The sequence below is a fragment of the Pituophis catenifer genome, unplaced genomic scaffold (genome assembly GCF_029215685.1).
Source record: "Pituophis catenifer annectens isolate HBS135680 unplaced genomic scaffold, rPitCat1.0.hap2 SCAF_1, whole genome shotgun sequence".
Lineage (NCBI taxonomy): Eukaryota > Metazoa > Chordata > Lepidosauria > Squamata > Colubridae > Pituophis > Pituophis catenifer.
In genome coordinates, this window is record NW_027256881.1 from 44,639,972 (window position 1) to 44,928,329 (window position 288,358).

The 288,358-nt window shown below is 37.7% G+C and overlaps 4 protein-coding genes and 1 long non-coding RNA gene across 7 annotated transcripts; 3 read left to right on the top strand and 2 right to left on the bottom strand.

Moving 5' to 3' along the window:
* Positions 1-92,276: 92,276 nt before the first annotated feature.
* BICRAL (BICRA like chromatin remodeling complex associated protein) lies at positions 92,277-116,310 on the bottom strand. 2 transcript variants are annotated; one of them, XM_070932369.1, is made up of 12 exons: positions 116,241-116,310; positions 108,416-108,464; positions 106,653-106,701; positions 106,133-106,201; positions 102,766-104,457; positions 101,536-101,626; positions 99,847-99,947; positions 98,955-99,016; positions 98,705-98,850; positions 98,437-98,531; positions 96,793-96,895; positions 92,277-95,439 (listed from the first exon to the last, which is right to left on the bottom strand). In XM_070932369.1, the coding sequence occupies exons 2-12, from the start codon at positions 108,457-108,459 to the stop codon at positions 94,634-94,636; spliced, it is 3,258 nt and encodes a 1,085-aa protein (XP_070788470.1). In that variant the 5' UTR covers positions 108,460-108,464; positions 116,241-116,310; the 3' UTR covers positions 92,277-94,633. The 2 variants fall into 2 exon arrangements, with proteins under 2 accessions (XP_070788470.1, XP_070788471.1); XM_070932370.1 differs by lacking the exon at positions 116,241-116,310 and adding an exon at positions 109,434-109,488.
* A 33-nt stretch (positions 116,311-116,343) lies between these two features.
* LOC139320301 (uncharacterized) lies at positions 116,344-124,728 on the top strand. Of its 2 annotated transcripts, XR_011600685.1 has the most exons (3): positions 116,344-116,630; positions 118,087-118,161; positions 124,163-124,728. It is a non-coding gene; the product is annotated as an uncharacterized lncRNA (long non-coding RNA). The 2 variants fall into 2 exon arrangements; XR_011600684.1 differs by lacking the exon at positions 118,087-118,161.
* Positions 124,729-127,368: 2,640 nt separating this feature from the next.
* TBCC (tubulin folding cofactor C) lies at positions 127,369-128,843 on the top strand. The gene has a single exon (XM_070948563.1). The coding sequence runs from the start codon at positions 127,409-127,411 to the stop codon at positions 128,459-128,461; it is 1,053 nt and encodes a 350-aa protein (XP_070804664.1). The 5' UTR covers positions 127,369-127,408; the 3' UTR covers positions 128,462-128,843.
* Positions 128,844-133,715: 4,872 nt separating this feature from the next.
* On the top strand, positions 133,716-144,068 carry PRPH2 (peripherin 2). The gene is made up of 3 exons (XM_070948574.1): positions 133,716-134,296; positions 139,924-140,170; positions 143,844-144,068. The coding sequence occupies exons 1-3, from the start codon at positions 133,716-133,718 to the stop codon at positions 144,066-144,068; spliced, it is 1,053 nt and encodes a 350-aa protein (XP_070804675.1).
* A 4,014-nt stretch (positions 144,069-148,082) lies between these two features.
* On the bottom strand, positions 148,083-208,234 carry UBR2 (ubiquitin protein ligase E3 component n-recognin 2). The gene is made up of 47 exons (XM_070932371.1): positions 207,969-208,234; positions 202,277-202,536; positions 200,209-200,287; positions 199,087-199,200; positions 196,641-196,771; positions 195,540-195,678; positions 191,036-191,098; positions 190,461-190,581; positions 189,567-189,674; positions 187,004-187,092; positions 185,798-185,896; positions 183,670-183,833; positions 183,485-183,584; positions 182,929-183,057; positions 181,319-181,502; positions 177,940-178,001; positions 177,594-177,704; positions 174,859-174,924; positions 174,311-174,433; positions 174,112-174,175; positions 173,644-173,768; positions 172,571-172,623; positions 170,712-170,814; positions 169,779-169,827; positions 169,139-169,293; positions 168,947-169,049; positions 167,935-168,044; positions 167,761-167,841; positions 166,215-166,396; positions 165,658-165,857; positions 165,169-165,262; positions 163,716-163,877; positions 162,312-162,409; positions 161,990-162,068; positions 161,358-161,506; positions 161,205-161,260; positions 160,547-160,643; positions 158,729-158,796; positions 158,301-158,436; positions 157,419-157,506; positions 154,667-154,797; positions 154,002-154,110; positions 153,438-153,494; positions 152,065-152,142; positions 151,583-151,753; positions 150,930-151,031; positions 148,083-150,329 (listed from the first exon to the last, which is right to left on the bottom strand). Exons 1-47 carry the CDS (start codon positions 208,044-208,046, stop codon positions 150,188-150,190), a joined length of 5,262 nt encoding a protein of 1,753 aa, XP_070788472.1. The 5' UTR covers positions 208,047-208,234; the 3' UTR covers positions 148,083-150,187.
* Between the last annotated feature and the right edge of the window lie 80,124 nt (positions 208,235-288,358).

Genomic DNA, 288,358 nt, shown 5'->3' on the forward strand with positions numbered 1-288,358 from the left:
TAGCCCTTTGGCCTCCTTGTACCTGCCTTGCAAGGTGACAACTAGCCCCAGAACCATATGAATTTGGGGCTGTTTACTATACTCTCAGAAACTGCAGCTATCCTAGCCCAGCCCACTCACAGTCAAATCGACCTCACCACTCTACATTCCAAGATCCCTGCTGTCCTGCACTCCACCACTCCAACTGACCTTCATCATCTTATTGCTCCCAGTACTGATGAGGTGTGCTTGGCCTGGCTGTTGGGCCTGGCTGGGACTGGCTTCACACTACTGCTGTGGGGCTGCTTTTGTCTGAAGAGCCATCCAATGAAGAAAAGGAACACAAGATGAACTGTGCAAAGCCCTCCTGACCACAGCTGCCATCTCTCAAGTGCAGGAGATCAGGAGTCAAGATAGTTCAAATCAATACAGGTTTATTGCAGGCTAAAGCACTCTACAAGAATCTGTACTACTAATGTTCAAAGCAAATTGGTGGTCAATAAGAGTCAACGGAATCAAGGTGGGCTGGACTTAGATCTCTTGTGGGTGCAAAGGGACTTGAGACTGATGGTGCATTTGACCCCTCCCTTGAGTTCAGCCTGGTCATCTCCTATATTACCTGCACTTCAAGCAATAGCTACAATACTAGAAGAACTCCCAAATTGTGCACCAATCTTGAATGGGGAAGTGCAGCCCCCTCCAAGACCAAGGATGACAACATCTCCAACCCAGGGGATCCAAACAGCTACAACAATTCAGCCTTGTTAGGATTGGTCTGCCCCATGTGGAGCCAAATAGCTTCCAAACTCTGGGTCAATACATTAACAGCTTCATCTGTACCACTTGGAGTTGAGAGGTAGAGTTGCATATGATCAGATGATTCCACATCCTAAACTGATGGTTGTCCTTGCCCAGGGGTTTCAGGCAGATGTTGAGGAGGAAAGGAAAGGAAGATTGTCAAGCCCTGGAGTACTTCTTAAAGAGGAGCCACAGATGTGATCTCTCTCTTCCTGGAAATGAGGGAGAGCACTAGAGCATAGTGCCTCTCACTCCTAACCCCTACAGTCAGTTTAGAATGATACTGTGGTTGACATATTGAAAGCTGCTGAAAAATCAGTGAACACTAGGGTGGATGCACCATCCAATTTTGGCTCTGCCAAAGGTTTCATCAGCAAGCATGACCAATGCTGACTGTGTGCCAGACCCTGGTCTGAAGCCAAACAGGGCCAAATAATTCCTTCCTTCCAACATCCTTTGTAACTGTCCTCCAACCACCTTTTCCACAGGAAAGATTGGAAACTGGCTGATAATTCTCAGGAAGGGATCCAACAATGACCTCTTGGAGGGGGGGATTACCACTCCCTCTTTCAATGAGGCTGAAACCATCCTGTGGTCACCTCCCAGGCCTCTTTATTAATCCAGGAAGGACCATGATCTAACAAGTAAGTGGCTAAACTAAAAGACAAAAGACCTTGTCCATTACCTTGGGTGTAAAAGAATGAAACTCAGGTTAGATAACCTTAGGCAACTCGTTATGACTTACCCAGAATCCAGTTCCAAGTGAATCTGAGCAACATTGCAAGAGAGCATGAATATTTCTCACCACGGCTCAGGAAATTATCCCAACCCTACAATAGGTCACTTTAAATGGGGCTGCTGGATGGCTATTGGAAGACACAAGTAACAATCCAGTTTGTTAGATCAAGGAATTATATATGAATATGTATAAAACATAAAGTTTACTATGTAATCTTGGGTTAAATCCATTTCTCAGTCCAGCTTTTCATAGGACTACTGCAAGGATAAAGGGGATAGCAAATTTGTTATCTTGATATTTTGAAAGAAGAGTGATATAGAATCCTAAAAAGAAGATATCTATAGAAAGTTGAATGCAAAATGTCTATCTAATTCTCATTATTAAAAGGCTGAACATTATAAGAAGTACAGTATACATCATGCCTGTGCGTATTTCTCTGCATTAATGTAGTACAAGAAAAAGTTGGTACTGCTATTAGAATTAATTCTTATACATTCAGTGAGGGAGGAAAAGCAGTTTTAGGCACTGCAAAGGCAGGGGACAGATGGAAACCAGATCTCCCATACAAAAATAGTTTGGATATTGTTTCTATATACAGGACTTGCTTTTGATACACAGCAGTCATTTGAATTATTTTCTTATGGCTTCTTCATTTTTCCTCAATACAGCCAATTTATCTGAAGTTCCTAGATTCTTAGGAGCTTGCCTGTTTCTAATACAACATGTTAAGTAAAATCTAACTGTTATTGAGAATGATGCTAGATACCAAGACTTTTCTCAAATTGGTGTGAACAGTGTTTAACAATGTAGATTTCTAGATTAGGTTAGATGCACATATATGCCTGCTAACAGTTAAATCCACTGACATTAAAGGGATTTAAGTTAATCATAACAAAAGCTAGGTCAACACATAACTTTGTCACACTATGATTTGTTTCGCTTTGCGTAGTATTATGTGAAATATCAGTCATTATATAATATGTAAACCGTGGCTCATGGCTTAGCATATGTGTGAAGTCATCTAAGTAGGGTTTATTGAAATGTCCTTTAAAATCATGATTTTAATGAACCTATCTAATTCCTATTTGTTTCTGTGGATCGGCCCAAGTATAGCTAAAACTGGATTAAACTTTTTGTGAAGGTTGCCTCAGCAAGTTCTAGTTACTATAAATCTCCCAATCCTAGGGTTAACTGAAGAATCAAACAGTTGTGGAGCTGTTTTGCATTTAATTTTATTTCTAATTCACAAAGATTAAAATAGTAATAGGACTCTAAGATAGTTTACTAGTGGATATGGATTGGTGTTTTTCCGTTTCCATCTATGCAGAGGACTCTCTGCCCTGTATTTCTTGTGGCAATAGGCAAATTGCTTTTTGCCAAAAAAAAAAAATATATAATGATCATTTATAATGTTCTGTGTGTAAGATACACAGCAAAAGCCAAGTGGGTCTGAGATGTTGTGACAACCACATTTAAAATGTGGCCTCTAGCATATGTCACCTGATTTAATTAAGCCTTGGTTAAACAGGATAGTAATTTCCAGCAATTGATACAAGAAAAGTCAGGTCTGTTTCCGGTATAAGAAGGTTTTTAAAGCAACACGCTATTTTATAATTCAACATTTGATTGGGGCTGTGTTCAAATATCCCAGCTTTAAAGGTTAAGCAGAGACATATGCCCGGCATATGATGCTGTGAATAAATGAGGTAATGTTGATGGCTCCCTAACAACCTAATCTGTTTCAGCACTGTTCTTTGGCAAAGTCTGAAGTTGAACATTAACTGGGTATAAATTTCATAGCATGTGAATCAGGTCAAAATGAAGTAAGATTTTGTTTGTTTAAAAAGAACACAATCCACCCCACAAAAAATATTTATATTTTAAAGCTGTTTTCCAATCTATTACCCATATTTTTGCTACTTTCCCTCCCCCTCTCTGCAAAATTACAGTATGTATGGATTGGAAGCTGTAGTAACTGTTATATTTGGGGAGAGAGGAGGTTAAAAAATAAAGTGAAGTTGGGGCCGGCAATCAAATGATTAAAGCCCCGCCCCATTTTATGTCCATAAAAATGGTTTTAGTTAGTGGTAGTCTTGCTATAACCACAAGATTCAAATTCAGACCTTAGTTCAGTGATTTGGAAGTCAAAGTTTGCAGTCCTACAGAATTGCAAGAGAGATATACAAATGGTTGCAATTTTGATTTCAGAAGAATAAGGTTACATCTGCAGGAACAGTAAATACTTTGAAAAGGGAGACGCTTGCCAAATGTTAGAAATAGATATAGAGATTTTTAAGCTAATTTTTTTCCCAATGTTATTCTGAAAAGAAGGAGAGAAATGTGTATGATTTCTTGCATTTCATTTTGACAGAGTCAAAGAGAGAGAGGGCTCTGAGCCTAGAAGTTGGGGCTATGTCTCTTTATCCACAGAGAGATCAAATGAAATAGCCCTGAAAGCAGAAATAATCTCAAGACTGATGGATGTAGAAAAAGAAATGTGCCAGGCTTTAATTACATAGCCAACGTCTTGACTTAACTGTCTCATTCACACATACATGCCAGAGGTGGTATTCAGCTGATTCGCATGAACCGTTGGTGGAAATTTGGCCAAGGTCGCCGAACCGGTAGCGATAGCTGGCTGGCCACGCAGTCGCCGCTCGCTCACCTCACCAATCATGTTCATCCCCGCCATGTTCTTTGCACACGCACATCCCATTCCCTTGCAAGTCCAAAGGCATGCGCATTTGCAAAGAACATGGTGGCAACAGCAACAGCTTTTTTCGTGACCTCCGGTACTTTTCGGCAGCCTGCTGCTGGGGGCCGCCAAAAACTGTGGTCAGCTTGCCTTCTGGACTCTGGACCAGCCACTGCAGAAGGTAAGCAGCCTGAACAAAGAGATGGTAGTGGGAGAGGAAGCAGGGCTAGGGCCGGGACCGCTAAAGGAGGGGAAACGGGTGACTTGTGAAGAGAGTGTGGGGGTAAAAAATGAAAATTCCAAAAAAAATCCTACCTCTTCCTGTGGGCGTGACTAGGTGGGGGGTCATGTGACTGAGTGGGCATGAGTGTGAGTGATGTCAAATTGGCCTTGCCCACTCAGTCACATGCCCCCCACCTAGCTATGCCCACTGAAACAGTAGCGAAAATTCTTGAAACCCACCACTGATACATGCACATGCACACACATGCACACATGGATGCTCCTGCATAGAAGACATTGTTAGCTCTTCAAGGTAGTCCAGACAAGCAGAGTATGATCACAGTACTAGCTCTATTTTTATTATAAGGTTGCATTAACAGAATCTGACAAGTTGAAAGAACCCCTATCTTCCTTCACTTTTACTCTCCTGAAAACTAGGGAGGGTGTCTTCTTTCACCACTCTTTCTCCATTGGACTCAAATTTCGTTTATCAGACCATTGTCTAGGCTTTGGTTCTTCCTCCTGTCTCCCAAGGTCATTTCCACATACCGTTGGAGATGTGTACTGGCCAATTTTTAGAGAAGTTGCAACATGGGTCTCTTGGCTGATTCTAATGGTGGTAAAAGAAAGAGTTAACATTTAGCATTTACACTCAAGAAACTCAGAACAAGAAGTCAATAGCTTTGGGACTCGACTCATGATTGGGTAGCATAGAATGATCAGAAGTAGCTTGACACTGGGAATTAAAAGGGATCTGAGAAAAGTTCTTTATAACCTGATGGAGTTGATGTTTATTTGACCCAAAGGTAGGGGGGGAACCTCTGGGCCAGAGAAAATGAAAGGATACAGAATTAATTATGACAGATGCTCACTCAATATTTTTACCAGCTGTTCTGTTGTGAGATGTTGAAACTTCAAGACTGATCTTTTTAAAAAAAACAGTTATGGTTTGCCCAATATAAATATATTTATTATTTATTCAGTTCATTCAATGTAATTACTTTGTCACTGAAGCAACTCTAGCAGGGGTAGAATAAAAACAGATTTTAACAAATCTAACAAAAAAATGAAATCCAAGAATAACCAAAAAAAAAAAAAAGAAACGTGAAATCAAAAATACATTTTAAGGAAGGACTGCTGAATAGTGTTCTTTTAATATAATTTTTATTAAAAGAAAATTTTACGTAAGATTAAAAAACTACAAAAACATAAATGGAAAAGTTGAAAAAAAAATATGAAAAAATAAAAGGGATGCATTGCTAAATTTTGGAAATATAGATAATGATGACCGTGCCTGCTATTTACCTACTACTAGCAGTACAACTTACCATAGCATAATTTTAGTGGGTGTAACTTACAACATATTAAATTGCAACTAATTCACAGTAGGAATATCTAAGAAAATCCCTTATTGCTCACATAATAAAAATATACTAGAGGTCCAGGTGACAGTGTTTCGCATTTCTTTTCCTATGATGCTAGATTTCTATTCATAGCTTTACTAATTTGGGGTTTATATGTCTGTAGTAAGAAAATACAGTCATTTGAACTCCCACCCACCTTTTGAAATGAAGCAAGTTAGTCATAGGATTGCCATCTCAGTGAGAATTAGCTTCACCAGAATCTAGAAAGTTTATAGAATGACCCAATGATCAGAATCTATTAAATGAATCTACATCTTATATCTCTTCTTGTTTGTTTACTCAGGTTTCTCTGTCATGCCAACAAGTCTCTTAGAAACTCATAATCTTGGTATGATAATAGAGTTAAAAACAATAGATGGAATTCAAAATAAGCCACAAAAGAATGGAAGGACCAACATCATATCATCTTCAATTCAGTAGTATTTCAACTTTCTGTTCTGACCTTAAAGCACTTCTGAAAGGGCCAGGACTTCACTTTGAAAACTTATTGGAGAAGAGGAAACCCTTCCCAAGGTAGTTTTCCATAGGAGAGAAACTATCACCAAGAAGGCTCAACCACACTCTCCCTAGTGTGATCTCTTAGTAGGGCAAGCCTTAGTAGACCTTCTCTCCCTAATCTCTCCAGATGGGCAGATTCAAATTACACTAAGTAGTCTCAGACATTCGCAGTCTTGAGCCATGTAGCCCTATAGAACTGACAGCCAACACATTTCCATAATAGAGGAACTTGGATTTCAGGTCAGTCAGTTTCCCAATCCACAGCCACACTGTCTTGCTGAAATTAAGCCTAAACCAGCTTTCTCTATCGAGAGATGAACAATCTCCAAGCACAAAGACAGAAGCTCCCCCACTTCTCCTGCTGAGCCCAGTCCAGGGGTGAAATGCTCCTGGTTCGGACCGGATCGCCGGTAGTGATTGCGACAGGTGGTTTGGAGAACTGGTAGCAAAAATCCCTGCCCCACCCCCCATGCCCAGCTGAGCCGCGCAATCATCAGAGGCTTTTTTTTTTTACTTTTAAAAGCATTTTTTCTACAACCTCTTCGGCCGAAAAAATGCTTTTAAAAGTAAAAAAAAAAGCCTCTGATGATCGCGGGGCTCAGCTGGGATTGTCAGAGGCTTTTAAAATCATTTTTCTGCAACTTCTTCAGCCGAAGAGGTTGTAGAAAAAAAAATGCTTTTAAAAGCCTCTGACGATCCCAGCTGAGTTGCCTGATCATCAGAGGCTTTTAAAAGCATTTTTTTCTGCAACCTCTTAAGGTTGTAGAAAAAATGCTTTTAAAAGTAAAAAAAAAAAGTTGGCCACACCCACCCAGTCACATTACCCCCACCACCAAGCCACGCCCACAGAACCGGTAGTAACAAATTTTACATTTCACCACTGGCCCAATCTATCAATATATAACTGAGATATTCTTTGCCCTGCCTTTAGATAGATGTTAAATGGTAGGGGGGGGGGTACTTAAGGACTCAGTTTGTTCTTCCACCATCTCAGGAAAGGTTTTACTCCAACACAGTAAATCCTTCTAGTTGTCCCACAACATGATAACTGGTACTGAAAGCAGTTAAAAGATCTAGTAAGATCAACAGAGATACAGTCCTACGCTAGGTCAGTTTGCAAGAGCAACCAATGCAGTTTCTATTCCAGACCTAATCCCAAGTGAAAAGGGTCCAGATAATCCGCTTCATTCGGGGCTGTCTGCAACTACAATCCCATTATTTTTTTCAACAAAGTTTCCTAAAAAGAGATTTTCAGACAGGTCAAACACTGACTTTGTGAGGAGGGTGCAATATTTCAAGGCCAACCACAAATCCAGTAATATATGTAGGGAATCCCACTTTTGCTTTTGAATTTCTTAATGGTGATTCTTAGATAGGCATGTTTAATTCATGCCATCTCTCTCTCTCCCCACTGCCTGTCTAGCAGCATTCTTATTCATTTATGTTATTACAACACACTTTTAAAAATCTCAGGCTTGGAAGGGAAGTCTAATGTTTGCTGTTCTGGGAGAATTTGAAGCCATGCATGCAAAAAGGATAAAATCACTTTTAAGTCTGCCTGTAGGAAATCCATCTTGGCAACCAGACAACTAAAATTAGTTATTAAAGAGCTGTCAAATGAATAAAGACACCTCTGTAGGGAAAACCACCAGAGGCATTTATTTTTTCCAGTGTGAATGGTGGACTAATACCAAATCAGCTTTCACTTTCTACTTTTGCCTTTGCTCCCAGAATAGAGATCAGACTTAATAAACACAGGTGGAATATTTTTTAAAGAAAACTGATGATTTTTATTAAAACCTATTACAAACTGTTATAGATTTGCTGTTTTTAGATGTCTCAATGGAATCTCAATTGCACATATGCAATTGTGGCATAAGATTGACTAAAACTTAAGTAAACCTACATAATCTTGCGATGGATGGATGGATGGATGGATGGATGGATGGATGGATGGATGGAGGGATGGATGGGCTATCAAGTTGGAATAAACTTTTAACAACCATATGGATAGATCTTCTCCAGGATGATCTACCTCCAACCTAGTCCCTCAGGTATTCCAAATGTATCATTGCTGCTTTAATTGAGTCAATTCACCTTGCAGCTGATTGTCCTCGTCTTTTTCCAAGCATTATAACTGCTATCACTAACTGACGTGGTCATAAAGTGCATTATGACCACATCACCACATCACTAACCAATGGAAGTTTTGGCAGTCATGGTTGCTGTCATTAAGCAAGGACCTCATTGATCATTAAGCAAGTACCTCACATGATAACAACTTCCAACTTCCTATCAGCTTCCCCATTGATTTTGCTTATGGGAATGCAGCAGGGACAGTTGGAATTTGCAATCACTAATTGTATGGATATTGCAATGACCAGAACTCTGAGGATGCATCATAAATTCCTCTTGCTCAGCATCATTGCAAATTTGAACAATTGCTAAATGAAATGAATGGTCGCAACTAAGGACCCTCTGTAGACTTTCCCAAAGATCTAGATCTCTGCATATCATGACCAAAATATTATAATTTGAGCCTGGTTGTTTGTGCACCTCAAGTGAGGAGTCTGGGTTGGTTTCTTCAATTATTTACTTATTTACTTGCTTTCTTGGCTGTCCACAGTATTCTCAGAAGTCTTCTCCAAACCAAAGTTCAAAATCTTTCTATCATTCTATCCTTTCTATCCTGTCACAAAGAAAACCATGCTTGCACAATTTTAATCTTTGTGGGTACAGATACATCATGGCATATGCATAGACACCTCGTGGTATCTGAATATATTTCTGAGACTTTCATTACTGTCTTCCAAGTGCTGGTCTGCAGCATATTTCTTGACTGTAGTTTTATAGGGAAAGACTCCTCAAACTCACATCAGATGACAATGGATAGAAACTAATCAAGGAGAGAAGTAATCTAGAACTAAGAAGAAATTTCCTGACAGTTAGAACAATTAATCAATGGAAGAATTTGCCTCCAGAAGTTGTGAATGCTCCAACACTGGAAGTTTTTAAGAAGAGATTGAACAACATTTGTCTGAAATGGTATAGGGTTTCCTGCCTAAGCAGGGGATTGGACTAGAAGACCTCCAATGTCCCTTCCAACTCTGTTACTCTAAGACAATTGTAGAGCATTTTAGTTGGCAGAAGATGACATGCTGAACATTAATTTCATATCACATAGATAAATTCAATCATAATTTCAAGTGAAAAGCTATAGACATTTTAGATCAAGCCTGATTTAGGAATGCAAGAGAATTCTAAAAATCTGGCACTGTGACAAATTAACATTCAGAAGGTATGTAGTAATAAATCCCATTTATGAACTATTCAAAGGGAATAATTAAAAGTCAAATGAAGGGGCAAACCTCCCAGAAAACATCCTTTTTTGTCTCAGTCAACATGAAAATAAGCACAAAATGATCTCAGAAAGGCCCGGATTGTAGCATGCAAACAAAACAAAAAACAATACCACTAATCAACACGTCTGCCCAAACCAATTAGTAGGACAAAATGTTCTATATAAACAGTCAACACACAGTACTTTCTCATGTCATAGCACTGATTATATTACCTAGAGTGGTATTGCAAGAAAACCAAGCTCAGAGAACATACCTTGTCATCAATTCATTGACAGACATATCTGATTCAACATACCCTGTTAAGACTCCTCAGTATCCTAGAGCTTCATTATTTTTCCAACAATACAATACAATACAATACAATACAATACAATACAATACAATACAATACAATACAATACAATACAATACAATACAATACAATACAATAAATTATTGTTGTTGTTGTTGTTGTTGTTGTTGTTGTTGTTTATATTTATATACCGGCCTTCTCCCGAAGGACTCGGGGCAGTGAACAGCCAACAGATAAAACACAAGAAATATAAAATTTAAAAACAGTATTAAAATCCAATTAAATTAATTTGGCCCACAATTGAAAGCACCCCTGAATTAAAACCCATAATTAAACAATTTAAAAATTAAAAGAATTTAAAAGAATTAGGCCAGCCCAGCTTGTTGAAATAAAAACGTCTTTAGGGCACGGCGAAAGGTACGAAGATCCGGGATCCGCCGTATCTCCGGGGGCAGCTCATTCCAGAGGGTAGGTGCCCCCACAGAGAAGGCTCTCCCCCTGGGGGCTGCCAGTCGGCATTGTTTTACCGACGGCACTCTGAGGAGCCCCTCTCTGTGGGAGCATACTGGTCGGTGGGAGGCTATTGGTGGCAGAAGGCGGTCTGAACAAATGTTGGTTCAATGAGTTCAATAAAAAGATGACCAAACATTGTAATGAGTATTATTTATTTATGCAGACTATTTATTAAAGGGAGAACTCTGATCACATTATAAATCTTTAAATTACAGGTTTACTGACAGTTCTAAAGAATTTACCATTTTATTTCACTTCTGATTGTAGCATATTCCATAATTTAATTATCTATTGCATAAAAGCACACTTTCTTTTATCTCTCCTGGCTCTGACACATACTGGATGGATGTAGGTTTTAATATTTTATGAGAGGGGAAGCAAACTTGTCCCTCTCCACTTTCTACTTAACCTAAATTTCTAACATAAATCTGCCTTCCAGGATCTATTAATGATTATATTTTTCCATACCTTCAGTGCCAACATGTACCACAACTCTATCTCATCAATGAGGCTATCTAGACCTAGACAATGGAAACAGTGCTTCCTGGTTTTAAATGTATTATATCATATAAAAGAAATTGGTAAATTCCCACCCCCACAAAGATATCATCAATGTAGAAATTTCAGCTGCATTTGACTCCTTCATACTGTAGCTGTATTTTAAATTACTGGCTTATCATTCATTCATCTTATTTTTGGAGACAATCTTTTGGAGATTCTTAGGGTAATATTGAATTCAGCTTGTAAATACTCTGGGCAAAACTAGGTATTTCATTTAAAAACTAAAGAGGTATATGCAAAAACTTTGGAGTCATAGGAATTATTAACTTCTCAAGTTTTTTTAATATAAATCCTTCTAGTGTTACCATTTGCTCTACTACAGACAAGTTTAGGCATCATCACTCTGTACTGCAATCCTGAAGTTAGGAGGCCCATAATCCCATTCCACCAATTGTAATGTGATAGGATTTAAAGGTAGATTCTCATCGAATTTGCTTTTTAAATGGGCACTTTAAAATGTGATCTGTAAAGACATCCAATGGAATTCTTACAAGCAGATCATTCAGTCCGTGATAACAGAGGAACCCTGTGAAAACAGCACCCAGTTGGGCTTAAACAATTCCTAGACATCAAAAACCATTTTAAAGAACTTCTATGGGCTGAATTGTGATAAAAGCAGCTTGTTGCAGGTTTTCAGCCAACTGGCCTTGCCCCACACCAAGGGATGCTCCCTTTGAAATTAATTAAGTTCAGTGGCCTCCAGATGGGGTCCAGCATCTCCCCCACTGTGCAAAAGTTTGAGAGTCTTCATTTCACTGTAAATAAACAGGCAGAAATCACTCTGTAGTAAGAAGGGAACTTGGGCTGTCACTCAACAAGATGATCTCCTTCAGAGGCAGATGACAAGCTTCCTGCTAGCTTGTCTAGCTTAACATTCTCTCACACCCAAACCCATATACACACATACAGAGACAGAGATATTAACTGATAGCATTTCAAAGGGAGGTCTGTTTTGAAGACAATAATAGAGCAGACAATGTGGTAACTATTCTCTTCTGACTCATGGTTAAGTTGTTTGAAACACTGAAGCATATGTGAAGACATGATATTCTGCCCTCTTTCCAGAAATCACACACTTTTTATTTTATAGCAGCCTTTCCTTACCTAGTTTCCTCCAGATGTTTTGGATAATACCTTCACCTCCAGACGGATTATAAGAGCTGAAGTACAGTGCAACAGGAAGACACTAAATGGAAGAAGACAGCTAAAATTGACTCAAGAAGGACTGCTTTTCAGGATTTCAATGAGGAGAGGTGCTATAATCCAGTCAAAAGACCCAAAGATGTTCTAATGCAGTCATAGTGTGTGTCTCAGGTAGAAAAATCATAATACTCAAGGAAGATCATGTTGTAAGATCTCTGAAGAGAAATTCCCAACAAGCACCTCTATCCTTGTTTGGAAATAAAAAGAGTAATGAATTAGAATAAACAGTAATAAATTAGATAACTAATAACTGTCATGATATCTTGACAATTATTGTTTTAAGTGCTTGAAGGGGCCATATGGCTGAGATAAATTATTCAAATGATTTAAAGATGTTGACCTTTAAAGCCCTACATGGCATGAGATTTGGTTGTTTGAGAGATTGCCTCTCCCCGATTATATCTGCCTGTCCTACCACATCCAACATAGAGGGCATGCTTTAGCTCCCGACAACTAGAGCAAAGATCTCCAACCTTGGCAACTTTAAGACTTGTGGTCTTGAACTCTCAGAGTTCTTCAGGCAGCTTTGCTGGCTGAGGAACCCTAGGAGTTGAAGTCCACAAGTCTTAAAATTGTCAAGATTGGAGACCCCTGAGCTAGAGATTTTCACTTGGCAGGTCCTCGACAGTGAGCCTTTTCTGCTGTGGTCCTTGCTTTTTGGAACATTCCTCTCCCTGAGTTCATCCTTTTCACAAAACCTATTTGTGTCATCAGGCCTAGGGACCCCAGGGACTAGTGAAATATTGAGATGGCTCTAGTGTAATTAACACGTACTTGTCACCTTTTTTTTTTTTTTTTGTTTTCAAATTTGTGACTTTTATAATTTTGAAGCTTTAATAAGAGTAATACTTGTTTGTATACATATTATTTTGTTCTGTGCTACCAAAGTCACTTATTGTGAAATGATTGCCGAATAAATATGACAGACGAATAAATAGATCTATAAATAAATTAACAGAATAACAGAGCTGGAAGGGACCTTGGAGGTCTTCTAGTCCAACTGCCTGCTCAGGCAGGAAACCCTATACAGTTTCAGACAAATGGTTGTCCAATCTCTTCTTAAAGACCTCCAGTGATGGAGCACCCACAACTTCTGGAGACAAGCCGTTCCACCGTTCTCACTGTCAGGAAATTTCTCCTTAGTTCTAGGTTGCTTCTCTCCTTGATTAGTTTCCACCCATTGTTTCTTGTCCTGCTTTCAGGTGCTTTGGAGAATAGATTGACTCCCTATTTGGACCATGAAATCCACAATATAATTTTATATGCCCCAAATAATGGGGTGGTAAAAGAAAGAGTGGGAAAGAGAGAAGTGGCATGGCATATCCTCATGCATATCTATAAACACAGCAAGATTATGAAGAGTCATAATAAAGATGAGTGAAGAATATGGTACCATGCAATATAGTGAGCTTTCCCTACTTTGGTCTCTGATATAATTGCCTGCAAAATCTGACCATCAGTGTGAGATCCCCTCCTCTGCTGATAAGCCTGCAAGGAAATGCACCCTTGTCCATGACATTGGTTGCCAAATTCAGATTCTAGAACAGAAAAAGATCATCTTGCTGGAACTCAAACAGCAAGTTTAGTAGAATTTCTGAAAGTAAATCTTCCCCCACCACAGCCCATAGCAAATATTTTGTGAAAGATGACAACTAGAAAAACTGTAAGATCAGGGACTAAATAAACCTGTCCAAAGCTATTACTTGCAAATATATTATAGGTACGGTATGTATAGAGTTTATCATGCTGAATTGTTTCTCAGATCTAAAGCTCACAGAGTCCTTTTGTGGATAAATTATCATCTTTCACTAAAAAGTGGGAGTAAAGCAGGGAAGAGGAAAGTAGGCAGGAAAGTCAGAGGATAAATATAATAAACGTATCAGTAAACAAGTGCCATTCTTCTGCAAGTGAATTGTGCTCATATAGATTGAAAGATTCTACTGAAAAACTTTTATTAATAAAAACTATTCTTAAAGCACATAATCACAGAAATACATTTTATAAGAGTGGGGGGGGGAAGTCAACCTGAAAGCAGATGCATTCCAATAAAAGCATCCCCCCAAAAGATGTAAGGCAACAATTAGACCTAGAAAATTAAAAACTCTGAAATTTAATCCAAAAGGACAGTCCAATCAATGAAAAAGAATACCACATGCTTACACTGTAATTGCATTCCAGCCAAGATTTTTCATGGTAACAACCAGTACTTAAAAGTAATTGCATTCCAATAAAGATCAGTGGTCTAGAGCTACTATGGCTTTAATATTTGACATATGGATCTGATACTGTTTCAGTTAAAAAAATTGATGGCCAAATTAAAACTTAAAATGAAATTAAAGTCAGTGACCCTGTGGGGTAATACAAACCAAACAAGGGGGATCAGAGCTGATCTAAAATTGACAAATTTATAAGTAAATAAATATATATAGATATAGATATAGATATAGATATAGATAGATACAGATACAGATACAGATACAGATACAGATACAGATACAGATACAGATACAGATACAGATACAGATATTCATGCATCCCTGCCATTTTTCAGAAAGGTCTCAGAGCTGCCCACTATTTCTCCCTAGATATGTTTTTGTTTGTTTGTTTGTCTGCTTGTTCCTTGTTAAAATGCCTTGTGTTATGAGCTGGTTCATTTCCAAGTTTAGATCTTAAAATTTCATATTCCAAACTATTAATCAAAGCAGGCTTAGAATTACAATTAACCAAATTTAAGATTTCTGGTAGTATGAAACCTTCACCTTTTGAAGAAACAAACATCCAATTTCAGACATTGTTATTATTTGGATACTCTAGACCAGGGTTGTCAAAGTCGATTTCATTGAGGGCCACATCAGGGTTATGTTTGACCTCAGAGATATGGGGCATGGCCAGGGTGGGTATGGCCAGCTCAACGTCACTCGTGTTGCTGGCGCACGTGGTGGCCTGAGTGCTCTGCCAGTGAAAATGGGCTCCCGAGCTCCGTTTCCAGCTGCAACGGCCTCCTGCAACCCTCTGCCAGAGAAAATGGAGCTTACAAGGGCTGCCTGCAGCCCTCCCAAGCTCTGTTTTCGCTGGCAGAGGAACCGCAGGCCAGTCCTTCACTGTTTCCAGGATGGGCCCGCGGGTCAGATCTAAGCACCCTGCAGGCTGCATCCAGCCCACAGGCTTTGAGTTTGATACCCCTGTTCTTGACTATATGAATAAGTACCGATTTCTAACTTTCTAATTTGTGTAGGGAAATCTGAAGAGTATCAACAGCCTATTTCAAAGAAAAAGCAAATTAACAATTATGGCATCATAAGATGCAAATTAACAATTATGGCATCATAAGAACAGAGGATCAGATATGACACCAATAGCTTTCTGCCACCAGTATTTTTCAGCAACTGATATTCTGAATGTTCCCTGCTTCTGATTTTGAAGGGCAAATATAGTCATCAATTCTAGCGGTTGTTTTGATATTTTCGTTTTACAGTCATTAAAGTTGATAGCTAGAGATGTAAAAGAAATATGTTATGCATTTCAACATGCTGAGATCCAGATATTCTGTCATGGCTTGGATTGCAATAGGGAGTGGAGTCCTTAGTTCTTAATTAGAAAAGTTCATAAAAGTTAGTGTGCGTTCAAAAAAGTTGCATAAAAATTAACTTATGTTTTGGAAGGCTGTCCAAACATATTACAGCAAAGTTTCATTTTAAGAAACTGCATAATAGCAAAAAGTTGACTTGAAAGCATTCTAGGGCAATTGTCCACTATCAAGCTAAACCCAATATTTATTTTATTTTATTTTATTTTATTTTGAATTTGTATACCGCCCTTCTCCCTGAGGACTCAGGGCGGTGAACAGCCAAGTAAAAACATCAAGTACAAATATTAAAATACAGTTAAAATATACATATATAAATTTGGCCCCATTAATTAAAAACAATAAACAAAACACTTAAAAACACTTAAAAAATTAGACCAGCCCGGCTTGCTGGAAAAGGAAGGTTTTAAGGGCACGGCGGAAGGCACTGAGGTCTTGGATTCTCCTTATCTCTGGAGGCAATTGATTCCAGAGGGTAGGTGCCCCCACAGAGAAGGCCCTCCCCCTGGGGGTCACCAGCCTGCACTGTTTGGCTGATGGCACCCCGAGGAGGCCCTCTCTGTGGGAGCGCACGGGTCGATGGGAGATCGTCAGTGGCAGCAGGCGGTCTCGAAGATAGCTAGGCCCTATGCCATGGAGCGCTTTAAAGGTGATAACCAACACCTTGAAGCGCACCCGGAAGACCACTGGGAGCCAGTGCAGCTCGCGCAGGAGCGGTGTTACATGGGAGCGCCAGGCTGCTCCCGTCACTACCCGCGCTGCTGCATTCTGGACCAGTTGGAGCCTCCGGGTGCTCCTCAAGGGGAGCCCCATGTAGAGAGCGTTGCAGTAGTCAAGGCGAGAGGTGACGAGGGCATGAGTGACTGTGCACAGGGAATCCCGATCAAGAAAGGGCCGCAACTGGCGGATCAGGCGAACCTGACAAAAGGTCCCCCTGGTTACAGCCGTCAGATGTTCCTCCAAGGACAGCTGCCTATCCAGGAGGACTCCCAGATTGCGAGCCCTCTCTGTGGGGGCCAACGACTCGCCCCCAATAGTCAGTGATGGAGTCAACTGACTATATCGGGATGCCGGGAGCCACAGCCACTCAGTCTTGGAAGGGTTGAGCCTGAGCCTGTTCCTCCCCATCCAGATCCGCACAGCCTCCAGGCACTGGGACATCACTTCAAGGGCATCGTTGGGGTGGCCTGGGGTGGAGATGTACAGCTGGGTGTCATCAGCGTACTGGTGGTATCTCACCCCAAAGCCACAGATGATCTCGCCCAGCGGCTTCACATAAATGTTGAACAGGAGGGGCGAGAGGACCGACCCCTGAGGCACTCCACATATAAGAGGCCTTGAGGTCGACCTCTGCCCCCCTGCCAACACGAACTGCGACCGGTCGGAGAGAAAGGAGGAGAACCACCGTAATACGGTGCCCCCCATCCCCAACTCTTCCAACCGGTGCAGCATGATACCATGGTCGATGGTATCAAAAGCCGCTGAGAGGTCTAACAGGACCAGAACAGAGGAACAACCCCTGTCCCGAGCCCTCCAGAGATCATCAACCAACGCGACCAATGCCGTTTCCGTGCTGTGTCCAGGCCTGAAACCCGACTGGAATGGATCTAGATAGGATGTTTCCTCCAAGAATTGTGGAAACTGTCGCGCGACCACACTCTCAACAACCTTCGCCAGGAAGCGAAGGTTGGAGACAGGACGATAGTTGGCCAATATTGCCGGATCCAGGGACGGCTTCTTGAGGAGAGGCCTCACCACCGCTTCTTTCAAGGCGGCGGGGAAGTGACCCTCACTCAACGAAGCGTTGATAACACCCTGGAGCCAGCCTCGTGTAACCTCCCGGGAGGCCAGTACCAACCAGGAGGGACACGGGTCCAGTAAACATGTGGCCGCACTAAGTCTCCCCAAAATCCTGTCCACATCATCCGGAGTCACAGCATCAAACTCCTCCCAGGTAACATTCTCAAGACTATTCCTCGTCACCCTGCCCTGATCTACCCAGTCAGAGTCCAAATCCCCCCGGATCTGAGCGATTTTGTCATACAGGTATTGTCCGAAATCCTCCACCCTGCCTTCCAAGGAATCCTCCCGCGCTCCCGGATAGAGCAGGGAGCGGGTTACCCTGAACAGGGTGGCCAGACGATTCCCTGATGACGCAATAGAGGCGGAAAAGTAGTTAAACTTTGCCGTCTTTATCGCCACTAGGTAGGTCTTAATATGCGACCTTACCAGTGTTCGGTCAGATTCAGCGAGACTGGCCCTCCAACCGCTCTCTAGGCGTCTTTTCCAGCGTTTCATCTCCCTCAGCTCCTCGGTGAACCAAGGAGCCGCGAGGGATCGACACCGGGTCAGAGGCCGCAAAGGCACGACTCGATCCAAGGCCCCACCAGCCGCCCGATCCCAGGCAGCTACCAGGTCCTCGGCCGAGTCATGTGCCAGATCTTCAGGAATTGGCCCAAGCTCCGTCTGGAACCTATCAGGATCCATCAGGCGCCTGGGGCGGATCCATCTAATTGGGTCCGCCTCCCTGCGGCGGGGTGTAGCGGTTCGAAGGTCGAGACGAAGGAGTGAGTGATCTGACCATGACAAGGGTTTCATGTCTATATCCCCTATAATAAGACCACTCAACCACTGGCCAGAGACAAAAATCAGGTCCAGCGTGTGTCCCCCCCCCCCCCCCGTGAGTGGGGCCATGAACTAACTGGGTCAGGTCCATGGCCGTCATGGAAGCCATGAACTCCCGAGCCATCTCTGAGGTTTCACCAACGGACGGCAGATTGAAATCACCCATGACCATAAGCCTGGGTATATCAACTGCCACCGTGGCTATCACGTCGAGTAGCTCGGGCAGGGCCGTTGCCACGCGGCAGGGAGCCAGGTACGTAAGCAGCAAGCCCATCTGAGCCCCATGACCCCATCTCACAAAGAGGGACTCACATCCGGCAATCTGAGGCACAGTGGTCTCCCTCGGACCCAGACCTTCGTTAATAATAACCGCCCCCCCTCCGCCCCTCCCCTGGGCCCTCGGCTGATGGAATGCTCTGAAGCCTGGTGGACACATCTCAACCAGAGGGACCCCTCCCTCTGGGCCCAACCAGGTCTCCGTAATACCCGCCAGGTCCGCTCCCCCCTCTTGAATAAGATCGTAAATGAGGGGGGCCTTATTTACCACGGACCTGGCGTTGTACAGCATCAGCCGGAGGCCCAGGTCCTGAGTATCTGAGCCACCTAGTATCTGAGGGGAGCCTTGAGGACCGGGGCATGCAATCGCTCTCAAGTAGCGAGTGCGCACCCCCGGCACAAGATAAGGTCCTCTGCTCCCGCCATATCTGCCCCTCCCATCCACCGTGCTGATGACATCCCCAATCCCTCGTCCTGCGCCCTCCAAACCATTACCCTGTGCCAGGCTGGGCCCTGACCTAGGTGGATTACCCCCCCATCCCCTTTGGTCGCCCTCCCAGTTCCCCTTAAAAGATTATTAAAAACCCTAATTAAAAAACCCCTCAATCCCCGCTTTAAAACATGCCACCTCTCGGGGCTCCAAAGCCCGTCCTTAAGGTAGGCCTTCGATAGAGTGGAAGGCCATCGCCACGAGAGGGGGGCATCTCGCAGCGCAAGCAAATCTGCCGAGGTATAAGCCATACAATAGAATGCTATCTGAATACATTCAGCACTCATCTAGACTGATTGTAGATTGACTGGCATATCCTTATTGCTGACCCCCCATCTTAGCATAATGGCTACAACTGCATAAATCCCATAGCTTATATATGTATTATGTACTTCATTTTGCCTTCTCACCCAACATAAACTAACATATTCTGCACAAGAAAGGATCCTATATAGTTATTTCTATGCAAATTAGTTTCCATCTGTGTGTCTGTTATATTTGATTGCCTCCCATCTTATACTGATAGAATTACACATGCATTTGTTACATTATCTTGCACATATAAACAAATGCACAAAATACTACATAGAGCAAAGGAACATCAAATATAATTATTTCTAGGCATCTTGGATTCTATTTTCTTGGATATTCCCAGTAATTCACCAAAATTGCCTAAAACAAAATTCCTTTAATCAAGCTGTCCATCCTTTCTTGAAGAAGCTTTTCAATCATTTTGGCTACATGAGGGCTATATTAATTCCATTGTTCTTCCAACAAATTATGAAGATGTAATGAAGCTCCTGAGCCTTTAATAAGGGATTCATTTAATAGGTGGAAATATTTTGCTAAAATGACAGTAGATTTGAATGGTTGGCTGTATGAAGCCTCCAAACCATCTTTTAGCATTTAATTACTTCTACAGAAAATAGTAAAAGGCCTTTTGTTCATTATGGAATAATTAATAAAGAGCTGGCTGTTGGAGGTTGGAAAGGAAGTCATTTATTCTCTAGCTTATTGTCAATTAATGTAATATTTTAAGGTTTGTTCCTCAAAGAATTTAGGAAATGATTCTACATTTCTGCTGAATGTATGTTGAAGAGCTGTATAGATTCCAGATAGTAACTATCTGCATGTTTAGACAATTGTTGGATATGAAACTGAATATAATTACTATTAATACAGACATATTTTCTTTGAGTGCAAGATGGCAGCACATAAATTTAATAAATAAAATAAAATACAAGCAATATATCTGTTAGACAACGAAAACAACATTATCTGGCTGGCGTAGACAAAATCAGAGTTTGGTGTTGCAATTTTTCAACATGTACATGGAGAGAGAACATATTTGCTCTACTCATTTCATCCTAATATTTTCTCCTGACTAATTTCCTAAACTAAGTATTGGAGGCTACTCGTAGTTAAGTAAAAAAGTATAAACATGTTCAATTGCTTCTTAATGGAAGTTCCTATTCATACAAGTGAAGCAAGTGCAGAAGTTTAACTTAGTTATGTCTGATCTGACATCCCAATCTAGAGCAATCAGTTCCATTAGGAATGTAACTCCAGAACATAACTACCAATTCTAGGTGAACTTATTGCACTTCGCGCTGACCCTGCAAGTCAATCGTACTATGTTGTTGTAAAGTTATTTTCCATTCAGAAGCCTGACAGCCCACGGATAAAAACTGTTCTTCAGCCTATTTGTGCGGCTGCCTATGCTTCTATATCTCCTTCCCGACGGAAGGAGAATAAAGAAGCACTGACCAGGATGTGAGTCGTCCCTGAGGATTTTCCTCACTCTTCTAAGGCAGCAAGCCCTAGCAATGTCATCTAGTGATATCAGGGGACAACCCACGATGTTTTGTGCTGTGCTCACCACCCTCTGTAATATCTTGAAGGATCTTGACAGACTTGAACATTGGGCACTATCTAACAAAATGAAATTCAACAATGAAAAAAGTAAAGTTCTACATTTAGGGAAGAAAAACAAAATGCACAGGTACCATATATGTGGTACTTTGCTCAATAGTAGTAACTGTGAGACGGATCTTGGAGTCCTAGTCGACAACCATTTAGATATGAGCTAGCAGTGTGCAGCAGCTGCCAAAAAAGCCAGCACAGTTCTGCGTTGCATAAACAGAGGGATAGAATCAAGATCATGTGAAGTGTTAATACCACTTTATAATGCCTTGGTAAGGCCACACTTGGAATATTGCATTCAGTTTTGGTTGCCACGATGTAAAAAAGATGTTGAGACTCTAGAAAGAGTGCAGAGAAGAGCAACAAAGATGATTAGGGGACTGGAGGCTAAAACATATGAAGAAGGGTTGCAGGAACTGGGTATGTCTAGTTTAATGAAAAGAAGGACTAGGGGAGACATGATAGCACTGTTCCAATATCTCAGGAGTTGCCACAAAGAAGAGGGAGTCAAACTATTCTCCAAAGCACCTGAGGGTAGAACAAGAAGCAATGAGTGGAAACTAATCAAGGAGAGAAGCAACTTAGAACTAAGGAGAAATTTCCTGACAGTTAGAACAATTAATAAGTGGAACAACTTGCCTGCAGAAATTGTGAATGCTCCAGTACTGGAAATTTTAAAGAAGATGTTGGATAATTATTTGTCTGAAGGGGTGTAGGGTTTCTTGCCTGAGCAGTGGGGTTGGACTAGAAGACCTACAAGGTCCCTTCCAACTCTGTTATTCTATTCTATTCTATTCTATTCTATTCTATTCTATTCTATTCTATTCTATTCTTTCTATCCGCGGCTGTCAAGCTGGCATACCATACCGCAATGAGTGAGAATGCTTTCTATTGTGGACCGGTAAAAGGTGATCATCAGTTGTTGTTCCACTCTATTTTTTCGCAAGACTCTAAGGAAGTGGAACTAAATGATAAAGAATACTTTCTATACATTAACCAGTGGTGGGGTTCAGCCTATTTGGACCGATTCAGGTGAACCAGTTGCTCTGACGATTAGCTGAGAGCGAACTGGTTCACTCCGACGATCATGTGGGCCCGCCTGCCCGCCCCTGCATTATACTGACCTTTATTTTCTTTTTTTGAAGCCCAGCTGATAGGCGTGACAGAGGGAATTGCAGCGCCCTGTTTTACTCACAGGGCTGCGATCGAAGCTATGTTTTAGACCAGTTTGGAAATGAACCGCCCGCGCACGGAGTGCGCATTTGGCACATGGACAAGTGAAGTGAGCGCCCAGCAAACCGGTTGTTACACCAGCTGAATCCCACCACTGATTTTAACCCTTTACTCAGAAATAAAAGGGGCAAAAATCACTCAAAACATGGGAGAAGAAACAATTAATTAAAATGACAAGGAAGGAAATTTTGAATGGACATCAGGAAACAATTCCCGATGATACAAGCTATTTAATAATGGAACAGACTGCCTCAGGAAATGAGTCTCTTGTTCTTGGAGGTATTTAATCAGTGGTAATGTGGCCATTTTTCAGGGATGCTGTAACAATGAGTTCCTGTAAAAGACAGGAAATTGGACTAGATGATCCTCTAACTATATTCCAGCCCATGCATTCTAAGCTTCTCTGGTTCTATATATTTTGTGTTATCCTCAGTACTTGCAGGGAAGAAATGATTATGAAACTAGTCTTAGCCCTGGAGTATGGCTATTTATTCCTGTGATATCCAACAATAAATACGTTGGGAGGAAAGAAAAAGGATGAGCAGCAGCAAGGTGGATGGATTCAATGAGAGCAGCAGTTGGCAAACTGTTGGCCCAACAACTGAAGGTCCACATTGGGAACAGATTGTCCTGGGGAAAATGTATGTAGTCACTAAGAGGCCACACAAACTTGACCTAATAATTTGATAAAGCAAGATAAACTAAGACCAATAAGTTGTGGTTATAGAACCATAAGCAGGAAGTCTTCTAGAACAATTTTGGTGACAGTGGATTAGCCATCTGAAGGGTATAACAAGGAGATGTGGTAAATAGGAAAAAAAGGCAAAGGGAAATATAATTCAGAAGGAAGAAAAGAAATCTTATTTCCAAAGTGTTCATGGAAAGATAATTTAGTGATTCATTCATTCATTTCATTTATATGTCAGTCACCTCCCAGTGACTCTGTTTATATGTATCTATTATAATAGGAATAGCACTAGCATCTGGGCTTATATACATCACTCTCTTTACAGCACTCTCTTTATAGCACAAGGTTTACAATGTAGAAAATTCTTTAGATATTGCCCCCAACAATCTGGATCCTCATTTACCAACCTCGAAAGGATGGAAGGCTGAGTCAAATTTGAGCCTCATTAGGATCAAACTCCAGACTGTGGGCAAAATTTGCTTGCAATACTACACTTTAACCACTGCACCACTAGGGCTCTTAATCATATATATATGATTATCTATAATCTATAATATAATATTATCTATAATCTATAATATAATATATACGGTATGTGACTATAGGCTTGAACTTCATAAAAGCCTCTGTAAAGTGCCCTTAACTGATATGACAAAAGCATACAGCATTGGGTTTAAATAACAGTCTGCAATAATCCTATCATTGTTAGATCTGGGCCTTCCTGGATCTCTATGTGATGCACACAGGATGGTAGCTGTAATATTGCAATAAGTAATAGTGCAATCAGTGCAGTTTGGAGACGTAACTGGAATGGATGCTTCCCAGATTCAATGATGAATGCATTATCTGGAGCAAGGTATGTGCAAGGTTGCATAAGGTTTGAAATCTGAGCTTAGCCTAAGTGGTGGATGTTAGGATCACACTTCAAAATCTAATGTACAGCATTTTGTTATTACAATATTGATGGGGTAAAAGATTCAAAATGAACTAAGGAAATTTAAAGATAAAGTAAACAAGGTAGATTCTAATTCTGGAGAGCATATTAATTCTGATTGTGGGGGGGAGTCAGATGAGAGATAAAATGGCAGAAACAGAGGAACAATAAAAGAATGAAAGGGATTATTCATTGCTTAAATCAAAATTCACATTCAGTAGCCTCTCCTATCTTCTAATCTAGGATGGCCCTTTATCTATTTAAATTAAAAATATTTCAACTCTTAAAATCACAGCAGGCTTTGCCATCAATTTCCATAATTACCCTTTAAATATAATTTGTCAATCCATATATATCAGCTTATTTCAACAATTGGAAGAATTAGTTCTTTGTAGGAAATCAAAGAATGCAGAGCCAAAATCAATGGAAACCTGCTCCCATTTGAGCTAGAGACCTTTGGATGAACTCTTGGGGTGCCATTAAAATGAATAGTTATTCAGGAAAAGTATTATAATGTTTACCTTTTTTCAATTTCTTTTTTAAAACTTTTCAAAGACTTTACCATCTGGATGTGCATACACTGTACCTTTGTAGTGCTGTGAACTACATCATTACCATACATTGAGTGCAGTAGTGAGTTTCAATTTAGTTTGCTAATGGTTCGCTCATGCGCGCAGGCACACACGATGTCCAGGTGGGTGGGCGGAGCCTCCTGCCACTGCCGCTACCAGTTCGCCCAACACCACTGATTGACTGAATCCATAAACTTAACTATAAAGGTTCTTCATCTTATTTAAAAGTATTTTATCAAGTAAAAAGGGATTTTAAGTATTTATTTACCAATTCTGAGGCCTTACAATCATATCACAGACAAAAGGATTAAAACAATTAAGAAATAATCAGATAAAATAGACATTACTTAATAAAATATTCTCATGCCCAAAAACCCCATGAAAATCCTCATAATTTTATATTTCTATATAGGAGGATTCTCACTCCATTCGACCCATTGGGTTGTTGAAATAACCAGGTTTTGATTATTTTCATAAATCCTTAGTAGAAAAACATACGCACACATTATTTTTATTAGCAGAATAGTTAAACGACAACAAGGAAAATGTGTAGGAATATTACATTTAATTCCATTGAAAGTAACAGATTAATAATTTTAATTACCTAAATTTCTTTTCAGTTGTTTTAGGGAATCTAAATAAGGTTAAATGCAATAGCTTCTATTACTTCAACTGTTTGTTATCTGTTGCTGTGTATTAAGGAAGAGTGTTATGGAGCCAAAAATGAAGGGCCTGCCAACTTGAATTAAATCTGATTAACCCCAGAAGCTAGTGATATAATTTAGTGGAACTAGATCATCCTCGTTCCCATGAGCAACAATTTCCACCTTCCTGGTCAATAGCAGCTAGTGAACTATGAGCACCTCAAAGTTATCCAACACCTGATATGTCAGATAAGAGATGTGAGTGAGCGTTGATCTGCTCTCATAGACAATTGCAAGCTGGTCAATATCATTTATCATAATTATTAATACTTGTGATAGAATTAAATGAACTCCAAATTCATATTGTGAAGATAATATAATTATGAAAGCAATCAGACCAGGGTGGGTTCCACTTACCTCCTGTTTGCAACGGGAGAACGTGCGCGCTTCTGCGCATGCGCAGATCACCCATGATGACATCCAGGCAGGTGGGCAGAGCCTCCCGCCACTTTTACTACTGGTTCACATGAACCTGACCGAACTGGGAGTAACCCACCACTGAATCAGACCTGTCCATAGAATCAATGGACTATTGTACAAGATAATCATTGTTCTTTCAGGAAAAGGCAGGAGAAGGGCCTTTATGGCCAGGTAAATTCCAAAGCAATAACACAAAAAACTGTTGACATTTTTCTGCATTTTTTTCTGAAAATTAGTTATTTCTGTATAGAATATACAACATAATTGGCTACTGTTGATGGTTTTCTGTTTTAATTTGTTGCCACCCAGCTTCTCTTAATTAGACATAAATGGGGATATACCAGAGCTAGGGACCTTGAAGTTTTAAACGTCAAGCTTTAAAGCTCCATGCATAACCAAAAAAGTCAAAAATATGTTAAAGTACCTTCAATTCCGGGGTGAAATGCTACCAGTTCAGGCCGGTTCACCTGAACCGGTAGTAAAAAATGCTACCAGTTCACCGAACCGGTATAGTTAAAAAATGCTTTAAAATGGAAAAAAAAAAAAGCAGGAAATCCAAAAGCACGCATTTATTGTGGACAGTGCACATGTGTGCACAGCATGTGTCTGGTGTGCACTGTGCATGCACGCACAGCATGCATCTGGCATGCGCTGTGCATGTGCATGCACAGCACATGTCTGGCGCACACCATGCATGCACAGGCAGCGAAACGGTGGCGACCAGTGGAGGATTTCACCACTGCTTCAGTTCCTTTACATTTCTTTATCCACTATAGTTTTCAGATTTATATACCAAATGTACTTTAATGAACAACCATACTACGTTTTAATATTAACAAAATGATGTATTATTGCTAAAAATTCCATTTTTCTATAGTTTCAGCTTTTCAAAAAATGTTATATTTCTGGACAGATAAGAAATTGATGAAGCCTCTTGCACCAAAGTCAACATACTTAATACCCAAAAGCAACCAATTATTTTGGCACCTGAAATAAAAAGAAGACAAAACCCCGTGACCACTTCACTCTCCACAATAGTAAAAATATAAACATAATCTTTTAAATAAAGAAATAGTTCTCCCCTTCCATGTTCCCCCACCCACCCACCCATCAAGCACAGGTCATTGGGTCATTCTTTTTTAATGAAAGGACTGGCTTTGGGATGGCGGAAGACAGAAAAGGTGAAGCAATGTTCTGTAGAAGAGCCATCATTTGACAATTGTGATACATATCTGTAGAAGGTTTAGAAATTTGTTAAGGTATCTAAAAATTTGAATGATAAAGAATTTATTCAACAGAACTTATACTTTAATTTTAATTTAGAAACAGCAAGTTTCCAAATTTTTGGATATGAAGCATGTAAGACATATATTCAAGATTGAATTATTGCTTATGCATCATATAAAAATAAGATTAAAAATAAAAGAAAAAATAACGTAAAAGATGAACTGAAATATTTATGGTCACAGATGATTAGATGCCCATCTACTATTTTATGTAGAAGAAAAAGAGGGGAAAAAACATGGATTAAATAATGTATTATTTTTCCAAACAGAATTCATATTTACCAAAAAGATGCTTTGTCTCTTTTTCTGGTTTTTTAAAAAAAGCAAAATGCATACATTTAAAAAGAAATTAATATTAAAGAAAACTGAAGAACTAAACTCATGTGAAGGTGAACAGATGTGGTTGGGAATTCTGCAGGATTGTGAACTGAACAATCAGAAATATTGTATTTATCCATTTCATTCTCTCACACATGTTTAGCTATGAATCTTTATGGATTATAGAAATTGTCTTACCGCACTTTACAGAAAGCCAAGATGGTTCAGCTCTGGAATAGTATAGTCACTTTCAATTTCAAAGTTCTCAATCTCTGTGTGGTCCTTGAAAATAGTGCCCTCAAACAACGGTAAAGAAAGTAGTGCAATAGAGGATTTTATTGTGTTAACACAACTTTAGTCTATGGGTGTGGCTGTTTATGGGGTTTTTTTATTTATTTGGATTTAAAGCACAACATTCAAAATACAAAAAGTACACTCTTCCTTATCCTCCCCACTCAAACCACTCAGATGACTGTTCCCCAGTCATGTGATTTCTTAAAGACCACACAAGGAACCTTGTAAGAAGTATAGAAGAGCTGAGTTGACACAGTCTTCTTAGTACTGGACCCTTTCTTACTATCAGGATAGAGCTGTGTAGAATTTCTCCATATAAGTTAATATCCAAATTCTCTCACACACACACATCCACATCCTTCATTTCTTACAATAATCAGTTTTGTAAAGGATGGCAAATTGCCACCCTTATTCATACCAAACAGAGGAACTAGTTCGTATAGCAAATGTTAACAATCAGGCTAATCAACTTTTTTTTAATTTAAAAAGAAAAAAAAGCCCAGAGGGAGGGTGAAACAAAGGCCACGTACAATAAACTAACAAATAAACACAGTACGAGTGTGAGCCAAGTGTCTTTCATTTCCACATGAAATGAGCTACAAAAAGCAAATGCAATCTGCAGATTTATTTCATTCTAGTTAACGGTGTGGATTAAGCAGATTCAGGTCTATGACAAAATAAACACTCAACACAGCAAAATCCACAAGGTGAATGTTTCCTTAGGGGCCTCTTGTGTTCCTGAGTCCACAAGAGCTTCATGTTTCTCCTGAAATGAAAAAGGAAAATAAATCTTTTCCTCTGGTTTTTCCCAGCCATAAACACAATGAGGCAATTTCAATCCGGCTCATCCCTGGAGTGAGGTTGGCCTAAGGTTTCTATAACAGAGATCAATAGAAAAAATAATTGCCCTAAACTTACTCATTTCCTGGTTCGAGGATAAGCCTGACCTCAGTGCTCTGTTGGCCAAGTTATGAGTCCTACCTACCTCCCACATGTTATAATTCCAATTACCCAGAAAAAGACAGTGACATGGTAGCATTAGGTGAATCTGAAGGTTGGCAGGCTTACACTCTTTTCCCATTCCTTGCCAGACATTGAGGAGAAACACCTTATGAAAGATCTCCTATGTAAATAGCATTATATAAAAAAGCAGATCAAATAGGTAATTACAAGGATATATTTTTTCTTAGCAGCATCTGATTCTTTATGTTGAGTGTCCTGCCTGCCATCTCTATAATGCATGGTGCTTTGAACACCAAGTGAAAATCCTTATTTCCCAAGAACTTCAAGAAAACTTTGTTTTCATCCTCACAATGCCCCCCTTACTACTGTTGATGGACTATTTCTCTGTTCATTTGATACACATTCATAAACTCTCATTTTCAATGTGTCTCTAAATCATGCCTAAAAGTTTTGTTTTGTTTTGTTTTGTTTTGTTTTGTTTTGTTTTGTTTTGTTTTGTTTTGCTTTGCTTTGCTTTGCTTTGCTTTGCTTTGCTTTGCTTTGCTTTGCTTTGCTTTGCTTTGTTTTGCTTTGCTTTGCTTTGTTTTGTTTTGTTTTTGTTTTGTTTTGTTTCGTTTTGTTTTGCAGAGAGGTTCTTTCAGAGCATTGTTAGGAAGACATTTCAGGAAGATCAAAACTACAATGAGATTTCAGATGTAACTTAAGGAAAGTCTTCGTACTTCAAATCTGGTGTCAGAAACTTCTCTTTTAGCTAACACTTGCAGATTGAGGGAAGGAACCACCCTTTCCCACCATTTTATTTTGTTGCTGATTACAATCCATGCAGCAATCTTTTAAAAGATTTATGGATGCAAACCCATAGGAGGAGGATGGACAAAAATACCTATTTTATACTTTTAATTATTAAACATGAAACTCAGTCAACTGAACATTTAAAAATGTGTCACAAATACCATTGACTGGTGCTAATGGTTGATACTGGTTGCTGCCAGCATCCTAGGTATCAACCAAGTATCTTCTTAAAATATATGATGTTCCGATTAGCGCAGTTTTTTGCAGTTCCGCTGGTGTTATTGCAGGAAGCTGCAATTTCTTGATGTGTTTTGTAAAATTCTTGGACATGGTACCAAGTGCCCCGATGACAATGGGTATCACTGTTACATGTTGTTGTTGTTGTTGTTGTTGTTGTTGTTGTTCATTGCACAGTCAGCCAGATGTTCAAACTGGGTTTGGCATTTTTGTCTACCTATCGAGTCCTTACCAAGGACCTGAGATAGGCAAATCTGGATGTTTGATGGTGTTACAGATATTGTCGCAGGATGGAAGCAGTTTCAAGTAAAGCCACGTTCTGCAAGTGACTGATGGCAAATTTGTCAACGCGTATGGTGTTCAAGTGGTGTTCCAGTTGTTTTGGGACTGCATCCAAGGTGCCTGTTACTATTGGTACTACCCTTGCTTGCCTTTGCTATAGTCATTCTATTTCTATTTGTACTGTGTTTCCCCGAAAATAAAACCCTGTCTTATATTTGTTTGAACCCTGAAATAAGCGCTTGGCCTTATTGCCATGCACTCAAAAGCCCAATTGGGCTTATTATCAGGGGATGTCTTATTTTGGGGGGAACAGGGTAGGTCTTTGTATTTTGTTATCTTCTCCAATTCTTTCTCTTCTATTCTGCTGTCTCCAGGCACTGCCACATCCACTATCCAGACTTTTTTGTCTTTCTTATCAACAACTATTAAGTCCGGAGTGTTATATGGCAGGTGCCTGTCTGTCTGGATTCTGAAGTCCCAGAACAATTTAACTTCTTCATTTTCTATGACTTTTTCTATTTTATGGTCCCACCAGTTCTTGTTTACAGGCAAATGATATTTCTTGCAGAACTTCCAATGCACCATTGTTGCTACTTTGTCATGCCACTGCTTGTAGTCAGTTTGTGCAATCTTTTTGCAGCAGCTTACCAGGAGGTCCACTGTTTCTTCAGCTATACTTTGTCTTTCCTTTCTGTTCTTCATTTGGTCTCTCACTTGTAGGCCAATTTGGTCTCTCCTTCCTGGCATACTAACTTCAGTGCATCTTCTTCATTGTCCTTCAGATATTCTTCCAAAGCCTTTTTTTCTTCTTCAACTATCTGATGTACTTGCAACATTCCAGGCCCACCTATTTGCCTTGGTAGGTAGAGTCTGCCAATGTCGCTGAGAGGATGAAGGCCATGATTCATTGTCATTATTTTTCTGGTCTTCCTATCCATTGCTTTTAATTCTGTTTGAGACCAGTTCACTATTCCAGCTGTGTATCTAATGACTGGTATTGCCCAGGTGTTTATTGCCTTGATAGTATTTCCTCCATTGAGTTTGGACTTTAAGATCTTTTTCACTCTCTTGATGTATTCACCTCTAATTTTTTTCTTGACTTTAGTGTGCTTGATGTTGTCAGCTTGAAAGATACCCAGGTATTTGTAGTAATCATCTTCATCCAGACTCTTAATGTTATTTTCTTGGGGCATCTTGATTCCTTCAGTTTTCACTATTTTTCCTTGTTTGATAGTGAATGTGGCACATTTGTCCAATCCAAACTCCATTGCAATATCTTGGCTATATATATGAACAGTGTTGAGCAGCTATTCTATTTCAGATGGTGTTTTTCCATACAGCTTCAGATCATCTATGTAAAAGAAGTTGGATAGTCTGGCAGATGTTTTTGATGTTTGATAGCCATGGCCTAAGTTATTCAGTATTGTTGACAGAGGAAACAGTGCAATGACAATTAGAAGTGGTGATCATTATTATTAGATTAGATATATTATTATTGTTGTTGTTGTTGCTGCTGCTGCTGCTGTTGTTGTTGTTTTGAAGCTGTGGAAAAAAGTAACTCAACGTTTTATTTAAAACAATGAATGCCATCATTTTATGTGTTCATGACAGGCTCATACTCTTACTTTAAGCATGCTTGGAAGTATTCCATCTTGTCTATATTATTTATCCCTCCTGTTTGAACAGGGAAAGAGAATAGATAGACAGATAAGGGGAAAACTCCTTTTATCTCATTATTAAACTATAACTCATCAGAAGTCCTCCTGATTGTACTCAGATGACAATATCAGTTTGTTTGACTAGGGAAAAGACAATAATTATATTTGTTGGGGACTGGAAATCTGTTATGATTTTTTTGTTGTTGAAAATAGGAAAAATGAATTTGTGATTTATGAGATTAATGATTACAAAAGATAGAATATGAAAAGAAGGAGCCATGAAGTTGCCTTAAAGAGAGAGGATAAAATTTAATGCATTTATAACTGTTGTAAAGATCAGAAGCCACTCCTTTATATCTTTTTTCTTTGTTTCCTTATTTACTTATCACTATTTTTCTATTTTAAATTTTCTTTTCTTTTAATTTGTATTGTTTTCTCTTTGTACAAATCTTCTTCAATAAAAATTAATTTAAAAACTCCCCTGTTAGATTTAAATATGTTTCTAAGATAGAATTTGATCTTGAAATTTATTTCGGCCATTGGTAATATGTTAAAAGCATATGAATTAATTTAAGTAATAAGTATCGTTAAACAAGATTCATATAAAATAGAAATATTATGAAAATGAAAGGCAGTTATTGTTACTAGATACATAGTCAATAGACCATGTCAATGATAGACAAACTCTGCTCATTGGAGTCTTGCATTAAGATATAAAGTAACATCTTCATAAACAATATCCAACACACAAACAGAAAGAAAGTAGAATACCAATTCAATCAGCAAAACAAAGATCATTATATCTTTCAAAGAGAGAAGATCTTATAAGAAACAATGATTTCAAATTGCAATAACTAAAGAATCCTACCAGGATAATAGGAGAATTAAAATATTTAGTATATCTTCATTGCCAAAATAATGCTATATTCTGACTTCCCAAATGGAAAAACATGACGAAGCTGCTATGTAAAACTAATGTTATAAGACAGCAATATGAGTAATATGTAAATGAGAGAACAGACTTGTACCATGAAAGTTATAATATTGTAACCAATGTCTGGATTCAGGAAATTACAGGTTTAGAATTTGAATGAGCCCACAAGATCTTCCCATCCAGGAAACGGTCTTCTCCCCTACCTCTCACCACATCACATATATCATTTCTACCAACTGAAACTTTTTTAAAAGTGCTTAATTGTAGTGTTTCTTTGAATTGCATTATATTTTGGAGGAAGGGATTGGAAGTGCGGAAGGAACAAAGAGTTAATCATACTTTAACACTTTATAGCTAGAACTGGGATTTTTTTTAAAAAAAAAAGTATATTACACCAATGGAATATTATGTAGAGCTCAACTGGTATGATCAGTGGTGAAATGGGAAGAGTTAGCCATCAGAAAAGCTCACAGTAGATAAGAGCTCAAGTAGATGGGTGGATAGATGATAGATAGACAGAAGTTCAAAAGATGTGGACATGTCTTTAGGGGCATGAATTCCCTCACTTCCAGAAGTTGTGTGTTATGGGAGAGCTAGCTTTTAAACAACAAGCTCTTTGGATCCACAGGTAAGTACATCTACTGTCAATGTCATATAGGAACTCATCATCATCATCATTTCAATTTATAAAGCTACCTAATCAAACCATGTCAAGGTAGGATAGAATAGGTTAAAAGCATAATAAAATGATTCAGAAACGAATACAGTAATATGTTGAGGAATAAACAAAACAATCAAATAACAACCATTCAGAAAGGTTCAGGAATTACCCTATGTACATCTTGCATATAAAGCTTTTTGGCCAGATTTGCAAGAGATTCTTTAGAAAATGCTTCCAAGTTACATATTCAAAACTCACTTAATGAGGGTGAAGGTTCATTCTCCAAGCTTATGGGTTGGTTTCCAAATGTTTTGTTACCAGGCTAGGTAACATCTTCAGCGGAGTTTAGGGGATGTCAGTGTCAGGGTTCTTCTGTTTATATGGGCTTCAGGTGTGGGTGGGTCAAGTGAGGGTTTTGTGATGGGTCTTGTGACAAGGAGATTACATCAAGTCAGAGTCAGGTGAACTGCTGGTGGGGGGGGGTTGCGTGGGTTAGTTGAGGGTCAATGCTGTCTCTGGCTGGCTGTGCAGTTGATTTGGACTCTGAGGGGTTCGTAGGCTTTTGTAGGTCAGTGTGTCTATTGATGGATTGCTTGTGGAGTGCCAGGCTTCGATGAATTCATGAGCGTGGCAAGTGGTAGCGTGGCCGATGATTTTTGTGTTGCTCCAATTGAACTGGTGCTGTTTGGTGTCAGTTGTGAGTAGAAATTAAGGATTTGGAAATGTGGTGTTTGACCGCCAGTCGGTGTTCATGGATCCTGGTTTTTAATCGATGTGATGTTTGTCCCACGTAGAATTGGTTGCAATGGTTAAAAGAACAGGCTATCCAGAAGCTGAAAGTTGCACATCTTTAAAGCAAGCATAATTATTCTTTGTCCCACAAAAGAAATGCAGACCTCCAGATCTCTGAATTCCCATCTGTTCCTCTCCCCAGTTCCCAGGTCTTGCTCTAGGTTGATAATATTGCTTTCTCTCAAAGAAAATTTTAAAATACATAAGGAAGGGTTTTTCCTGTAATTCTAGCACTTTAGCTCTAGACAATGTTTCAACTAAAACTTGTCTGACCATAACTGTATAAAAATCTCTATTCATGATATATAGTCTTAGTCTGAAACAGGAAAATAAAATGTAGGCTGACTGCAGTGCGTAGGGAAATCTCCAAGTTGTGGGTTTAGTTAGGTTTGCTCAGAATCAAATCATTCTGCAGCATACTGAGATTTTCAATGAGGGGGGAGGAGGAATCTTACATTTTGACTCACACCTAAAAAGGTCTCATGAGAGGCTTCCATCCTTCTGGTAGCTATTCCCCATGACATCTTAAATAAAGGCCAGGCATACCATATTCATATTTCAAATGATTTGTCTGGAGAAGTATAGTCTACAATACTTGGATTGAGGTCTGAAAGATCATAGTTCACCTCTTACTGACTTTAATATGTCTCTATGGGATAGTTTCATCCAGACATCCTCCCCGTTCTCATTCATTCCAGATTGCTTGTGACCAGGGAAAGAATTCAAAATACATAACTGCTCTCTCATTTACTGACAAGAAAGACATTCTACTGATAATGGTCCAACTCTTCTTCAAATTACACAGGTAAATTCTTGACAACGATTGGGACAGTAGTTGTAGAATCCCAGAATACATAAACTGGTTTTACCTGAGAAGACCAGTATTATATAAATAGATGCAAATTGCCTGGTAGAACTACAAGTGTTAACAAACAGGTTAAGCAGCAGCCATTCTTCTTACAGTTTTTCTAATTTGCAAACCAACACAATGCTAATATTTTTCCAGTACGTAAGTTCTGTTCTGTGCTCATAAATGACCATAGTCTACATCACTGTTTCTCAACCTTAGCAACTGGGAGTTGTAGTCCACACATCTTAAAGTTGCCAAGGCTGAAAAACATTCTGGAACCAGAAATTAGAGGGAGACAAATCCTCCCTAATTTATGGCAGTAAGTTTTGGGAAAAATTAATTCACGTAGCAAATAAATAAGTATAGAGATTTGTCTTTCTTTGGTTCCTAATATAGACTTTGTTTATAGTTAGAACATTTAGATTTACATTTTCCTTTCACTTTATTTATAATTATGCACAAACATTTTAGACTAAGTTGCTGAACTGGTAGAGTTTATAAGGGGAAATGGAATTGCACGTTCCACTACTGAACGCCCTCTATAACTGGAAAACTGGACTATACTTTCTAACAAGTAAATTGTATGACAGCGGCTGGTCTTTCTCCCTCCCACAAAATACTGTTCAACAATTATTCCCACAAGCATAAGGGTTGCTGCCACCAGAAAAAATGGAAGTTTTTCCTTTAAATTTCCTTCTGCATCCTAAATTAGATTTAATTTGACTGCCTGTTATGCTTGCTGACTGACCAAGGCCAAGGTTTACATTTGTATGTCTTTACAGTTCAGAAAGTGGGCATTCTTTTACCATTGTGATTTCAAATATTCTCACAGCCAAAGGATATTTTGGCAGAAAATTGTCTTGCAGAATCTGAAAATGTTTATTGTGGATTTTTATGGTGGTCAGTTCCACTAATTATCACACAGGTTTATAGATTTACTAGCCAGATGCCCATTCTTCGCTATGAAACTATGTGATCGGGCGTGATAAATTGACACTTAAAGCCTGAAACTTAATGTAGAATGTGTAACTCCATAGCATCAGAGCATATTAATATAAGGCAACTAGCAGTTGGAACAGAGGGGGAGGGGGAGTAGAATGTCCTAGCCCGCAGGCCAGATGAGTCATACGCTGGGCCATGCCCACGCCCACACCCAGTTTAGCAAAGGGGTAGCATCAGAGTGTGTTAATATAAGGCAACTGGCAGTTGGAACAGAGTTATTTTCAGGTGGGGAGGGGGAGTAGAACGTCTAGCTCCTTAGCATCAGAGCATGTGAATATAACACTATATATGAAATACTAATGATCTGATGGTCATTTCAAAAAATCCTTTCTTAACGAGCACCTAGAAGCCAAGAGGAACATACGTGCCAAATTTCAAGTTTGTAGGCTTCATCGTTCTGGAGATTTTGTGATGAATAAGTGGTATTTGGCTTTTATATATATAGATTGTCTACAGGTAATCATTCTCTAAGTGTTAAAGCAGTGTTCATACTTACAATTCATGTTGTTTTTTATGTTAAAGGCATGGAATGTAATATGCAGAAGTTGAGAGCCTGCCTTTATTGTGTTTTAATATTTTCCAAATACCTCTGTCCCACAATAAGATGAAAGCATGTTGTGAAATCTAAAAAAGAAGCTGTACGTGAGGTAATTTAAGTTTGAGACTAGTTCACTAAGGAATATGTAAGCCTTTGAAACATATCTCATAAAATTAAAGACAAACTCCATAGGGCCTCCTAAATTATGTTATTGTAAAAAGCAGCTTTTTAATATGCAGAGAATTCTGGGTAATTAATATAATTGTCCTTGGCAGAGCAGGAAAGTATGCATTAGACAATCTAGGCTTTTTACAGAAAATAAATGGAGAATTAGAAATATTGAAATAACTGAAGGCCTACATTCATTAGCATTGCTGACTGTATATTTAGATTTGCTGCCAATAACTAACATCTTTGATCTGGTGCAGCCCACTGTCATTGACAAATCTGGGTTTCTGATAAGTGAGTCCCCCTCAGCTGCATGCAGGCTTTAACAGCTGCCCTTGAGTCCTTTCAAAAGTTGATACTAAATTGTAAACATTATGTAATAGAAGAAGAAAAATGTTGAATACTCAAGAGCCATCTTACCATTTTGATCTCATTGTAATTCTTTGCCTTGGGACAGACCATTTCTTCAATTGACCCATGGCTTGCTATTCAAAGGACTAAAGTAGTTTTCAGCCCAGATGTGTTTATGCCTTCCTGACAAAAATGGGTGTTTTTTCCACATGAATATTTGCCAATTGTCTCTGAATAAGCCAACTGAAAGCAACGTTACCAATTTCTACATCTTTATTTTATCCAAAGGAAACAGCCAGTCTTTTAGAGGGAAGGATTAAAACAAAATCAAGATGGAGCGTGTGACCATGTGATCAAAGCTCTTCCCCCTTTTTTTACATCAGTTTCACAACACAGCTTTCAAAACAACCACCAACATCTCTGAGGGAGATGGGTGATTAAGAAAAATGAAATGTGACTTCCTGTTTGCTGCTGGCCGCCGCCAGACGTTCCTTTGGGATCGTCAGCTTCCACTGCCTGTCAGAGCCGCCTTCACAACGGAACGGCGGCTCGAAAAAACTCCGTTTCCATGAGGAAACGGAGATAGAGCCGGCAGGGGTGGGTAGAACTCTCTGCAGAGTCCCAAAAGTTTTTCTTTTTCTTTTGGGACGGAGCGGATGAGATGCCCCATATCCCCAGCCGTCGCTCCGGGCTTTGGGAGACCTCTGCGAATGCAGAGCCAGGCGTCAAGAGCAAGCCTGTGAATTTAACAGATTACTTAAAGAAAATGTGAGCTGGATCTGTAATACTGAACCGCAAGTATTCTACTTATCTTTTAAAAATAAAAAATAACTTAAGAGAGAAGAGGAAAGGAAAGGAGGGGAAAAAAGTTTTTTAAAATGGCGTTTGCAGCAGCTGGAGAAGAGGCAGAAAGGAAAAGTCTTTCTGTTTTCTATTATTACAATGTAGCGGAATAAATACCACTGGCTACATTTGTAGACAAAACCTCGCTCCTGTGTTTTTCTTTCTTTTTTTCTTCCTGGAGACTTGATATTGTTGTTGACTGGAAAGAAGTCTTTTTTCTTGTTTTTTTTTTTCTTTTTCTTTTTTTTTCTTTTTAACAAAGCCTGCCTGGGCGGAAACATGGCGCCGAGACTTACAAAGTCAGATAAACAAGAAGGGGGGGGGGATTCCCTCACCCACAATTTAAAGGAACAAGTTTTAACTCTTCAGTCTCAGAAACCTGATTTTGATATAATAGAATTTCTCTTAGAGGAGATTGAAAGAAGGGATGAGATTGTGAATCAGCATCTTGAAGAATTTAAGCAGGAAATTAAAGAACTGGTAAAATCTAAGTTTGATTTTTTGGAGCAAAAAATTTTAAAAGTGGTTAATGGTTTTTCAAAATTTATGATACAGTTGGATACAAATACTAATTTACTAGAGTCTAAAATGGATGAAATTCAAGATAAATTGGACAATAGAATTCAAAAAATTGAAAATGATTTGATAAACACTCAGGATAATAGCTCAGAAGAAAAACCTAAAATGGATGCTGACCAAATGTCTGGTAATGTAGAAAATCTGCAACAGAGGATTGAAAAAGAGGTTCTCATGGTCCAATATAATTTTACAGAATATGCGATAAGACTGAGAGGTTTGCAGGAAAATAATAGAGATGATTTAAGGAAAATATCTTCTGAAATTCTAGCTGGGATTTTAAAGGTTCAACCTGAGGAAGTGTCTTGTAGGATTGACAGAGTTCTCAGAATAAATTCCTGGATTGCTAAGCAAAGGCAACTGCCTAGAGATGTGGTGATTTATTTTACGGACAAGGAAATTAGGAATAATATTGTGCAAAATTCTTTTAATTCTAATTTACAATTGTATGGACGAAAGATATGGATTTACAAGGAACTCCCACCTAAGATATTAGCAGAAAGGAAGAAATTTGGTTTTCTGGTGTCTGAGTTAAAAAAGAGAAATATATCATATAGGTGGAATGCCCCAGTTGGTATTATACTGAGACATCAAGGAGAAAGATATCAGTTAGATACTATTGAAAGAGCGGAAGAATTTTATCAAAATAGGTTGAACATGAATTTAACTTCTTCAGGAATGATACAGGATAAGCAGAAGGAGCTGGAAATAAAGGGAAAATATCGAATTACAGAGAATGTACCAGATAAATTGCCTTTGGATTTACCGGACACCCCAGCTGGATTATCTACAAATTTGAGAGAAGTGCCATCTGATTTTAATGTGATGACATATCAAGGCAAGCATGGAAACCAATTAGGGGATATACAAGGGATAAAAAAGAAACATGAGACATCAAAACAAAATCAATACGACCAATCTACAAAGCAGAATGAAGACCGACCAGTTGACACACAATCTGTAGAAAAGAAACCAGGATCGAAGTCAAACCCACAAAAAGAAAACAAAAAAAGAAATAGGTTGTATAAAAATAGAAATTTCTAACTCAAGCAACAGTGAAGCCAGTGTCTTTAAAATATGAATGATTATGTGAAAACATAGAGGAGGCGACATATTGGTCTATATCATCCTGAGGATAGTGGCAGATCTCTGCATTGCCATAATTTTGGGACGTGGAAAGAGCCTCAAACTGATGGATTTGAATTATCTACTTTGATATTTCTTTTTGTGTTGATAAACATATTATAATTATCTTGAATCATAAGGCAAGAGAATCATGCTGGGGCATGCAGAAGATCCGGTTGTTACCCACTACGATGATGGAAATCAATAATCCTGATGAAACCCATAATTATTATTATATGGAATACAATTATAATGTCACTCGGGTGGTTGTTTTTACTTTTATACATATAAGAAGATATTTACTACTGATGGGGGCAGATATGATTGAAGATCTTGAATAAACTGTTGCATCAGCAAGCTATGTTACCCTATTATGGATGTTGGTTTTAACAATCCAGTGGAAAGACCTCAAAGAAGATATTATATGGACTATAAATTTAAAGTTATTGTCTTTTCTTTTTTTTTATTTAGACATAATGGAATATATATATATATATATTTAAGTAGTGTGGGCAGTGAATTAAAGATATTAAGAATTGTTGTGTATGGTAAATTTGTAGGACAGTGGGTGAATAAGCTAACTACAGACTGATTAGTTTAAGAAAAGGGATTTTTAAGAGATATATTTAGGGGAGTGGAGGAAATGGATAGAGTGGAATAAATGTTAAATTAGATTTTAAGGGGAGGTCGCTTTGAAATGTTATAGTAATATATATAGAAGATTAAATATTAAAGTAGGATTTATCGTATAGTTTTAAAGTGGAAGGTGGTTTTGAATTGTTGTAATAATATATAGATATAAAACACTATTATGTTAAATTAGAAGTTATTTTATAATAGTTATAGTATAATGTTTTTTTTGTTTTTTTTTGTTCTCTTCTTTTCTGAAATGTATGGATAAAGGGGGATGTTATGATATTTATAATATTTTTAGTAAGTAAAGGTCAGTATTTTGACGAGGGAGTAAGTAATCTGTTATGAATTAGGGGTTTTTTTGTTACGAAGAAGTCACAGGGGGGGATGGGTGGGGAGGGGGGGTTAGGGAGGGGGAGGGAGAGGGGGGGGAAAAGGGGGAAAAAATTTGTATTTGAAAACTTTTTCAATAAAAAAAAAAAAAAAGAAAAATGAAATGTACATTAAAAAAATAAGTAAGTAAATAAATAAAGTGATGCCTTCAACTACCTTACAATTTTCAGTCCCTGATCCATACAATGGTCACAGGTATTCTGATAGTTGGAGCACAGCTGTACGTATGCACAAAAGGGGAATTGGAAAGTCAATATTAGCTAAATGTCTTGCAGCAGATAGAAGAATTTTCTCAGTAAAGAAAGGTTTAAGTTGTGAAAGAGTCAGGATTTTGATGATTCCAAAAAAGCAATAATCAATGTAACAGAAGAAAACTCGGAGCCAATGAGATTGGTCACAAATACTATTTGTCAAATCTCCTGTACACAATCAATACTAATTTATATTCTGAAACAGAACTCCCCATCAAATATTTAATAAAAGAAATGTGCAAAATTTATAAAAAGTGGCGTATCCAAATCTGGCAGGAACTCAATGCAAAGATCCAAGTACTTTCTCTCCCTCTCCCCCTGCCACTCTCTCTCAGTCTCCTTCCTGCTTACTTGGAAGATATTATTGTTTTACATGGCACATTCCCAAGATACTCAAGCAGGACAGTGAATTATTCATTGACTTTACGGTACTCTTCCCACCATCAGTCATTTTTTTAAAAAAAAAAACTTTTAGAATTTCAACCGTTCTACTGCCACCACTCCACCACCTCCATTTCCTTGCAAAATTCTCACTAGGGTTTCTTCTCTCTCCTCTCTCTTTCTCAGTATACATACCCTCCTCATTCAAGATCAGGAGGGGCGAAGACAAAGACACTCAGGCCAAGCTCAACAAGACTCCTGCTGTGCAATAACGGTCCTTTTCCACCCACAGATGGTCAGGCCCTGACCAAAAAGAATGAGAGCTTTATAAGTCAGGCAGCATGCTGGCCCTCACCACTCCGTCTGCCCTGCCCTCTGCAGGAGTTTTTCATCACTAGCAAGAGAAAACTTCTGTTGTGAGATAGTTTGCATGGATTATAATGGATCAAAACCAATATAAAATCATGTGGGGATGTATCTTACAAAATTGGAGAATGTTAATGCAAGAATGTTGGTAGGAAGGTGAAGTTTCCCTTGGCTAAGCCATTATGCAAAGGATGGGGAAAATGCAAATAAACAAATACATTGAGGAATTAGGTAATTTTAGACATTAATCCAAATGATCTTAAAATAGTTCTACCTTAAATCTTAAACCATCTTTTCGATTTTCTCCAGAAACAACAGGCAGCCAGTATAATGTTGGTATGAGATCTAACAGGGCTTAATATGTTTTCCTTATGGCAGTAGACCATAATGGCAGATATAAAATTGCCACTTGTTTCCTGCAATGGTCCTGATGGAATTGGTTTGAAGCCTTATGGGAAATTAAAGTCCCATTGCCAGGCCCAAAAATTTTTTCAAGGAAGGTTGAAAAAACAAGGCCTTCAACAGCAGCTTTGCCATCTGAGCAGAATTAAGGCTATAGCTCTTCATAATTTAAAGGAAGGAAGCCTATATAACCTCTGAGCCACAGTGCCAAATGCAACTCATCAAGTAAAGTAGTGGCTTGGTAGACACTTGGCAAACTTTATCACCTGCTCTCCTTTTGTAATCTCAAGCTGTGGCAAAAGCACAGAATCAGATGATCTGCACTTAGGTTTTCCCTGTATGGCAGCATGGTACCCAGTACTCTTCCGACCACAGATTCAAAGTTTTATTTAGTGCTTCTTTCTCTAAAGTTATATTTACTTCCTATTCCAGCCCTGGCTTCAGGATGAAATGTAATTGACAGTTGGACACTCTGGGATTTGGACCCAAATCCCAGATGTTATGATTACCGTATTTTTCAGAGTATAAGACGCTCTGGACTATAAAACACACCTACCTTTTGTGGGGAGAAAAACAAGAAAAAAATCTGCCTTTGCCTTCCAGCATCCATCCGGTATTCATCTGGACGGCCCATTCGCCACAGCCCATTCACCGCAGCCAATCCCTGCCAGCGGGTGGGTGGGGCTACATTCGGTGTACAAGACGCATCCAAATTTTTATCCTCTTTTAGGTGGGGGGAAAGCGTCTTATACTCTGAAACATACGGTATGTGTCTCCCTATCAGGCCCTGAGATTTGGAGAAGTGTAGAGTCCAAAGAATAATTGGATCTGGGGCTATGCATGAGTCAGGAAGTGTGAATCAGTTCACTCATAAATGGGGCCAAACAAAATTCTTCTTCATACTTAGCCATCATGTCAGTAAAACCCAAACTTAAATGAAAGGAGACTATTCATGGCACAGCATAAGGATAAGTGTTGGAGTCACCATTATACCATACATGTTAACAATTAACTGGAAACATATCTATGCATATGTCATGTGGGCAAACTCAGGTACATATGAACAATGAAAGTAACTAGTGGTCACAAATGCATTTTTATAAAAGACTAAAATGAAATATCTCTTAAACAGAAGCTCTAATAACGAATACAAGCATTTCCCATACTATTTGGCTTATAGAGTTTCAAAGAAACAAAATATGATAGTGCTGATAGATAGTAATAAAAATAAAGCATGTATATTTACGACATTATCAGAAACATATCAAATCAATGCCTCAGATTTGTTTCTAATCATAAAAATTTGTTTCATAATCATAAAAATTATGACATCTGGTCTTAACATAAAATAATGGATGTAATATCTTGATATTTTCTGAAGGACTTGGATTTCAAGTGCTTCCAAGGTTTCTATATTACCAGTCAGTGGAGTCCAAAAGTAAGTACACTCACAAAAATATAATAGCTTTACCATTCTGGTTGTTCTCTTTTCCCTAAATAAGAGAGCTACTCAAAAATGTAACATTTCTATCCCACAGGAAATTCCAAGTAAAGTCATTTCATGGAACAAAAAGTTTTTACTTAAAAACGTTCTTTCACTGTCTTCAATCAAGGTTAAACATTTGGGTTTCTTCAGTCATTTTTATTTTATTTAATTGCTAGGACAGTGGCAGAATGAGGACATTCTGAAGCACCGCAATATGTTATATGATCTATCTACCGATTCTTTTTCTTTCTTTCCTAGACCACTTTTCCCATGACGCTAATAGCTTCTTATGTGCCACTGAAGAACTCAGGAAGGCATTGTGGGAAATTTACTCTCACAGAATCAAGTAAAACATGAATATATTGTCTAAGAATGGTTTTTCAGTTGTTAGTAGATACAGGAGCAGTGTGCTTGCCTGTGGAAAATAATATTAGAAACATTCTGGCTCAAGATCTACCTAAGATAATTGAGGTTTACTCTCTGTCTTCACTCAGGACTCTTGAGCCGTCTTTAATCAGTTAAACACGCAGTTCAGTAACTGCAATGGCATTTTTGTTCGACATAATTATAACTTCAATTATAACTTCAGAAAATTAATTAGTATGAAGTGAAACAGTAATTGGAAATTTGCTTTCCAGTCTAGTTATTTGTATGAAAAAAAATCTCCTGTGGTATGACCGGGGTGATCTAACTTGGAGTTTTCACTCTCTTTTCTCTTTAGTCTCTTAGTCTAAATTTTCACTTTTAAAAAAATGGATTCAAATTGAATTGAAATTGAATTCAATCGGAAACTTAATAGGATGAAACTGAAAGAAAAAGTGTCTGTTTGTGTTCTGCCCCAGCTACGGACCCCAAAGAATGCAGCACACACAAAGTCTGTACAAACCTTAGTTTACTAAATTTAATCAGTCTTTTTCAAACAAAGGCTGTTAATTAACTTTCTTAACAGCCTACAAGAATCCAAAGAATAAATAATCGTAATCTTACTATGATTGGCAGAAAGCCCAGAAACAATTTGCAGGAAACTGATAAAAGAACTAAGATCAAGACGAAGGAGAGTGAATGAAGTTGTTCCCTGCAAATTGCCTCAGTCGTCGTCCTTCCTTAAATAGGCTAAGGGAGTGGCCAATTAGCCCCAAGCCTTACTCTCGAGGAGACATCCTCCTGAGGAGCCACTCCTGCCTTTTGGCAGCTCTGCGCACCCATGCATCGAGAAGAGGCTCTCCTCTTCTTCCTCTTCACTTATAGGAGCTTCTGGAGGTTCTGAAGGCCCTGGCTGAATCCCCACCTCTGGCACCACATCTTCTCCAGCCTCCTCATTGTCTGACTCGAGTGCCAGCTGCAAGGCTGCTGGTGCAGCACCACACCAGCCTCCTTGCTGTCGGAATCAGCTACTAGCTGCACAGGCCACTGACGGGCCACAACAGTTTGTCCCCAGAGCCTGTAAACCAACAAATGATACAAGTTCTCAGATATTACATCTAAATTCACCGTTAGAGTGTCATAGATGTGGCAGTAGCATTTTAGTAGTCAGGAAACAATTTTCTAACCCTCTCTAAACAAACTGATAATTGAATGAAACAATCAGTGTCTTCTTCAGAATCAAAGTCATTATATACATTTTGTAATTGCAAGCAGCCTTCCAAATTCATGCTCTGGAGATTTGTTGGAAGGACATCTTCCAGAATTTCCAACCAGCATTATCACCTACCCTGTGCATGGCACCAGGTTTCCCAAAGGGCTAAATTAGTAGTGCGCATGTGAAGGACAGATCACTATTTGTTTTGACTAGTAAATGTGAGAAACACTAAAGAGAAGGAAGTAATTCTTTTAAAACAAAATCATCCAATCCCATTTACTAACTGACCACCAATAAGCTATTGGTTTCAGAGGACATGAATTTTTGCCCTGGACTAGAGTCATATGGGTATTGTTGGTGTTATAAAAGTGGCCTTAGACATTCCAGTTCTGTACTACTAATATTGGTCTTTGATGAGAGGCAGATACCAAACAAAGCACCTATTATATCCATATGGACTTAACTAGATCCATATGTGCACCTTTTGTGCCCAGAAGGAAACTTGTTTTCACATCATGTCACTATGCAGAATATAAAATGATCATGCTGCATATATGTTTGAAGAAGATGATACCAGTACAAACGGCAGAGGATGCTCTTGGGAATTGCAACATCTTCTGGGATAGAACACTATTGGCTAGCTTAAACAATCCTTACTATGAATGCAAACATTGAACATTTTCTGGCAAACACATGACTTTTCTCTGTCTCTCTTTCTACAATCTCCGGCAACTTAAAGTGGTTGGCCAATACAAACATCCAATTAATGAAAGGGGATGTTACCATTAATGACAGACTTTAGAGTTCTTAGACATTAAAGCTGGCTAGTTTTGGCACAACACACATTTCCCCACACATCTTCAGTACAACTTTCATCTAAGCCCCAAGCTAAATCTAGTGAACATCAGTAAGTGCCTTAACATCATGTCCACACACAGTTCGGAAGTAGTGCTAACTTCAGAAATAGGATATAGAAAATAAGAGAAATCGCATTTGGTTTTACTTTAAATTTAAGTCCTTGTTCCAGTTGTGTTTGTTGCACTGGAACCCATTATGTCACACTGTTTTGCGTTATACAAAGCTGTGGCAAAGCATGTCAAAAATGCACTTTGAAGGGTAGTGTAACTTCATATCCAAAACAATTATTGGCATATGGCAAAGAGCAGTACAGAAGAAGCAGGTATTTCAAATTACAAGTTCTGCAGGGAGTTGACTCTTTTCAAAGATCCAATTAGCTGTCAAATTATCTCCCACACAATGTATACAAATATTCCTAACCAAACTTCACTGGAAAATGGATTTGCAATGCTTCTATTTACTTAATAGTTGACACAAGGATAAAAACATGCATACAAATTTAAAATAAAAACACATGGGCATATATTTTTTGTGAAAAAATGAATAAGAAACAGATGCATTCTTTAATCAGATTTCTTCACCTACTACTTTCTCTTTTAAAACATTCTACCCGCCATTTATCTCTTTCTCCCATCTATCCTAAAATGACAGAAGTAGGATGCATTCCAAGTGTCTTGCAAAAGTAAGTTACAACAAAGTAACTATAGTCTTCAGCTGTATGTGTAAATCTACACTAGGTTACTTTAATGATCATACTTTATACATCATACAGCAATGTACAGGAATTATACATTTCAGTGAAAGAGAAATGGTTGATTTTGAAATTAAGTGTTAACAAATGTTAACAAATACCCAACTTCTTACATAAGTGATAATTGGGGATTACACTCAGTCTTCCATATAGCCACTTACTTCAATATACTGTTAGTACAGGAGACAGACAGATATCTCTCTAGATATCATTAGATTGTTCTGAAAGTCACTGGGATCTCTTCTTTGAAATCTTGAGAATGTGTTTTTCTGCAACTTTTCAGTGGTGGGTTGCCCCCAGTTCGGACCAGTTCGCAAGAACCGGTAGTAAAACCGGCGGGAGGCCCCGCCCACTGCTCCGCATGTCATCATCAGCAATCTGCGCATGTGCAGAAGCTTCGAAGCGAGCGCGTGAGCACGATCCCATTCCGAACCAATAGTAAAGGTAAGTAGAACCCACCCCTGATCTGTTTCATAATGTCTCTTACTGTCTCCCATAGCATCTCAGTTCTCTTTTACATAAATCAAGTGTATTGAACATGCTTTTCTGTTTTAATTATATGCCTCCATGTCAGAGCTCACCAGGGCAGTTCTCTTTAATTATCTAAACATAATCTGTATATTTGACATTAGTAATTCATAGTCTGTTACACAATCTAACTAGAAGTATCTTGATTGATTGATTGATTGATTACATTTCTCCATCATCTGTTTCATAATATGTAGTTGATCTGATTCTGATGTTGTCCATCCAGAAATGTCTGTGCAAAGTATGTATTTATGATGCTTCAAATAAATATTATCAATGAGCAAAGAATTATCTTTGCAAAACTCTGTTAACTTATCACCTACATTATTGTTTCTACCCAATCCAAAGCTTCCTGTGATTCAAGATGCTTCCACTTATCCAACTTTATATCCCAGTTTTCCATTAGTAAGATTACATATGTTCTAAACATTAAATTTAACTCCTAATGTAATTTGCCATAAAATTCCTCAGTGCATCCATGGTAGAGACATAGACATAACATTAATTGATAGATAGGAACTTGAAGTGAGCTGAGAGAAAGGGAACAGGATGATGAAAGTCAATGCTAGATCTATCTGTAATAAGACCATATCTCTATCTACAATTTTATGGTGGATGAGTGGGTAGAACTGGCATGTATTATTGAAATTTGCCTAGCCACATTTTGAGTCTTGCACCAACCCTAACACTAGGACCAAGGAAGAAGGTTGGAATCAATTTATTGTGACACTTCGTCAATAGCCAAAGTCATTGTTCTGGTTGTGGTTGGATATGAGTACTGCTGTGTTCAGATAAACCAAAGGAACAAGACAGAGGTCCTTGGATGTATCAGCTTTCCTATTGCTCCTTAGGATCTTTTTCTGAGTGCTTGGATCTGATGATGGCCTGATAGCGCAAACGCCTTGACTGTTAATACTGGGCAATTTCTCTAGTGGACATGGGTCAGGCATTCAAAGCTCTATGATAATCATAGACCTTTTCAGCTACAAGTGTGGGTGGATGAGCTACACATTAGGTCTTATGTTTGTGTACAACCACTAGCTGCTTGATTTGGATGCATGGGAAATTACAATCTGTTCTTTGTTGTGGTCAGATCAGTTCCTGATCAAGATGTATCTGACTGCCAATCATTTCTTATATAGCACATCACAGATGGTCCACCCTAGATGTGTTATGGATCCAGATAGTTTGTAGTGTGTACTTAGGAATCCCCATAACAATCTTGAGAAGAAAACAGATGAGGACTTCTCTAGGAAGAAGTAGTATCTTGAGGCCTTGACAGAATCACTCTGAGCAATATTTTTATGCCAATCCTAATCCTGGTTCTCTGAAGGTCTCTGAGAGATGACACGGTAACAGTGGTGGGTTGCCCCCGGTTTGCACCAGTTCTATAGAACCGGTAGTAAAACTGGCTGGAGGCTCCGCCCACTGACCCCAACGTCATCAAAACACTTCTGCGCATGCGCAGAAGAGAGAGCATGCGGCCCCGCTGCAAACCGGTAGTAAAGGTAAGTAGAACTCACCCCTGCATAGTAGGATTGACACATGGACATGCCGCAAGTGAGACTGATTTTGACCAAGCATGGGTACAAGCATACTTTTCAATTCTACTCTGCAGTAATAAGAAGAAGCAAATATTCTTACTTTTCCTTCCTCATTGCATCAGCAATACTTTTCCAGGTGGCCAATATCCTTTTTGGCAAGAGTCATCTTCTTGAGATTCTTTTTTTTTATAAAAAGTTTTCTACTTTTTTAAAACAAACATTACATAATTTATCATTCAGTGTGTCATCTGGGTACAAATTTTGTGTCATCATAATATTTATATTTCTTTGCTTTTACATTTCAATTTAATATATCTCCTGTTAAAGCATTTTTCTTCCGGATTTATTTAATTTTGCACCGCTTTTTGTCCATATTCATTTTCTATCCAATAAGAAAATTATCCCCATGTTGTAATATTCCAATTCTTCCTTCCCTTTAATTGCTAATGTTAATCTATTAATTTCTGCACATTCTAATATTTTCTTAATTACCTCTCCCTCTGTAGGGATTTTTTCCGCTTTCCAATTTTGTGCAAATACAATTCTCGCTGCAGTTATTACATGAATAATCAAATATACATTTTCTTTAGTAATTTTCTCACGTAAAATACCCAACAGAAATAGCTCTGGTTTTAAATCAATATGTTGCTGAGTCATTTTCTCTAACCAAATCTGAATTTTTGCCCAATAATTTCTCGCTTCTGTACATGTCCAGCACATATGGTAATACGATCCCGGTGTCTGGTGACATTTCCAATACTTAGTTGATTTATCTTTAAACATTTTTGCCAATCTTTCAATCTAGATGGTGGTTTTGGGGTGCAGTGCCATCTGTACGCTGATGACACCCAGCTGTACATCTCCACCCCAGACCACCCCAACGATGCCCTTGAAGTGATGTCCCGGTGCCTGGAGGCGGTGCGGGTCTGGATGGGGAGGAACAGGCTCCGACTCAATCCCTCCAAGACTGAGTGGCTGTGGCTGCCGGCGTCCCGATATAGTCAGCTGGTGCCATCGCTGACTATTGGGGGCGAGACATTGGCCCCCACAGAGAGGGCGCGTAACTTGGGTGTCCTCCTGGATGCACGGCTGTCTTTAGAAGAGCATTTGACGGCCGTGGCCAGGGGGGCTTTCTATCAGGTTCGCCTGATACGCCAGTTGCGCCCCTTTCTGGATCGGGACTCCCTATGCACGGTCACTCATGCCCTCGTTACTTCCCGCCTCGACTACTGTAACGCTCTCTACATGGGGCTCCCCTTGAGGAGCACTCGGAGGCTCCAACTGGTGCAGAATGCGGCCGCGCGGGTACTTATGGGGGCGACATGGCGCTCCCACATGACACCTCTCCTGCGCGAGCTGCATTGGCTTCCAGTGGTCTTCCGAGTGCGCTTCAAGGTGTTGGTTCTCATCTTCAAAGCGCTCCATGGCTTAGGACCCAGTTACTTACGAGACCACCTTCTGCCTCCGATAACCTCCCACCGGCCAACACGCTCCCACAGAGAGGGTCTCCTCAGGGTGCCGTCTGTCAGGCAATGTCGGCTGGCGACCCCCCGGGGAAGAGCCTTCTCTGTGGGGGCACCCGCCCTCTGGAATGAGCTACCCCCAGGGATACGACTAATCCCGGACCTCCGGACCTTCCGCTGGGCCCTGAAGACTTTTTTATTTCAGCAAGCCGGGCTGGGTTAAAATTTTAATTGGGTGAATTTTATGGGTAACGGGGTTTTAAATTGGAGAAGCCTAAGATAATTTAATTTTGTTTTAATATATTTTAATATTTGTATTGTGAGTTTTTAATTCTGGCTGTTCACCGCCCTGAGTCCTTCAGGAGAGGGGGCGGTATAAAAATTTAATAAATAAATAAATAAATAAATAAATAAATAAATAAATAAATAAATAAATAAATAAATAAATATGCCATCTATAAAACATTTTATACAAATTCTCTTTGTATGCTGTTGCCATTGTTAACTTATAGTTTCTTTCCCATAGTTTTATTTATTTATTTATTTATTTATTTATTTATTTATTTATTTATTTATTTATTTATTTATTTATTTTATTCGGCTTATATGCCGCCCTATCTCCCAATGGACTCAGGGCGGCTCACAATAATAAAAACACAATAAAATAATAATAAAAATGCTGCCATTTATCTAACTCTATTGTGTAACCAAAGTTTTTTGCCTATGCTATCATTGTTTCTTTTACTTGTTCTTCTAATTTAATAGAAAGTAAGTAACAATACCATTTTTTAATCATTCTCTCATCTGTTCCTGTATCTCATCCAATTCTGTCATTTCCAAATAAAAACAGTATAACTTTGCATCTTTTTCATATCTCGATTGTATTTGCAATTGTGTGTACCACTCCATATCAATCCCTTGTTCTTCTAATTTTTGTTTCGTTTTCAGTTCCCCCTTTTCTGATAAAATATCTTTATATCTAATATTTCCCATGTTAATAATATTTGGATGTACTAATGCTTTCATTGTTGACCTGTGCCAGAACCTGAATAGGGATAGCCCACCTGTCCTGATCCTCTTGGTAGTTTCAACCTCTTGGTAGCTTTTAGTATCATAAGGTATGCTCTATCTTTGGCATGTGGGAATGATTTTGGGAGACAGGGAAAAGATTGCCAACCAGGAGACAAGAACCATCTTAGCCCACAAAAGGAATGTGGGTGTGGCAAATATCTTTGGGTTAAGCTATCTCTTGTCCAACTGTTCTCCTAACTAAGACTTTTTCCTGTCTCCCAAGGTTGTTACCACACACCATTCCAACCGCTTGCCATGTTTTCTTTCTGCACTGGCAGTGAGGGTATTATTTTTAAAATACTGAAACATTACAGAATAAACATTGAAGTCTAACAAAGTTAAACTACAGGTAAAGGGCCCATGTTCACCCAATCGGGAAGTCATTCTGGCAAAACAAGGATTGATAACCTGACACCCTCCAGATGTTGTTGAAGAATGCTCAGTAATACCACAAAATTCCTCACTATTGTATACTTTGTGCTCAAACCTATGAAGTATTTCTTCAGTTTTGTAGGGGGGTTTAATCTTTCTTTCTTTTTTTTCTTTTCCCAGTACAATTAATTGTTCCCTCTGGTAACAATGGACCGGCAATACAGAACATGTGAAAAAGTTATATGGATATCCCCTACAGCAAAGGTATTTATTTCATGACAGCATATTGGCAATGGATCAGTATGAATCTATCCAAATACCCTGTGCACCAGGCCTTCAAATTAAGTGCAGAATCTTTACTAGTCCCTAACCCAAAATATAAAAAACTATTTTATATATAGCCTTCAGTCTACTGATCTCTGGTGGAATCCAGAAAGAAATGTACAAATGAGGAATATAAATCTTTTGACTGAACCAGAACACCCCATGATCCCATATTACATCAGTGGTAATTTTTAAACCATGCATTATGCCTTTATTGAATTTCATTGAGATGACATATGTCTAACCATTTTTGGCACCTACTGTACATCTGCACCAGCAAAAATAATGAGGAATCTTTAGATGGCCAAACACTAAAGCAATTCAAATTCCATTGAATGGCCTCCTTTATTAACTGAAGTAGATATGGTATATGGATATCCAAATTGGCATGCAGATTACAAACAGGAGTGGGTAGTACAGTTGATGCTGACTTTATGGCACAAAAACAAGTATAATATTCCTTTGGTTGAAGTTTAGCTCCTGGTAAACATTTCCAAACATCAGCTGAAAAAATTGGGCGCCTTAATAAAACATGAAGATTTGTTTGTTGAACATTCAAACTGCACACCTTGCTCACACCATGCTTTTATGTTTTGTTTTGTTTTGTTTTTTTGTCTTCATTAAAATTTGAAGTTATATCAAAATCAGATCACCATGATCTCCTGTTGATATAAGATCACTTCTGACATGTAAGTAAAAAAAAAGGAACTCACCAACTTTGAATGGAAAGGAACAATGATGGTGGTATATATGGGCAAATAGTTTCATGGGATAGTCCCATTAAAATGGCAAACTTACATTACTTTGCTGGTTAAAGCTCCTGAGAAGTTGTCAATCTGAGATCAATAATTTCCTTGAAATGTTGAAATGTTCCAGGTCCGACGATTGTGGGAAAGTATCAGGTTTTAATAAATCAGAACTTTGTAAAAGAGATATGTTATTCTTTTATCACTATTCAAAACAATGTTGTTTTTCATTTGGATCTGATATCCTTATCTCATCTTTCAATGTCTGGAAAGAAAAGGAATTCAGCCAAATTCCTGCTGCCTTGAAAGAGGCGGTAGTGAGGCCCCTCCTCAAGAAGCCTTCCCTGGATCCGGCTGAATTAGCCAACTATCGTCCAGTCTCCAACCTTCGTTTTGTGGCGAAGGTTGTTGAGAGCGTGGTGGCATGACAACTTCCCCGGCACCTGGATGAAGCTATCTATCTAGACCCGTACCAGTCAGGCTTCAGGCAGGGGTACAGCACAGAAACGGCATTGGTCGCGTTGGTGGATGATCTCTGGAGGGCTCGGGACAGGGGTTGCTCCTCTGTCCTAGTCCTATTAGATCTCTCAGCGGCTTTTGATACCATCGACCATGGTATCATGCTGCAGTGATTGAGGGGGTTAGGAATAGAGGGCACCGTTTTGCAGTGGTTCTTCTCCTTCCTCTCCGACCGCTCGCAGTTCGTGTTGGCAGGGGGACAGAGGTCGACCTCGAGGCATCTCGCATGGGGAGTGCCGCAAGGGTCGGTCCTCTCGCCCCTCCTGTTCAACATTTATGTGAAGCCGCTGGGTGAGATCATCCGTGGTTTTGGGGTGAAGTGCCATCTGTACGCTGATGATACTCAGCTGTACATCTCCACCCCAGACCACCCCAACGATGCCCTTGATGTGATGTCTCGCTGCCTGGAGGCCGTGCGGGTCTGGATGGGGAGGAACAGGCTCAGACTCAACCCCTCCAAGACCGAGTGGCTGTGGCTTCCGGCGCCCCGATATAGTCAGCAGGTGCCATCGCTGACTATTGGGGGTGAATCTTTGCCCCCCCATGGAGAGGGCTTGGAATCTGGGTGTCCTCCTGGACGCGCGGCTGTCTTTAGAAGAGCATATGACGGCCGTGGCCAGGGGGGCCTTCTATCAGGTTCGCCTGATTCGCCAGTTGCAGCCCTTTCTGGACCGGGACGCCCTGCGCACAGTCACTCACGCCCTTGTTACTTCCCGGTTGGACTATTGTAATGCTCTCTACATGGGGCTCCACTTGAAGAGCACTCGGAGGCTCCAACTGGTCCAGAATGCGGCCGCGCGGGTGGTTATGGGCGCAACTCGTTGTGCCCATGTGACACCCCTCCTGCGCGAGCTGCACTGGCTCCCAGTGGTCTTGCGGGTGCGATTCAAGGTGTTGGTTACCACCTTTAAAGCGCTCCATGGCATATGACCCGGGTACCTCCGAGACCGTCTTCTGCCACCAATAGCCTCCCACCGACCAGTTCGCTCCCACAGAGAGGGTCTCCTCCGGGTGCCATCAGCCAATTATGTCGGCTGGCGACACCCAGGGAGAGGGCCTTCTCTGTGGGAGCCCCAGCCCTGTGGAACGAACTGCCCCTGGAAATACGTAAGATCTCCAACCTCCGGGTGTTTCGCTGCGCCTGAAGACCCTGTTGTTCCGCCAGGCCGGACTATCAACATAATAGTTTTAAATTGGGGTATTTAAATTTTTTGGGGTTTTAAATCTGAGCCAAATTTATTTAATTATTTTAAATTTTAATTGCTGTTTTGTCTGCGTTTTTAAATAGGCTGTACACCGCCCTGAGTCCTTCGGGAGAAGGGCGGTATAGAAATAAAATTATTATTTATTATTTATTTATTTATTAAATTATAACAATAAAGACCTACTTATACAAATAAACCAAATCTTGTTTTGCTGTCTTGTAGCATCCCAATTATTCTGGATGCAGAGAGGGAAAGAGCCAGTGATTTATCCAGTCAATGATATGATTGTGAAGATATAGCAATAGCAATAGCAATAGCACTTAAGACTTATATATGCTTCACAGTGCTTTTACAGACCTGTCTAAGTCTTTTACAGAGTCAGCATATTGCCCCCAACAATCTGGGTCCTCATTTTACCCACCTCGGAAGGATGGAAGACTGAGTCAACCTTGAGTCTGGTCAGATTTGAACTGCCAAATTGAAGGCAGCCGGCAGTCAGCAGAAATAGCCTGCAGTACTGCATTCTAACCACTGTACCATTGCAGCTCTTGATATACTGGAAATCCTTAGAAAATATGTGAAGAAGATTTCTTCAATAAGAGAGAGTGAAATTACCCCAAAATGATGAATAGGGATAATATTTTATTCTACAATAAGTTATTATTATAACAATAACAAAGGAAGAAATTCCATGCTCTTCCCAAAAGCTTTGTGAAGCACTATATAAAAGATGTTCCAAAAATTTGGTTTGGATCTCAGTACCAAATATCTGTGCACAGCTTAACTATGCATAGCCTTCACTGTATCACCAATAAGGATGTAGAACTAGGTTCTCTTTCCCACTTTGTTTGCCAAATACTATAATCTATATATATAAAAGCAAAAACCACTCACGCCGTAATCACGAAATCTCCAGAACCGTAAAGCCTACGAACTTGAAATTTGCCACCTATGTTCCTCTTGGCTTCTAGGTGCTCACTAAGAAAGGATTTTTCAAAATGACCATCAGAGCATTAGTATTTCCTATATTATTATTAACATGTTCTGATCAGTGGTGGGTTGTCCACCGACCCCAACATCATCAAAATGCTTCTGCACTTGCGCAGAAGAGCGTGCGGGCGAGCGAGCGAAGCGAGAGCACCCGCATGGCCCCATTACAAACTGGTAGTAAAGGTAAGTAGAACCCACCCCTGGCTCTGATGCTAAGGAGATCTACTCCCTTCTCCCCACCTGAAAAGAAATCTGTTCCAAATGCAAAACACAAGCAGAGGAGAGGAGTTTCACTTTCAGTTTTACTTTCACAGCAGGAAGCAGCTTTAATACAGAACACTTGAGTTAAGCCACGGCCAGGCTCTTTCCTGTCTCCTTTTTATTCACACAGAAAATAATGTTTCACTTTCCAAACAACCCTCTGATATTAAGGAGTTTTACTCCCCCTCCCCACCTGAAAAGAAATCTGTTCCATACTCTGATGCTAAGGAGATCTACTCCCCTCCCCACCTGAAAAGAAATCTGTTCCAAATGCAAAACACAAGCAGAGGAGAGGAGTTTCAGTTTCAGTTTAACTTTCACAGCAGCAACTAGGGGATAGGACAGGGGAGGCTTCTGTGGGGCAAGGCTGAGAGAGAGAAGGGGATAAAAAGTTTATTTTTATTTTACTTTCTTTCAAATTATTGAAACTGGTGAACTTTAGCATCTTCATGAAGCTCAAAAGGCAGCAGAAGGGCTGGCAGAACTAATTTTCCTACAGTCCTCAATACTCTGATGAAACATTTTATATGTGAGAAAGCCGACGATACATCAAACATCCAGTTCCCATGAGACAATATAGCAGACATTGCAGGAATTAAATTTAACAAAACTTGAATGTTCTTTTGAAGGTCACCAAAAGTTATTCCAAATGACTTTTTCTTTCTAAGTTTATTAAGCATCCCTTCCCCTTGAAGACCCTGTTGTTCCGCCAGGCCGGGCTATCAACATAATGATTTTAAATTGGGGTATTTTAAATTTTTGGGGTTTTAAACCGGCCAAATCTATTTAATTATTTTAATTTTTAATCATTGTTGTGTCTTGTGTTTTTAATTTGGCTGTACACCGCCCTGAGTCCTTCGGGAGAAGGGAGGTATAGAAATAAAATTATTATTATTATTATTATTATTATTATTATTATTATTATTATTATTATTATTATTATTATTATTATTATTATTATTCCCCTACCTCCCAATCTTATGCTTTTTTTTTCATACATAGAAGGCATCACTTTTATGTTTCATCATCCGTTTTACTCCAAAAATAATTAGGTACTCCCCAAAATTCTATAAACTTCAATCCAGTTTACAAAAGGCCTATGCAAACTGTCATTCAATGTCATGAATTCATTCATTTGGTTCTGAAGCCTAAAGCTGTAACCAATCTCCAAGGTATCAGACTAGAAAACAAGAGACCATGAGTTCAAATCCTGCCTTAGCCATGAAAGCTAGCTAGGTGACCTTGGGCCAATCACTCTTTCTCAGCCCAACTCACTTCACACGTTTGTGGTTGTCAGGAAAATAAGAGGAGAAAGGAGCATTCATGTTCTCCGCATTGAGTTATTTGTAAAAAAGCAAGATATAAATAAATAAAATATTCAAAATTCTGACAGCACAATCAGTAGACATCATGTTCATGTCTGCTCAGAAATAAGTTCTGAGTACTTCCATGTAAATGACCAGACAACTCTCTACTGAATTGCTGCTTTAACATCTTTCTACATATACTTTTCATTCTTTATTCATTAAAGGCTGTAGGTAGATTTTGATGGGTAATTAATGATAATACCCATATCCATAATCAGATAATAGCACTGAAAGACAAGACAATATCTGATGGACCAGTGGCCATCAACTATGGTTGCCATTTGCTGAGGAGTATAAAGCAATTGGCACATAATCATTTAATTTAATTAATTTAATTTAATTTAATTAATTCAATTTATATGCCGCCCCTCTCCAAAGACTCAGGGTGGCTCACAATACATTTTCAAAAATCATTATAAAAAACATTTAAAAATTAAAAACATTAAGAACATTAAAAACTTGTTCACGCCATTCATAGCAACACCTCCCAGACGAATCTTGAACAAAGCTATAATGTCTGGAGCAGCTATTATTATTATACTTGCCCACAGTCAGCCAGATGTTTAGACTGGATTTTGTATTTCTCTCCACCTATCAAGTCCTTCCCAAGGACCTGGGATAGGTAGTTGTCATTGTTTGATAGTCCCAAAGATGCTTTTTCAAGAGGCAACTGAACTTTCTGGTTTTTTCTTCAGCTGAAGAAGCTTCTTGGGTGAGAAGTGAAACATCTTCAAAGAAAAACCAGAAAGTCCAGTTGAAAGATGCTTGAAAAAGCATCTTTAGGATAACCATGACTGGATGGCTGAGAATCTCCATAGACATTGGTGGTTTTATAATGATAAAGATATTGTTGCTGGAAATAAGCTGTTCCTGTCAAATATAAATGCCTTACTCATGCCAGGAGTCAACAGGGACACAGTAGTGCAGGGGTTAACATCAACACCCACTTGGTCCACCCACAGACCACTCCTTACCTGAGTCTCCGCCCACAGGTATAAAAAGTAGACACACTCTTCCCCATTCTTCACTTCCAGATGCAGTATGTGATGTAATGATGAACCTGTAAATAAAAGAGAATTGATCAATCAATTGACTCATGTCTGTTATTGGGCCTGATCCATGGATCCTGTAACAGTTCCAATAAAGCTGCTTTTTGCAATTGACTGATGATGATTTTGTTAATGCAGATGGCATTCAAAGTTTTGAGATTGCACCAAAGCCACCTATCACTATTGGTACTATCCTTGCTTTCTTTTGCCATAGTCATTCTACTTTTATTTGCAGGACTTTGTATTTTGTAATTTTCTCAAGTTCTTTCTCTTCTATACTTCTGTCTCCAGGTACTACAACATCCAGTATCCATACTTTTTTGTCTTTCTTATCAACAATTGTTAAATCTGGGATGTTATGTGGCAGGTGTTTGTCCATTTGAATTTTAAAGTCCTAGAACACTTTAGTTTCTTCATTTTCTACTACTTTGTCTATTTTGTGATTCCCACCAGTTCTTACTTGTAGGCAAATGATATTTTTGGCAGAACATCCCATGCACCATTGTTGCTAATTTGTCACGCCGTTGTTTGTAGTCAGCTGGTGTGACCTTCTTGCCACCTTAAGTAGGTGGTCCACTGTTTCTTCAGCTTCTCTGAAGAGGCAGCATTTGCTATCAGTGGCTATCTCCTCAATTCTGGTTTTGTGTTTATTTGTTCTTAATACTTGGTCTTCTGCAGCCATAATTAACCCTTCTGTCTCTTTCTTCAACTTTTCTGCTCTTAGCCATTGCCAGGTCTGGTTATCTGCTTTGCCTGCTAGGGATTTTATGTATTTGGCCATGTAATACTTTGCCTTGCTATAACTCTTTTCTATTCTTCATTTGGACTTTTGTAGGCCAGTTTTGTCTCTCCAGTACTCAGTTTCATGTTATATTAGTTTTGGTGCATCTTCTTCAGTGTCTTGCAGATATTCTTCCAATATCCTCTTTTCTTTTTCAACATTCCATGCCTGCCTATTTTCCTTGGTAAGTAGAGTCTGTTGACTCTACTTACCAAGATGATGGGCATGATTCATTATCATTTTCCTGGTCTTTTTATCCAGGCCTCTTAGTTCTCTTGAGTCCAGTTACTTTTGAAGCTGTATATCTCATGTTTGGAATTGCCCAGGTGATGATATTTCTTCCACTGAGTTAGCATTTTATGATCTTCTTCACTCTCGTGGTGAAGAAGTTGTGTGAAAATATCTTCAGTTCAGGGTCTGAAGAAATGATGCCAGACTAATCCACAGAAAATACAGAGTGCATTGTGAGAAAAGAACCAGTCCTATTTTTGGAAAGTAAGAAAAAATGGTGAGGATGGTAAGAAGACAAATTAATTGTCCGGCGTAGCACAAACCTCCCTCTCACTGCTCAAAGGATGTACCTACAAAAGATATATGCAGCCTATCAATTTAAATCCCTAAAATGCTATTCAATGATAAATCTCATTTGATCCAGTTGACATCTACTTGGAAACACTGTCAAATATCTACTTGGAAATCTACTTCCAGTAAATTATCCAAGCAATATCAAAACATGTGCAATTTATAAAGAATTTATAAAAGCCACTGCATGGCTACCTAATCAATTTATTCATGCCGTGTGGCAGTAAATTAGAATATAATTTAATGTTTAAAATTTCTGAGAACTAGATTCCTTCAAACATATACATGCATGCACAGAGAGAGCAACTAATGAACCATGCATTCACCATATTGGAATGATTCTAAAAAAGAAGTGAATACAAATTAAAGTTGAGAAAAAAGGAAGGTTAGTCATGGATGGTTTTATATCCATTTACTTATGAACCATATGTGCCTGTTAAATATATAAAAACATGGGTAGGGAAGAAATGGGGTTTGCCTCCATGTATAGTAGAGAGGATAGTAGCCACTTACATTCTTGCAAGCATTCTGAGCCTTGATTACATAATCTCAGCCACATTAGGAAAAGCATATCTTTTTCAGGTGCTATATGTTCTAAGGCAAGCCCCAATGAGCTATCTTACTGCACAAAGATCATTACATTGCTCAAAAATTTCACCTCAGACTTGCATCTCACCATCACACTGATCCACTGACTGACCTTCCATTGCTGAAGGAAGCATCTAGAATCATCTTGCATGAAGCAGCCCTTAACATATTTTAGGTCATTGATCTGACAGGGAACTTCTTATAATATCAAAAGTAGATTAAGGTTAAAATTCAGAGGATACAAAGAAAATGAATGCTTTTGGAAGAGCCTCTCAAAATATATGAGTCCAAATCATTAATGCACACTTGCAGTGCTTGGGCAAATGATAAATGATACAAGTGACCAAGCCCTTAGGTCAAGAAGAGTGTTTCTTGTCACTCAAATATTTCCCTCTAGAGCAACTGCAGGAGAGGTGCTGACAGGCTCGGAAGGGAGTCCTACCCAGTCCTTTGTATGCAGAAATACGTTGACTTTGACATGAGCCCTCAAGTGGGTGGGCTCAAAGTGAGGAACCTAATTGTGTGGAGAGATCTAAAGGCTTCATCATAGTTTTGGCAGACCTCCTCCTTATTTTCTCTGGGGACAAGAAAGAATGCATTAACATTCTCTACAGCTGCCAACAACACTCTCCCTTGTGAACTTTTCACCAGGCAGATTTGCACATTTCTCATTTCCAGATCTTTAAAGAAAAAAAGGGAAAGGAAACAGAATAGATTCATTAAATTTGCAGGTGTTCTTCTAAAAGTGAAAACAGAAATTATGTTGTCTCCCCCTTGTTGTCAGTATGAATATTAATCCATCTCACTGTTTTCTGTCTATTCATTCTACTATCTGTTCTGAGATACTCATCATGATAATAGGAATTGCTAGTTGAAGGAACTATTATGTGGTGTTTCCTTCAGAGTTCTACGAATGAAGAACTTTTTAAGGTTATTGTCTACATATGGAGACAATCCACTTGGAATCCACTTTGCTATTTTGGAGAGCAGATGAAGACTTCAAAGGAGATAGTGCCTACCCATGTAAATGTAAATATACTCAGTTATGCGAAGTTTGAATGTCAGAAGAATTATTTTGGTACTAGTCCTCTATTTAAAAAAAGAATTTGCAATTATTGAGACCAGTATGCTATAATGCTTAGTGTTAGTCTAGAATAAGAACTTTCCTAGTTAAATCCAAATTCAACCTAACTCACTGGGCAACTTTGGGGTAGTCATCCTTTCTCAGTGAATGAAGGGCACTCCTCATTTAAGCCATCTTATGTTCTAGGAGGAAAGATAGGATGGGGAGGAGGACGAAGATGACAATAATTTATATTAGAGAACAATAAAATACACTACCATGTTTTATGTGGTCCCTGGTGCAGACATTTCATTATCAACATCAACTTCTATTGGTAAGACCATATAGTTTTCCCATGAGAAATAATAGAAAAGCAGAAATCTGATGTTCCCAGTTCTGTTTTTTAAATTGGGAATGAGTTGAAAATATATGCTACAGCACCAACACTGAAGTTGTTGCTCCTTGATCCTGAGCTAGAGACTCTTTCTCTTATAATATATTGACTACATATCATTGGCAGATGTCAAATAGAGAGAAGCTTTATGCTGTGTGACAGAGGCACAGGAACATAGTACCACAAGGGAGAGGAATTTGTCAACAACTCTGTTCCAGATCTTGAGTGACAAATCTACTATTTCATTTTCCTTACCTTCCCCCAGGATTGCAGCCTTGGGAGAGAGAGAAAGGCTGTAGTAACACAAACAGAGATAGCTCTTTCTCTCCCACACTGAACTATATTTATTTGTTAAAGGTTGCCAGCAAACAAGCTCCCTCAGAGAAAAATTCCCAAGCCACTGGAAGTATTAGGAACTGCGCTTCTACAAATAATCATAGCTTTTCTGTGACTGATGAGAGATATTGTCCCTGGGATTCATTCATTATACTGGCTGAACCTAATCATATTCTCTGCCGAGTTTCCCTCCTACATCTTTACTGATCATTTTTCACTCCAGGGTGAAATTCAAGCCTATCTGAGCACTAAGACGGATCTTTAATGCAACAAAAAAAATTCCCTTGAAAAAATACTTGTGATTGAGGACGGTTATCATGAGGAATTGCTTTTTGAATCATGAATTGAAATTTATCATTATCTAGGTATCAATCAAATGTAAACCAACTCTGTTGGATAGTATAGTTTGTTTGGATAGTATAGTTTGGACAGTATAGTTGGAGCAAGCTAAATTCTGTGCATTAAAGCATGTCAGAAAATGTTCTCTTAGAATCAAGCATATGGTTGCAACACAAGCAGAAAAGAGTGCAAACAGTATAAAAGTAAGTTAGAGCTCTATTAGTCTGAAAGCCCAATGAAGCCACGTGTGTACTTATTCAAAAATTTTCTGCATTATAGCTTTTAGTTCCATTTAGAGACATGTAAATTTAGAGACATATAAATCACTATATTCAGAATATGTACCTGCAAATAGGTGAATTATCAGGACTATTTCCTTATTTGTAGCATTATAATACCTTAATTTTGCCGCTCAAGTGCCATTTTATCAATGAAACCAAGCTAGTATAAGAAGAACAATAGAAATTGGTGAGAACACAGAAGACTCTACCTCACTTGTATTAGCAGTAATTGTTACTTGCCCAACCAGAAACAAAAGTACAATCCATCTCAGCAATAAAGATTAAGACTTAACTGGGCAAGCATATCACATTGTTATTCTAACTATGGTTTAATAAGTATTCTGATATCTTGGAGGTTGATGCAAATATCTGTCAGTGTATGGTTAGCCAATGCTTACAAGAGCTTTTATTTAAATAGGATAGTAGCCAAGAGATATCTCAAAAATTACTGCCTAGATTTTTGGCTGATGAATGATGGTCTGCTCCCATTTGTTGCCAGGTTTCTTTTCAATGGCCATCAAGATCCTCTAGAACATAAAAATAGCTGCCTTATTAAACCAAAAGTGAATTCCCTCATTAAACTATCCTTATTTATATACGAAATGATTGAGTGATGGAAACGCTAATAGGGCCTCCTCCCACTTTACATATCCAAAAGATTTGGTTCCATTTGACATTTAATATGAGGGTATTTATAATAATAAATACACACTGTTAGTCCATGTGGACATGCTCACTCAACAAGTGTTGAATTTAAAAAGAAGTAACTGCCTATTTTCTCCCATTATACAAATAAAGGGCCATGCACACTATACAAAGAAGTGATTCAACGTAATTCAGCAATTATTTTTAATGTGTTGGACTGCTGGTTTACTTCTTATGTTATTTCAGACAGCCTGACCTACGAGTAATTTAACCAAATTTTCTCAGAGTAAAAAAAAGAACATTTTATTTGTTTATTCTGGAGACAAATTTCAGCAATTTGACACAATTTTGATCGATTAAATAATGGCTTTCTTCCTGATTTATGGGCAATTTCAGGCTTCCATCATAACATGAAAAAGGTGAATGGCTGTCAGCCATGTGCTTGTTATGTGATGGGCAGACTGTCAGACCAAAGTTATATAGTAACAGTGGGAACCTGTGAGCTTCCAGATGTTGATAGAGTCTAGCTCCCATCAACCATTTCTAGCATAGCCTAATGTCTTTGATAAGAGGGAACTGTGGTCTAACTATATTAGAAGAAGTAAATTTCCCTCTTCTCTTGTCTTGGAAACTAATGATAGGAACTTCATAGTGAAATGGTCAGGCAACAAGGTAAATGGCTGAACAAGTTGTGGGAAGCAAAGATCAACTACAGGCCATTTGTCATTTTTTAAACTGTTAGCATCAATTTTAATCATATGTTATTGTGCTGGGGTAATGTCTAGTAGAGAATCTATAACATTTACTTTAACATATTAATTTCTCCCAAGGATAAATGTGCTCTCTGTCTCCCATCCAAAGTGATATTTAAATATCTGGAGGACAATGTATCGATAGATGGATGGATAGTTAGATGACAGGCAGGCAGGCAGGCAGGCAGACGATAGGTAATTCTGAGAATTATCAACAGGTATCTCATCTCTGGCTATTCTCCTAAATGTATAGCCATCCTGAACAGTGACCATTTATATCCTTATTTTCTAGGACTTTGTATAATTCCATTTTATAGCTGTCCAAGTCAGCATCATCTCAGTGTCTTTTATATAATACATTCCACCTTTTAATTACACGCTATTTAAAGGAATAACCGGGCCTTTTTATGACACTGAAAGGCCTCAAGACAGAATATCCATTTCAATATTCATGAGTATTCCAGATGCAGGCGTGCAATAACATGCATGCATCTTAGATTCAGTATGAGAAAATAAAGAGTAAAGAGGTTTTAAATAAATCGCTACGTATTACTAAATATAGGAGACAATGTAGTGTATGCAATATTGAGCTTCCTAATCTTAGAATTATTTAATATAAACACAGTAATCTTAATCTGCAATTTACAGAGAACATTCTTCTATCTGAGTGATAATCAGATGATAGTACTGTATTTGTAAGCATCCTCCACCCACAAGCTCATCATTTCAAATTCAGCTTCAATATATCAAGTCATAATAAGGCTGATGTTGACCATTAGCTGTGATAGACAAGCAACCTGAGCTGAACAGATCACCAATTCAAGGTTTTTCTCTACACGTTTCCATTTAAATAGTACTAATTCTTCTGACATTTCTTAGCATTTATGTTTACATGCACCGGCATAGGTACATTTGATGTAATTCTGTGATCCTTTTGTCTTCAGTTTGAGACAATGCTACACACAAATTATTAATTTTTTACAGGAAAAATAAATCTACTTTACAGATTTATTTTGGGTATGATAAGTGGTACAATAACATGTGGAAGCATTCACGTAATATTACAAACTCAAAGATACTGAAATTAAAAGAAAAACTTATTCATTTGCTCAGCCAATGGATTCAGTTAGGTCATTTTTAGTGAACCTGCCAACATACAGGAGCCTCCCATTTTGCCTCGCTATGCCAGGTATAGAAACCTTGTCAATGGTTCCCCCTTACCACCAATCACTTGTAACAACTATTTCTGTTTTTTAAAACTGTGAATATTCAATTCAGATGCTTATTTAGTGTGCTACCTAGCTTTGCCCTTGGGGAAAAGAAAATCAGCTTTGCAAAATGCAGTTACATATTTAACTTTCAAATTAACTTGGTCTTTCCTGTCAGGGCCAGGTGGATCTGAATATCAATGTAGCATTGCCATCTAGTGGCCTTTTCCTCCTAAAGTACGGCTTTGAAGGTAATTGTCATTTAATGATAGGAAAGCATTATAGTATGTAGGAGGAAATATCAAGTAGCAGATTTTTCTGACTAACAATTTTTATTAAAAGATTTCAATTTTTATCAACTCACTTCATCAGAGGCACAGAGTGGCTAAACTGGGACGCAGCAAGAAGACTCATAGATGTTATATTGTGTATAATTTCCATACTTTCCATACTTCCACCTCTCACAATACTAGACAACACAGTATCAACAGTAGAGACCTTCAAATTTCTAGGTTCTATCATATCACAAGATCTAAAATGGACAGCTAACATCAAAAACGTCATCAAAAAAGCACAACAAAGAATGTTCTTTCTGCCCCAATTCAGAAAGCTCAAACTGCCCAAGGAGCTGCGGATACAGAGAAATTATTGAGTCTGTCATCTGCACCCCTATAACTGTCTGGTTTGGCTCTGCAACCCAACAAGACAGACACAGACTTCAGAGGATAATTAGAACTGCAGGAAAAACAATTGCTACCAACCTGCCTTCCATTGAGGACCTGTATACTGCACGAGTCAAAAAGAGGGCTGTGAAAATATTTACAGACCCCTCGCATCCTGGACATAAACTGTTTCAACTCCTACCCTCAAAACGACGCTATAGAGCACTGCACACCAGAACAACTAGACACAAGAACAGTTTTTTCCCAAATGTCATCATTCTGCTAAACAAATAATTCCCTCAACACTGTCAAACTATTTACTAAGTCTGCACTACTATTAATCTTCTCATCATTCCCATCACCCATCTCCTTCCACTTATGACTGTATGACTGTAATTTTGTTGCTTGTATCCTTACGATTTATATTGATATTGTTTCCTGATTGCTTATTTGTACCCTATGACTATCATTAAGGGTTGTACCTTATGATTCTTGATGAATGTATCTTTTCTTTTATGCACACTGAGAGCATATGCACCAAGACAAATTCCTTGTATGTCCAATAACACGGCCAATAAAAAATTCTATTCTATTCACAATTATAATGTATTAAAAATTATTGTGCTTGTTGAGACTTTCTGAGATTGCCTGAAACCTTTTAATGTACAACAATCTGTCTCTCAATTATACTGTTAAAATCTCATTTTTCTAAAATGAAAAGATGCAGTAGAAGGTCTTGAGATGTTGAAATATCCTAATCTTACTTTGACCTTGTTTTGAATGCTGATGTAACAAACATCAATTTGATCCTCACCAACAGCACCATCAGAGGTCCCAAAAATTTCACACACAAGATTAGAGATCCCTTCAGATGCTTTTCTTTTATTGTGTGTTTTGTAGAGAGCCGGTATAGTATAATCTAGGTGCTAAACTAGTAGTAGTTAGACCCAGGTTCTAGTGTTCCTTTAGGTATGAAACTAGTTAGGTAACTATGAGTCAATCACTCTCTCTCTCAAATGTAGACTGAATTCACTTAGTGACCAGGGATTGGGATTTTTGGGGGGTTTTTTTGCAACTGTAGTAACTTAAGTCACTAAACAAGGCAGTCAGTAGCAATAGCAATAGCACTTAGACTTATATACAACTTTGTAGAGCTGTACAGCACTCTCTAAGTGGATTACAGAGTCAGCATATTGCCCCAACAATCTAGATCTTTATTATATGGACTTCAGAAGGATGGAAGGCTGAGTCAATCTTGAGTCGATGAAGAATGAACTTCTGGCAGTGAGCTGAATTCGCCTACAATACTGCATTCTAACCACTGTGCTTCCACGGCAATAACCAAGGGCTACTTATATCTACAAGCTACATTCAGACAGTATTGTAGATTACATCCCATAAATATCAGTGAAGAGTCTTCATCTCTTAGTGAATTTATTGGGAATAATAGTAATAATTGTAATGACTTCGGCAATGAAATTTCCCAAGATTATGTGTTTAAAAGTAGAAGTCATAGTTTATAAGTCAATAAATGGTTTAGCAGTTAAAGACACTGAGCTGGATGGAAAACTGATAGCCCAGGTTCAAGACCCGAGTGCTGCACAACAGAGTGAGCTCCCATTCCTTGTCCCAGCTCCTGCCCACCTAGCAGTTCAAAAGCATGCAAATGTGAGTAGATAAATAGGTACCACTTCAGTGGGAAGGTAACAGTGTTCCAGGCTTCTCAGCTTATAATCATACTGGCCATATGACCACAGAAATATCTTCAGACACCACTAGTTCCCTTACCTAAGAAACCGAGTTGAGCATCTAGAGTTGGACATGACTGGACAAAGAAAGGCTTTACTTTAACATATTAATATTTTTAATTACATGAAAATTTAAACCTTCCCTGCTTATCCAGTCCTATGGGCATCTAATTTTGGCAGCCTTAGAAATAAAATGCAAGATCAATATGATCATTGGTACAATCCAAACAAATTCTTATTACTTTATAGATACAAACTTTCTTTCATACTAGACAAGAGAGATTGTCATAGATATTAATAAATCAAGGAAAGATTTGTTCCAGAGATTTCCAGCCCCTGCTATTTTTGCATCCTGGTGGACTTGAACCACGAGACAAGTTTTAAAGTCTATTGTGGTTCATGAGGATTTGGAGACAGACTTTTCGTATGTATTCCTGGAATAAAATCCTGGCTCCATTGGAGTTAGTGGCAAAAGTCCCATGGTTTTCAACACAGAGCTGCATTTCTTTTGCCCTTCTGCTTCTTCCAAACCCTGCGATGGTTTATCTTAACATGTACTAGTTTCTCATTTAATTTTTTATTGAAACCGAGATCATTTCATTTGCCTGCTATGGAAAAATAACAGCAGTGAAGTTACAAAATATATTGTATCATATTTTATAATGCTGAACCGAAGTTGATGTGGTCAAGTCATGTAGCTTAAATATATGATATTGAGGCCAAGGCTAAATGGGTGGCCTTGCACGAAACCCTAGATTTCTCTATGCTGTTTAGTTTTCCTTTTGTAGAAGATCGAAAAGAGGACTAATTAATTCAATTATTTACAAAATAGGATTTCTCCAAGACACTGACATGGGCCAAATCAAAAGTTTGGGCATCATCTAGATGCCATCTATTTTGTCCTCACCACACTTTCAATCTCCCACAAAGCAAAGCACAAAAAAAAAAAAAAAAAAAAAGCTGGAAAAAAACCAGGCTTAATCACTGTGATGACTGGCCATGTCCCTTTGCAAGTCTCAGAGGCTATACATTTTTTGGCCCACCTACCGCAAAAAATTGAAAATGTCTCTGTACAATTTAACCAACTGCTAAACTTGAGACATCTTGCTTCCATTAGAACCATTGTATCTTTTGAGTCTTTTCATCAAGTGATCAGCCTGACAATTAATAAGTTCTCTGTCATAATGTACATCTAAACCTAAATAACCTAAAAAAAACACCCCACAGTTGCCCCTGATTAGTGCTTGGATGAGACATTACCTGAAAATTACAGGACTGTGGGTTAAACCCAGGAGGTGAGATAGAATCCCAAAAGAAGGCATTGGCAGGTAGTTTTATTTTATTTTATTGATTTATTTTGTCAAGCACAGGAGTGAAATGGTGATCCAGTAGCAATTGTGGCAGGTGGTACCACAATTGAACCGGTAGCGATGGCAGCGCGAGGCTCCACTCACCCGCCTGGGTATCATTACTTCCTGCTTTTAAAAGGTTAAAAAAAAGGCTCTGACAATTGTGCGCCACAGCTGTTATCGTCAGAGCCTCTTTTTTTACTTTTAAAAGCATTTTTACAACCTATTCGGGTGAATAGGTTGTTAAAAAATGCTTTTAAAAGGTTAGAAAAAGGCTCTGACAATCATGCGCCACAGCTGTGATTGTCAGAGCCTTTTTTTTTACTTTTAAAAGCATTTTTTTACAACCTATTCGCCTGAATCCAGTCACATTAGCCCTCCTTCCACCAAGCCACGCCCACAGAAACGGTAGTAACAAATTTTACATTTCACCACCGGTCAAGCATGTATAAGATAACAGATATAAGTATAAACATGATTATGAATACAGGAAATGGGGACAAATGGGGACAGTAGGACAGGGACGGTAGGCACGTTGGTGCACTTATGCACGCCCCTTACTGACCTCTTAGGATCATTTTACTTACCTTCCTCCTCCTCCTCCTGGCTAATGCAGTAATTCTTTGGCAAGAAAACCAATCTTCTTTTACATTTTATTTCATATTCATTAAGTGCATATTTGTCTGACCTACCCATTCTGCTAATGAGGACTTGTTACTAGACCTACTATTGTAGTACATTTTCTGCCCATCAAAGCTGGCTCGTGATCAGAATATATTTAAGAGAACTGTCATCCAAAATCAAGGTGAAGAAACTTCCGTTTTAAAGCCTGCTGACCATGGCACTGCTATAAAGACTATGGATAGTTACCGCCCAACTCTTCTTTCTGATTACTTATTTTTTAGTAATATATTTCTCATGTTTATTTTAAAGTAAAGTCTTCATTTTCTGGTGACAGTTTCCCCATTTTGCAAAATAACTGCCAACATATGTTCCTAAAAGACACAGAGCACACACAGAAATTTAAACCACCAAAGTCTGGATCCAACTTTATAACAAGTTGCCAAAATTCTCCAGCTTCTCTAAAACTGCTTAAGAAAGAGCTAAAAGTGGAAATAGATTAGTACTGTTTATACAGCTTTTCAATCTACTTAGCATTTAAAGCTACTGCTGAAACAAAACGTCTATGAAGTTTCATTACTCAAAAAGCATTATTGGTTGATTGATTCCATATTACATTATGACTTTATAGCCATTTTATGTTAATTTCAAAATTCTTGGAAAATACTCAGATTTGAACAGGAAACCCAGCACTGAGCCCACAGTGAATCTCTCCATTTCTCTAAAAAGGAAGCAGGTTTTTCTTATATGCTCCACATATAAATTGCTAACCCTAAAAATTACATTGTTGTGCCCATGTTCTCATCAATCTCTGAAAAGACTTTGAGCCCCTAGTATTGATAATTGTTTTAATCCAATATTGACTAAATTTCAGGTTTGGCCTTCATGTTTCTAATATTAATCCTCTATTTCGTAAAATTATGAAACTAATTTTATCAAGTGGTGATTAAAAAATAATAAAAGGACTATATAAAAGGACATTACATACCAATGAATGATAATAATGAAAAAAAATAGCAACTAGTTTGCTGAAAATTGTGCAACATTTTGAATGAATGTCAAAGGAAAAAATAAGTCTGATACATGACATGAATGGATGGGTGGATATGTGGAAACAAGAGGGTACAGGATTTCCTTCTCAAATTGATTGAGCCATTCAGAGAGTCAATAATGAATGAGAGTTATGAATATTTCATGAGTATCTGGTTAGAAGAAATACTGTTGGTTTCTGGTTTAAACAGAAGCCTATTCATATATACACATGGCAAAATAATTAATATAAACCTTACAGCCTGATTGATTTGATTACTTACGATGAAAGATTAAAAGAATTAGTGAGGGATACTCAAAGTTTCTGAATGAGGTTGTGATTTTTTTAATAATGCCAACAGTGATTCTTGGGGAAAAATAGATATGAAAATGAAGGATAAATGAAAGGGGAAAATAAATGAAGGTGGATAACTGTAAGAATAGAAAGTGTGATTGTGCTATATGAAAAAATATTTGAAAATATTCTATAATTTCCAAAAGAATGGAAGGATGTACCAAAAAAATTCCTTCTCACTCTTATGAATGGTACGTGTCTTCCTCAATCTCAATCTCGGGTCTTATACCAGAGGCCTGGGATTTTGAGGTTCTGCGTAGGTTCTTAGCTATTCCTAGCACTGCACTTTTATGGACAGAGATTGTTGTCTATGGAGATTCTCAGTCATCATGGGTGTCCCAAAGGTGCTTTTCAAGAGGCAACTGGACTTTCTGGTTTATCTTTAAAGATGTTTCGCTTCTCATTCAAGAAATTTCTTCTCAGCTGGAAGGAAAGTCCAGTTGCCTCTTGAAAAAGCACCTTTGGGAGAGAGCTCTGATGTTTTTCCTGGGATCTGTTGGAATCACTCTCCCAGTTTAGGAACCAGAGTCCCAGGTGCTCCTAACAATAATGGGACCACTTTGGCCTTAATTTATGCGTGTATCTTCACATACCATAATGGAATCCAGTTTCAGAAACAACTACAACATTCAATAACTTTAGACAACTTCTGGAGCTCCAGGTGCTTTGCCAAAGCCATTTGATGGCACTTGCTAGTATTTTACTTTACTTTACTTTATTTTGGATTTATATACCGCCCTACTCCCGAAGGACTCAGGGTGGTGAACAGCCAAAAGATAAAACACACATAATACAAAATTTAAAAAACAATGTAAAAGCACATTAAATAATTTGGCCCATACAGATTAAAACAGATTAAAACACCCCTATTGTTTTAAAACAAATTTAAAATTAACAATTAAAAGAAGTTAGGCCAGGCCAGCCTGTTGAAATAAAAAGGTCTTGAGGGCACGGCAGAAGGTACGTAAATCCGGGATCCTCCGTATCTCCGGGGGGAGGTCGTTCCAAATGGCAGGTGCCCCCACAGAGAAGGCTCTCCCCCTGGGGGCCGCCAGTTGACACTGTTTGACCGACGGCACCCTGAGGAGCCCCTCTCTAAGGGAGTGTACTGGCCGGTGAGAGGCTACTGTAGTAGCTACTACAAGTAGCCCTTGACTTACCACCAATCACTTACCAAATGTTCGAAGTTATGATGGCCTTGAAAAGGTTACATGCAACCTGTCCTCAAAGTTATGACTGCTGCACCACTCCCACAGTCACACGATTGCATTTTGGGTTCTTGACAAACAGCTTACATTTGCAACTGATTGCAGTATTTTGTTGTTTTACTGCAAAAAATGCCCATTGGATAATCTGGATTCAGATTTATGACCATGTCATTTGCTTAACAATAACGGTGAGCTGCTTAACGACCTTTGTAAAAGCAGTCCTAACATTGAATCTGGTCATGTGGTGACTCAACTTACAGACAGAATTACTTACAACCAAAATTTGGGGATCAATTGAAGTTGCAAATCTGTACAGTGCCATTTTGAATTTCTCACAGTTCCATACAACATCTGCTACAGAATTGCACCACTGCAGCCAGATATGTCTTTGACGGCTGGAATATCAGAAAGCAGCTTAACAAATGTACAATAAAGAGGAAACTTGGAAGTAGGGTACTATGGAGATACGTATCTCCTAAACTGAAGCCAGTTTTATTACCTTCAAAGAAAACAGTTGTTTTAAATATATCAGTTGTCCCTTTACATTTTAAACAAATACATTTGTCCTGGTTCTGCCAATATTCAAATCAGCAAATGGTTGATTCATTTATCTTCAACCTTAAGGACGTTTTGTAGAGTCAGAAAAGTTACCAAGAGAGAGTGAGTCAGTTGTACGAGAACTGAGCTCTCTACAACTTGAATATGGATTTATGGAATAATTCTTTCTGTATCTCACCTTCACATGCTCAGTTGAACCTATAGAATTTAGTTTTACATAAATGGAAATTAAATTGACATATGTTTATCCATATCTAGGCAAATTCACTAACCCTACATGTCATGAGCCTTTCTACGCTTGATATTTCAATTCGCGAGCCACCATTTAAATTTCCCAAATGCCCCGAAAGTGAACTTTTATTTATTTATTAAAGTTATATGCCGCCCATCTCAGTACTGACATTATATTTGGTGCTCTAAAACGTTTTGAGAGAATTGAAATAAAATGCTAGTCAGCACAGACATATTGCTACTAACTCTGTCAGAGAAGCCAAAGGGCTGAGGCCTATCAAAATCTTTCAAAGTGCATATTTACCGATTTTCTAATCCCTTCTCCTCTAAACTGTAGGTAGTTCAAAACGCATATCAATAAAATAATTGTGCTAAACAGCAACAAAGAACGAAGCAAAGGGATGAGAGAAAAATAATTCAAAAGAAGAAAAAGAGTACTATTTTTCTCTCTCCCCCCCGCCCCACAAAATGCATGCATGCACACACACACACACACACACACACACACACACACATACACACACACACACATACACTCCAAGGGAATTAGCTTCTTAATCATAAACAGAGAGGCCTGAAGTAAGAACCGAAATGAAGAGCAAAGGAGGTGACCTTTCCATAGTCCTCTCCTTTGATACATGCGCCAGGCAGAACCAATCAATGACGACAGTTTCAACTATATAAACACCTAAGGGCTAGATGTCATATTTGACATGGTCCGGTCTTCTCCTAGACACAGAACAGGGACAGAAAAGTTGTTTCATACATCTAGGAACACGCTATGCAATTAAAATGAAAATATTTGCTTATCAGTTATGGCACTGTAATGTCAAACACACAGTGGCTGCTTGATGTTTTACTTTTACCTCCCAGTAACAAGAAATTTAGCCAGTTTTGTTTAGTTGTCTTCTGAATGTATCAGTGTGAAAGGTTAGGTTTAAGTGAAAGAGAAGATAAGCTGCCTGACAAGTCTAAGAGAGCTGAGGAAAGATCTTCATGTCCTACTTGTTTAGACAATGCCATCAGTGCTGGTTTAGGCAAATGCTATTAGGGGAACATTCACTACTGGCTTAAAATATCCAAACCGCCCAGAGTCTCTTTAAGAGTGAGATGGGCAATCACTAAATTTGATAAATAAATAAAAATGAGCAGACTATTCATTGAAAAATGAAACTAACACCACATAAGCGATCTTTACAACTAAATCAGCAAAATCACAATAAACTGTTACAAGTAAATGCCTAACTGTGTATACACCATTGCATAGACTGACCCACTGATCCCTCCTCCCTCACTTAGCCCTTCCCATAACCCCTCCTTACCTTGACTCCACCTCCTCCATATATAAGGCTGTGCGCAGAAGTCCAGGACCAGTTCCAAATGAGTACCTGAATAGAAAGAAATGGAGTAAATAAATACATTGAACTCAAAGCCTATCGTGTCTGTGATTATTGGGCAAGATCCTTGGAAAACTTACTTATCAAAATGGCAGCAGAGGACGGTTATGCCCAATAAACAGAACCAAAATCAGAAATGGAAGGAAGGATGAACACAAGGTCCACCACCAGGCTGATGGCAGAGCTGGGGGAACCTGAAGGTGCCACCGCCAGAATCCCAACTGCATTGGAGATGGAGGAACTGGACCAGACAAACAGAAGCGTGAGGCCAAAAGAAAGTGCAGCCAGGCACGCCAGAGACAGATCACCCGAGAGAGATGAACTAAAGGACATCATACAGAAAATGATAGAAGCCTCCATAAGCAAGGATAAACTCATCGCGAAGCTCCGGGACCTTCTAGATGACCAGGGAGCAGCGATGAGCCCCCAGGAGCAAGACCACGAGGCTGCCAGACCGGTAAGACAGAGATACCCCCTGGCAGAGACCCAAGAGCCAAACGGTTCCATTTTCGCGCCATGCTCCAGGCGGCCATCTTGGGATGGCCACCGACCAATAGGGAGCCAGGATTCAAATCCAATGGCGCCAAATGAAAGAAACCCCAGAACAAATGGGGGAACAGCCAAAGGCACCCCAGAAGGGACACACCAAGGCATCTGGAGCTCGCCTCCCGAGCTCGAAGCCAGAAAGACACCCGAGGCCCCAGCAGCTGCGATAGGCCCTGCACGCAACCCCTTCACGCCAGCCATGCACCCCAGAGACACCGCCGCGAACCGAGGGGGCTACGGGGGGGCCATTGATGATAGCACACACACCCAGATACTCCACACGATGACCAACCCCCACGAAGACAACCGCAGGGCACCAACTATGCTTGAATCATGCAGATGGCAGGACTCGAACCCAGTACCTGCAGCACCAAGCATAAGAGGCCCGAGGGGAAGAGGCCACACCTGCTACTCAACCCCCATGCGGCCTCCGCCCGGCCTACTCACGTGCCCAGGGACCAGCAATCAAGGATCGGGACCCACCGCAGCCGCCACGCCTCAGAACCCCAGAAGTCCTCGACTTATGACCGCCTCGCCTCCTCGACTCTCTCCAGCCCCCTGCATGGATCCGGACGCCCAGCGATGGATGCCTGCCTCCAGAGATGAAGCCGGACACCCCAGGAGTGAGATGGGACCCCCAACTGGAGGCCTAGGCCGAGGCCTAAGAGCAGCAACAGCCGGCTACTCCCCCATCGGCTACAGTAGCGAAATGGGCCTCGCACATGCTCAGTCGGCTCCAGCAAGAAGAGAAGGAGGGAACATAAATCCAAGTCTGTACAGAGCTGCAAACTGCATACCCAAGCCATATTGTGAGTTCCCTCACCTGAGACACCATGGGCAGCAACAGACTGTGAGTAATTCATCACACAACTCAGGGAATTTACCAGCTAACTTTCCCACTCTTAAATTAGATGGATCGAACCTCATGCAGTGGAATCACCAACTCCAGGTTTTATTTTTAAAAGAGGATCTATTGTTTTTAGTTGATGACCCCCCCACAAAACCTTGGACTTTAGAAACAGATTGCTTGCATCACAGGGCTTACTATTTAATTATAGCAAGTATCCCACCAGGTGTATACCCCAGCCTAAGCCATTATCTGACTATGTCTGAGATACAGCAGAGAATATTTAATCTGTTCTATAGTAAAAGCGCTGCCACCACAGCAAGGATATCCAGGGAATTCCACTCTGCCAGGCATAAAGCAGGGACTCCCATGGGTGAACATATACTGAACCTGAATGCCACAAGGACTGAACTGATACAAAGGGGGGAGGATATATCCGAAGAGAGCATGAAGAGCATAGTCATCAACTCCCTGGACTCCAGCTGGGACAATTTTATAATGCAGCTGGATAGCATAGGCTTAGGCCACCTCACACTCGAGTCACTGACAAATAGGATAATAGCAGAAGATAGCTTAAGAAGGGACCGCTCCATCAGCCGCAGGGACAGCAGGCCAACTAAGAAAGTTGAGTTCCAAACCAGGAACCTAGACTACCCAGAATGCTTCACTTGTGGCTCAAAGAATCACTACAAACGGGATTGCCCAAGAAACTCAAAGGGAAGGGACCACACCTACCAAAGGGAAAGGGAAGGCCGGAAGCCGGGGCTCCCCGATAGATCCCCATCAGACAACAGATACAGGCGCAGAGACTCCCCCGACCCAAGGAACAGAAGGGGAAGTAGGGACAGCTCTAGGGAGAGCCAACCAGGGTCCATGTATGGGATCGGGGAGAACACACACACACACTCACAAACCAGAGAAGGAGAAGCATGGCTCATCGACTCGGGAGCCACCAACCACACAACTCATGACATAAAGATACTGACCTCATTCACAGAGGAAAACTACCACATTAAGGTGGCTAATCAAAACAGGGTCCTAGTGACAGGGAGAGGAAACATGTTCATAAGCGGAATAGGCAAAGTAGAGGGGGTATTACTCATACCCGAAATACCCCACAACATTTTAGCACCGCTTAAACTGAGCAAGGACATGGGCATAGAGACCACCTTCAAAGAGGGAGAAGCCTACCTGACCAGAGACAGGGAAAGCATCGGCAAAATAGTCATTAATGGAGGGCTAACATACCTCCACCCTAAAAAGAATAACCAGACCCAAGTTATTGCCCAACTAGAAAACACTGAGAATAAAGTCAACACACATGTTGAGGCAGAGGGGGGCAGGGAAGACGACCCCACCGAAGGCAACACGACACACAGAGGGAAATTGCTAATAGGCAAACCCATTCACGATGACTGCGCCCATTTGCTACACAGAAAATTGGGCCATGCCAGCTTCCCAGTCATCCAAAAAATGACAGAATGTACCAGTGATTTGAAAATAAAAAACTGCAAAAACTACTTAGAGTGTTCTATATGTAAATCATCTAAGTTAAAAACCAAACCCAGACCTAGAAAAGCCACCCGTACTACCAATTCTATCTTCCACCTGGTACATATGGACATTGTGAGCCCCATGAAGCCCTCTATAAAATACAAAAGGAGATATTTTCTGACAATAGTAGACGACTACAGCCGCTATGGCTTTGTGTATACCATTAATCATAAAGACGAGGTATTCCAAAAATTTAAAGAGTTTTATAAGAGAGTAGAAACGCAACACAACACAAAGATAAGGGAAATAATGACAGATAGGGGGTCTGAGTTCTTATCGAGGGAATTCTCGAACTGGTCAAAGATGCACGGGATAATACACTACAAGACTTCTCCCTTTTCTGCGTTCCAAAATGGAGTCGCAGAGTAGAGGAATGGAGTCCTACAAACAATGATGAGATGCGCCCTAGAGGATGCGGGATTAGGACAGCCATTCTGGGCGGAAGCTCTCAACTACTCAAATTATAAGCTGAACAGACTCTGGTCTAGCGTAATAGGGAAAATACCTTATGAGGTGATGTACAACCGAAAACCAAAGATTGCGCACCTGCACATATTTGGAGTCACGGCGGATGTGCACATCCCCAGGCAACTGAGGCGAAAAGGAGACAAGGTCTCCAGGAGATTAAGGTTCATGGGGTATGAACCAGGCACAAAAGGCTATAGATTCATTGACAGGGACAACAGGTTCATCGTATCCAGAACAGCGGTGTTCCACGAGAACGCCAACTGGTCTAAGATACACCTCAACGAGGCACTCATCAGACAGGAAGACACAAACGAATCAAGGGACGAAAGCAAACCCATCACATTAGAAGCAAATACACAAGACAGACAAAGACCAAGACACCATGAGGTAGCCACCAAGGGGTGGAAGGAAGACCACCCCATCATCAAGGTAGACACGGTCACAGAGAAGGAGGCCAAATACATGCACGACACCGACACAAGACCCATGAGACCTATCAGACCCAACAGAAACAAAATGCCCAAGAGGTTTAAAGATTATGTCATGTCCATTCACCCAAATAGAACAACACCCAACTCATACGAAGAAATCATTAGTCTGCCGCAGGTAGAGAGAGATAAGTGGGAGCAAGCTATGGAAAGGGAGATGGCTAGCCTGCGCGAACTGAACGTGTACACCCCCTCTAAGGTCCCAGCCGATAAGACACTCATAGGCACGAAGTGGGTTTTCAAAATCAAGGAACTCGAAGACAACAAGGCCCTCTACAAGACTAGACTCGTAGCTCAGGGGTTCGCCCAAAGGTATCCAGACGACTACACGGATACCTACTCACCCACAGTTAGGGCAGAAAGTGTCAAAAGCGCCCTAGTAGTTGCATCTATCTTAGGCCTAGAAGTCTACCAATTTGACGTTCAAACCGCATACCTCCATGCGAAGTTAGACAAAGAAATATATGTCAGGGCACCCCCAGGGAAAGGCGCGAAAGAGGGAGTCACTTGGCTACTAAACAAAAGTTTGTACGGTTTAAGACAGTCCGGGAAAAGATGGTATGAATGCCTAGCCAAAACACTCAGGGACATGGGTTTTACCGCCACATCAGCAGACCTCTGCCTCTTCGCCAAGAGGGAGGGCACATCGATCGAATACGCACTCGTTTACGTAGACAACATCCTGTACATGGGGCAGCACAAGCAAAATTGCGATAAATTCGCCAGAGAACTGGGGAAACAATTCACACTCAAGACCCTAGGGAAAGTCAATAAGTATCTAGGAGTACAAATCAAGAAAACAGAGAACGGGTTCAAGGTTTCTCAAAAGGAGAAAATATTAGAACTTGTACATAGATGCAACATGAGGGACGCTAAGCCATGCGAAACCCCCATGCAAACAGACTTCTTGAAACATATGCACGAAGAGGGAGAGTCATTTAAGGACAACACCTTGTATAGATCTGTCATTGGATCCCTCCTGTATATTGCCAATTGGACAAGGCCCGATATCAGCTTAGCTGTTAATTTATTATCCAGACATGTCAGTGAACCCAAGGTATACCACTGGGAAGGGGTGAAGCGAGTAATCAGGTACCTGAAACATAGCATAGACGCGTACCTATGCCTGGAACCATCCAAATCCAAAGAACTGGCGCTGACCTGCTATGCGGATGCTGACTGGGCAGGTGATACCAAGAGCAGGAAAAGCACATCAAGTTATGTGTTCCTCATCAATAACTGCCCAGTACATTGGTATACTGGCAAACAGAACCTGGTTGCCACATCCACGGCAGAAGCAGAGTACATCTGCCTATCAAAGGCAGCGAACAATTTAGTGTGGTTCGATGACCTGCTCTCTGAAATATGGACCGAACCGGCTTATCCTATAACTATCCACGAGGACAATAAAGCAGCCATAGACATCTCCAACGCAGAAGCAGTGGGTCAGGGGTCCAGACATATCGACATCAAGCATAAGCATGTCAGGCAGTTATCAAATGTAGGTTTTATTAGGGCCGTACATTGTGAAACCTCTGAGCAAGTCGCGGACATTCTAACGAAACCATTACCAAACAAGCAACACACATATCTCACATCAAAACTAGGGGTGACCATGCCGGGCACAGAATCAACCCCGAATGTTAGGCATTTAGAGGGGGATTTGTTACGAGTAAATGCCTAACTGTGTATACACCATTTCATAGACCGACCCACTGATCCCTCCTCCCTCACTTAGCCCTTCCCATAACCCCTCCTTACCTTGACTCCACCTCCTCCATATATAAGGCTGTGCGCAGAAGTCCAGGACCAGTTCCAAATGAGTACCTGAATAGAAAGAAATGGAGTAAATAAATACATTGAACTCAAAGCCTATCGTGTCTGTGATTATTGGGCAAGATCCTTGGAAAACTTACTTATCATAAACTGTTAATTCATATTCTTATTTACTTGAGTTAATTTAGTTCAAGGAGGAAATAAAGAAGAACAACATGTTAGAGATCTGGAAAACTATTAATATGCCAAATAAGATGACAAATCCAGATGTATCACCAAAACAGAACTTCCTATTATATGCCAAGTCCAGTTTCCTTCAGTGATATGCTGTATCACTCTGTAGTTTCTTCCCCAAAACCTTAAACTGTCTACTGTTGACCTCACCCAATTCCTAAGAGGTCTGTAAGGGGCATGCATAAGTGCACCAGCGTGCCTACCATCCCTGTCCTAATATTCCTTTTTACTTACTCTTTTCACGTATTCAAATTATGTTTATACTTTTACCTTTATCTTATATATGCTTGACAAATAAACTTATGATTATGATTATGATTTCCTTCAAATCTTGTTGAACATACCTTAATTTGGAGATCAGCATATTTTCAGGTACATTGAAATTATTGTATAGTCTCATATGATTGCTGGGCTGTCATCAGTTGTCAGAATAGTAGAATTTTCTGACATATGGTAGTATTTTGTATGGAAAGGTGAGAGCCATCACTTGCTTGCCAAATTCTTACTCTTCTTGACAGAAGGTTGAGTCTGACCCATGGCTAAGAGAGAAAATCATTACCTTTTTCAAGGATGTGTCCTTGAATGTTAAAAAAGAAAGTCATCAAGACCTTGGTTTTTAAAAAGTTTTCCCTTGGCCCAGAAAATATAATTATAAGACAGACTCTAACCCTAACCCTAATACTTTCCTGGGTAAAATGACCGAAGAAAAAGATGATCTTGCAACTCCAGATGCACCTGGATAAAACTGATTTTCTGGACTCATTTCAATCAGGGTTTTCTCCAGTGACTTACCAGGAACTGAAATAGGCTGATCATTGTTAAACAAGGGGGTGGGGGAGGAATCTTAAAAGTATAGTCATGTTTTAAAAATTACAATGTTCTATTGATTCTAAATAAAAGCAAATCTTGAAAAACATATTCCACAATTTACTTGGCCTTAGAAACCATACTATAAAATGCCAGCATGTGTCCCTGTCACCCTTGACCTAAGACATGATACCAGTATTCATTTCCATGATATTCATAAAGGAAATTAAATCTAGAAAATACCATTTAAAAGCTGTAGCAGTATTAAGCTCTCCCTTAAGCCGCAGCTCCTCCTGCCTACACATGAACTATTGAACTCATCTAAAATTTATGGGAAGATGATTGCATAAATCCACTCCCAAAATGCTCATAAAATTGGGCTCACCTGTTAGGATGAACATATTAAGGTCCCAATATGATACTTTATGCTTATTAACTTCGGCTTTGCCAGTTTGCATCTAGATTTGCACATGGAAAAACCATCCCTACTCCAGGTATAGCCTGGTATTGTTGAAATATCTTTTGTTATTACTTCCAAAGTGATCAAATGTAAATAAGGTTGTGTGAAAAAGGCATAACACAGCAGGAATTTTCTCTTGCAAAATGAACAGTACAGTTGTGTTCTTGGACAGTTTCCTCTATTTTTACCAAGGCTTGTTTTGCAAGAGAAGTTATTAGCAGAATGTCAGCCCAATTTTTTTTTCTAGCAGTGGTGCCTTATTAAAAGGCCAATGCTTATTCATTTAAAAACCAGAAAGTAGAGATGAATTCATAATGAATGCACAGTGGCCATTGGTCCCATTCATCTTGGGAGCTTCTTTCCAAATGCTACAATTATAATTTCATTAACTTCCAACAATAACCAACCTTGTACCTATTGGCATTATAAGCTCCTGCCCATTTATTGGGTGAAACAGGGCATGAATAGTCCTCAGTAATTATACAAAGTGGCTGGGTGTGGTGTCAACAAAGATCAGGTATTATTAACAAGCCGATAATGCTCAGCTACATATCTCAGTCCCAAGTTGACCAAGTGAGGTTGTCCAAGAATTCCATAAGCGAAGTGTCTCATCTGTTCCCTTTGGGGTGAAATTCAGCAGGTTCTGACAAGTTCTGGAGAACCGGTAGTGGAAATTTTGAGTAGTTCGGAGAACCGGCAAATACCACCTCTGGCTAGCCCCAGAGTGGGGTAGGAATGGAGATTTTGAAATATCCTTCCCCTAGAGTGGGGTGGAAATGGAGATTTTGCAGTATCCTTCTCCTGCCACATCCACCAAGCCACGCCCATCAAGCCACATCCACCAAGCCACACCACGCCCACAGAAATGGTAGTAAAAAAAATTGAATTTCACCACTGGTTCCCTTGGTATTTTTGCAAAACTGTTTTAGTGTATAAAGCCCATCTACAAGCCTGAAGATCACTTTCAAAGTGACAAAAAAATGCTTCTCTGCCTCCGCATCAAAGAAAAAGTATTATTTAATTGTAGGTAGAACCACTTTCAGGATGAGAGAATACTCAAATCCATGTCAATCCAGCAGTTGGGAGACTGATTCCATTTCCTGCACATATCCTGCTAAAGAAACCATACGGGAAGTCCTCTCTTTCATATACCAAAGAACAGTGGTGGAATGTCAGCAAAGTAAATTTCAATTTTCTTTACTTCTAAATATATTTTTAACCTTTTTATTTCTTATCCCTTTTGCTGCCATTTCTTTATGAAGTTAAAGTCTCCACAGTTCTCCATTATCAACTTTAGTCCTGGTGAGCAGATTTTCCTGAGAGTAGAGATGGGACCATTAGCAATGTTCTCAAATCCATTTCATTAATGGGTTAATCCATTTCATCGCAGTTGAAAGTACCATTATATTTTTTTAAACAATTTAAGAAAATGCATGCATTTTTCTAGTGTAGGCATTTTCCATGCAATTTTTTAAAATCTGTATTTTAGTATGTTCTCTCTTTCCCCAAGGAATTTTACTCATGGCCATAATAGGCTATTCTGATGAGAAAAGAATTGATTCATTATAATCATTCTGTGTTTTGTAAATGATTTGTGTGAGGTTAGCCAACATTTTTGTGGTTCATCTTCTCCTCCTTTTCAGTGAACTAGGCCAGAATAATTTTCTACAACCATGTTGTGGCCTACAATATTGTCAAACTTAGATTTGTTCATATTTGCGTGCGTGTGTCCTGAGTTTAGGAATTACTAATTATGTCAAATGATATGGTTGGTCTTCAATTTTTAGGAGCACCACAAACAAATGGGGTCCTAATTTCCTATTCTTACTGTAATGTTTAAAGAAAGAAAAAAATCCAGGGAGACTGGAACCAAAATAAACATGTTTTTTTAAAGCATCTTCTGTTTTTCTTGATATTCCCATTGCTCTCGGGCTGCATATTTATTCCTTTAAAATATGAAAGAAGATGCTATAAATATGAATATCTGCTTAGAATACCAGTTTTTACGCTTTGGTGAAATACTAACACAAATCAGTACAGAACCAATGTGGCATTGTAGACAAAAGACAAAAGTAAAAGTTTGGGAAGATGGGCTTGTTTATTTTCTGGATCAATCACTGCCTCTTGTACTAACCCATTTTTCAAGACTGTCATAAGTATAAGATGAAGAATGAACTGATCCAGTGATACAAACACATTACTTTGATCTTTCCATTCTCCTGTACCACATGGCTGAAGCATCAAATTCTTCTTACCAAATAGAAAGTCTCCCATAAAACCTTATGGAATGCTTGTAAGGTCACTTGCACATCGCCTATGTTTCCATTACTCAATACCTGAGAAGCACTTTGCTGCCAATGCCTGATCATCTTCACATCTACTGATGTTAAAATGTAGAGCACACACCTATAGTAGATGAGGTAGGTGAAAGGAGATGGGAGGCAGACAATGGGCAACAGACCACCAACTAGTTCTGAAGAATTGCAGTGTTTCAGGATAAATGCCAGCTCTGCTGGAATTAAACATACATCATCACAAAACCAGCAATACATAGATCTCTGGTATCCATGAGATTTAGTCACATTAAATAGCTAATTCTAAACTGTCATAAATACACTATGTGGACATGTCTACATCAACCATTTTAGGCTGTGAACAGGACAATCTGCCTAGATAGCTTTCTGCTCTATGTATCTGCATAACAATCTTATACTGAATTTTGTCAATGTCATATGGCAAGATTCGTGATATAATGAACCTTCACAGCTCACTTCCATGTCTATTCATCTAATTTCTAACTGTGTTGATTTAAGTTCTCCTGAAGCTAATGAAATCATCCAGAAAACTATCCAGAGATAGTTCTTGCAACTACAGCTACCATTTTTAGAACTGAATTGGGAATAGGATGCAATTATCATATGGCTGTTTTCTTGAATGGGTTAAAATTCCTCTTCTTTTCACCACGTTAACCCACAAACTGCAAGCTGCAATGTTACATATTTTCTTTCTGACAGTTTTTTTTAAATTTTTATTTAAAATGATTCCTAGAAGAAAAGTAATAGCAATAGCTATAGCACTTATATACCACTTCACAGTGCTTTACAAACTAAGCGCTTTACGGAGTCTAAAGTCTACAGAGTCTACGGAGTCTACTAAAAGTCAATTATATAATTCTATTTCCAAAACTTCAAAACAAGCAATTTGATAAAAAAAGAGTATGTAATTTGCAGACCTACTCAAAGACAAGTCAGTTTCTCCCTCTAGTGGAAAGATAGAAACTTTCCACTAATTTCAATTTAATTTTATGATAATTTCAAACCACCAAGCTTGAAATCTTAGGATTAGACAATTTAGAACTACACCGTCTTCAGTCTGACCTAAGCGTAGTACACAAAATTATCTGCTACAACGTCCTACCTGTCAATGACTACTTCAGCTTCAACCACAATAATACACAAGCACACAATAGATACAAACTTAAGGTAAACCGCTCCAGTCTCGATTGCAGAAAATAAGACTTCAGCAACAGAGTGGTCAATGCCTGGAATGCACTCCCTGACTCTGTGGTTACTTCCCCAAAGCCCATAACTTTAACCTTAGACTGTCTACTGTTGACCTCACCCCATTCCTAAGAGGTCTGTAAGGTGAGTTCATAAGCGCACAAATAAGTGCCTATCGTCCCTGTCCTAATGTCCCCTTTTATTCATATCCTTATCCTATATTCATAATCATGTTTACACTTATATCTGCTATTTTATACATATTTGACAAATAAATAAATAAATAAAAATAAAAATACATACATACATACATACATACATACATACATACATACATACTTTTCAATCCAATAGCAATTACTGATGAATAAATCATTTTGCATTTAAAAAGCAAAGACTACTTATAATTCTTTCCAATACAAGATTCTGTATCTTAATTAATGTAGGCTTTCAATTAGTGTAGGTCTCATTTCTTCATCATGAAATGTAACAAAGAAGCAACATATGTTTTTCTGTGTGATAGGTGAAAGAAAGCTGTTCATTTGTACAAAGGCCTATTAATCTACAAAGGCCTTTTTTTCATCACTCCAAATCCCAAACCTTCTGTCTTCCTTCTTAGTTTTTTTATGTAGAATTTTTATTAAGTAGATTTTAATTACAATAGTATAATCTTTACTTCTACATGAAAGAAAGGAAGGAGGAGGAGGAGGAGGAGGAGGAGAAGATGATGATAAATCTATAAAAAGTAATTTTGAACTTTCATCACAGCAAATACAAATAATCTTTATTACTCTTTACCATTTTCTTAATTTTCAGGCAACAATCTCCTCATCCTATATCCCATCTCTTATTTATAAAAAAATTCATACATCATCATCTTTTCAGTCCCAGTGTCAGCAGAAAATCTATTAAGAGTTACCAGAAATAACAGCATATCTTATTTTAACCTTTATCTTTCTGATGAAAACCTAAGTTAATCAGAGAAGAATTGGCAAGGAAAGGTCATATTTGCCAGTGGTTTGCCTGTGCTCAGTGGACAGAGAGATTTAAACTGAACAAGAAAAAAAAATCTATTATTACCAATGTGGAAACTGATTTTGAATTGGATTTATGTATTAGTGACAACATGGTATTGTTAAGATATATAAATTATTATTAAAAATAAATATGGAGAATGACGTGTTAAAGATTGTATGATCAGATGGATAAAAAACTTTGGATATAATGCTTTATCAGTAGGAGGACATGTGGCGTAAAGGACTGAAATTTACACTGAATTACAATTTGAGAGATAATTTTTACAAGATGATGTATCATTGGTATTTAACACCTAATAAATAAGTCTGTAAATGTATGTTGGAAATATAAGTAATGTAAGTAGTCCAAAGGCACTTTTTATCATCTCTGGTGGACATAATAAGAAAGCTAAGAAATTATTTTGTATTATGAATCTGTGCCTTTGGGTCAGAGCCAAAATGTGGTTCTGAACAAAGACCTGATTAGTAGACCGACATTTTGGAAGCTCTCTTGATAAGGAGAGGATAGGATTGCCCACATGAGTAGAGTTTTGTAGTTTTATAATCATGTGCTGATAAGAGATATTTATCTACTGTTATAGAAGCAATTTTCATATTCTCTATTGTTTTAAGATAATGTTTTGTACATTATCAAGTTTAGTTGTTTTCAGTGTTACAACTCACTTGGTGTGTGTGTAAGCAAAGAATAGTAAGGAAAAAAATAATAACCATAAATAAATGAATGAAAATCAGTTCCTTAATGCAGGGGTCACCAACCTTTCGGACCTCAGGGACCACTAAATTCATAATTTTAAATCCCGTGACCAGTAATAAGAATTTTTTTAAAATTTAAAATTTTAATTTAATTTAGAAATTTTAAAAAATGAGCCGAGGTGGCGCAGTAGTTAGAGTGCAGTACTGCAGCTACTTCAGCTGACTGCTAGTTCAGCAGATCAGCGGATCAAATCTCACTGGCTCAAGGTTGACTCAGCCTTCCATCCTTCCGAGGTGGGTAAAATGAGGACCCAGATTGTTGGGGGCAATATGCTAGTTAGTATACTGTCTTTGGTATAAGCCGCCCAGAGTCCTCAGAGAGTGGGCGGCATAGAAATATGACTAATAAAATAAATAAATAAATAATTTTTTAAAAAAAGATAAATAGTATTTAGTGCAATATAAAAAATGCAAATACTTTTTCTGCAGACCACCAAAATTTTCTCGTGGACCATCAGTGGTCCATGGACCACCAGTTGGTGACCACTGCCTTAATGTTATTACATTCTATTACACTTGGTAAATTACATTTTATTAAATATATACTTTGTTCATGCAATTTAGAGAATTCTCATTAAGAACTACAAATTAGTCCTCTTTACTTACCATCATAATTGAGACCAGAAAATTCATTAAGTAGGGCAAAAATTAACTGAGGCATCACATCACTCTACCCAGTTTTATGAACTTTTTGCAGCAGTCATTAAATGAATCACCATGATCATTGAGTGAGACTGTGACCTGTGATCTTTCCTGCTGGCTTGTCCATTGACTTTTCTGAATCCAGATTGGAAGGTCACAAATGGTGATCACATGATTGCAGGACGCCTGCATTGGCAGCCAATGTTAATTGGCTGCCAAGTGCCCAGATCACAATTACAGGACTGAAGAGAAGCTGCAACAGTCATAAGTGTGAAGATTAGTAGTAAGTCACGTTTTCAGCACCATAACGTCAAATGGTCACTAAACAAATGGTCAGAAATTGAAGACTGCTTGTATGACGATGTTGGGAAGCACTCAGCTTGGCAGGCAGGAAGGATCAAGTATTGAGCTAGGCTGGAATCACTGCACAACCACAAAAGAGCTAGACCTGACCCTCCACCCCCAGGTTGCCAGGAGAAGGGAACAGGAGGAGGAGGTTTTGGCGGGAAGAGGGGGAAACAGAGGGTGTGTGAGAGGATGAAGGAGGGTTTTGTTTTCTGAGGGGAGAAAGGCCGGAAAGTAAGGATAGGGAGGATCCTATCCTTCCTAGGCTGGGGAAAAAGGAGGCCTGAGAAGATAGGAAAAGAGACTTAAGGGGGAAATGGAGAAAGAGGCTTGGGAAAGAGAGAGGGAATGAAGGCAATAGGGAGGATAGGAGAGGCTTTTGTGGGGCAAGCCTGAGGGAGAGAAGGAGATAGGAGAGGAAAGGCTTCTGTGGGGCAAGCAGAGAAATCCACAAAGAAGCAGAGGTGATGGAAGGAGAGCTCAGCAGGCAATTCAAGAAAGGCAGAGAGGAGAAAGAGAGAAAGGAAGAAGAGCTGACCAGCCACATGAATACTATCTCATCAAGTGACCTGCCTGCTGGGAAAAGACTGACAATCACTCTACCACATGACCTGCCTGCTGAGAGGAGACTGATCACCACGACACTACATGACTCAGGCCAGTAGAAGTGCCTCAGTAAGGGACCAGTGTAGACCAGTAGCCATACCAAGAGGGCCAGGAGAACCCGGACTCCAGCAGCCCTTCCGGGGGTAGCGCTACAAATTGTTCCCAAGAGTCGACTGTCAGACTGGGAAGATTCCTGTATTACTGACAGAACATAATAAAATAGTTAGTTTGAAATCTGTATGTGTGGGCCTGTTAATTCGTGCCTGAAAGCAAATCTTGGAAATCAGAAGAATTATACACATATGAAAGACCTATATTATTCATAATATTTTATGAATATTATTTAAAAAAGGTAAATATACAAATTTGCAGACTAGTAAAGATGACTAAACAATCTCTGCAACTGATGAATATTAAGCCTATTGATTTCAGTTGCTTCCTTAGCAGACCTCTTTTGCTATTCTGATAAACAGAAAATTATAATAATGCTCTGTACCCAAACATTAATGTTTTAAAATAAGATGAAGGAAATACTTATCTACTCAAGAGTAAAACTAAATGATGGAATTCACTGCAAGCCACTGTGCTAATAGCTGCCAGATAGGATGCCTTTAAAAAGGAACTTGGCAGATTTATAGTGGATCAGACTATTATGGTAGTAGTTTCTAATATGGATTTACTATTTCCTGAATATTAGCTGACTGTTGTGTTCTGCCTATCATTTATCAGGTGGTGGCAGCAGAGAGTTACGAAAAGAAAAATTGTATTGAGTGATAGGGAAGTCATTGCACAAAATCAGTTGATTTCTGGTTATTTCATGGCCATGCCTTTATAAAAGATCCTAATGCTCAAAAGTTTGTAGGCAGTGAAAAGTTGTAAGTCTTCCCAAAAGAAATAAAGTTGGTTGATTTGAATTTTTCTTCTGCACATTAGAGACCAAAGGAGAAGGAAAATCTCAAATATTACAATGATCATTCGGTAGAGATGCTGCATGAAGTAACAATTGTAATTTCAAGGAAACATGGAGAAACATTGTATTAAGACAGGTTTATATATAGTGTGGAAAAAAATCAACAAACAGTTCGGTAATGACTGTCCTGGTAAAACCAGGTCTCTGGGTAAAACAGAATAATAGTAAACTACCTCTCTCTACAGTTTAAATCTATCTATTGATATGGCTTATAAAAATACAGGCAGATTACATATGTTTAGGAATATGAGATTTTATATAATTAGGTGGGAATTCTAAGAGTTGAAGTGACTCCTGGCCAGTGACTAAAGCAGGCGAAGCGCGGAAGGAGTAAAAGAAGGCAGCAGTTGTTCCAGGTAGCCATTTTGGGTACCGTTCGTTGCGTTTTCAGCCTCCAAACACATCGCGTTTTCGGGAAGCGATCCGCAGTGATGTGCTTTGGCGATCCCCGCAGCCTTGAAGGGCTCTCAAACAGAGGGTTTGGAGGCTGAAAACACGATGCTCAGATTCCTGGCTGCAATCTCTGCAGACAGGAAGAGGACATGCGGAGGCTGAAGGGTGGCGGCCAGTGGATGGGGTGGAGCCGGTGTGTGGGGCTACAGAGTATAAGACGCACCCAAATTTTCACCCCCTTTTAGGAGGGAAAAAAGTGTGTCCTATAATTCAAAAAATACGGTACATGTATTTCAAATATTTTGGTATTATTTGAACAAAACACAATTATTTATTCTGGATATGAAACAAGAATTTGGGGGTGGGGAGAAAGGTAATATTTGGGATGATGTGTGTCTATAATTAAATGGTGTTTGAAGAGCAATGAAAGATTTAAAAGGGAGGAACTGGCTCCTTGCATAGCTGTTGTGGTGTCAGGCAGGTGTTACATGCTGCACTTGAAGCTAGTGAAAACATGGCAGTAATGGACATGCAGAGTAGACAGAGGAACCAATGTGCTTTGCCCTGCTCACCCTGAAAATCTCTCTGTAATACCTCCAAATTTTATTTTGGTTTGTTTCTACTGAATCATAGCCTATCAGAAACAATACAGCAGAACTTCCAGGATGTGAATTTGTTTTGGAATTGAAATATTCCTTGATTCATGCGCACCCATTTAGCATTCCCATACACCTTAAAGCATATCAGATACCTGCTATATGTATATTTCAATCATTTGATCAAACTTGATCAAATAAATATTCCTTAATACGTAGATAAGAGGTATAATAAGTTTAAGTTCTGAATACTAGTTAGGAAATACTATTTGACAGTATATTTATTTGTATTCCACTTTTATTATTTTTATAAACAACTCAAGTTTTATTGTTATAAACAACTCAAGGCTGTAAACATATCTAGTATTTTAAGTAAATATTTAGAAAAAAGAAATCTCTTTTCTGATCCTGCTCCATCCAACAATTCACAAGGGAGTATGTTCCCCCCCAATAGGAATTTTACTTCCCCTTCCTCCATCTTGCAGCCCCTCAGGTATCCTAAAATTGCTCTGAAGAAATCCTCTGATCCTCAACTGTAATTCTGAAGAGAAGTTTCAGGAGAAACTCATCCATCAATCTCTATCTCAGTCTCGTGTGTGTGTGTGTGTGTGTGTGTGTGTGTGTGTCTGTGTGTTATTATAAGATCCATGTTGATACTAGAGCATGTTTATATTCTTCGAGATCCTCTTTTTATCCCTGAGAATAGAGGAATGCCTCTCTGTAAGAGCAGATAAGTGAAAATATGTAACCAATGTCAATTTTCTTTTTAAAAAAGGAACGGTCATCTGGATTTTTTTCTAATATGTAAAATTTGCTTTCATGCAATGCATAAATTAATCATTTATGTACCCCAGCTATTGAGGTTAATTCTGGAGGTTTTCAAGAAACAATTGGACAATCATTTATTCAAGATGGTATGAAGATCCTGCTCTGGGCAGGAGTTGAACTAGAAGGCCTTCCAAGTTCCTTTCCAACCCTATGATTCTATAAATTAGCACTGACATGTATAAAACAAATTAAGTTTTATATAATAAAATATTTGGCCTAAAATACACACATCTTTTAAAATTATTGAAGAGCAGATTACTATATAATCAGTTAATGTAGCATTAGCATATTGGCATAGAGCTTTCAGCAGTGGGTAGATACACAGTTCCCATGTTCACATTTGACATATAAAGAAGATAGCTTTTTGTAAAAAATGATCTAATATAATCTTCATACAGCTATGCAGTTCTTGGCCTCACCAGTGCCTAAACAGGATACCATTTCAAAATCCTGTGTACTTGCCTTTGGTGCAATCTTGGAAGAAAGGCTGAACATAAATGTAACAAAAATATTTTTAAATAGACTATGTAATTTAAAAAAGAAACCCCTTCAAAGCCTAATTATTTATCTTGGTTAAATCAAGACAATCACAGATAATGATTTTTCCCAAATCTTTGGCTGTATTGCAATGGTTGTTTCAATTTGTAGTATCCAGCTAAACATTTCCTATTCATGGGTTAACAATATATTTTTACCAATATGTGTATTTTAACAGTATTTATCCAACATAACAAAATAAACTGCAATTTGTTATATTTTTTACAAAACATTTTATAAATATTTTTACAAAATGTATACAAAGCAATTTCAAGTGAGACATACTATACAAATGAAAGTTTTTAAGCAAATGAAGTTCATATTACATTGACAAAAAGTGACACACCCTCTTTCGGTAAAGTCAGTCTGTAAGGCCTCCCAAATCTAACAGATCAGTTATGCTGACCTTGTTGAATCAGATTTTTTTTATAGTTGCCAGCTAAAAATGTTTTAACTTTAGACAATGTGGAAAGACATCAGGTAGTCAAGAGACCAAATCTACAAAGCAGGTAAGCACAAATAAATGGCCTTCACTGGATTCAGGACCATGGGCTGCATAACAAATTCACACTTTGTTTCTTTACAATGAACAAAAATATTTTTACTGCATTACCATTTAAAATATTCAGAACTCTAAAACCAAGTTCAGTTTAATAAATAAAATACATTAGCTATCCCAGGTTAATTCAGCTGAACTTTGTTCAGTGGGTTCCCAGCACAAAATCCTGGGATAAATATAGGTATGATTTAATCCACATTGATGAAGTGCATTTCAGATGTCTTGGCTAAGACGTTATCTAAAATTAAACTCTCACCTAAGATTCAAAACATATACACTTTATTTTGGTATTTAGGTTCAGAATAGTCTGTACATACAATGGGAATTTTACACTAGCAGGTAAAACCAAAATAAGAAGTTGTACAAATGTGAATATTTTTGTTTTACATTTCCAATCAGATACTAGTTAAACTAATTTATGTGACTGGTGCAATATACACCCTGCTTTCCAAATTACCTCATTATGGTTACAGTTCAATTATGTTTCCTTCACAAAACCTTGAGGGAAAACCACCTTCTACTCTCTTTATATTACTTAAAAGAAATAATTAAAGCCATCCTCGCAAAAAATAAATTTGTGAAAATTATAGTTATTTAAATTATGGTTGCCATGAAGTGTACAAAATCATAAGCCTGTGACTTTAAAATCACACTTTTTTTTTTAAAAAAAAGGAGGCAATAAAACTAAACTCCATGTTTCTATTCCTATTATATGTGGATTGTACATTAACTGTTGTTACTCTTTTGCTGAATTAAATGATATTTTATTAATCCATGGCAATATGGTCACAATACAAGGATGGTAGTGTGTTCTGTGTTGAATAATATAACAGAATACAGTTTTGCATTACATTATTTGGAATAAAGAAAGGAAAATATGACTCTTTCTGAACAATTCTGGCAATCTGACTGACAACCAGTTCATCATTGCTACGTAGCAAAACTACATAGGGCTTTACAGCTGAATGGAAGAGAAAGATCCCCATCAGATCAGGATCAGAGAGTCCTCAATAAATTTTAAATATTCCTGTAAAGAGAAGCTGCAGACAAAGTGTCTTATAAATCACAGTTCTCTGTCCTTTTGAGCAGGCATAATTGTATGAAACAGTATTAAAGAAAGCTTGTATACTTTTTTCCTTAAGCCTGGCAACCTAAAAGGAGAAATTTGTAGATTTAAATAATAAAGAAATTTACATTATCAATATGATCACCAGCCAAATGCAAACCATGCATGAGGTTCTTTTGGCTCTAGATTATGAGATATATGCTTTTACATGTAAATTTGTTAGTGTATAGAAATCTAACTTTGGTTTGTATGTGTTTTGGTAATATGACCACTGCTGCAAATGGATTAACATTCTGAACAATTAGAATCAGAAACAACCAAAATAACACTGTTCTTTAATTTGTTCAGATTAAGGCTAGTACTCCTTAAACTATAAACATCTACTATAACAACACAATTTTTAAGTAAAAATGCTTGTCATACTTGCTTTAGAAAAACATTATACCAGAAATATTTAGTTGATTATATCCAATTATAAAATACAAAAGCTTCTGCTGAAGAATCAATGTGTCAATCAAAAATGTGTTTTTGTGTATGTGTATGGTATGTGCATGGCTACTTTACAGCCTCTTTTTAAAAGTTCCCATCTATTAGCTTTTCTAAACTTTATGTTTATTGTTCCATACCACATTGTAACTTAAACTCTACAATGTCATTCCTCTAAATTATATTGGTTTCTGCTTATGGAGCAGCTGAATAGCACTTGAAGTATAAAGCTCTGTAAACTCTGCTTATAATTTCTCAGTTTACAATTTTTTCTCTATTTCTTGTAAACCTGACAAAGACATTTCTGCAAAGAGGTAAACTGTAGAATTTTTAACCACAGAAATTTAAATCTTGACAGAAGATATAGAGAACAATTTCCTTATTAAATGTAAATTATTGACGGTATTTAATACACCTCTTATTAAACTGTGATTGTCAATACCGGTATACTACATTATGTAGGGTTTAGTAAATTAATGTTTCATTAAGCTACAACATTAAAACTGTTTATACAACAATGTAATCCGGTGGTTAGAGCGTAACACTTAGCCACAGATCATGATAAAGATGTTGGGAATTTTCTGTTCCATATTTTATTAACCAGTTTTGTCATGTTGCCAACTCTGGATTATACAACCCTAATTGTAGCTATTGAAAAGCCAACAATTGTAAATCACAGTTCATGAATCTGGTTTAGTTATTAATTATAGGTTCAACCTCAGGCAACACATTAAACTATAGTCTAAAATAGAAACAAAAGCTTCTGATCTTACCAGTGCAATTGAGTTGGAAGAAGAGAGGGAAGGGAAAGGCTCACTGAGAATCATTCTTGAAATGGTAAAGAACATGGTTGAGAATTACATTCAATCACAGCCAATGAATAGGCCTTACCAAACAGCTTTCTCTTAAGGTTTTACATTACTGGATACCTCACTGTAACCACAATGAGTATTGCTCTCAAACAAAGAACAGAACCTACTTTAGAAAGTACACGTCAGGCTGTACTTGTGGTATCTTTTCACATTTGTTTCTAAGGGAGATTTGTCCACAGTACTGTAACTATTAACACTCTAAGATACTATTTACAGCAGCTTCTAAAAGAGAGTCAGTTTCTACAATGCTTTCACTGTGGTCTGGAATAAACTTCTCCAGGCAGTTTTCCTGCGGAGCAATATGTGAACAGTTAGGATACTCTAACTGTAGAGAGCCACTAGCAGCTGCCTCACTTTGTGGCTGCCTTTCAGTCTTTTTCAGTTCTAATATATTTTTGAATGTAGTTTCTAAACTCTTATTGACAAGCAAATCCTTTTGGGGTTTTCCAGAAACTTTCCAGTTGTCTTGTGGCAAATCCACATTCTTTGGAGAACTCCGAGGAGTTTTATCTTGGAGGGAATGATTATATGCTGTTTCTGAATGAGAATCAACTGTATTCCAACAGGTTTTATTATGCATACCACGATCTGCATTTGATAAGATTTTAGATGAATGATCTTTAGAAGCTAAAGAATTTTCATTCAACTTGTCAAGACCCTTAAGAGCGATTTTTTGTTCAGAAGGAGCTGTATGTTGGCTTTCAGGAGAGCAGCTTTCAGAAGAGCATTTCTCAAATGTTAAAGCTTTTGCAAGATCTGCCTTTTTAACAGAAATGTTTTCTTGTGGTGGACTCACAATATTGTTAGGCACTACATGAAGTTTGTTGCACATTAAAGACTCTGCTGTGCTTGACTTGTCTCTCATTTGGGTATTAGCAGTCTGGTTTGGAAAAGTTAAAGATTTGCTAGTTTGATGATCACTTCCATGAAGCTGTGTGTCATCAGCACTCTTGTCAAATTGTGTGGATGAGCAACAAAAGTCTGCCAGGAAACCATCTGAAAATTGGAAGAAAAGTATTTTAATATTACACTGTTGTACAACAGCAAGACATAAGAAATATTCTTCAATGTTTTCAGACCTGGGATACTGATATTTTGTCCAAAGTGGAATTTTGGGACCAACTTCTTAATTTTTTTTGGGTCATGGATCTGTAGGAACAAATACTACTGTAAGCCCCATTTACATTAAGCCACAACCAAGACGTAAAAAATAAGTGATCTGCTAAATAAAAACATACAATGAACTATTGTACATATTAAAATATGTTTTTAGGTTTTGGATTGTAGCTTAAGTGGAATTCTGGTTAGTTCAGTGTTCAGTGTGAATTACAATGAAAAGTGTTGTAACAGAATATCCTTTAAAAAGAAGTCAGAGTGGGAAAAAAAGACCTACGAAATCTATTTGGTCTAGTGGTTAAGGCACTAGACTATAAACTGGAGACTTCTACTCCTATTTTAGGCATGAAGCCAACTGGTAACTTTTTCTCAATCCAACTTACCTCACAGGGTGGTTGTTATGGGGAAAATAGGAGGGGAAGATACATTGGATATGTTTGCTGTCTTGTGTTATTTATACAAATAATAAAGGTAGGATACAAATAAATAAATAAATAAATAAATAAATAAATAAATAAATAAATAAATAAATAAATAAATAAATAAATAAATAAATAAATAAATAAATAACATTAAGTTAAAATTACCTGACCTATTAATTATTGCTGGACTTATTAATTGTTGTTTCACTGAAAACTAACGAATGCCTTCTGTACCTACATGCACATTTTTATAAAATAAACTAATATTTAAGAATTTCAAAGTATTTAAATTTCATGTTGAAATTTGTTCTCAATTGCCTTCATTAGTCTTTGTAGCTTACAACATTTCTATTCAGAATTAGCAGAATATTTTTTTAAGTATAGAGGTAAGAAATATACTTGCAAACATAGTTCCTTTTAAAACAAATTACATCATATTTTACAAGTGAAAGTGATTTAAATATTGGCATTTAGCAAAGCAAATTTTTGAATACATGATGCAGGTGTATCAAAATCGCATATTGTATCTGCATCCTTCCAACAAACATACTGTTTGGGAAAGTGAAGAAGAGACAAACAGGTGGTGGGAGAGGGAAGAATTAAGATTAATAGTACAATAATATAGCCTACTGCATTATACTATTATTTACTTATTAGTGTGAATAAGGATCATTATGGATTTTAACAGCCACATATCCATCAAGAATTATACTGAGACTATGTTGCATTCAATTGGCAAGTAAAACAAAATGAAAAAGCAGTGAAATAAACAAAAGAAGTCTCATATCTAGAAGGAATCTTAGTTTCTTACCAGGATCAACTATTGCAAGACGTTTATCCCGGGACAGAGATTGTCTTTCTTCCTGGTTAAACATCCTGTCAATCATTACCATTTCTGCTGAAGGATTTATCCTCTGGAAAAGAAAACAAGCAAACAAAATCAGCGACCATATTACAAACAAAAAATGTTATGCTCCTGTTTTCTAGCCAATTGTTGAAATTATATGGGAACCATTTTAATATCATATCAAACCACAGAACAAAAGTTATATTCTTTTGTATTGTATTCAATACAATACAATGCAGTGCAGTGCAGTGCAATACATAAAAACAGAACTCTGTCTGTTGGGATCCAGAAAAACCTTCTCTGCTGCACTTCTCTGCTGCAGTGCTTGCCCTTTGGAACATCTGACCCTCTAAGGTAAAATCTTCCCCCACCTTCCTATCCTTTCACAACAACCTAAAGATCTGTCTCTGCTTAATGGCCTGGGTCCAAATAGGGGATAGCTCAATGCTGGAGGTGGGTGCTGGATTGATGGCAGACTCCTCCTCCTTTCCCTTGTTCTCTGCTCTCTACCCAGCCATCTTTTTTTTTAATCATACGGTTGTATTTCTCATTATGGTCTCTTTCATTGTTTATTTTATTGTTCTTTTATCTTACTTCTATTCTATTCATTCTTTTCATTTCTTCCTTTTTATTGTTGTTAAGTTGCCTAGAGTAGCCCTGTGGCGAGACATTTGGCATATAAATCTAACAAATAAATAGCATAACAGTTCCAGTGATTGCTGCACCCAATGCTCCTCCAGTGGTCACAGAATTCCCTTTCAGACACTTGGCAACTGGCTCGCATTTACAATCAGCTGCAGTATCCCACAATTAGTTTCCAGCAAAATGGATTTTCTTAACAGCCATATGGTTCACTTAACAATCACGTGAGTTCTTTAACCATCATGGTGATTTCCTTTACAACCATCATAAAAATTGTCATAAAATCATGTAGTGATCCACTTAACAACTGCAACAACTTACGACCAAAGGAGGGAGCAAGGAAATGTGGCAATGGTCAGAGGATGTGCAAGAGCACAATACAAGTTGGGAAGGGTGTAAGCAGCCAACGCGGAAAAACTTCAGAGACGCTGGGGATGATGCATGGGTGGGGGAGACTTTCCCAATTGACTTTCCAGGGAAGCCACCAGGGAAGGTTGCAAATGGGAATCATGTGATTGAATGAGGTTGCCACTGTTTTTTTAGGGTGAACTGGTTGCCAAGTTTCCTGACTGCGATAGCATGACGGCAAGAGTGCTGAGTCTGCTGGAACTCCAAGGATTAGTCAGAATCACCATTCATTCAACACCACTGTAACTTTGAACAGTTGCTGAACAAACGGCTGTAGGTCAAGGACTAACTGTAGTTCGACATGGGTGACTGTAGCAAATGAGGACTATGTTCTACAGCTAAGAATTTCACACCTTTGTAGTAACCTCAATTAAAAACTGGGTCCCCATGCTACTTACAAATGAGACACTTTGAAGCTATCTTATATCTTGGAAATTAATCAACTTTGCTTCCCTCGACCTATTATATTTAGATGCCAGTATTAATCACATGGTTAATGTTACAACCACGGTAATTTGGCCTGAAAAAACATATATAATTATTTTTCATTTGTCTTACCATTGCATCTTCCAATAGAAGACATCTGTATTTATTTAGCATTGACTGTGTTCTTTTCAGAAGCTGTGTTGCTGCAGATTCAAATTCATTATCCACTGAAAAGGCATTAAAATATATTTAGATAGTAGTTTTAAACCCTAAAATATTTATAATAAACCTTTTCTTCCATTTTCCATTATATGTATAACATGTAACTTATAAGCGCCCCACTACCACCACTACCATACATACACACATCTTTTTCAAAATAGTAGAAAGGGAAAAATACCTTTTCTTAAATCCTCTTCAGTTGGCGGTGATCCCTGGCACACATGATATGAAAGAAGTCTCTGGACTGCATCCCTTAAAGATCTGAACTGACTTTTGTCAGGAGTTACAGCCTGTGCCTGGTCCTTCTGTAATTGCTGTAGAATGCTAGTGGAAAGAAGGTAACCATCAGTCAGTTTACAATGACATCTGGAACAATTTTGCAAAATTTAAAAAAAGCTAAAATGTATATTGAAAGAAAAATAACTTACAAGGCTCCTTTGGTTAATTGTTTAGCAGCAGGTCTTTTTTGTCCTACTATATGACCATCCACCTAGGTCCAAAATACATTTCTGTTACATTAGGATAAACTTTTAGTAAAAGAAACTACATTTTGTAGTTGTAAATGTTTTGTACATCTAAAAATGTTGTAAAAAATCCGTTGAACTACTTTCTACAAACTGCATTAATATGAATTTGAACTTTTTATGTGTCACATATGAAAATAAATAAAATGGTTTATATGTCATTGAAGGTAACAATTACAATCTTAGACATACTTGCCTTTTAAATTTTTCAAAAATAATCCTCCTTATCAATAGAATATGCCTGTATAATCAAGCATAAAATCAGGGTGTACTTTTTATAGTGTGATCCAAGAATTACTAAAGTATTTAAAATTTAAAATGGCAAATGCCACCAAATATCTACATTATTGTTTAGTTTCATACAATTTCTCTAAAGAGATTTTCCAATACACTATCATAGATTTCCTCACAAATTTCCCTTTTCAAGATTATTGAATTGAAGCAAATGACAACAAATATGCTAATGCAGTGTTCCATGACACAATCTTTTATTGTTCCTTTAAGCAAGATTATGCCAATAAACAACCTCTTTCATTTTTTATAAACACAAGCACAAAGTAAGTTCTGTTGGTAAACAAATAAATTGTAAGATGTTTGAAATAGACAGGATTATGTATTATGTATTACGGTATTGTTTAGCTTCATATAATATTTAAAATGATTGAGATATATTGATAAGAGATTTACAAATGTACTACTACAGATTTCTTCACAAATCTCCCTTCTCAAAATTATTTTCAGTGGCAAAATGGGAAATTATTTACAGAAAAAAAGCAGGCGATTTTTCCCCCCCTACCTGCACATTTGTTTGAGCAAGCGATGACCCTGCTGTTTTTTCCTGGTGTGGTAACACTGTTCCTATAGGTTGTTGTATGACTTTGGCTCCAGCATCTTGTCCTGTAAATATACTCACTGTGAAGTTTCTTGACATTACACAAAGCAAACATATTTTGAATCTTCCACCTAAATATACATCACTGAAAGATATTAAATAAATTGTCACCGGGAATGTTTTTATGTAACTATTCTAGACTAGTGGTCCCCAAACTTTCTGGCGTGGCGGTCCAGCACGGGGATGAGGAAATGGTGCTATAAAATACAAATAGTCCTTGATTTATGACCACAACTAAGCCCAGAATTTTAGTTGTAAGTTGTTGCCTTCTCTATTTTCCCACCATTCCCGAGAAGATTGTCCTCTCTTGTCCCATCCCCCCAGGAACTCTGCTGTAGGCTAGAATACCTCAGCCATCTAGCAATAGAATATAGAGAAAGAGGCAGAAAAGGGGTGGGGGAGTTAAAAGAATAATCCATCTGGAGTTGTTACATTGCCACAAGCGATTCAAATCCAGCTCCCACTCCCCAAATTCTGTTAACTCTTATCCAGCACTAATTTAGTACTGGCCATTAGTTGACTAGATCCTTATGAATAGACTTGAGCAGTAAATATTGTGAACTACTACTTAACATATGATTCTGATCCTTTGTACCTGACAGAAAGCTAGGATTATGGTCATTGAGCAGGCAGCCTGTATGTGTCTCCTTTAATAACTCAATGATTTATGACCTAACTTCCAGACTCGGTTATAAGTCAAGGTCTACCTGTATAATAGTTATAATTTTATATATAGTTATTTAATGTAGACCTATTATATATAATTATATATAAAAAGACCTATTATATATTATATATAATGTATTTGTGTTCATTTACAATTCACTTAAATAGCTATAGTATTTTTAACCTTCTATATTTTGCATGCCATCCCACCTTTCACTGTATTTATCCATACAAAATTTATATCGATATGCAATAAGAAGCAAGCAATTCATTGAATAAATGGGGCCATAGACTTATCCTTCAAATGTTGCAATATGAATTTCTTTTCCTTCAAAACTAGGAGCAGGTTACAACTATCTTGGGGAGCTTATAATAAGGAATGGGCAAAACATTCCACGCGTAGAACCACCACTTTGGAATGGTCCATCCCCAGAACAAAGTACATCATTCATTTCTGGACATGAACCCATAACATGGGGATTGACTTTCACTTGAAATGTTTTACCAATAAAGGAGAATATTTGGAGCTCAGGGTTGAAATGATGGATACTTGGTGCTCTCTGAGCTTGCTGAGTTCTAAATCAAATCCTTTGTATACTTAATAGTGGCAAGTTCTAACACTGTGTTCACATATATATGATCAAATAGCTGGTATTTTATAAAACATTGCCATATGTTTATAAAGTTACTGAATCACTGATACTAGCCAAAGAAACTTGACAAATGCACTTTTAGATTTTAATTTATAATTAAATATAAATTACATATACAATTTAATTTATATCTTGTCTATTGTATATCAGTAGTATACATACTAATATCTACTTACAAACCGAACTTTTCAACTGATACGTAAGATCACATTAGAATGAAGTAATTCATTCATGAGAGATTAGAAAGAAATTAAAATCTAATAAATTAGATTACCTAAAAGATTTGTTGACTGTGGTTGTCTCAAGTTGTCCTGTGATTTTGATGATGCAACTGAAGATGCCAGGTTGGTTGCTTTTTTTTGAATCTGCAAAGACACAACACAGACATGTCACACATATAATTAAAGAAAATAGATATTTAAAAAGAAATAATCCGCATAAAAAATACATAAGTAGCTGAGTTCTACATGATTTACTTAGTTTTAACCAGTTATTGGATGTACAACAATAACTTCATTTAGGCATCATACTAAACCATAAACCAGGAACACCTAACATATTTTTCAGTGAGAGATGTATGTCCAATAATGTAGTGACATCACTGGGGATGGGACTGGGATAAGGTAAAAATGTTTTCAGACTTTTTTTGGAAGGGCTTCAAATCATTATGTGTGATCAATTCTTTGAGTGCTAGACTTCCAAACTATTTCTGATGTAATTAGAATTAAGGCTATTGATTCTGGTATTAGTTAACTGAAGACTGACTCACCTTCATTCATAGAGTTGAACTTCAACTAATGATATTCAACTTACATCCTAAATCTTCATAATTGAATTGGAGCAAAGTATGGATAAAATCCTTATTTCTCATCTATCATTTGTTATATAAATGCTTTATTCATTCTCTATATACAAATTACTACAAATGACATTTAATTGTTAGCTTCAGTAGTTGGTTCGGATATCACAAAGTTTGTGACTAAACTATTACTTAGCATAATGAAAGCAAGCCACAGTAAGTCTGGAATTATCTACTCCCCTCTATGCCTTTTTTATTAAGTATGTGAGAGCAACTTGGAAATATCCATTTAAATTCCATTTTCAACATAAAATATCATTATGCTGAAATCCCAAACTGTGGTTAATCTTGCCTCTGATTAATGAAAATAAAGCAATTCATAAACTGCAATTAAATTTAAAATAGAAGTGAGAAGTTCATCGAATTCTGACATTCACTGTATTTCATTCTTATCACATGAAGCTCAGTTTTACATGAAAACACATCTAACCCAGTAATGAACCTTATTTCTATGAAACCACATTTTAATCAAAATAATAATTCCATGTAAAAGGGGGGGAGAAAGTTGGTATTATCGTGTCATAAAACAGCAGTTATTTCAAAATACTGCTTAATATTTAGAAGCACTGGCTGCATGATCATATCCAATCCTGCATCATTAAAGAAACTAAATTTATGGAATATTTTTGATCTTGTGAATCATACCTGTCCAAACGAAAATGGTGGCTGGGTTATTGATGCATGACTGAAAGTGCTGACAGGTTTTGACGAAGAAACTGGAAGTCGATGTGATACACTGACTGACAACTGAGTTCTATTTTGCTGTGTCAGTTGATCTCCAGCAAAGCTTCCACTTGAAGCTACAGACTGAACTGATGAGCCAATATTTGGATGTACCGTAGCAGAGGAACTCACAACAGTAAAACGATTACTTGAAGATATATTTGAACCAGTTGCCTGTCCAGGAGATGCTGCTGAAAATCCTGTTCTGCCTTGGGAAAGGTTTCCTTGGTTTGGAGATAAATGTAATACAGCGGAAGAGGATTGTTGTAATGGAATCTGACCACCAACAATTTGAGAAGTTCCATGGTTGACTATAACTTGGTTTCCTGAAGGAGCAAATGTCTGACCAGAAACTAACTGTACAGCATTCTGATTATTCAGCATTTGTCCTGAATATGCTTGGTTACTTCTGAGCATATTCGTAGAGTTTCTATTTAACATAACATGCTCAGTTGATACTTGGCTGGGAACAAGTTGTGAAGACTGATTCTGAAGCAGCTGTCCATTTACAGTCTGGACATGATGAACTGGACTGGGATTTACAGACAGACTTGTGGGTATAAGAAACTGATTCTGAGACGTGTGAGGTTGTCCCATTGGAGAATGGATAACAATGCTACCACTGGCATTACTTACTGTTTGGGGAGTAACTGGTTTTCTTGAATTTTGTTGACTAACAATATTAACAGACATATGTGGACCAACTACTGAATTCTGAGGGGAATTTGATGAAGCAAATGGAATCCCTTGTTGTACATGATGCTGCTGTATTCCTAAACTATTTACATTGTAAGTGGCTTGCTGTCCCATCTGAATTGGTTTGGGTTGAATATTGATGGGAATTTTGTTAGAATTTGGAGCAAGACCCCTCTGTATAATGATGTTGTGTACAGGCAAAGAAGCCTGAAAATTTGTACTATTAAATGGAACAGTTACAGGTTGTGCTACTGGACTTGAATTTGAATTGCCAAATAATGAGTTGCCATTAGGAGTTTGTCTATGAACCAAAAGTCCACCACTCATATTTGCAGGTGCTTGTTGTCCGCCACCCTTCAATATAATATGAGATGCTTCAAGATTATTTATGGCCATCATAGAAGGTTGATTACTAAATGAACCAATTAGTTGTATTTGTCCAGAATTACCAATCTGACTGTTTGACAAATGCTGACTGGGAACACTGATCCCCACATGTTGCATAAAGCCATGTTGCACACCAACTGTATTGCTTGTAAAAGATGCTCCAACAGGTGGCTGTACTACTTGAGTAACTCCAATAGGTTGCAGCGTTTGACCTGAGTAATTAGAAACATTAGAAGCCTGAGTAAAAGATGCTGATGAGGAAGGATGAAGCTGTGTTTGTGCAAACTGTTGATTGGAGCCTATGTTGGCATCCAAATAAGCCTCTTCTGCCAAAGTCTGCTCAGTAATATTAGCTTCTTGCAAAGATTTCTGGAGGATATCAAAAGGCTGATCTTCACTAAGATCAGGCAATGGAGATGATTCAAGTTCATCATCAAGAAACTGAAGAGTACTTGGCAATTGTAGTCCATCATTAGACCCTTCTCCAAGCTGACCACCAACACCTTTGATTGATGACTTAGGGTCAGAGCTCTGAAAGGAAAAAAATACAATAAAATTTCTTCAATCTTTTTTTAAAAGTGCCCAGTGTATAAGCATAGTTCACTATAATGTATAGCATAGTTCACTATAATTATTTTCCTTTTCTCAGGTTTATTATTAGAACAAGAAACATTACTGTTGTGAAACACTGTGAAATAATCCTAACATTTTTTCACCAAGGTTCTCAGACAGCATTGATGGGTGATACCTCTGTGGGTATCATTTAAATCCCACAACGGTCCTGTGAAGGATTAGTTAGAAGTAGCCTGACAGTTCTGAATCCACAAACAAGAAACTCTAATGCCAAATCCAACAAGTCTGCTTTTAATTACCCCATTTGACAACAGGATAAAGATTCTGGTATACAAAATGTATAAACTGATGGCAAGAGCTTAATGTAAATGAGTGGAACATTCTCTTCTTTTTTAACCCTCTGTTCAATCATTTGAATGTTGCAGCACATTTACAACTACAGTTTGTAATTATTTAAGGCACTGGCAGCATATTATCTACTTTATATGAACATTAAAAAGCTACAGCTGTTTACATTTTATATTTTTCTTTAAAGAAAAATGTAAAGTTGATTCGGGATCAAATCAGATCAGACTGAAGTAGTGTAGAGCTGATCAAACTATTGCCAGAAGTCCAGATCTAAAACATCCTAATAATATGCACACTATAAATATTATATATATCTATTTATCACCAGTAACAAAGACACTCTATAAATGTTAAACTTTTATCTAATTGCAAATCTATCATGACATGACATTAAACATTAGGGCTTTTGCCATGTCATGAAATCACACTTCGGATCTGAAGGAAAGAACTACTCCAGAGTACGTACAGGAATTTTATGGCAACTCCTTAAAGCAGCTTGGTCTTCTCCAAGGACCACTCAGCTGCCCTCTGCAACTGCAGCATAAGCTCTGGAAAATATATGTTTTGTTTAGGTGCTATGTGGGTGCCTAAATGCAGTCTGAAACACCTTTGAAGTGTAAAGCACTCTACAGCCCTGTTACACACCATCTCAACCTGTACTATTTAGCTAGCATGTCCAGAGAATAGAAGGTCAGTCATCACAATCTTTATTCTTTGTTAGAATCTGCTATGTCTGAATTACAAAACTAGAAGTGATAAAGAAAAAAACAATATATTATGAGTTCAACTGAATTACAAATCCTGCTATAACAGATCAGGGTATATTAACAGGTAATTAGGGTATATTAAGAGGTAATTCTGGATCACTTCTATCTGTCTCATAATTCTTTCTAATAGACAGAGAGGAAGTAGCAGAAATTTTAGTAACACATTTACCACTTTTCTTGGTAAAATTTTCTTGTACTGTAGCTTGCTCTAACTAGATATCTGCTCAGTTTCTGAATTCCAACAATCTGCATATGTGGGCTGAATAGAATTCACAAAACTAAATACTTTGGGAAAGGAATAGCTTCCAAATGCAATTCATTTCAGGTGTATAAATATTGTGAAATCAAAATCTGAGAGAATAACTATTCATTAATATCACTAATAAAAATAATAGTATATATACGGACAACATAGGTATTTGATCTTATAAGATAATCAATTACTATTTTTATTCCATTCAATTCCATTTAATATAAACAAAGCAAATAATACTGTATATTTTTTTCTTTGTACTTACACTGGTATTGGCAAAAATGGAATTTGAGTTGGCTGCAGAATATCCTATGTTACTCAAGTCTTCACTGTTCTGTGACAACACAAATAAATAGTTTTAAACTAAGAGTAATACATTTAGAGCACAACTTTCCTCATTGTATAATAAGAGTCTGATCCTTAAGTGCTAAAATCCAACATTACATTTTTCCTCCCTCTATTTTTCCATCAACAATTGTGGTTATTCTTTCCAACTTCAGTAAACTTTTTAGCCTCAGAAAAATTCAAAGACAGTTCTCTGCCACATAAACTTGAAAAGTGCTAAAATGTAGACTACCTCTTTTACATCACCACTCATTGGGCACATAAGATTTCTTTTATATGGAAAGAAAAAAAATGCAGAACTGCAACCCCACATTTCTAGTTTGCTGTGATAATCCTTGTATGCATTGAATTTGCTTTAAGATTCTGTGGGCGCACTTCTAGCAACCCTGAAAAATGGTTAACAAAATTAAATGTACAATAAGATAACATAAATAACTTACAGATTTACTACCCCCTCCGTGTAGAAAGTAATTCAGTGCCTGTGGATCTCTAAAATATATATAAACAAAAAAAGTGAGATGGGCCATTTTAAACATTAAAGCATTTTAAAACATAAATGTTGCTAAAATTTAAATTGTTTCAATAGGTAGCAGCACATGGTATTTTTCTTATAGACTTGGAAGGCTAGCAGATTTGGACCAGGTTAGTATTTGGATGGGAACTACCAAGGAATAACAGGACTGTAGGCTAAACTGGGAAATCAAGTAACATCCCAGAAAGCTTTTATATTGTTACCACCACCACTACCCCCCCAAAATGCATGGTTGTGATTTTGTAACCACCCAGAGATGAAGTTGACCTGAGGACATATTTATATTTTAAAAATAAATTGGCTTATAAACAGAAACTATTTGTTTACATTTATCTTTTTCATCTCTTGGTTTATGTTAATATTTCATACGACCAAGAGAATTTTTATACAGTATTTGTATAAATAATACAGCAAATTATAATCAGTAGTAAAAACTACTATTTTATATGGTGAATTTTTTCAAGTTAATTTTTCACCCAAATATATTTCATTGGTTGCCAGTCTTCTATAAATGAAATCTGCTAGAGCAAAAAAGTTGCAACCTCCAAATCATTAACTGAATTCAGGTGACTTTCTATTGCCTGCTAGATGCTCAAAAAGAAAGATTCACTAGGTGGCTATTATTTAAACTCACATACAAACAATTTGAGGAGATTCTCAACTTATTTACTTCCTTGTATTTGTTTTTCTGTTCCATGAAATTCTGCATGAGATAAACAATCCCCAACAATCTTCTATCCAATATCTGCATAATTTTTATAATGCTACTGTATTATCATACTTTAAGTCATGCCCTAGGTTTAAAAGAAATTGGATTTCACTTTTTCTTTTTATATTTAATATAGATGAAAATAAAATGGGATGCAAATATGTAAATGTATATGAAAATATTTTCCAATATGAAAGTGACTTTTCTTAAATAATATTAAATTAGAAGAAGGAAGGGCTTGTTCTACATTATGTTTGTTTTACATGATCTGAGAACAGAAACAAATTAATGGGTGACAATATATACAGATGCAGATTTTGCTGATAAAAATCATAGAAGCCTATAAAAATTAGTCTAAAAAATTAGTTGTTTCTTGAGAGGAGCTTCCCTAGTGAATTTTTATGTTTAATGTCTAAACAGGGTTTGCATCATTCTACTTTCCCATGCTGTCAGTTCCCTTGCCATCTCTCCATACAGTTTTGTTCTGTATTCTTCCTACTGCAACTATCTTTTTTATATTTTTACTATTTTCTTTCCTTTTTTTCTCCTTTTTCTTTTTTGGATATTTGTGCATACAAATTTTATTTCCTTTTCATCATATATGAGAAGCAGAGGTAAATGCTCTGCAGAAAGAACACTGGTCTCATAATAAAATGAATTTTCACCAGTTCTGCTTCTACAGCTTAATGTGCCCCTAAAAAACTCATCTGGCACAATGAAGAATGGCAAGAAAAACTGGAAGCTGCAGGAAATAAAGGGAAATTACAAAAATCAATCTTCCCTACTTCTTTTTGAAAATTTTAAATCCAGTTTCCTGGAGGGGAAATCATTTATTTATTGTGAAATAAAATTAAGCTTCAGAGGATAAAATATTAAAACTGAAGTTGCTTATCAAACTTGCTTTCCTTTTAAAATGAATTTTGAATATTTTTCAAGGACAGGTGTCTAAAATAAAATCTTACCCGATAAGATCAAAGAGACAGGCTTCATCATCATCATCATCCATGACAACTAAGAAGAAAATAAAGTATTCATATTGTAACATACAACACATTTCAAACTATCTTTTTCTGAAAGACTGTTTTATGTAAGAAATTACAAAATATATTTACCATGAAAGTGTTTTTACCATATTAATTTATTGTACTGGAAGGTGACTATGTAGTAGGCTACATCCAGTAATATGGAATCTAATTTTCCTTATTTATTGTTGCCCTCCTCCACCACACCTCTGAACGATTTAGTTCTGTTCCAAAAATCCTCCCAATCCCTCAGATATCTGAGGTGTGCTGATGAATGCTGAGTTAGAATTAGTATACATGCTTATTTCTACTACTAATCTGTATCTGTAATCCAAGCTAGGTATAGGTATTTCTGGACCACAGCCTAAAAAAAGAAATGAAGACCCAAATCCCAATTTGTATTGGTACTATCTTTCAATTTTTCTTCCCCAAAGTATTGTCATGGAAAAAAGTCAAAATATGTTGCTACCATCCCCAAAATATTTACCTATTTGTCTTGTATAATCAATGTGGACCTAAATTTAATGATGTTCCACACACTGATCTATTTTTGTGTTCCATTTGTTTGTTTAGCCTGTGAATGGCTTATTTTTACTGCATTTTAGCTAATTCACAACTCTATACTGTTAATTGATTTTTGTCACACACAATATTATAAATAGTGCAGACCTGTGTGTGTGTTTAAGAGTGTTTCCAGTTTTACGAGATGAATTGTTTGTGCTATTTGGTGCACCAGTTAGGTTTATTAGATGGCTCACAACAAATAATTCCCAAATCTGAGTGTATTTGCCCATTCTATTCTTCTAACTCAAGAGATTTGCCAAATTCAGGTATGTATTGCATTATTTACTAACATATTTTTCTATTTCATCCAAATGAATGAAAAGTACTGACTTTCTGCTGATTCATGCTTATTGTGCCATAGTATGTCCGTGACTGATCCTAAATCCTAAATCACCTGAAGTGCATCCAGATGCTTTGTTCAGAGAATTCTACAACTGTCTCCTAGTTGCACACTCCACATTTTCAAACATGCTTTCCATCTTCCAATCAAGAATCTTATAGCTTCAACTTTGATCAGTTGCAATTTTTTTCTCATGAAATCTTTCCAATAGATGTGAATTATGAAGTACAAGAGCAGACAGTGACAAGGTGAAACATGTATTTTAAAGGTACAAAAGCTCTCCGAGTTGGACATATCAACATGTGGTTCAGAGACTATGATTTTCAAAAATATCCTCTGTGAAGCTGAAATCTTATATTTCAGATTCTCTTTATATGTTAGATATTGTGATATATTATGAAGGATATAAGCATGTAGAGAACATAACCAATAAAACATTTCATCTTCATATCTCATGTACTGACTTTATTACCTAAAGTGCTCTTAAAGGCATAGGAAAGCCAAAGCAAAGAGATATCTAATCTATCTTCCTGCACAGCTCAACTATTTCATGTGCCTGGATCTTGTGACAATTAGGATTTTGTTCTGGAATATAATGGCTGCATAACAGATAAATGATTTAAGGAAGAACTACATCTCATAGTTTTAATTGGCCTTGTTTTCCTGCCATCACCTTTGCAAGGCAAAGTAAAGTGCTGCAAAAGAACACGGTGTAATTGACATTTAATACAAAATGCAACTTGTTCCTTCTGTTCTATCCACCCCATTCCATATTTTTTTTATTTATCCCACTTTTTTTCATATACAACTCAAGGTGGCTAACATACCAATACTCTTTCCTTCTTCTACTTTCCCCTCAACAACTCTATGAGCTGGGCTAAGAGAAAGTAAATGGTTTTTCATGCCTAAAGCAAGCTTGGATCTCTGTTTCCAGGTTTCTAGGTCAGCACCTTAACCACTACACCAAACTGGCTCTCTCTCTTTTTTTTTTTTTCTTTCCTTCCTCAAATTTATTTTATCTCTGTAGGTTTTTGTATACATCCTTTAGGGATGTTTAATCTGATCAACTGTATTCTCTATATATATTTTCACATTTTATTTAAAACCATGAAATTGTTTCTTTAGCACATTGTAAACGCAACCAAATTTTATTAAAGGAAACATGTTTTTAAAAAAACATAGCTTAGTAGAATCCAATCTTTTTCTAGACAGTAATTCCATACATCTATATCCATATGCCAAATTATTATTTGAAGTACAAGAATGTTACTATATTCTATGTTACTTACAGCAGTTTGAAATTGTTTGATATTATTTTGATAAAATTATGTTAACCAATGGACATTGTATTAGATTCAGAATCTCGATAGCTTATTGCATAGTAGTATTTCAAGGATAAATTAGTATTATTACAAACACGTTGTCTATCATTTGTCTCCCATTGTTATGAAGAATATATGTAAGCTTTTTTAATATGTATATTTTCAAGCATTGGCTTAAATATAAAATAAAGTATCAAATATTACTATTTTCTTACTTGGATAGATGGGAGGAGACATGAACACAAATGACACAACCAACGTCTATGGAGTAAGAATGTGTAATTCCCTATATACACCAAGTATGTGTTCCTTTAATCAAATGAAAAGTAGAGAAAGCACTCCCTAATCAGATTTCCACTCACTGGATTGTTCATATACTATAATACAATGCTTTTTGCCCCTCAGAAGTTGCAGAATGTCCATGTATAAAAGGTTCTACTACATATTAAATGTGCTTGTATACGTTTTGGTAATTTCTACTGGAATGCAGGAAATTGGAAACATATTGTTTCCTCTTGCACATTAATTTTACTCCTGACAATTTATTTGTGAGAAGTTGTCAAGTTATTCATTAGTTTGCATTTATACTTCTGGTCTCGCAAACAGTGTGGCAGTGTATCTATAGCTTCTCTAGATTGTGAGCTTAAAGCTAGACAGTATCATCGGCCTTATGATATGTTTCCCAGTGTATGTCCAGCTCATATACTGGAATAGGGACATATAAATAAATTGAATAGATTGGTTATCAGTTAACAACTGCCACATTATTCTTTAGATTCAAAATAAAAAATTAAAAAATCTGCACATGCTCATTATGTGTATTTGCATAATCTACAAATGCATATACGTACACTGAATCTTTCATACCATCCTTTGTGTTTTGTAACAAAGTAAAACAAATGTAATCATTTATCAGTTATAAATTCTAGTTAAAAAGAATAAAAATAGAACAAGCAATCTTTTATTCTACTTGAAACAAAGCAATTAAAATTGTTAGAAACAGAAATGATTACATTATAGAAGTATAGATGCCTGCTTCCCATTATACCAAATTTCAAATTTGCCACTGTTTACTGGTGTGGAATCCATCTATGAAAAAGTGACTGCTGTAAACCAAGATTTATGACTAACAGATTAGGGCTGCACAGTATAAAACTTTAGATCTGATACCAAAAGGTAGCTGTATGGGCCTCTCCTACACATCAAGGAACTTCTTTAGATTTGAATATGAAGCACTACTGGGTAGCCCAATTGCAGTGTCAAAACAGGATGTTTTCAGTTTTTAATTTTGTAATTTCTTTAATACAAATTACACTATTCAGAAATAAATCTAAAATTAGACAACTGGTTGAAAATGTTTTTTTTCTGTTGTGCTATTATTCTAATAGTTAGACTTTCCCAAAGAATTGATAAAGTTCTTCAAAAGTTTTTTTTATTTTATCAAAATGACATAATAAGATTGTGAATGTCTAAACTGTGAACACCACCTGTGCTACATATGAATTATAACCATGACTGAGAATATGAGTGAATGTTAACTTTACCTGTATATGAATAAGAAGCAGCACTCCTAAGATTGGCAGAACAAATAAGCACTATCTCATAAAAGCTATGTAAATTAGTTTTAGTAGTCTGGGCCAATTATCAAATGGACAAAATTTATATATGTTATAAACTGGTATTCTCATTACTTGCCAATTCCCATAATTTCTTTCTATATGTGTTTTAAACATGATGTACAGCTTTTTTACGTGTCTTAGAAAAAAGAAACATTTCTGGATGAAAGTATGGTTTGCTTTTAGATTTAAGGTGGTTTCTAGCACGAGGAAACGTTAATAGAAATCAATGTCACCCTTTGAACATAAATACTGTGTCCTGGGGTAAGATCTGCTGCTGGAAATGATAAATATACCCAGAAGCTCATCTTTTCAGTGTTTGAAAAATATGCCTGCTGCATAAATCTAGGCCTAACAAAACATATTTAACTAAAATGAAGTATATGCCAGATATATGCCCAATTAAAATACAATTTTTCACAATGTCTCCTTTCAAAGTTAGTTTCTTTGATGCCATTTAAATTACTTGCCAAATAAGAAATCCTTTTCTTTCATGAGACTTAATGAAGTCAGGTATTTTATTGAATTTACTATATAATTTACTAAACTGCTATTAAATATTTTAAATGGGTGGGGGAGGGGGATTACACAGAAAAATGTACAATAATTCCTGGAAGGAAAACTGAAATGTTACTAAACAATGTATCTGAATTTTTTAATTTGATCTTTTTCCTTGATTTCTCGATATATTTTACACCAGATATATTAAGACAACTACTAAACCAATGTGCTAGACAAACCTCTTTTAAAGAATTGCCTAGGTGCAATGGTAACTGCACTCTCCAGTTTAGAATGCCAAAAAGCAATGAAAGATGTAGCCTAATGATCAACACTAACACTTAGAACTTTGCTGAAGAACTACTCTTATTTATTGCATCAGTTATTTATTAGGAAACATAATAATAAAACAAGTCCAAATCATCTTTTTTCCATTGAGGGAATTAATGGCTTTACAAATAGATGGAATTAACTTCATTGCTGTCACATTAAATTTAATCAAGCCAATTGTTTCCTAATATTAATCGTTTCTTACATTTATTCAAAAGGTTTTAATTAATTCTGAAAAATTAGAAAATCAAAGAAAGACTTAATAGTAGAAAATTACTGGAAAATACAATGTATCTAGTACTGTTTGCCCATTTTGTTTCCTGTGAAATTGAATATCTAAAAAAATAAACAAAAGACCAGTTATATTAACACTTGCCACCACTTCAATTAAGTATTTTGAGATGACAGAATTTAAGACTACTTGTATTTTAAATAAATATATTTTACTTCTTTACGAAGCCTTCAAAAACAGAAATCTAATGACAGTGGAAGGTAGGAAAAACTGTAGTCAAGTTTTATTATGCTCCCTTACTAGGTTTTCTGGAAAAGGACCTCATTGACACATGTAAAATTGTGTAATTATAAAAAAATTTGAAAGGCCATCCAATTTCCCAAGGTCCTCCATTTTTAATCTACAGATCACACGCTGCTTGTCTTTAAAGTTACTTGCATCACATAGATATTTTTCTCTATGTGATTTATACATTCGAAGCTGGACTATTTCAAGGATTTACAGCCCAATCTGGTGGGGAACACAAGATGGTAATTTCTATAAAAGGAGTTCACATCATTTAACAGAAGTGATAATTGCCATTTGTCCCCATAACCACTAGTATTCTTCATAAGATAGTTAATAAATGAAAATAAAGACGGAAAAACTTTTTAAAACGAATGCTAGTTGTCCTATACAAGAAGAAATCGGGCTTGTAATTGTTAAAAGCATTAAAATACGTGGCACCCTCAACCTCCGTACGATTTTCTCTCCAGACAAATTAAATTTGTCTCAGAAGATATTTCACCCTTTTGGAAATCCATTTCATAAAGGTGAAGAAGGTCCCCGTTTCCATTTTTTGCTCTACTTTGAGAGATGGAAAGCAACTCCACGAAGTAGAGGAAGACGACGCCCCAGCCGAAGGGGAAAGCCTCGTATTAAAAGCATTTCAAAATGGCGGCGGCAGGGAACGAAAGAGAAGGAACTGCGCCACAAATCCTGGCCGATGGCCAGGCAGCGCCATCTTCCCTTCTCCCTGACCCTCCAGCCGGCGAAATACGAGACCGGCACGGAGAAAAGGGACTCTTGTGAGGAAAAATTGGCTCCGTCGACTGAGTTTTGGAAAACCATGTTCAATTCGGAAAATCTCCTAGATTATACAATTTAGGGAGGGTGAAATTAAGCCTGATAAAAACACAAAGGCCTGAGTTTCCTTCGTCCTTCCCTCAGCAAAAATCGACCATTTCTGTAAATCTACTGTACTTGCATTCCCTATTAAGAGTATTGCCCACTCAACTTCTTCGTTTCGATTAAAAAGAAAAAAACGCATCAAAAATGATCCAACGGATTTTCAATCCATTCTTTATATATTTCTCTCCCTCCCCTCCAGGTTTAACCAAAATGTTTAACCAAAACCAATTCACTTATCATTTTTTGGAAGGTTAATCTCATGCCAGATACAGATAACGGAGTCTTCGAAAGGCAAAAACGAAAGCATTGTTATAGATGTAGAATATTTATTATACTTGCAGCTTTAAAAAAAAAAAACATAAATTACAACCGAAAAGGATTTTAAATCCTACCGACCCAGAATTACATACACCGAAACAAATCACCATTTCCATTCCTTGAAACAATGACGCAAAGACAAGAAATCGGAGGAAACTGGAGACAAAAAAATAGTACTAAGAAACGAAATTAAGAAGGAAAAAAAAGAATCCCCGTCAAAAAGCGCAACCCATGCTAGAAAGGCGGTGAAAATGAGTAGGAGATAGGAAGAGATGGTCGCTGAAAACAAATCCAGCCGGGGAGGCAAAAGAAAAGAAAAATTCTCGGCAGCCTCCCGCCCAGGAGCGAGAAGACGGAGCGTCTCCATTTTCCTGAGGAGGAGGAAGAAAAAGTGTTCCACAGACCAGAGAGCTTTAGAGAAAAGCAAAGAAACGAGGGGGGAAAAAAAGAGGGAGGAGATTTGAAAAGATTATTTTTCTTTCTCCCTCTCCCTCTCACACACACACATACACACTTGATTCCCCTCTTCCTCACAGACACACACACCCTCAGTCACACTGGCAGACACATACACACACACACACACACACTCAGGCACACTTTCTCTCCCTCTCTCGACGGCCAAGGGGGTGGCCAGGAGAAAAAAAAAGCCCAAACAAAACAATAACTAATTTTAAACCGGCTCAATCAGTGAGTCATTAAAAGAGGGGCTTTTCTTCCTCCTCTCTACATTTGCATGGCCTCCGCGAGAGAGGGGCAGCCCCCCCCCATCCTCTCCCGCCGCCCACCTTGCAGCTATCAGCCTAGCCCTGAAACCTTATCTGTCCTCTCTCTCCCCCCCCCCCTCTCTCTTCTCGCTCTCTCTCCCTCCTTGTTTGCCTCTCCCCCTTTAAGAATCACATTTTGGAGGTGCCCTCAGTAGCCACCACCACAGCCTCTTCCTGCAAAAGAAATAAATATTTCATTTCCATGTGAATTAACATCTGCCCACCAAGCACCACCCGCGCAAAATCGCCCTCCTCCTCCTCCTCCTTTCCTCTCCTCCTCCTCCTCTTCTTCTTTTCTCTTCTCCTTCTTCTTCCTCCCTATGTCCCCCCCCCTTCTCTCTCTCTCTCTCTCTCTCCTCTCCTCTCTCTCCAGATATATATTTATATACCTAGCCCCAGAGCCAATAGCTCTCTGGGCTGAAACCTAATATCCTGGTTTTGGCAACTCCTGGTTGTTAATTTGCTCCTCTTTCTTTTCTGTCTGTCTGGAGATAGATTTCCCCCCCTCTCTTTTCCCTCCCCGAAGGAAGGGAGGAAGGAGGTTGTGTGTTTTTTTTTTCCTTGAAATTTTTATCACAAAATTATAATACACTCAAAGGGAAACTCACCGTCATGAAAAAGCAGTGCCTTGTCAACGGGGTTTCTTCGCCATCACATCAGGGGCTGGCAGTGTAAGAGAGAGCGAGAGAGCGAGAAAGGGAGGGGGGAGAGAGGGAGCGAGCGAGCGAGCGAGCAAGGAAGAGAGAGCGAGGATAGCGAGAGCCCAGTGCGGGAGTTCCAGCTACAAGGCGAGGAGAGAGGCTCAGAGGCTGCGGGGACGCCGCTACCGCATTCACATACATTATTAGGAGCGGCGGTACTGAACTATCGCTCGCTGCTGCTGCTGCTGCTGCTGCTCCTGCCTGCCTGCCTGCCTGCCTTTACGCTGGGCAAAGAAGACACTTTCGAAAGATTGGGTTTGCTTTGAAAAAAAAGAAGCTGAGTTTGAGGCTTGAAAGGTATAATCTCTTGACCCTTCGCAGGAAAGCAAAAACTTTACTTTTAGTTAATCGGGAAATGACTGAGTGTCCTCGTCTAGTGGAACCAACGTTGCGATTTACCAACCCCTTTGGTCCGCCGCTGCATTTTTTTTTTTTTTGAGAAAACAAGAAAAACACTGCTTTAACTTAAATTCTCCCCTTTCCTTCCCTCCCTCAAATGACGTAAACAAAGGAAGTGGAAACGGTTTGGGATTATTTTAAACGGAACTGCATGTTAGAGGTTAAACAAAAAATGAAAGCTGCCCATGCACAGTCCTACCAACTTTATTCGGTCCTGACTTCTTTCTCATTATTATTGCTATGCTTGTCAACATGCTGTCAAAATAGAGTTGCCAGTTGCAACACAGCAAATTTAAGTTTAGAGTATATAATGCATCTTTTTTAGTCCCCCAGACCTTCAAAATAATATATATAGTTAATGCTATCCAAATACAAAGATAAATATAGAAATGGAAATATATTCATTATTTTGATTTAAAGGGTTTTTTTTTTTCATTGTGCACTGAAATATTTAAAACTACCATGGATTGGTTCGTTTTAATGGGCTTCATAAATGTTTCAGAATACTAAGAAAAAGATATAAACTTAGTGAGTTCAGTTATACTTTAAGAGAAGAATTTATATCATTGGATTGCATTGCATGTATGCAAGCTAAACTACAGAGTCAAGACATTTTAACATTCCTCTGAGTTAAGGATCAAGAATATTTTAACTATCTTAAATGGTAACAACATAGGTAACAACAAAGTTCTTCAGACTTAGATTTAGTTTTATTTATTTTAGGTATAAACCATCATAAGTCCTAAATTAAGTGTACTTCATAATTTACAGAGCTTTCTTAAACTCTGAGCTTTCACTAAACACTAAGCTTTCTGAACTTAGTGTATTCTAAGATCGCTGATGTGTTTTCATTTTTATTTAGATAACTGATATATTTATTTCTGTCTCTGCTCAGATTTATTTGAAACTACATCTACCAATTCAGTCACAGAAATATGCAACTGGGGTCAGGCATCTGATAGTTGCTGTCATGTTAACCTTTCACCTTCAAAACCTATAGGGCAGTGATGGTTAACCTTTTCGGCACCAAGTACTGAACCTGGAGCACACGCACACACGCTCGTGAATCCGCCCCCAGCCATGTGCTGGAGCACAGGGACCTGGAAGAGAGCAGCTAGCCGCTGTGCGCATGCACTTCCGGATTCCGTTGCACACGTTCACACGCCAGACCCGGAAGAGGGTTCTGGCCACGTATGCCATAGGTTCGCCATCATGGTTATAGGGCCTTTTAGATGTAATAGCAGAATGGTGACAAGGCATCGGAGTAATTGAGACAAAACTCTGCTTTTGGTATGCACTTCAATGTACTCTAAAGCACTTTATTAACTGACCTCTACTTTTGTTTCCCAAAAAGAGTTTCTCCTATGCAATTCAAAGGAAGAACTGAAGAAAGCCAGATTGGACCTTTAGTTCCACCAAGAACCAGTTGGTAATGGATAATATCTAATTTGTTAGCTAAATCTCAGACGTCATAGATGGAAGTTTATTTTGGGCAAAGCAAGTCAGAGTCCTATTCTGTGAATCTTTGGGGGGGGGGCTTGCTTATGGACATCCAAACAGAATGCCCAGATAATCTTTCTCCATTTTAAATAAATATGTGCTGAATCCCAAGAATCTATTCAAAGAAGTAATAAGAAATTACTTGGAACTGGGACAAAATGAGTCCTAGATAGAACATTTAAGAACTCCTCACCCAGACAACCTAGAGGATAGCAGGTTATAGTGGCAACATACTATAATTATTTCTGATTGGGGAATTCTGGGAAAAAAGATCTTGCAAGCAGAATTTTACATTTTAGAATAGAAACCTGCGGAATTATGTCATTGTGTTTGTTTGTTTGTTTGTTTGTTTACATTCTCAGTAATTGCAATTTCTCACATAGCTTTTTAACTTCATTCCCAGATTCTCAGTTTTCTTGTAAACAATCAAGTAAATTGTCAGGGCATTTATTAATCCCATGTTTGGATCTGGGACAAATTACCCTGGTTTAATTAGAGGAGATGAATCGAGGCTTCTTGTTTGCAATATTCTGAAAAAGAAACGCTAAGAAAAGTTCTCTAATAAAACTAAGGTGACCAGACGTCCTGCTTTTGGCGGGACAGTCCCGCTTTTGAGCAATTTGTCCCGCGTCCCGCGGCGTTTCAAAAAAGTCCCGATTTTTCTTGAGCCCCAGCTGATGGCTAGAAGAAAAAAAAACTGTTTAAACTCTTGCCCGGGGCTTCAAAGGGCCGCCCTACAGGCAATCAGTGTAAAGCAGTTTTTTTTTCCCCTAGCTAAGCTTCAGAAACGAAACCGAAACCAGGGTCTTTGGTGCAGCGTGACAAAATGAGGCAGAGAGAGATTTATTTTTATTTTTATTTTTCCTCCCCAAAAAAGGTAGGTGAAAAACTGCAAACAATGGGAAATTTAGGAGGAGAGTTCAAGATTTTAAAACACAAAGGAAAAAAAGCTGTATTTAACTAGGGAATTGTAATAATTGAGATACTATTAATTGTATATTGTGTTGAAAGCAGAAATGGTTAAGTTGTGGTTCGGAGGAATATATGGGAGAAATTATTTGGTTTATTATTATTGGTAAATATAATTAATTGATTTGTAAGAAATTGGATTGCATGGAAATAATTGGAATATTCATGTTCATATTGATTAATATACAAAAAAGATAGTTTTATAACTAATTGATTTATATTAAAATGTTGAATTTGTATTAAACAACTGTATTACATAATTACATAATTAAACAATGTGAGGATGGATATAAAAATAGATGACAATGGGAAGGGGTATAATATAGAATAGAAGGGAAAAATTGAATTTGATTAAGATTAGAGATGAGGATGAAGGGTAATATTGGTTTTTTTAAAAAATAGATGAGGAATAAATATGGCAAAAAGGAAATATAGAAATTGTAAATTTAATTGAAATGACTAAACGCTGTTTAAATTTGTGAACCAGCCAAATATTCTGTTCAAAGAAAATACATTGTATGTTTGTATGTGTGTTTCTAATTATTGCTATTTATTCATATTTGTTCTCTTTTATTCTTTAAAGTTTAACAATTCATTCTTTATCTTAATATCTTTATATTTGCTTGGGGTTGGCTTTCTTCCCTTTCATCTTTTTTATTGTACAGCAATCTTTCTCCTCAAACCTACCACCTCTCTCTTTTCTTTCCTTCTTACTTTCTCTTCCCCCCACCCTCTTTTTCTCCTCCCTACTTCCTCTTTCTTTCTCCTTCTCCTCCTCTCTTCCTCCCTCTCTTACCCTCACTCCTACTCTAATTTCCATTCCTTCATCCCTCTCTATTGCTGTAATCCTTTAATGCATATGGACTACTCAGAGGGCTGAAAAAGTTATTTTTGACTGGTCCTCACACTTTTGACCAGTCCTCGAACTTATGACTGTCCTCACATTTTACATTTTTGCCCTATCTTGTCATCATGGTGAAGAGAAGCAGTTGTGAAATGAGTGACATGGTTGTTAAGAATGCTGCATGGGCATAAATGTGAGGATGGTCATAAGTGTGAGGACCAGTCAAAAGTGCGAGGACCTGTCAGAAATGACTTTTTTCAGCTCTCTGGTTAGTCCTTTTGTGCATATGGACTACTCAGAGGGCTGAAAAAGTTATTTTTGACTGGTCCTCACACTTTTGACCAGTCCTCGAACTTACGACTGTCCTCACATTTTACATTTTTGCCCTATCTTGTCACCATGTTGAAGAGAAGCAGTTGTGAAATGAGTGACATGGTTGTTAAGAATGCTGCACGGGCATAAATGTGAGGATGGTCATAAGTGTGAGGACCAGTCAAAAGTGCGAGGACCTGTCAGAAATGACTTTTTTCAGCCCTCTGGTTAGTCCTTTTGTGCATATGGACTACTCAGAGGGCTGAAAAAGTTATTTTTGACTGGTCCTCACACTTTTGACCAGTCCTCGAACTTACGACTGTCTTCACATTTTACATTTTTGCCCTATCTTGTCACCATGGTGAAGAGAAGCAGTTGTGAAATGAGTGACATGGTTGTTAAGAATGCTGCACGGGCATAAATGTGAGGATGGTCATAAGTGTGAGGACCAGTCAAAAGTGTGAGGACCTGTCAGAAATGACTTTTCAGCCCTCTGAGTAGTCCCTATACACATAGCCATGGCCACCCGGTCACATGACCAGGTAGCCACGCCCACCCAGTCACATGGCCTCCAAGCCACGCCCACACACTAAGCCACGCCCACAATGGTGTCCTTCTTACCAATGTTAAAATCTGTTCACCTTACCCTATAGACATAGCCATGGCCACCCGGTCACATGACCAGCTAGCCACGCCCACCCAGTCACATGACCAGCTAGCCACGCCCACAAAATAAGCCATGCCCACAATGTCCCTCTTTACCAATGTTAAAATCTGGTCACCTTAAATAAAACTCATTTATTTGTTATAAAGAAAATAAAACACCTCACTAACTAAGAAAGTTAATTGCTACATTTTTGAAAGTAATTCGGGCCGGCTGCCTTCCAGCAGTCGACACCCCCGTGGCATGAGAACAAAAAAGGAGTGTGAAAGGAATGTGGGTGGATACGGAAACACGTAGCTTACTGATAAGAAGTTGGCAAGCTACGGAGAGTCTATTAGTCCAAAAATAATGAAGCTCAGCTGGGAAATTAAAAAACGCAGTGACATAAATCTACCCCAAAACGTATTGAAAAATATAGGTGAGAGACATTAGAAATGTATTTCATTTCATTGTGATTGGGAGTGATCTTACTCCATGACGTGGTAACTTAAGCACTAGGCACAGATTTTATTTTCTTTGCATTCTTCCATTAATCAGCCGGAAGGGGAAGAGGTGAAGCAGAGCACTGATTGGATTATGTTGTCTTTACATTTCAAGGTCAATATAATTGCCAGTCAATTTTAAACTGCTTTATGAGAGACAGGGAGGTAGGAAAACTATAGCATGGAAATGTCCTACTAGGGAATAGCTAGTTTTTACTATGCTGAAAAGGTACTACACTGCATGTCATTTCAACTGCTATTTTTTCCTGCTATTTCAGGAAATTTGTGCAGGGTAAAATGGAATTCTCTCCAATGCTTTCTTCTTGCCTTATACATTATTGTCTAGAACTGAGGTTCTGAATTGGCAGCTAACTATGAATTTAAGCCATTTACTTCAGTGAAAAATATCCAGAAAGATAAGGAAAGAAAAAGGTAAATGTTTCATTTCCCTCCCTCTCTTTCAAATCCAGTATATATAAATTCAACTGTAAGCTGATCTGAAGGATCTGAAATAAAAATCTCCTAATTTGAGGGGCTGCCACGAAGAAGAGAGGGTCAACCTATTCTCCAGAGCACTAGAAGGCAAGACAAGAAACAATGGAAACTAATCAAAGAGAGAAGCAACCTAGAGTTAAGGAGAAATTTCCTAACAGTGAGAACAATTAACCAGTGGAATGACTTGTATTCAGAAGTTGTGGGTGCATCACTGGAGGCTTTTAAGAAGAGACTGGACAGCCATTTGTCTGGAATGGCATAAGGTCTCCTGCCTTAATAGAGGGTTGGACTAGAAGACCTTCCAACTCTATTAATTGTATCTGGATTGCTGTCTAGATCAGGGACGTCAAACTTGATTTCATTGAGGGCCACATCAGGATTGTGTTTGACCTCAGAGGGCCGTGTGTGTCTGTGTGGCCGGTGCTGGGCGTGTCCATGGTGGGTGTGGCTGGGTGGGCATGTCCATGGTGGGCGTTTGACACAGGCTCAAGATGTGTTTTTTTTCCATTCTTTCTTTCCACAGTTCTTTACTATAACCATTTTCGTATCTCTTCTATCAGATATTATGGGCAAACATTTATTACTTATTATTCATACTCCACTAAACTTTTTATTTCTAAATTTATACCCCATTGTTTAATAGTAAATTGCTTTTCCTGGCAGAAAAGTTATTTATACTATTGTATTTTTATTATTCAACTAATAATAAAAATACAATAGCATAAATAACATGATAATACAAGAACTTACAGTAGAGGTAAATTTCCAAGATAGTAAATAGAAATGGCTGTCAATTCTAGATCGTTGATTGTAGATTAAATGGACTGCAGGCCAGTCCTTTAATATTTCCAGGCTGGCCCCACGGGCCAGATTTAAGGACCCCTCAGGCCTGTGGGCCTTGAGTTTGACACCCCTGGTCTAGATGAACTTTTATGTTCATCTAGAACTTTTATGCTCAACTTCTAGGAATGGGATGCTGGAGGAAACAGGTTTAATTAAGACATACTTCCCCTTCTTACCATATTGTTTACAGAAGTATATTATTTTCTAAACTGAAAGACTTTAAAGTAATAATAATAATAATAGCTCAAGGATTTATGGCTGATGGATTACCAAGCCTATGGAATGTCAAATCATAATTTTATGTATAACTAGTGAAAAGTGGACATTGAAGAGGGGAAGAATTTGGCTTCTTCAGGTTCTCCCACCTCTTTCCTACCTACCTGCCCTTTCCTTTGTTCCTTCCTATCTTGCTTGCTTTCCCTCTTTGTTTTGCTGCTTCCTCCCTTCCCCTTCTCCCCTTTTTCCTTTCATCTTTCTTTCATCCCTCTCTCTTCCTTCCATTTCTTCATTTCTCCCTTTATCCTTCCTTCCCTTCCCAGCAGAGAGCTGCTGGTTGGTGGGGGAGGGAACAGGAGATTGCAGGAAAGGCCAGGAATTTGTTCAGGAATGTTGAAAATGAGGATCATGTGACTACAGCAGCATGGCAGTGGCAGGGCTGAATTAGCAACAGCCCAGCAGTGGTAAAGCAGCCACAACTTTTCCAAATTTATTTTCCTAAGAAGCAATGAGTCCTAGCATTCTGTAAGTTAGTTTATTTGAAGTACCTTGGTTCAAAAGATTTTGCCTTGTGATACACCATTTCCACCAGTTAAAGGTAACAGAGTTTTAATAGCATATAGATTATTTAACAAGGTTCTGAGGAGTTTGTTTATTAAATGAATACTCTCCTGTTTACTAGGAGGAAAGTCTGATAGAGGGGATGGTACCAATGTGCATGTGATCACTGGGCAGTTTGTAGGTTAGGGTTTTTTTACAGATTGATAGTCCTATGGCACATAACAGAGAGAGAGAGAAAGGGTTGAATACCCAGAAGATAAAGATGAAAGGAGCATTTAAGTTCTCCAAGATTGCTGTGAGGTTATGAAGGAAGAATAATCAGTTTTTTCTCTACTCATGGGTGATGCTGGATAGGGATGTAAAGATGCCAGGGAGTCCATGAAGCTTGCCTTGAAACTGTCCCTCATGAAGCATGAGGGTTGGCACCATGAATCTCTGACTCATTTATTTGCTTGTTTGTTTATATCCCGCCTTGATTTTTTTATAAATAACTCAAGGCGGCAAACATATCTAAAATTCTTTCTTCCTCTTATTTTTCCTACAGCAACAATCCAGTAAGATGAGTCGGGTTGAGAGAGTCACTGGCCCAGAGTCACCCAGCTGTCTTTCATGGCTAAGGCAGGACTAGAATTCATGCTGTCCCAGTTTCTAGCCTATTCCTTAACCACTAGACCAAATTAGCTCTCTCTCGGGCCTGGGGCAGTGCAATTTATGTTGATATATTGTTTTGCTAACGCAAGAGTGGAAGATGTGGAGACACCTGGCCATAGAATTGCCAAGAGCAGGACTCAACTGAATGGATAACATCATCATTGTTTTGCTCGCTCAAGGATGAAAGGGATGCATAGATTTATGTTGTGCTTATGAGGAATTATCTTGTGGACAAATGTCATAATAAAGAAATTAATGAAGCAAGTCCAAGCTAAAAAAATAGGCAGACCCAAAGGACTTCTGTGGAATACAATGTACCTTTATTTTATAGTAATAAGAACAGAATGCAATTTTCATATATGCATTGAACGGTTTAGAAGAGAAATTGATTAAAAGAATGTAGACATCTGGGATTATTTTATTTCCTTTATGATTATAAAATCTTACCTCATAAGCAAATGTTTGCTTCTCTTGTCATTTTTCTCATTCTTTCATATTATCTGTTAGGAAAAAATAAATACTGCTGTTAAGAAAATTTCTCAGGGAGTAACTTTTCACAGAGAAAAACAATGGTGCGCAGGCCATTCTCTGCCTGTACCTTCAGCTAATCCTTGTTCAAAACTACTTTCTCTATTTTTTGCTCAAAGAGATATCAAAGAAACTTTGGAACCAAGGACAGCATATTTGCATCACAAATAAAGCAAACCCATTTTCACCACTAAGATTTTTTCAAAAGCATTCACAACGTTACATAACTTGAAATCAAAGAATCACATTTAATATTATATAAAATCCTTCTAATAGTAATTATTAACTCAAGTCTTGTTACCTCTCATTGGGACTACTGCAATGTGCTGATGTGTGTACATTACATTTGTGCTTTAGCCCTGCACTGGTTTCCTATTGGCTTCTGGTTGTAAATCAAGATTCTAGTTTTACAATTAAAGCCTACATGTTTTGACACCAGAGTATATACATTTCAGACCACTTTCTCTGCCTAGTTTCTACCCTCCTATCTTGAATACTTTGGGGGAACTTGCTTATGATTCTCCACTTTTGTGAAGTAAAAGTTGGAGGTTTATAGGTATATTTTCTCTAACTGCCTAAACTTTGGAAAAGCCCTCCTCCCCCAATTGTACTTGGATTCTACAAACTGTTAAAAACAATTCTTTTGGAAAGTCTTGGAGGGATAAGTTGGGACCATCAGCTTGAGTGATTGGCATCAGACTAAAGTTTCAGAAGGCGGAGAAATATGCATAGCTGTTACCATTGCCATGATCTCCAGCTTTTGCTTTTTTTTTTAACCAAAAAGATCTACACTTTAATTTGGCAACTAATGTATACAGTAGCTAGATACATGTAATTTATTAAGCCATGCTTAACATATTTTCTGAACCCCGCTACTTGCAGCTGATTCAATAAGCCAGTTTAACAAGGGGGTCAGGTAGATAAAAAGGCAAATTTGATTCAAATATTTATTAGTATGCAAATGGTATCTGTCAGAAACATCTTCAACAGCTCATCTGAAGCAAAAAAAAGCAATTCCACTTTTTGTTTTTTGTGAGTTTTTCCAAAGTAGCAACTGAAAATCACTCTGGATCATTCAAACAGAATACTTAATAGTTAATATTTTTATTTAATTTCTGTTTATGATATTTATATCACACTTTTCCACCAGGGTCTGAAGCACTTCTTCCTCCAATTTTAATAAGACCTTGATTAAATAATCCAGGGATAGACAACCAGCAACATACCTGCATAAATACAAATTTATAAATTAAAGAAACTAGAATAGCAAAAATATTTCAGGTTAACTCCAAAAATGTGAGCTATCATATATAATTCTATATATATAATTTCTATACCAAACATGCAGAATTTTCAAGGCTGGCAAAGCCAGTATGGAATGAATAAGCGAAGCTTTGCATTAAAATGGTTTTCTATGGTAGATCAGAATTCTGCAATGAGTGGCAGCAATGATCCAAGCTTTTCCAGAACAATTTTCGCATATTGTTGATAGAACCCAACTGCATTCCAAGTCTGCATTTTTCTCCAATTCTAGAAGCCCAACAAAAACCTGGATGAAAACGACATATATTTCTTCCAAGTCCATACCATTCTCAAAAAGAAAAAAGTGGAAAATTTGTAAGAGTTAGTGTGTGAATGTGGTGAAAGCAAGGATTGCTTGTCAAGATAGAAAAGTATGGAGAGAAAGTGTAGTAATAAATATTGGTGGTGGAAATTACACTTATAGTTCTAGTTCCTTTCTCGGAAGCCCTGCCTTGAATATTTTTGGCTTGCTGTATCTTAGTCCTTTTCACAATTTGCATGTTGCTTACCCAAAAAATGGAACCTGCTGGGTATGTGATATACATGCATAGGTAGTCCTTGACTTACAACAGTTCATTTAGTGACCATTCAAAGTTACAATGCACTGAAAAAAGGGACTTACAACCATTTTTCAGAGTTATGACCTTTGCAGCATCCCCATGGTCACATGATCAAAATTTGGACACCCTTGGCGCCTGACTCATTTATGACCATTGCTGTGTCCCAAGATCATGGGATCATCTTTTGTGACCTTCTGACAAGCAAAGTCAATAGGGAAATCAGGTTCACAACAACCGGGTTACTAAAAAACTGCAGTGATCCGCTTAACAACTGTGGCAAGAAAGGTTGTAAAATGGGGCAAAACTCACTTAACAAATGTCTCAACAGAAATTTTGGGCTCAATTGTGGTCATAGGTAGAGGAGTACCTCTACATCTAAACTACTGTTTTGCAATTTATATCAGAAAACTCGTTCTCTGCACGTCAGTAGGAAGACGGAATCGTTAGCTATTTGGACGAAAACTGAGTTTATTTATTTATTTAGTTCAAATTTACCGCGCTACCTTTCACCTAAAAGACGGTTGGTTGCTCTCATTGATGCTCACATTGCCTCTTAAAGGAAAACAGGCCCCGCGTTACACAATTTTCTCGCCAGCCTTTGAATTAGGGGCCCTTTAAAAGGTGGATAAGACACGCCCACGTCCTCCGGGAAGTCACTTCACAAATCCTAGGCGGGGGTCAGGGAAGGAGCCAATCGGCCTCCGTCTTAGTACGAGGTGATTGAAGCCGCTGCAGAGAGAGAGAAAAAGATGGAGGCTTTTTCGGAGGGCGCGGCGCCGGTGGAGGGCGATCGGGTGCCTCTCGCTGCCGGCCTCTCCGCCCTGGTTCCCGACAGGCTGCATCAGCGAGAAGCGGAACGGCGAGAGGAGGCGGAGAAGAGGCGGCGAGAACGGGAGGCGCAGTCGGTGTTGGAAGAGCAGAGCGATTTTTTCACCGCCTCCTTTGCCCGCGAGCGGGAGACCATCGAAGCGCTGCTGCGGTCGGAGCCGGCTCAGGATGCCGAAGCGGATGCCGAAGCCGTGTCCGAGGCGGCTCGGCGGCTGCAGGATCTGCAGCGGCTGCTGACGGATTCGGTGCGCTTCTTGGCTCCGTATGAGGTGCGGCAGGCCCAGGCGGCGCTGAACAAGCTGCAGGGCGAGCTGTCGGACAGGCGCCTCCAGCTGAAGCCGAAGAAGCGGTTCGCCTTTACCAAAGCCCTCAAAAAGGACCCGGCCTCGGCTCCGTCCAAGCCTCCCGCTCAGCATCCTCCCCCGGAAAGCTCCGCCAAAGACCAGAAGGAAGCGGCAGCCTCCGCGCCGCTGAACCCAAGTTGCGGCTTCAGCCGGGCCGAGGGACGAACCCTCGAGCTCGGCCCGACCGACCTGCTGCAGCAGGACGTGGTGCTGTCCCAGCTCAGGCGCTGCCGGGTGCTGTTACGCGGCAACCCCAACACGCTGCTGATGCTCGACTGTCACGACTGCACGGTCCTCTGCGGACCCGTCTCGACCTCGGCGCGGGTGGATGGGTGTAGCGGTTGCCTCGTGGCCCTCGCCTGCCAGCAGCTCCGGACCCACCGCGTTACGGAGATGACCTTCTACGTGCAAGTGACTAGCCGAGCGATGCTGGAGGACTGCAGCGCCGTCCGCTTCGCCCCCTACTCGTGGGATTACCCGGGCATGGATGCCGATTTCAAGACCGCTGGGCTTGACAGAAGCAAGAACAACTGGGATCTGGTGGACGACTTTAATTGGCTGGCCAAGGATCAGGCCTCCCCGAATTGGTGCGTGATCCCGGAAAAGGAGCGGATCACGGATTGGAATTAACAGCCTTGCGTTTGTAGAGGACTTCCAAAACAACCCTCTTGAAAAAGAGGGATGACTTTTGGAAAGGCAGAATTAAATCTGCAGTAAATAGTCCTGAATGATGTTTGGAATCTCTTTAAGGAGTATGACTGGGTTGCCAAAATACTTGTCCTGATAGCCTTTCACTGTTTACCCGCTATCTAATTATGTGTCCTGATACTACTAATGTTTAGTGTTGTGTGTGCTGGGGTTCTTTCTACAGATCTGCAATTGTATCTGTAAAATGATGTTTTTGTCCTCTTAGGAAGAAAACTGCTGGGGCTGAAGATTTTAACTTCTTCTAAAATGTTACCCAGTTAGTAACTTGCTCACTTAAATGCTGAATAAAATTACTATTAATTTAGACATTGGCTATTTTTATCTCTGAGATGTGTTTGTGATATATGTGGATTAAAAAGATTGTCTTCCTGAAGAGTGATAGGAGGTATTTAAATTTAGGAATGGTAAAGGTACTGCATATTTTTTTGACAGCTATATAAGAAATAATTTAGAGATGCATGGTTTCAGAACTACTATTAGCATTTTCATTTGTTAAAATAGTTTAAATTATGCTTTGTATTGGAAGCAAAATTCTTTCTGGGATGCATCTTCAGTACCAAGTACTGAGTAGTACCAAGTACTACTAGTACTAGTACTGGTACTACTTGGTACCAGTACTACTAGTACCAAGCCAGAGAATTCTACAAAATTTACAAAGCATTTTGAAGGTTATTCAGAAACTATGTCAGTTAGCATTAGTTCACTTTTACAAAACATCACGCAGATTGTTGAGTTTGCAAAAATGCTTAATTTTGGATTCCAAAGGGCATATTCACTTTTGTGTGCCTGTAAAAATTCTAAAGATAACATATCTAAAAGGACACACCCAAAAAATATACAGGCCCTGGGAATTATCTTACCATAGATAAGCACTTTAAGTGGAAGGACACTTGCTTAAGTGTCCTTCTGAAATTAATAAACTACAAAAGGATAAAGTCAAGTTTGCATTATACCTTCTGCTACATTTTGTATAAAATATTTATTTTCACAATAATATGATGTAACATTTAATATAACTTTATGTACATTTCAGAAATATTTCACAATCTGAACATTTTTAAGATTTTTGTTTTATTCCCACTTTATTTTTACAATACCTTGATTGAAAATTTCTCAGTTATTTTGACTGTTGTTTATCAACAATTTTGTTACTGCATCCATTATTTTTTCTTAATATTATACTAAAGTAAATCAAAATATATAGAACCTGCAAAGTATTCTAAAGATAGAACTGTTCAAAGCTTCTGCAAGAAGTGCTGAACATTGCACAAGAGTTCATATAAAACCCTTGGCTTTGAAATACCAAAGCAATTGTATTGTTGGCAAGCTTTGTGGGGCTGCTTCAGATATTGTTTTTATCTGTCTCAGTACTCATGAAAATAGCCACAAGAGTCTTAACAGTTTGACCATTTGGAAAGAAGTGTTGAATATGTTCCTCGATAGATTAAAATTCAGTTGCCGTACTATAGTTGTCTGCATTTTTGTGTCTAATAAAGAGGGTAACTGATGTCTTGAAGTTATAGAGGTAGTCCTCGACTTAGAACCACAGTTGTGCCCAGAATTTTGGTTGTATATGATTGCTGTCATTAAGCAAAGTGCCCCTGTGACCACCTTGCTCAGCAATCACAATCCAAGCTCTCCCCATTGCACTCATTAAACAATTATGTGGGGGTGCTCAGGGTGAGGGAAGCACTGGGAGGCCCAGTACCCACCAGCAAGTGGAAACCTGCCTAGGGTTGGGAGGCATTGGGAGGCATTGACTAGGCCACCAGCACACAGACCCTATCCCTGCCTTACCATACTGGTCCACTTATCTTTCCATCACTTCACTCCATCCTGCACATGAGTTCCATTCTTGTGATGGCTCAGAAGGCTTCTTCTCCAAACCATCATGAGAATGATAGCAATTTCTGCTTCAGAAAAGAAAATGCAAATCCAGCATTCTGAAAGGCTCTGAATCTCAGTATTTCAGAATGCTGAGACATGGAGCCTTTAGCGTTTTCTCCTCCAGAATCTACTTCTTTCACCAATATCCTCCTCTCCAGAGGAGAAAATGCTAGTCAAGCTGGCATCTGCTCAGAGCCTTTTAGAATATCAGCTGTGTTAATGTTTTGTCAGATTTGAAGTTCCCCTCCCTGCACTGAGCAGAAAGGAAACCCCTCCGCACCCTGAAGGAACAAGTCTAAATCCGTTGTCTCCTTTGTTCCCAGAAATCTTAAATGGCAATTGCATGGTCAGGGTACTTGGCAACTCATAAATGTGAACAGGTTGCCAAACTCCTGAAATGCGGTCATGTGAGCTAGAGGGAGGGCGGAGTAACGTTTTATGACACCCAGAAGTGTTTTACGTGGCTATTGTAACTGAACAGTTGTTAAATTGCCGGTTGTAAGCTGAGGACTTCAATTAAGTTTCCTATTACTTGTGTTCCAAAAATAATAAATTTTCAGTGCTTTTTTTAAAATAGCCCCATTGTGATTTTATTAAAGGAAAACTACAAACTTCTCGGAGGAGATAGGAACCTTATACCTCTGTCCTTAGAGGTTGAGGTGATTGTTTTGATGAACAAAGCCTGGCTGCTATTTTACCTTTTAAAAGAAAAGTTATATTTTGCAAAATGTAACTAAATACAGGTAGTCCTCAATGACCTGTCGTCTAGCAACCCATTCAGAGTTATGATGTATCTCCCCAGTACTACTTGCAACTTGATTTTGAAGATCTGCTGTCTGCATTCTTTCACTTACTTGATTGCATATTGGGTGCTTGGTAACCAGCTCACATTTAGGACTACAGCATTCCATGATCACTGCAATTTTCAGTGTTTTTTGCTAGTTTCCAGTATTTACTTCCTTTTCCAGAAAAACAGTCATTGGGGGAAAAAGGATTGGTTTAATGACCATAGTGTTCACTTAACAATTGCCACAAAAGTAAAAACAGGTGCAGCACATGATGACCTGCTTAATGATTGCCACAACTTATTGCCATAATTCCAGGCTCAATTACAGTCATAAGGCAAGGACTACTTGCAGTAGCATGTGATGCGGTCGCAGTGTACACAATAGGAGCAAAGCTGAAAGAAAGATAAGAGGGACTGATACTCTTCAAGTTAGAAGATGGGCATATTTATTCTAAAATGGCTTCTACTGAGTTGTTAGCGCCAGTTTGGTGTAGCGATTGAGGCATCAGGCTAGAAAATGGGAGACTGTGAGTTCTGCACCCATTTTAGGATGAAACCAGCTGGATAAGCTGGGGCCAGTCATCTTCAGCCTTCTGAAAAACTTTGCTAAGAAAACTACAGGGAATTGTCTAGGCAGTATCCAAAAATTGGATACAATTGAACAAGAAAAAAAACAAACTTAGATCTACTCACTATGATATTTCATCAACCACCATGACATCTTATTATGGAAATCTATCAATATGGGTTGCTTTGTAACATAATCGGGTTTCTGCTCCAGTTTCTTCGCATTTTTAACATGAAATGCTGCAATTGCAATATTTTCTGAGAAAAATCTATGTTTGTTATCCTGTTTTCCTTAATTTTTTTACACACAATTTAACAGTAGAGTACTTGGTTGTATGAAATGTGCCTAGCCCAACAATATTATGTGTTACCTTTTGGTGATGCGTATCTATTCCTCTAAGCTTATATTTTTATCATCTTTCTGTGAAGATTCAGATCAAATAATGCAAGATTCATTTTTCAGTAACTCATTTCACAAAGATTAGGTATTTGTTGTTTAAAGTGAGACTTTCATCTCCCCTTTAATTTTGTGTATGTTAAGTATACTTGGGTATATTGCAAAGATATTAAGTATCTTGGTGATAAGTAGTTCATTATTGCAAAAATAAGGACGAGATGAACACGTTCATGGAAGACACAATAGGTTGTTTACAATCTCTGCACAGCTCACATTTAAAAATGAACCAAGCATGTCCCTAGTGCTAATATTCAATAAGAGCTAAACATAGTCCATACAGGTCCACAAATTTACAACATCTATTATTAGAATTCTATTCCACCATTTGTCCATCAGCTCAAAATAGCAGCACTCTTTTACCCCCTTTTTCCTCCAACAACTTGGTGAGGTTGATTGGACTGAGAAAGTGATTGCTCCAAAACCACTTAAGTCCAATGACTAATTGTGGGCTTGAACTTGGGTCTCCTCATTGCCGTTCCAATACCACACTGTCTCACCTCTTGTCATACAGGACTGTTAGTTCCATTAGAATGCCCTACTAACATTTTCTAGCACAATAAAAGACTCTTTTTCTAACTTAAATAGCAACTATGGAGTTAGATTCCCCTTAACAGTGAGATAATTGCACCCTTTTCCATTGTACATGAAGTTCCTTTCTCAGCAAGACCATTGTTGGCTGTTTGTGATTAATCTGTAAACTGCTCTATTTTGGGCTCAAATGTCTTGGCAGTTTGACATAGCTTCTGTGATGATTTAGTAAGATTGTCACAATTAAGCTGGTAATTCTTCTTTTTATCTTTAAAATGCTTAGATTGAAAATCATTGAAAACATGACCTAATTCCATCCCCAAAATGCCTAAGTCCCAGAGCATGTCATTCAGGGTGAGTGACATAAGGATAAGTAGTATCATTCACTGGCTCATTTGTAGGTCAGTGTATGAAAAGCATCTGATATAGGTTTCAAAACTAATTTCCTGAGGAGAAGGAAATCTAGGAACAGGGAAACTTTTTATATCTTTGTTTTCAGTTATATCATGTGAAAGCACAAACTCACTGAATAGTAAAATGAAAGGATTATTTTCTTGTCTTATCGGTGGACAGAGATTTCTTAAATTGGATTACACTAATTAGTATTGGAATGACGTAGTATAGATCCAGCTTTAATTATTTGAAATTGAAACAGTTTCTCCTTTGTATAGAAGGGGCGACCACAAATAGTTGCATATCTTATTTATCAATAATCTTTTATTAATGTGATTTTTACAAAAACAAATCTTGCTGATTTGAAAAATGTATCTGCACTTCTTCAATTTTGGGCTGAGGAAGATGGAAGAACTAAATAATGTCCCAACCAGAGGGATGCCCCTTTGAATCTTCAAGGCCTGAGTGGTGGCGTATCTTTCCAATTCTACTCTTAACCCTTTTCAAAGAAGGGGTGGTTTGAGGAAAAGCTTGGTACCACCAACGTTGTGAAAAAGATGGCAGTGATGAAAATCAAGTTTAACCAGAAGAAAAGAGTAAAACTAGCACAAGGATTATGGCTCATGAATTGGTTTTCAGTGTTTGCTGGAATTGTTGTTTTTTCTATGGGACTTTTCCTGAAAATTGAACTCAGGAAGCGAAGTGAAATGATGGACAATTCTGAAAGCCACTTTGTGCCCAACTCTTTAATACTGGTAGGTCTACTTGCCTGTGCATCCAACGCTCTTGCTGGCAAGATATGCTACGATTCCCTGGATCCTGCTAAATTTGAAAAATGGAAATTTTTCTTGAAATTCTATTTAATCATATGTGTAATTTTTAATGTCTTCATTTTTTTAATTGCTTTTATTTGCTTTCTGATGAGGGGTTCTCTTGACAATACACTGGCAGAAGGGTTAAAAAATAGTTTGAAATTCTACCGTGACACAGATACTCCAGGAAGGTGCTTCATGAAGAAGACAATTGATATGCTCCAGATTGAGTTCAAATGTTGTGGAAATAATGGTTACAGAGACTGGTTTGAGATTCAGTGGATCAGCAACCGATATTTAGACTTTGGTTCCAAGGAAGTGAAAGAGTAAGTAGTTGAAAGAAAATTAATTTTGGCGTATAATTTTTGTCTTTCAAGCTTGTGTTTACATGTCATTCAGATTATTTTTTAGAAGTACTATTGTGAATGGCAAACTAAGATCAGCAATAAAGAGTAATATAAATTATTATTTTAATTAAAGAAGCCACCATTTCAGACTTTCAGATATATAACTTAATTGATTAATTTTCTTTTCCCAGTATATTGTCTTGTACCATAGCATTATAACTTTACCAATGAATTATTTTAGGAGTATTTAACTACTCCTTTCTAGCTTATGGTTCATCCAGTTACTATATTGTTGTTTAGCCATCATGCCTTCTTTTTCCCCTAAAAACAAAGTAATTGAATAAATGCATCAAAATTCAGTAAAAAAAACACATACTACTCACTTTTATTTGATATGGATTATGCAGGGAAACTTCTTCTTTGTACATTGACATTTATCTTGACCTCTGTTAAATCACTCTGTAGCTATTCTTGGCTTTCTCCTCTAGGTAGATAAATGGATTTATAGAGCACTACAAATGTACACATGCTCAATACATACTTCTTTTGCCCTTGAATGCATAAAATTGAATCCACACTATTTTCAGGGATTCTAATTATTTCTCCGTCTTGAAAGTATGGCTGGATATGCTTTCGTCCTACCAGGTGACTTCTACTATAGATATTTTTTGAAAATATTCTGTCATTGCTTTCTCATCCTAGGAAAAGATTCAGTTCCCCCCCACCCCCCAGTAAATAATTATGCTAAGAAGAAATTGCTAGTCTTCAAATGGTTAAGATTTTTAACTATCTTGATTGTTATGAATAAGCAGCTTTCACATTTCTAAAGTATCTTAACAGTGAACTGCATCAGTGGTTTTGTTTGCACTGAATTCAGTGGGATTTATGATTAAATAGATATATAAGAAATACATAGAATTTCACTGTTAGTTGCATTATAGGCAACTTGGAGAACTTCATTGTGATTAATGCAAATCCCATTAGTTCCAATAGCATTTAAATATGTGGGTATGGATGGGTTATAGAGATCCAGTGCTGAAGTTCTGAATTTAATAGATAAATCCTCACTGAAATATACTTAAATACATTTAACAGAATAACAGAGTTAGAAGGTGCCTTGGAGATCTTCTTGTCCAACCCCCTGTTCAGGCAGGAAACCCTTCACCATTTCTAACAAAGGGTTGTCCAATCTCTTCTTAAAAACTTCCAGTGTTGGAGCATCCACAACTTCTAGAAGCAAGTCATTCCACTGTTAATTGTTCTGTCAGGAAATTTCTCCTTATTTCTAGGTTGCATCTCTCCTTGATTAGCTTTCATCCGTTGTATGTCATTGTATGTTTGAGTACCTTTTCATAATTTCTTCTTTAGTAACAAATATGAACTATTCAAGATGCATGCAAAAAAACCCTTTTGGTTTTGCTTGTGGCAATTTTTCATTCACATATTGTAGTCTTAATGTAGTCCAATTAAATAACTACCAATTTTATTTGTATTTTGATATTTTTTGCTGAATAAATATATGAATGGGAACCATTCAAATTATGTCCTGATATAAATAACTACATGGAAAAGTATAATGAGATGTCCACTATGCTGGCATTATCTGAAGATTTGGAGCTTGAGTTTAATCCATCCACAGGAGGACAGTACGTGAGAAATAAAACGAGATTACATTGTCAGACAGATGTGTAATACTGTACTATTTTTAAAAATGGTGATAGAATTTCAGGTATAAAAGTAGTCTAGCTACTTAAATTCAATTCCCAGGAATACAAAGTGATTGCTCATTTTAGTTTGGATATACATACAGTGCTTGCATTATCAAGTACCGAATGTAATTGAATGTCCCAGGGACATTATCCAGTTCATACTGAAATCAGCAGGAGTCTGAGTGGAGATAAGGATATCTAATTAGTGTATAATACTTTGGAGATTATAAATAGTCAGGATTATCTTTAGGAAAAGAGGTCTTTTAATCACTTTCAGATTCCTCAGGTGATAATAATAATTTACAATTCAACAGACAAGCACTTGCCACAGACTTAACAATTGTTAAGACAAAAGACAAAAAAGTAGGGATATTTGGAGATAGCAGAAGAGAAGAGAAAGAATTGGAGAAAAATAACAAAATACAAAGACCTGCCAATAAAAGTAGGATGACTGTGACAAAAGAAAGCAAGGATAATACCAATAGCAATAGGTGCCTTGGGTGCAACTCCAAAACATCTGGAGCACCACTTGAACATCATTTGGTATTGACAAAATCACAATTAGTCAATTGCAAAAAGCAGCTTTATTTGGAACAGCTAACATCCTGCAACAATACCTTCAATACCTCTGCAAGCACTCAATAGGTGGATAACACTGCCAAATCCAATCTAAACATCTGGCTAACTTTGCAACCAGTCATAATAGTAATTTATTAAACTTGCATGCTATCAACTTTCTACAACCCCAAGTGTCTCACAACAATGAAAGAAATTACAATAAAATCAATAAAATATAAAAAAGAAAAAGAAAAAAATGGCAAGCACATTGAACTAAGGGACCTCATTCTCCATCTGTGATGGTCAAGCTGAAGACCCAGATTAGAGACATGCCTTTAAAGATGTAAACAGGATTGCTGCTGGCCATGATCCATACAACATAATTCAAGAGGCTGTCCCTTGTAAATGGAATTGCAATTTGTTTCATTAGTACTCAATTTGTTTTATATTTCATATATCACTCATGAAACAGGAAATGATTATGTCATGCTCAAATACAATTCCATTTCTCTAATGTAACACTTGCCTTACTTAGGCATTATGCCTAAAAGCGAAGAAGGGTAAGATCATCTCTCCTTCAGATTCTAATTTGTGTCCCATTTTTCAAAATGGCCAATTAACTAAAATTAGTCCAATTGTACACATATTAGTAAATGCTATCCAACATTACTATTCGGTTTTGGGGTTTGCAAAATTATGCAGAAAAAGTGTAAAAGGTAGTAAGCAAAAGAAGCATGAGAAAATAAAACAAACTTAAAACTAGTTTACACTAACACTATTCAGTAGTAGGTCCACCCTTGTTTCCATCATGTCCATACATCTATTCATACATTGCCTTTTGTTCTTGACAATCTCTTTTTGAATGTCCATAAATTCCATCCATCCATAAGACTTTGTTGGTCCTTCTAACTACCCATTTACTCTTTGTATAGTTATTTTGTAATTTGATTATCATTCATTCTCTGTATGATCAAACCACAGTCATTTTTTATTCAAACCTGATTCACTCATTCTCTATTCCTTTTTTTATCCAATTTTCTTCTACAACGTTTTCCTGAATGTTCAGATACTCCAAAGACATTTAAGAGATCTTCATTCTGTTTTAAAAATTCTAGACAGAAACCTGAAATATCTTTGGTGCTGGCTTAGCTTATTTTCTTGCAGACATTTCATTATCTTATCCAAACTAGATAACATCATCAGTGCTAGAAGTACTGAGCTACAAACATTCTCCTTTATTAGTAAGATAGAAACTTCTCTGTGGCTCTTTCCAGCATGTGTATTTTTCATCTAATTGAGCCATTGCAGTTTCATTTGAATTTCCTTCCACCAGTAGGCAGAGCGATTATCAAAGAAGTTGACTTGATTCAGAATTTAATTGATGAGCTGTTTGCATTTACTCCAATAATTTCTTATGTACCCAAAATATTTCCCAATGTTTAATGGTATTTTAAACTGGACAAAACATCTAAACCTGTTAATATCCTTTATCGTATGGTACAATCATTAAAGGCTTTTCAATGGTGGGCATACCTGAAATAATCACTCTTCCAATTTGAACAAAACTCTAGTGATTTCATCAGACTAATAAAGAATTAACATTATAAAAATTATCTGATCATGATAGTTTTTGTTCCTACATGATATATAAAATCGTTATAATTTTTCTCTTGTATATCAACAATTACATCCCAACCTTGTTTAAAATGAACAAATATCAAATACCTTTACTGCCTTGTGTTTTTCTCTGACGTTTTATTAATTACTTCTACCCAGTCCACCTTGAATCCTGAGAAAGCTCAATAGTGTTGGAAGAACTAGTTAGTAGTTGGAGAAGAAATCTCGATCTATAGACCAGACTTAGGAGTATAAATCTCCTGGAAAATGACAATGGGAAACAACTTCTAGATTGTTGCCAAACTCACAGGATAGTTATCTCCTCCAATCACCAGAAAAGTAGTACAAATAATTGTATAATTTTTACAGGTAGTCCTCAATTTACAGTCACAATGGAGCTGAAAATTTCTGTTGCTGAACAAGAAAGTTAAATGAGTTTTGGCCAGTATTATGACCTTTCTTGTCACAGTTATTAAGTGAATCACTGCAGTTGTTCAGTTAGTAACACAGTTGTGAAGTGAATCTGGCCTTCCCATTGACTTTGCTTGTCAAAAGGTCTCAAAAAGTGATCACATGATCAGACACTGCAATAGTCATAAATATGAGCTTGTTGCCAAGTGTCTGAATTTTGATCAAGTGACTAGGGGCATGCTGCAATGGTCGTTCGTGTGAAAAATAAGATATAAGTGACTTTATTTAATGCTGTTGTAACCTCAAACAGACACTAAATGAAAGATTGTTAAGTCGAGGGCTACTGTATATCATTCTTTGATGATTACTGAAATCTTTCCTTAACTCCCCTCCTTTTATAATCTACATTTCAGTATTTATTATTCAACAGTGTACTCCCATTGCCTCACACTCCCATTACTGTCAATTAATCAATGCAGAACTGTAGCATTGATCAATGTTCATTCCCATTTTCAGTGGTGATATTCTTTGCCAGAACATTTTTGGATTCTCAGGAAAAGTTTGCAGGAGGAAGGGGAGTAGACATTTGTTGACAGTTCTTTAGCTCCAAGTCTTCAAGTTTAAGTTGGTTATTAATCAATAGTATTTGAATTTGAATAAAAATTTATCTTGAAGCAAAATATTCTTCAACGTTGGGGGATCAATATGATGGGACTGGCAAGTAGCCCTTAATTCTTGTATTAATATGCAATTAACAATTTTCCACAGTAAATTGAGCACTTTCTTTTAACTATTTTAAAAAAACTACATTTTTTTTTTAAATATATTTTTGTATGAGGTTTACATTCTGCTTTTCATGCAGGAGCTCAAGGCAGTGTACATAGGTCTCTTCTCTTCCATTTTCCACCACAATACTAAAACCCTGTGAGGCAAGGCAAAGAGAAAGCAATTTGCTCAAAGTAATCCCGTGAGGATTTGACCCTGGCCTTCTTGGTCCTAGTCCAACATCTTAATATTGCATTCCCTTTTAACACAAATTAATTCCTCATTAGCATATAAATGTGCCAAACAGTTCCCCATTTTTTCATTTGAGGCTTGCTGGTAACATAAGTCCAAAACCAGAAGGCTGTTCTCAATCTAGCTCAAAAAACAACAACAACCAGGTGTTTTAAATGAGAAAGATCATATCCAGATGTTCTGAGGAAAATGCATAGTAATTCACATGCTGCAAATGAAACCAGTGGAGGTAATGTTGCTCCATCCTTCTTAGTGGCTGTTCCTAAGTACAGATTTGCTCTTATTCATTTACAGTCGCATTAAAAGTAACGTGGATGGCAAATACTTGGTGGACAGCGTTCCCTTCAGCTGCTGCAATCCAAGTTCTCCACGGCCATGCATCCAGTACCAGGTTTCTAATAATTCAGCTCACTACAGTTACGACTACCAAACAGAAGAACTCAATCTATGGACTCGTGGCTGCCGAGAGGCTCTGCTTAATTACTACAGCGGCATAATGACCTCCATGGGAGTGGTTGTCCTCTTTGTCTGGCTTTTTGAGGTAATGCAATTGGCAAGCTAATTTCTCTCTCAGTGTTCAGAATCATAATGAGTATTTCTCACGGCAATTATCATTTTTTGTGGAAAATATTGCAGGGTTATACAGGTACCAGCCATGATTAGATTTTATTGTGTAGAATAATTGCCATTTTGTAGAAAATATTGCAGGGTTATACAGGTACCAGCCTTGTTTAGATTTTTTTTGAGGGAAAGAGAGTTTTCAGAAGGAAAACAAACAGATATTCTCCCCTTCCCCCATCTGAACTATACTGTATGGACATCAGGTTTGACATAGTTGCCGTGTTAAATCCGATTATGTTTTGCTTCATAATAGGAGTGGGGACGAATTTCCTTTAGTGTGGTAAAGATATTTTAATTGGGTTGAAAATACTTTATTGATCCTAATCCCCTCTCGTCTACAATATTAGAAGTGTTTTAGATTTATGCAGGCCATTCTCTCTCCTTCCTTCCTTTCTTTCCTCAGTCAGAATTCATCTACCTTGCTTTGGTCCTGTAGGATGAAAGGTCCTTGCTGAAGTGGATTTTTTTCTTATGAAAAAAACCTGATGTATGTTCAGATTTCTTGGAATACACATAGATCCATACCTTCTTCTAGGGCTCCATTTGCCAACTTGATGACATAGCCCCAGTTCCCATTTTTCCTTCAACTCTCCATTATTGACTGGGCCTCATGTTACTTATGTGGATATTAAACAAAAGTATGCATTTCTGAATATTTGGGAAGTGTTTATTCATTTATTATTTAAGTTTCTAGGGGAGCCCATTCAGCCAATGGCTCTGGCCAGTGTACAAAAGTTAAAAACAGAGTAAACAATACTTTAACACAACAAATAACAAGAGGTCATATTGGGAGAGAACACATCTTCCATAGTGGATACCCTGTGGAAAAAGCCAGGTCTTCAAATTTTCTTGAAAGCCTTCCTTTGTGGAAGAGATGCTACTCCATAATAAAGAAGAATACCTCTGACCTCTGGGTACTATAAGATGGTGCTGCTTAATAGAGAGGATCCAAAGCACAACAACAATCCTCTCAAAATGGATGATTAGGCAAAAGCAATTGGAGAAAGATGGTCTCTCAAATGTCTTCCATAGTACAATATGTCATGTGCCTGAATGAGATGACTGAGATCTAAGAGGCTTTAAAGTCAATAAAATATTTTTCTTCTACATATATATGATATAATTGTAATTATTCTGATATTATTAATACGTTCCAACCTCATTGTATTAATCAGTGAATATAAAGATTACCTTAAGGAGTAACAAAAGACAAAGTATACATTCTAATAGATATGGATGGTTTGGGACTTGAATGCTATGAAATATTTTAAATAGACTTAAAACTATGTATATGCCAAAGTATATTCACAAGTACTACAAATTGTGACTCTTGAAAATATATGTTTTTCCTGATTGCCCTCTAAAAAACAAATACATATCCCTAACATGTTTTTTTTACTGTTAACAATTTATTTAAAATTGTCCCTTTATTGACTAATAGGTTAAACACATTTGTAAACAGCAAGAATCTGGATTTATCTCTAAAAACGACATTGCTGATTCAGTTAGAAGGGTATTAACTGTAAGATACTATGCTAAAACTTACTAACTAACCTCTACTTAACTTGCTGTCTCCAGATGCCATTAAAAGATTTGCCAAAGTAGGTTACAAATTGATTTTTTTAAAAAAAATCATCAGAATTGGACTTCTTCAAAATTACAATGGCAAGCTGAATTTAGGATCAGAACATCTGATAAATTGTCTACAAATTGAACTGTCTTCAGGATTTGTAAAACATGAAAAATTTATGTAGAGTCTTTGTATTTCTCCTTAAGATTACATGTCTGCATTTGCAACAGGGTTCCCAAGTTTTCTATATATATGTTTTTCTTTTTATTTCTTTTATGATTTCGATTTAATTTTTATGATTGATTTTTACTTATACTCTGTTTATTCTAGTTCAAAATTATTGTTTTATTAGAATAAAGAAAAAAATAAGGTCATAATACATTATTTACATTTTATCTGTAGATGCATTGTTCTAGAATGTTATCACTTATAGCTGACCCTTGAGAAAGTTTGCAGTATGATCTAAGAAAATTGAATCCAAAGCTATGCATTCTCACAAACAGGGAGACAGATGCAGTCACAGCTTTCTTCTCTAAATTCCCTAAATCACGTATTGCATAGCTACCATAACTCTGTGTTAGGAAAATCTAGGAATATTAAAAATAAAAGATAATGTTGCAATCCATGCACACTCCTAAAATATATTAACTACACGAAAATGAAATACTCTCTGACCATCCAGATTATTCCAAGAGTTTTTCTTGGGAAATCTAAGTAGTTACTATATGCTTCCTTATTGTGGGATACAAATCTATTTTTCCTGCCTCAATTTGAAGCACTGATTCTTGTTTTTACATACTTAAGTAGTTTTAATCTTGACTGCCTTCAAGGTAGACAATTCCCTATGAGCTTCATATCAAATGTTTATGAAAAAAGCAGAAGTTATGCACAAACAAAGAAACATGTAGGTGTAATAACTTTCTGTTTACAAGAAAGAGTTTAATAGAAGGAAAATTTACAATTACAAAATGAAATTTCAAATTAGTTGGAGAAGCCAGCTGTTGTATCTTCACTAAGGCCTGATAATAGATAGTTACACTCCTTGTTATATCTTTATTAGTGTACGATGGTAGCAATTTGATATAAAACTTGATATAAAATTTGATATAAAATCTGTTTTACCTGGGAATCAATGGAAGTTAGGATGCTTAGGGAGTTTACAAGTTGCCAGTTAATCCCAATAATGAACATTGTAAGCTCTGTGTTGCAGAGCTAAATGGTTATACATTCTCCAGGTTTTGATATAGCACCCTTTTAGCCTGGTCAGTCAGCAGAAATACAATAAGGTAGTGGTCTTTAATTTATTTCTAGAGTTGGGTCCATAACCAGGCATAATCATTAAAATCTATGGTAGTAGCCCCAGTTGGAAGAAGGTAAGTTTCAACCAGTATGATTATGGTAGTATAGGGCACAAGAATCAGTACAGGTAGTCCTCACTTAACTATCATTTTTTGGTAGCTGTTTGAAATTGTGATGGCACTGAACGAGTAGAACTTAACACCAGTCCTTGAAATTCCAGATGTTGCAGTGTCCCCATAGTCAAAATTCAGGAACTTGGCAACTAACATACAATTATGAAAGTTGCAACATCCTGCAGTCACATGATAACCATTTGCAACCTTTACTGCTGGCTTCTGAAAAGCAAAACCTGCATGACGTCACCAGGTCACATTGCATTTAACAGCTGCCTGGGATTTTCTTAATGGATGCCACTGGAAGCGCCAGAGCTACAGTTGTAAATCAGCACTATCATGTGACATCAACGACAGCATCACGTAGTGACAGAGATGCCGATTCCAGTTACCACCATTAAGCAAGGACTACCTGTATGTACTGTTCAAGTTATAAATGGGTAATTTGAAAATTAAGCTAATATTACATATTCCCAATTTTTCTTCTATCTGTAGATTTGGTAACTTTTGATTGTTCATTTATAATTAAGATTATTTTCAATATATATAGGCTGTGAAATAAACCAACCTTTAGTCAAGTTGACTGATAGTTCATTTTGTATCTCACTTAGATGTTAGTAATGATAGGGCTGCGTCTGTTGCATACCTCTCTGGAAAGCATCACTAATCCAGAAGATCCTGAATGTGAAAGTGAAGGATGGGTCCTGGAGAAGAGCCTGAAAGATACTTTTAAATCCACCCTGGAAAATTTGAAAAATATTGGTAAGGGAAACCAAGTGAATGCTGAAGGTGACGACGAAAGTGCAAAAACCCAAGCTGTTGCAACCGTCAGCTGAGTTTCCCAGCTAAAAATGACTGTACCTAAAGACTGAAAATTGTGAATTCTAACTTTTGAAAAATGAGCCATCACAGCTACAGTACATATTTATTAATAACACTTAACATTTGCACTTACAGCAAGAACATTACAAAGCATCTTGATATAACCAATATTATATGTATATATTAAGATGACTACTTTTATTGGAAATGGTTAACTATTATCTTAAAGCAAGTATATAAGGCATTAGGGTCTTTCATATTAAAATTCAAGCAGACTTCTATTTTGGTATTCTGGTACTGTGCATTTTGTTGTGGATCACTGGAACTGGAAACCAAAGAGGAAATGTAATTATTTTTATATTTTAAATTTACAAATATTTGGAAAAATGTGTATGCTGGATTATGCATACTTATGATAGGACAACAAAAAAATACTTACTGGAAAATTGGAAAGGTATATAGAAAAATGCATTTTAACTTTCCTTTTTTTGGGGGGGACAAAAACAGATATTTAAAATTGCAATTGAAGAACTGTATTCAGTCATGTTTATTGACTATATAGCAATAACAAAGTTAGTTGCACTGATTTTTTTATGCACTGGACAGAAATGGATAATTTTATAGAAGCAAGATTACAGTACAGAGTTTTGTAAACCAGTATAACTTTTAACCTAAATTGCTGACATTGGCTCACCTGTAAATCTGGTGCAAAAACTAAGCTGTTTTTTTAAGAAGGAATCATGAAGCCCTATTTGTAACTCTCATCAAAATAAACAGTTACCACATTCAGTAAATGGGGTTAAGGATTTTTCCTGGCACTGAGAAGCAACTAAAAAGATTTGCACATTAATTTAGTGAATTAGATGCTATGTAGAAAGACTTGGAGTTGCCTGTTATGGTAATATACAGAAGATTATTGTTTCAATGCATTTTAATACAAAATTTATTCACTAAGATTGTCTAGTGTTGTATTATTCTGCAGGTATCTTTTAAAGTTTATAAACTGGAGTGAAGCATGGGGAGTTAAATAAATATCTTTGTCTTATATGAAGCACTCACACAGGCACTACATAAACACATCTTTGCCAGGTTAGCCTTTCCCAAGAGAAAGCAGAGAAGTCTGCCTATTAATCAGCAGCCTAGTTGTGGAATTTAGCCAAGAGTCTTGTAGCCTTTGATAAAAGTAATGAAGGAAGAGTTCATGTTATTATGATCAATAAAAAGCAAAATAAAGTTGTTCAACGAGACAAGTGGCAGCAGTTACAGACAGGAGGTGCTTGTTGACAAAGCCTCTTCTGAGGTCTAAGTTAAATTATATTAAAGATCAAAAGTCCACCTTGGCAGATGTTTTCACTGGTGCTCATTTCTCCAGTTTTGGGCCCTGGGTTCCATTTATTTGGAAGAGGCAGCAGCTAAAACTAGGACCTTTGCCTGACTGATGGCATTGTAATGGTGCAGAAAATGGAAAATCAGCAAGTGGTTGGTAGTTCTTTCCTAATCATGAAGCTGCAGTCATGAAGAGAATAGCAAAACTTTTGAAATTAAAAAAGGTGATACTGAAGGTTGTATGATAAGGTTGAAAGCTTGTATGATCAAGGAAGGGAGTTTAGCAATAAAAAAAAAAAGTAGGGGAGGAGAGATGAGAAGGTAGAAATGCCACAAGGAATTATACTGCAGTAGTCCCAATAAGTGGTGATGATGTTCAGGCATGGATTTTAATAACAGCAGTTATGTCAAGTGTTGAAGTTGAAGAACTATCACTGTTTGATAATTGCTTGAATATGAAGAGTGAGAAAAATTTTATATCTTTATTCAATTCTGCATACGCTACCTTTCTTCTGAAGCGGTCATTTTGCTTGTATTTTTCGTAATGACATTTTGGGGGTTTCCTCAAATAACATCCAAATCCTACAATATATGCTGGTATATTTTAAAGTATTAGGACAGTCCTCTAAGTCTTTGCTGAGTTTTGTGATTGTTCCATGACGATAGTTTTCTAAACCAGAGATGAAAAGTAGGGAAATGGGAATCTATTTCCTACATTTGCAAGACTCAATATGAACATAATATGCTAACAGAAGCCTTAGTTTTTGTATAATCCTGGTTTAGCATGGATCTAATTAGATCAATATGAGTCAAGTATTCATATAAAGCAATTACTAAAAGGTTTAATTAGGAAGGTTTCAGAAATCTCATTGGGGCTATTTCATTGTGCTAATTCTTTGTATGTTATACAAATGTTCTGTAAATATTCCAGACTTTTATTGTATTGCATTAAAATTTACCTCAAGTCTAAACATAATCAACTCAAACTATCATTTCTCATTGATGGGGGTTTTATCTAGTTTTATTTTTTTACTCAATACTTTCTTTTATTGCCATATCAGAAAATTTTAATTTATTTCCAGTTGCCAATGATCACAACTGATCAAGGATATTCATTGTAATCAGTAAACAGAGCAGAATCAGATTTGTATCCCACACAACAATTATGTATATTTTTTGTATGAGAATTTATTCTTGTTCTCTTTTCCCTTGAAGTAGCATAATCTCAATTATTATGTTGCTTTCTTTGAATAGAGAAGTAAAAGAGTGGAAATATATTCCATTTGATTTAGTTAAATGTTTTTCAGTAAGGTGCCCTAGTATGAAAATTACTTATTTCAAAGGAAGAGAAAAATTGATCAACAATATTTCTAAAAATCATAAAAGAACTATTGTAGAAGATGTAGAAGAATTCCAATTTATCAGGGTCTTTTGACACCATCATATTCTATTAATCAGCTTGTAATAATTGTCCTGTCAAATAAAAGAGGTTATAGATATGGTTTTCCAAATGTAAGTATACTGTAGGTACTATTACAAAAAATTGTAAGATTTTTGATTACCACTATCTTTTTCTAACAAAGGATTTGGATTATTTTCAATTACAATTTCTTAATATACAAAATAGTGAAAAAATATGGTAGAACAGTAAAAGCAGAAAGGCTCTTCATCCTTGAAAATTATTTGGAAGAAATGCTTTAGCACCTCTCAATTATTCACTTAGGCAGCCCAACTTTTTTCAAACATCCATATCAACTTCAAAAATTATGCCAAAGTACTGAAAGTACGAACGATTTGTGATTGTAAAAAGCACATATTGTGGGGGGTTTGTACAATAGTTTATTGTATACTAATACTTCTCCTGTTAAGATGTGTAGCAATTCCATTTCTGCTTAAATTTAGAAATGTGTACTAAAGAAAGCAAGTAAACGTTTTCCTCTTTTTCTAAGACATTAATACTTAATGAAACATTCCAGGAGTGGAAAATATACACGGCTTTCTCAGAGCTAATTATTCCTAAGTAACCTTAATACAATTTACAAGATTAACCTTCACACATTCTTCTGTTCTGGGCACCTAATGCTTGACAACAGTTGCTTCCTTAAGCATACACTGCTTAGCCGGAGCAAAAGAAGACTACAGAAGCATCTTTATTCTAATGGTATTCTCTTGCTGAATTAATAAGCCAGAATATAAGTGATAAAGTAATTTTTAAAAAGTATTCCAGAAATACTAAAATACAAACTTTTCTCATGTTACAGTTATGAGGGATTTAGATGTTGTCTTCTTTCTTTCTTTTCTTTTTTTTTTTTTTTTTTTTTTGGTCCCAACTCCTGGCAACTACCTGGAGAAGTCCCTGCAGTTTTCTTGGCAACATTTTGGAAGTGGTTTGCCATTGCCTGCTTCCTAGAACTGAAAGATTATCCTACAAAATAATATTTCCATACCTGAGTCATATTGAAGAGATTATAGAAAAACAAATAAGATTGTTCAGGAATAATGTTGGAAAATGTAAAAAATATTATTATTAAATCATCAAATTACTGAAGTTATTATTTTTAGATATGTATAAATCATGATACAGTACAATACAGTCATAAAAACTACTTAAAAGTAACTTCTGAGGTACTAATTTTATTAATGTTGAATTGTTTCAGCTCAACCCTGAGAAGCATAGGAGAATGATGTGGCTGACTGCAATATTTAAAACTTTTTTTTTAATGGGAACCAGAGATGCTATGTATCCAAGGCATTTTTAACAAGTTAGCAATTAAAGTCTTCAACAGAACAGTCTCTTTAAAAAGTGAGCAAGATTCAAGCATTAATTAAATATCAACAACACCTAAAGCATTTATTCTTATATTTTATACATATGATACAGTTTAATTTTTACAAGTTGTTCACAGATATGAAAGTCATTCATTACAGGTATGAATTCCCTGATAGTGAAAGCTTGTTATATAAATATTTCTATAATTAACATAAATACATGCTGAAAGAAAAACAAACAAGAAAATGGGCAATTGAAGGAGCAACCTTGCCAAAAACCAGGATAAATTACACACTTTATGTGTCATGACCTTAAAACCATCAACCTATTTAACCTTCATTTCATCTGTAGTACCTGGAGGGGGCATGTCTCCCAATATTTAATTTGTACAATTCTCTTTTTTAAAAAGCAGAACTGTTTTTATTCTTGTTTCTGATTTATCTATGCAGTCACGGGGGGGGGGGGTGACTCCACAGAATCGAATGCATTGTTACTGTGTATATCTTAAAACAAATTTTATATTAAGTAAATTGTGTTAGAGGAGAATTAGCAAATTAAATGTATCAGTCGCACCAATTATCTACAACCTAAAGGAAGAAAGAAAACAAAGACTACTGCCAGATACTCAACATATAGATGAAAGAGGCTTGGTTACTCTACTAATGCATTAGGAAGACTGTAATCAGGCTGCTCAATTTCACCCTAATAAAAGGCAGCCAAATTCATCTAACTTTTTATGTGTCTGATATATTAATAGCAACTATTCTGACAAGACAGCATTAAGTATGCATCATGTTGTTTAAAAAAATTAATTTACAATAACATGAAAATGCATGTTAAAAGGATGGCTTTTCAGCAGCGTACTGGTGATAAAATTTCCCTACTTTATCAATATTAGATTATGATTATGTAATAAAGCAATTTTTTTAAAAAAATTGTATTTTAAAGGATAGATGACAACTCTCCAGAAAGTACAGTATTTAGAAAATTCACTGCCTTCAGGCATCCATGTGCAAAATCTGTGCAGTTTTCAATATACTTATAAAGTATACTATTGACAAACTTCTCTACTGAATGCCAGCCAAGTGCAAATTCATGTGTTTGTTGATGCCTGCGAAGGAAATTAGTAACTATTAAGTTTTGCAACTGGACCCCCACAGATACTGGGTTCCTCTATTTCATCATAAGAATTGTAAAAAGGCTAATATATCCAGAATCTTGAAAACTGGAATAAATATTTAAAAAATTCTTATTCTCAGCTTCTTCAATTTGAGATCAAATCAAGATTTACATGACTCCTCCAAGGGATGAAGTTGCTATGTTACATTCTAAGGAAAAAAATGTAATATCAAAGTCTTACCAATCATATTGTGGAAAACAGTCCTTGCTTACTATGTCAATATCACAATCCACACAAAATACTCCTAAAGTGTGCATGACTTCAAGAAGATAATTAAATTAGTTTCCCTTATGAAGTTGTTCTCTTTTAGTTAAAAGGACTAATGCCGAGGAGCCATGCAAAACTGCAGATTACAAAGTCATTTTCAATGAGTGTTATTTAGCACTCTTGTAAATAAATCCATTGCTACATTTTTTGCACCTGTTTTCAGCTAATTCCAAGTATAGAACAGTTTAAGTACTAAAATGTAAAATGGCTCAGATTTACTACAAAAAGGAGACCACAGTGCTTCAGCATTGTGCTTGATTAAGATGCTATTTCAGCCAAATTTTTCTTCTTCCATCAGTTATCAAAGGAGGTTTCAGTAGATGCCTAGTATAACTTTGTACAAATTCACTCAGCCAAGTTAGAGAAATCAACAAAGATTGTGAGGGAAGCTCAGTGCAAATAATACTATTAATTAAATATGCTACACAGTAAAGTTATATGGTTATGGTAACCAATAAATGTATAAAACAAAAATGGAAAAAAATTAATTCCTCTCTTTATTATTTTCCATCGTTTCCTATTTCTTTTTTGCTTGACGCATTATGATGGATTACGAAAGAATTATTGAGTTCTAGAACGCAGAAAATAAGTTATAAATGCTGCCAGTCAATGCCTACTAAAGTTTGATTTGCTTCTTGTGCATGTCCTATTTCCTCTGTGATACTGTGTTGTTGCCAGAGTTTTTGAATCTTTTTAAATCTTTCTCTGCACAGATGTAAAGGATTGCCACGCCTAGACAAGGGAAGAAAAAGAACATATAAATTAAGAATATGAAATAATAATATGAAATTTTATATGTATGAATTTTCTCCAAATACTCCAAATAGCCCATATACACCTTGAAATACTGTAGCTCAGTGGCTAGAAATGCTTATAATGATTTTGCATATGGATTTTACTCTTACCTGAGATTGCTAGTGTGTGTGAAAAGAGTCAGGTAAACAAAATAAAGTTTCTATGAAGCTCCCCCCTACTCAAATACTTCTATTTATGTATTAACCAATGCCCCTGGCTTTGGATATACAGTACGTCCATTTTATAAAACCAGAAGATTCACTCTGAAATAATTCCTTCATAGATATTCAATTCAATTTCTTTAAAATTATTATAATTATTACTATTAGATTTATCCTACTTTTTAAAATATTTTGTTTCTTTTAAGTCTGCAATTATATACTGGCTATACTGGATATGGAATGAGTACAGTGGCCATTTGGACTATTGCAACAAAAATAGTCTATTTATGCAGTTCATTTCTTCATTTTGGAAAAATTCTCAAAGCAGGATGAATGAAATTTGCATATAGTATCAGTCTTCATATGAAAAACTTACTTGAGTCCTTGATCAGTCTCTCCATAGTCATCTAAATAGGGAGGAGCATAGAAACAACCTTTTGTTTTTCCAGCTAGAAATAGCACGTGACATTCACGTACTCTGAAAAAAAAAGACAGAATAAAGATGGTATGCAATTTCCTAATATTGTCCAATAAATTATTCCATCAATTTCTAGAGAATAGAATTCATCACATCAGAGTAAGCAGGAGTAATGAGACCTTTTTTGGTACTATGTCTCCGTGATTAATTTTACTCATCCTATCAGACCTTCAGGGGAGTGTCCTATGTGCCCTGTCAATTAAAGTGGGACATTTTATGAGATCCAAGATATAAACCATTTCCATAGTGGTGCATCTCCTTTGGAATAGCATTCCTCTGGAGATCAGATTGGCCCCAATCCTGCTGGCCATTTGCAAGGCATTAAAGACATGGTTAAATTCCTGGGCATGAGAATCTATAAGATGGTTATGTTATTTGCTATTTGTTTTTGTTTTTAGATGTTAATGTCATAATGAGATGGACAGCCTTGCAAATTACATAAAGAAATAAATTGATTTTGCTGCTGAATCTTTTGTCATTATTTGCTCTTTTCTTACAGTGTGACAATTTAGCAAAATTGACCAAATCCAAATTTAAAATCATATGATTACCTGAGGAAGATTCCAACTCCAGAGCCACATGTATATGTATGTGCAGTACATGCTCCTACATCTTCTCCCTCTAGTTCTGTTTGACAACAGTAACTCTGAGAACACAACATAGTTCCACAGACAAGGCATAATGTTGGTGCTCTACTTTTATCACCACCTGACTTTGGACACCTTTGAAAGAAACAAAACATTTGGTTAATATAATGAAACATTTGTTATCATGACGTACTAAATATACATTCTCCAGTTAAAAGACTACGGCTTAGATTCAAAGTATTGCAAGTGAAAATGCCCTGCTACAACAGAGATTACTCCACATTTTCTCCCTCATGTAGCCTCATTGTGTTACCCCCATCCACAAAATTTGTTTCTGGTTGTGATATGGAATGCAGAATGTGGAAAAGAGAACAGAGCAGCAGAATGGAGAAAAGTAGTAGGAACCAGAGGATCAGGACACATCTTATGCTTTCTGCTTGACTTACGAAAAATTAGATGCTTGATTGATTAGGCAGCTGTAATCTTCTGGAAGTTCTATTAATTTATTAGACTCTCGTGGATAGCTGAAATCATATAAATGCAAAGTATGTCATAAAAATTTGAAACTGCTTATGAAGCTCAGTATATAAATAGTTTGATCTATTGCAGAAATTAACTATTAGCTATATGGTAGCTTTACCTGAGAAAAATCTTTAAAAAGTATGACAATATTACCTATAAGTTAGTAGGATAATATAGTAATTTTTTATAACAAACAATTCTGTTATACATTCTCCCATGCCCCATCTGGACCACAGTTCATATTACAAATGTTGAGATGCTGCTTCCAAACACAAACAACTAGTTTGGCAGTAAGTATGATATCGTGTTTCCCCGAAAATAAGACCCTGTCTTATATTTTTTGAACCCCGAAATAAGCGCTTGGCCTTATTTTCAGGGAGGTCTTATTATTTTGGGTGCCTGGAGCAAGACGGGGCTCCTCTTGCCGTTTCACCTGATTTCCAGCTCTGTTTCCCTAACCCTAACCAGAGGAAATGGCGGGGACCAGCTGCACATGCGATTAAATATTTTTGGCAAGGGCTTATTTTCAGGGAAGGCGTATTTCAGCGCATGCGCTCAAATAAGCCCGATTGGGCTTATTATCAGGGGATGTTTTATTTTCAGGGAAACAGGGTAGGTACATCATAATATAATGAGAGAGTAACAAAAGATGCAGAGAGAAGTACCATTTAGTTTTTTAGTTGTTCGGTGTTTAGATGTTTAGCATTTTTGGAATAAATATTGTTGTATTACTCTTGTAATCTATTTATTAAATATCGTTTTCCCAATATTTAGAGATATATAAATGCAGCACTTGTTTATCTCTCTCTCTCCCTCTTTGTCTGTCTGTCTGTCTGTCTCTCTCTCTCTGAGCCCAAAATTTCTGTTGTTAAGTGAGACATTTGTTAAGTGAATTTTGTTCCATTTTAAGTGCCATAGTTGCTAAGTGAATCACTGCAGGAGTTAAGTTAGTAACACGGTTCTTAAATTACTCTAGCTTCCCCATTGACTTTGCTTGTCAGAAGCTTGCAAAAGGTTCTGTAACAGATCACAGCCCAGGTCACTGTAACCTTCATAAATATGAGTAAATTGCTAGGCATCTGAATTTTGATCACATGACCATCAGGATGCTGAAATGGTCATAAATGTGAAAAATGATCATAAGTCACTTTTTTCAGTGCTGTTATAACTTCAAAGAGTCACTAAATGAACTGTTGTAAGTCAAGGACTACCTGTACTGCTTAGTTTCAATAACTACAAGCTTTGTGTTCCTATTTTTCAACTGTCACAGAAACTTCAATAGTTAAGAAATCCTCACCTTATGGCTTGTCGCTGACCTTGCAGGCATCTTTTTACTTCACTGTTATTACACCAGCTTTAAAAAAAGGGTGAAAAAAAGTTTTTATTTCCTCTGAAATAATTGAAGAATCATACTTTGCTTTCCTTAATCTACAACACATGTTTATAGGTAGCCAATTATGAATATAATCCAGTATAATACAAATATTCTTAAAAGGGGATTTTATTTTATTTCAGTGAAAATAACATAGCAGAATCATTTACTTATTTATTTGATTTGTGTAAACATATAGTTATATTCTTCGTCACCATCCAGATCCTCTCCAAATGATCAAATGGTGAATACTGATGATGAGTAAGCCTGTAATGACTGTTCAAGTATTTGAAAGGCATTTCAAATACTACACATTTATGACCTAGCACATCAGTTCACAAGAATTCTTTATCCTTAATTCTTTCCTCAATTAATTGCACTGCTCTTTCTTGGTTTTCCCTCTTAAAAGTCTACTTCATAAACACCATGCAAGATTTGTATTTTTAAATAGACATTTGTGTATTTAAATGGATAACATATTGTTCCTACCTTTCTATTAATGTATTTGTAATTTTGCTGTTCTCTTGAAAAAGGCAAATTAGGTTGCTTGGCAAGGAGAGATAGCTACATAAGTATTCAAACTGGTTTGCCCCATTGGCTGTACATAAAAAAAGTATATTTATAATTAGCTACAATTAATATTGATATATTTGCAAAGAATTCTATTGTTACATGCTAAATAACATACAATAATTATATGCATAAATCACAACAAAGAAGTATAGTGGAAACATATAATCTACTTTAGTTTCCCTACTTCCTCATTAAATTAAGGCAGAAAATGTATTCACACTCACATCATTTATATTCTATTTATTTTATCCTGTTTTGATTATTTTTAAAAATATCTCAAGATGGCAAACATACTCCTTCCTCCTCCTAGTTTCCCCACAATAACAATCCTGTGAGATGAGTTGTGCTGAGAATGTATCACTGGTCCAACTGTCTATATCAGTTTTCAAGTGAATTACATGTTTCAATAGTTTTATTACCCTAAGTAGACACCTGTACACCTGAAAATCAGTTTCAGAAGGCTGGATGGACATTGAGGCAGTGAAATTGGATGTTCGCATTTCTTCACCTGAGTAGTTTGAAGCTATTCTATTCAGAAAGCATTATTAGAATTCAAACCAATATAGCCAACTAAAAATTACCTTTCAATTCTGGTGGTATGGGAACTCCATTTAAATAGTGGAAGAACATAGCAGAGCACCTCAGAAAAGGCATGATCCCAGTTTTTATACTTTTCCATAGGTGCCATCCAGAAGAAATTTCTTTCAAGGCACTACAAATAAAATCATTTTGCTTTTCACCAAAGAAAATTTCATGTTTAAAAATTATGCATTTAATCTACATTTTACTCTAGCAGCTAAAAGGCAAATACAGGATTTTTTAAAAAAATTGTTGAGCCTGTTTTTAAAAACTATTTTGTTATCTTACAAAGTCAAAACTCTACATGGGTAAGAAATGTTTATATACATAAAATCAACAGAACTGCAGAATGGTGAAAGTGGAGTATCGTTATCATATGCATTCATGATGAAAGGAAACATATGGATATAAATGTTTCTTTGATGCAGAAATGCAAATAGAAGCTTCTGCCTAAGCTTTTTAATCAAGGTAGCCAGATTAGCAAAATGGTACTTCATGACTTCTAAGCGCCACCTGAATTGTATCTTTGTATCAAGATACAGCATTAAATAAGGATAAGTAACATGATAAAGCAGGGGTGTCAAACACAAGGGACCGGCCTGTGTCGCTTCAGCCCAGTCTGTCCAATGCGAAGAAGAAACATCAGGCTAGGGTGGCTTTGGCCCAGCCTACCGGGTGCGAAGAGGAAACATGCCAGCAGTATGAGGAGTGGTGTCAAGCTGGCCACACCCACCCAGTCAGCCACGCCCCCGATGTCAACTAGAGTCCTGATGCGGCCCTAAATGAAATTGAGCTTGACACCCCTATGATAAAGCATTATATAAACTATGAAAAATCTTAATACTTATCAAATATGGACATTCAATTCCCATATTTTTTGAGAAAACATTGTGCTTCATATCACTCCAACAATAAGGAGACAATCATTTGTTAACTTCTAAAGTTAATCTTCTAAAGAACTAGTCCGCTTTCTATCCCATAAATATCACACTTGAATGCGGTGGAACTGAGGAAGATTCAATTTGCTGGTATTCTTTTATAGATATACTAAGTCTAAACCTAATTAGTTGTTGTTGTTTTTTGAGATGAGTCAAATTTAGCTAGGTACAGCCACCTGCTGAACATATATTCAACCATTCAGGTAACTGAGTAGTAAAAACATAATCTAAAATAAATTTATATAGGTAAATTTATTTTCCCAAATAAAATGGGTAAGTAGGCTAGGTTTCTTAATATTTGTACATGAATACTTAGAATGTGAGCTAGTTACCATATTTTTCGGAGTATAAGACGCACCTTTTTTCCCCCTAAAAGGGGGTGAAAATTTAGGTGCATCTTATACACTGAATGTAGCTCCGCCCACCCACTGGCCCCCACCCTTTGGCCTCTGCCTGTTTGCTTGCAAGCAGTTACCTCCTTGCAAGCAAACAGCAAGAAAAAACAGCTCCTTTCAACTTCAGCACAGCCTAATTAGCACAAGTTGATTGGATTGGCCTCCCAACTCTCAGCTAATTTTCTCTCAGCTGTTTTGCGCAGGGCTCTGCTGCTTGCTCTTTGTAGCAAGCAGCAGAGCATATTTTGCTGGAGCATAAATATGTTGGAGCATATATTTTTTTCCTTGGGTTAATCTAGCTATGCTGAAAAAGAAAATGAAAGTAAAGCTTGCTGTTTGCTGCAACAAGGCAAAATTGCGCAGAGGCAGAGGGAGATTTCTTTTTCTTCTTTTCTCACCAAAAAAGGCAGGAGTGTCTTATACTCTGGTGCATTTTATACTCCGAAAAATACGGTAATCTACTTTAAGTACAAATACACAGGCAGCATAATCTTGTCCCTCTGCTTTATTTGATTAGATTAGAATCATAGCCATTAATGTAAAGGGGGCAAAATAAGAAGAAATATTTCTCTCTGCCTGCTTCTTTCCATACAAAACTTGTATTAAAAATGATTGCCAATGGGATAGATTGAGACTCTAAACAATCAGATAACAATCTTCCAGGCTTGCTAGCCATTTCCATTTTACTAGTTCTGAAATAAAGGTACTAACTCCTAATCTCCTTTTATAATTCCACAGCAGAGCAATGTTATTGTTACACTGAAAACAACAGACAGCTGATTCATTATAATATACAAAAATTAGCATTTTTATTTAGATAAAAAATTTTCCTACCACATAAATGCTTAAACTAGTTTTTAAAGACACTTGGAAACACTGATTGCTCCAAAATATATCAGCCATTTGGTCAGCTAAATTTGGTTCTATAAGAACCATTTTTTTTTTTTTAATTTGATTTATATGCCGCCCTTCTCCGGAGACTCAGGGCAGCTTACAATGCGCTAAGCAATAGCCTTCATCCTTTTGTATATTTATACAAAGTCAGCTTATTGCCCCCACAACTGGGTCCTCAATTTACCTACCTTAGAAAGGATGGAAGGCTGAGTCAACCTTGAGCCTGGCAAGATTCGAACCTGCAGTAATTGCAGGCAGCTGGTCTTAATAACAGTGTGCTTTAGACCACCGTACTACCAAGGCTCAAATTTACAGCATGGTTATTCAACACTACCTTCCAGTAATATCAAATATGGTAAAACAGCTTTCTTTGGTCTTTAAAGTCCAAATAATCTAGAACTAAAATACCTGCAACATTGCTAAATTGTAAGAATCTGCTTCCATTCTGTAAAATAATCTGAGAATCTCAATACAAGGGAAAGAAAACAATACATAGAAAAATCTAGGATTCAAGCAATCTGTTTTACCTGCCCACACACTGGCCAATATGCTTGTGCAAAGCAAGAACAGCAGCTTCTTCAACAGTAGAGTTTCCTTGGTCCATGCCATTTTCTTCTGAAAAAGCAAACACAAAATGTAAACTAGCAATGCACAAACTGCTCTATTCTGATAGAACTATTCTAACTAAGCTCAAAACCACTTTATTTTGAACTTTAAACAGAGTGTTTTCAGTTCAAACTCTTCAAATAATCAGAAAAGCATTGGAGAACTTTTAGAAAGGTTGAAATGAACATTCAAAAGTCAAATAACTTACCTACCCCTATTCTAAACCAATTTTATCAGTAGAATTTCAACAATCAATGAAACTTGATATATTTATATCTGTCCTATTTCATATGGTGTAATTTCAATACACAATGATTACAGCTTTTGTCAACTCCTATTCCCATTGCTTTCCTTATATAGTTTACCCTTGCCCATTAAATTGACAGATTTCTCCAGTAACACTCAAAAAGCCCTTCATTCAAATTTACTTTTGATTCAAGTACATTTGCTGAAATACTTTGAATGCTACATTACACTATATTATTTATACTTTGCAAAAATTTTAAATTTAGAATTTAAATAATTTATACAACCATTTCCATTTGTAAACAATTGCAGATATTTTACAACAGTGAAATATGGGATGAAAATATGCAAATAAAAAGAAAAGTAAACCTCAACCCTCAATTTTCATATACCTATATATTATTGCATTGCAATGATTAGTATTTTCTTTGTTCAAAAATATTCAGTTGCCCTAAAATAAAACCTAAACCAGACTTCCATATACATTTCCCATTAAAGTCACTGTAATCCTAATTTTCCTACACAAAATTCAGCATAGCCTAGACAGTATACTTTACCTGTGGATGAGGTAAGTATTATTTGTACAATATGTGCCATAGTGACAAGGTGGAAGATATGAATATCTCCTGTACCAAGACTGACTCCTGAAAAGTCCTGACAGTGTACAGCAGGGAAAGAGAATACCAGGCATACCTGCAGATAAAGGAGAAAATGGTAGGTGATGAAAAGGAAAATAAGTATGTTTTTGCAAGACAAACCTCCTTAGCATTAAGCATAATAAGAACAGTTTTGAACTGCTACTACAAAAAAAAGGAAATTTGATACTCCAGAAGTTCTGGACCATATATAAATGGTGATCTACCTTGAAAAATTTTTGTGAGCTGTATGCTTAATAAAATAATTTGCTAAACCAATTTATATTTAGCAAAACATCTTGCTAATACTATTTTCTGCAGTAGTACTATTGGGATTTTTAATCACTTACCAATAAATGAAACATGTCGATGTCAAGAATGCATGGAAGATTTCCACTTTTTTCATAAGGCACCAGTGCTGGATGTTTAAAATATAAAAAAAAGTTTAATAACTTTAACTTTACTTTACTTGGCCAAGTGTGGTTAGACATACAAGGAATTTGGTACAGAAGCATTCAATGTACTTATAAAACAACAGAAGCCAAATAAATGATTAGGTTTTGAAATTTCATGAGCTTCAGAATATATTTGATAGATTTTTTAAAACAGGGTTACAAAATTACTGATTTATAGGATAAAAGCCCAAAACTTAGAAACAGAAAATAATTAGGAGCCTTGGTAGTACAATGGTCTAAAGCACGCTGTTATTAAGACCAGCTGCCTGCAATTACTGCAGGTTCGAATCTCGCCAAGGCTCAAGGTTGACTCAGCCTTCCATCCTTTCTAAGGTAGGTAAATTGAGGACCCAGTTGTGGGGGCAATAAGCTGACTTTGTATAAATATACAAAAGGATGAAGGCTATTGCTTAGCACATTGTAAGCCGCCCTGAGTCTCTGGAGAAGGGCGGCATATAAATCAAATTTAAAAAATAAATAAATTATATCCATTATTTTCATTCTCAAATTTGGAGTCTGTCACTTCCAATGAGAACTGTTAGCTATCAAAGGTAGGAAAAACTTCTACTGAAGATGCTAGAAAACTGTTACTGACAGATCCGCTTAACCACCATGTTACTAACTTAACAACTGCAGTAATTCACTTAACAACTGTGGCAAGAAAGGTAATAACATGGGGCAAAATTAACTTAAAACTGTCTCACTTAGCAAAAGAAATTTTGGGCTCCATTGTGGTTGTAAGTTGAGGACTACCTGAACACAGGGCAAACCAACATTTTAAGTCTTTTGTTATGCTTTGGGAAGAATAACTTTTGAAACTCACATTCTTCTAGGGCAAGCAGAATTACTCTTATTAGCAACAATCATAATTATGTTTAGTAAAACACATTATTTAAAGCACATTTTACCCCAAATTGAAGACTCTATATAGAGCATAAGCCACTGCCAGAGTTCTGTTAAATCTGATATATGTATCCTGTTCATTGTATTCCATGTTGATAAATGACACAACTCATATGGAAATGTACTCTTAATGCACACAAAACATTTGTCAACAACAATCTGTACAAAAGTACCATGTTTTCCCCAAAAATAAGACCTGGTCTTTTTTTTTTTTTTTTTTGGACCCCAAAATAAGCACCAGATCTTATTTTCAAGGGATGTCTTACCCGCTTACCTTAGGACCATGACATCCAGGCCTCCCATGTCCCAACACCTGTTGTGCTGCTGCTCAACTGTTCTGTGGCCATGAGCGGCCTCCTGCCGCGAGGAGCGGCCCAGGCGCAATGTACCATGCAGTCTCCTGCCATGAGCAACAGCAACGGTGCAACATGCCACATGGCCTCCTGTGGCCGACAGCACTGGCATGACAGGTGTCGGGGCTTGGGAAGCCTGTCTGTAGCAGTCCTAACATAAACAGATGTGCAGCGCATGGGGCAGCTCCACACCCACCCCCAGCTTGATTTTTACGCATGCACCTCAGCCCACCTCATATAACCAAACGGTGTGCTGTGCTTAACTTGGGCTTATTTTCGGGGTAGGACTTATATAGGCGTGAAAATCAGGCTAGGGCTTGTTTTCGGGGTAGGTTGTATTTTTGGGAAAACATGGTATCAGTTGATGCCTCATATGAAATTTACTCAAGCTGTTTCATGTGCTCAAAATCTGTCTTTATAACAGAAATTAAATAAATCATCCTAACGTTGTACTTACATGGTAAAAGCATACAAAAGTGACCCTGTACTGCTAATAGTGAAGAAACTGTCCACTGTGCAGCCGCAAATCGTGTTAATGAAGTAAGACAGTCATCCTAAATAGAACATAATAACAATGGTACACAAATAGCCAAATTCATTCCTTCATACTGTTATAATGAAAATTAAAATTTGTGGATTGCTAATAATTACTAACTTATTAATTAATAATTAAAAAAACAAGAAGGCACCAGGCTAGAAATCAGGAAACGGTGAGTTCTAGTCCTGCCTTAGCCATGAAACCTGGCAGGATGACCTTGGCCAGTCATGCCCTTAGCCCAACCCACCTCAGAGTTGTTTTTGTGGGGAAAATAGGAGGAGAAAGGTGTGTTGGATATGTTCACTGCCTTGAGTTATTTGTAAAATAATAAGGGCAGGAAGGATGGATAAATAAATAAATACATTTATTATTATTGGCCATACTGAAATTCTAGAGTAATTAATATACAGGGGCCTTTGGTATGAGGAAACAATGTCACAGTGTTCCTCACAACTTACTGTTTATGTTATAAAATGCTATTTTCTAACATTACAGTAGAATCGTAAGTGTTATAACCTCATCACCTACTGTATCCCTATCCCTCAATAATTTACACTATGATAGTTGTTACTCTTACCTGTCTGCAAGACAATTGACCAAATAATGGTTTTTCTTCATCAGCTAAAATTTGTTCTGCAGAATATAAAAATCATAATTAAATGAGAGGAATACAGAATCTAAACTTGATCACCCTCCAGTGATTGCCAACATTTTAATGAATAAATATTACCTATTGCTTGGATTGTAAATGCACAACTGCCCCAGCACATTATAGGTACACGTGGATCTTCTTCATTGGGATGAACTTTCAGACCAACTTTATATGTTGCAGTACCAAATGTTTTCAGCATTTCTTTGATGCTTTCAGAATATGGATTCCTTAATTAATTGAAAATAGACACCATTATCTACAACAGTTATGACATGATATTTAGAAGCTAAACTTCATTTGCTTGCCCAAAATGGCAAGGAATAAAACTCTTTTTTTAATACGCCTAAAAAAAACCACAGAATGTTCTAATTACCACTGAATGCTGTGGCCTGGACATTCTATGATTAGATTTTGAATATTCAAACTAGCCACTGAATCATACTGTAACAATAAAGCAAATCCTAAGTAAAGTATCAGACTTCTAAACAGCATAAATATAACAAGTAGGTTGATTCCGACACAACTCTTTATCCCAGAATGAAAGGAAGGGAGCCAAGTATCCTCAGTATGTCTGTATCCATAAGATGAATACTACATGGATAAATATAAATACAAATATAGTATAGCATTACCTGAAAAGCTAATGTCATAAATTCTTCTACTTATATTGTATACATTAGTAATTGATAATCAATGCAACCAATACATACTTTGGTTGAACCTCTGGCCTAAATCCTTCAGGTAGATGTGCTTCATCCATTTTTTCTGAGTTATTACAAGGAAGATTATCTAAAAATAACAACAATATATTATTTTAAAAATAAATCATCATTATTATTCATAATGCCTGAAATCTTTACATAGGATGAGGTAGCAGTTTAATTCAGTCTTGAAGATCAGAACAATCTCAGTATTAATACTAAGGAAAAATGCCTCCCCCAAAGAAAAAAAGAAAAAAAACCCCAAAAGACATTACTGTATTCAGCATCTTTCAAGAAATATGTGCAGTATAAATTAAAAATTTACACTTACTGGCACTTTCCTGATCTTGAAGCATAAGCAATGCTTTGATTTGCTGAGATATTCTTCTTATCCACTGAACTAGATTTTGTTCTTTTGCAAAGTCTAATCTATCAAAAATGAACAAATGTAAAATATTGCTTAAATGTTAAAACATTACCTATAGGTGCTTTTTATAAGTAGTCCTTGACTTTCAATAGCAATTGGGAATGGAATTTCCATTGATAAGCGATGGGGTCTAAAATGCAAATGCATCACTTAGCAACAGCAATCTTTCAGTCCCATTGCTGTTCATTGAATCCCAGAGCAATTGGGTAAGGAAACTTCCAGGTGGCTTCCAACAAACGAAGTCAGATAAGTGGCTGTTATCAGGTGAGAGAACGAGGGATTGTGCAGGGAGGCAGGGAATGGTTGCCATGAGACAGGAAGATTTGAGACAATGCATAAAAGGCGCAGCACAAGTCGGGATGGGTACAGGATGAGTATGAGACTGTGTACAAGAGGCATCACACAGGTCAGGAATATGCATAAGGTGCATATGTGTGTGCCAGGGAGGTCTGGCAAGGGTCAGGAAAGATACACAGGGGGAGCTATGAGTGGTTTGTGTGGCACAACTGCAAAGGGGCTGTGATTGGGCATGCAGGTAGGGGAGACTAACCCCAGCGACTTGTGACCTTCCCTGCCAGTTTCCCCATTGACTTTGTGGGGAAGTCAACAGGGAAGGCAAACGGTAAGTAGACCCAAAAACCAAGAATGATACAAGGGTATACTTTCAAGATGAGTTCTTTACTGTTTCCACATGTATAAACAAAGTCTTGCCAAACTGAAGCATTCTACTATCCGTATCTATCATATACAAATAGTCCTCAATTTACGACTGTAATTGGGCTTAAAATTACAGCTGTAAGTCATGCCAGTCATTAAGCAGGTCAGCAAATGTCTGCACGTGATTTTATGATTTTTTTTGCAGTGGTCATTAAGCGAATATGAAGGTCATTAAGCAAACCCATTGTCTGCAATGGGCATCTTTTGCCGGAAACTAGAAGTAGATGCCAGTTTCCGGCAAAAAATATCATAAATCATGGTCGTGCGACTGCAGGATGCTACAAACAACCATAAATGTGGGCTGGATGCACAGCACCCAAATTGCAATCACATGGCGCTCTCTCTCTCTCTCTCTCTCTCTCTCTCTGTGTGTGTGTGTGTGTGTGTGTGTGTGTGTGTGTGTGTGTGTGTTTGTCCATGCCTATGTCCATCAGAACTTTGAATCCAGTTTGCATAATTTTGGGGACCCATTGTAACTTTGAATGGTTGCTAATTGCCTGATTGTAAATCAAGGATTACCTGTACATAAATTATTAATTAATTACCTGTACATAATTATTAATTAACAAAGTATTTGATGAAATTACTAACTTGCTAAACAAAGTCCTTGGAGGAGGAAGAAGAGGAATGACGGTATTGCTTAAGCATTCACAGAGAGGACAAAGGAATTCACCATTTTCTACATCGTAACTTGTATGCACTCGTAATCTTTGTTGTCGTCTTTGTTCTTTTGCTTGCACAGCATCAAAATACCTTTAGAAAGCAACATAATTTAAGCATAATATTATAATATTAGTTCTAAAGTATTTGTTGGATACTAGAATACTTTATTAGAATTAGAATATATATTTTTTTGGCCAAATGTGATTAGACCCACAAGGAATTTGTCTCCAGTGCAGAAGCTCTCGGTGTATATGCAACACAAAAGAGTAATAATAATCATAATAATGATACCAATAAGAGGAGGTAGTAGAGAAGATGAGAAGGATAATAATAATACTACAGCCATACCATATACTTAGACATAAGGTAGTATTATGGGAATTAGGTGTTCAGCAGAGTCATGGCATCAGGGGAAAAAACTGTTGTTTTGGCATGCAATGCCCTACAGTGGCATCCCAAAGGAAGGAGTTGAAACAGATTATGTCCAGGATGTGAGGGGTCTGTGGATATTTTCTCAGCTTTCTTTCTGACCCATGCAATATATATGCTGTCTTCATAAATACTGCCTGCCTGCCTATCTATCAAATTACATTATTTTTTCCATTTTTTTAAAAGAAAAGGATAGTTAACTATTTTGTTCTAGGGCCATCACAAAAAGATAAACTTTCTGATGTCATCCTTCACATATCTTATCATAATATCACCACCCATGATGATCACCATGTTCTAAGCAGCACTGGGACTCCTAATCCTATCTCATATTCATCCCAGACTTGGACTATATCATGGCCAATTGAAAAATTTCTGCACTGAATAGTAGTTTATCTTATTTAAAAGGTAAGTAAGAAAATAACTGATTTATTGTAAAGAAAAATATTATAATATTTTCTTATCATTCTGAAGAATTTTTCTGAACAACTTTCTTCTAATAAATTTCATTCAACACCTAAAGCATTGTTGTTGTTCCATGGTTTGACAAAATGAGAATGTCTACTTGAAAAGGGAGTATTCATTTTAAGAAACAAGCTGCAATTTTATTTGCCAGATGGACATTTGCACATATGGAATAGGTATGACATTGTCCTCCTAAGCAGTAAGTCCTAAACAGCAAAGAAATTTTTAGATATTTGCTTTCTCAGTAGCATTCTTGTACCTCAAATGTGTAAAAAAAAATCAGTCAAATGCACTGTGAGAAGCCAAGAGAGCTAAGTTTCATCAAGCATGTAGTAGAAAGCCTGAGCAAGGAAACAACTTTCTTGGCAATAATACACCAAAATGCGTTACATGACTGGCCAAGCGTAGTAGACAGTAGGAAAAAAAATGTATCTTAGCTGCTTTGACACAGCATCCTTAACACCTGTTAATATTTTTTAAAAATTACCTTTGCCAGCAATGTGCATGCATAATATGTCCACAACTACCAGTGTGTGTTCCACATGACAGGTCTGGATGCATAAATAATGGATCATATTTTTCTGTATATGAAAAATAACAGAGATAATAGTCACAAACAGATTATTCACATTCCTTACATAGCCACATAACTGAAAAGTTTTGCAAACCATATAACTGTTTACTCCTAAGGCCAATACACTAAGCTAGCATTAGGATACTTGTGAATGGGCTGACTTAATTATTATTTTATAGCAGTTTCTCATTATTTGTAACTTTAAGATGAGTGGACTTCAAGTCCCAGAATTCCCCAACCAGCATGTTGTCCACACATCTTAAAACTGCCAAATATGAGAAACACTGTTTTATAATATAATGAATAATTATATTATTCATTCCTGTATAATTCAAAACAGAATATTGTGCATTTGAATATTATAATTATATGGTCCTTCAAAATGGTATATAAACTACTCACCAGGATCTGAAATCACTTTATTCCTATTTTTGGACAAGACTGTTGATCTCTGAACAAATGCTGCCAGCACCATTGCTCTGTTATCCATCTTGACCTCCTGTTCTTCTTGGCATAAGATACAAGTAACTATCTGTCTTTGTTCACACACTTTAGTCTGCTCAGGACCCAAGGCAATAAGCCTGGTATCTGAAACTGAAGGACTAGGATGAAATGATATTAGTAAGCATTTAGTTGGAATATTTACTGAAGCAATGTATAACTGAATGCAAATATTTTTATCCAAATCATCTTATGCTGTATTTTCCTCTCCAGAAATGTTCTACAGCGATCCCGTTGCAAACCGGTAATAAAGGTAAGTAGAACCCACCCCTGCTTTGGAGATCTTCAAATCCAACTCTCTGCTCAGGCAGGAAACCCTATACCATTTGAGACAAATGGTTCTCCAATTTCTTCTTAAAAACTTCCAGTGTTGGAGCATTCACAACTTCTGGAGGCAAGTTGTTCCACTGATTAATTGTTCTAAAGGTTGCCAAAGCTTATTGACACTTTTATCTTACCTGTGATCATGCACTCTGGAGGTAGAAGTTTCAAGTTCATCTATAGTTTGCTGGAAGAGTTCTTTGTTCTCATCAATGAAATGCCGCTGCATCTCAGACATTTGTGCCATGATCTTCTCCCTTCGCAATCTAGCAATCTCTGCTTTTCGTTTCCTCTCAGCCTTTTCTTTATCTCGTGAGCTCTATTAAGTTAATATGTCAGCAATGGTATACAATTAATAATGTAAGTCTTTGCAGATGTGTAATTTATGTATTTAATGCACGTTAGATTAGTATTAGTCAAAGTAAGTCAAGCATTCCTGCACACTAATATTTGCCACTTTTCTCCTGTTTAAGAATGCTAACATTTATTAAAGGAAATCTTTCTTAAATTATTTTTATTAACTAAAGTTATAGCATGTTTCTCCATAAAACCATTTTATGGATGCATTATATTTTTTAACATTTCAAATAATGTACAAAGGTAATATTAAACAATCCAAAAGATAGTGATCTATTGACGCCTTTTCTGAAAGCAGAGAAAGTGAGACCAATCACAATTTCAAAGAGTGTATGTTTCACAAGATGGGAATGACACAATAGAAGGCCCTTTATCAGATGCCTAATCAATGGCTCCTGTAAGGCAGGCTTCTCTTGCAGATCTCAATATTCAAGCTAGCTCATAACAAGAGTCAAACCCTTAGTTACACAAGGTTTTTAAATGTACTATTTCTACTAAGCAAGTAACAAATGGCATTCAATTCTTCTCTTTCAGTATTAGTACAATGTGATCACAAAAATGTGCAGAAGGTAATGGTCTAGTGGTTACATTTTGTAAATTCCTGAGAACCTTTGAGGGTCCATATAGAGCATATTGAAATAAGATAATGACAATGCTAGCAAATTATGGATTACTCTTGCCAGATTTATTCAGCTCAGGAATATTTGCTAAATGCAATTGTGCAAGTGTGCTCTTTGCAGCCACTACCATACAGAATTTGAAAATACACTCCCCGACAATGGATTTATTTTTTCAGAGGAAGCCAACCTGTTCACAAAAATTGTATACCTATCCTCAACTCAGATAATTGTACTCTACCCTATCTGGAATTAAATTTCAGCTTGTTCACTCTCATCCAGGTCATTATAAAACCTAGTTAACACTTGAAATTGACAGGATTTGTTTTTCTTTCATTTTATAAGGCAAGGAATGGTAGTCACTATTCTATTAAATATTTTCCTTTGTGTTTCACCCAATTAAACATTAAAATAAAGCCACAGAATTAAATTAATTTCTCTTTGGTAAAGAGAGCTCAGTCAATCATTATCAGTTAACAATAAAGCTTTTACTCTGCACCATTAGTTGCCTATTGTGACTATCACCACTCTATTGGTGATTAAAAATGTTTTTAATTAGAAAACTCAACACAAATATTAGATGTTGCATAGTAATATAAAATAATTTGTAAAATAACTTGCTGGCTAGATTGTCATACTATATTTGGAATCTGTTTTTGGACACACGTACTACCCAAATTGTGTTGCTTTTCCCTTGCATTGATATTACCTCTTCCATAAAATTTCCCTCAGTCTCCAAAACAGGACTTGTAGAAGATCTCTCTCGGAGTTTCTTAACAGTATTAAAAGTCTGGAACAAGAAACTATGTTAGTATTCGCTACTTAAAATGTTTATTTTGGCCACAAAACTATAAAGTTTATAGTAGAGTATGGTACAATTTACCTTTAGTATCCATCTAATCATGTCTTTATGCACTTCTAGGTGGGGTGCATTTTGCAAAGTTTCTAGCATGGCTAATATACTTGGGGAATTGCGGGGTGTCTCACCAGGCCCTGTTTCAAGAAAGAAAGGAAATCTATTTGCATCTATTTTGGCTGTATAAATTTAACACAGAGGAACAAAAATCCAATGGGTGCTTTTTTTCATTTTTTTTTACTGTTTCTTGTTCTATATATATTTTTCAATATAATACAATATGCATATCTATCATCTATCTATCTATCTATCTATCTATCTATCTATCTATCTATCTATCTATCTATCTATCTATCTTACCTATAGTTCATCATAGAAAATAATAGATTTATCTCCATGTAGTTTAGATTTATTGTAATGTCCCCCCCTCCCCCAATATATAGTTGATATATGTTTAATATATATATATAAAGGTCATTCTTTTGAAGGCAGCAAAGTCCACATTCTGGATAGAGAGGACCATTGGTTTGAAAGAGGGGTAACAGAGCCTATTTATATAACATTGAGCAGGGGAGGGATAAGACACCACTTATCTCCTGTCTACAACGTAGTCCTTTCAGCAATTCCAAGAAGATTCTACCCCCATTTGAACTCTGATACAGCTGACTCTGAGGCCAGTTAAACTCTCAAGTGGCCTCAAGAGATCTCCGGGAGAATGCTAACGACCACATGATTGCAAAGAAATATGATCCTTCCAACCCCGCCCCCACCATCCTGCCTAAGCAATGAAGCTTCTTGGATGAGAAGTGAAATATTGTCTTCTTCTCAAGGAAAAAAACAATCCAGCTGTCTTCTGAAAAAAAAAAACATCTTGGGACAATTATGACCTGGATGACTGAGAATAAGAAGACACTTATTATTTCTAGTAGTTTAATAAAAGTATTTTTTAAAATATAACCAATACATTCTGAATAATACATCTTACTACAGGTAAAAGAAATATGAAGAGATTGCAATTTGTGCAGAAGTAGCAACCTACTTGAAATTTTCTGACTAAATGTAAAAGTCACAAGATTATCTTCACTAGCATTCTCAATATGTTGTTTTTCTTCTTGTAGTGCCATTCCAATCAAGTGGAGAATCTAGAGAAAAAATGACAAAAATTTCCTTTTCAGAAGTACTGTATATTCTACATAATTTGTATGCTTGAATTAATGGAAACTTTACACACCCTTTGTAGCATGGACTCTGACCAGGCATATCCATTATGCTCTACTGCCCACTGAAGGATTGTTCTCATAAGGCATAACATGACATCACACTGTAGAATATTAATCAGGCTTTCAAACAGAGGGCAAAATGGCGGTAATACAGGAGGTGGGAGTGCTGAAACAGATTGCAAATCAACATAAACACTAATTACAATGTATGGCACTTAACAAACGTTTCTTGAGTTACTTGAAAAAATACAAGTGGTTAGTAAAACAACTAGAATACACTACACTAGATGCATTATGTAGAGAGTGACTACATTCATTTCATGAATCCCAAATTGGGCAAGAATAATCTGAAGAACAATGTGTATAGTTTGAGGTACAATTCATAGCTGATATTAAATTTTGAAGCAGCCTAATATGACACATATACAAATGTAGTGAGGTAAATAATGTAGTCATTTATGGCATACTCAAGATTTTTGCTTTAATGGCAGCATTATTTTTTTATTGGAAAAAAAAGAAAAATAGCTGTTTTAATTCACAATATCTGTTCATCTAGTTTAAAGTCAATATGGTTTTCGAAGACCTCCAGTATATTAAAAAAATGAGAGCAACAGACATGGAGAGACCAATACAAACTAGAAACATAGATACCTGTGTCTTCCCGGTTTTGTCGTCTTAGTTTTCTTTGGGCTTCCTCTGCCTTAAAAAAAAATGAAAAGCAATTCAAATATTAAAGACAACAGCGTCACTTCTGGATAACTAATTTATTTCTTGACATTTATTTCATGTTCCAATTTCTTATATTACCTAAGCTCAAAAACATTTATCTCTATTGTTTATATTTGTTATCAGCATAAATTAGATGTTATACCATAAACAAACCCGAAGGCCCAAAATGCAATCGCCAAAGGCAGCCCCTACACACTTCAAGAGTTATCAAACTGTGAGATTAAGAACGGAATCTGTATTGCTAAGCAAATTAAATACCCAGACAACACAATATTTATTAAGCACTAAGAAATGTAATTAATAGAAAATTAATAAAATTTATGGGGAAAAAAGAGACATATATTTCCTCTACTATAACATCAATAATTTTGCTTATTTGTTTCCTCCTTATTAGTAATATATTATTACCTGTATCCTGTATAAATACCTCACCAATTCCCTCGAATTTCTTGCCCATATTACTTCTTTCAGAGATTTGTAAACTCTCTTTATGTTTCTCAATGAATTGTTTTCTCCTACTGTAACTGAATCTGCTATTGTCTTCATGCAAAGAATTTCTTCTTCTAATTCCTTCATGAAACTATCCATGCAACATTTTTTTTGTTTCTCTTTACTCAAAATTAAACTACCAAAACAACCAATCTACTTTATTTCTTTCTAAGATATACTGTACTGTTATAAATTCAATCTGAATCTATAATGCATTTATTTCAGGGTGCACTTATTACATTGCAATGTATTGACTAAAGAGAATCCAAATATAGGTCATTATTTTAACTGTTATCTGTAAATACAAAGCTTCATAATTATCTATAATTATATAATTATATAAAAGTTTTAATCTTGCATAATTACCTTAGACTGTTCTGCCCTTGAAAAATGGTAAAAATATAAATTGAAATCTTTAGCACATTCTGGCTTTAACTCATATAAGCCTCTTCCTGTTAATCCTGGTTTCCTAAAAGATAATTGGAAACATATAATCAGTATTGTAATAATTAATCAGCATTGTAATAATTGAACATTCTAAACTACCATATTTTTCTAAACTACCATAATTTTTGCACTATAGGACGCACTTTTCCCACCCAAAAGTGTGGAAATGTTTGTGTGTCTTATGGAACGAATATTACGTCACAGACTGGACTGTGGCGGCGGGGAGGGCTTGGTGCAGGGGCAGCAGCGGCAAATGGCCTGTCGCCACTGCCAATTACCGCCACTTGCCACCTATCGGCAGTTGGATTAGCCTCCCGGAATACCGCCAATCAGCTGTGCCAGCGGCAGGAATCGCCACCACCTGCTGCGATCAGCGGTGGCAACAGGTGGTGGTGATCCCTGCCGCCTGGAACTGCTGATCGGCGGTATTCCGGGAAGCCAATCCAACCACCGATAGGTGGCAGTGAGCGGTGGTGAAGGGTGATGAAAGGCGACGGCCATAGGTGGCAGCAGCAATACAATAGACCCAGGTCCCAGGAGAAAAAATCCATTGTGGGGACAGCCTCACCTACAGCAAATTTCTTCCCTAGCTTCAAGAGCTTTTGGTTGAAACGATAAAGGGTTTCCTGCCTGAGCAGGGGGTTAGACTAGAAGATCTTCAAGATCCCTTCCAGCTGTTATTCTGTATAACAGCATGTTACAAGAGGCAACCAAAGATAAGTCTTAAAAGGTTTAGACAAAGCCATGCAAGATTTTCGTGGCCGAAAGAAAACAATTTTTTGTTTTCTTGTTTTCCTCCCCAAAAGCTAGGTGCGTCTTATGATCTGGAGCGTTTTATAGTGCAAAAAATACCATAATCCATGAAACAATAAGAACACTAACACCTCAATATGAATGACATCTTATACTTTTAACTGTGTATCACTATTAATGACCGTACAAAGCTTGTTTGTCTACAAGCACAGACTCTACTTTGGCAAAAATGAGACTCAGCGCCTCTGACTGACTGGAAGGTTGGCTGAATGACACCAGGTAAACCAGACTTCCCTTCATATAGGTTATCAATGGGATCCACTGACAGCCCTTCAATTTACCATCACCTAAGATAAATGTGTAGCTTCTTAAATGACAGATGTGTGAATATGAGATATGGTACACAAGCAATTGATACCATACTTATAGTCAAGGTATTAATTGTAAAAAAACGTGTTCTTATTGCTACCTAAACCTACAGAATAAGATGGGAAAGCAAACCCCACTTTCTCCTGAGCTGCACTGCCCTGAGAATAACCATCAAGGTTGTTGGCTTCTGCCTTGCTTCTCCACTAAACATTTTGCTTTTGGGCAATAGCAACTTCTTCATACCTGTTGGGGCAAGACCATCCTTTGAAAAAAGGAAATGGCTAAATCTATATTTTTAAATTGTTCTTCATATACATGTTTGATTTATTTGGGAGGATGAGGAACAACAGATATTTTTCCTGCTAATATAAAAGATTTTTTCCATGTAGTATTTTTCATCACAATAAAAAATAAAGTTTGCTTTGTTAGTACTTTTAACAAAAAAAATTCCTCAAAACATTCAGAATCTTACTTCTTACATTATCTCTAACAGCTGTCAATTCTTAAATTTGTAAATGTCTAGACTACTTTCAATTAAAATAATCATAAAGTAGGATTTAAGAATGAAGTATAAATCAGTCCTAAACAGTATTTTCTGGGTCACAATATATACTATTTTACACATTTAAAGAGGTTTGTTGCAGGGAAGCCATTACTTGAAACAGGCAACTGCTTCAATGACAGTTTCCATTCCGGTCTCTTTGTTTTCCTATAAAATCAAAGGAAAAATATGTTATTATATGTGTACATACTTTACAAGTATATTCCCTAAGGTAATAATCAACTAGATAAATCTGGAAATAGGGGGTTCTTTGTGCTCTCTGAGCTTGGCTGTTTTCTTGCAGATGTTTCATTATCCAAGCTAGCTAATATTATCAGTGCTAGTGAGGAGTGGGGTTTCCTTCAGTTTATATTCCAATGGCTCGCCAATATTGGTGGGAGTAGTCTTGGAAGTTCTTTGTTTGGGCTGTTTATTGTTAGCTTGTTTGACAGTTCCATGATTGGATTATTGTTTACTTCTTGATTGTTGACTTGATGTTAATCTTGGAGTTAATCTATTCTCCAAGTCCACTTGGAGAAGAACCTCCAAAAACCACTCCCACCAACACTATTAGGGCAAACCAGTAGAATATAAATTGAGAGTGAACCCCACTCCTTACCAGCATTGATGATGTTACCTAGTTTGGGTAATGAAACATCTTCAAGAAAACAACCGAGTTCATTTCAACCCGGAGCTACAAATATTCTTTATTGGCAATCTGGAAGTATTAAAAATTTAAGGGTCTTTAGGACTGTGCTATCTTAACATTAGTTATTGTGACTGAGTCATTATATTTTTTATATACAGTTCTACAATCTTACAAGTTTAATGCAAAAGAATTTGAAATAATGATTTCTTTTTATGTTTTTGAAATATTTCCCATACGTCACCTTCCTGTTTATAACTGTATTAATAACAGTCACTGTGATTAAATTGCAACAAAATAAAGTACTCTGGATGAGTTGAAAAATTCAACATATCTACTAATTTCTAGGGAGTATAAAATTGTGGGGAAAATATTTAATATAATCCATTAAAGCCTGCTGGAAATCATCTTCTATAAAAAAAACTTTTAATTCCCTGCTATCTGAAGGAATCTTCATCATCAATTCCAACATATTAGAAATCCCCCAATGATCATCCACCAATTTAAAAAGTACAAGTGAATATATTTTTAATAAGACTCACATCTTCTGGCAATGCTTTTACTAATTCACTATGAGCCATGGGTCTGATGCTCAACTGGTGAATAATCTCTCGTTTTATTTCATCTGTAGCATTAATCTGCCCAATTCCTGGAGTAAATCTCTCTCCTATAAAACAAATCAATAATTTCAGTAAGCACTGATCAATTTCATTTTATGCATATGCTGAACGAAGCCAGAGAAGTGACTATTTTTTCCAGCACAACATCTGAAGAGATATTCATATTGTCAAATGACAAGATGTAAGGATAATGTCATGATCATAAACATCCCCAAAATAATTTTATTTTATCAAGCAGCATAAGTGGAAATAACTGTACTCTTTGATATTTAAAGTTGTAGATACAGTATATTAATGAACTAATCTAAACATCTATAAATAGGACTTCTAACTATAATTAGAATTAATCCATAAAATCAGTAGGTATTAACTGAAAAAGCATAAACTCACCAACAATAATTATAATTAGGTGTAACATTTCTTCAATGAGAGTATTATTTTGCTGAACCATATCCTGAAAGAAACAAGGACTAAAATGTGTTAGAAAGCACTTACAGATATTTTCACATTAAGATATAGGAGTTTGTAATTTATTTGTAATGCATTTCTTAAAGTTTTGAAACTGTATCTTCAAATGCTCATGTTGTACCTTATTGGTATTTTCGGAACTGAACCTTTTGCCATAATCCGGAGTACTAAATATCTGATAAAGTTCAAAGCGACACAGCATCATCATCAAAAAGTGGTTTGGATCCATCATAGACACACCTGTCTATAAAAAAAAGGAAGTTTAGATAAAGAGAGCAGAATGATATAAATTTATTTGGAAGCACTGCACTATTGGCCATACTCACATATAAAATTTGTCTTCTTTTATAAATATAAATACGTCATACAATAGTTGCATACGAAGCAGCATGAGTCTTCATATTATAGCCCTTTCTAAACCTTTTAACTATAATATCCCTTTCAAGCACAAACAGCATATTGAATATTTGTTTTCCAAAGTTTTGTACTTTTAAAAAATATTGGTTTTATCGAAATATATTAACATATAACTTTTCCATGGTCTCAAAAGGGAAGGTACATTGAAAAAAACCTTGACTACATAATATTTTTTTAAAACTTTTAAAGAATGCAGGTGTCTTAGTAACATCTCAAGGTACATATAAGGATTATTAAAAATATATATATTACCTGGAGCATTACAATGTCTTTATCAAACATTTCTCTTCTGCACTTTACATTATGATAGTAGTATATCTGAAAGAGAAAGTTTTCAGAGTTTGATATATGTTTCAATTTGGATTCTGATCTAAAACTACTTTACATTCCATTTTGCTGACAAAATTTCTCTGATTCATCAAAATCTTGACTTCACAAAAACAAGAACAGTTAAAGTGATTTACCATATAACCTGGGAATCTTCTTGACTTGCAGACTCTGATAAAGTAAAAAGGGGGTTTTCTCACATGATTCTCACCAGCTGCATTCTGCACTTTTGGAGGCAAGTGGAGGCAACCTTAGGAGATTGTCAATGTCTCTCTGTGTGAGAAGATGATGCCTGTAGTCCTGAAGAATTCAGCCATTTTTTACAACTATTTTTCTGTCTCCAACCTTCACTACAGTTACTAAGAGAATCATGGGAGTTCAGCTACAGAATGCAGTGGAGGAAATGGATTATCTACTTAATGTATTTATAATCTGTTACTATTACCTCTCTTTCAGTCATAATTCAAGGATTGGCATGCAACAGAAATGGTACTAGTGGATGACTTTTATCAGGACCTAGACTCCCCAACCCCCCGATCCTCTTATATCTGTCAGCAACTTTCAGTACCATCAATCATGAAATTTTGATGGACCACTCTTGAAGATTGGAAGTAACAACTGTTCTACGGTAATTCTGTTTCTTCTTGTGAGCTGTTCTGCTCAGTGGTGATTGAGTAGTGGTAGGTGAGATTGACTTGGTGGTTTCATTTTTGTGGGGTGCCTCACAGCTTGGTCCTTTGCCCCATTACCTCAATCTACATAATACCATTGGAGAGGTAGTCCATTGGCTTGTAGTACCATCAATATGCTCATGATGCTCAAAATTGTACACTGCCACTCCAGGCCGTACTAATGAAGTTGTGCAAGTCTTGAACCTGTGTCTAGAGGCTGAGGACACAAGGAAACAGATTGAAAATGCATCCATGCAAGAGAAAGTTATTGTTTGTTCATTGACAACATTGGTCAACTCCAGTACTCTCTCTCAAAATATCTAAAGGAGAAGGTCTACCAGTTGGAAGACTCTTGGACTCATGGCTACTGGATTGGAAGATGGAAGCCATGGCCTGGAGTGCTACTTCCAAGCCTTGGACATTGTGCCATTTGGGGTCCTATAAGGACTTAATATTTTCACAGTAAAACTCATGCTGTCATCATATGTTATAATGCACTCTAAATTGAAGATCATTTAGAAATTGATAAAGAATGCACAGCTTACACCTGAGTTTTAGGTCCATCATTACAATAAATTTCCAGATGCGATCTGGTTTTTACCTATAATGACTTGTATGTATCTACAGTGTCACCTCTTCCCATAGAATAAGTACATTTATCTTTAGATCCAATACATTTATCTTTGGAAAAGCTCTTAATTATAGCCTCCCTTTCATGAAATGAGAGGATCTGAGGCCTGAAGGTATGTGTTTTCTCTTGCAGAAAACAGTTGTAATGCCTGTTTTTGCCAAAAACACGCCCATTTTGGTCTGCAGAGTGTTTCTGGGGGCCGGGGAGGGCAAAAACGCGATGCACAAAAGGCTTGGGAGCCCAAAAAGAGGCCCATTTTTGGCGAAAACGGGCCATGCAGAAAAATGCACAGTGCTTCTGGGGACCCAGGAGGGCGACAACCTGTAAATTTAGGTGCGTTTTATAATCCAGTGCGTTTTATAGTCCGAAAAATACGGTAATCCACTTCATCCGCGGTCCTCTGCAGCTGCCATGCAACCACCTTTTACACAACCATACCCAAAAATGAGAGGTTAAAGACTAACAGACTCAAAAGCTGTCCAGACTGGTTGGGGCGAGCAATGGCCCTTTCAGGAGAGGGTGCACCACTACCTCCTTGAAAACCAATGGGATCACCCCTTGCTTAAGGAATTAATAACCACCTTCCAAACCCAATTATTCTCCTCCGAGCAACCTTAGCCAGCCAGGAGACACATGGAACACTGAGATGGTCAAACTAGCAGCTGCAAAAGCCCTGTTCACATCCTCAGGTGCAATGGGATCAAACTTCCCTCCGATAACCTTGCAAGATTTAGCCCTGTAACCTCCACTGGCACTGGCCTAAAACTAGAGTCCAATGTAGAACAAATGCAAGAGACTTCTGCAAAGTACACAGCATATTCCTCATGGTGATCTTATAGATTAAATCCCTTTGGTCTATGGTAAAGGCCATAGGCTAGAAACCAGGAATTTGTGAGCTTCAGCTCTGCCTTGGGCATGAAACCCAGCTGGGTGGCTTTGGGTCAGTCATGCTTTCTCACCTCACCACACAGAGTTGTTGTTGTGGGGGAAATAGGAGGGGAAAGGAGTATTAGGGATGTTTGTCATCTTGAGTTATTTATAAAAAATAATAAAGTTGAGATAAAAAAATGTACCACAGCTTCCAGAGGTGATTAAAACTTCATATATTTATTATCAAAATTCAGTGTCACACATATTGAATGCGACATACATACAAATAAATAAACAAGCTTTTTGAGTTCAAGAAAACTACCCTTGATAAACACATTTAGGAAAACATATAAAATAATCAAATCACAGATTTAAAATTAATCATTTATGCAGAGCACTTTAATCTTTAGCAATAAGGAAATCAAACTGTTCTATGGTTCTCAGGTGAAAGAAAAAGATTAAATAAATTTTTCCCATTCAGGACTTACCTGATTAACAAGTGAAAATCCATTTCTCCGCCACATTCCAGCATGAACTTGGGCGCATAGAACTAGACATCGCAGGGGATGTTCTATTAACATAGGAGGACTAAGTTCACTCTGTATTGGTTGAAGATAAACACAAAACTCAATGTATTTGTTTTATGTTTTTAAAGAGTATCCAAACAATCATTTCCATGACTTAAAATATAGGAAGTTATAGCTATTACCCCTAATGGTTCACTGGATTCTAGGCACTGTCACCTCTGGATCTCCCCAATTAACTGTTCAGTTTTGTTTTGTTTTAAACTAAAATACCCTAGTCATAGAGGTTTATTAATATAATATTACTCACCATTGGTAGTTGTTCTGGAAACTTGTATGCTACTTCTGTTTTGCTCAAAAGTCCATGCAGACCTATATTTAATACAAAAATGCATTCTATTGATTATATTACAGTATTTATTTATTATATCTAGATAGTACCAGAATCCCCAAAACACTTCTGATGTTTTGAAATTTGATCAATAAAATAATGTAATGTAGTATGAAATGTAAAAACCACAAAATATCTGCCACTTTAATTAATTAAAAACAATGTTATGTTTAAATTACAGATTATGGGTTAAATATCTATGAAACGCTGGTCTTCACTATCTTTCTAAATACTATGAGAGAAGGTGCCAACTGGATCTTCTTGTGTAGACTATTCCACAAGACTGAAACCATAATGGAAAAACATTATATTCTTCCATATGCATTTAACATAAAATGGGATCTGCAACAACTCTGCTGGGGACAAAAGAAGACTGTCCTGGAAATATCTAGTACTGAGCCATGAAAGCTTTATAAATTAAAAGCCATCATTTTGGACAGCTTTTGTAAGTCTGTTGGTGGGCAGTGTGGCATCCAAAGAATCAATGTCACATAACTGTAATTATCAGTAAAGAAGCTGCTCACTTATCGGTAAGGAAGCTGCTATATTTTATAGCAAACGTAGTTTCAAAGGTGGTTTTCAATAGCAGCCATTTTTAAAGGGCACAGAGATTATTACAATGTGAGCTAGTGCCATAAGGTGGTTTCCAATTTCAAAAAAGGTTGCAACTGGTGCACTAGTTGCAGCCTCCACCTGCTGATTAAGTAATATTTATATTATATTTTATATTTTATTAGATTTATACACCGCCCTACTCCTGAAGGACTCAGGGCGGTGAACAGCCAAAAAGATAAAACACAGAGATTATAAAATTTAAAACAGTATAAAAACGTATTAAACAATTTGGCCCAAGACGAATTAAAAAACATCCCCATATTTAAAACAAATTTAAAATTTCTCAAATTAAATGGGAATTAAAACTCATTAAAAGGGAAAGTTAGGCCACGCCAGCCTGTTGGAATAAAAAGGTCTTGAGGGCGTGGCCAAAGGTGCGTAAATCCAGGATCCTCCGTATCTCCGGGGGGAGCTCATTCCAAATAACAGGTGACCCACAGAGAAGGCTCTTCCCCTGGGGGCCTCCAGCCGACACTGTTTGGCTGACGGCACCCTGAGGAACCCCTCTCTATGAGAGCGTACTGGCCGGTGAGAGGCTATTGGTGGCAGCAGGCGGTCCTGTAAGTATCCAGGTCCTAAGCCATGGAGTGCTCTAAAGGTGGTAACCAAAACCTTGAAGCGCACCCAGAAGACCACTGGAAGCCAGTGCAGCTTGCGCAGGAGAGGTGTTACATGGGAGCGCCACGTCGCTTCCATAACCACCCGCGTGGCTGCACTCTGCACCAGTTGGAGCCTCCGGGTGCTCCTCAAGGGGAGCCCCATGTAGAGAGCATTGTAGTAGTCCAGGCGAGAAGTGATGAGGGCATGAGTGACCGTGCGTAAGGGGTCCCGATCCAGAAAGGGATGCAACTGGCGAATCAGGCGGACCTGACGAAAAGACCTCCCGGCCACAGCCGTCAGATGCTCTTCTAAAGACAGCCATGAGTCCAGGAGGACACTCAAGTTGCGAGCCCTCTCCATGGGGGCCAACGACTCGCCAATAGTCAGTGATGGCGCCAACTGACTATATCGGGACGCCGGAAACCACAGCCACTCGGTCTTGGATGGGTTGAGCCTGAGCCTGTTTCTCCCCATCCAGATCCACACGGCCTCCAGGCACCGGGACATCACTTAACCATGAGTGAGTAACCATGAGACTAGGACTATCATCAAATTGCAGACTTGCTTCTTCAAAGGAGTGTGATTCTGTCCAGAGTCACAGCCAGAAATGACAGAAAGCCAGTTCATTTCTGGACATTCATCAACATTGACTTGGAGAGATTCAATTTCAGTTTGTTCTTTGCCATCCAGTTTCTCATAGTCTCCAGACACTGGATCAAGGCTTCTACAGCATCACCAGAGTGGTGATGAGCAGATGACCTCTTTCAGTTTTCATATAGCTGTTGAAGAGCACGGGAAAGAGGGATGAATCTTTCAGCACCACGCATGTAAGCAAATGCCAGATCAACTTCTCCTCTCCCACAATCACAAATTAAAATTGCCTTCTTAGTGAAATGCTGAAACATTGTAATATAGTGATACAATTATCAATATTCTTAAGCTACCCAGAAGGCTATAATAAATGGTAAATAAGGCTGATGACAAATTTAAAACAACCAAGAAAGGAGCATTCCCCCAATTCAGGTCCAAACAAGTAATCAGGAAGAGCAATTACATTACCAGAATAAGCTATTTTCAAAACTGGCACAGGTGTGGGTCCTAGGAAAAGTCATATCTGTTTAAAGAGTGGCAGATAGGTGCTACATTCTTACTCCAGATATTACAAGCAGACTGGACAGGACACTAGCCAAGTATTATATGAACTTAAATTACTTTTATGAGGATGAAAACTTACATCCCATTATTGGAATGTTATAACATTGCTTTTAGACTCAGCTTCTGAGAACTTCAACCTTTACAATCAAAGACAATTACAGTATGCATTTATAGTGCATGGTGTGCTTGAGAAGCAACCAGTTTATGGCTTGCCTATGAATACAAAACTAACCGACTGACATACTACTGACATACTACAGACTGAATCTTGGTCTTGCTAGGGCATGATAAGCAACATAATTTCTGGGCAAGCCTCATACCAAGATTACAAAAAATATAGCCTGGGAACCATGCAAACACTTTTGTGGCTTCAATATTTTCCACATCCACAAAGTGGATGGAATAAAAATTTTGGGAAAAGTTTTTGCATTTTAGGGGGAAACTATAATTGCTTAACCAATCCAATTTATCTCACAAAGAATAGATGTCTATTTTTAAAGTATGGATTTGAACTGCTACCCAAAACTTTTTGTGGCCCTTGAACCAATAGAAGTGGATAGCACTCCTTATAGTACATAAGATTTAATTACATCTAAAATATAGAGCTATCTATTATGTGTATGTGTATATATGTATATGCAAATATGTATATATATATGTATATGCAAATATATCTGTATGCATATGTGTGTATATATGTTTATACAACAGTGATAAGTTGCTATGTTAATAGTTGAGTTTGAACCTGATAATATCAAAGAAACACAGGTTCATACAGCTTACTAGCTCTTGTTTTTGTTGTAAAGTGAATTCACTTCATTTCTCGCCCACAAAGATAGCAAGCAAAAGACAACATTTGTGTTATAGTTATGAAAACAAACCATATTAAAAATTAACCACCAAATCAACTAAACAATTTAGGTCTTACCTGCAAGTAAACGGGAAACAGGAAGATGAATGCTAACTTTTTCCTGAGAAACACAGTATCTAATAGTTTCAACTGAATGTCCACACATGCTGAGTTCAATAGGCTGTTCTCCATCAGTAAAACCACAGTGGCATTGCATCAAAGCAGTCAAAGATTTCTTATATGCTTCAATAAGCACTTTTTCCTATAAAGATTAAAGGTAATTATATTTACAGAAAACACAGCTCTTAAAATTGTAACAAAATTATCATGCATTTGTAATCAAAATAAATAAGTGAAAAATTGCATCAAGGTAAAATTTATCTAACCTATTTAAAGCGTATTTGCCAATGCTGTTTCAATAACTGTTGGAACTGTATCACAGTAGGTAGCAGGAGGTATACAATTCCATCTTATGAAGAAAACTTTAGTGGCAGAAACAAGAACATAGGAAGCGCATATAAGACACTTTAAATTCTGATTTTATTTATCTCCAAATAAGAGAAAAAAGTACTAGTGAGGGAAAGTTTTCTATTCTAGCCTCCAGGGTCTGCTTTGCAATGCCAGCTGTGGTATTTATAGTACTTACTTCTAGGATATTTTTTATCATTTCACTCTAGAGCAGACTTCTAGAGAGTAGAGAAGATGGCCTTGACAGAGAGCTCACTAGACTTCGTCTACATCCCAATTAAGTGAGTCCTCATTAGTACTATTAATTTTCTGAATTGCACTCTACCTTTCCTTATACATTATACCCGTAAATCTTGTGGTTCTTCATATGTGCTATCACCATTCCATGTATGGCTATATAAACAATGGTACCTGCAAGAAGACTGAAGTATAAGATTGAAGTATATGGATTTTTCTAAAAAAAAATCTAGTGATTATGAATTTTAGATCTTTTCCTCACATACAGTGATTTCCTGCCATGTCTGAAGCTATCAAAACTATTCTTGTTTCTTTAAAAAAATGCATCCAGCCATATTCACAGACTACCATTTTAAGAGGTAGACAAAAAAAGTGAAACTAGAATATTTTTCAAACTACCTTTCATTGTATCAATTTGCTCAAATACTAAGATTTACCTTACCCACATATATATTTCTAAATAATTGATCATTTGTTATCCACAGAATCATGTACAATAGTATGAATTTCATCCAATCCATTCTGTCCATCTCTGATTCAATGGATACATTTGTGCCTCTGTGCTAATGACAGATTTTTTTTTACTGCCTAAGTTTTCAATTAGTACAATAGGGGGAATTTCCCCTTTAATTTATTCCCTGTTCTGAAGAACCTCTAAATTATCCAAAGAAAATTAGAGAGGGAGCACAAAACTGCAGCTACAAATAGGTATAACTCACAGTAATTTTTGCATCAAATAATTAATCTCATGCTAATGGGCACCCCCTTTTCTTTTTATTCCTTCTGAAATACAGCATAGCCCAGATCTGAAGATTGTGTGTTAATTTACCGTATTTTACTCCAATGTTTCCTGCTTAAAAATCATGGGCATTTGAGTTTCCATTTTAAACAACCCAATCTTACTGATACAAGTCATATAAAGAAATCTTGAGGGTTCTTTATTGCCCTCATTCAAATATATTTGAAACATTTTAACAACTTACATCTAAAGCACACCAATCTTGCATCATTGAGATAACATGTGTTAATTTCATCTGCAGTGTGAATGCAGCTTCCCACTCTGGTTCCATTTCAATATGCTGTCCTACTTGGCGAGTTATTGGATCCATACCCTTCAGTTACAGATGAAAACAACAAAGAAGTATTAATGCTAAAACCCAGCAAGTCTTTGCCTAGTGACTGTCTATAGCCAAGATAGAAAAATGACTGCCTATAGTTTGCTCATTCTAATTTCATTTGTGATGGAAGAACTAGGCAAACCTGCAATGCTGAAAAATTATATCCATTGCAATTCTGGTTCACCACCTCATAGCTACTAGCATCTGACTTCATAAGGTTCAACAATTCTTCACAAGAAAATCTTGATTAATAAAGAGGATTGTAGAAAAATTAGCTTTACTGAAACTCTACTCTATCCCCAAGAACAAAGAAACCTAATGTAAAAGGCACTGGAAATGTAACAATTATATGAAAAACAACTTTCACTATCTCGTTTGTAATCATGCAATTAATATGATACAATTTTTGTAAATTACTTACTTGCATACACCTCAGCAATTCCAAGAAGACATCAAAGCCATCTAGAAATTTTTGTCTCAGTTGATCTGACCACTCAGTTGGCTTGCTTATCAACACATACCTACGTACAGCAGAAATAAATTTGCAGGCTGATTTTTGTATTTACATAAAAATATATTTGTGTGATTTAAAAAAAACTTACTTACTTTAAATCCAGAATCAGGCTTTGGACTCGTCGGAATTTGAATGCCTGTAGTGCAGTATACCGTTCAAACTGAAATCTCCCCTGTATATCTCTATGTCGTAAATGATCCATAAATGTTGAGATTATAGTAGTCAGGAGATTCTCTTCTACAATTAACATTCTTGCCTATAGCAAAAGCAAAACATTTGAAAGTGTGTTTTAATCAGAAGCTGCAGAAACAATTATTTGTACGTCAAATGCAGTTCTTTTCAGCACTAAACGGCAAATAGTTCCTGAATGGGAAACCAGCGGAATCATCATGTTCCAAGATATTAAAGGAAGGATTGGATAAATTGTTAGAGACCATGCTTATAAAAATTTTACTTTTAAATAAAGATACCATTATTCTGAAACTTTGCATCATAGTTAAAATCATCCATTAAGAACGAACATCTGTGGGCTAAGTACTCTAATCTCATGAATAGTGATCACATTCATTTTTTAGAATTGCTTATAACATGAACAACATACAAATTTGCTGAAGCTATGTGGCACTGAAATTATCTCAACAGTGCACATTTTTACAAAGTGTGCTGTTGAGATAATTTCAGACGATCCACCCTTATTTCTCCAAAATATCCACCCTTATTTCTCCAAAATATGAATAGAATCAAGTTGCAAAGCAGCTTTCTACTATTGAGTTCCATCCCTAGCCAATGCAGGTACAAAAATCAAGGTGTCTCAGGCAGATGTGATCAGTTTGACACATCCATCTCCTTAGATAAATGGTTTCACTACTGAACAGCTTTTATATTAGTGGAGTAAACAGTAGATCAGTCAAGCAGAATTTACATCTATGTAACTTCAAATGACTATTTGTGTTCTATAGACTAAGACAGGGTATGCACTTCCTTCACTCAAAGGCTGTTCTTCGTTTTGTATAGTACAATGGTTCCCAAATGTTTCCCTTTCTTAACGATTGAGGACCCCAAATGGCTTTTGTTTATATGGACTATATCTATCAATATTTACCATATTAGAAATTAAAAATATTTTTATTTGACTTCACAGACCCCCTGACCTGAGACCTCCCAAGAGGTCCATAAATCACACTTTGAGACTCAATGGTATAGCAAATCAAAGATCACACTCTTTGTGGGAGGATGGGAAACCCCTACAAGACATAGTGGAAAGTATTTATAGCTTCAATGGATTAGTTATGCCAGTAGAGAAAGTGATTTGATTGGTAAGGTCAAAGGGAGAAGGACAATTCTTAGATTAAGTCCACTTTTAAGGTGGACACATGGGCTCTGAAGATATGAGTGAAGCTGAGAAATTTAGGAGATAGAATTCGAAAATCAAATTCAGAAGGTTTTATTTAAAGAAAGGAATTCCTCATATTACAAATACAAATTTATTTATACCACAGGTGTGAGAAGCACATACTAAATAAAATTCAAAATGATCAAATTGGAAATGAAACACACTAAATTTGATGTTTCAATAATAAATAAAATTAGGGGGACCAGTGATTATCCGGCAATATTCAGAATATGAGAGCGTATTAAGGAACAAATGGAAATGGTTAAAGCTCACTAGAATTTAAGAAATGAAAGGATCGTATCTATAAAAATATGAAGGAAATGCAGTGAGGAAGTTGGATTGGACAAAGTTGGGTAATGAAGTTGGGCACAAAATATAGAGAGAAAGATAAAAGTAAAGATAAAACATGGTGAACAATCAGAAAAACGTAACAGGATGTGAGCTGGGGGAGGGGAGAAAAGATTCAGAAGTTTTAGTATGCTGTATGTACCCAGATGACCCATTTATTGGACTCATATTTTGGAGTTAAAGATGATATCTTCTTCTGTGCATCTGGCTTTGTGCCTAATACAGGACCAGAACTCATAGCCTCTTAGTTTCTAGTTTAGTGCCTTAACCACTACCACCACATACTGGCTCTTTTTCTTTTTCCATTCCACAGATTATGATTTTGTTACCAATTTTGTCTTCTTTAATCATACAATAATATAAGATATAACAATCACTATTTAGGATTCCAAACATAATAATTCATTATACCTGTATTAGATTTAAGTGGCCTTCAGAGCAAACAGAAGGTTTCATTCATTCAACATTTAAATACTTACAAGAGAAGGTACTGTGAATATCTGCACCGAGAGGTCAGCAATTGAATACTCTCTGTCGTGGTCATCTTTCACATAATCATTCTGCAATCGCTCATAATTCTATTAAGAAGAAGGCAAAAAGGCAAAAAGTGCCAACTATCAGTTTTAAAAAAAGATAGCACTACTCACCAGAGTAGGTACAGTGAAGAGCTGAACAGAGAGAGCAGTCACCGACACTGGCCGCTCGTGATCATCCTCCATAAAATCTCTCTGCAACTGCCGATAATTCTAAACAACAAGGGGAAATTCACCTCTAATCTGCACTGATTGGATGTTTTGTCTAAGTTTCATATTTGTGATGGAAAACTATGTCCTAAAACTGGCAACTGTTTATATCTCAAATTACTAAACTATGGCTAAGAGGATACCTGTAGCAACAATAGGAAATTAAATACAAATACCAAATGTATCCATTGTTATAGGAAACATTTCTGGATTCAATCAATATTTAAAGTAAATTGATGGAGTTGTGCAATATATAGAAATCTTTTTTACAATATATAACTAGAATACGAGTTAATGGAAAATTGAAAATTATTAGTTCAATTCAATTCAAGGCCACTTAAATAACATGGTATTTATTAAGAGAAGTTGCATAATAATTCAACCAATTAATTGTGTATCAAAAATGCCTCATAAAAATTGAATCATTATTTATTCTACTAAGTTAGGGGCATTCTATATCTTAGGAGGCAAGTTATTCTAAAAGGAGAGATAGCTACTGAGAAGTACCACCATTTACTTCATCTGGGATGGTGATCCTTCAGAGACCACAAGGGTGATCTCAAACTAGATGAGAAAACTATTCTATACACATTTGGGGGTCAAATTATGCAGAGTACTTTGAATCTGATCTAGAGTCATATTTGTAATCATTGCAGTAATCACAACAGATATGTAACACTAATTTATTTGTTACTTCTAGTTAGTGGACTGGTTGCTGCATTTGGAACTTGTGGAAGCTTACAAGTCATTGTTGCAAGGGTCTCCTGATTCTAAAAGGCCCACAGATGGCTTTTCCCTGCAGGTGCTGTAAGTCTTAAGGGACTCCCAAACCATGGATGGTTTTCTATAGGGGAAGTGCAACTTCACCCAGAGTCAGAGTTGGAACTGGAACCAAGCCAAATCAATATTACTATAAAGAATTTGTAACTGAAAATTACTCACTCTGGCAAATCGGAAAGCAAACAGTTTCTTGTATTTCAAATCCATAAGTAGGCTGCTCATGAATAACTGATGATACACACTTCTAGCTCCTGGGGGTGAAGAAGGGAACCGTCAGGAAAAAATACATATTAAATGTGAACTTGCATGAGAACAGTCTATTAAAAAATAATAGTAAATCCTAAATAACACTAAACATTTTTACACTATGGAACTATTATGTAACAGATGGCCCTCTAAAATAGCAGCCCCCAATCTTTTGGGCACCAGGGGCCAGTTCTGTGGAGAGGTTTTTACACAGCCTGGAGGGGGTGGGTTGTGTACTGGCTGCATCCCATAGATGGGGCTTCACTTGTTTGCGCAGCTCGGTTTCTGACATGCCACGGTCCAGTGCTGGTCCACAGAATGGGGGTTGGGGATCCCTGCTTTAAAACAACACATTAATGCATCCTGGCAATATGGAAAACAATGGAGACATCTTAAAATAAGAAATGTTGGCAAGAGGTTGTAGATAGTATGTGGATTATTGTGGAAAATGAATATTTGTCAAAATGAGTGAAAATGGCTGTATATATGAAAATATTTCTGCCCATTTTGTAATATGTTACTTGGCAATGGAACAGCGGTCAAATATTTGACAGGAAGGTATGAGAATTTCTACACTCAGCAAGGTGTTAGATAAGAAAACCTGAAAGGTTCCTCTAATCCTATGATTAATTCTGTGTGTCAGAAGAAGCATAAAAGAAGCAGTGGGAATGAGTTACCTAAGAACCTTGTGTAGCTAAAACAAGAAAAGGGTTATGAATGAATAAATTAATATTAAATGTACAATCACTATGAAGAAAGTTCAGAAAAATAATTATTGAAAATCTAAACAGTTATATGAAAGAAGAGTGACTGTTGAAAGAAAGAGTTGTGCTTGTATGACGTTAAAGGGTTTCACAGAAAGAGATTTAAAGAGCAAGAAGTAAAGTATATATATGAATTAATTTCAGAACATGGTGGAAGCAAGGATGTTTGGTAAGCACAGAAAGATATGGAGAGGTATAGCGAATAATGTAGGTATAATAAAGTTTTAGGTTTCCTTTTATCTCCCACCTTATTTTTGTTTACTGAATTACTTCTTACTTTTTTCTGTGCTTTATGTTGCTTATTTAGATGATGAGCATATATTTAACAGAGTAACAGATTGGAAGGCACTATGGAAGTCTTCTAGTCCACCCCCTGCAAAAGCAGGAGCTCAGTGGTAGCTCAGTGTTAGAATGCAGTATTGCAAGCTAACTGTGCCGACTGCCAGAAGTTCAATCCTGACTTGACTGGCTCAAGGTTGACTCAGCCTTCCATCCTTCCAAGGTTGGTAAAATGATTGTTGGGGGCAATATGCTGACTCTGTAAATCGCTTAGAAAGGGCTGTAAAGCACTGTGAAGTGGTATATAAGTCTAAGTGCTATTGCTATTGCTACCCCATACCATTCCAGACAAGTAGCTATCCAGTCTCTTCTTAAAAACCTCCAGTGATGGAGCACCCACAACTTTTGAGGGGAAGCTATTCCACTGGTTAATTGTTCTCATTGTTAAGAAATTTCTATCCATTGTTTTTTGTCTTGCCTTCTGGTGCTTTGGAAAATAGATTGACCCTCTCTTCTTTGTGGCATCCCTCAAATTCTGATATTTGAGAGGCTGTCTCAATATTTACAATACATATTTATAAATTAATAAATATTAATAAATATTTAAATAATAAATATTTACAAATTCCAAGGAAAAAGATATTATCAGAATGAACTTCAAACTGTGCTCCCAAACCCTGACCAGAAACTAATCAACCCTGTAAAGTTAGTTCTACTAATTATAAGAGGATTGCAGTATAATCTATGCATGTTTATTCGGAACAGGTATTGAAACTGTTAATAGAAATCTTGTTAAGAAAATGCTTAAAAATTGCCTGATAGGTGTCAGGGTTTTTCCTACGTAAATCAAGATGTTTGTATTGCCATAGTTGGGTGACATCTCAAATCACCACTTTCAGGCTTTATCAGACATTTTGTGTTGTCTGCTGTGAGACTTAAGGGAGACTGGGATAGATCTATTTCGGCCTTATAAGGCCTCCTGATTTACGTAGGAAAAACCCTGACTTGCACATTTTTCATTTCATTTTCATTTATTCGAATTTCTATACCGCCCTTCTCCTTTCGGACTCAGGGCGGTGAACAGCCAGATAAAAAACATCTATACAAACATCACAGTTAAAAATAAAGTTAAAATAATTTATAAATATTGGCCCATAATTTAAAACTTGTCAATTAAAATAAATATTAAAATTTTTAAAACTAACCCTAAAATCAGGACAGACCGGCTAGCTGAAAAAAATAAGTTTTTAGGGCACATATAATCCTACGAATAAAAGAACAAAAAAGAACAAAATACACACACACACACACACACACACACACACACACACGTCTTCTTAAGTTTTCGCGGGTGTGCATATGCAAAACATATGCATTTTTTGCATATGTATGTATGTATGTATGTATGTATGTATTAAAAAGAACAAATAATTCACCTTTCCAAAGTTTAGAATCAGAAAGCATCAATTTATCAACAAGGGAAGAATTTTCTCCTTCCGGTCCTTCTTGTAAACCAACTTGGCACAATATTCTACGAAGACCATCTAATTAAAAAAGAGAGAAGAGTCAAAAGGGGGTATTGGTCTGCTTCCATAATCAAGTTTCATATACACTTAATTCTGTTATACTTATGACTTAATCACTAATAGTTAGAATCTTAGCACTGGAAGTATTTACATTGCCTATTTAAATTAAAACTATCAATATATAATAATAATTACACTTCAAGTTTCTAAGAGTTTAAAAAAGCATAGCAGAGATTCCTATCTCAAAACAAGAAAATGGGCCTTGCAATAGAATTTTCAAAGTGAAATACTACTAAATTTGCTTTTAGATTACATAGCTGAAATGGAGAGATCAGCTGCCTTCCAACTGCTGTTGAACTATATTTGCTGGTTTCCTTTACGTCAAATAGCAAAAAAGGGACACAGTTTCTCCCCATATAATATAAACAAGAGAAGTCAAAGTCAAGTCAACAATTTCTGATTTGGCATGAATGAGGCACAATTGTGCGTTTAACATTTTCCTTCTGCAAGATGATTTTGAACACCAAATAGTCAAGAAAGAATACCCTCCACAATAAAATTTCAATGCAAAATATTCTTGCAGCTTCTTTTAGAAAAATAATATTAAGAAATCCAATTATATACTTCTTCCAATTTAAAGTATTTTGGTTTCTATAATTTTGAGTAAAAGAAATCTGTAATTAATCAGAACAGTTTGTTTATATTTACCCTTATCTTGGAGTAGCCAGAAAATATTTTCTTGTTTTTCATTCATATACATTTTACCACAGATCTTTTTTTAAGATCATATTTTAACTCCAGTACCTGAATATCCAATAATGTTACTCAGCCAAGTGAGAAGCTTCAGAGCAAAGCTTTGATGGGCAACAATAGATGAACGCATAACTTGAACTTTCAATGGCCGAGTCTGGCGAGTAGTACTTCTCTTAAGATGAGTAAGAGAAGAAAGGTGCAAAAGTCAAATGTTTCATTTTCATACAAAAAGCCTTGTGTAAGATGTATTCACTTAAACATTAAAAAAACTTAAGGAAAATATTATTTGCAAGATGTAATTTTTAATACAAGATGTGAACAATTTTAATTCAGTAAGTTCTTTTGAATTATTTTACGAACTGATAAAAGAATAGTATCATATGTCAATTTAAATTCTTATATAATTTTTATTCCAATATACTTAATTGGAAAAGGACCAATGAAACATATTTCATTCCTGTTTGCCTGTGTATAGTCATTGTCTTTCCAATATTGAATAATTATTTTCTTCTTTGCAACTTTAAACATGCATTTTGTTATAAGTACAGATAGGCTACAATTGTGAGATGGTAATACTGAACCAATAATTTATTATTAATTAAGGAAAGTTAAACTATGTAACTTACTACTATCACAGATTTGGCTTGGTCACAGTACTGAAAATCTCCATAGCGAACTGATCTGCGCCCCTATTAAAAAATCACATGGCAATTAACAAGTCATTCAAAGATAATTCAAAGTTTATAATAGGGATTAGTTGACCTAAATTCAGAAGCTTTCTTGTAAACTATCATTAAAGATCTCTTAATAATTACACATCATTTCTCACATAGTCTTCTATGCAAGAGAAAAAAGGTAATCCAGAAAGGTAAAGCATTACTGTAGAGAGAAAAAGCTTCACTACCAACTATTTAATTCCACATCAATTTCCACTTCCATATAACCTCTAAAAATGACATGACATAGACTCTTAACAGAAAAAAGACTGTATAATGCATTTTAATGGCACATTGAATAGTTTCAAAATGGCTAACTAATAAATCCTTTGGGTGCCATATAGTTTAAGACTGAAGTCAACTATATTGTCTGTTCTTGAATTATATTATGTCTGCCAAACATCAATAATGACTTGTGTTAATTATATTAAATGATTATAGATTTAGTCATACACAAAATTGAAGGACTGCATATTCAGTAAGTGAACCTATGGAATGTTATATTTACAGTGGGTATATACATGGATACCTAACATGGCTATGTACGTTAGTGGTAAAATTAAAGCTGTACACAAGAATAACTTTGTATGTTTTTCCTACCAGTTTTATTCAATACGATGAAAAAGGATTTGCTTTTGAAATTTCTTTCAAAAGGAAAATATGTCAAACAAATTCTCATAATTTGATGAGATTGATACTCCCAGACTTATGGTCATGGGGGATTTTAACCCGCCGTCCGTGGGTGGGGCGTCTGAGGTGGCTCGGGAGTTCATGGCTTCCATGACAGCTATGGACCTGACCCAGTTAATTCATGGCCCTACGCACATGGGGGGAAACACACTGGATTTAGTTTTTGTCTCTGGACAGTGGTTGAATGATCTTGAGATAGGGGACATAGTCACCGAGCCCTTGTCATGGTCGGATCACTCTCTCCTTCGCCTTGACCTTCGAACCGCGGTACCCCGCTGCAGGGAGGCAGAACGAGTAAGATGGTACCGTCCCAGGTGCCTGATGGAACCTGATAGGTTCCAGATGGAGCTTGGGCCAATCCCTGAGGATCTTGCTCACGCCTTGACTGGAGACCTAGTGGCCGCCTGGAATAGGGCGGCCGCTGGAGCTCTGGACCGAGTCATGCCTTTGCGGCCTCTGACCCGGCGCCGATCTCACCTGGCTCCTTGGTTCACCGAGGAGCTGAGGGAGATGAAGCGCCGAAAAAGACGCCTAGAGAGTAGTTGGAGGGCTAGTCTTTCTGAATCGGACTGGACACTGGTAAGATCTCATATTAAGAATTATCTAGTGGCGATAAAAGCAGCAAAATGTAACCATTTTGCTGCTCTTATTGCGTCATCAGATAATCGCCCGGCCACCCTGTTTAGGGTGACCCACTCCCTGCTCCACCAGGAAGCGCGGGAGGATCCCTTGGAGGGAAGAGCCGAGGATTTTGTTCAATATCTGCATGACAAAATCACTCAGATTCGGGAAGGTCTGGACTCCGATTGGGTAGGTCCAGCGAGGGTGACAGAGGCAGGTCCTGAGAATGTTATCTGGGATGAGTTTGATCCTGTGACCCCAGATGCCGTGGACAGGATTCTGGGCAGATTGAACGCGACCACATGTTTGTTGGACCCGTGTCCCTCCTGGTTAGTGCTGGCTTCCCGGGAGGTGACATGAGGCTGGCTCCAGGGGATTATAAATGCTTCATTGGGTGAGGGTGCCTTCCCCGCCGCCTTGAAGGAGGCGGTGATGAGGCCTGTCCACAAAAAGCCCTCCCTGGACCTGCCAATATTGGCTAATTATCGTCCAGTCTCCAACCTTCTCTTTGTCGCGAAGGTTGTTGAGAGTGTGGTTGCGCGACAGCTTCCCCAGTACCTGGATGAAACGTCGTATCTAGATCCGTTCCAATCGGGTTTCAGGCCTGGGTACAGCACAGTCACAATCTGTGTTGACTGGGGGGCAGAGGTCGACCCCGAGGCCCCTCATATGTGGGGTGCCGCAGGGATCGGTCCTCTCGCCCCTTTTGTTCAACATTTATGTAAAGCCGCTGGGCGAGATCATCCGTGGTTTCGGGGTGAAATACCATCAGTACGCTGACGACACCCAGCTGTACATCTCCACCCCGGACCACCCCAACGATGCCCTTGAAGTGATGTCCCGGTGCCTGGAGGCCGTACGGATCTGGTTGGGGAGAAACAGGCTCAGACTCAACCCATCCAAGACTGAGTGGCTGTGGTTTCCGACGTCCCGATATAGTCAGCTGGTGCCATCGCTGCCTATTGGGGGCGAATCATTGGCCCCCACAGAAAGGGCTCGCAACTTGGGCGTCCTCCTGGATTCACGGCTGTCCTTAGAAGAGCATTTGACAGCCGTGACCGGGAGGATTTTTCATCAGGTTCGCCTGATCCACCAGTTGCGTCCCTTTCTAGATTGGGACTCTCTACACACAGTCACTCACGCCCTCGTCACCTCTCGTCTGGACTACTGTAACGCTCTCTACATGGGGCTCCCCTTGAGGTGCACTCAGAGGCTCCAACTGGCACAGAGTGCGGCCGCGCAGGTGGTTATGGGAGCCACATGGAGCTCCCATGTAACACCTCTCCTGCGCGAGCTGCACTGGCTCCCGGTGGTCTTCCGAGTGCGCTTCAAGGTTCTGGTTATCACCTTTAAAGCGCTCCATGGCTTAGGACCTGGTTATCTACGGGACCGCCTGCTACCACCAATAGCCTCCCACAGGCCAGTACGCTCCCATAGAGAGGGGCTCCTCCGGGTGCCGTCGGCCAAACAATGTCAGCTGGCGGCCCCTAGGGGGAGAGCCTTCTCTGTGGGGGCACCTACGATCTGGAACGAGCTCCCCCAGGGGATACGGAGGATCCCAGATCTGCGCACCTTCCGTCGCGCGCTTAAGACTTTCCTATTCCATCAAGTTGGCCTGGCCTAAATCTTCTCCCTTTTTAAATGTAAATTTTAATTTGTTTTAAATTATGGGGTATTTTAAATTCAGCCAAATTATTTAATTCGTTTTTAATTCATTTTAAATTTTTTGTATTTATGTGTTTTATCTTGTGGCTGTTCACTGCCCTGAGTCCTTCGGGAGAAGGGCGGTATAGAAATTTAATAAAATAAATAAAATAAAATAAATAAATCTTTTAAATTTCTATTTATTACGAATTTTCATATCATAGACAAAAGAACAAAATAAAAATAAAGTTTAAGAAAATTAAAATAAAACATTAAAGATAATATATATATATAAATCACTTCCAACCTTCTTTTCACAATCAATTACAATCTTATTGTCCCTCTTTCCCTCACTCAATCTGTAAATGCTCATAAATCTCAAAGGAAAACATCATAAGGACCATTGAACTTTTTCATAATGGAAAATATGGCAGGTAGGTTTCAAAGTGATGAAAACACGTGTATTTCTATATACAATATAAATCCATATATGTGTAGTCCTCAACATACGACCACGACTGGGGCCAGGACTTCCATTGCTAAGTGATCTGGTCATTTAAGTCAGTTGTGTCTGATTTTATAACTTTTTTTGGAACACTTGTTAAGCGACTCACAATTGTCTTTAAGTGAACTGTGTCATCATTAAGCAAATATGGCTTCCCTCATTGACATTGCGACCCCAGGTTATTGTAACTATTGTATAAATCCATGCCAGTTGCCAAGTGCCCAAATCAGATCACATGACTGTGAGGATGCTGCAATGATATAAGTCAAAGACTGCCAGAAGTCATTGTTTTCATCACCATCAAACACTTGCTAAACAAATGATTGTAATTTGAAAATTACATACATTCCATAGTTTAAACTGCAAATATAGAAGAGAATGAATAAAACTATGGATTTTTTCAGGAACCACAAATACATGCCAATATAGGTAAAGATTGATAAATTAAAAGGATAGAATTGTTGGGTGATAGATGATAGTAGAATGGGGGCTATAATAAATGTATAGACTACTTGTACTAGATCAAAGATATGCTACGTATGCAAAAGTCACTTTAAATCATTTGATGTGCTTGATAAAGTATAAACTTAAGCAAATGTCTTGGTATGCTGAAATTAAAAAAAAAAACCTGCTTTCCCCAAATCACAGTTATGATGGCTTGGTATACCGCAAACATTTCTCAGGCTGGGAAGGCATCCAGTACAAATTCCTCCAGGTTGTACAGTATATACTGTACTGCACAAGAGACAGGGGAGACTCTGCATTATTTAATTTTTTTATTAATGGGACATTAATAAAAAATACTCAAGCACTGAACCATGCTCTAATATTGTTCTGGAAATTGTCACACTCCCATATTCTTCTAGTTTTCTTTAATCAATACCAAGGAATTTATAAGATAAAGATTAATAAGTTTCTAAGTAAAAAGTTAATAAGCTTAAATAAATTACTTACATCTCTATCCACAGTTGTTGCAAATCCAATGGCCTCCTTCTGTGTGCAATTGACTGCTTTTTGAAGTGTATAAATAACTTGCTCATATGTGTGGACTTCATCATTAAAAAGCATGCAGTAATAAGTATCATTTTTCTTGCTGTAAAGACAGTATCACAAACCATACATTCAGTCATTTCAGTCAGTTAAAGTATTTTTGGTATCATTTTTCCATTATTCATTGCAATTTGTACTGTATAGAAAGTATGCAGTAAGAACAAGTACAACTTGTTGATTAAAGACAACAATTAAAAGCTTTTTATTATTAATATAATATAGCAATACCAATAAAACACTTACCCATTACAAATTGTATTGGCTTTTTATCTGGACAAATCTCTTTGCTATTCACGTGTTTCTGCATTTCATTTACTGTTAGCTGTCTTCAGTGTTCAAACTGAAGCAGAATAAAATACTGACAAAAGTGAAAATGTAGGTTTGAGTACAGAGACTAAACTTTCCTACCAACAATAAAGAAGTGCTATTGTTTTCTTCCTAGGTTTTTTTTTTAACTGTTTAGGCTACCCTCCAGCCAAGAAAGCTTGGGTGGTCTCCCATCAAATGACTAGCTAAGCCCAATTCTGACTTTTAAGCCTAGATAAAGCCAGCCTGATTCTGCTATATGTTGATAGTATAAAATATAATTCTAAATTTGACAAGACTCAAGAGTAAATTCTTGAAAAACAACAACAGAGCTGATAAATCCTGGATGCTGGCAGGTTAAGGGACTGCTGGTAATTAAGGAGCAATAATAGTAAAGACAATGCCCGGTCATGAAGACTGCTATCAAATCCGGACTCTAGCTGAAAAGACCTTCTTGGAATTTGATTTGGTTACCTGCTTGTTTGGACAGTCACTCAGTAAGTCTTTTATGGTGACATAAGAAGCTGAATGTATAATTCTGAGGTAAATTCATGCCATTCATGAAGTCACTACAATTCAAGTCACTTTTTACAAATAACTCCTGTATAATACATTTTTCTTTTACTATTTAAAAGAACAATCATAATGATGTTTTAGTAAAACTAGGAATCAAATGCTGGAATTTGGTTTCCTACTTACGTCGTTTCTAAATCTGGTGGCAGTTCATTTTCCTTTTCCCATGTTAATATATCTACAGCATACTGAAACACAACTGCAAAAATACCATACACTTTCGTTATCATATCTTCTGGCAAGCGCACAATAGGATCCTAAAATAAAAACAGTGAAAATATTATTATACCATGAAATTTTCTTTGTTTTTTCTACCATGATATTCTACAGGAATTATCTTTGGGGACTTATTAATATTGACTGTGAATATACTCAAATGAATTTGAATATTTCATTTCATGGTTTTCTGAATATTTATGTAACATTCACTATGCTTTCTTTATTCCTTTTCTATCTTTCAGAATCAAATAAGATATAAAAGAATTCAGATATATGTTAATAACAAGATTTAGATAAACTGATAAAAAATAGGGAAGAGAAAGAAAGGAAACACAACTATTACCTTAGGCAAAATAAAACAGCTCTGGTACTATTTTTATGATTCATATTAATCAATGTGTATTTCTAGATGTTTCAGGATAAACTAACTGGAATTTTTAATCTTAGGACAATTTTTTTCATAGGTATGAAAACATAGTGGTAACATGCTATATAAGAATGTTGCAAACATTTCCCCTGGTCTTTCTCTAGCTTCCATTAATTCACGGGTGTCAAACTCGATTGCATCATGTGACGTATAGTGACTTTTTTGCCTTTGCAAAGCCAGGGTGGGAGTGGCCTGAGCATGACACATCTGGCCCGCGGGCCACCAATTTGACAGGCCTGCATTAATTGAATACTCTTACCAAGACAGAATTATTATGGATCATTTCCACAAAAGGGGAATCTGTTGAAATTAAAAATACAAAAAACAAGACTTTCTCCTGAGGATTCAAAGTAAACTTAGACATCTCTGAAGGAGCAGCAACAGAATTGTGGAAATCAGTGATCAGACAGATCTCCAGAAAATGGAGACATTGTGAGGTTGCCCTTGTGAGTAGACTGCAGGAATGGGGTTTTTGTGATTGACTCTTGAGTCGAGCACTGGGAGTTGCGGAATTTCAATCAAGCTCACAGCTGTAATGCAGCCTATATGGGCATAAAGTTCATCAAGCCTCTTTTGTTAATCACTTTTAGAAATTTGCTTAACTGCTTTTCATCTATTAGTAGTAACCCTTCGATTGACAGGTTTTAAAACACTGGGTGAGTTTACTTCAATCCTTAATGAAAGAAGTTTTAAATACAAGTTTAAAGATTTAAACATGTTTTTTAGAATAAACAACAAAAGTGTGATTCTGGAAAATTAAAAATGGATTAAAAGTCGACATGGATATCAGATTTTTAAATTAATTATAAGAATCCTTCCTATGGAAAAATGCTTTTGTTTTGAATTCTTAAACAAAAGTAACAGGATAGGACTTGGAAAAATTGGATACAAGAGGAAACTAAAGATTAGTTCTTTGTACTTTTCAATTAAATGAGAAGTATAGTTAAATTTGACTTACTAATACAGACTGGAGCAAAATACTTTGACACTAGACATAGTGAATAATATTTGTGAACCGTGGACCCAACTTTATGAGTAAATCTTAACCTTAAGAATGTCTACCATATTAGAGACTGTTTTTAAAAGTTGCTATAGAAGATGAACAAGTTTTACTGGATTAGGGTGCAAATGAGCAATAATTTGAAAGTGGATTTAAAAATGATAGGCTACAATAATGGTACAGAAAAAGATTCTACATTGGGTATATAAATTAAACTGGTTGATATATTAAAAATAAAAGGAATATACAAATGACAAATCAAAAGAGTGACCTGGATAGCTTTCCTATATTGGATTTAGAAAAGAAACTTGTTAAAATTTTGAAGGATTTTGTAAGTACAAAGAAAAAAAATGAAAAGAAATCAAATTATATGAAGAGATTATGGATAAAATTATTAAAAGTAAAAAGGGAGGAATGTAATGTGGATTTATTTGATCAAGGTTAAAATAGGTATTTATTTTAAGACCATCACTGGACTTTTGCTGACCTCAGAATTGAAATGATGTTTTATTGATTTGTTTATAGATAAGAGCTAGGATATGGGGAAAAGAAATCATTTGCTATATTTTAAGAGATGATGATAAGTTATTATAATTGTTTACACATGATGAAGGGGGAAGTTATTTCTTTGCATATTTCTTTTCTTTTACTCTACTATATTCTTATTTTCTTTCCTATTTTCCTTTTTCTTTTTTATTTTCTGTACACTTTTTCAGTTTCTAAAACTTTTTTAATTGAAATGTTTAATAAAAGTATTATTAAAAAGTCCCCCCCAAATCATTTGCATTTTTTTATATTTCACTAAATACTATTTATCTTTTTTAAAAGTTCATATTAGTGGTCTGTGGGATTTAAAATTATGAATTTAGTGGTCCCTGAGGCCCGAAAGGTTGGCAACCCCTGATTTAGATAACACATCTTGTTACCTCATCCTCCTCTGTTTCTGAAGTACTGTGTTCATGCTTCTGGCAGTAAGAGCCTTCTTTCCAAGCTTCAGTGTCACCACAGTCACAGAACCCACCTCCACCTGAAGTTGTCATCTAAAGTATTATTTAAAATGTGCAAGAATGGAAAAATACTGGTCAAATGAAAACACAAATAAACATTGGTTCAACAATTAATAACTATTTACAGTTCCTTAGCCCTATCATTCCCTAGGGAAGAATTGTAAGATAACTGCTGTGTGAAGAATCCAAGCTTAAATTCATGGAGCAGAAGTTGAACATTAATGTTATGGGAAAGAGGGGAAGGGGATCTTTCCTACCCATTTTCTTCACATTAACAGTCGTTCTTAACTTGACTTACGACCACAATTGGGACCAGAATTTTGATTGCTAAGCAAGGCAGTATTAAGTGAGTTCCACCTAATTTCTAGTTATTTTATTTGCTGAAATTATGAATTATGATACAATAGCTGGACAAATCATTTGTTGGAGGACTGTTTAGACAGTATCACAAGTTAAATGCCATGTCTTGAAACACTGAGGCAGCAGTGTCCTCCAGAAAGTTCTGCTCAATTATTTAAGGGGCCTTCTCAGGTCATCTGTAGATAGATTCCAGAAAACATTTTTGCCACAACTGACAGCAAAGCAAAACAGAAGTACTCATAGAAATGTCTTCAGTGTATGAGCATTATATGTAGTTGATCTCAGAAGGGCTTTGACAGATGTGCAGAATTTGAATCTGATGTGCAAAAGGATTTTTCAGATCTGGCAGGGGCACCCTCATTATACCTGTCAGTTACTCTTTAAAAGAATGCCACCTTTCTCATGCCTTGCAACATCTTATTTAAAAAGCAGCTTATGGTATAGTGAAGGTGGTCATGCATGATCCTTGTACTCTTAAGATTCAAATACTACACACTTCTAGTTTTCAAAATAGCCTCAGTGAGCCTTTTGGAAGTCACAAGTATTTCAGTGTATTTAGGGTAGTATTTTTTTGGTTTTACTGGTAATGTCTGGTAATGATTTGCACAGCCCTATAAAGCAAAGTAAAGCAAAAGCAAAAGTAAAAAAGAACAACAACACTAAATAGACAAACTTACTAACCCTATATCGATGCTCCCTGTGAACACTTCCCAGAAAGCATTCCATGCATAATACACAAGTTGAATCAACTGCACAGTCTCTGAAGGAGGAAAAAAGAAAAGGAAATGCACAAAAATACTTCAAATGCTCAAGAAAATAAATACAATGGAAGTAATTCAGACCATTCTATATCCATGGAAATCCTGTTCATTAGCTAAGGGTAACAAAATAAGAGTAAAGGAGAAAGAATGAGGAGAGGGGATTAGACATATTGAATGTATATTTGCACTAATGATTTTTGTCCTTCAGTCATCCATTTCTAAGAATAAGCAGCAGTACTTTTAACTATTTATGTCATGAAATTATGAAAAAATCTGGCAACTTGTGAAATAGACAATATTTTAGGTAATAACAAACAGATTTTTTAAAAAACATAAAACATTACAAATTGGTAGTACAGTGGTCTAAAGCACCCTGTTATTAAGACCAGCTGCCTGCAATTACTGCAGGTTCGAATCTCGCCAAGGCTCAAGGTTGACTCAGCCTTCCATCCTTTCTAAGGTAGGTAAATTGAGGACCCAGTTGTGGGGGCAATAAGCTGACTTTGTATAAATATACAAAAGAATGAAGGCTATTGCTGAGCACATTGTAAGCCGCCCTGAGTCTTCGGAGAAGGGCGGCATATAAATCAAATTAAAAAAAAAAAATTATGACCAAAATTGAGCCCAACAATTTCCATTGCTAAGCAAGACAATTGTTAAGTCAATTTTGCCCCATTTTATAACCTTTCTTGCCACAATTATTAAATTGTTAACATTAGTAACACGGTTAACTTAATGCGACTTTGCTCATCAGAGGGTCATAAAATATGAACACATGACCCTGGGACACTGCAACCATCATAACTATATTGCCAAGTGTCCAAATTTTGACCACAAGACCACGGGATGCGGCAAGTTGTAATTGTGAAAAATGGTCATAAGTCAATTTTTCAGTGCTGTTGTAACTTTGAATTGTCACTAAAGAAATGGTCATAAATCAAGGACTACCTGAAATACTTTAAATAAGATGTTTATTACAGGAAGAGTTTAAACTCTGTGAAACTGGAAAATGACATATACTCAATTAAAAACATTTCTTGAATTTCAATTTGGCCTGGATGTTATCTAAAACTCCTGAAATATTATCATTATATGAATGACTTTGAGTTTTCCAAACCTATAGCAATTTCTTAAAACCATTAAGTTATTATTGTACCATCAAGGTCATCATTAGGGGTGTCACACCCACGTTGTCACGGCATTGTCATGTGACTATCGGGACTTTTTCCCCCTTCGTTAAACTGGGCGGGAATGGGACCAGCACGTGACGCATCTGGCCCGCGGGCCACGAGTTTGACACCCCTGCCATTTATTTTACTGTCTTGGACAAACTCATGAAGAAGTTTTACAAACTTCTGAATAATCTAACATTTGATTTGATTTACCATACCCTATATTCAACTATGCATTGTTATTTGGTCTTTTTGGTCCTGATGCTATCACTACTTCCAAAATTCAATATCTGTTTAACATTTTGGACAAATTACATACCATAAGCCAGAGTTACCTGTTGCTATAGAATATTTTGGAAACTCAATGACACTTGCCATTATTTATCTAACTAATAAAAATATTCTGTTCCTGTAGGTTGATGACTGCTTTTAAACCTGTAATTAATTTCTTTTCATGTTAAAATGAGTTTAAAACAATAGAAAAAGTTAGCTCCTTCTACACTGACGGTCATAGAATCTCATGGGTCAGAAGCTTGATAAAAGGGGGATGTAAGATTCTATGTTCCATGAAGCACAACATGAAAAATTATTTGATCTAATTTTATTACCATTTTCATAGTGCTCTCCACTAATAGTTATTAGGTTCCAAAATACAACTTTATTAGAATACCAATAATTTATTCTCTAATTATCAAGATTCTATCAAGATGGTTTCAATAATATTACACATGACAACCACTTAACTGATTTTAGTAACATGCCAATGTAAACATGATTATTTTAAAGGACAGTTTAAAATAAATTATTAGTAGTTACCTGCAGGAATAGGTAGGTTCTCCAACTTTAAAAACCCGGCCACAAAGATGTGAAGGTTTGTTTGTTTGCTCAAGTTTTTGAAAGCCATAAGTAGGATCTTCACCACAAAGATACCATTCCATTGGGCCCAGAAGAACATGTTGTGCAAGCATATCTTCTCTTTCAGGAGCTGGATTGGGACCCCTGCAGTAAATTTGGGGCACATAATAGGCTAGGTGCTTGTATATTTCTTTAGGAAGATCAGATGCTTGTAGCCAGTTCTTTAAGAAAAAAAATGGGGGAAAAATAACATTAAAATAAGATACAGCTATCCAAAAGTTTTAGTAATAAAAGCTACTGATGGATTGTAAAATGTTAAACTCAACATTAAAGCTGACTTTAATTGCCAAAATTCACAGGAACATTTTGAACATACTGAAGTGCTCAGTACACCCATAAGTTGATATCACCTCACCTATGTACATTCTTTTTATTTCAAGAATGTCAAAGAAATTGTGTGTTTACCTTAAATTATATACATTGTATAAATGTTGTTTAAAAGCAGAAATCTGAAGCAAAGGGAATTCAGACTTATTTTTTTAATCTTCCTAAGGATTTAACAAAACTTGTTAAATCTATCATAAAGCTATAAGCAGAAATGCATAAGAATTGCCTTAAAAATCAAGATAATAACCAGGTACTCCAACATTTCTGTAAATACTTCCTATCTTTTAGCAACTACTTGTATGTCTTTGGAGCTGGTCACAAGCTGTCATAATGATGATGATCATATATGTAATTTGCAGACATTTTCATCAGATATTTTCCAATATTATATGCTCAAAATCAAAAGATTTTCAGAACTTACATCTGGACCGTTTCCTATGTTTTTATTGCAACTAAAATAGTCTGTAAACAAAAAAATATTGCTCTGCCACAGATCAACCATACAAATTGGTAGCTAATAGATGCCTATTAAAATTAAAACTATTTTAAACCTTTTAAATTTGTGCAAGGTCATCTCCCTTATCCTTCTCTTATAAAGGCATCACTTGCATTTAGCTTGAATAAGAAAGAAGAATGAAAATGTAAATACGGTAAGAGAAAGAAATGGAGTCTTAGTGGATGATCACTTGAATATGAGCCAGCAGTGTGCAGCAGCAGGCAAAAAAAGATAATACAATCCTGGGTTGTATAAACAGAGGCATAGAATCAAGATCACGTGAAGTATTAGTACTGCTTTATAAAACCCTGATAAGACCACACCTGGACTACTGCAACCAATTTGGTCACCATACTACAAAAAAGATGTTGAGACTTTGGAAAAAGTTCAGAGAAAAGCAACTAAGATGTTTGAAGGCCTGGAGACTAAAACATATGAAGAACAGCTGCAGGATTTGGGTTTGGCTAGTCTAAAGAAAAGAAGAATTAGGGGTGACATGATAGCAATATTCCAGTACTTGAAGGGCTGCCACAAATTATTCTCCAAAGCACCAGAGGACAGGACAAAAAACAACGGCAGTAATCAAAGTAGCAGCAACCTGGAATTAAGGAGAAACTTCCTAACAGTGAGGACAATTAACCAGTGGAATAGTTGCCTCCAGAAATCGTGGGCGTTCCATCACCGGATGTTTTTAAGAAGAGTCTAGACAGTCACTTATATAAAATGGTATAGGTTCTCCTGCTTGAGCAGGGGGCTGGACTAGAAGACCTCCAAGGTCCTTTCCAGCTCATTCATTCTATTCTTTCTATGCAAATAAAATAAAATAGTGTACCTTGCCTATGTTTCTGCTTGTGAACTACTTCAGTGAAACCCAAAAATCCGAAGGATAACAGGATAAAGCACCAAGTTATGGAATATCATGATAAAACACAAAAATAATGCTGCTGTCACTCCTTGATCTTTCAGTAGCACAACATTGCAACTTTTGTATAATTGAGATAAGGATGATTAAAGTGACCTACATTCATAAAAATGCTATTTCAATCTATGTACATTTATTACAATCTCATCCTATCTAATTACAGAACATGATTTTTCCAATATACTAATTGATGTCTGGTTATTTTGGTAGTTTAACTTTATTTTTTATTTATATACACAGCTCTCCTCTACTATGTTTTTGCCAAATTCAGATTCTCTTTTTATATAATAATTATATAATTAAAAGATTCTTGTTCAGTCATAAAATAAATTGGATTTGTCTTAGTACCAAGAAAAGACTACAAGTACTCTAAGTTCCTTTTTATTCTCAAATGTTGGCAAATGTTAGTAATAACAGCAGGATGATTTCTCACTAGGTTTTAACAGGAAATTCAGGACTAAGGAAATTGGTGTGTAAATCTTCTGGAATATTAATATAATTATTAAAATAATTTCTATAATTCCAAAATAAAATTTAAAAATGACTGAATATTCTAGCCTTCCCAACTCCATTACTATTACCGTACAACCACTGTCCTTTTTGCAGTCTTTGGCTGCCTTCAGTGTGTGTGTGTGTGTGTGTGTGTGTGTGCATGTGTGTTTTTGCGTGCGTGCAAACACGCACAAATGTGCACGAGTACATGCACAATCCTTGACCATAGGGGAAAATTTTATTACATATGTAGCATGAGAGAAATCTTCTTAAAAACATGCCAAGTCATCATTTTCTTTTAGATAATGCATACCGGATACCTAACACTTTTTTAAAACTAGGTAAAGCTATAAAAGCATTCTAAGGTCTGTAAGAGCAACTACAGAATACATTTCAGGAAAACTGAGCTATTCCATTGTAATCCTATACTTAATGCTTTTTAAAAATTAATATATCAGAAAACACACTTTTAAAATATTTGTCAGCTTTATGTTAATGTAATATTGAAATGCTGTACATTATTTAGAATAAGTCCTACATTGGACAATACATTGGAGCTTAATGTGTGACATTAATTAGTGTTAATTGTATGTATTTTACTCAAAAAATCTTGGCAATGGAAGCTTACTTAAGGATTTAATGTTGTAGACTCCCAAATAAATATTATAATACCAAAGTTTTAATTTTCCACTCAACATCGTGTGTGTTTGTAAAAGATACAAAATATTTTCACACTTTAGTTCATACTTTCATGTTTTCATGTTTTAAATCATAAAATTTCACAAATACATATTCAACCATATATTATTTAATATTTGTAAGCTAGAGGAACAATAAACAATGTTGATTGGTCACTATGAGTAAGAGTTTCCACAAGTATTCTAACAGATACAGTGCAAACAGGATTCACCTGACTATGACCATATAGAAAATCAACCCCCTCCTTCCTCTTTGGTCTCTGTCTGTCTCTCTCTTTAGATACACACACACACATATGTATACATAATAATCACTAACACATTTCTAATATTTAAAACATTACCTTTACAAATAGCTGAATATTTAACTCTGAATAAACTGGAACCAGATAAGTACTTATTTACTCAATAAGTAAATTATGAGGCAACCAAAACAGAATTTACCAACTCTTGATTATTTTAAACATATAAATCTTCTTGACTATCTATAGTTTAAAAGATTGATATCAAAAAATAATACCCCATCACATTAGGACAATTCTCAATCTATATACATATTAGCAAATTAAGGAAGGGCAGAATTTTATTTATTTGCCCATACATTATAGCAATACAGGTAGTCCTCGACTTACAACAGTTCATTTAGTGACACTTCAAAGTTACAACGGCATTGAAAAAAGTGACTTATGACCATTTCTCACACTTACAACCTTTGTATTATCCCCATGTTATCAAAATTCAGTTGTTTGGCAAACTGGTTCCTACTTATGACTGTTGCTGTGTTCCAAGGTCATGGAATCACCTTTTGCAACCTTTTGACAAGCAAAATCAATGGGGAAGCCAGATTCACTTAACAACCAGGTTACTAACTTATCAACTGCAGTGAACTTAATCACTGTGGCAAGAAAGGACATAAAATGGAGCAAAACTCACTTAACAACAAAAATTTTGGGCTCAATTGTAGTAGTAAATTGAGGACTACCTGTATTTAAGATGAGTGCAGTAGTTTATTGATCTGGGAGCAATCATCCTTCAATACAGGGCAAACAGTAAATTTGTAATTGGCATTTAACCAACCAATCTGCCCTTTAGGGCTGGTCACATAACCAAAGATAGGCCAAATGACCAGCATTGGCACTGTTATAAAAGAAGATTGTGTTCTGGTTATTCAGAACAAAAGAGGTTATTCAATCTGCCACTAGACAGTGCTATGGATCTGTGTTACATCAGCATTCCCCAAACTGACACTTCCTATGTGAATTGAGGCTACAATCCTACAATATGACACAGGTTATACTCACTGGAATATAGCTGGTGAACAGCCAATTTCTAACATTTCCTCAAATGTTTTCAAATCAAAAGTATCAGACCATTAAATGCTTAACATTTTGAAGTAAACTGAAATAATCTGTCTTTGAAAAGGATAAGTAGGGTATCATTTATGAAAAAATATACTGTAATTAAATTTTAATCTTTAAATTATAACGCTTATTATTTTCCATAATACACGAATACAGCAATCCTTGCAGAATCTGTTTATGGAATAATCTACATAGTTAATTAAGTATAAATGTTGATCAAATGAATCAAATTCTACTGTGGGAAAATGAAAACATGGGGTAAGACTTGAAGTAGGCTAAATGGAGCTCACTTCAAATCATGTTTGGTTCACAGTCCCCACTTCCTAGAGCAGTGTTTCTCAACCTTGGTAGCTTGAAGATGGGTGGACTTCAACTCCCAGAATCCCCCAGCCAGCGCTGCTGGCTGGGGGATTCTGGGAGTTGAAGTCCACCCATCTTCAAGCTACCAAGGTTGGAAACACTGCCCTAGGGCAACATATACTAAGACCCCAAAACAACTAGGTTAAAAGACTATTTCTCCTTGTATCCATATTTACTGTCATCAGCTGTAGTAATATTATAGGGTGGAAGTTTTTTTTTTTTGGGGGGGGGAGAAATCTTGACCAGCAACTGAAATCTGCTGCCCCTCCAAAATAAAGCAAGCAAAACACTGCATTCAATTCTCTGCTTGTAGGCAACAACCTACGTTTACCCAATTCATTGAGAGGGCTCAGTTCTCAGTCAACTCTTCAACCCAAGCGGCCCAACCAAGACTAGATTATATTTAGGATATACTGAGCCACTGCCTAGGTTCACCAAATGATTTTTATTTTTTTATTTTATTTTATGATCTCCTTAGCAGATCAACGCTTAAGGAGTCGAAACCATCTCCCTCCGTCCTCCAAATCGTCTATTTTGTAACCAATTTTGCCTCCTCATTCTCTTCCCAAAGGGAAGTCACCGCTTTCCTTACCTTGGTGGTTAGGGATACAGCCCTCTTTTCTGCCACCTATCTACTGAATGTCTCCCTCTCTCGATGCGAGCTGTTCACACTCAGAAGCTCCCTGGATGTGCTCACCTCTCCAGGTGAGAGGAGACCCCCGCCATCTCCTCCCCTCCACCCGCCTATTTCTTCTAACCACAGGCAGCCCTGTTCCTTTCGGCGCTCCTCTACCATCCTTTGCTTCAACCCAGTTCCGACACCACCTGTCTAGCGTCTCCGTCCGTTTTTCGCTTCTCCTCGCCCGGCTCCGCGTCGCTTGGAGCCCCGCGGGCAGAGGCAGGTTCCGCCCGCTGTTTTCTAGAGAGGGGGCCTTACCCGGGCAATCTCCTCGGAGGAACATTCGAGCAAGCTTCTCTCAAGGGCCTGCACTTCTGTCTCCATGTCGGACGCCATCTTCTTCTCCTCCTTTTCCCCCCTCCCCCCCCGCTCTTTTTCCACCTCCGTCGCCAAGTAAGTGACACCCGGAACCGGCCCTCGCCAGCCGCTCTTATCAGGAGAACCCGTTTCCGTTTAGCTCTCCGCTTCAATTCCCTTCCTTACTCAAACGCCCTCCAGGTCGGGAAATCACCCTTGTTCTTAGTGTCGCCTCCCTGCCGGAAGGGAATCCATTTTAGGATCGCGCGGGGCACTTCGGGAGATGTAGTTGCTGCTCTGAGGAAAGGCAGGTACGGCTATGGCAGTGTTTCTCAACCTTGGAAGCTTGAAGATGGGTGGACTTCAACTCCCAGAATCCCCCAGCCAGCAGCGCTGGCTGGGGGATTCTGGGAGTTGAAGTCCACCCATCTTCAAGCTTCCAAGGTTGAGAAACACTGGGCTATGGGCTGCAAGGGCTGCGGAACTTCGGAAGGCCACGGCTTTTTGTGCTGACATCTGAACGCTGTCCGGATTTTTCACAGTCCCCCGATTCAGCCATGCAAGATGAAAGCTGCTCTGTCATCCAGGGAGGTGACGTCTTCCCACTTTCAACCGGTCCTGTATAACGTAGCCCAGATGTCAAGTTGCCCTTTTTTTTTGAAGGGGGGATTTGATTTATATGCCGCCCTTCTCTGGAGACTCAGGGCGGCTTACAATGCATTAAGCAATAGCCGCCATACTTTTTGTATATTTATACAAAGTCAGCTTATTGTCCCCACAATCCGGGTCCTCATTTTACCTACCATAGAAAGGATGGAAGGCTGAGTCAACCTTGAGCCTGGTGGGATTTGAACTTGCCGTAATTGCAGGCAGCTGATGTTAATAACAGTGCTTTAGTCTCCTGCGCTACCAGGGCTCCTTGGACAAATAGTGCCCTTGGGCAAATAGTGCCGTTCCCACCTCATACAGCTCCCACTTCGGAGCGGCTTCCAAGGTTTACCGTCCTCATTTCTCAAACAAGAACAGTATATTCGAGAATAATAAATGGAAGCGCCTTTGCGCTTCTGACTAGGTGGCTCAGCGGCTAAGACACTGAGCTTGTCGGTCAGAAAGGTTGGCGGTTTGAATCCCTAGTGCAGGCCTCCTGCATGAGAAGGGGGTTGGACTAGATGACCTCCAAGGTCCCTTCCAACACTGTTACGGGTATAAAATAGGGAACTTAAGTTCTACTACGCTTTATATTACTACAATATTACTCAAGAGCATATGGCGCTTCTAGTACACTTGGCCAATTATTCAGCACGTCCTTTTTCAAGATATTCTATTTCATTACAAGTTGATATGCTAGATCTATTTGGAGCTTTTCGCCCCTTAGTCTTTTTCTTCTTTGCCTTCTTGCACATCACCGATTTTTGCAATCTTATTACATATGAAAATAGCAGTTTGCTCTTTTATCCTGTAGGGGGCAGCAGCGTACAAGTATTTTAAGTAGGCACAGGCAGAATTACATAAGCATCACATATTACTGTGTATATATGACCTACATGATTTACTTTTATGTATCTATACTAAGGCAGAATATAAATAATGTAACGCTTATATAGGAATGATAGATGTCTAGGAGACTTTATTCATGTACATTTTTTCCTTCCAGGAAATTGCTGAAAGAATCGGAGTAAAATTAAAGGGAGTTAAAAAGAACAGTGCTATAGTTGTGGGAGATTTCTACACTGTACCCGAAATATATCTCTAAATTAACTTACCAAGTTCTCAGGAGTGCAGGATCACCTCAATGAGACTTCAGCTGTCATATCTGCTGGAAAGCTGAGTCACCTGTCCAACAGATATCTCTTTTGCTAGTACTTGCATTTTTTTAAAAGTTGAAGAAACAAAGAGATCCCCAGTCTCGCCCAATACTGAATAACAATGTGGAATTGATTGAATCAATTACAATGTCAACACCTGCAAAGAAAGCACCTAAGGGAGAAGGGAAGAGCTGAGAGTATGTGCCTGCATACCTTGAGCTTCAGGAAGGTAGACTTTAGTTAATCTGAGTAAAATGTATCATGATGTAAAATGATGTAAAATGATGAAGAATAAATTAGTTGAAGAGGGTTGGAAGATCCTAAAAACTGAGATAGGAAAGAACAGGCAGGAACAATCCCTTAAAAGTGTTTATGGTGGTGTAGTAGTTAAGGCAGGGGTCCCATCCCCCAGGCCACAGACCACACCGGTCCACGGCCCACCAGGAAAATGCAAGCGAGCAAAGCCCCATCTGCATACATGTAAGATCCAGGCAGTACATGAAACCAAGCACCCCTTCCATCATCCATGAAACCGGTCCCTGGCACCCAAAAGGGGCCACTGAGCTAAGGCATCAGGCTGCAAACTGGGAGACTGTAAATGCTAGTTCCATCTTAGGCACAGAGAGTGACCTTGGGTTAGTCACTTTCTCTAAGCCCTAGGATGGAGGCAATGGCAAATCTCTTCTGAAAAACCCTACCAAGAAAACTCTAGACTAGATATGTAGGTATAAATGTCCTAGCACTTTTTGAGAAAGAGAGGATTAAATGGAAGAGGAAAAATGAACAAAGGGCCAGTTTGATATAATGGTTAAAGGCACTAAATTAGAAACTAGGAGACTATAAATTTTAATCCTGCTTTAGGCATAAAACGTAGCATTTGGAAGAATGAAAAAAATTCCAAAACTCTTGCCATGAGAACTGTGTTGACTTCTCCGGGCAGTACTCAGGAGTCAAGACTGACTTGAAGGCACAGTGTCTGTCTATCTATCTGCTTGCCTATGAATGAACAAAAAGCTCAGTGAAAAAAGTAGAAGCAAAAAGAAGATACTGTATAAAAAAAATGAAAATAGACTAATTTACTAAAATGGAATCCCAACTGGTAACAAAAGACTGTAAGGATGTCAAGAAACCAAATGTTCAGAATGAGATTAAATTAGCAAAGTATGTAAAACAATTCAATAGAAGAGAATATATATAGCTCAGGTTTGAACTGGGAGTTCTTGATGCTGTCTGAGTTTGGTTTATTTGCTTGCAAACATTTCATTACCTGACTAGATAACATCATCAGTGCTAGTTTGCTTCCTGTTTATTTACAGTAGCTTGCCCTGTCAGAGCTGGTGGGGGTGTGGTTTTCTCCAGGGTAGTTCCTTGATTACAGTATTGTTTTCTGCTTGATTATTTGTGTGCTATTCATTCTGCTTATATGGGTGTTGGCTGCTGGGGAGAATGTATTCCTTCTAAGTTTTTTATTGTCTCTTTTGAATAGTGTGTAAGTGTAACTCATCTCTATCACTAGCACTGATGTTACCTAGTTGGATAAGGAAACATTTGCAAGCAAGCAATTGAGCTCAGAGAGCACCAAGGACTCCATAATTGGAAAAATGTATATGTCTAAAATAAAACTCAGGGAAACTATGAGTCGGTTGCTCAATGTAGGCCATGAAATAATGACAACAATAAGGAGATGGTGGAATTGCTTAACACTTTCTTTGTATCTTTGTATCTTTTTTCTCCCAGAAAAGGGAAAAAGCCTTTGGTAACGTGACTGATCGGACGGGGCAGGGCAGGCGTGGGGGACGGACAAAACTCAAGATTGATAAGAGTGTGGTAAGAACCTGCTACCATTTTGCAAGACCAAATGATTTACTATGTGAGATGGGTGGCTATACAAATGTAATAACTAAGCAACTAGTGGTTATTTATATACTTATTAAATTTCTATAGCTGCTGGCAAACAAGAAGAAGCTGTGCAAAGATCCTCCTAGCCACAAGTGCCACTTGGTCATCAAGCAGGTATTGTAAGTCTAGAAAGAACCCCAGATTGCACACTGGGACTGTCTGGGGCAGTGTATCTCCAGCAGTGTCCTGGAACCAGTGAGGCCCAAAATCCAAAGCCACTCAGGCTTTGCCAGGGTCCAGCTGAACCCTTGTTCCCCATCCAGATCTCCACTGCTTCTAATACCAGGATGTGATGATCAGCTTAATTTGCTAAATGTGAGGATGTGAAGAGGTATCATACAGATGATACCTTTCCCCATGGCAATGAATAAGTTCAGCCAGCGGTCTCATAGTAGATGTTAAAAAAGGAGAGGAGAAAGAACTGAACTCCATGGTACTTCACAAAGGTAGGGGTGGAGGCAGGACCTTTCCTCCCTAATCATCACTGCCTGGAATTATCCCTGAAGAAAGGAAGTGAACTAGCACAACACCATGCCACTTACCCCCAATGCTCTGAGCCAATCCAGTTAACAATGGCACTAGAAAGTCCCAAAGAAATCAGGGCATTATTTGACCATGACAAAGGGGACACTGAAAGCTTCCCCAATTTCAGATCACACTGCCATTATTCCAACAGAAGTCCCAAATCCAGAGTGTGATTACTGTTCCAAGTTAGGCTCTGGATGACCTGGGCTGTCATGGAAGCCATGAGTTTTTGAGCTACTTCAGATCCCATTCTTAGGGAAGGTAGATTGAAATCCCCCAGAATCATAAATCGAGGTAACTTCATTGCCAACCCAGAAATGGAGGCAAGGAGTTCAGGTAGGGAGGTGGTTATGCAGCAGGATGGCTAGTACAACAATGGCAATCCCAACTGACCCTTAGAACCCAATTTAATGAACAGGGTCTCACAGCTGGAGACTCATAGAGAAGGGACCCCGAAAGCTGTCCCTAGATTTATATAAATAAATCTAGGAGTCCCTAGAGACTCCTAGATTTATTTTTATTTATTTATTTATTTTGTCGATTATGATTGCCATTAACTTCTTATTTCAATAGAGTAGTAGAATGAGGATGTACAAGATCACAAAAATAAGACTTTAAAAATGCATTGAACCATTATAAAGGATGACATGATTCTTTGAAAAATTAAACATAAATTCCAGTATTGTCTGAAACAGGGGTGTCAAACTGGATTTCTTCAAGGGCTGGATCAGCACTGTAGTTCTCCACAGGCCGGCCGGGGGGGGGGAGGGAGAGGGGGGATGGACACCTCCTGCAGCACCTGCCAGCCAAAACAGGGCATGGGAGGGGCTGCGTGAGGCCCCCTGTGCCTCATTTTCGGCCTAGACAGCCTCCTGCAGCACTTTTCCAGTCAAAATGGGGCACGGGAGACCCATGCATGGTCCCCTGCACCTTGTTTTGTCTGCCAGAGGCATCGCAGGCCTGTCCTTTGCTATTTTCAGGCTGGGGCCAGCGGGCCAGATTTAAGCACCCCTTGGGATGAATCTGGCCTGCAGGCCTTGAGTTTGACACCCCTGATCTAAAACAAGCATATTATAAATATAGAAAGGGCACAATTTAATAGACCAGTTAGAGGGATTGGTAAAGATAATAAAGTTAATTACAAAATTCCTTTTTTCTAGTTCTGCTTTTAAGGGAACAGAAAAGGGGTTTCTATCTGAACTTCCCCTTTCTCTTCCAAAAGGTACATATATCCTTCAGGTAGATTGCTAATTGAAAAAAAAATATTCACAACATTAGGACGACATTGAGATTCTCTGGATTCATATTAGTGGTCTGGGGGATTTAAAATTACGAATTAGTGGTCCCTGAGGTCCAAAAGGTTGGTGACCCATTTTAGCACATGATGCTTTAATATATACAATGTTCTCATGACAAATCTAAAATTATTAGGATAGGGGATTGTATTGCAGGAATGGATTTGGTTAGTGCAAGGAATTGGATTTTACCTGAAGCTCCTCTACAGATGAAAAGAGTCTTGCCAGTCAGTTTCTAAACCCATGGAAACCACTGCAGATACAGATTATCTTTGGGTGTGAGGCTCCTACTGGATCCAAAGTTCCACCTTTCCTGAAAGGCTTCTAGACTGCAGAGCCAATGACCACATAGTATACAGTAGCTCCTCTCATTTATTTTGAAAGAGGCAGGGAGAGAGAGGAAAAATTTCATAAAGTAAGTTGTACCAAGCTAAACTCCTAGAGAAATTGTCCCATATGTTGTCATGGCTAGAAGAGTTGATATTGCAAATGAAAGTAATAAAAGTGTTTTAACAATTTCAACGTATAAAAGTGTTCTTTCCAAAGGCTGATTTTGCATAATCAGAAACTGAAATAGTCCCCAGACATTTCACTGTGCCAAGAATTAAAGCCTTTAATAATCGTATTAAATGTGGCCCACTTTATGGAGCATTCCTATGTAAACATTATACATTCTCTGTGTTATTACTGCATATAATTGTTATAGGAAAATATGTGGAATTGGATAAAAGAAGTCTGAGTGGGGATATAATAACATTTTCCAAATATCTGAAAAGCTCTAATAGAGATGACACAAAGACTTGCTTTCTGCTGCCCCAAAGAATACAATAAATAAATACATTTGAGAGATAGGATACAATGTTTTTCTAGATGTTGCTGAATGGAGTTCTCATAATCCTGACAGAAATTGTACTCTAGTATCGGTTTAAAATGACAGCTTCACTACTCCAGATATATTCATTCCCAAATGTTTTAGTAGAATAACAAGGACAAACACACATACGCACACAGCCCAAAATAGACACGTTGTTTAGAGAAATATTTTTATTAGGCTAGATCTCTGATACAAAATGGACTATAATTTTCAGTTCTCCATAGATGAAGTAAAATAGTAAGCAAAGCAAAAAGAAAAGTAAGATTGGCTGGTGTTCATGTCATTTATTTACTGGTAGCCTTCCTTAATCTGGTTCCCAAGAGAAATAATAGACCACAACTCCCATTCCTCCCAACCATCACATATACTGATTTGGGGGAAGGGACTGATTCGACAAAAAGAGCCTCAGAGCACAAAGATGTCTTCTGTGGTATCCTTCCACTTAAAGCAATTGCAACTTTTCTCAAAACCAATTGAGACTATTTATTCAGCAACTATAGACAGCAATTATGCACATCCAGGAAAAGATGCATTTGCTTTAAAGATTTGCAGGTTGATCCCATGTTTATTCTGAAGCACTTTTTAGAACCAAATTCAAAACACTGCACAGTGGGGGCACAAGTGGTTATAATCCAATATATCCATAAAGAATCAAGCTAAGTTATACCCTTAACATAGAAATGTCAGAATAGTTTTCCGATACTCAAATTAGGTTCTGTCTAATCTACCATCTATAAAGCCTTTTATGGTACAGGTAGTCCTCAACTTACAACAGTTCACTTAGTGACAGTTCAAAGTTACAACATGGTCATGTGATTTACATTCATATGCTAGACAATTGACTCACATTTATGATGGTTGCAGTGTCCCGGGTTCATGTGATCACCTTTTGCAAACCTTCTGACAAGCAAAGTCAATGGGGAAACCAGATTCCCTTAACAATTGTGTTACTAATTTAACAACTGCAGTGAATCACTTAACAAGAAAAGTCATAAAATGGGGCAAAACTCACTTAACAAATTTCCCACTTAGCAACATCAATTTGGGGCTCAATTGTGGTAGTAAATTGAGGACTACCTGTATAGGGTCTAGTATAGGAACCATCTCTAGCTCATTGACCCATAAGATACAACAGGATTGGTGTATTTTAGTCCATCTAATAAACAATACCATCTTATTGGAGCCACAAGATGTACATTCTGTGTCCTTTGGAACAGGAATAACTTGTAAAGTATGGTTAGCTCCAATTCTGCGGGCCTTCAAGAGAACCCTGAAGGCCTCGCTGGGCCACCATGCTCCTGGCTAGGGGATGGTTTGCATACACTGTTGAAAATATATGTGTTATATGTGCTTTCAAGAGTTTTTCTTCACTTGTTTTCTATTAGGGATTTTAGTGTATTCATTTTTAACCATCTACTGTATATTGTGGAACATAATATAACAAGTTGAGGCTTCCTTGCTTGCTTCTTACATTTTAGGAATTGGCTCAAAGACTTTTAACTCCGTTTTATTATTTTTTTCAACTGCAAATACTATTACAATGCAATTTTATGCATGTCCGATTAGAAGACTCAAGGTGGAGACAAGGACAGCACTCTGGTCCTTCCTTCCTTCCTTTCTTCCCAGTGAAGTAAAATGGCTGTGCACACACGAACGCATGAAGACAGCTGGAAACAGCTTATGAAGCAATGGGGCAAATCTTAAAAAAAAAAGTCACAGCTTCTTTATTTATTCAGAAGTTGCTTTGGACACATTCCCCTGTATTACAAAACACTTTTTTCAAAGGGTGTGCACTGTCTTATTCTATAGAAAATGCATCAGTAGGTTCTTCAACAAACTCCAAAATTAGTTAATACACTCTTCCTGTTATAGAGACTTCACACATCCGTTCTTTTAGCATGAGCCAGATGCTGATGACGATTACTAGTACTATTTAATAGTACTAGTGCTATTTTGATATACATTTTAATTCACCACATCAGCAGCTCAGGATAGTCTGCTTGGCTTTCTCTAGTTTACCCTGATAAAACAAAACCCTACGAGGTGGGTTAGGCTGAGAGAGAGTAATTAGTTTAAAGTTATCTCAAAAGGTGCAAGCCTCAGTTCTTAAAATTCACCCAGTTTAATCCAACACACTAACTATTACTTTCCACACCGAGTCCTGATGACTCAAAGTAGTTATCAAAGCCTTCTGACCTTATTTTGGTCATATAAATCTAGAGGAGGTGGTTTACTGAGTCAATTCACTAACAATAGACACAGAGTTTAAAATATGTATCTATGCTGAAATACTTTACCCTCTGTTGCAACCACTTCCCTTGTGGGATGAAACGGTAAAGTTACATCAGAACATGTGCCCATTATATGAACATTATATACACATCCAATTCTTTTTCTCTGCAGTATCTACTTCTCAGAGTATCTACTCCAACAGTAGTAACCAATTTCTGGAGTAGTCTTATTGTATAGCAAGCTTCAAACAGAATTGGAAAATCTGCAGCATCATCTCACCATAGTTTGTTATGAATGCTACTGTATAGCAGTGTATCAACTACAACAACTGCACGGTTGTAACGTTTCAGTTATTCTACAAATCTCATTTCTCTTTCTAGTGTCTTTCTAGGAGGATTGCAAAATGCTTTTCCATCAAATAGATTTCAGTTACGATTTGTTCATTTGCTTGATGCTCTCTATTTTATATAGTTATAACTATTTTATTTGTATGCTGCCTTACACTTGTCAAAGGCAGCTAATCCAAAGGTAGATAACTCATCTCTAAACTGGCAGTTGGTAATCGGGAGATATTTCAGCTACTTGGAGAAAAATGGCTGCAAGGAGAATCTGCAGGAAAGTAAACCATGAAAGAATGAACTCTGTCATTTTTAAAATCAGCTTCTAGTGACTAGGACAGTGCCAATCTTAAATTTAATAGAAGTGTTGCTCGGTTCTGATATTTAAAGCATTAAAGAGTTAGATATGAGGGCAAGCTGTAGTTTTGGATGTTTTTAAATGTCTTATTTAAAAATTCCAAAAGGACATTTCAAAGGAAGACTGTCCCCTTCATAGGTGAGCAACTGTTCATGCATCCATTACCCTTTTTATAGGTAAAATACAGCTGTACTGTTTTAAAAGTTGCAAAACCTAAATTAACCAGCTCCTTGAAGCAGTGAGCTTCTAGAGGTGCTGTGTCACATGAAAGCCATCTGAACTTCTTATTCATTTTCCAAGGATACTCAACCTTACTAGCTATGAATGTATGGAATAATTTACAACAGAAATCTTAAAAGAATCATACCATCAGAAGTAATATAGTGAATCACCTAGTCAAGAAGTGCACAGTTTTTGAAATAAAGGGGCCTGCCTCTTAATCTGCTGATTTGCTGGACCAAGTTTTTATATCTTGTTTTTTTTTTGGATGGTGGGGAGAGAATTAGTATGGGAATGGAACTTGGAAGCCTTTAATGTCAGGCTCTCCTGATAAAGACATATCATTAATCACCAACTGCAAACTTTACTCAATTTTTCTAAAATACTAGTTTCAAAATCAGCAGAAGATACTCAAACACTTGACAGATTGTCTTGATAAGAGTCCTTCACCATCCCACCTCCACAGAAAGAAAGATTCTTCCACCATTTTTAAAAAGCTAACATTTTTAAAAAGAATACAAAGTTACGGAAATCTAAGCAAATGGATTATTTTGTTTAGAAGATTCTTTAGAATTCAGTTCATCATCCAAGCCTTTAAGGCTTTCTTAGTTATTCATTGCTCCTGTGTAGGAGAGGCTGTTCTATAAACAGATAACAGAGGAATGTCCAGATGGTTAAAATGTGAACTTCCCTCCATGAGAAACATATACTACTACTCTTCTTTTTTTAAACTGTTGTGGGATCATCATGGTTAAGTCTATAGAATGAAAGGCTGGAAGTCTCAAACCCCAGAGACCTTTTGAGACTATACACCTAGCTCCATTTCCTCTTGCTGTGTAGCTTGGAAATTACTGCTGCCATCTTATTTTTCAAGTGGATACCTCTTTCTGGTGTAATTCCATTAAACCTGCTTTATGAAAAAGGCAGGATTTTCACAGTCTAAACATTGGCAAAAGGGGAAAAAAATGAAAAATGAAATCAGTTCTAAAGCACGGCCTCTGCTCCTGCAATTTTGAAGTGCGTGACTAGGCAAATCAGCCCATCCTCCTTTGTGGGGAGGTAGGCCAATTTCACAAGAGATAAGTAGAATTAAACGTCTTTTTTTAAAAAAAATATATATATTTACTTTTAACTTTAGATATTATCATACCAAAATCATCAAATGGTAGAGAAGACAAAGATATATTGCTATTCAAATCACTGACAAATATCTTAAAAGAACCTACAATAGAGAAATGTACAGGAAAAGATAAGACTCTGAATAGATACCAAAATGACGCTGATCTTGTCCTATGTGGAAGCAACTTTGATGTAGAGAGATGCCAATTTGCATAAAGCACACAAAATCTGAGTGTATAAAGATACAATAATAACTACAAATATTAAACTTAAAAACATAGAAAAAAGTTAGCACTTTTCCCCCTATTCTTCTAAACAACACTTAGAACAAATGTTTCCTTCGTTCAGTGTGTTTACCTAGAATATTTTTTTTCTTGCTACAAATTCCAATTTTAATTAAAACCTGTGGGGGGGTGTATTAGTTTTCTCTTCCTCCCTCTCCTGTCTGCAACACAGAGTTTCTCACTTATCTGTCTTCTGCCAGAAAGTTTCCAAAACACTAAAACATCTTTTGTGTACTACTGAAAGGTTTCAGATTGTCTTCTTTATAATTTATACAGAATGTCTTCTTTATAATTTTATCTTGTTTATATTCAGTCACTGAATATGAAGATATAGAGAGATTATATAGCGTGTACTAACAAACTTGAGTTCTAGTAGATGAGGCTGTGCACACAATAGAAAAAAATCAAGTAATTAGGAGGCGAGGGCTTGGCAGCATAAGGAAACAACAGCCAAGAACAAGTTAATAACCAGCCATCAACACTCCAATCAACAACTAAAAACCAGAGACCATATAAATACCACACACAAAATAGCCCAGAGCACACATGCTGCTAGAGAGAAGTTCCCTGAGGATAGGCTTCTGGATGAGTCCGAAAGCTTGGAAGACTAAACCTCTGGTCCCCATGACCAACCCAGATTGGATTCTGCAACATTATCTTGGGAGAAATATATAGGCTTTCATTCATGAGGAAAAAAATACCAACCTGAACGAAACAATTCTACTTTGGTCCACCAAAATATTTTAAATGTCCTGCCATCCATCTCACTGTCAAGAAACTCTGGGAGGCTTACAAACAGCATCAAAAAAAAAAAAAAAACAAGAACGAAGGTACAACAAAAGCTTAACTTGAATAAGATAAAGTGTGCACAGCATAATTTCTAGAATTCTTTCTAAGCCTTTTTACAACAGTAGGCATTAGGTAGTGCTATATTTTCTTCAGTGTAACAAAGTAATGTACAGGTAGTCCTCAAGTTATGATTCAGCAACAGGACAAATCCCCCCCCCCCCCAAGTTATAGTTGTTGCAGCACTTCTATGGTCACGTGATCAAAATTTGGTTGTTTTTATCCCTGCTGCCCTATGTTCCATGACTCCTGACTTGCCCAATTGACCATGGCCATCTTCCTCCTGCTGCTGCTAAGGCACCTGGCCTGGCTGCTGAGATAGCTGCTGGCTACCCCAGTCCTTCTTTCTGAGGCCGCTTGTACCATTCTCCAAATAGCACACCCCATACTTGCGATGCTTCAGAGCCTCAGCAGCTTTCTGAAGACTTTCCAAAGCATTATGAGGACAAAATGCAGAGTTTGGATAAGGGTGGGCATGCCATTCTTGGGATGCTTCAGAAGGCATCAAAAACTTTCTGAAGGCTTTCCACAATGTGATATTTTGCCTAAAAACTACAGTACATTGCTTAGGGGCAATAATTCCTATCCCAACTACCATCATAACTCGAAGACTACCTGTGTGGCGTGTTATCCTATTCTGTGTTGAATCTTGTGTATCTGTGCATTCACTAGAAAACCTGGGACAGTCTGCATCTAATGCTCTATCATGTGACCAGGAGGGAGGTGAGAGAGGTGCTTAAAATGGAGTGGTCTGCCATAATCCAAGATAATTCCCAACTTCCTCACTCATTGGGTTGCACTGGGGAATTTTCCTGGAGTATTTTTCTCTGCAGGCCACAGCCACATTTGGACCATTTTTAAAGTAGATCTTTCATTGGCCAGTATTTTACCAGCATCAATTTTTCCCCCCATTCTGTTTTTAGAGAATTATTCTTCTGAAAGACAGAGTCCTGAGCAAAAACTGTGCGCATCTTCAAAAATATCTTATCCTTGACCATTATGCAATGTAATTACCAAGCTTGTTGAACTTATACAATTACTGTACATGGCTATTCTGGTAAATTCTGGTTATTTCATTAAATGGAACAAGTCTAATTTATTGCCTTTGGAATCCATGATATCAATAGATTAACGTAAAAGACCAAAATTTATAATTGGTATGAACTTGGGTTTACAGTATTTATTTCCTGAAATATATCTCAGTATGTTAAATTAAATGTGCAGATGCAATTTCAGTAGATATAACTCAATGGTTAAAATTGCCACTAAGTCTAATATAAATTTTAAGAGAGATCATCATGTTAAACCCCGACAGGTATTTTACGGAGCTAAGCTAATGGGAAAAAACCGTATGGCAGGCTAAATCCTCAGGATATCTCTGGCTAACATAAAGCTACCTTATGATGATGGCAGCTTTAATTTACAGCCTTTCATTTTAACATCTACCCTGTTTCCCCCAAAATAAGACATCCCCTAATAAGCCCAATCGGGCTTTTGAGCACATTGCAATAAGGCCAAGCACTTATTTCAGGGTTCAAAAAAATATAAGACAGGGTCTTATTTTTGGGAAAGCACAGTATATTTTGGGAGGAATGATTTTTTTTTTTATGATTATGCTCCTCTATTGCCCTATTTGGAGAACAAATGTATAGTGTAACACCTTTGAAATACTGGCAAGTTTTAGGGTTCAGGTAAGCTGGAATCTTCATTTTCCTCTTCAAAAGCTGCCAGACACATTTCATTGTTGATAGAAACTGATGATGAGGAATAACCCATGCTTGAACATAGTGGGAAAGACGTTTCTTTGGAATGCTTGGAATCAATACTTCGAAGCAGTTGGTTTCTAACAGTAATTTTAAAGATTTGGAGAGATTGCCTGTTAAATATGACTAATCAAGAATATTTGCTTAACAAATTATACAATTGAAACATGTACTAATGAAACAGTGTGACCAGATGCCTTAGCAATCTATAAAGCACCTGCAATTTCAGGTTCCTTAAGAAATGCAATGCTGTAATAGAAACCAAGAATTTGATTTTATATGGAATTAAAAAGTAAAAAGAAAGTTAGTATTACTGCAGTTGTACACCTGAATTGTGAAATAAAGAACTGGAATATCTAGTTTCGAAGAATCAATGGATACAGGTGTTAAGAAATGTAAAATTTGTATACAATTTAAACATTAATTCATCATTATTAAACATTAATACGTGAAGTAATAAAATATTACTTCATGTTAATCTCACCTCTTGAAGAAAATTTAAAAAGGGATGGATGGAGATTGAATTGTTCATGTTAGCATTATAAAAAAGATATAAAGGATTTTAACTCATATGATACAGTCTTATCTAACTACTATTTTGTTTTGGTTTCAAATTACTGCATATGTCAATATTTTGACCAGAAATATACTTAAGGATTTCATTATGTGTCAGGCCAGACTAGGAAACCAAGGTCATGCATGCTAATACTACTTTCATTATAAGGTAACAAAATCTTCCCAGCCTCCCCCCCCCCCCAACTTTTTTTTATGTCTGTGAGAATACAGAGGGTCTTGACTGAGATGTTTATTTTCAGGTTATAGTTCTGGCCTGGATTTTTTTTTTTATCTGACTGCTGTCTTGGTTGTGGCTACTCCTCTTTGTTTCTTGAGGTTATTTCTTCCTTCTGCCTATTACTGTACAGTATGATGAACTATATTCTCAAAACATGGTAAATGTAATCTCATCAAGAATTTTGACTGTATCTAGCTGGAGGTACAGATGAAAGATTTATATAATTGGAAAGAAACTTATTCCCCTGATGTTATTGCATGGATTCAGGATACACATTTATTATCTATTTTTTAGAAGTATCTTTCATAAAACTGAGAATATAACCCAATATGTTGTGATGTAGACTAGATTTATTGATAACCTTAAGAACTGAATTAACTTTATATTATTATAAAGTCTGACATGGGTCTTTTTCCTGTTTTTTCTTTTTTTTTTAAACAAAGTTTTTTTTTATTTTATAAACAAACAATACATAATCAATCATTCAATATATCTTCTGAATACATCTTTTAAATCTTCTTTTTGCTCCTCCAATATTTATCATATCTTAATATTGTAAACAAATACATAATCATTCAATATATCTTCTGAATACATCTTTTAAATTTTCTTTTTACTCCTCCAATATTTATCATATCTTAATATTGTCATTCCCTTTATTATAACGTTTCCCCCATTTTTCTTACTTCTCTATTAATACCTTAATCTTTCTTAATTATATTAAAAATTAGACAACCATTTTATCCCCACACAACCTTCAACCCCCCCTCCCCACCCCCACCCCCACCTTCCCAAAGCAAAAACAGGTATAGCATTAAACTAAACATAAGCTAAAATATGCTAACTTGCTACAAGATTCAAAACTCCCTCACCCTCTTTAACTCCTCTTTTAAAAATTGTTCATCAGCCTCCCATTTTAAAATTCTAATTTAAACATTTTAAAACTTTATTTAAAGCATATCTCTTTAAAAAAAAAGAAAAAAAAGAAAATATTTTGCATCCATTCAATTTTAAATTAACCATTTTAGTACTTCGTTAAATTATTTTTCTTTTTTACTTTTCTTTCTCTCTCAAAAAAAAATACTTCAATAGAATATTCTTCAAAATATAACCTTAAAGATACTATTAATCCATTGAGTTTAATTATTTCTAACTCTTAAATTCATTCTTTAAAATATCAATTTCAAAACTTTCAGAAAACTATCCATTCCCTTTAAAGTTAACCATTTTAATACGTCATTTTTTAAAAAAGCTATCCATTTTTAGTTAAACATTTTTACTTAAACTTAAAAAAAAAATGCTAATTTCAATAGACTTTTCAAATTTATTATTAAAATCCTCCCCAAAAGAAATTAATCTTTAATTCTCTTTCTTTCTATATTTTTTCCAATCCTTCATCTTCAATAATACTTTCTCCTTCAGCATTGCTCCTCCCCGCTTTTATTTTCGAAAATTTTTGAATGTAGATTTGAGACTGATGCATCTTTGAAGATCGCTCTCTCCTAAAAGTTATCTCCTTCATTTTGAAACCTCCATTTCGACTCTTCCTGCTTATATAATCAGTCACTTCCTCTCTTAAAAGTTGATTCTGTCTATAAAACCAAGAATTGTCACAATAAAGTTTATCAGTCTGCAAGAAAGAGTCTATTTGCTGCTTTTCAATTAACTGCATAGAAGCCTCTGCCAAAACCTCTGTTTTCAATGTGGTAACTTCCATTGTGTTCCTGACAGTCTCTTTTCCCTGCTCCAAAGACAAGTTAGTTTGATTTTCTTCCTCTTTTCCAGCCAGCAAATCATTTTTGTTCTCCAGATTATAATTTTGAATAGTCCTTTCAATTGATTCCAGTATAGCAGAAGTATAGAAATTTAAAAGTTCTTGTAAAACCTCTAGAGTCACAACTTGTAAATTTGCTGGCTCATATAGTAATGATCCTCCATCCTTGATGTCAGCCATATTTCAATTCCCAGTTTAAGTTTGTTCAGCTATCAGGTCAATAAATTCAATAATTTTCCACACAATTTAGAAGTATAAAGTAGTTAAGGTCAATACCATAGTCTTTTTCATTTCACTAGCACTTTAAATCTTTTTCTTGCCGCGTAATCCGGTGGCTTTTACAATGTTGCAGCTTTAACGATCACTTTCATTTGTAAGTTTCGTTTTAAATGCCCTTAAGCGCCATCTTTTTTCCTTTTTCTTTTAAACAGAGTTAAAGTCTAATACTTGCATTTTCTGTTCTCCTGATTTGCTCTGCCAGCATCCAGGTTTGAATTTTCTCATAGTCCTTAAAATTGCGCTGCTGGTGTGGTCCCGACCCCTTGTTCTGCTTACAGCAGAATCGTCCCGGATCCGGAGCACTGAAGAGCTTTCAGGGAGCTCTCACCCTGCAAACCCCAGGCTTAAAAAAAAAGCCTGGGGGTCTAGGGGAGCTCTACCCAGACCCTTCTGCTCTTCTCTCCCCCTTTTTCCCTGGGAGAGAGTTTCGAGTAGCTAGAACAGCTGATTTTTGCTGTTCTAGCAGCAAACAGAATCACGGGGCTGGAGCTCCTAAAGGACCATCCATTCGGGGAATGCGGAGCCACTGGAAGTCCTTCCTGTTTTTTCTTTTGGTCACAAATGACTGTAAGACTTTCCAGATAGTCCACATCAAAAAAACAGATGCTGCTGGATTTTCAGAAATGCTACTTTATTCTTGTAGCATCTTTTAATAGAAACTTGAAAGTGTGTTCAAAACCTTCACTAGTACCTTTTTGAGGTCAACATGTTCAAGTTGAGTCCCTAGTCTTTTTTCTCATGCTTCTACTTTCCCAGGACTTAATAATTATTTTGCTTCTCCTATTTTCTTTCTAAGGTCATGTTACATTTGCCATCACTATAATATTGCCCACAGTTGCTATGATGCAGTTTTTCATTCCAGATTTGAAACTCTATACATCCCTAGTTATTCCATTAATCTTGTATTAGGTATGAGGGGAGCATATAAGTAATAGATCACAATATTCCAATCAATTAAGCCCAGCGTTACCCAATCTTCTGATGTAATGGGCATTTCCTGCTATATTTAAACAAAAAGTAGAAGAGGGCTGTATAAGCAGAGCAATTTATTACGGATTGCAGGAGGATGGGATGCCCGCACACACAAAATTATACAAGGCAGCAAGTTTTCTTCTTTTTCTTCCTGTTTGGGTTCTCTCCATCTCAAGCTATGTTTCTGTAACAAGTTTCTTGGGTGAGCTATGAACTAAACAAAGTGGTACTAGATAGTTGAAGGAAGCCAGGGAAAAATGTATGCTGTATATCCTGCCTTTCCCTCTAAATGGTAATCAAGAATCTAATTATTCCTTGGTCTTTCTCCTGACTGAGAACACCTTTGTTCAATCTGAATCAAGTATCAATTTGCCTTCCTTTATCAAGTCCATAACTGATTATCAGGAATTGTTTTAAGACTTGAACACCTTCTTTGGATATCAGCCTTTGATTATTGATGATCAAAAATATTGTCTAGATCTCCTATTTCCTACTGCAAATAGGAAAACATGACAGAGTCAACTATGACAATTAACTCACTTTATACCCAAACAGAAAGTGCAACAATTATCTTTAAAGGCCTCCAGCCACCATAGAGTACATCTGAACCTTTCCACCCCAGTTAACTTTAAGAAAATTCTTCAGTATGCCAGTTGAGGTCAGAAACATTAAGAACATAATCATAAAGAATCACACACAGTCTTTCCCATGGGGGTAAGGAAAGTTTAAAAAAAGGTAACAGAGATGGAGCACTTAGGAAAGCTACAGATTTGCAAGATTTTCTTAACCCTTGTCACTGGTTTGAAGAGATAACTGAGGATAGAGAGACCGTTTTTTTTGGGTTACTGGAACAGCTTGTGGTGTTTGCACAACAACCTCCATCTCAATGACTAATTGAAGAGCGTTTTTGTGAACACACAAAAATTATCCCAGCTGCCAATTTCTCATAATCAGAGCTATATGCCTTGATGGACCACCTGCCCAATATCTCCAGCCACAGGGAACTACATGCAGGGAAGTGACCTATCATAGGGATCATTGGTTGGTCTTCAGCATTCAGTACAGACGCTCTTACATAGTATTATCGAGGGAAGGCCAAGGCTGGGGGGTTTCCTTCCCACTCCTGTACTGGTCCGAGTCAAACTAATACAACCGTATGCAGGCAAGGAACTTGGGAATTTATTTTCAAAGACTGTTGTAAAACATACCATGAGATGATGTTGTACTGGTAGCCAATATTTAAGTATATATAGTGGAGGCACACGTTTGAGTTAGATCCAAGTTACCCCTAATTCTGTTCAAATTCTAGAGAAATTGATGCTACCCACCAGTGATGAAAGGAGTTAAACACACCACACGGCTGTCATAGTTTGACAGCAAATTCCGTACTTTTGACCGCCACCGTGACCGGACATGTACAAATTAATTCTTCGGCTACTAAAACGATACTTGTTCTGCTGTGAAATTAAAGCACGGGAATCTTACGAGGAGAAAAAGCACATCACGTCTGAAAACGAGCCGCCTCGAAGGCTTTCAGTTCCACTCTATCCGACCACATTTAGCGAGAAGTGGACTTCCTTTTACTGCAACATAGCGGACGGGAAGAAAAAAAAAAAAAGAACCACGAGAAAGGCGATTGGCTATAATTAATACAACTTTTCTTTCGCCGCGTTTGAGAAGGGCTTGGGGAGAGAGGGAGCAAGAAACCGGGAAACGCAGCGCCAACTACAAGCCGGTTGGGGGCGCTCCCAGGAGCGGTCCCAGCTACGTATTTCACTCCCCTCCTCCTTCCACACGTTTTGCAGTCATGGCGTTGTGAAAAGAAAGAAAGGAAAAAAAAAAAAGCGTGCAGCACAGGAGAGCACCCTTCTTAGACTCACACGTTACTACTTGGGAGTGAAAGGGAAAAACTAAGCATACATCCGAGTCCGGCCTTTCTATGATTTGATTTGAATTACGCTTACTAGCGAGTAAAGCTTCGGGGTAATCTATGGGCCTGGAGATCCTCCAGCCCAGCTTGTGGTGCATTATGGGGAGAAAAGGTCCCTTTTATTTTCTTTTTTGCTGCAGTCAAATATAAATTCATCCGAGACTGCGCCCTGTGCAGCGTGGACGGGGTTTACTTTCGAGTAACGTGCACAGGATAACACCGGGATCTACTCAAATCCACCACCCCCTCGTCCCCACCCCTCCCGGCATGTGCTTTAGAGTAGACCTTTACATGGAAGCAACCCCAACCGGTCGGATTCAAGAAAGCTTCTAAGGGCCCCTCTAAAATCTAGTTACGAGCTGCCAAAGGAGGAAGCGGTGCGACATCCACGCAGTTCTTTTTGACTCTTGCGAGCCCGGAATTAGCCCGAGATCCTTCTCGGTGTAGCACGCCGAGCCGGGGCCGCTTACAGGTCGGGAGAGCTCCAGAAAGCAGGCTTAATTTCGTGCGGTGGATCTACAGCTTTTAGGAAGGAGCGAGATATGGGGTAACGGAACCGCACCCCTAATCCTTTAGGATTACCAATGCGATTAACTGGTAAGGGACTTTACTAGAAGCTACCTAGCACCGGGTCCTGTAATAGCTATAATAGGAAACGGCACCTTACATAGGATACAGTACTCCACCGAGGGGTTCCAAGGTATTATTATTACTAGAGCTATTACTACAGCAGCAACCGCTGCTGATACCTTACTTCCGGGTTTGCAAACTCAGGACCAAACCCATCTCGGCGGAGGGATTCAATTTTCTCTTCTAGCCTCCTCCCCCTTTTTTTTTTTTTTTTTGCTTCTGCTCTCCCCCCCCCCTTTTTTTTTGCACGAAAATAATTTGACAGCGTTTTGCTGACACTGGAATTTTGTACCCGGGATGGGGGGGAGGGGGCAGAGCTCCATTATACGAAGCACGCATGGAATTTCTTGAAAAGGTAAGTCTAACTCCCTTGAGTCCCCCCTCCCCCCCCGCGTGATCTTGCAATTAGTTATTCCACCCTCCCCAGATGCAATCGCCAAGGGGAGGGTACATCGCGCGCTGCTCTTGGAGGGAAGAAGCGAAGGAGGGGGGGGGAGGTTGAGTATATTTCCTGGCGGAGCGATATTTGTTTACAGGATGAGCTGTAATGTAAGCAAAGTAGGACCCCAGTAAATAGCACTGTAGTAAATTAAAATTGCAATTGCCTTATCGGTGCAAAACAAATTAAGGGGAAAAAAAATTGCGCCCTACAGTGATCTTGGACCTGCATGCACTTGTTGCAGAGTTGCACCAGGTAGGCAAACGCTTAAGAACTTCCATTCTTTCATTAACCTACAAGCTCAACTTTTTTTTTTTTTTAAGTTTGCAGTTTAGTTACTTTCGGTGTGTACGGTTAAGTAGGCGAGGCCCTCCCTGCCTCCTCCTCCTCCTCCTCCTCCTCCTTGCTGCAAGATATCCCAGTAGGAAAAGAGCAGAGCACCAAGGCTGGCAGTTTTAAAAAAAAAATGTCCTTATTGCTTAGAATTTCCTTGGGCGGTTAGTTGCTTAAAACTGAAATCGTGTGCAGGCGAATGTCTCGAAGGACGGCAATTAAAACTGAAACGACCGTGTGTCATATTTTAAATATAGTGCGTGTCTATCTATGTATGTACAAGCTCTTAAGTTTGTGTGCGGGCTGGCAAGGTACCCATCTGCGTGGATCTGACACTTGATAACGCGCTGCTGTACCTGCTTGCAATCGGTGGGAAATTGGAAAGCTAGAGATTTGCATCTTGGCCACTCCCTAACTCCCGCACACCCATGCTTCTTTTCCCTATGGCGTCTGCTGCTTCGTATTCGACCAAGCAAAGAGACACTTAAAGTAAGATGGATGCACTTTTTTCTTCTTCCCGGAGACATGAGTCAGATTCAGTCCCTGAAAATTGAGAAGATAATATGGTTGAGGTTTTTTGTTTTGTTTTGTTTTGTTTTTAAATAAAAGAGGAATATGAAATGTCAGCCCGGAGGCTACAGTATTGCCTTGTTTCGAGAGACTGGGAAGTTTGATTCAAGATCCTTCTTCTGTGCGTGGCATCAATAGAATCAAAGACTGTGTGTAGTTCTGAGTATTGTAATGCAATGATTCCCAACATACTATCAAGAGGATATGTTTTATGCAACTTTTGGCCGATAATTGCTGAAAAGTATTGTGGTGTGAAGTCACAAAATTTTTAAAAATGGTTCCACTGGTTTTTTATTTTTTTTTATTTTTTTTTTATTTTGGGGGTTTTCTTTTTTTTATAATACAGATAGTTCTAAACATGTGGCAGCTGGCCTTCCTACTGTATTAGCATTTTTTGTTTTCCTGCACAAAAGCCCACCCACCCCTTCCCCCAGTGCTTATGGAAAACATTTCCTTTTTCCTTGAGAAACATTTTATTTTCATCCATGGGTCAGTTCCATAAACTGATGATAGATAACAGAGCTGAATCTAGACTTTGCTTTTACTATTACAGTAAAGCAGAGTCGCTATTAATTTGCCCTTACTGATTTGAATAATTCTAGCTGAATTATAGCCTAGTAGTTGATATAAAAACAATATCCTGTACTAATAACAATATGCTAAAGCAATCTATGGTGATTGGAGGATTGGATACTTTTAACTTAAACAACAAGCCATTGCTTTGTTCCCAAGACTTTCGGAACCCATCCCCAGTGTTGCTGGCTGGGGTGTTCTGGAACTCAAGGTTCACAGTTAAAAATGTCGGAGGTTGAAAAACATTGCTCTGGGCCATACTTCTTTAGGCCAGCTGTGGAGATGACAACAACTGTTGTCTTCTGGTTATGAGCTTCCTAGAGACCCCTGTTAGCCACGCTCGGCCCTCGGGCTGGATGCATCACATGCTGGCCACGCCCACCCCGGTTTAGTGAAGGGGGGGAAGTCACAGTATGTCACATGACAACAACGTGACTTGCGAGTTTGATACCCGTGCCCTATAGGTAGTCCTTGACCTACACCCATTTGTTGAGTGACAGTTCAAAGTTACAACTGCACTGAAAAAAGTGGCTTATGACAGTTTTTTGCATTTAGAACCACCGCAGCAACCATGATCAAAATAAAAAGATTCTTGGCAACTGGTTCATATTTATGACGGTTTCAGTGCCCTGGGGTCATGTGATTACATTTTGCAACCTTCTGACAAGCAAAGTCAATGGGGAAGCCAGATTGCATTAACAGCAGTGATGCTCACTTAACAACTGAGGTGATTCACTTAAACAACTGTGGCAGGAAAGGTCATAAAATAGGGCACAATTTGCTTAACTGTCTCGCTTAGCAAAATAAATTTTGTGCTCAATTGCAGTCGTAGGTCAAGGACTACCTGTATGTGAACAAGGAAGTTGAAGTAGATACACCTTTTTTCTTTTTTTTAAATCTAAATCAGTTTTTCTCAGCCTGGTAACCTCCAAATGTATTCACCTGCAGTTTACGCTGTCCCTAGCCAGAGTTGGGGAAAGTTAATTTCAACAATCAGGACTTAAGGGAAAGTAGCCTGAAGTTGTACATAAATGCACTTTATATATTCAGCCTTAAGATTGATCTATATAGTATGGCCCCAGTTTGGATGCTCTTCTCAGCTACTTCTGTGTATGCCCATGCATTTTTGTACAGTAGTATCCATACACAATAACAGCTCGCTGTGGCTATTTTAACATATGCTAAGACCCAATTATGCAAAATATGTTCTATAATGTGAATAGACATAATGCTAATATAAGCATCATGATAATAATAAATTGGTAGTGTAGACATTGTGCTGAACCATAATTTTATTTGATTCATGAGTTTAAAAAAACCAGCCAGAATGGATTGTCACAGAAGATTTTCCTCACATTGACAGATGCTCTCCACTGCCATATCTCACATCTGAAGACAAAGGCTCCATGAATAGATTTTAAATGACCTTTTTGTGATAACTGTACCATTTGCTTTTAAATGAATACTAATTTAAAAATAATTAACATGCATTAAATTGCATTTTGCTTGCTTGATTACTGAAGCCTTTTGAATTTCCTGACAATACAATCCTATGTGCCTGTTCACGTGGGAGCTCAGATCAATGGTGCTTCCTTTCCAGGTAAGCATCAGTGTGGGATTGCTGCAGTCTTATATCTGTGAATAAGCTCTACTGAATTAAAATGAAACTGATTTCGAAATAGACCTGCACAGAAGTCACCCTTAAAGATTGCAGTCCTGTTTGAATCTAACATCTATATAAGGCTAATTTGTAATTCATTAACAAATGGAGTTCAGAATTTTGGTCTGACTGTTCATAATTGACTATAACTCACTTTTTAGCAACACAGCCAGTTAGCATTAATAAGTTTTTAATGTGCTTTTACAAATATACCCATGGCTTTCTCCCTCTCTTCCTCAGAAAATGACTATTTCAGCTCCTTGTTATTTTCAGGTTCATGCATTACACGAAGATGTGTAATTTCCATTTTTTATTTCCATTTTGAAGAAAGCTTTGTAAAATTTATAGAATATATATGTTTGTGTGTCTGTCTGTATGTAAATGTATGTCAGTGTGTATGTATGTGTGTGTGTGTTTAAATAGAATGTTATCTGTGATGATTTTGGTTTATGAACTTGGGTTTATGATAAGAAAAGCTTATAAATAATCATATTGTTACCAGGGCCTTTAAAAGGAATTTGTCATGAGCCAGAGTTTCACTTTGAAATCAGACAAGAGTGAAGTGCTTGATTTTATGAAATCCTGTGCTTTTAGCAGAATCACAAACACCCTTTTATCTTCTAGTATATCTCTGCAATTTAATGCATTTTGACAAAGCAGATTTGGGAGTTGAATTCAGTGTGTGTGAATTCTCCAGCTAATAAGATTTTTTAAAAAAATCATTGGTTACCTCATGTTGTACTGACATAAGAAGCCATTATATGCTTAAGCCTGAGTTATTCAGTAAATCACAATTGAGTTTGCACAGCATGCTTAGTCATAAAACCATGGTTTACAAACTAACTGCATGGTTAATGCCACAGCTAAATAAACTGCATTATTTTTGATGTGATGCGTGTACTAGATCTTTAATAAAGGTGTACTGTAGAAAAACTGGAATAGGTCTGGAAGAGAGCAGTGGAAATATATTCTATAATAGATGGTTGACATAAGTAGCCCAAAATGAATATGGTAACACCTTTCAACTATGAGATAGTTTTCTTATAGGAGAACAGATTTTGTTCTTTGCCTTCTGAAAAGGAGGATTTAATATAATACTTTTAAGAGACAAATCCTGTGGCTCTCCCTTATTGAAAGATTTCAAACAGAGATTGGATTGTTATACAGTGTTTTGGAGATGCAGTAGCTTTGAATACTATGTGTCAATGAGAATGACAGACTGGATAGGCTGTAAGGCCCTCTTATTGTCAGGAAAGTTACAGCCATAAAAATTATTTGTTAGCAACCTAAAATGCATATCACATGGAAGATGATGAAGTGCTGTTTTATTTTGTCCAAAGTGGAAGGGAATGCACATCAAGTTAAGTTGCAGGAAGTTAAGTTTCTATTGAATATTAAGAAATGGTCTAGTGGTAGGAGCAGTTTAATAGTACCACCAGTTTTCTAGAGCAGTGGTCTTCAAACCTTTTGATAGTGCAGGAGGCTCCGCTCACCCGCCCGGACGGACGTCATTAATGACGATCTTGCATGCTTCTGTGCAGAAGCGTGCATCCTTCCTCCCATTGTGAACTGGTAGTAAAGGTAAGTAGAAACCCCACTCCCAATAGTTAGTAAGTATATGTATGTACTCTCATATGATTATACACATTGTGAAACACTCCAAAATAGAAATGTAAAAATAATGAGACAAAGGTAAAAAAAAAACAGTATTCTAATACTTTCTTTCCTGTACCCCAGTGGATTTTTTTTTATGCATCCCTCGGGTGCATGCTGCTCCCTTTGGGGACTACCAATCTAGGACAGAGTTGTGCTCCCTAAAATAGGTCCAAGCAGCAGCTGGACAAACCATCTGTCAGAGAGATGTCTTAAAATGGATCTCAGCAATTTGGACTCAATGACTTAGTTATTTCCAACTCTGTGATTTTACCATTGTGCCTCATACTTCATTTATTTTACAGTACTGAATTGTATAAACTATTTCAAGCAAACCATAGCTTTTGCACAGCTTCGGTGTGAAGACTGAGACCTGTTCCAGTAATATTAAAAATGTACTTTTTAAAATTGTGAAGGTATGTTGTGATGGTAGTCTTGTTGGCTTCTTGATAAATTTCAGTCTCAATGATTCAGTTCAGTGGATTCAGTGTCATGGTAATCAGATGTCACTACCATAGGCATATTGTGTCTGAATTTACATGAGCATTATTGGAGCGTGCATAGGCAAAAGTATCTATTTATGAAATTATAAAATTAGGTTTTAAATATAAAAATGCAGCTACAGTATATATGATGCAGCTTCAGCTTTAGCCTAAAGGACTTTAATTAATAGAGTTGATACATGTTCCTACAATATCTTACATGTTTTTTTTTAATGCATGAAGATTTAAAATACCCTGTTTTCCCCAAAATAAGACATCTCCTGATAATAAGCCCAATCAGGCTTTTGAGCACATGGCAATAAGGCCAAGCGCTTATTTCAGGGTTCAAAAAAATATTAGACAGGGTCTTATTTTCAGGAAAACATAATAGCTCAATTGATCATATTGAAGCTGATATCAACGGGAAGGATCTCTTAAGAAGAAAAGAATGACTGAATTTTACAGACTATAGCAGTATTGTCAGCTCTTAACTCTTTGCCAGAATTGGAAGATACAAAATGTGAACAAAACCAGCCAGTTCATCTTTCACTGTTAGCCTGTATAAATGTCATCAGCCTGATCTGGATGTAGTATAATGTTCTGGCATCACAACAGCACCTGTCTGATTCATAGGTACTCCTTTTTAAACTTCTTAACAGACCGTTTCAGAGTAAACCATTGCTTTTACTCAGCTTCAGTGTGAAAACTGATCCGGTAATATTAAAACCATAATTTAGCATTGAATTTGAACCATACAATGGTATATGCATGCTAGGAATGCACAAAACTCAAACTATTTGGAAACTGAACATCCCCCCCCCAAAATGCCAAATCTTCTTCTGGATCCTGCCTTTCTATAAATCATTTTGAGAAAAATATTTCCAGTTTGCAATATTTATGTGAATAAATCACTGAACTGCTCTCAGAATGCCATGGGCCAAGAGAAGGTTGATGTGGTCTGGAATAGAAACAGAATGTTCCAGAGTTCTTCAGAACATCCATTTTTGAATTGATGAGTTATTCACGTTGCTTATATTTCCATGTTGGGATAAACTGTCCGTAAAATCATTAAGGTTACAGCCTTGTAGACATTTTTCATTAATCTTGGTGAGATTTACTTAAGTTTTTAGCACCTAAGAACTTTGTCTTTCCTATTCAGCTTAAAAATATATCTGTCCTTCCTGTTACTAAAATGGGAATTTTAGGAAGTCTATATGGTTAGGTAAAGTAATACTAAGAATACTTCCTAACTCTTGTTTTGAAGGGCTTTCTAAAAATTCATTTAAAATTCATTTTTGTTTGGCAAGTTGGTTCACAAGAGAAACCAAGTAATTTAGTGCTTGTTCACTCACTCACTCACCCCACCCCCACACATAAAATAAATATATTAATACAATGTTACCTTCTTGTATCACAGTGACTTACAGTAGATGTGCTGACTTGGTAGAAATTTATTGCATTTTAAGTTTTGTGTAGCAGTCTGAAAATTTGTTTCTGGTACAGAGTCTTTGTACCCTAACATGGGGTGAAAATGTTTGGTTTTGAATCAGAAGCACTGCATAGTTTTATTCTGTATTATACTTCGACAGTTTGAAAGAAACATTTCCTTTCATTGAGTTGCACAGAGAGTTTACTCTAATGAAAAATGGTGCTACTGTTGTTTTTTGCCACAGCATTAAGTTCCAAAAGGTTTGAAGTTGAAATAAAAATCAGTTGTACTTTGCAGCAGTGACACCTAAGCTGTTACTTATTGAGGCTCAAACTGCAACCGAGCTGATTAATTATTAGTTGAAATTCATAGCAAACCACTCTCAAAGTGATGGGAGCTGTAGTTAGAAGTTGTTGTGGTCCTGGCAGTGGAGTCAGACAGTGAGGAGGCTGAGGAAGAACATGTGCCAGTCTTGGAGGCTGAGGAAGGCCAAGATGAGGACTCTGCATCAGAGGCAGAGATGGGGCCAGGGCCATCTGGGAGTGATGTGCGGACTCCTGAGCCTCCAGAGGCTGGCAGCAGAGAGGCAGAGGAGGAGCCTGTTCCTAGTGCATGCATGAGAAGAGCTGCCAGAAGGCAAGAGCAGCTAAAGCAAAAAGGACGACTCGGGAGTAAGGCCAAGAGATGATTGGCCCCTTCCATAAGGCTTAAAAGACCAGCAACGGCTCTTGGGCTCTTTGTTGGGAAACAACATTGATAGATTTGTTTCTTGTCTTGCTGCATTTATTAATTTTTTTTATAAAAAGTTTTTTTTTATTTTTAACACACAGACAAACACACAAACAATGTATTTTTTCTGAACAGAGTATTGGGCAGATCATAAATTTAAACAATTTTTCAATACAATTTATATATTCCCTTTTGTCATAATATTTTCCCTTCTTTTTCCTTCTTCCCCCCTCCTTTTTTTTGGAATCTGTATTGCCCATTCATCCTAGCTCTAATCTTCACCAAATTTCATTTTTTTCTTGTCAGCGTCTTCTGCTTCTGAACTTTTGCCAAGAAAAGGTTGGCAGGTTGCCTAATTAGACCAAGGCTGGTGATAAGGCTGAAGAATTGTGTTCTTAAGAATTTGTTTTGAATTAGTTTGGACTACGCTGAGAATGAGTTAATTCTCAGCTGTTCTAATAAAGCCTGTTTGTTTCGAACTGATTGCATCTGATAATACCTACTTGGGCCTGGGTCACAACAGAAATATCCTGGGAGATGAAAGTTAACATTTACTTTCAGGAGAAACTCTTCCTTATCTTACCTTCCCCTTATTTCAGCCCCACACTTAATCCGCATATCCATTACTTTATTTACAAATATATGCTTGAACATGATTCTCTACCTCGAACAAATCTAAACCAGCGGATTATGTAGAATTTGTTACATTTGTTAAACTGTCAATCTTGACTGGGAACCTTTTGATTCTGATCCAGTGCATAATCTAAGCTGATTTAAACCCACTGCAATTAGTGGCATAGAACCAGCCTCATTCCCTGGTAGATCAGAACCATCAAATTCAGAACATTATTTATTACATTTATATACTGCCCATCTTGCTATCTAAATCTGGCACCCCTGGAAATGATAGCAATTGGCACTTCCAAGATGGCCACTTGGAGATATTTTGCCATGCCTTGCTATCTGTGGCCAGGCAGAAAAGCATTTCTCCTTGAGAGGAATAATGCAACCATAATGAATTAAACATTAAAGAGTTTGAACCAGTCTCATGATACCCAAAGCACCTAATATTAGATGTTGAGGGTAACTGTTTTAAACTGCTTACTAATAGGGCCAGCTGTGTTGTCTGTTATTATCTTAATATCTTACAAACAAAGCAGTTTTCCTCCCCCTTACAACTATTGTTTAAACATAAATATCAGTCCTGAACTCCATTTGAAGTTGAAGTCCATTTTCTTAAAGCAATTGGATTGGAGCTGGATAAAGTAGGGCAGAATAGTGATAGGATCAATATTGAAATAGAGTTGGTTCAAACAATGTAGTTATCTAAATAGGGAAACTGACAGAAGAGCAGGTATTATTGATGCAATTTAGAGCCTTCTTTTCTATCAGAGTTGGGGAATCAACAGAAAAACATATAGAAGACTAGAAGCAAAACTTGGATACAGTGTTTTTAAGGCCAGATTTGCAACATTGCTAGCAAGGCCATGTGATAGATTAGACTGGTACATGTGAGAATGCAGCTCATGTGTGATATTGATCCATTCTGCAACTTTGTGAGTTCATTGAGAAGGTCCCCAGTACAGAGGAACATGTAGCTCGCATGTTAAATTCCGCTAATCTTGACCAAACGATTACATGAGAAAGCCTGTAGATTTAAGTCAAGGGATAATTATGCATGCTTGAGATGAAAAGAGGTCACTTTTTTGTGTGTGCTTTGAAATGCCCTGCCATCCGAATTTTTCTGTCACTATGAATTCTTGGTGCCATCTTGTTTCTTTGGATCTCTTGCAATCCATTTCCATTTTTTAAACTTGGAATTGTGTTCAAATAATTGGTTGTTAACTTTCATTTTTACTATCTCAGAAAGAAAAGACAGATGCATTCTACACTCTGTTCTGTGTAGATTTTTGTCACCTCTGAAGTGTTGACTTGCCATGTTTCAGTTGAAAACTGAAGTTGCAAGAGGAATACAGAAGTGGCAGCTAGTTTGCTGTTATTTTTTGAGTGGTGGTGACTTCAAAAAGAGTTGTTTTGTTTTGCATCATAGTCTTTTTTGCATATAAAGTAAAAAGTCTTATTAGTAAGGTTAGAAGGAGTTCCATCTAGAACAAAGTAATTGGAATTAGGATTTACTTGTAAAACTTCTAAGCTCTTACCAACCAAATCATTTCTCAGTACAACTTAAGAAACCAAGATAACACAGTTTAAAAATAATTAAAAGCACACAGGTAACTGCATTTCTCCCCTTTTAAATTTGAATGGCAGGTTGAAATTAAATGTTTTAGGATTTGAAAGTTGCTTATGTAAATTCAAATTATGACTTGTTAACTTTGCCATTGGCATATTTGTGGGCTGATGACAAATTAAATATTTTCATTTTTGTTCAGTCTGCTAATTATGCTCCTTAAACCACTTAATTATTTTTATTCCAGCTCATTCAAATATTACAAATATTGCATGTGGTCTAATATTAAATTTGTTTACTCAGAAATAACATGCTATTAAATTAAAAAACATCTACTCTTAAGTACGGGTCTTTATATCAGAACCCTAAATATTGTGACACGTGGACCTCCTTACCCCAAATTTCATACATCTTAGTGTAGTTATGACCCCAGCTCTGATCTTCTGCCAGTGGTGTGTCATCTTTAATGGAAATGAAGTTGTCTTAGAATCCAAAGAATTAATCGGTAATAAATAAAAATTAAAAGGTTAGATAATTTTTTTTTTTTTAGTTTAGTTAGTTTGAGTGACGTTTAAAAAATGGCTATGACTCTTCAGGTGTTAAAGTCTTGTATATGTGAAGAACAGATGGGATCATGAACTTTGTTGCAAGTTTTCTAGTCCTCTAGTATATCTGGCTGAGTACAATTATGATAGGATGGTGTTTTTTTTTTTGTTTTTTTTTTTGTTTTTGTCAAATAGAGATACGATGTCATTTTATTAACATAGGGAGATAGGAGTGGAAGAAGAAACTGTTACACATGAGAATGCTTTTAAAATTTTTGAAGAGGATTATACAGACTGGCATGGTCACCCTGAGATATTTGTGCCAGAATGGGGATTTCCAACTGGATGTCCTAGTTTTAGTTTGATACCTTGAGCCAGGTTTCTACTTTGTTATCAGCTTAGTTATACAGCCCTACAAAAAGAGGTTAAAACCAGGGGTGAAGTTCTCCCGGTTTGGACCGGATCGCCTGATCCGGTAGCGATGGAGGCGGGTGGTTCGGAGAACCGGTAGCAAAAATCCCTGCCCCCCCCCCCCCAGCATGCCCAACTGAGCCGCACAATCATCAGAGGCTTTTTTTTTTTTTACTTTTAAAAGCATTTTTTCTACAACCTCTTCCAACGAAAAAATGCTTTTAAAAGTTAAAAAAAAAGCCTCTGATGACCTTGCGGCTCAGTTGGGATCGTCAGAGGCTTTTCAAAGCATTTTTTTCTGCAACCTCTTGGTCGAAGAAGTGGTAAAAAAATGCTTTGAAAAGTCTCTGACGATCCCAGCTGAGTTGCCTGATCGGCAGAGAGGCATTTTTGTACAAAGCCTCTCTGACGATCCCAGTTGAGTTGCCTAATCGACAGAGGCTTTACAAAGCATTAGCAAAAATGCTTTGAAAAGTTTAAAAAAAAAAAAAAGTTGGCCATGCCCACCCTGTCATATTAACACCCCCCCCACCAAGCCACGCCTACAGAACTGGTAGTAACAAATTTTACATTTCACCCCTGGTTAAAACACTCATAATAGTACGGCTATTAACTGAGTTTTAATGTTCCTTAGATGCACTCAGCAAGGGCTACACTTCATAGGAAACTTGGTCATTTAATAACCACACTCCAAACTACATAAATTACTGTGTACGTGGGGATTACTGAGCCTGCATGTTTTTGTGAAAGTGCCTTTTTTGGTGACGAAACATAACAGCTGAACTAAACATTCCACATCCATACCTAGCCACATTAGAGATTTTTCCTACCTGCCCATGGACAACTTGCTTGAAAATTGACTGGCAACCTTTAATTGGAAGAGAGTCTTAATTTTTCTATACATAGTTAACCCAACTAATAGAGAATCATTACTTTATGATTTCAATATTTTTTTTTCTGCATTATTACTTTTATTTGCCTTCTGAATCCAATACTATATATGCCCTTCTTGACAACTTGAGATTCTGAAGGTTGTTGCTATATATTCCCTCCTCCAGGAAAGTTTCAAGTTTTCTTCAATTGTAGGTAAATGGGGGGGGGTATTTTTTTCTCCCAGACTTGTGAAATTTTGCCTCAGTAGGCAGAGTGATGTTAGCTTTTTTGTGAAGTTTGCATTCTGATTAAGGTTACAGTAACAGTTTGATTTGTGTTCTCTGTGCATGTTCCCTGTATCATATACATTTAATTCATATACTCTGATAATTAATAAAGTAAAGCCCCTTGGAAATATATCAAGATTTTGCTTTGACTTAAAAAAAGATCATGAAGTTATCTAGTGATCGTTGCATTATCAGATTATTTTTCTTTTATAAATATTTTTTATTTTCTTTTTATACCAACAGAATGATTAAAACACTCTGATACTTGTTTCACACATTTTTAATATCTTTATTGCCGATTCATTGTCTTGCTTATGTTTCTTAAATTTATCATTTTGGTATTTGTGATCTTACACTTAAGTCTATGAGTGTCCTTACAAACTATATTTAAATGAGAGTGCATAGATCTGCAGCATGTGGTTTCTAACTTTGAATTCTTGGAGTTATGTTTTGGACGTGGTTATTGTGCAGATTTTTTCCCCCTGCTTTGTAGGGGATACCTTCTGATTCTGTCTGTCTGTCTGTCTGTCTGTCTCTGTCTGTCTGTCTGTCTGTCTGTCTGTCTGTCTCATTCAAATCAAGTCATGAATAGTACTGTAGACCAGTGGAGGGTTCCTCCCGGTTCCATTGAGCCGGTAGCGGTGTCGATATGACGTCACCGAACCGGTTCTGCCCTACCCCCACTCCCCCACGTTATTCTTATCTTTTATTTGGCCCCACCCCCAATCTATTGCTGCCTCCTGAGTCCCAGCTGATGGGCTATAAAGAAAAAAACTATTTAAACTCTTGCCGTGGGGCTTCAAAGGGCCGCCCTACAGCTGATCAGTGGTAAAAGGCAGTTTGGTGGTAGACCGGTGCCTCCAAAAACAAATGAGAAGACCGGTGCCTGCAAAAATACATGAGTAGACCGGTGCCTGCAAAAATACATGAGTAGACCAGTGCCTGCAAAAATAAATGGGTAGACCAGTGCCTGCAAAATAAATGAGTAGACCAGTACAGCTCTGCAAGCAGTTAAAAGCCTGGTAGACCAGTACCTCTGCTAAATCCTAAAGAATTGTCACATGACCATCAAGCCATGCCCACAAAATAAGCCACGCCCACAGAACCGGTAGTAAAAATTTTTAGAACCCACCCCTGCTGTAGACCATGAATTAATTAGTGCAGGTGATATTTGCACTATCAAAACCAAAATAAAATAATTTGTATGTTTTCCTTGAGCATGTTTTTCTTCAGTTTCCATACATGTTGCAGTACTAAATTTGTAGAGATGAGATTGTAAAGAAGGCTACCATGTGGCCGAAGGTTAAATGTTTGCAGAATTATCTGCATATTCCAGATCTATTATTATATAAGAAAATAATTAGAATTGTGATTTCTTTATCTAGAGAAGAAATAACATTCACTTTGTAATTAAGTATGCAAGTACATTGTAATTTGCCAAGAACAATTGTCAGCAGTAAGCCTTATGCCTTATTTAACCATAGTAGCTTTTGTTGCATATCAAATTAAATTTCTGTATGCTTTCAGGGATCCTTCCAGTTCTAATCCTTTAAGTCACGAGAAATGAAAAACCAGACAAAGAACATATGCAATTTATTTTAGGCATTGTAAAATGCAAATTAGTATGTGCATGATTTAATAGTTGAAAATTCACTTGCATGGAATATGTTTATTGTATGACTAAAATTAGTTTAAAACTAAAGCTCCAAGATACTTGTGCTTAATTGTTTTTGAGCAAGAATGGTGTAAATAGTCAAGGGCTATATTCTCATTCTCTCTCCCTCTCTCTCTCTCTCTCTCTCTCTCTCTCTCACACACACACACACACACACACACACACACACACACCACCATCATTTCGCAGCTCTTGGAATTTCTTCTGATCATGATTATTAGAAACTGCCACTTAGAGAGTCAAAACACATGAAAAGAGTAGTGTAAGCCTTAAAATAGGCATTTTTAAATTTTAAAAAAACCCTGCCCTTTCTGCCTCTCAGGCCTTTCCCACCATCTTAAATGCAGTCCTTGGCCATGAAAAGGTTGCTCATGCTTGATACAAATTATAAAAGCCCTGACTTTTCTTGGCAATTTCTGAATGCAGACATTTGGTAGCTGAGACAATGGTTGAGAGGACAGTGATAGGTAGCACTGTTGAAACTACATTCTGGATGAGATTGAAGCCAGAAAAGGATGCCTCAGAGAGTTTCATGTGAGTTACTTAACAGTAACTCTCTTAACTCAGAAGAAAGGGATATAAGGCTATATTATACTTTGTACAGGTAGTCCTTGACTTACAACAGTTCGTTTAGTTACCGTTCGAAGTTACAACAGCACTGAAAAAAGTGACTTATGACTGTTGTTACAGCAACCCCACAGTCACATGATCATAATTTGGATGGCATGTACGTATCTATGACGGTTGCAGTGTCTCAGGGTCATGTGATCACCTTCTGGCAAGCAAAGTCAATGGGGAAGCCAGATTCACTTAACAACTGTGGCAAGAAAGGTCGTAAAATGGGACAGAATTCACTTAACAAATGTCTCATTTAGTAACAGAAATTTTGGGCTCAATTGTGGTCATAAGTTGAGGACTACCTGTATATCTTTGATCTGCCATGGAGGATATATTTAACTAATAACTACCAAACGGTTACTCCAAAGTGAATGTATTATTTTATGGGAGGGTGAATAAACAGGCCTCATTCAGTCATCTGAGATTGCTTTTTTATGCTTTGAGATCTGTGATGTTTATAATTTAAAAAAACTGCAGTGTGGGTTCCTGGTAAATTTTGGCAGGAAAGTAAAAAAAAATGTGTTACATTTATGATAGATTTAATCTAATTTTAAAAGTTGAAAAAAAAGTGCTGAAATGGGAGAAAAATTAGTCTAAAAATTATCATTTCCAATAACAGCATTATATCATCATTTCCCAAATAATAAAGTACAATCCGTTCCTTTCTCTCTTTACTATTCATATTTCAAAAGGAATTGTCATGTTTATGTGCCCCTTTCAATCTGTGCACAGGCATAAACGTGCGTCAAAGAATGCATATGTGAAATGTTATGTGAAATGTTGCACAGCCTTTTAATACAATACAGGGGGATGCCAAACAGAGAATATGCATCATATTTTTCTGATTAGTTAGGATAAAAATTCAATTATAGTTTCTTCTACATTGTTGAAATAAAAATGCACAAGTTTGGAGTTGAGCACATTATTTTGTCTGAATGAATTACGGTATGCTTTTTATCTGAGTTGCTGGCACATCACTCTGAATGTTGTAAATTGCTCATCATTTACTGTAAATCTTTACGATGCTTGGCAGACATATGGCTCAGTCAAACTATATGGTTATGCATTCTGGGAAACAATTTATTGTAACTTTTTCTACAGTGACTCAAAATTGGAAGTATGTTGAGACATACAGACTTCTGAAGACGAGAGGAGGCAAATATGCAGCTGTCTTGTGTTGTGGCTGTTTATTGTAACTTATGATGATCCAGTGAAATTATTATTGGGTTTGGTTGCACTTTATTAAAAGTTGAAGAGAGAGAAGAGAATATATGGCTATTCTGTTTCCATTATCTCCTATAAACGGGAGAACAGAGCCAAGATGTTGACAGGTGAACGGCTCTGAATTTAGACTTCTCAGTCTCTATCTTTTCCTTTTTATTTGGTTTTGAAAGTATTATTTAACAGCTGCCCCATTTATGTTTGATTTTTTTTAATATATTAAATATCTGTCCTAAATGTGTTTATTTTGAAAACAGCACACAAAACTTTACAAATTAAATGTTTACCCTCTCTTTCTTAAATAACTTGTTTTAATATAGAACTCACCAATGAGACAGAGATGGAAAATAATTCTGCTCTTTTTGAAGGAAAAATTACACAGGTGCTATACTTGTGGAAACTTTTGTTGATGAACCTTTGTCGAAGAATGCAGACAACTGGCTTAATACGTAGCTCTATAGTGTATGTGCAAGAAATCGGCTGGCAAGCTGTTGGCATGGCATAATGGTGTTAGAATGCCCATTGGTGACATATGTACTAATGTGATAGACCTGACTAAGAATAGAAGAGATTATTGAATATCTCATTACTGACTGTGTTTGAATGATGAGGTTTGGGGACTTTCTTTAAAGATAGAAAATAAGATGCAACTGTAAAAGGAAGGCCTTTAAGTGTGTTTATTAGATTTAGCTTGTAATAGAAATCTTGTTGTTTCTGATAACCCTTAATTGACTTTGATTAGGATAAAATGATGAAGCTCTTTATAGAGAATGGAGTGGGCTGTGAGATGTAGATATGGTTTCTGTACTTTAAGAGATGGTGATAAGTTGTTAAAGTTGATGGAAGAAGGGGAAGGTCATTTCTTTTTCTGCATTTTTTTATGTTTATTTTTCCATATTTTTATCTCTTGCAGTTTGTATTTTATCTGAATAATCTTATCGTTAATAAAATTAGTTTAAAAACGTATCTCAGTGAAACAATAGTGGGAGAAAAAGCATGTTTGAAATTAAGAACTGTTAAGAAAAGGAGGCATATAGTGTTTGGTGTATGATAGAGAAAGAGGAGATTAAAAAATAACCAGTAATAAAATGTGAAGTTAGTAGATTAAATTGAATGGTAGGAGCTAAAGGATGGACAAAATAAAGTTCTTCGTTAGTGAATTGTGATGATTATCAACCTAGCTCGATTTAAAGGGATTTGAATAAGTTAATGTTGCATAGCACTGTTGATGGAAATGGATTGATTGACTCATTATGGGACATCAAATTGTTTTCAACTCCTAGCAACCAGAGAAATAGATTGTCTCCATGATGGTCTTTCAGGTCTTCCAATAGAGCACTCATTGCCATTGTAAGAGGAGTCCATCTACTTTGCTGTTGGTTGTCCTCTTCAACTGTTACCATCTACCTTGCCTAGCATTATAGCCTTCTCCAGAGAGCCAGGCCCAAATGTAAACAAAGTGAGAACTCTGGATTGGTTTGTTCAATGAACTATTTGTCTGCCATGGTATTTTCAAAAGTCTTCTCCAACACCAGATTTCAAAAGTGTCAATACTCTATGATTGTCTCCAATGTTGAATGCATATTCATCACTAAGAGATTATTATTATCCTTGTTGTTTATTTGTAGGTTTTCACGTACATTTAGTTGCCAGCTGAATGAAGCAGAGTGCTGGATTAGACAGGTCTTTGATCTGATCATAGAAGGTTTTTCTCATGTTACTGAGAACGGAGACAAATTAAATTGGAAGATTTAATTTACAATATACAGATTATATATTGCTTTCTTGAATCTTGATACTTATGTGGCTGCTAGGGAAAGAAGACAAGTCTGTGATAGAAGACAAAGAGGATTTTGTTGTTCTGGGCAGAATTTTAAAGCATAACATCATTATTTGAGAAAGAGAGTTAATTTTGGTAAACCTTGTTTGTTGTAATTTAAGTGATCTAGATACGGTAAATAACAATGTTGCATAAATAGATAATGTATGGTTTTCTTTCCCATTAGTGGTAGAGGTAGACTTATTTAGGAAAAATGTTAGAAAAAATCAATGAAACTAGAAATATAAACAAATTCATAACCTTGGGGGTTAAAATTAGATATTTCACATGTATGTCTGATTATGCACAGAATGCTTTCATATTATTACAGGGGTGTCAAACTGGCAATCCACAGGCCGGATGCGTCACATACAGGCCAGGCCCATCCCAGCTCCGTGAAGGGGGAGAACGACACAATACGTCACGTGATGGCAACGTGATGCCACAAGTGTGACATTCATGCATTATTACTTCTTTCACCACCTTTTTTTCCAAAGAAAGATCAGAAGCCAACATCAGATACAATTAATAGTCAATGAAATGGGTTTATGCTGCTATTTCTTTCTCTCTTTTTTTTATTTTTATTTTTTTTATTTTTAAACAAAACAAAAAACATCCATCGTCCATTACAATTGCAAACAGTGTGTCGGTTGGTTACAGATCTTTTGTGCTTCATCCCATATTCATAATTTACTAATTTTCTAATTTCTCATATTATCAATCTAATATATATCTTTATATTATTATTCTCATTTGTCCTTTATTTAACAATGGCATTTTCATCCCATAAAAATTATTTTCATGTATTATATTGTTACATTGTATGCTGCTATTTCTTGTGCTATTATAGTATCAACTTGATCTGAAGTATGAACTCAATCTGAAGAGTATGAATAAGGTGGAACTCATGTAAGTAATGCTATTTTGGGCAATATATTTGCAACTATTTTTACAACATCGACTTCTCTTTTAAGAGTGGAGGAACTGACATCCTCATCTCTGAATTGGGTGAACCATTTTGTCTTCCAGCTCACCAGGGCATAAAATGCATTGAAAAGTGTATAGATACAATTGCATACTTAGTATTTATTTAATTTTTAAAAATATAATAACGCTCAATCGTGCAATAGTAAGAATGGGAAGACATGTAGGTATGGGTAATGCATAAAGATATTAAAACTAGAAAAATGAATGGTAATAAGAGTGAGCGTGGTTTCAACCTTGTCTACAATTATCTTAATTGTATCAAAAAGTTAAAATTCTCTTTTACTATTAATTCTGAAGTGTTGTTTTGGTCTACATTGTCTTTGTCACTTTTGGAACAATGCAGACACCAGAAAGGCTCACAGTTACTCACCAGCCTGGCAATTTAGTTTCTCTATGACTGGATGAGAACCAGAGACCTCAGTTTATTTAATCAGGTCTGGTTTCAGTGACATGTTTGGCATCTTTAAGAAACCTTATTTTATGTACATTTAAACCAGGTGTGTGTGGTCTTTGTGTGCATATTGATCTCCGGCCTAGGGAACATAGGAAGCTAGAATGCTAGCACTGCATATGTGGATACCACAAGTTTGCATAATTCCTAGGAACTGCACTTTTATCAATTTTTATTTAATGCGTAGAGAACAGGATTCATGGCAAGTAACATTTACAAAGTACATCAAACTGCATTTAGTTACTATGCTTTTTTTTTTTTTTTTAAAGCCTTAGGGAATGATGCAGCCCATTGCTTAGTATTTTACTTGGCAGAACAGGAACTTTTTTTAATTTAATATGTGTTTATTTTAATTTTTTTAAAACATCAGTTTTGGGTAAGAAGCTCAATAAATGCCAAAGAAAAGCATCCCGGAGGGTGCATAAGATGCCATGTTCCCTGTTCAAGTTGCTTAGCATCACATTTAAAGCAGTGTTTAAATCAATTGTGATGCCAGCCATGAATTCACTAGTTAACTTTAGACAAACTAGACCCGTGATTGCGAACCTATGGCATGTGTGCTGGAGGTGGCACACAGCGCCCCCTTTGATGGCACGCAAGCTGTCGCCCTAGTTCAGCTCCACCGCTCATGCACGGCGCCTCCTGCCAGCCGGCTGTTCTTCAGGTCTCTGCTGCGCATGCATGGGGGGCGTTTGAGGGGCCAGACGCGCATTACATTTTGGGGGTTCGGGCGCGCATTCGCACACACGCGCTTTGAGCACTCAGTCAGGAAAAGGTTAGCCATCACTGAACTAGACCATACCTCCCTCTGCAGTACTGTATAAATGTATGCATATATTAACTGTCTGGTGATGTAGCGGTTAAGGTGCTAGAAAAGAAATAGGAAGATGCAAATCCTATTCCACTCTCAGCTACAGAAGCTCACTTTGAGCCAACCATTCCCTCTTGACCTAATCTACCTTCCAGGGTTATTTGGGGGTAGGAGATAGGAGCATTGTGTATGCTTATGCAAAAAAATCAATACGTAAATGAAATGAAATGAAATGCAATAAAATAGAAATGAATCTAAATTAGCAATTTAACCTATGTTTAAAAAAGTTTATAATGAAACCGAACTTCTGTAGATAATAGATTTAAAGTATAAAATAATAATCAATCGGTGGCAATCAAATGTTTTATTGGCTTTCTGAAAAGTTAGTCTCCACTAAGAGTGCAATCCTTTCTCTGTCCACACTAAAAAAAACATATTAATAAATCTTTTTCATAAATAGGAGTGAGGAAGAGATCATAACATTGGCCCACAAAGGGATCATATTACAGATAGTCCTCAATTTACAACAACAGTTTGCTGAGTGACCGTTACAACTGCACTGAAAAAAGTGAGTTATGATCATTTTTCACACTCATGACGGTTGCAGTATCCCCATGGTCATGTGATTTACATTCAGATGCTTGATAACTGACTCACATTTATGATGGTTGCACCATCTCGGGGCTATGTGATTCCATTTTGAGACCTTCTGACAAGCAAAGTCAGTGTGGAAACCAGATTCATTTAACAACTGTGTTACTAATTTAACAATTACACTGATTCATTTAACAACTGTGGCAAGAAAAGTCATAAAACAAATGTTGCCCCAACATAAATTTGGGGCTCAATTGTGGTAAGTAAGTTGAGGACTACTTATACTTTGTGAAAGATCTGGAGAGAAAACGAGTTCTGTTTTTCAGCTTTTCTCCAATGTTGTACCAAACATGTAAACAAAAATGCCTTATTTGCCCCTTGGCTTCTAGAATTGAGCCTTTCTGAAATTCTGTACAGAACTGAAATTGAAATTGAACTCTATCGCAGTCACAATAATGAGAAAAAGAAGGAAGAAAATGGATGGGATCTGGCAATTACATAGCTGCATTTTTGAAGTTGGAAGACCTCAGCGGTTAATGTATAAAAATTACACTGTGAAAGCAATCACTGTTATCTGAAGATAGTAGAATAATTTTGGTTGGAAGATGATACAGTATTTCTGTAAATCAGATTATATGTATGATATTTTGTAGCTTACTGAGTTCTGCTTCTTCACATACATCCTATAATATTGGAGGGAAGAATTGATTTTTGATTAATTGATTATATGCCATAAGTGAATGTCAACTCCTAGCAGCCATAGATCAATAGCTTTCAACCATTCATCTCAATTCACACATCTCACAGGCAGGATGTCCAGGTTATAAAACCAGAAGTCCCGTTGTATCACAGGTTTCTGGGTCATGGAAGAAGAAATGGAGGCAGTCTTCCCCTGGTGATGTCACTGAGGCAGGGTTTTGACTATGTAGCATTTCCTGACATTTACTTTAGGTCACTGCTGCAGTGCACCTGCAAACCTTTTACAGCACACAAATATGATGTGAGTCAATAGTTGAAAACTGCTGCAATACCTGTAGATGGATGTCTCCAGAAAGTCCAGTTGCCTCTTGAAAAAGCACCTTTGGGACAACCATGACTTGGATGATTGAGAATCTCTATAAACACTTGTAGATGGATTTCCCAAATTCTTCAATTCACTTGAAGAAGCTTCTTGGATGAGAAGTGAAACATCTTCAAGGAAAAAACAGAAAGTCCAGTTGCCTCATGAAAAAAGCATCAGTCATCCGTGACCTGGATGACTGAGAATCTCCATAGACACCTGTAGAGGAGTTTCTCCATGATAATCTGTCCATTACTTGGTCTTTCAGGTCTTCCAATAATGATCGGAAGGAAGACTAAGCTAAATACTCTGCTGTCATTTTTAAAAAGGTGTGTAGGGAGTTAATTTATATAAAAAACTTTCAAAAGCAATAACAACTTTGTATGTGACTGTCAGTCTTGTTAATTTAGTTTTAATACTGCTCATGCTTCTAAATGTTTTTTTTAAATCCTTCCTTTATTATTCTTATAAATAGCTCAAGGCAGTGAATGTATCTAATACTCCTTCCTCCTCCTATTATCTCCACAATAACAACCATGTGAGTTGAGTTGGGCTGAGAGAAAGAGTGACTGGCTTGAAGTGACCCAGCTGGCTCTGTGCCTAAGGCAGGACTAGAACTCACAGTTTCCTGGTTTCTAACTAGCCTAGGGCTTAAAGCAAGCAGTTGACGTAATATGCTCTTTCTCTAAGACTTTAAACATATATATTACACATGCTGATCGTGCATTATGTTCTTTCCATTTAGCTGAGTACTTTCCTTCAGGTTCTTTAGAAATGGTTGATCTCTGAGGTCTTCCAACTTTAAAAATGAGATCTTTCTCAGAAAGTTCATCTTATGCTGTGGCACGTTAATTGCCGTGGGAAGAGTAGACATAAACTCACGGGTTCCGAATGATCTGTACACTCTGCTGAAGTGCTTCATGAACAAGACAACTAATAGTGCAAGAAATAATGTAGGACACATAATGAAATATAACTAAAGCACACACACACACACACACACACACACACACACACACACACACACACACATATATATATATATATATATATATATATATATATATATATATACAATACATAGACATATATATATATGTCTATATAAGTTTTCACAGGTATATATGTGTGTACAGTTAATATCTCGGGTTTCTTCCTGTGTAATTGTAAACATATCCTTAAAAGGGTAGTAGCGACGTTTCGACGAAATCGCTACTACCCTTTTAAGGATATGTTTACAATTACACAGGAAGAAACCCGAGATATTAACTACACACACACACACACACACACACACACACACACACACACACACACATATATATATATATATATGCAATTTATATGCCGCCATTCTCCCAAAGGACTCAGGGCGGCTTACAACAACAATCAATAATACAAATCACAAAATAACAAAACAAGTTAAAAACCCCTTAAAAACCATATTTAAAATTATTACAGTTTGTGCAACCCCAAGCAGATCAAGTTATTTGACGGAAGAGCCACGTCTTCAGTTCACGGCGAAAGGAGAGGAGGTCCGGGGTTATCCTGAGCTCGGTGGGCAAATCATTCCAAAGGGTCGGCGCTCCGACAGAGAATGCTCTCCCCCTGGGGGCCGCCAGTCGACATTGTTTGGCCGCCGGCACCCTGAGGAGGCCTGCTCTGTGGGAGCGCACGGGACGGTGGGAGGAAGGCAGAAGATGATTCTGCAAGTACCCCGGGCCTAAGCCATGTAGGGCTTTATAGGTAAGCACCAGCACCTTGAAACGGACCCGGAGAGCAACCGGCAGCCAGTGCAGCTCGCGCAGGAGAGGTGTTGCACGGGAGTAACGAGGAACTCCCGTAACTACCCGTGCGGCTGCATTCTGGACCAGCTGGAGCCTCCAGATGCATCCCAAGGGCAGCCCCATGTAGAGGACGTTGCAGTAATCCAACCGAGAAGTAACAAGGGCGTGGGTGACCGTGGTGAGGGCATCTCGGTCTAGGAAAGGGCGCAACTGGCGCACAAGACAGTTGAAAAACATTGAACACAATTGAATCATAAGACATAGGGGCAAAAAAGGTAGGAGGCAAAATAAGACAGTCATGTTATGTTACTAATATCAGACCAAATCAGAATAGCTGAATTTTGATCTGCTAGCTTTTCCCTAAAACTGTTCCAGTTTTGATAATGGCAGTACCAAGCATAAAACCTATATTGGATTACAAATTGCATGTGTTTTTATTCTCAGAAACTTCAAGGAAGAATTACAAATCTACTTAATTTTCTCGTTAGTCTTTCAGCTTTATTTTCAATAACATCATTTTAAGAAAAGTAGGCTTTCCTGTAAGTAAGGAGCTAGTCTATAAAAAGACTCCAAGTCCAAGCTCAGTTTATCATTATAAATGTCGAGAAAAATGCTAACACAACCTATCTACTTTCAAATGGACTCCATAGTTAGAGAGGTAATCTATCAAGATTCTTGAAAATGTGGAAGATTCCACCATAGATGGTTATTTCCTGAAGACAGTTGAATGAATGAAGATATGCCCTGGATTTTATGAGATTTTCAGAGACTGGTTTCTCCTATTCCATTCCAACCCATCAGAGGATCTGCAGAAATTCATGCCTTCTCTCTTCCCTCCCTCAGGAAAAATGTCAACAGAACCGTACCTTACTAAACTGCAGATGGTCTTTGACATACATACAACCATTCAAAGGCATTGAAAAAAGTGGTTTGCAATTGGTCCTCGAACTTGAAACTCTCACAGTATCCCCATGGCCACATGGTCAAAATGTGGCTAAGTAGCATATATTTATGATGGTTTGCAGAATCCTGGGGTCATGTGATTTGCAATCTTGCTAATTGGCCTCTGACAAGCAAAGTCAGTGGAGGAGTCAGATTCACTTAAGGACCATATGATTCACATAACAACCATCTTGCTTAGCAGTAGAAATTCTGGTCCCAATTGTGTTTGTAACTCAAGGACTGCCTGTAGAATCAAGGTGGATGGCCTGGTTTTAGAACCAGCTCTGTTATTCATATATCATTCATGATACCGTAACTGCCAGTTGCAAATAGACTTATTACAAGCTATTTCAGAAGGAAAATCAGTTTCTGCAAATAGAACGTATTTCTTACACTTGGTGTAACAGAAAGCTGTATATTGGGGATTAATATTTCAAGATTATAAATTGAAAGTCGAATTAAGGATGCTGAATCAGCATGTGATTTGGTTTGAAAATGCATGGAGAGAGAAAGTGCGTCTGTTGCCATTATGAATGAAAACACACTTTTTCAGGGCATCTGATGAAGGCTTAGCTAGCATGGAGAAAGGTCAAAATATGGCTTTATTTCTTAACCAGAAATTGTATTGTTAAAAATAATGTTTATAAAGGCAGTAAACGTTTCTTTTTCCCCTCCAAGCCACTCAAAGACTGAATTGCTATAAAGTGTCTCATTTTGTGAGATGTTTCTTAAAGTACAGGTAGTCCTCAACTTACAATTGTTTAGTGACTGTTCAACGTTACAACAGCACTGAAAAAAGTGACTTATGACCAGTTTTCATAGTTATGACCTTTGCAGCATCCCCATGATCATGTGATCAAAATTCAGATGCTTGGCAGCTGGTTCATATGACCATTGGCTGTGTCCCAAAGTCATGTGATTATCTTTTGTGACCTCCTGATGAGCAAAGTCAACGGGGAATTCAGATTCACTTAACAACCGGGTTACTAACTTATCAACTGCAGGGATTCACTTAACAACTATGGCAAGAAAGGTCATAAAATTGGGCAAACTCACTTAACAAACGTTTCACTTAACAACATAATTTTTGGGTTCAATTGTGGTCGTAAGTCGAGGAATACCTGTAATGAATCTTAACAGTGACCATTTTTTCGATGGGTAAAGTGCAGATTTTGTTTTCTCTTCAGCATTTTTATATGAGGTTTTATATTCTGTAAGCCGCCTTGAGTCGCCATGTGCAAATAGGTGGCAATATAAATTCCCTAAATATTAATAATAATTTTCCTGATGTCCTACCCCCTTTTCCTCCTTTCTGTAGGTCATTCATTTATATATGTAAAACGTTATTTATTCTTGTTGCTGTTTCAAAGCCTCAGCAGGCTGTTGCATCCCATGTTTTATGATTAATTTGATAACAGTTCTGGTCTAGTTTTTGTGAAGAGTTGCATTTTGACTGGTTGAACTGCTGTAATGTATAGTATGTAGTACGTAGTAATAGTTAAGGGCCTTAATTCCTATATCATCTAATCCAATAGTTTTCAATATTCAGATATGAATGCAGTTGAATGTTTTCAAAGACATAAGTAAATATATATTTTTGTTTAGCAATAAGCTTAATATTGAGCCTTGGTGGCGCAGCAGATTAAAGTGCTGTTAAATAGTACCAGCTGCCTGCAATTACTGCAAGTTCAAATTTCACCAGGCTCAAGGTTGACTCAGCCTTCCATCCTTTTGAGGTAGGTAAAGTGAGGACCCAGATTGTGGGGGCAATAAGCTGACTTTGTATAAAAAAGAACACCGCTTAGGGAAGGCTGAAAGCCCTACTAAGCAGGTATATACAAAAGTATGAAGGCTATTGCTTAACGCATTGTAAGCTGCCCTGAGTCTCCGGAGAAGGGCGGCATATAAATTGAATCAATCAATCAATCAATCAATCAATCAATCAATAAATAAATATTAGAGCTCTTGATACTTTTTAATTTTACAAATCAAAGCAAATACAATTATGAAGCATTGTCTTAGTGCCAGTGCCTGTACTTTAAAAATAGCATTTTTTTTAAAAAAAAAAGAAAATTGATACTTTTACAAACAAGGACAATTAGGAAAAAAATAAAATAAAAATAAAAAATTGGTACAGAAATATATATATAAGTGGAAAAGGAATTATCAAGATTATATAGTTCAGGCTCAATATGTATGTTGGATGGAACGCATGATGTTACAGGACATTTCCTTTCATACTACATGTACCACATAAATAATCAGCATTCCATGAGAATAGACATTAAAGCTATTTCTATAACTTTAACCTTGGTGTGACAGTCTAACAATAACACCAATAAGGAATGGCGTTTTCCTAGGAGATGACCTGATTTTTAATAATTCTGAGTTTTGTAGGATAACAATCTGGACTACCACTGAAGGAGAAATAACTTCCTTTTCTTCAGAGAGTGCTTGATGGATGTCATGCAATGATCAGATTCTTTCTGATTTTAGCTGTGTCTTAGTCCATGATTAGGATCCTTTGTTAAGTGTATGATGAAAAGCATTTGAAGTATTGTTTCTTTTTTATGGTTTGAAAAACAGGATTATTTAACCGACTTTGAGTCTTCATATTTTTTTGTTATTAAAAACTCACATATTTCTAAATAAACAGACAGATGGAAAGCAGGCTTTAAGTTTCATGCCTATTTCTGACTCTTTTTTAAAAAACAAGGAACAGATAAATTTATAGCTTATTAAATTATTTGACAGTAGCAATGTGTAAAATGAGATTAATGCTGCAAGAATATATATTACAATATCCTGATTTAGAACTTGGCATATCAGTTACATAGCAGAACTGAGAAGGACGAATTTTTGTTAATTCAAAAAAGATAGAAATGTTTCATCCTATTTATTTTGAAACCATTAATTTAAATGTATTATATAAAAGTATGTCCAAGCCTATTTTCCAGGTTTCCATTCATTTATGCATGTTTTTTCTTCTTCTATCCTGATCAAAGAGAAATAACAGTTGCATGTGACATGACAAATAATAACTTGTACAGCAACAATTCACACATAATTCACACAAGGCTATTCCAGCCTGTAGCCAGATTGTCAGTGTGCCTAATCTTCCCTAACTTCAATGCCAGGTCTATCTGTAACAAATCTTTGACCATCTATGACCATGATGGCAAACCTATAGCACATGTGCCAGAGGTGGCACTTGGAGCCATATCTGTGGGCACGCAAGTGTTGTCCTAGCTTAGTTCCAGTGCGCATGCATGTGCTCGCCAGCTAATTTTTGGGCCTTCCAGGCCCACCGGAAGTCAAGAAACGAGCCATTTCCAGCCTCCGGAGGGCCTCGGGGGGGGGGGGCTGTTTTCGCCCTCCCCAGGCTCCAAGAAAGCCTCTGGAGTGGACGAAAAACAGGCCTACTAGGCCCACTGTGCCATCACGTGCCAAAAGCGGGGGGAAGCAACGGGGGTCCCACGTGCATGCGTGGGGGGTCCATTGAACTATGGATGTGGACATGTGTGCGCGATCCCCCTGCGCTCCCTCCACTTTTGGCACACGACGGCAAAAAGGTTAGCCATTATTGATCTATGACTTGGTGGTGGACAAACAGACAGACCTGAATAAATTGGTATGACACTAGAAAAATTATCTAGAATGTATAAAAGTACTTCAAATCTACAGTATGTTAGAAATGTGAACACGAAGGGACAAGAAAAAGAGGCAACAGGTCTTTATATCTCCTCCCTTATTGCATCAATAGGAACCTCGCTTAGGGCAAATGATTTTCTTTTCAGGTGGAGCCCAATGTTAAGAATTACTATCTGGCCATGATCACCATTTAAGCCAGCACTTTAATGAACAAAGTTGCTTGTATTCATTCCAATTTTGACTCCACAGTGCCAGATTCCGAGGCATTGAGTGGGCTACTGTCTTGCATGTTACCTGGATCTCTTGGACTATAACCTGACTGAAATGAATAGGATGATTCACCTTTGGGATTGGGCATTGAAGTGGAAGACCAATGCAGTGAGTGTGTGTGTATCCTGAGACTCTAAGACTATAGCTTATGGTTCCGTTGGCAATGGTATCCTACTGGACCTTATCCTTTCTCAGTCCTCCATGGAGTGTTGTAGAGTCACTTTTCTCCCTTGTTTTTGTTTTTTTTTAAAATATCTACATGAAGCCATTGAAGTAGGACATTTGACATGTAGAGTTTCAGTATCATGAGTATGCTTTACATCATTACCCTGAGCCAGGTTGGAAGTGCCACTGAAGTCCTGTTCTATGTAGAGGCTGTGAGGGTCTGGATAACATGGAACAAACTGAAGTTGAACCCAAGCAAGGCAGCGCTATAGTTTCTCCATCAGGATTCTGCTTCCTCCAGTGCTGTCTGTTGATGGAGAGTTATTACTCCTGAAGGAACAGATGCATGAGTTGGAATCATGGCTCCTGCTTGAATAGCAGATGTAGGTTGAAACCACAGGGTGCTTTGCCTGCTTTGGCTGAAACTGCAGATATAGATACATGGGTGGGGAAGACTTTGCTACCATAGTTAATTCTCTTATCACTACTAGTTTGGACTGTTGTAGCATGTTCTACTTGGGGCTGCATTAAGAACACTAGGAAATTATATACAGTCTAAAACAGTTATCTGTAATAACTGTTGGTACATTTCACCTATGCTATAACCTCTATTGTATTGGCTATTAATAAGCTTCCAAGTGCAATTTAAAGATCTTCTTTCAATGTGTAAAGTCTTCTATGGCTTGACATGAAGTTATCTCCAGGACTCCTTTCTCCAGCTACAATTGGTTTGACCTGCATGGTCTTTTCCTGGTTAGAAAGTTCAGGTCTTTTGTAATAATTTCCTGATTGAAATTAGAATGTCTTCCTGTCTTCTACAAACAGTGAAAAACAGATCTGCCAGAGCATTTGGGAACTACCATATTATTGTTTTCTTATTGTTTTCTATGTTTTATTTCTAAATTTTCCATTTTTACTGTGGACATTTTAGCTGCATATGTCAGTGTCTGAACTTCTGAATGTCTTTACCTGGATATTGAACTTCTGAGAGTCTTTACCAAAAAGAGGAGGGGGTCAACTTATTTTCCAAAGCACCAGAGGGCAGGACAAGAGACAATGGATGAAAACTAAAATCAAGGAGAGAAGCAACTTGGAATTAAGGAGAAACTTCCTAACAGTGAGGACAATTAACCAGTGGAACAGCTTGCCTTCAGAAGTTGTGAGTGCTTCATCACTAGAGGTTTCTAAGAAGACAGCCATCTAAGAAGACAGATAGATGGATAGCCATCTATCTGAAATGGTATAGGGCCGTGATGGTGAACCAATGGCACATGTGCGAAAGGTGGCACACATGGCCATATTGGTGGCACATGTGTGCGCCAGCCAGCTGATTTTCGGGCCTTCCGGGCCTTCTGGGCCCCGGAGGGCCTCGGGGTGGGGGGGAAGACTGTTTTCACCCTCCCCAGACTCTTAGAAAGGCTCTGGAGCCTGGGAGAGCAAAAAATGGGCCTTCCAGTCCCACCGGAAGTTGGCAAACGGGCCGTTTCTGGCTTCTGGAGGGCCTCCAGGGGGTGTGTGGGGAAGGCTGTTTTCGCCCTCTTGAGACTCCTAGAAAGACTCTGGAGCCTGGGGAGAGAGAAAAACGGGCCTACCAGGCCATCACATGCCGGGAGTGGGTGTGTGTGGGTGTCGCACGCATGCGCTGGGGACTGGGCGCATAGAATTATGGGTGTGGGCATATGCGCACGCGACACCCCCCCCCCACATGACCCCCACTCCTGGCACGCAATGGCAAAAAGGTTAGCCATCACTGGCATCTCCTGCTTGAGCAGAGGGTTGGACTTGAATACCTCCAGTGTCCCTTCCAGCTCTATTCTGATTGATTGATTGCAGTGGGATATCAATATAACAGACAAAGGAGCAGAATCTACAACTGCCATTAAGTATATGCTTCACAAGGACTCCATGTACCTTAGTTCTGCTACAGTTTCATACTGTCATGGGTCACTCATGTGTTTGAAATATATAATTAGCAAACATAAATAGTTCGAATCTTCTTTTCCTCCAGTCTCAAAATTCACCGAATGTGCAAGGAAACATCTAAAGCCAGTGGTTACTCATCCTACAGTTTACCAGTAAGAATAAAAATATAGTTTAACCAGTGCCACATTTTGATCATCGATAACTCCTGGTGCAACAAAAAAATTTCTTAAACCCTTCCCCACACAAAAAGGAAATGTTTGTGCTATAAAATTTCTTGCATCCATATTTGTCAGTATTTTTATGTCTTTGTCTGAAGATTTGCTTAAAAAAATCTGAAAGATCTATATCAGTGATGGCTAACCTTTTTGCCATCACATGCCAGGAAGAGGGGGCAGGGGACGTTCGCGCACATACGTGCCCACACCCATAATTCTATGCCATGCATGCGTGTGCGACCCCCCCGCCCTCCCCCACCCTTGGCACGTGATGGCCTGTTTTTCTTTCTCACCTGGCTCCAGATCCTCTCTAAGCATCTGGGGAGGGCGAAAACAGCCTTCCCCACTCCCTCGGAGGCCCTCTGGAGGCCCGAAATGGCCCATTTCCTAATTTTCAGTTGGACAGAAAGTGATTTTTTTGCTGTCCCCAGCCTCCAGAGACTCCCGGAGCTAAGCTGGCGTGCCAGGCGACACTGGCTTCTCGTGCCAAGGTTCGCCATCATGGATCTATATATTTGCACACCAACTTTCTATACTGACACTTATTCTAAGTGGCTAAGAAAATTCAGCAACAAAAGTTTAAAACACAGATTAAAATAAAAAATAAAATGGATATTAAAAATCATTTAACAATTGAAACCTTGGCAAAAGAGAGGCCTCTCTGGATTTTATGAATACTAAGGAAATAGAGGGCCACTATCATTCTTTTCATAGACTGGGTAGTGTTACCACAGTGGGAGGCTACACAAAGAAGAACAATTGTAAACAAATACACATTAAAGTATTGAAATCCTCTGAAGACTCCCCAGCCATTTTGCAGTATTCTTCTGTTGCATTTAAAAGCCCTTCTGAAATGTGAAGGCTAAATGCTTGTGTTTTGATATCTAAACTGCCTTGATATCTTTGAGGAGTAAAGAGTTAGAAAACAGATGCTGGACATTTGAAAGGGGAGAGAGAATCATGGCTGGTTTGAACAGTGAATTAGGACGTAAAGCAGGCTCCTGCTCTTGGGTTGGTCACAAGGTTTGAAGAAATGGAGCAATTCAGTTTAGGTCTTTAAATCTGGCAGTTTAAAATAAAGCAGGCTAAGGTTAAAAATCAGCTCGGCTTCTCTGAAGACAGGTGACATGAAATATGGACTGGATTGTATATTCAGTCACTAATATTGAAAGAAGAAAAAAATGATTAAATCTATTTTTCTATATAGGCTTTTGTGGCATGCACAGTTGTTATGTGTCTATACGTACAGGTAATTTTCAACAGAACAAATAGAACAGAATATAGAAGTTGGAAGAGACCTTGTAAATCTTCTAAACCAGTGTTTCTCAACCTTGGTAGCTTGAAGATGGGTGGACTTCAACTCCCAGAATCCCCCAGCCAGCAGCGCTACCAAGGTTGAGAAACACTGTTCTAGACCACCCCCCTGCTCAAGTGGGGGAACGTATACCATTCCACACAAATGGCTGTCTAATGCTTTTCTTAAAAATCTCCAGTGATGGAGTATCCACAACTTCTGCATGCAAGTCGTTCCACTAATTAATTGTTTACTGCCAGGAAGTTTCTCCTTAGTTTTAAGTTGGATCTCTCCTTTATAAGTTTCCATCTGCTACTTCTTGTCCTGCCCTCAATTGCTTTTGAGAATATGTTGACCCCCCCTCTTTCTGTGACAGCCCTGAAATATTGAAAGACTGCTATCATGTAAACCCCAGTCCTTCTCTTCCTTAGACTAATCATATCCATTTCCTGCAACTGTTCATTATATGATTTAGCCTCCATTCCCCTAATCATCTTTGTTACTCTTCTCTGCACTCTTTCTAGAGTCCCAGCACCTTTTTTGTATCATGGTGACCAACACTGGACTCAATATTCCAAGTGTGGTTTTACCTAAGCAGTATAAAGTGGTACAAATATTTCACCTGATTTTGATTCTATGCATCTGTTGATGCAGCCTAGGACTATGTTGGCTTTTTTGACCCTTCATCTATGTTGGCTTTTTTGGCCCTTTATGAAAATGTTGAAGAGTGCTGGATCTAAGACAAAACCTAGGATTACCTCCACTGCATGCTTCCGTCCATGTAGATATAGTTCCATTGAGGACTACATCAGTGGTGGGTTTTGTACTGGTTCACCCGAGTTCGGGTGAACCGGTAGCGGTGGTGGTGGGAGGCTCCGCCCACCACCTGGATGTCATTACGGACACTCTGTGCATGTGCAGAAGGTTCTGTGCATGTGCAGAAGTGCCACGTGCAAACGGTCACAGTTCCAAATCAGTAGCGAAGGTAAGTGAAACCCACTATTCGAGTGCAGTTTGTCAACCAGTTATGAATTCTTCTACTGTCTATCCCACATTTTTCTATCTTATCAAGAAGTAGGCTGTGGTCTACTCATGTCAAATACTGTACCTGAAGTCCAAGTATACTATGTCCACAGCATTTCACTGGTCCGTTAATATAGTCACTTTGTCAAAGAATGCTGTAAGGTTTGTCTAGTATTATGTGCTTTTGACAACACATTTTGGCTTCCAATAATTGCTTTGCTTGTTTCTAGATGTTTGCAGATCCATTACTTGATTATCTTTAACAGGATCTTCCCAGGTATTGATGTTAGGCTGATTGGTCTGTAATTTCCTGGATCCATTTTTTTCCTTTTTTGAAGATGGGAGTCACATCAGACCTTTTCCAATCATCTTATAGTTTCCTGGTGCTCCAGGATCTTTGAAAGATATGGTTTAGTGGTTCTGAGATCACATCTGCCAGCTCCTTCAGAATTCTGGGATGTAATCCATCAGGTGATTTAAATTTGTCTGGAGTGGAAAAGAGTTGTCTTACTATTTTTATTGCCTATTTTAATTTATATTCCTAATCTATCTTTACAGTACTGCTTTTAATAGGTTGGACTGTTTTTTTCCCTTTTATGTAAAGACAGATGCAAACAATGAATTATTAAGCAGTTCTTTTTCCTGCTGCTCATCACCCCCTTGCCATCTTCTCCTTTTAGTGGACCAATCGTTTCCTTGACCTTTTTCTTATGTTTTACATGTTGAATCATATAGGATAAATTTCTGTGCTTCTTAATTTTGAAACTTCAATTCATATTTAGCTTCTCACACATATTTCCTCTCAATCTCTCTACATACTCACATCCATACACACCAGGGGTGAAATGCTCCCGGTTCGGACCAGCTCGGGTGAGTAGGTAGCGATGGCGGCAGGCAGTTCAGAGAACTGGTAGCAAAAATCCCTGCCCCAGCCCCCCATGCCCAGCTGAGCCGCGTGATCATCAGAGCCTTTTTTTTTCTTTTAAATGGCTCTGACCAGCCAAGCTCTGATGATCCCAGCTGAGTTGCCTGCTAATCAGGCAACTCAGCTTGGATCGCCAGAGCCATGTAAAAGAAAAAAACTTTTTTCCTTTTAAATGGCTCGTAACAAAAATCCCTCCTCCTCAGCTTGCTTACTTTAGCTGCTGGTCGCAACGCCTTACTGTAATCCCATTGCAAATCCATTGCATCAGCAAGTAACTGAATCTCCCTGCCTGCAATCAAGCTTTGCTTTGCTGGCTGAGGAATTCTGGGAGTTGAAGTCTACAAGTCTTAAAGTTGCCAAGGTTGGAGATCCCTGTTCTATTGGGTAAGTATTTTCCCCCTTTGGGAGCTTTAAAATATAGTTAATTGGTTTTTTTTTTTTAGTTGTTTTTTTTTAGACCTAGCCATTTAAAGTTTAGGAAGTTTTAAATTTAGCTACTTTTATATAAAAATAAAAATAAAATAAAATAATATTTGTGCAGCTTTCTGAGATTTAGTGTGTTTCTGTAATGTTTCACTCTAACTACACAAACACACAAAATCTCACAAAGCTGTATGTGGAATTTTGTGTGTGTAAAGTGTGAAAGTTGTTTTTTTGGGCTTTTTGTGGCTGTGTGAGGTTCCTGCTTGTTGCAGGAGCCATTTTGGGTCTAGCACAGCTGCTTTTACATTGTGGGTGAGCCAGTTGTGTTGTGTTGTATGTGTGTAAAGTGTGAAAGTTGTTTTTGGGGGCTTTTTGTGGCTGTGTGAGGTTCCTGCTTGTTGCAGAGGCAATTTTGGTCTAGCACAGCTGCTTTTATATTGTGGGTGAGCCAGTTGTGTTGTGTTGTGTTTTGTAGGTTAAAAAAGGGCAAAGAAGTGACATTGACTTGGCCACGCCCACCTGACCACCAAGCCCCGCCCACTAATTAAGCCCCGCCCACAGTACCGGTAGCAAAAAAATTTAGATTTCTCCCCTGACACACACATATATATATATACTGTGATCATAATTCAACATGCAGTTTTTTTCCAGCATACAGGCTCAGATGAGATTTATTGCAGCAACGATATAAGGCCTTTATGAAAAAAAAATCAGCAGTTACTGTGTATTAAATGTGAGCTCTCTTAATACAATCAGATTTCTTGGCACCTCTTCCAGAGGTGGGTTTCAGCAGGTTCTGACCAGTTCTGGAGAACCGGTAGTGGAAATTTTGAGTAGTTCAGAGAACTGGAAGTAAAAATTCTGACTTGCCCCGCTCCCATCTATTCTCCCTCCCAAGTCCCAGCTGATCAGGAAGAAATGGGGATTTTGCAGTAACCTTCCCGGAGTGGGGTGGGAATGGAGATTTTATAGTATTCTTCCCCTGCCACGCCCACCAAGCCACACCCACAGAACCAGTAGTAAAAATTTTTGAAACCTCCCCCCACTGTCCTCTTCCACCTAAAGAGCCAGAAGAAAAATATTTTGGATGGAAGATAATAGTTACTTTCTGTTTCTTGTTTTGATAGTGGCCAGTTCCGAGTTTAGATGGTTTATGTTGATAAACACTAATAGGCGTTAATGCTATTCCTTTGTATTGTCATTCCATTTGGAATAATCTTGTATTGAAATGATTATATATCTCAAGTGTTTTGAGTACTTCATATTCTTTTGGTGTGTATCTAAAAACATATAACCCTTTGAAAATAAAGAATGCCATATACAGGAAATGTATATGGGGGAACAGGTCACAAAATACAGTGCAGAAAAATACTAAAAACCATAGAACTGACATGTGGAAACTCAGAATAAGATGAAGTCAGTGAAGGATGCTAATAATATAAAAAAGAATTTATTTAGATATGTTCAAAATAAAAAATAAAAGTAAATGAAAAGAATCAGTAAACCATATGCTCAGTGAAGACAGCAATACATTAACAGATAACAAAAATAAAAGCTGCTTGGTTCCTGTTTTGGTTCAGTCATCTACAACAGAAAGGGTCTTGTGGAAGACATTTGTGAAAAACCAGATTATGAAACATGATTGAAGTTTGAGATTGATAGAAATGCAGGGTGGATAAAAATCAATGATTTTTTTAAAAAAATAAAAAAATCAGATTTTAAATCGGATTTTTTTGATTTAAATCAGATTTTTTTGATTTTTATCGAATTTATTTTAATAAAAAACTTTGGGGGTAAAAATCTATCGTAAAATAGTTTTCTATTTAAGATACATAAATAATTTAGTTTATTCAGCATGAAATGGAGCTTAGTTATGTAGCATGAGGCTGTATATTCTGCAACACTGGGACTATCGGTGAGTCAACAGTGGGTCAAAGGAGTAGCAGAGATGACAGTTGCTCTTTAAAAATTATGATTTAAATTGAGTTGATTTAAATCAAGCCTTTTTACTAGTGATTTAAATCATGATTTAAATTGTGATTTAAATCAACTCGATTTAAATCAAATCCACCCTGTAGAAATGTACTCTGAAAATGCCTCCTTATTTGAATGAGTTGAAATCTCCAGGACCAAATTAATTGTTTCTTAGGATACTAAATGATTGTCTGGCCATTATGTATTATCCTTGAGATCTATGAAATGCTAGTTGACTGGAGAGTAGCATATGTCCCCATGTTCAAAAGCAGCAGAGGAAGAAGATTCAGCAAATTACAAACAATTGAGTTAGTCATAAATTCCTGAAAAGAATCTAAAATGCATAGTAAAGTGATAAACTGCTGATGAAATTATCAGAGAATGGCACAGATTTGTCCAAAATAAAGCTTGTCAAAGCAATCATACCTCATTTGTTTGATCAGGTGGAAATGCTGTAAACCTAATGTGTCTTGTTCAGTAAAGTGATTGACAAGTACCTCATGTTCTGATCAGCGAGCTATTTATTCATGAGTTGGATGGTTATACATGACAATGTATGTATAACTGGCTCAAATTGTACCAGAAGAATGCTCATCAGTAAATTCTTATCAAATTGGACAGTATTATCAAATGCATTGCTACAAGAATTAGCCTTGGGTATTCCATTGTTTAGGATTATGATTGATATAGATGGATAGAACCGTACCATATGTTTGATTTATTTGTTACATTTATATCCCATCTTACATTCAGGAGCAGATGTTAACATGCATAGTCGTTCTCCTTTCCATTTTTTTCCATAAGAATCCTGTGAGGTAGATTGGACTGTGAGAAGAAATGATCGTCCCTGTGGTCTCCCCACTTCTGTGACTGAGGATGGACTTGAGCTTTGGTCTGTCTGGTACCAGTCCAACATTTGGAATAGCTAATACTCTAGAAAATGAAAACACTATTAAAACAACATGGCATTCATAAACAATGCACCTATTAAAACAATATAATGATAAATACAACTAAGTACAGGAAGTGGAGGGTTAGAATTGTAAGAAAACCAAAAATACTAGCAAAGCAAACAAATCATTGCACAGTTTTCACTAGCTTGGAAAAGTCCAGCCATGATAGTTCGGATAAAAGGAGGAGGAAGAACCTGATTCTGCCCCTCCATCTTCTAAAGGTGGGAATCAATCAATCCCAACCTCATGAATATCATTCCAGGAATCTATGCTATTTTATCAGGCTCCTCACTAATTGTATAGAAAAGCTCCAATAAAGATTTATCATCAGTAGTATTAATGAAGTTTATTTATTATTTATTTATTTTGTCGCATTTCTATGCCGCCCAACTCCCAAGGGACTCTGGGCGGCTTACAACAGAGAATAAAACAATGCAACAATATTCCATACAAAAGTTAAAAGAAGACATTAAAACGTTAAAACACATACACTCCAATTTGTGGCTGGGTCTCGCAAGATCACTATAATGAGATCAATGGCCCCAGGCCCGCCGGAAGAGCCAGGTCTTCACCGCTTTCCGGAAAGCCAATAGGGTGGGGACGGTCTGGACTTCAGGAGGTAATTGGTTCCAGAGAGCCGGGGCAGTCACAGAGAAGGCCCTCCCCTGCGGGTCCGCCAGCCGACATTGTTTAGCTAACAGGACCCGGAGGAGACCGATTCTGTGGGATCTTCCCAGTCGCTGGGAGCTACGTGATAGAAGGGGGTCTCGAAGATAGCCTGGTCCTAGTCATGTAGGGCTTAAAGGTAATAACCAACACCTTGAATTGCGCCTGGAGACCGATAGGGAGCCAGTGCAGCTCGCGGAGAATTGGTGTAATGTGGGTGTATCTAGGTGCAGCCACTATAACTCGCGCAGCTGCATTCTGGACCAACTGTAGTCTCCGAACACTTTTCAAGGGTAGCCCCATGTAGAGCACGTTGCAATAGTCCAAGCGTGAGGTGACAAGGGCATGAGTGACTGTGAGGAGAGCCTCCTGATCCAAGTAGGGTCGCATTTGGTACACCAGACGAACCTGTGCAAACATCCCCCTAGCTACAGCTGTCAGATGTTGTTTCAATCTCAGCTGTGAGTCTAGAAGGACACCCAAATTGCGAGCCTGTTCTGAGGGGGGCACTTTCTCTCCCCCCAGAACCAAGGATGGACAATCGACATAGTCCGCCTTGAGTCTTCGGAGAAAGGCGGCATACAAGTTGAACAAATAAATAGTCGATTTAAGTTGTCCTTAAATCACTGCTATATCATTATGTTCCTCAAAAAATCCCTTGTTTCTAAATCCAAAAGTGCTTTGTACTCCTTTAATTAAAATTTGCATTTAAAACTTCTCTGATTTGCTTATTTTCTAGTATTTATGTGCTGTACCTTCAAGCATTTTTGTTAGATATATGCTCAGATATAATGTCAGGGTGCATATAAATTACAGTATTTGTCAGACTATAAGACGCACTTTTCTCCCCCCAAAAAAGTGGGTGGAAATGTCTGTGCATCTTATACAGTAAATATTGCGGCAGGGGGGAGGGAGGGGGGTTGGTGTGGCGCTGATCAGTTGCTCTAGGAAGGGCCATGGTGGTGAATGGGCTGTGGCAGCAGTGATGAATGGGCTGTGGCAATAGTGGCGAACAGGTTGCAGCAATGAATGAGTCGCGGCAGCAGCGAACAGGCCACAGTGAATGGGCTGCGGCAAATGGGCTGCAGCGAATGGGCCAGATGAATATCAGATGGATGCTGGGAGGCAGAGGCAGATTTTTTTTTCTTGTTTTCCTCCCCAAAAGCTAGGTGCATCTTATAGTCTGGAGCGTTTTATAATCTGAAAAATACAGTAAGTCTTATTATTTTAGATTTAGCAAGTAAACAGTCTACATACATGAGTATTTTTAAAGTTAAATTTTAGGGACTGACTGGGAGATTTATAAAATTAGGACATCTTTGCAATTATATTTTCCTTAAAGTGAAGGAAAGTTGATCATAATATCTCCTTTTTTATCTATATGCAAATGAAGAAAGAAGACTAGGAAAGATTACCTATAGCTACTATAATAGCCTAAAGAATATTTTTCTTGTAATGTTGATGTGTCTAGCCAGAGTCAGTATGCATTCAGACATTATTCAATGACTGCCAAGCAACAGCACACAAATGGACAAATTTAACTTTGAGATTTTTAAAAATTATTTAGTTCTTCTTGCCCCTTCCTTTAAGTACACTAAGCCTATCCATAGGTGTTATACACTTTACTTCAGTTGTATTTTCATAGAAAAGTTAGGAATGTTTGCCATTGATATTAGCAACATGCTGTCAAAAGTTCAGCAAAGATCTAGTGTCCATTAAAAGATCAGGGGTTTCACAAGATACAGGCCATGGGTTTTGCTGTAAAATCTGACCAGAGTTACAATGGACTACCTATTCTTGAGAGGAAAGTCCCCCTGCGGATTTTACTTTGTTAGTCATTGCCAACTATAGGAGACAGTTCTGATCTCTGTTTCAAGGCCATTGAGCCAACGGTTGTCCGAAGACATATCCATGGTCATGTGGCCTGCGTAAGGTCATGGAGCTCTGTTAGCTTCCCACTGAAGTGGTATCTATCTACTTTCATTTGAATATGGTTTCAAACTACTAGGTTGGCAGGAGCTGGAGCCAGAACGGGAACTCACCCTGTCACATGGAGCTCGGGTTTCAAACCTGGGCTGCCAGCTTTCTAGCCAACAAATCCAGTGTCTTAACCGCTGAGCCACCGCACCATTTTTATTATTGAGAGAGAAAGGAAGTAATTTTTAAAAATTACATTACATTCTCTATGATGAGAATCTCTTTGGTTGGGAAAGATAACTCACTTTTGAGAATACAATGTTTCAGTCATTCCTACCACATTATTGGGACATTCATTTGCATCCTTTCAAACCCATCGTACTTGACCATTACAGGTTAAACATCAGTGAGAAAAAGTGAGCTAAGAAAAAGAGGCACACATTTTTAAAAAGGAAAAACACTTAAATCTCATTTACACTAACTCATTCACCGTAACTCTTCATACCTTTCTAGTAAACTATCGGATAATTTCCATCATATTAATACATTGTCTCTGATTTTTTACATTTCCTACTTCCTTCTTTTTTAGCATGTAATAAACTCCATCAAAAGGGATGCAGTGGCTCAGTGGCTAAGACGCTGAGCTTGTTGATCGAAAGGTCAGCAGTTCGGTGGTTCGAATCCCTAGTGCCTAATCCCTAACAGGGTGAGCTCCCCTTACTTGTCCCAGCTTCTGCCAACCTAGCAGTTTGAAAGCACGTTAAAAATGCAAGTAGAAAAATAGGGACCACCTTTGGTGGGAAGGTAACAGCATTCCATGCCCCTTTGGCATTGAGTCATGCCAGCCACATGACCACAGGGACGTCTTCGGACAGCGCTGGCTCTTCGGCTTTGAAAAGAAGATGAGCACCACCCCTTAAAGTTGGGAACGATTAGCTCATATGTGCGAGGGGGAACCTTTACCTTTTACCTTTTTAAACTCCATCAAATCAGTCTCTTCAATGTTTCCCTTCCTGGATATGCTTACTTTGTCCTGATTACTCCTTTTTTATTTAAGCCACATTCATTTGACACCTATTTATTCTTGATGCTGTATCTTGTTGTCATGTTTTGATAGAGGAAAACTTATTTCCTCTGTCTCCTGACCAACCCAGTTCCCATACACATAAATAAAACGAGCAGAAGCAGGGGTGAAATCCAGCAGGTTCTGACAGGTTCTTGAGTAGTTCGGAGAACCAGCAAATACCACCTCTGGTTGGCCCCAAAGTGGGGTGGGAATGAAGATTTTGCAATATCCCCCAGGAGTGGGGTGGGAATGGAGATTTTGCAATATCCTTCCCCCAGGAGTGAGGAGGGAATGGGGATTTTGCAATATCCTTCCCCTGCCACGCCCACCAAGCCATGCCCACGAACCGGTAGTAAAAACATTTGGATTTCACCACTGAGCAGAAGCGTATTCTTTTTATACACCCATTGTTCCTTTTTTTTATGAAAATATTTTTAATTTACCAATAAACCATTAATAGCGCCTACATATTTTAATGTTGTTTTGGAACTATCAGTTGATCGAAATACAATTCGAAATACAACTCGCCCTGGACTGAGTCGTGCCTTTGCGGCCTCTGACCCGGTGCCGATCTCGCCTGGCTCCTTGGTTTACCGAGGAGCTGAGGAAGATGAAGCGCCGGAAAAGACGCCTAGAGAGCTGTTGGAGGGCTACTCTTTCTGAATCTGACCGAACACTGGTAAGATCTCATATTAGGAGTTACCTAGTGGCGATAAAAGAAGCAAAATGTACCCATTTTACTGCTCTTATTGCGTCATCAGATAATCGCCCGGCCGCCCTGTTTAGGGTGACCTGCTCCCTGCTCCACCAGGAAGCGCGGGAGGACCCCTTGGAGGGAAGAGCCGAGGATTTTGTTCAGTATCTGCATGACAAAATCACTCAGATTCGGGCAGGTCTGGACTCTGACTGGATAGATCCAGCGAGGGTGATGGAGGCAGGTCTTGAGACTGTTATCTGGGATGAGTTTGATCCTGTGACCTCAGATGACGTAGACAGGATTCTGGGTAGATTGAACGCGACCACATGTTTGTTGGACCCGTTCCCCTCCTGGTTAGTGCTGGCTTCCCGGGAGGTGACGCGAGGCTACTCCAGGGGATTATAAATGCTTCGTTGGGTGAGGGTGTCTTCCCCGCCGCCCTGAAAGAGGTGGTGGTAAGGCCCCTCCTCAAGAAGCCTTCCCTGGACCCGGCAGTATTGGCTAATTATCGTCCAGTCTCCAACCTTTGCTTCGTTGCGAAGGTTGTTGAGAGTGTGGTTGCGCGACAGCTTCCCCAGTACCTGGATGAAGCGTCGTATCTAGATCCGTTCCAGTCGGGCTTCAGGCCTGGGTACAGCACGGAAACGGCATTGGTCACGTTGGTTGATGATCTCTGGAGGGCTCGGGACAGGGGTTGTTCCTCTGTCCTGGTCCTGTTAGACCTCTCAGCGGCTTTTGATACCATCGACCATGGTATCATGCTGCACCGGCTGGAAGGGTTGGGGGTGGGAGGCACCGTTTTACGGTGGTTCTCCTCCTTTCTCTCTGACCGGTCGCAGTCTGTGTTGACGGGGGCAGAGATCGACCCTGAGGCCCCTTATATGTGAGGTGCCGCAGGGATCGGTTCTCTTGCCCCTTTTGTTCAACATTTATGTAAAGCCGCTGGGCGAGATCATCCGTGGTTTCGGGGTGAAGTACCATCTGTACGCTGACGACACCCAGCTGTACATCTCCACCCCGGACCACCCCAACGATGCCCTTGAAGTGATGTCCCAGTGCCTGGAGGCCGTACGGATCTGGATGGGGAGAAACGGGCTCAGGCTCAACCCATCCAAGACCGAGTGGCTGAATATATATTCTACCGTCATTACAAGAGCCAGTTATATCCTGGTTGGGAGTTTTGTAGGAAAGATTAAATTCATATTAAGAGGTATTTTAATAATTCTTAAGAGGATTCTAAGTTTATTGATCAACAACAAAATAATATTTTTTTTAAATAGGTGATCAACAAATAGGATTACTTGGAAAATATATTAATATAGTAATTAAGGAGGAGAGCCTTTTGTGTTGCAGTACCCGCCTTTTGGAATGATTGGCCCTATTCACCTATTTTTAGGCTCCAAATATGTCACTCTGCGTTCAAACCTTTTGATTGGTTATGTTGAATGTCTAAGTTGGCTTTCTGATTTTTTTTTTTTTTGGCTGCTATTGGTTTTATATTTTTGAATATATTTTTATTATTTTAAACCAGAGTCACATGTGAAATGGGCAGTTATATGAATTGATTAAATACACAAAATAAATATAAATAAGAATTATGCAGACCAATTGAAGACAATAGGGAAAACAGGTTAATCATTGGGTTCTCAATTGAAACAGTTAAAATGATGTAATGTATATTTGTATACTACAAGTGTGGCAATATGTACCGTGTTTCCCCAAAAATAAGACCCTGTCTTATATTTTTTTGAAGCCTGAAATAAGTGCTTGGCATTATTGCCATGCACTCAAAAGCCCGATTGGGCTTATTATCAGGGGATGTCTTATTTTGGGGAAAACAGGGTATAGAGCAGCTGAATAATTTTTCAAAAGAAGCAAAGATTTCTCCTCTTCATTCAAAGCATTTAACTGTGCTTCTAATGCTGAGGGAACCATTTGATATAATTAAATCCATAGCATCCAGGAGGCTCCCTGGGCCATAGAATACTGGGAGAAGAAAACACAGGAGGTCTTGACTCCTACTATACTATACTATTTAGAGATATAGGATAAGTGTTCTGAAAAAAGGCTCTTGCCTTATCAGTCTGTGAAACATTGATTGATTGATTATACACCATTAAGTTGGTGCTGACTCTTAGCAACCACATAGATTTTCTCCATGACTGTGAAGCATATTTAATTGTTGTACAGTAATGGGAAAGGACCCAACAAATCGTGCACATTATCATCTGGTATCTGTATTATGTGTAGATGCATAAATTCTAACTACAATCTGGCACAAAGATTTCCAAAGATATTACCATCAATAATTTATCCTGCAGTCTGGTTTCATGGAGAGAAAACTGACTTCTTATTAATATTAGATTATTGTTAGATAATTTGACAAGTGTATTTAGAGAATTATGAAACATCTCGAGTGACTTCATAAAAATGAAAAAGCCTTTGACAAGTTATAAAAATGGATTTCCATCGAATTCTTATTTCTTAGATTCAAATTTATGAGTCTAGGTTTTCTGTTCAAGTGGTCATGCTTGCTGGGGAATTCTGGGAGTTGAAGTCCACACAATTTAGAGTTGCTAAAGTTGAGAATACTGCTCCAGGGAGAGTATAGTTTAACAACTCATCAACAGCAGTGGGGCCCGGTTGGTTTGGCTGCAGAGACAGGGCACAGAGGCTTCTCAGGCTGAACAGCACTGAGCTTTTACAGAATTGCCACACAGCTTGTGGCAGGTGCTACTTCTGAGGTGGCACAAGCTTTTCTGAATTGAGTCATTGGGGAAACGGAGCCTTGACTGGGAGGCTGGTGCTCCCCAAGGAAGAAAAGGAAGGGGGACCAGGGGTGGGAAAGAGGACAAGCAAGCCACAGAATCATAGAATTGGAAGGGATTTTGGAGGTGTTCTTGGCTGGGGCAGAAATCCTCATACTATTTCAGACAAATTGTTGTCCCCCCTCTGCTGAAAACTTCTAGTGATGGAGCGCTCACAGTTTTAGTATTTAACTACTATCATGTTTCTCTTTAGTCTTCTTTGCTTTGGACCAAACATACCTAGTTCCCTTCACTGTATTTCATAGGATTTAGTTCAAGCTCTTCACCTTCTCCTCATTACCCTTCTTTGGAGTTTTTTTTTTAGTTTCTCAGCATCCTTCTTGTATTGGGACAACCAGAACCTGACGCTATTCCAGGTCAGTCTGATCAGTGCACTAGAAAGTGGAACCGTCACTTCCTGTGATTTTGATCTATACTGATGCATTAACTGTTTTTGCAGCTGAAGCATACTATTGGCTCATCCTTAATCTGTAGTCTATATATTACAGAGAAAGATCTGGGCATCTTGCTTCTGTGCTACTGTTGAGCCAGGTGTCATCTATCTCGTACTGATGGACCAGGGTTGTTTCTCAACCTAAATGCAGAATCCCAAACTCTACATTTCTTACCATTAAACAATCTGTGATATCTATCAAAACCCTTTGTGCCTGTCATCTGCAGTGTTAGCAAACCCCCTCTTTTTTGTGATTTTCAAGCTGGGTGATGATCAACCTTCATATCCCATTGTCTGCCATTCATAAAGATGTTGAGCATCTGACCCCTCCATGTTGAGATAGACGTTGTGGATCACATATTGATTATGGTTGGACAACCACTTGTAAACCCATCTGATAGTGGGACCATGCATCACACATTATTGCATTTTATCAAAAAGAGAGGAATGGTCAACTTGATAGAATGTCTTGTGGTTAAATTCACCACATCCTCAATCTTCCACAGATCTATTACATCTAATAATTCTATCCAAAAAGCAGTATGTAGTTGTCATGCTTTTTGTAAAAAAAATGCTAACTTCTAACAGTTATCTTGTTTCAAATGCTTCATGATATTTTTCTAATTAGGTAGGAAGGACTGATCCAAGCAAGGAAAGAGAAGAATAGGGCAGGTGGACAAGAAAGTACCAAAAGGAAAAAAAAATATTTCTTTGTTCAAGGAGACAGAAGAAAAGGAAAAGTGGGAATTTGACAGATCTTAATGAGATGGATTTCCTAGTTACATCATTCCAGATGAGATCATGAAAAATAACATCATCCCATTAATAAACCTGAATACTGTTCCTCTGGTTAATGAAAAGACTACAGGTTAAAAAGTGAAAAGGAAATGGCTGTTTTGCAGCTCTGATTTGTTTTACAATAAAGTGTATTCATCTATTAAATTTATGTTTAATGGCATCCTGTGGGTATTCTTCAATTCATTTGTCCATTTGTTCATGTTCATTTTATGCTCACTTTTGTATCTGTGTAGAATTGTAGCTGGAAAGACTAGTCAGACCTGCCATTTGCACTGTGCAGAAGAACTATTTAAACCATCTTGAGAGGTGGTTATCCAACCTCTTATTAAAATCCTCCAAAGATGGAGAATCCACAAATTGATAGATTGTTCCACTGATGTATTGAACTTACTGTCCGAATTTTTCGTTAAATAAAGCCTAGTAGTTGCAAGTTGTAACCATTATTGTTTATCCTAGTTTCTATAACCATGGAAATAGTTCAGGATCACCTTTCCTGTACTGTCCTTTTACGTACCTGAACACAAGTTGTCTTTTCTTCAAACTGAATATCCCAAGTTCTGTCGACTATGCTTTTAAGGAATGTCCCAATGTCTCTGTATAATTTTTGTTGACTTCAATATGTCTCTGTCAATATGCTTCTGGAAATGGGGTGCTCAGAGTTATACAGCAGTGTAAGAATGGTCTCATTAGTGTCAAGTAGAAAGGAATATAGTAATGACTTCACATCTTTGATACTGTGTTGCTTCCTCTGCAGCCCAGTATTGTGTTCTGCTTTTAATTACTACCTCTCATTTCTGATTCATCTTCATCTTGTTTTTAATGGTCATATCCAAATCTTTCAACTAGTGTTTCCAAGCCATGATTTCTCCCATTTTGTCTATGCATCTTAACTTTTTCCTCCCTAAATGTAGTATCATTACATTTTTCCCTTTCAAATGATACTCTAATTCCTCTCAAACAGTCTTCCAACCTGCCCAGGTGTTGCCCAGACTTTCAGTTGCCAAAAACAATATGAAAACAGCAATTTATTAGCTGGTAAGGTCAAAGGGTGAGAAAAGGCAGGATGGGTTTCCCAACTTGGTCATAAGGAAACGTTATAGTATAAAGATATTATGTGAACCAACTTGCTTTCAAGGAGTCTTCATTAGAAGGACCTACAAATAAGAAATGGGGCACAATACAGAAGAAATTGATTTTGATGGTCCTGTTTTATTTTATTTATTTTGTCTTCTTGCATACAACAGCTTCTTTATAGAGAGGGTGTTGAAATGTACAGACTGCTGTATTGTTTAGACATTGGTTTCTTCTTGTTCTTCATTTTTAGACCAGCTAGAGGTAGAGACTGCATGCTATCTACTCTCAGTAGGGGACTGCCTGGCATATATTCACATTAATTCCTAAAACAGAAACTTTGTTACATACTAACCGCAACAGATTAGCTGGCAGTGGTTGGGTTGGCTGCTTCTGAATCCATATGGGCCCAGCTGCATGCAGAAACAGTTCTTCATATAATGAAGTTTTTGAGTCACGCCTCTGCTGCCCTTCTTTTTCGAAGCTGAGATAGCCAATCACAAGTGAAAAGCTTACAGAGAGTACATCATACATAAACAGGATGTTTGTGAGAGGCAGTTCCAAATCCTGCTACAATTGCCATGGTGCATGGAAAGAAAAGATTTCCCTCATGTAGTGTAATATTTGTTTCTGTCCTGAGGATCACAGATCATCACACCAGATCATCTCTTTTAATAAAAATTTACTCTAGCCACTCTCTGACAAGTAGTAGATAGCAGAACTAAGGGCGCCATTGGAATGCTAACTCAGGCTCTACTCCAGCCTCTATGGTCATTTTCAGAAGCCAGAAGCCAGTCTTCAAGAACTGCCACTGACTGTGAGATCTGGGAGATTGTGTTTGGAAGAGATGGCTCTAGAACCGTGATGACGAACCTATGGCACGCGTGCCACAGGTAGCACGCAGAGCCATATCGGTGGGCACACGAGCATTGCTCTAGTTCAGCTGCAGTGCGAATGCGCGCACCGGCCACCTGATTTTCAGACCTTTTGCACCTACTGGAAGTCGGGAAACAGGCTGTTTCCGGCCTCCAGAGGGCCTCTGGGGGAGTGAGGAAGGCCTGGTTTTTTTGCCCTCCCCAGGCTCCAGAGGCTTTCTAGGAGCCTGGGGAGGGCGAAAACAGCCTTCCCCCCCCCCCGAGGCTGGGAACGGCCCGGGACACATTGAATTATGTGTGTGAACACGTATGCGTGCGACCCCTCCACACTCCCTGCTTTTGGCACACAACAGCAAAAAGGTTAACCACCACTGCTCTAGAATCAGTCTTACAGGACTGATTTTTTTGGGGGGGGGGGATGGTTTATGCTGAAATATTGGACTCATCTGGGAGAAAGTTTCATTGAACTCAATGGGACTTGATTTTGAGGAGACATATAGGACTGCACTCCGTTTTTCTAAAACACCATAATCTAGTTTGAGACCCATCAATCACCTTGGGGCATTGAATGAATAATGACTCTGACTTCTGAATAAAGGCCAAATATGAGACCTAATTGTAAATTGATTTAACTTAACCTTGCAAGCAAGTTAGTCATGTTAATAATTTATGGTCTTGAAAAACAAGTTTTTGCCTACTTACTTAATGGAAGGTAATTCTTCTTTGTCACAAATAATTGAGACAGAATCATACATGAGAAAATGGAAGTTGGATATGTAGCATGGGATATAGCTGAGGCTGCTCCTTCAGCAAGTTATATTATTTTTCAGCCTTAATTTCTGAATCTAAACTGGAAATATAAGCTGTCTTGTCTATTGAAATGTTTGTCAGCATTTCAACTACTAAGAGTTCTATTAGTAAAATGGTTTTCTTGGTTGAGTAGTAATGCTAAACAGGAAGTGTGATTATTTTTTTTAATCCTTAAGATAATGTTACATGAAGAAACAAAATAAAAGATTACATCACCAGCGATGCTGCTACTAAAAATTTCTAAAGAAACTATAGCTAGTTAGGAACTGCTTGTAATCATCTTCTGAAATAGGAAATATAAGAAACCACAAAGAACAGTGTCTCAGTAATACTAAAGCCTGGCTAAAGCTCAAAAATAGAATGACTTTTGTTAACTTGAAGTTAAGTTAACTTCAACTTCAACAGAATTAGATGAACTAATTGAAGAGAAACTATTAATGCTTATTAATTAAAACAACTGAGCAAAGCATCCAGATTCTCGTACAGCTTTTTTTTTAATAAAATCAGAAAATGACAAGTTTTTGATTTCAGAAAATTTGTAAATGCAGACATTTAGTCATCAAGGATGCATAAATACAATTTGTCAATTATGATTGAATTGCCATACATCGCTACATAATATTGTATAGCTGCAGTGGTCAGGGACCACACCTGGGATCAGAGGCCTGCAAAGTAAGTGAAGCTATATCATAGCAGTGGAAGACTAATGATTTTGAAGTTTATTTTAGTAATTTTTGAACTATTATATGCCTAATTTCGGGTTCACTCTTAATTGTTTCGAACCTCAAAATGGAGAACTGTGTAGTCAGTTTTTGGCAAACATGAGCTCCTAGGGTTGAAATAAAGGGCATTTGAGAATTGCAGTTTGTTCCTTATTTTTTAGAATTATAAAATTACTATTTATTCATTCCACATTTACAATCTTGCAACCCTCAACTGTTACAAGGTCACATCAGAATTAAAATAACTTTTAAGCCAAGTTGCAAAAACAAAACCAAAGTAGGAGATAAAAGCAGTGAGAAAGACGAGGCATGGGTAACATTACAGAAAGTCTCTTTGAAAAAGCTTTATTTTTAATAACTTCCTAAAAGCTTTCAAGAAGGGGGCCAGTCTAAGAGGGGAGCTCATTCTACAGAGAAACAGCACCTTCTAGCTTCAGCTCCCCTGACGTCCTCTTAGCATGGGACAATAAGGAGTCCTCCCTACGTCTAACAGACTGAACCATCCAAAAGAGGAGGCGGTCTCATAGGCTTTATAGTTTGTATCTAAATTGATTCATGTCAAGCAGCCCATAGAGCTTCATGGCTCTGAGGCTCTGGGTGATAGTCCACTAATGCAATATGAGAAATAAATTCATTCACCTTTCTTGTTGCCATGGAGTAGGCACCTGAGATCAGTCAAATTTGCTTTTTGGCTTTTTCCACCAACAATCCAGGCACACATCTGGCACTTCCGTTCCCAGGGAAATGTTTGAGCAACCAAGTCATATGCCTCATTCACCTCCCAGGGCCAGTGGTCTGTCAATTAGCATTTGAGCACAGAAGTCAAAGCATCTTCTCCAGTAAATTGGGAAAGGCTATCACTAGGAACCTGGTGGGATGAGTGACTACTACAACGTCATGGGAAACTCTTTCAAGGGTCCTGTGATGTAGTTTAAAAGAGAGTAATAGAACCTTTGCAGATTCAGATATCTGGGTTTGTTGCCTGACCTGGTTCCTTATTTTATCATAGATGATCCGTTAGTTCACATGAGAGTCTGGTTCAAGTTGGGTGGTTTATGTAAGTAAGGACTTTTCACCCTGTTCAACATGATTGTTCGGTATGTGTTGTAATTTATTAGTAATATGTTTGAATGAAATGAGCTGTGAATGTAGGTGAAAGCCGATGTTATTCTGCTTTGTTTTTGTGATCTGCCTTTGAACAGATGCTCCTTGGGAATTGATTTAGTTCTATTGATTTTTCCATTGGCAGTAGCTTTTGAGAGAAAATCAAAATGATATCATAGTTTTGGATTACTTGTTTCCATTTATAATTGAAATAAAATACACCTCCCTAGCACTGAACATCACAGGAAATGATTGTTTATAATCAGAATGGGTAAATGTACAAACTTGAGGCTTGGCAAAGTTAGTTCATGTATGTATTTAACATATATGTTAATATTTGTTGGGTATTTGTGTGTCTCCAGTAGAAGAGAACAGGATACTAAAGAATAAGAAGGACTGAATACCAATCCTGGGCAGGTCTTGTGTTTGCTTCTGAAAGAGAAGTGAAGAAATTGGAAGATGGGCTACATTTTGGCCTGTGGCTTCCTCTGAAACATGTCTATGCATGTAATCCTGATATGCAGAAGGATAGAAAACATGCGCTCAAACTTCCTGGAATTCTCCTAATAAAAAACATTATCTGACAAACATTGTCAATAAAACCACACTGTTCCTTTCTAAAAGAGGAAGGACATTTCTGGAGAATAAGGAGGAAAAAAAAAAGTCTGCCTTTTTCTATTATATCTAAGAAAAATACATTTCTTTGGAAAAACTACATCTTGAAGTTGTATGATCAGCCTCTTTTTTTAAAAAACTCAATTATTTCCAATAAAAGCTAATAGGAGAAATGGAGCATCTAGCTCTTATCTGCCCTTGACATTTTGCTGGGTCTAAGAATAATATATGAATTAATGTCTTGATTAACCTTTTGTTAATTTCACTAAACCATAGTTACAATTATTCTCTGTTTCTGTTATTCCAGTCCTCAGGCTTAAAGTGTCTGTTTATTGCATTTGTGTATAGTGACAAAAATGCCTTACACTGACTGCCTGTATAAGGTAAAGGAAAAGGTTCCCCTCGCACATACGTGCTAGTCATTCCCAACTTAGGGGGAGGTGCTCATCTCCGTTTCTAAGCCGAAGAGCCAGAGCTGTCCGAAGACATCTCCGTGGTCATGTGGCTGGCATGACTAAACGCCAAAGGTGCACAGAGCACTGTTACCTTCCCAACAAAGTGGTCTCTATTTTTCTACTTGCATTTTTTACATGCTTCCGAACTGCTAGGTTGGCAGAAGCTGGGACAAGTAACAGGAGCTCACCCCATTACGCGGCACTAGGGATTTGAACTGCCGACCTTTCTGATTGACAAGCTCAGCATCTTAGCCGCTGAGCCACCGTGTCCCCATCCAACTGCTGTATACAGTTGCCCAAAATTATTCCATTCTTCGTTTTTAATGCATCTTACGCTGGACTAGCATTTTCTTCTTAGTGGAAAATAGAACACATATTAGAAGCTGAAGTACATTATTCAAAGCAGCATATTCTAGAGACTTTGGATGGCAATCTCATGTTGGGGAGAGATTGTGGGAAAATCTAGATTTGTACTGCTCGGTGTAGATAAAGGTGGATGACCTTTGAACCACTAGAAAGCCTATTATGTGCTTGATTTCAATCTTTTAAATGCCTGGGTATTGTTTATTTTGTTGCTTACATTGGTTTCAATAATTTCCTTTGCTTGTAAATGATAAAGGGTTTTAAGCTCATTTTTCTTGTCTTTTAGTACAGACCGTAACTATTTTTATTTTTGTAGTCTGTTCAAGAATAGAAACACAGTATATAAAAGTCTTCAAAGAAATATAGATATATTGTGTATAATTCCATCAAACCAGTGGTGGGTTTCAACCGGTGTTACTACCGGTTCTCTTTGCGCACACGCTTTGCGTGCAATCCACTCTGCCGCGCCTATCAGCTGAGCTAAAAATGAAGGAATAAAGGTAGGAATAAAGCGGGGGCAGGCGGGAGGGCTTAGCTCCCAGTCACAGAGAACCGGTTTGGTGACGTCACATCGTCACCGCTACCGGCTCGGCCGAACCGGGAGCAACCCACCACTGGATCAAACCTAAGTGTGGAAGCAAGATTAGCCTGCTTTTTTAAAATGGGACTTTCAGTTCAAGAAGCCTAATAGCACAATTATATCTTGTATTTTTGATATAGTGAATTGATTCAAGTGTTTGAGAAACATGCATAGACATCAGTGTCGAACATGTAACATTTGTTTTGAGTTTTGCTTCACATCTAACTAGATTTCTTCAGAATATCTTTTCTTGCAGGGTTATGTATTACAGGTAGTCCTTAATTTATGACCACAACTGAGCTCAGAATTTTCATTGCTAAGCAAGTCAGTTGTTAAGTGAGTTTTGCCCCATTTTGTGACCTTTGCTACAGTGGTTAAGTTAATCCCTGTAGTTGTTAAGTGAATCATCCAGTTATTAAGTGAATACTGGCTTCCCCCATTGATTCTGCTTGTCGGAAGCCGGCTGGGAAAGTTATAAACGGGGATCACATGACCATGGGACAGTACAACGGTCATAAATACATGCCAGTTACAAGTGCCCAAATTCTGATCATGCAACCATGCAGATGCTGGTAAGTGAAAACTGATCATAAGTTACTTTTTTCAGTGCCGTTGTAACTTTGAACAGTCACTAAACAAACGGTTGTAATAGAGGACTATTTATACTGTACCTCCTTCATTTTGTTTCTGGAGATGATAGTTGAAGGTCTGATAATTTGCAAGGACATCCCTTGAGTTGGGTGATGAGTGTGTTAAGAGTCCTTCCCAAGAGGTTTGAAAATAGTTCTGAATGAGAAAACTGGACATCCAGTTTCAGGAGAGAATTGGGTTCATTGTTACCTGATATGAGTAGTAAAATCAGAACTACTATAGCAGTAAAGCTGTGATGACAGCTCTAAACTTCTGCAACATGAAATATTAGATTATAGCTTCATGGCAGAAATTGTTTTTTTAATTAATTTAAGCATGCCAGAGTATCACTTTTAACTTTATTTCTTTTAATGTAGCAATTAATTATTTGAAGTGGCTTTGGGCTTTGCCCCGCAATCCAGGTTGAGTGAATTGTCATCTTTGACTCTCGAAAGGGTACCGCTCCCCCTGTCAGAATTGGTGCGTAATTTAGGTCGACCTGGAATCATGGCTCCTTCTCAAAGTGCAGGTGGTAGCTGTGCCTGGAGGAACCTTTGCACAGGTTCACTTTGTATACCAGGTGTGCACTTTCCTTAACTAGGAGGCCTTACTAACTTTCAGTGATGCCTTAATCATCTCTTGATTGGTTTACCCCAATGTGCGCTACCTCAATGGGGCTGTCCTTGAAGACCACTCAGAAGCGTGCACTGGTACATCTGGTCTTCAAGGACACATGTGGGCTCTTCAAGTTTTTCCCACATCAAACTGCTTTTGCACTGGCTCCCAGTTGTTTTATAAGTGTAATTCAATGTGCCAGTTTTCATTTTTAAAGTCCTAAATGGCATGAGGCCAAATTATCTATAGGATCACTTCTTCCTGAGGATAATTGCCTATTCTATTAGGTTAGATAGGCTGGGCACACTCCAGGTCCCTTCCCTTACATGTTGCCATTTGATGGGACGTCAGAAATAGATGTTTTTCTGTGATTGCTCCAAGTCGATGAAATTTAGAGGGCCCCAAGCTTATTAGCCTTCAGAGGGCTCTATAAAGCCCTATCTCTTCACCCAGGCTATTATACACACTGAGTACAGCAAATGTAGAATTAGTGGAATGTTCTGTTTTTATTGAAAGTCATGGCAAACATTTTAGTATTGCCATGTATAAGGTAAGTGGCCATATAAGTTGTCTAAATAAAATAAAGTAATTTAGCTAAAAGATAATAGCTGACATTTACAAAAGTGATTCTTGATTTATGTGGGAATAGTTATGACTGCAGGACAGTCTGTATTTGCACTAAATCAAATAATAAATAAATAAATAAATAAATAAATAAATAAATAAATAAATAAATAAATAAAATTAGTTAGAAATTAATATAGTCTTTCTGTTTTATTATAATATTATAATGATGAAGTTTTTTTGGGGAGAAAAAAGACCCTTACACTTAATGCTGAACTGTTAAGAATCTGATAACATGTTAATTTCTTTGATATTCCCCCCCATTATGAAACCCGTTTGGGTTTCATAATGGTTCTTCTGAAGTGATGAACAGCATAATCCTCAAAAATGTTCAGTAGAAATGATATTTAAAATTCTCTCTTGTCCTTGGATCTTTTTGTACTTCTCTAAATCAATCACATTTTAAATATTGTTACTCTTTTTAATAAAATGTTTTCAAGTTTCTTACATTGATTTTTCTTTAGGCAACAATTGTTATTGTTATGGTTGATTGCATAGTCAGCCAGATGTTCAGAGTGAATTTGGCATTCTTGACCACTTATCAAGTCCTTCCCAAGGACCTCGGGTAGACAGATGTGGATGTTTGATGACATTACAGATATCAATCGCAGGATGTAAGTTGTTCCGAGTAAAGTTGCCTTTTGCAATTGACTGATGGGGATTTTGTCACTGGTGGTGTTCAAAAGGTGCGCCACATATTTTGGGATTGCATCCAAGGCGCTTATTTATCACTGTTGTTATTACCTTTGCTTTCTTTTGCCACAGTTGTTCAATTTCTATTTGCAGGACTTTGTATTTTGTTATCTTTTCCAGTCCTTTCTCTTCTATTATTCTATTATTATTATTATAATAACTCAAACAACTCTGGCTGGCTCACAGCAATGAAAGAAATTATAAATTCTAGTTCAGCAGATCAGCGGATCAAATCTCACCGGCTCAAGGTTGACTCAGCCTTCCATCCTTCTGAGGTGGGTAAAATGAGGACCCAGATTGTTGGGGACAATACTGTCTTTGGTGTAAGCCGCCCAGAGTCCTCGGAGAGTAGGCAGCATAGAAATATTATTATTATTATTATTATTATTATTATTATTATTATTATTATTATTATTATTATTATTATTATTATTAAATTAATAATAACAATTAAAATACAGATACATGATGGCAAGAATGTTGGAGCAAGGCGTCTCACTCTCCCTTGCCAAAGGCCTGGGTAAAATACATGTTTGAAGCTTTTCCTTTTATTATTTCCTTGATGCCTGTTTTTAAAATCAGTTTAAGAACAGCCTATGGACCCTGAATGGGAAAGCTATTGATTGGTTAGCTGACACTGGATTCACATACGACAGCAAGGAGTGCTTTTCATAGCTTCTGATATGCTAGCTGTGTTTCTTCTTGATCTAGTCAGATTTGATTATACTTATCCACCCCTTAGCAACATCCTATTCTGATGATTACAATACTGTATAGAGCTGTCCTTAAGGAAGAAAAATCTTGAAGATGAACTTACTACAAAATGTTGCAATTCAGAGAGTTAACTGTGTCTAGGTACACGGATCATATGATGCCTGTAAAAAGTCCGACTGAAAGTTCTGTATAGGTTGCCAATTGTTTACCAAGAACAATTCAAGGTATTATGTTTAAGGCTCTGAATGCTTGAGGCCTGAGTATCTTAGGGATGATCTCTCTGCTTACAAATCCATAAGGTTCTTCTGAAGATTAGCAGCAGAAACCATTCTGAATATACTCCTGCTGTCAAAGGCTGTGTTTTGGCAAGCTGGCAAGACCTTCTCCTGCATAATTCCTAGATTGTGGAAAAGATTTTCTTGGAAATTGTAGGTGGGACCCCCATTCTCCCAGTATGTAGGAAATCTTTTAACATATACAGTATCTTTTCCACTAGATTTATGTCTATGGAGATGCTCGGTCATCCAAGTCATGGTTGTCCCAAAGGTGCTTTTTCAAGTGGCAGTTGGACTTTCTGGTTTTTCTTTGAAGACGTTTTGCTCCTCATCCAAGAAGTTTCTTCAGAAAAACAAAGTCCAGTTGCCTCTTGAAAAAGTGCTTTTGGGACACCAGATTTATGCTTGAATTTATTTATTTATATATTTATTATGTTTGAATTTATTTATTTATATCCTGCCTTCTTTCTGTACAACTCGAGGCAGTATACATAGTGCTCCTTCTTATTTTGCCCCACAATAGTAACCCTGTGTGGTAGGCTGGGCTGAGAGATAGTGATTGGCTCAATGCCATCCAGCCAATTTCCATGCCTAAGGATTAGAATTCACTCTCCTCCTGTATCAAACTGGTTTTATTTATTAGACAATTTGAGTATTTATGATAAATTTAATCTGTGTGTTTATTTATTAATCATGCTCCCAGAGCATAAAGGTATGATATAAATTATATTTGCTGCAGAAGTATCTTGGAGATGCAGTGTTGTTAACACAGTCTACAACTGCCAGTTTTGCAGTTCAACTGAGAGTCCAACTCTATCTTTCCCCAACTATCTGCCTTCCAGTATTGTTCAGCTATCATGATTCTCAGTCAAGTATGATATGTATTCCCTTGAAAATACAGGCCAATTCTACGGTACACCATATTTTAGGATTGCTGACATATTAGCAGTGATCACTGTAATGTAATCTTGTCTTTTTTCCTCCTTGGATAAGAAGCTGATTTTCTTCCAGATAGTTTGCAACAAAGCTCAGATCTAGAATTTGATAAGTGGGCAGCATATAGATAAAAAAATAATAATAAATATATCACAAAATGAGATCTTGGATCTGTGGCAGAATTATATGAGCATTTTCTTCTTTGTGGGAATTGTTGTCTCACTTGCCTCCCACCCTTTGAATCTAGATTATCTAGTGAATTTTACAGGCAACTTAATATACAAACCCAATCCTAATCTTTCTAATCGTTTTTAATGAGTTTTACAACTTTTGTAAAAATACTTCCTATCTTGATTTTCCTTTTTGATTTAATCAAAGTGCACTGAACTGTTATCTCTCTATCTCCGTGTGTCTGGGCTCAAGTGAACCATTGCATTTTCTCACCCATACACACCCATGCACACGTGCACACCGGTTTACACTATAGCCTACAACCATGGTTGCATCTATTGGAAAACAATATGGCTGCAAAACAATGCTGTTTGCACCATAGCTTACAATAAATATTAGCGTGCAGGAAGAATGGTGGAATCCTAGATTCTTAAGGGGGCATTTTTGCCATCGAGGCCAATCTATTGTTAAATGAAAGAATCCAAATTAAATAATCCCTGACAAATGGCTGCCTAGTCTTCACTAGAATGGAATGGGACAAGTCACCAGAACCGACTCACCACAGCTGACTTGTCCCGTCCATCTTGCCACAGCCAAGTCACTATGGGACAATTCAGTGTGGGATAACTTGCAAATTGCAACTCACCCCAGCCTCGAAAACTTCTAACTTGAGAAGGTTCAAACGTAAAGCAAAACAAAGCCTGCTGCAATTCAGTTGTCCCTCTCTTGAGTTATCTCACATTGAATCATTCCGTGGCAAATTGTCCCATGGCAAATTGGCTGCAGTGAGTTGGCCTAGACCAGTGATGGCTAACCTTTTCTGGACCAAGTGCCCAAAGCAAGCACACACACAAATACGTGTGCATGCCTCCGAACTCCCAAAATGCAATGTGCGTGCAGCCCCCATGCATGCAGCCTGTGCATGCATGAGTGCCCCCGCATGTGCCCCTCCCCCATGCATGCATATGTGTACCTGCATGTGCCCACCCTCCGCATGTGCATGTGGCACCCCGTACATGCCCCATCCCCCATGCATGTGTGGGGCCCCCCGCACATGCCCTCCGTATTCACAGCAGAGACCCGATGACCAGCGCAGCAGAACTGAACTGGGGCAATGGCTCGCATGCCCACAGAGAGGGCGCTGTGTGCCATAGGTTTGCCATCATGGGCCTAGACTTTCACTAGAAAACAGCCAGAGAAAGAGAATCCACCATCCCTTTGCCTGATCCCGCTCACACATGCACACGTCACAAGTGGGGTAAAGGCAGTGGTGAAATCCAAATTTTTTTACTACTGATTCCATGGGCATTGGTGGGTGTAGTGTGGCTTGGTGGGCGTGGCACGGGAAGATACTGCAAAATCCCCACTCCCTCCCCACTCCTGGAGGAAGGATATTGAAAAAATCTCCATTCCCACCCCACTCGGGGGCCAGCCAGAGGTGGTATTTGCCAGTTCTCCGAACTGCTCAAAATTTCCACTACTGTTTCTCCAGAACCTGTCAGTACCTGCTGGATTACACCTCTGGGTAAAGGTTTTATCTGAAGCTTTCCAAGCCCCCAATAGTCTTCCCCAGAAATCTCCATGCCAACAACCACACAACCTCCCAGGAGTTCACAGTTCAGTTCAGGAAGAAACCCAACATGAATCCACAGGACAAGACAAGTCCACAAGGCAGAGGCAAGGCTAGAGCATTTTGTGAGGCAGAAACAAATCCACGAGGCACAGGCAAAATCTGGTGAAATCCAGAGGTCAAGGCATGAGCCATGGTCCAAGGTATATAGTCAGGGAAGAAGATTCATGGCAAGAGGCACAGAGGTTGATGAATGCAAGGCAAGGAAACAGACACCTTGCTCCCAGTATTGTTTCACTCCATTTGCTGAAGTAAATAGCTGCTGCCCGGTGAAGTCCATCAAGAGGGGTGATGCTGCCGCTTTACCAGTACCTGTCATGGCCCTGTCAGATCCCAATTTGGAGGAGGAGAAGGAGTTGAACCGGGACAATCTGACGGATATGGCACATCTCCCCTGGAACATCTGGAGAGTCCAGAGGCTGAACTTGATGCTGTCCCAGGCTCCTCCATCATTGGGGGAAGTGGTCATCCAGATAGGGAGCTGCCTGCCTTCACGAAGGCAGAGGACGATCGGCTGCAGACAGGCAGTGGCAATGAGAAACAACAGATCTCCTCTGTCAAGGAACAGCTGCTCTTGTACTGCTATTTTTGTTTTTTTGTAACATTCAAATTGGAATCTGCTGCTCTTTAACTTAAACGTTATTAATCAACATCCTTTACCCTGAAATGATGGAAAACAGACCTTGACCTTGTTCTGTGTGATATTCTTTCAAATATTTGAACAGTACTGTCATGGCCACCCAAATCTCCTCAGGGCCAAACATTTCTAGGTCCTTTGATCTTTCTTGATTTTTGAATTGTTAAACTCTGCAAAAACTACTCAGACATGTTAAATAAGAATCATTATTACTGACTAGAATGAAGTTGCTTAGATAGCTTCAAAATGAGAGCATGATCCATTTTTTCCCCTCACCGTCTTCCTGTTTTTTCTTACAACTTTTTTGACCTTGCTTTGCAGTTTTTGGACTTGGTACTGAGTTGGCAGTTGGTAATTAGCATTCTTTAGTTTCCATACCAGCTTCAATTTGTTCATTTTTGATTAAAGGGCCAAGAGCCACCAAGTCTGTGCTATTCGACAATGATGGGGGAACCTTTCCTGAAGTGATAAGCAGCAGAGCTTATAGGGGGCTTTGACACAATCTAACTGTTCTGAAGGAGGCCTCTGTGATGGGCAAAGGCAAGAATAGTAAGAGATGTTGGGTGACATATAAACTGGATGGATGGATGGATGGATGGAGTTTTAAAAGGTGGCAGTTGCAGAGAATAAAGACGATGACTTTGACAAATAAACACTCACCTGTTGCCAAGACAACAAAAACTAAAACATTTTTAAGTGCAGAATGTCCAGATAACATCTGGAAGCAACTCAGTCACTTCCCTAATTCACAGAATTACAAGGAGGAGAAGGAACTGCACAGCAAAATCCGACTCAATTCTATTTTAGTAATCAGTTCCAATAAAAATATTTGTAGACATCCTGTGGAGTTGATTTCTTGGTGTGGTCTACCTAATAGGGCTCACAAAGCTAGGCTAGGGTGTTAACACAGTTAGAATAGAATAACAGAGTTGGAAGGGACCTTGGAGGTCTTCTAATCCAACTCCTTGCTTAGGCAGGAAACCCTACACCACTCCAGACAAATGGTTATCCAACATCTTCTTTAAAATGTCCAGGGTTGGAGCAGTCACAACTTCTGGAGGCAAGTTGTTTCACTGATTAATTGTTCTAACTGTCAGGAAAGTTCTCCTTAGTTCTAAGTTGCTTCTCTCCTTGATTAGTTTCCACCCCTGCTTCTTGTCCTACCCTCAGGTGCTTTGGAGAATAGCTTGACTCCCTCTTTTTTGTGGCAACCCCTGAGATATTGGAACACTGCGATCATGTCTCCCCATGTCCTTCTTTTCATTAAGCTAGACATGCCCAGTTCCTGCAACATTTCTTCATATGTTTTAGCCTCCAGTCCCCTAATCATCTTTGTTGCTCTTCTCTGCACTCTTTCTAGAGTCTCCACATTTTTTTTACACCGTGGCGACCAAAACTGAATGCAATATTCCAAGTGTGGCCTTAACCAAGGCATTATAAAGTGGTATTAACATTTCACGTGATCTTGATTCTTTCCCTCTGTTTATGCAGCCTAGAACTGTCTTGGCTTTTTTGGCAGCTGCTGCAGACTGCTGGCT

What these genes read in the sequence shown, in the direction of transcription:
- BICRAL (XM_070932369.1), bottom strand. Translation starts at nt 108,459, where the DNA reads ATGGATGATGATGATGATGAAGCCTGTCTCTTTGATCTTATCGG. An exon ending in ACGGAGGGGGTAGTAAATCT is followed by an intron (nt 106,202 to 106,652) that starts GTAAGTTATTTA and finishes GTGTTGTCACAG; the next exon opens with AACAGTGAAGACTTGAGTAA. An exon ending in TCTTGCAATAGTTGATCCTG is followed by an intron (nt 95,440 to 96,792) that starts GTAAGAAACTAA and finishes TCCAATTTTCAG; the next exon opens with ATGGTTTCCTGGCAGACTTT.
- TBCC (XM_070948563.1), top strand. Translation starts at nt 127,409, where the DNA reads ATGGAGGCTTTTTCGGAGGGCGCGGCGCCGGTGGAGGGCGATCGGGTG.
- PRPH2 (XM_070948574.1), top strand. Translation starts at nt 133,716, where the DNA reads ATGGCAGTGATGAAAATCAAGTTTAACCAGAAGAAAAGAGTAAAACTA. An exon ending in GGTTCCAAGGAAGTGAAAGA is followed by an intron (nt 134,297 to 139,923) that starts GTAAGTAGTTGA and finishes ATTCATTTACAG; the next exon opens with TCGCATTAAAAGTAACGTGG. An exon ending in TCTTTGTCTGGCTTTTTGAG is followed by an intron (nt 140,171 to 143,843) that starts GTAATGCAATTG and finishes TATCTCACTTAG; the next exon opens with ATGTTAGTAATGATAGGGCT.
- UBR2 (XM_070932371.1), bottom strand. Translation starts at nt 208,046, where the DNA reads ATGGCGTCCGACATGGAGACAGAAGTGCAGGCCCTTGAGAGAAGCTTG. An exon ending in GAAGCAGTTGCCTGTTTCAA is followed by an intron (nt 170,815 to 172,570) that starts GTAATGGCTTCC and finishes ATTATCTTTTAG; the next exon opens with GAAACCAGGATTAACAGGAA. An exon ending in TCGACATGTTTCATTTATTG is followed by an intron (nt 158,437 to 158,728) that starts GTAAGTGATTAA and finishes CTTTATCTGCAG; the next exon opens with GTATGCCTGGTATTCTCTTT.